At 39.0% G+C, this 242,069-nt stretch overlaps 1 protein-coding gene across 2 annotated transcripts; it reads left to right on the forward strand.

The window, feature by feature from the left end:
• Nucleotides 1–14,771: 14,771 nt before the first annotated feature.
• On the forward strand, nucleotides 14,772–197,310 carry GRM1 (glutamate metabotropic receptor 1; the record flags this gene model as incomplete). 2 transcript variants are annotated; one of them, XM_082757757.1, is made up of 8 exons in its annotated part: nucleotides 14,772–15,486; nucleotides 48,408–48,657; nucleotides 133,035–133,270; nucleotides 153,579–153,825; nucleotides 159,562–159,730; nucleotides 161,394–161,520; nucleotides 166,737–167,667; nucleotides 196,113–197,310. In XM_082757757.1, the coding sequence occupies 8 exons, from the start codon at nucleotides 14,787–14,789 to the stop codon at nucleotides 196,933–196,935; spliced, it is 3,483 nt and encodes a 1,160-aa protein (XP_082613883.1). The 2 variants fall into 2 exon arrangements, with proteins under 2 accessions (XP_082613883.1, XP_082613884.1); XM_082757758.1 differs by lacking the exon at nucleotides 196,113–197,310 and adding an exon at nucleotides 185,079–185,139 and having other exon boundaries at nucleotides 14,787–15,486.
• Between the last annotated feature and the right edge of the window lie 44,759 nt (nucleotides 197,311–242,069).

The raw sequence follows: 242,069 nt of genomic DNA on the forward strand, positions 1-242,069 counted from the left end.
AGCAACTCCTCTAATATGACTGAATATAAATAAATAAAGTATGTATTATAAAATCATTGAAAGCATTTGGAAATCTAGGCTCAAAATACAGATATTTATAGCATCATACAAGGCACTAGTTTAGAGAAGAGTTGAAGGACACTCATGACAGATATTTCTGACATTATCTGTGTTTTCTTCGGAGATATTTTCTTGGCTGTGAAAAATCTTCATTTTCACACTCGAGCAAGAGAAGATTTGAATTCATAGCTGACTCTCTGATATAAAGATCAAACCAATCAAAAGTCTCTTCTACGCAAAATTCTTCTCTGTGGTCTGCACCATGGATAAAAAGGCAATTCAAAGTGACATTGAAACAAAAATGTGCAGTCTTCTGGGATATTTTTCTTTTGGCCTCTTCCCTTACAAAGAAGTGAGAAGCAGTCTTTGTATCTTCTGTCAGAGAAAATATGAAGTTCAGCAGTGATCAGGATATTATTTCCTTGATTTATAAAATGAGAAGCACACAAAGATCTGCAGTACTCACACCACAAACTAATGCATTTAATTAACACAGATGAAAATCTGCCTCTACATATGTTTTCTTTAAGTTTAACAAGATTTGATCTTAAAATTAATTCATTATTTTTGACGTTGCTTCATGAAGGAAGATTAATAACCATCATCTTTAGAGCAGCATTATATTCAGTTGTCTGCCTAAAATTCATATTTGAGTCCACCTTGATTGTTACACTGACTCAGAAAAAGCCCCTAGTTTTACAGGGTGGTAAGAGGTGTGTTCCACACCACCCAGCATTTGTTCTCATTCTGAGCTTAGGAAACAGCCAAGGAGACATCACAAAGCTGTCAGCAAACTGCCCCATGCTTCAGGGTAGTTACCCACTATCTCGATATTGTTACTGCCAACCAGTACGGGATCTGGTCCCTTACAGTTATTATATACATTAAGAGCCCTGAAGCCTCCAGCCCCCTGTCCCCTGGTGCAGTGTGGACCTCTGGAGCAAGTCTTTCATATTTGGTCTAGTGGAGAGGAGCCTGAAGCATCTCTGACATGACCTATTTTGGCCTGAACATTAACTTGCTAAGGCAGTGACCTTAACTGGTAAGAAAGAACATTATTTCTAGATATAAATGTGCTTCCAATAATATATACACATACACTTTTTTTTTTTTTAATCAAACCATGTTTATGTGTGTCTTAGGCGTAAAAATTAGAAATACAGTGAGAAATGAGCAACAAAATGTTGTCTGGTGGCTTCAAATTTGTGTTTGTTGCTCCTCTACATGATAATGCAGGTACCAAAGGACAGAAACCCAGCCTGGTGTGATCTGGTGAACCAAGCAAATTAACAGCTCTGCTTTGTGGTTTATAACCAGCACAAGTGATGTAAGCAAGTTAAGTACTCTATTTTGATACTTCTTTAGATAGTCAATGTTTCCAATTATAGAAACTTGATGTTTTTTTTGTTGTTGTTTGTTTTTTTTTTTTTTAATTCCCAGTATCTGTAGATATTTTATTTTCATTACTCTTTCCTTTGCCTTTTCCCATCAAACTAAACCCAGCTGCATGTATTTTGTTTTGTCTATAAAACAATGACAACAACAGCAACAAAAAGTCATTTCTGTACTCTCACCAGGATGAGTGCATCATCTGTTGTGTAGCATTACAACTACAAACTTCATACACAAGTCATGATAATAAACTGTGCTTCGACCTACTCTCCTTCCTGCTTTCTGTGCTTTGAGGGTTTTCAGCTTTGACTTGCTTTGTTCTAAAGTGCTTTCTTTCATCCCACAAGACTGTTCATTAGTTGGAATTGGTGGCATCCACCTTGTCTGACCGGGGAAGTGAGCCACCAGAAATGACAATGCATCACTGAACACAGTCTCAGGGTAAAAAAGCACCACAAAAACAACACCTTGTCACACAATAAAACAATGAAAAAATTCACAGCCCTGCATGGACAAAAATGAGCCCTTGTAATTGAGGAGGTAATTGGTGCAGAGAGATGGGAGAACAGGCTTGTCTTTGAAAAATGATTGTGAGAGAAAGTAACAGGACCAGAGCAAAATATATGTATATTATTTTCCCAGTGAAGTATTGCTTATTCACTGCAATTTGTTTCTTTAGGCAATAGAAAGAGAATGTAAAAAGGTTGCAGAAATACTCTGGTAGGATGTTTATGGACCTGTAGATGTTTCTAATAGATGAAGTCCTGAGTGTGCAGCACAGATGGAAAGTGATAAATGATTAAGATGTTATAGGATATAAATAATACTATGATGTTGTGTGTAGAGATATCAGCAAAAGCAGGAATGTTTATCTTCCAGCTTGATAAGCATCTTGTTTATGGATTGTCACAAATTGCACCAGTGCTGGTCCCTGCCCAAAGCATAAGTAGGTACATTTACCTTAGCGCACTGAGGGCTCCACCCGCCCTGACTGCCCAGCCTCCTAGGGCAGATCCAGCCCCACACAGAGCTAAATGCATTAGTGAGCATGGTGTCAGGAGGCTTGAGCATGAGCACACAGATATTGCTGGTAACACTGTTCCAGCCACTTACAGTAACTTATAAGTTATCCGCCAAAAGTGATTTAACCCCAGAATTTTGTTTTGCTCTGGTACCCTGGTAACTCCAGAAGAGTTATCTGCTGTTGTGGGTGTTACTTCAAAATTTTGTTCCTTGTTCTTAAGTCTAACAAATACAATAGTTTGAGATGAGTGATGGGGAAAAAAGAGGGCAGCATCCACACCATGCAAAACTTCACAGTCTAGCAAGATTTTTTTTTTTTTTGTCCCAGCTTCTTGCAAGCAGAGAGCTTTGCTAGGAGGGCCCTGCCCAGGCAGTCACATTTTCCAGTTCTGCCTGGCTGGGCCCAACTGTGGTCAAAATTGTTCAGGTGTGGGTTAGGTTTGCCTGGTGAAAGCTTAGTTGGGTTTGGCTTTTTGTCTCCATCTTTCCAAGTTAATGCCTGCCTTCTGCATCGTTTTCTGCACAAGCAATGCAGCTCCCTGAGGAGCTATGCTGATGCTTCCCTACCTATGCTTTGTGTTTCTGAGAGATTCGGGTGAAGTTAATGCTGTCTCAAGCAAGAGAACATCAATTTGAATGATCACTAAGATATCTGTAATGTAAGGTAACATAAGGGACAATCTGCTCCAAAGTGATCTTTATTGCTTATTCTTCAAATCCAGACACTTCCCTGTCTCATAGTCCCAAAGTGTTATATGCTAAGCAAATAGCTTTCTTCTGAATAACCAACTTCCAGTATACAATTACCATAATTAGTATAGGTATTATACACTGCTATGGAGTAAGAACTTCATCTAATCAAAATTATCCCATAAACTGTATAAACTCTTTAACAGCATTAAATGCAGACTGCATTCAAGAAAAGGTTTCTGAATGCATTATCTACACTATAAAATTACAAATAGCACCAGTCTGAATAACAGTCTCCTTTCACCCACATTTCATATCCACAACCAAGACAGTTAAAATGGGTGAAGAGAAAAGAAAGTTTAAACTTAGCATCCTAAAATGTCCAATTTACAGCTGGGAGATGTTAAGAGACTCTTCTCTAACACCCCTCAGCAATCTTCCGCGCTCTCAAAAGTACTCTGTCACCTCAAGGAAGCAGCCTGAGCAGCATCAGGTCTTCCTTGCAGCAACAAATAGACCAGAATGTCTCTCTCTTCACCTTTGGAGATCTTTAACTAGAAAGTGTGTACAGTAGTGGAAGGCATAGCTGTGATGCATGGAAAACATATGTGGTGTTCCTTGAATAGAGCAGTAGTCCATCTGAGTATTTACTGTGCAGATCTTTTTTTTAGGGGTTATTTATTCATGAGGCTTTTACTGCATTAGAAATGAATAAACAAAATTAAAAATGAACTAGACAACTGAAGCTGAAGGCTGTCTTCTGAGCTCATATCCCTGAATACCTCCTCCTCAGTTTCTAAAAAGAAAACTGTGAGGGCACGAACTTAAAAGCTCTGTAAAATGAGAGGAGAGTTAAGCACATGACCTTTGGGATTAGGTTCTATAGGTTGTGCCATTAGTCTATTTACATGAAGCCACAAAATGGAAGCAAACAGGGAAGATTTTTCATCCAAATTCAGGCTCATATAGAAAACAGGCTGAAAATGTTATATAAATTATTTGAGTGGCACATGCTAAATTGGCTGGTAGAGGAGAGTAATATGAAAGAATGGTGTGCAAATTTGCTTCCTCTTGACAGTGGCTGGAATTTAGAGAAAAATAAAAGCCAGTGAGGAAATAAGATGTTCAGTTAGTCCAGGAGATCTAATAATAGATTTGAAAAAGCCATTTTCCTGTGATTTGAACACAATGCAAGGAAGACTAAGTGCAGGTACCATTTAGAAATCAGAAACACAATAGAATTCAGATGTTTCCTATGCAGCACTAGCAAGCGTCTGTTGAATTTAAATAATGACATGGAAATCAATCACTGCCCATTCCTGTAGTGACAGTTAGCAGCAGCTGTTAAATCAATTGAGCTGGTTTGAGGTAATTTATTGGGTTCTTATGTTTTTTCAGCTAAAGAAAGAAAAAGTGCAGTGAAGATGAAAAAGAGTCTTTTCAGAAGCTGTTGCCAAGAAAGAGGAAAACAAAAACAAGTGCATGCTTTAGTTATCAAGATAATGTCCTCCAGAATAAAAATAAAATGATATACCATTAAAATAATATGTGCTCACGCAATAGACATATACAGATGATTTGAAAACCACAAGGCCACTTTACCTTAAACTCATCATTGTGAATATGCAGATGTTCTCTAAATAATACAACTAATTGATATTTAGAAAATTTCCTTTAAGTGAGTTCTCTTAATTCAGTGAAGCAAATATTGATTACCTAAATGCTTTTTGATTTATAGTATGATGGCAGAACACCTCAATCATGTATTCTTCCTGTCCCTTCATCCATCGTGAATTAAGTTTCTAGAGTCACCCTAGGAGTTATGATTAATAATCTATAAATACAATTTACACACATGAGGGTATTAGTGTTTCTGTGAGGAACCCACCTTCATACCCAACTCTAGTAACCATGTGCATATGAAACATCTGCCTCATGATCACTCCAAACTCTAGTAGTCACCTCTCTTTAGTCCCCAGGGCAAAGAAATCCCACTCCGTGGCTGGCCCAACACAATGCCAACTGGGCACTTGGTTGTCACTGGTGTTGCTTTGCCTGCTTCTCTTCCAATATGGCTATTTATACAGGTCTACTTCTAGTCAGCTGTGGACCTTCAAAACAGCTGAACCAATGTATATATCTTTGAGACTTTTTCAAATTTCAGTGATATTTTTTCCAGTTTCAGACTGAATAGTTACTGGTATTTGGGGGAGGAGGGTTACATCAGTAGGCAGAGCAAACACAGCAGCTTGTATATGCTTAGACAACTAAGATAAAATGTTCTGTAATTAATAATATGTGGGGTTGAACAAAACTCTTTGGGTTTTGTTCAATGCTTCTGGCCTCCCTTTTTGATCATTTTCATTTCAACCCCCTGGATACAGACAGTAAGTTTTCCTAAAGAAAATAATGGATTTAGGTGCATCATTTTTCTTAATGTCCAACTCAAAGTATATGAGGGGATCTAAATTTCAGAGCATTGTTATTCCAGTGTTTACAGAAAATCAGGACCAGTTTATGTCTTGATAACTACATGTATGTTTTGCTCAACAAGAACAACAACAACAAAAATTGAACAGCAAAATGTGAAATAAAATATGCTTCTGGGCATAGGTGAATAATTTAAATTACAAGACTACAACGGTCAAACAAACACTGTGAAGTCTCCAAATTGACAGGTTTGCTTGTTATCAACAGTTTCCAATGACATGTTAAAAAAGACAAATAACTTGTCTTCTGTTCAGTTTATTTAGGTTTAGCATATTGATGTGTGTCCAGGCTTTTGGTTTTGTAGCTTTGCAGTTATTTAGTTAGTAAATATAGACTGCTTCAGCTTTGATTACAAAGAACTTCAGCAGGTCACCCAAGTCACTACCTTGTTCCTTCATTATTTATGATGTCCCTTCCAGAGGCAATGGCAAACAAACGTCTTCTGTGCTGTAACTTGAAAATTGCCCTAAAGGTGTATTACAAGTTCTAATATCTCAGCAACTTTACAGAGTGTACCCTTCCTGTTCTAAGCAACATCTTGATCCCCTCTGTAGCAGCATAGCATAGGGAGAAAAATGATTCCTACAGTAGGCAGCTCTTTGGACCTGTAGACCAACATATAAAATGATCTAAAATGTCTTACCAAGACCTACAGGCTGCCACTGGACATCTCAGAGCAGTGGTGTAGCTTGGTCCCAAAGCTGCCCTCTTAGGGGGTGACTGATCCAGGGGGAGGTCTGCCTGAGGAAGTGGTCTGCCTGAGGCTACTCTCAGAGTTATGTAGAGTTATGTTTTTAGCTCTAGTAATTTTCGAAGATGTGCTGTCAAAAAATAGTATTCATTAGAACAGGAATTATACAGCAAACTCTAACACAGTGGAGGATCACTGATCCTTTACAGGGATTTAAAGTACAGCTGAACTGTCATCAGTACCAATATGGTACTGCAGGGGTTATGAGGTACTTCAGAAAAGTACTTGAGCCAGAGTTAATCACAGCAGGATGAACTGCTGGGGTCTGGAATCCAAAAACTCTGGGAAACCTGTATCAGTCATGAAAAAGGGAATTATATGAGGAGGATACGCAGGAGAGCAAAAATCGAAGTATGGTGTTTGAAGCTGTGTGACCTAATGCATGAACCAAATACAATCCATTACCCATAAGTGGACTGGAGAAATAAAGGAAATATCACCTAGTTAGAGAATGGGTAGCAAAAGGCAAATAGCTGATAGAAATGCAAGCCAGAAAACATTTGAATATACATAGTAAACCATCATTCACAGTCAGTGCATTCAAGCATCACCTGGGCTTCATCCATTTCATCACCAATAGTGGTGTTATACTTGACATTTCTTATCCTACCTTAATGAAGACAATTTTGTGATAAATCCAATGTTAAGTATAGCTGCATAGCTGGGCAAGAGTAAAAACGTCTGATTCTGGATATGAGGCACCGTAAGGACCAATCAGTTACTGCTCATGGCTAAGGAGCCAGGTACCCCAGGTGAGGAGCAAGGACTTGGCATCCCTGAAATGGCAGTGGGCATGTGAGACAGTGCAGGCACTTGACCAGAAAGAAATGACAGAGAAAAAGCAATTAATGTGTCACCATACCACAGCAGCACACTGTCAGGGAAGTGAGAGGAAAGAGAGTTATTACAATGATCCTAATAGATCTTGAAGTAATGAAATGCTTCCAGAAATGCTTTGCCTAGCTGGAAAGTCAAAGTGATAAAGTCTGTATGGAAATCCTGTTATCTAGGCAATTCCTCATGAGGGCTATAAATAAAAGAAGTACTTAAAAGAAACATATGTACTCATATATTGTTCTTGTTTGTTTTTGACAGTAAAGAAGATGTCAGGACATGTAAACACTTAATAAGAACTGCTTTGTATTTTCTCTGAACAAGCATCTTATTTTGCAGTTGTGGTGCTTTAGTGTATCAATTTTTTGAACAAATGAATCAAGCAGTTTGCAAATAATAAAGTTTGTACATCATACTTGGGTATCAGTTTCTTTATTCTGTAAGTTATGCTTAAAGTCACCTAATACAACAATGTATTAAAAATAAATACAGTATTGCCTAATATTTTGTCATGTTTCCTTCACTGAACCATTAGGTTCAGCCTAAAGCATGGGAAGCATGTAAACTGCACAGATATAAATATGTTGGCTGCAGACAGCCATATGGATTTCATAAAAAAACATAGCTGCTCCCCTTTCCTTTTCCTGGCAGGAGGTATTTTTCTACTGCTGTTTACAGGATATGGTGCATTTCTGATACCTCTTTCTCTCTGGTTCATCATAATATGAATCCAAAACATGTTTTCTTCAGCCTGTTAATCAATTCACTTGCTCTTCTCAATCCACAGTGTTCATACACTATGTTTTACGTAATGCAGGCAAGACCAATACAACCTCAGAGGAAAGCCATGACACCTCAGTCCATTTGAATCCACTCACATCTCTGTAGCTCACTCTGAGACACACCTTTTCTTCTAAACTTTCTTCCTCTCTGTTCATTTACACCCATGTATAGTGAGAATGGATAACAGCAACCTGTCTGATGTCAGTGATTTTCAGGAATATTTTCCATCCATTCTGAACAAATGTAAATGCATAAAGAAGGTAGGTGCAAGGTGGAAAATAAGATCATTTCAGTTAAAGGTCATCATAAACCCCAATGTATCTTTAAGGTTTTCCATTCTTACGTTTATTTGCTATTGCAAAGACTTCAAAAACAGGTACTTATGGAAGATGATAATGTCTCTTATACACAGTGCTACGTAAGTGGGAATAGACTGTAAATGGCAAAAGCGACTGCCTGGGATAATCAGCCTAAGTCAGTGTACCAGTTTTGAACCATTCATTTTATTTTATTTATTTATTTATTTATTTATTATTTTTTGAGCATTAGATAGGTTCTTAAAAATGTGTCAGAGATTTCTTACACATGGTTTGATTGCTAAAATGACATTTGCAAAACCTCCATTGTTTCTTTAGTCAAGTGTAAAATGATCCTGTTTTGGAAAGACGGCTAGCCTTTTCTGTCTCTGACATTTGTGATTTTTAATGAGACTTTTTTCTTACCCCTTTTTTGTTATACAAAATATCTGGAAGGGAAATATGTGGTGAAATGAAGGACACAAATATCAGCTGGTAAATACAGAGCTGTTTTCTTCAGTGCTGACCATAGTTACTAGGGAATTTTCAGAAATTAGTACTCTGAGTGAACTTTTGCTCTTGAGTTACTTTTTCCTTTTGTAACTAAATTTTTCAGTGTAAGGGCTTACTGACCCACAGGTGTAGCCTGAAAGTCTGGATGGCAGAAGGAGCAGGAATGCCATTTTCTCACTTGCACTGCAAAGACCTTCTTTCCATGTGCAGATTTTACCATTTTTTGTGGCACCAGATTGGATTCCTGCAGGTGGCTTTACGCAGAACTGTCCTTGAAAATCACTGAAAATTTCCAGCCTGCAGATGCTTTAACTGTCAGGCTTCCCACAAACAGAGCACTAAATTGTTCTCCGTAGAGTACAGGGACTTCCAGATAAACTCTGTGCTCCATTTGTTAGTAGTCTAGCTCAGCAGATGCCTCTAGCTAACCCGAATTAACCCCATATTGCAAAGGTAGTTTCTCTCCCTTCATACTCACACAATGTAAGTCCCTATCTGGTGAGTCCTGCCAGAGAGATCCAGACTGACATTTCCAAATGTAGTGAGAGATTTGTATATTTTAAAAGGGGAGTCTGAAGCTCAGAAATGGTGGACCTCTGACTTTGGAATGCACTTTTCTCTTTGGCCTGTTGTAACACAAGCTTGTTGGTATGCAGGACCCAGAACAGATTTATCTATTTGCTCAGGTTGTTTCTTAGCGGATTATTTCAGGGAAATCAGAGGATTTCAAGGCAAGAGAGCTTAATCAAAACTAATTAAGCCAGATAGAATTGGTGTGTGTAAGAATTTATCATAAATATTGCTCAGCATTTTGGTCTAGAGGGCACCATAAGTACATTTTTGCAGTTAAGAAATAAATAAATACAGGGATGGCTTGGAACATTATTCAGGACTGAGTATCCAGCTTCCTTTGTGCTGGGGACGTTCATATGGCTTCTCGTTCATTCATCGTGAGCATGTCCACAAGGACCAGAAGGACAAAATTCTTGAGACACCTGCACAACAGGGAGACCTAGGGCAGTCATGCAGCCTTTGGGGCATGTGCCTTTTCTTGCGGTGAAGGGAAAGGGGGTGCTTTTGGCTATCACATTTCATTGTTTGGATGGCACGTGTTCATGCTGAGAAACAATTTGAGAGTTGAGCTTTCCTTCAGGAAAACCCAGGCCTCTTCCCTATGAGAGCATGGTGGTGTGATCCCTCTCCTTGACAGTCTTCATGAAGAACTTTGGCTGAGAGTGTTTTTTTTTTTTTTGTTTTTTTTTTTTTTTTTTTTTAATATGACCTTATAAAGCAACCAATCATTTATTTAAAAATGCAAAAAGAATTGTTTTTGGTTTATTAACATATCTGCTAGCCAGAGATTGAAACTGCTGAATGTATGAATAAATCCGGTCTGCTCATCACATCATGAAGCCTATAATCCTTAGAGAGTGTCAAAAATCTGCAAGATGTCTCCAAGTACTGAGTTTTGCACTGATTTGGATCTCACACTTATTTGAAAGATGTTTGAAATCATAACCTCCTGACTAAATCTCTGAGGAGGTATTTTGGTTATTTTAAAAGGATGTGAAATCTCCTAAGCCCGTGAAATGTGCTCAGGATGCTGTGACTTGAGACAGGGGATAAGCAGGAGCTGGACGACTAGCAATGGAAGCTTTCATATTTCTGGGAATCCTTGTGGTTGAGGGGTGTGTATGCCTGTCAAAAAAAAAAAAGAGCAGAGGAGAGTAGCCCAATAAAACTGCAGGTCTGTGTGGATGCTGTTTCTAGATTCTAAATATCACAGAAGTGAGACCTAAATTTAATGGGTTAATCCTACTTAATTTTAATGGATCTACTGGTACAAGGAACAGCTGAGCAATCAGACCTTTATGAAGCTCCGTATATACTGACATCGATCCTTTAATGTTCACTTCCTAGCAATTGAAGCAAATAAGGGTAAGTAATCAAACTGTTTAAAATGCCGTTTCTTTGCATCTTAACAGATAGGGTGACTTCATAGCTTAAATATAAGAAAGAGGGTAAAAATGGTGCTGTAGCTGGCACATTTTTTTTTTTTTTAAGTGGAACCAATGAGAAGCATTAGCTTTGCTAAGAGAAGAGGAGAAAACATGCTGAATATATTAGGAAGATTAAAATCCTTGTTTCTACAGAACAAGCCTGCCTGATGATTCTATGACTCTAAATCCTTGTTCACAAGCAAACATGATACTGAAATGAAATACTACAACAGAGGGATACCTGTGCATGTTTTGCATGCATACTGGGTATATATAGTAGATGGCTTGTGTAAATCATGAAAGGAAAGCCTTTGAGTGAGCAGAATGGAAAGGATTACTGAGAATTTATGACATAGCTAGTGTTAACTGACTTCAAACAGGAAAATATGAAAATTCCTCTTGTTTTCAAGGCAGAATAAAACTACATAATTTTAGAGGCACTGATCCTTGCAGAGTAGCTTTAAGTCTGCCCAGTAATGTTGCTGGAGAGTCTGCACAATTAAACAGTCAATCTGAATTGGTAGAAAGCAGAGGAGGGAGGACCAAAATGGGGTCTCAGCAAGTCAAGTTACCAAGTCCTTGCTACCCCAAACTAGTTGCCTTTCAAAATGTTTTCTACAATATGCTGGCCTTTCTCTTTACAGCTGACCAGAACTTTTCCTATAGATTCTCTGATGCAAAAAAGCCATGTTGTTGAAAAAGAAACATTTAACAGGATTATGCCTGTTGCAGACAAAAATATACCTTTTGGAGAAATACTGGAAAAGAGCTTCCATTTTAAGCTGATGATTGATTTCATTTGAAGTAAAAATAATGACACTCTGTGCTACGTAGTATAAAATGTTTAAACTGAAGTAAGGACAAAACACTTTTGATGCTATCAAAATAGAATATTTCAATCAACCTCCAAGTGATTTTCAAATTGTGTTTCATAGAAGACTGGAAATTGTTCACTTTTCCTCTGTTTCATGAAAGAATAATATTCCACACCAGGTAGTTTTCCACAGAAAGCGAGTACTGCTTACAGCCCCTGCTCTGTTACAGCCCTGATCCTCTGATGGCAGCTCATAGGCCTGCAAAAAATGCAGTCCTCTGCAGTGCCCCAAGGATGGTTACCATATGGTGAATGTCCCGTGTGTTCAGAAATGTGGGGAGACAGTGAGATGGGGGGCACAGGCTGTTTGTGAGGGCAGAAGTGCTGGATCTGTGGGTAGTGACAGGGTCAGGGTGGCACAGGGTGACACCATGCAGACCTGAGCACCAACACCAAGAGGACAATACAGCCTGCTCTGCTAGTCTTCTGGGGACCCTGGGGCACACCAGGCTGCCTGCGAGGGTGGTGCCAGCAAGAAGAGGCAGACTGAGGCTCCTGTGGTCCCACTGCCCTCTTTGGGATCTGGGGAGCAGTTCCCAAAGCCTTCACACATCCCAGGTGTCCTCACAGGAGCCCCAGACCCCCTCAGCTCCCCTCTCTGCTGCCACCCCACACAGCTCCGTGCCCCCAGGCCTGGTGCTGGTGGAGATGCCCTGTGCTGGGCCTGGGGGCCCTGCGGGAGCCTCGTGCTGAGTCTTCTGCAATAAGCGTGCCTCATGGATCAACACACGAGGCAGGCAAACAACTAGCTGCGTGACAGGAGAGAAAGCACAAATATTGACACAGGGAGAAGACACCCCTGAGGCAGCCTTCGCTGCAAACCCTTCGCTGAATGAGCAATAGTTAAATGTTTGTCCTTGCCTCTTTCTTTCAAAAGTAGGACAAATATCTATAGAGTTCCCAGCGGGGAGGTAATCTAACTTTAACTTTCGTACAGTCAAGTAAAACACCCGAGACCCGCGTGAGGGATGCAAGCAGGTCGTCTGAATTATGATTATTCAATCTGGTATTATTTTAATCTGACATGCCTCTCACGTGCTTCATTTAGCTTCATCTTGACCTGAAAACTGTAATCTCAATGCCTTTATCCTTACAGGTGATTTATCCCGATGCAGTACCTTTTTGTATACATATATATGCGTATACATGTGTGTGTAAATATACGTGTGTTTGTTTGAATAGCGAAACCGTGCCTGCGAGGAAGCTCGGCACATTTTGCCATCTCGAGTCCCCTGAGCGTGGTCGGGGTCGCCTTCGAGGCCCCGTCCCTCGCCTTTGCTCTTGCTAACTGTGGCCAGCGGGTAATAAATAAAGAGCCTGGGGGGGGGGAGGAGAGACAGACCCCCCCCTTGCAGCGGCTGCGTGCTCCGGGTGACGCTCCCTTGCTCGCTTGCGAGCCGAACGGGGGAAGAAATTAAGGAGGGGGAGAAAATGCCTGAGCCTTCCGTGTGAGATAATGGATGAGCCCGGGATGACCTGTTTTTTTCCTTGCGGTGGAGCGGCGCTGAAGACAGAGGGCACCAGCGCCCAGCCCACAGCCGTCGCCCCGCCGCCAGCGCGCCAGCTCGGGGCGCCCGGGGAGCCGCCGGTGCCTGCTTGGGGCGCCCGGGGAGCGGCCGCCCCACCGGGACAGGTACGGCCCGGCCCGGCACGGCCCGCACCGGCACCGGGCTGCGGCGGGGGGCTGCGGGCGGGGGGCTGCAGGCGGGGGAAGCCTCCCCCCAGCGAGGCTGCCCGCCCGGCTGGACGAGCACCGGGACGGACAGGCTGCCTGCATCGGGGGGTGTGTGTCGGGGTGTCGGGGGTGTCCGTGTGTCGGGGTGTCGGGGTGTCCGTGTGTCGGTATGTCCGCGTGTCGGGGTGTCGGTGTGTCGGTATGTCCGTGTGTCGGGGTGTCGGGGTGTCCGTGTGTCGGGGTGTCCGTGTGTCGGTGCATGCGGGGGGACCGCGGCAGCAGAGGGGCAGAAGTTTGGGGGAAGCACCCAGGGGTGCTCGCGGCCGGGATGCGGGGGCAGGGGCGGGGGCACCGGGAGCCGGGCGCTGTCCCGGGTGCTGACGGCGCCACCGAGCAACAGGGACCCGGCCCGGCCGCGCTCCCCGCTCCCCGCTGCCGGCTCCCGGTGCCGGTGCCGGTCTCGCCGCCCGTCCCTCTCGAGGTCTCCGCTCGCCGCCGCCGGTCTCGCCGCCTCTCCCGGCCCGGAGCCTGGCTGCGAGGCAGGCGTGCCGGTAAAGCGCAGCGGGACTTTGCCCGCCGTTGCCGTAGTAACTAGCATGGATTTCCCCCCCATACCTCCCCATGGCGTGTGTGTGTGTGTGTGTGACCCCGGCTGTATTACGGGTTCGCCCCTTCCGCACGGAAAAGTTCAGGTAAACTGCAAAGGGGCTCCCTCCCGCTCCTTCCCTCCGCTGACCTTTAAATGACATTTCCCGGCGGCGGCGGGGCAGATTCCTCGGCTCTCTTTCCACCCCCTTGTCTCCCCTGGGAGAGGACCCCCCCGAGCCGGGGAAAGACCCCTCCGGGGAGCCCCCAGGCGAGGAGGGCAGCGCCGCCTCCTGCCGCCGGGGCCGAGCGAGGCCGGGTGCCCGGGGAAACTTCCGAACTTGGGGGGAGCGGGGCAGAACCGGCAGGGGGTGGGGCTCGAAACGGGAGCTTTGGCTGCAAAGAGGAATGGGATCTCTCAGCTCCACGCATGCTGGTGTGCCCGATGGCGTGCCGAGGGAAATAGGCTCACGCTTTGTTTCCATCTCCCTCCGGAAAGTTGCTCCCGGGAGCCTCGGATGAAGCGGGTTGAGCCGGGCGTCTGGGAGAGTGGCGGAGCGAGGATGTGCCGCCGGGCTGGGGTTTGAGAGCGCCCCCCGCTAGCGTGTTTTGTCCCCCGTTTCTGTGCCACCAGGTTGGAAGTCCCTAGGCTGACGGCTGCCTGGCGCTGCGAGAGAGACCTCGCTGTGATGCTGCTCGGAGCGAGCCGGGAGCCGGCGGGGGCGAGCGGATGCCATTTCCTACACGCCCTTAAACCATGTGCAGGCAAGGGGAGCCCTTGAAATTCGTCGCCTGGGTCTGGACGACGTCGTGCAACAAAATGATCGGCGTGCTGCTGGTCTTCGTCCCCGCGCTGCTGCTGGAGGCGGAGGTGCTGCCCCGGGGCACGGGGCGCAGGGCGCTGCTCTCCGCCGCCTCCTCGCAGCGCTCGGTGGCCCGCATGGATGGCGATGTCATCATCGGAGCCCTCTTCTCCGTCCACCACCAGCCCCCGGCCGAGAAAGTGCCCGAGAGGAAGTGCGGGGAAATCCGCGAGCAGTACGGCATCCAGCGGGTGGAAGCCATGTTCCACACTTTGGATAAGATCAACGCCGACCCGGTCCTGCTGCCCAACATCACCCTGGGCAGCGAGATCCGGGACTCGTGCTGGCACTCCTCGGTGGCCCTGGAGCAGAGCATCGAGTTCATACGGGACTCCCTCATCTCCATCAGGGACGACAGGGACGGCGGCAGCCGCTGCCTTTCGGACTCGCAGCCCCAGCCCCAAAGCAGGCTGAAAAAACCCATCGCGGGGGTCATCGGTCCGGGCTCCAGCTCGGTGGCCATCCAGGTGCAGAACCTGCTGCAGCTCTTCGACATCCCGCAGATCGCCTACTCGGCCACCAGCATCGACCTGAGCGACAAAACCCTCTACAAGTACTTCCTGCGGGTGGTCCCCTCCGACACGCTGCAAGCCCGGGCCATGCTCGACATCGTCAAGCGCTACAACTGGACCTACGTGTCCGCCGTCCACACGGAAGGTAGGTACGGGGCGGCCCCCGCAGCTCCCCTCTGGGAGACACGCGAGACAGGGTCCCAAGTGGGCGAAAGCCGGGGTCGCGCAGCCCCACGCCCGCGGGAGGGTCCCCGGGGATCGGAGGCTCCGGAGCTGGGGGCGGCTCCAGCAACCCCCAAACGAGGGTCCCAGCAGCCGCCGGCAGCGCTGCCCCCGTCCTGCCGCCGGCACCCAACAGGTCGCGGCCACTCCGGGCGGCGAGAGGGGCGCCGAGGTTGAGGATGCTCGGAAAGGAGCCCGGGGGTTGCAGCCAGGCGAGCTGCACCGACGTAAAGTGAGGAATTCGTCTTTTGGGGAAAGGCGAGCTCTCCTGATGTCTTTCTGTGGCATTTCTGTAGTCCAGCTATCACCCTAAAAGTTTTTTTTTTAAGTATGAAACTGCAAAGCTGGGGTATTGCTGTTGCAGTTGTGCACGTATTCGCTTCATCTAAGTGTATCTCTTTCCTGGGTTTGATTAACGATTTCCTCCTCTGCTTTCTGAGCTGACTCCACACCTTCTATCCTCACAGAGATGGCAAAGTAAGAAGTGCTAAGAACATACCCTGTTATGAATAAATAAGAGTCTCCACTAAGAGTTGTGTATACAACATGCAAAGGTGAAATGGATTAAACTGGACCCTTAAAAGACGAAGTGCAGCAGTTCTGAAAAGCCTATGCAAGAGAAGGAAGCAATGACCTGACATTTGCAGTTCATTTTCTGCCCTGTCACAGATGAGGAAAGGAACTGCTATAGAGTTGCATATATGAGCTGTTAAGGTTCCCTATTGCTGACAGATAGGTTTAGATCTTGTGGCAGGCCAGGGTCAAAAATAAACATCAAAGGGGTAAATTCTTTGTGGATGTAAATTGCCACATCTCCCTTCAGTGCACTTCCTGGGAGCTTTGCTAATTCACATTGGCTGAGGATCTGCCTTAAGGGATCTTCTCTCTCTTTCTCTCTCTGTAGATGTAACTATCATTAACACTAGTGGGATTTCTCTCTTTTGGAAAAGACAATAGATTATGAAAGTTATTTCTTCATTATTATTATTATTTTTTTTTAAGATCATTATACGTAGCAATTCTATTCATTGCTTGTGAAAAATTTTAATTCAATATCTGTTTTTACAAATAAGCTCCCAAGTGATGAATAATGCTTGCTGCAAGATATTTTTGTAGGATTTAGAGTGATACTTTTGAAGATAGTGGATCGGTTCTACCCCACAAGGTAACAGTCTTCTCTTAGGAAGTGTCATCAAGATTTTGCAGATTATGCAGCTCAAGTTTCTCTCTCTCTCTCTCTCTCTTTTTGGTCTCTTAAAAAAAAGGTGTATCTGCCATACCTTTATTGTTAGAGTTAAGATACTGATTCCACTGGCAATATGTTTAATAAACTTCAACTTCTTTGTTCCTTTCAGGAAGATGTCATTAATCCCCGTTGCAATTGCTGTTGGGTGGATTTCAAAGACTTTTTTTTTTTCTTTTTTTTTTTTCCCCATGTGAAGTGAAATTAGTACACATGAAAATCAGTGTGAATTATTCAATTTCTGTTGCCTGAATTTCTGTGCATTCACTGTGAGATTGCTGCTTGGTGATGTGCTAAAGGTAGGCTCATGCTTCACAGACAACACAGAGCCACTTTGAATAGTAGCCTGTTTGAATCGGAGCTGCTCCAGCCATGCTATGTTCGGAAATACAGGAATAAAGTTGGAAACATTCCTCCTCCACATTTACTCACAGGCCTCCATACTGTCTTTATGGTGGGCTGCAAAATGTGTTGGGAGGGATTCCAGGGTACCATGGAGCATCCAACCAGTCTCTCCACTCAGTCCCTCATTCTCATGGGGTGGACAATCCTCAGCTCTTGTAGCCACCCAACCACAAGGGGATGCAATGAGACCACAAACTTGCCTACCTGTGTCAGCCAGCAGTGCTCCTCAGTCAACACTGACCCAGGGCAGGGTCACAGAAATAACCCAGAGGTGATGAGCTCTTTCTCAGGCAGTCTGAACCATTCAACTCCTCCAGTCCCCTTCCTCTGCTCCAATGCTCTGGCTGGAGTTATCCGAATTCCCAGAACAACACTAGTCTATAGAAATATGCTTCTAATGAAAGTCAGAAATAAATAGCACACTATTTGGTGCATACATTTCTTAACATGGAGCCTACACATGCCATGAGAATCAGGACAGTAAAGTCACCCAATCTGTAGCATGATGTCTTTCAGGTAGTCCTCAGTATCCTTCTTTGCATTTGACGTGAAGGTTCATTCTTTTTGTGTTAATGCCATTATTGGTGACCACATTTAACAATATACACAATCTCCACATACTGTTACATGACATTGCATGGAGGCATGCCATGCCATTTCTTTTTCTTTTCACCATTGTTTATTAAGATACATAAACATTGCACTTGGTTAGAAACTTCTCAGTTAGTGAATAAAATCTGTTTTCAAAGGCCCACATAACTCCTTTTAGATTTAAACTTGGCACATAGAGCTCCACATTGGAGAAAAAAACAAAGTCAAGTTACTATGCTTGGTTATTGTGTATCTCAGCTGAGCAGAGTTACACATCATGAGAGTGCATTTACTTCAGAGTAGGCAGCAGTCATGAAATGATGTGAGAAATCTGTGCGTCTGCTTGTGGAAGGCTGTGTGACAGAGTAGCTGCAAGGCATTTCCAAGACTACTATTTTTTTTAAAGGAATCTTCAAAGGTCCTTCAGTATTGGAGCTCTTGGCATGGGTACATCTTCTCAGCTCTTAGGCTTGGAAGGCATCCTTATCTAGAAATGCAGATAAGTGTATGTCTAACGCCAAGCCAAGGCATCCTGTGGAAATCAAAGGGATTAAAAGCACCTGCATTAAAAGCACCTTTTGAGCTAGGCACAATCCTAGGGGTGCTCCTGAATTCAGGTTGTATTCACACATAGCAGGTGTGATCAGGGCAGAAGGAGTCTTTCTTGCTAAGGGTTACTTGCTACATGAGATACCTTCAGAGACAGGTATTATTTTCACCTCACTGGACAGCCACTGGTTCTACATGTGGTAGAACTGGGAAGAACTGGGCTACCTTCTTCTGTGGCCAGAGAACAGCCCCTCAGCTGTCCTGGGACAAGGCCAGAAATGCTGAGCAGAGATGGTGAGCACCACCTCCGTGCTGTGTGGCTCTGAATGCACAGAAGGTAGCAGGGCTGTCTCCAGAAAGCAGAGAGCAGCTATGAGATTACGGTACATTACACCACCATCCAAAACCACAAGACGCCTACACATTGGCTGGTAACCAGCACACAGTCTCCAGCAATTCCCTCACCTTTATTCCATCACCTTTAAAGCAGGCAAGATGAGGGCGTAAGAAGTCCTTTTATCATCTCATTTTCCAAGGAGATCACTTCTGAAGAAACAAATAGAAATACTTCGTGCCTGTGCCTCGCTTTTCGTTTCAATCATGGCATACATATTGGCCTTATAAAATGTATGTAATATTTTTTTAATTTTGTGAATGCAAAATACAAATTTGCAGAATAGATCTGTTTGACCACCATTGTCTATTTATTGACTATTCTTGCACTTTAGTGTACAAATACCCCTTTACAAATAAAATTTTAATTCTAGCAGGTTGACATGTGGACTTTGTAGAAATATCTTTGTAAATGGACCATTAAAGTTAACTGCACCAAATTCTTATTATTTATAGATTAATTTTACTGATAACACTGAGATGTTTCTGGTCATGATCAAATTTGCCAGATATGTATTACAAGGCTGTTCCTTTTGCTTGAGTAAAAGGCTTGAAATGAACTATGATGAAACAGATGGCACAACTGTAAAGGCGTTCAGCTCAAAGTAGACAGTAGGGTATTTAGTCATCTTCGTAATGATTTTTGATAATCTGACTACCACACACTGCATTGTAGTAACATATAGGGAACTCATATGCATGGTCATATATGCTGGAATGAGAATGGCAGGATGTAAGCCTTGCACTTAATTGCAGTTTTCACAGGAAATAATTTCTTTTGGTAGGACTCACTAAAGTAGCTTTAGACGTGATAGAAAATAATACTCCCGTTTAAAGATAAGTGGGGCAATATCCACCAGATGGTTCAAAAGAATAATTTTCATATAATAGGGCTGTATTTAATTTCTCACAAGCTGTTCTTGCAGTTATTCCTAGCAATGGTACATTATTAATTCCATAGCATTACTGGCTGATTGATACTTTCTGATAAAATTATGGTCAGGCAATAGTGAACAGCAACTCCAATTCATATGCTTGAAATTTCAGAGTTTACAAGTGTTTCTATCAACAGCTATAAAAATTCTCTTAAACCTCATAAAGTGTTGTGAACTGTGCCTGAGATGTGTGGTCACAAATGAATACCCCAATCTATTTCTTTCTCTGTTTAACTTGCTTCACCTACCTTCATCAGAAGCTTCAGGATAAGGAAAAAATGAGAGAGAAATGTCCTGATGGGGATAGAAATTAATTTAAAAGCAAGTGGGGACTAGAGTATTCCCTGTATTGGACAAATTTATTGTATTTATTAGAAAGTGCTGGGAGAATCGTTTACATTGATTGATGTTGACAAAATTACTGCAGGTGGCAAATGCCATAGAGGAGCAAGAGAAATTTGTTCTGGAAAATATATTGCTTTGCAGTACTCCTAAATTCACAAATAATCGAACTTTTCAACTGCACAACTGGCAGCTGCATGAGTTAAATCACCTCAGAAGAATCATCTAACTTCGATGCCTTCTAGCAATATTATTAGAGTTCATATTTATCGGTAGATACCATATGTTCATTTGTGCTTTACTTCTATTTTTTTTTTTTTCATTATCTCCTTGTTTTCATATTTGTATGTCCCACATTTCTTGGAAACTCCTGCAGGGTACTTGTCGCAGTGAATATTGTTTTAAGAAAATGAACTGTATTTTCTCAAAAGGCCATATAAAAATACCTCTATAGTATTGCTTTGAACTGTAGTTCATAATATGAAGGTGCTTGTTCTTAGGTTTCTCAGACAGAAAAACAAAAACTGTGTGATGTGTAATATGACTAGGAGTAGTGTCACCCATTGAGAAAGATTTTTCAGGGGTCTGATGAACCAGTGAGTTGGTAACTGTTGGAGACCAGAAGCATTGTACCTGCCACACAAAACCCAGAAAAGTAATGGTCAAAGTCATTATAACTGGTGCTCACTGGACCACATGAAACAAACCAGCGATTTCAGTATATTTTATGTGTGGCAGGTGTTCACAGCATAAGCCACCATCACCCATGACACTAATTAACACCTGTGCTGACAGTCTGATCAGGAAGGCCTGAGACTGATTGGACATGAATTAGAACAGTTTTTCACTGAAGGAAACCATCCCTCCATCTATTTGCTAAGCAATAACGCCAAAGGTGGGTGGGAAGATATGCACAACAAATGAAAGCCATCCAGTGTATCACCAGATTGGTTTTGCTGGCTAACTTGTCAGACTGGATCTTTTCCCAAATCTGATATTGCATTATTATTACTATTAATATATAATTTAAAGAGATAAAAGAGTTTATTTAAAAATAAACTGTCATTGGCTGAGGACTCTGTTAACACATAGGGAAATATTAAAACTGCTGTACTGGTCCTTCAGTAGAGGGTGAATATTAAAAGGAGCAGGAGCAGGGCATGCACAGAGCACGCTTTCACAGCTCCTGTTTGTAGGATCTTCCCAAATACTAGATTACCAGCCACCAATGGACCTTTCCTTTGTGAATTAGTCTAATCCTTTTTTTTGCACCTATTTATATTGCAGTCTCCCTAGTGTCATAACAGAGAACTCTATAACTTAATCATATGTTGTATGAACAAGTGTTTCCTGTTATTTAGTTAAACCTGTTCCTTAACGCCTGCATTACATTCATATATTTGTACAAAATTTATCATAGTTTGTTAATCCTGATCATTATCCTGTTCTAATTTCAATAGGAAGTGTGAGCCAACAGAGCTGTATGCAGTGTTTGAGGCAGGGGTGCACCATGGTTAAACTCACTCATGAAGTAATGTTTTGTATTGGTCTCAGACTTTTCCTGAGAAACTTCTAGCATTCCATTACCTTTTTAGCTACCACAATGCACTGAACAGATGCCATCAGAAAAAAACTTTAAGATTACCACAAAGACTTTCTCTTAAATGGTAAAGCCTATTTTAGAGGCCATAATATTCAGGAGTTTACTCATGTGCGTTACTCTCCATATGTTAACACACAATATATTTCCTACAGTTTTGTTCCTATCTGTTGGCCAATTATTAATCCATAGCAGCACCTTCTGTCTTATTCTATATTACCTTTGCTTCTGTGAGAGTCAGGGACCTCATCAAAAGCTTTCTTAAATTCCAAGTGCTTCATAGTTTTTGTATCATTCAATGGTTATCTGCTCCAGCAAACGAGACCAGTAATTTCTGAGGCACGTATTTTCTCTGTAAAAGCTGTTTCGGTTCTTCCTGAATATGGCAAAATTATTTATGTATGCATTAATACATTTTTTGTTATGGTTCTTACCAATTAGCTTTGGGCAGAAATGTCCCAAGTCTGTTGTTCATTGTTACCCCCCATGCCTATAAATGCTCTATAAATTCCATTAAATAATTAAAGCTGATATGTGAAAATATAAAATTACTTTTTCCACCTTATCATTGCCATCTGTTTTGGTATCAAGGCCAGTTTAATGGGTGGCAATGCATCATAGCAGAATTCTGCTTTGAAAATTAGCTGGTATTGGCAATTTGTCAAATCCATGTTATGGATTTGTTATGAAATATTGACACTCTGAGACAACTGTTCAGACTTGTCTACAAAAGGAATGACCTTTCTATGAGAACCATCCTATCCCCCTTCACAGACAGTGCAGATCCAGAGAATTAATTTAACTTCTCTGCTATGGTTTTATCTTCCATGACTGCTCTTTTTATATATCTGATTATCACTGAATATCAGGCAAGTTTCCCATTTCTGGAATATTTACAGAATGGTGGATTATTATATTCTACATCTTTATGTCTCAAAATTGTTTCATATTGTTTTATTGTGGTTTTATATTTTGTTTGACAAGGTATGCCCTGTTCTCTTTTCCTCATTAGTACACAAATTCCACTTTTTATTTATTTATTTTATTTTATTTTATTTTATTTTATTTTATTTTATTTTATTTTATTTTATTTTATTTTATTTTATTTTATTTTATTTTATTTTAATAGCTTTAGGAAATTTACTTTTCTGTTCTATCATGCTGGCTTTTTCATCCTTTCAGAACTTTTTTTTTTTTTTTTTTTGAGTGGTGGCTTATAAAAGTGCTCTTAGCCTCTTACATCTTAGTCTCTTATATATTTCTAAGTATTTTCCATGTAATTTCTTAGTATTTTATTTTTCTCTTTTTAACTTCCTTGAAATTAGGTTTCTCCTTTTTTATAATTTATTTTGTTTTCAATCAAACACTACCGTAACTGATTTTTATTTCACTCACAGCTCTTTCAAAATATTAATAGAGCCAGACTTACACTTTTTTTTTTTTTTTTAATATAGTTAGGTCTTAATAAGGCTTTGTATACTTCTCAAGACTAAATCAAGTGCTTACTCTTTTGTGAGTTCAGTGAGCAGATGAGTCAACACACACATGAAAAGTAAATCAATACACAGCATGTAAGATTTGCCTTCATTTTCCATTAGCTAACCTAAAGCTTTGCAGTACTGCATACAGATCCAGGGTGTGTTAATAGTGTTTTGTGACATGTGGGGTGCTTTTTAATGAAAAGTACTGTTTATCACAAGCTGTCCTTTCCTCTTGCTACCTGCCACTATCTGGATGGCTTGTGTCTATCAAGAACTGGTGTGACAGATGTTTCATTTTACTGAAAAGTCATGATGTTTGTTATACAGTGCAGTGGTCCTCGTTTTGAACAATTTCCATTTGTATTCTCTGTTGAATGTTTTTGAACAAGTGAATTACGTAAGGAATATCTGCATTATATTAACAGACAACAATGATTTATAAATCCCTTTGAAATGTGATAGAAATGTTGTAAGGAAAGGCATTTGACAGTTCTGCTAGACAAAGCAGAATACATTGTGTCCTGTGCTGGTGCAGAGAGTAAGTGCAGCTTTAGGGCTCTTGATCCACTGCTCATTGAAGTTGTCTGACGGTCCTCTATCTGAGTTCAGTGGATCCTGAATGGGGCTTAACATCGCTATCATATATTATCTTTTCATGTTATGGAAGTGTCATTCCTCAGAGAGCACTAAAAATCCCCAGGGCTTGTGAATCCTGCAGTCAGAAGCATCTCATAGTTAAAGGAACATAGTGTAAAACTGTGTGAAGACAAACAATTTACTGAATTTGCATAGATATTAAAAGACATTCATATACATATTTTTTTTTCCTTCCAACTGGAAGAAGGTTGAATCTAGTTCACTTCTAAATACAAATTCTCCAGTGAATTTAACTCTTCTTTCTCTCTGCATATTGTTAGTGGGACAAACTTTCATTTTCTTAAATGCAGTCACAATTTGCAGTTGTTTGACTATCAACTTTCATCCTTATTCCTCAAACGTTTTTTTCAGACAAAACTCATCCAGGCAACAACAATAAGAACAAGGCATGAAAACTGCTGAAGTTACAGTCATTGGAAATCTGAATAGATACTCATAAATACTTCCTTAAAACATCTGGCTAGGCTCAACTGAACATTGAATGTTTGGTCCAATGTAGAGTAGAATATGAAAGATAATTATCATTAATTATGAGGAATTGAGGAAACATTTCATGCTTATTTATATATCTTACCCATATGGTGCTTGGTGGAGAGGCTTGAGTGCAAGGAAATTTGGCATGTAGGCCACAGTAGTGATTTTGTTAAGTGCTGGATATTGAAAGATGGTAATTCTCCTAGTGAGAATGTATTTCTCTGACTGCAGGCTCCACGTGTATAAATCTCAGTCTCTTGCCTGAGCAGCAAAAAAATGAAATATTGACAGCTCTGTAAAGGAATGCTATATTATCAGCATTGCTAAAGCTGGTAGGATGATGTGAGAGACTGGAATGTTGAAATCCACTAATACTGAACTGGGTAGAATGGGTTACAGCCCTGGGCCAAAAATATTCTTTCAGAGAATGCCTTTATTTGCCAGGCCACAATTCCCTGGGAGCATAAACTCATATTCAGGATCAGATTAAAAAATCCATGTCTATGTGAAGTGAAGTGCTGTGCTGGGACAGTCAAATCACTATGCTGGAACAAAAGTGTTCAAGATTTTAAAAAGGGGAAGGAGCCAGGCAGGAGCCTTGGCAGCCTGGGTATCACTCAGCCACAGCTTACCAGTCAGTAGGTCCTTCAGCTAAGCCATGTGCCTTTTCATTAGTCATTTCTTGTTCCCTTCCTCTTTAAGACGCTAGGATCGTGGTCGTCAAGTGTCACTGAATTACCTTGTAAATATAGCATTAGTCTTTCTCTTTCATGTGGATATCTGGCTGTGTCAAACCAGTCTTTGTTCACTGCCAGATTTGTCCAGGAGTCCAACATCCAACTGTTTAGCCTGTGTATGTTAAGTGACAGCACCAGTGTCAGTCACCCAGTGCAGAACCAGATTTCTTCCACCTTCCCAAGTGGCTGCCAACCCAAGTGGAAATGATGAGAAGATTTTCCAGGATCTCCTTCTGGATTTGTCACTGACCTCAGAAAGAGACGGCTGATGTTCTCTTAAATCTATCCCTAAACATGCCCATAATGATGTCCTCCAATGTTGGCATCCTGTGAAAAGGTAGGATGTAGTAAGTGTGAGTCTGCAGCATAAGGAGAATGATGTCAAAAACTGATGTTATGAAGTTGAGAGAGGCAATGAATATTGATTTAATTATATTACGGAAAAGGCAAAAATGGATAGTGTTGAGTTGTGCCAAAAATCCCAAAGCAAAACTCAAGTGAGCTATCCCAGACAACTCTGGGTACCAAGACAGTGATCTTCAGAAAATAATAAGATGGTGATTCAGGATTCCAATGACAAAAAATATATATAATTAAATTATAGCCCATCAGTGTGACTCTGCAGAAAATAGGTATCACACCAACCTGATCTTGTTCTTTGATGGAAGTGCAGACTTGGTAACTAAAGGTAACTGTGCAGGTGGAGTATCTTGGATTTTTGGAATTAGTGTTGCAGGATATTTTGATTAAAAACACACTATGAAATATTAGCAAAACAGACATCACATAAATTAAAACTTAGCACATTGACCTCAGTAAGTGGAGAGTGACCCCATCAAATGGGGTTGTTTAAACTGCATTGCACAGAGATCAGCAGTGTCTAATGCCTCGCTGTCTTCATCAATGATATAGAAAGCATAATTGCTGATAAGATATACAAGTTTGTGGAAAGATAAGTACTGGGGAGAAAAGGAAAGATTCATATCTCTTGGGAAGCTAGGCCCAGTCTAAGAAAATACATGCTAATACAGTCAAATGCCAACCACATATGCAGGATTAAGGCACATGTGCCACTTGCACAGGAAAAGAATTGTGCCTCTGAAAGGAGTCTTAAATACAGTGTATGGTTACAGAGAAGCTGCATCAAAAATCAGACAAAACAACCTCAAGATTCAAAAAGCTAATATCATTCTTGAGAGAGAGGGAATTTGACCTCAATGTAAGGATTATTTTTATTAACCTTGCTATTCTCTGTTCAGTTCTGTTATCGATATTTTAGGAAGAAATAAAGTTAAATATTGGAAAGAGATAAGGATAAAATTCTCTAAATGATATGAGGGCTGAAAGAATGCCTTATAGAAGGAAACTAAAACCATTTATTCTATCTGATTTGAAAAAAAAAAAAAAAAAAAAAAAAAAAAAAAAAAAAAGCAGCCTATTTTACCCCCCCAAAATGTTTAATTTCCTCCAAACAAACAAAACCACTAGGAATGAAAGGCTCTGTATCCTAATGGTTAAATGCATAGCAAGTGCCAAACGCTGGTAGGTGAACAACTTCAATTAGAAACAAGACAAACACTTGTACTTTTGAAGATGATTAACCACTGTGACAAATGACTGAGGAAAATGATACATTTACAGTCTTTCAATGTTGTCTAACCAAAATGTGCTGCAGATGTTCCAGACCAGTTTTACTCAAATGCAAATCACTGGACACAGCACAGTTCACGCAGAGTATAGCTGGCGCTATACAGGTGGTCAGGTATGATGAGCTGATGGTTCTTTCTAACACTAAATCCTATGCATTTATTGATACTTCTGATTATGTAAGCAGAGAGGAGAAACATTTAATTTAAAGAGTTCCTTAACATTCATGTGTTCACTAATTGTCTCAGCTGCCTTGGAAAATTAAAAGAATCCTGTGCTGTTGATATTGATCCTATGGGAAAATAAATTTAGGACTAAACAACACTTTTAGTCAAAGTTAGTCCAGTGATCCAATTTCCATCCTTTATTTTGAGTCAATATTTGTTCATTTACGAGCAATTGGTGCTTTGTTATACATTTTACCCTCAGTTTACAGAGCCCTTTAGTTCTTACTGTTTTTGTTTGCTTGGTGGAAATTTCAGTTTTCATGCAAATTTTATACTGCCCTGTTATCTTACCTATGACAGAATATTTCCCTTGTGAGAGAAAAAAACAGCACGTTTTCTAAAAGGATGCAGTGACGTTTTTCTCATGGTCTCATGAATTCAAACACCACATTGAATCTAAAATGATATAATTCATCTGACAGCACATGCAAAGTAACACAGCAAAACAAAACACCATGGATGAAAACAAGAAACTGGTAGCTAGGACAATTAACATTTTTACCCCGCAGGTTTTCTAGAAAGGAATGCCGTAGTGAATTTTGTGAATATGTTCTGTAATTTTAACAGACAATACATAGGCATTATGTCTTCTGTTATTCCAGAATGTAAGTAGCATGTTATAGATGCTATCCCTTCATGCAAGGAGCATCTTAATGTGCTCTTACAAGGCAATTTCAAGTATAGTCATGCTTGAAATCTTAATGAGTTTGTCGTACCCACTTCTGTCTATTCTACTGAGTCCAAATGTATGTTAAAAAATGTATTCAACTTTTGTCATAGCTATGGTGTTGCCCATGAAGTATGAAGCAGAAATGTGCTGGTGCCACAAATATCCTAAGACACATCACTGCTTTTTATATTTCATATCCTGAGGACATATGAATAATAAAATGCTCTTTAAAATTCTGGCTATACATCTGTATTTACATTCAGACCTATGATTCTGCCTTAATGAAGTCAATGGGAGATTAGCTATTGACTGAAATTTAGCAATGCATCTGACTCTATGGGGAGAAACTTTAAGGTGCAAAACACTCTTGCTTGATCCAAAAAGGCATGTGAACACTGACTCAACTCCAAGTGCTTGAATTATGGAAGACAAGAATTAACCATATACTTACAGGACATGTTTTCTGAGGATTGGTCATATCACACAAGTGTCCAGCGCTTTATAAGCTTAGGCACTGGGTGCTTTATCTCACATTAAAGACAAGCTTTCTATAGATACAATTAATATTTAGAAACCTTGTTAATGTCTGTGTAGTAGGTTAGGCTAGAGGGAAACCAAATGGCCTCAGAATTCTGTGTTTCAGAGAATTATGAAAACAAATCTCTCTTCTTCAGTATTGTTCTTTCTTTCCAGGTTTTTATTGAAAAAAAAAAAAATAAAAAAAAAATAAACAAAGAAACATATTATGTTAATTTAAACAGCCAGGTGTAAGCATCCCTGAACCATACATAATTGATGTTCTATCCTTAGTCATTGGGAAGTATGTTTTCTTCTAACTAGGGAAAAAAATCCATCTGAGCTGACATACAAGCTTAGTTTTCAGGCAGGCAAAGGCAAAGAATTTGAGAATGGTTTAGTTTTCATTACAGTTAGATCATAATTAGCCTCATTATCGTAAGATATTTTAAACTAAAAGTAAAAAAGTGCTTCAACCTGATTCCACTGTTGCAAATGGATTTGCCACTGATTTCTGTAGGAAATGGTTTGGGGTATAATTATTACACAATTCCAACGCAAATGTACGTCCCTATATATATGAGGGAAAACACTAGGAAAAAGAGGAGAACTAAGGGAAGGCCTGTATATCTGACTAATAGAAACAATATTTCATCAATCTGCCTTCCTTTTATGTAGAAGTATTCCAGGGTTGCATTATAAAAAGTGTAAATCTTTACAAAGAATTTCTTCATGGCAATGCCTATTTGAATTTCAGTCTCAGGGAAAATTGGTTTTATGCTGCTACTAATTATCTTTGTGGTGACAAAGGCCATTGTTGCTTAGAATAAACGGAAAGGGTATTTGATATATTGTAATCAAGAGCAGCAATAGACAAAGGCATACATTTTAATCAACAAGAGGGTGGGGATGATGCACACCTGCAAACACAGATGTTTTACCCTTAATTTCTACAACAGTAATTTTACTCAGAGCATATAAGTTATGCATCAAGGAGTTCTGCTTCACTGCTAATTAGGGAATAGATCTGGTAGAAAAGAAGGATCCAAGTATACTCAGTTATACAAGAGAAACAAAAAAACGTGGACATTTTGCCCTAATCCTAATTCACTTTGAAAGGGTGATTGGCTCTGCTGTAGAGCCAGTGAATACATTCATTCATGTATTAATTGTGCAAAAAAGTGCTTTGGACTAGTGAAAATGAATTATTGCAGTATTAAAACTGTTTTATTCTGGGGTACTTAAAAAAAAAAAAAGCTAGGGAGAGAGGGAAACATTATCTCAGATCAGCCTAACTGGAGGAGATTCTGGGTCATCTTTTCCTCTGAGAAGACTGGAATACCATTTTGTGAAGCTTTACTGTCAAATATTACACTGCTGTGTTCTGCAAGATGTTTTAATGTGTTCATTGGTCCATGTGCTGGGTTGACCCTTGACAGCAACCAGTCACCCACACAGCCACTCACTCACTCCTCTTCATCCCATGCCAACAGGACAGGAGGAGAAAATAACAAGGAAAAAAGTGAGAAAACTCTTGGGTCAAGATGAAGACAACTTAATAGATGCAAGAAAGTGAACAAACAAACAAACAAAAATAAACAAGCAAAACAAAGGAAATTTCTCACCACCTCAGGCAGGCAGACTTATGACTTACCAGTCTCCAAACAATAACCATCTTCTACCTTATTCAACGACCCCAACCCTCTTCTACCTCAGTTTTTATTGCTGAGCATGATAGCATGTAATATAATATGGAATATCCATTTCAGTGATTTCAGTGATTATGTCACTTTCCTGAGAGAAAGTCAAAAGTGAAGTGTATTGTCCACTTCTTTGATGAGTGCTCTAAACTCTGAACTGCTTGACTTAAACTTTTATGTCTGCAGAGCCCTCATTGAATTTGTAATGTTGGCATACTGAAGCTTTCAAAACTGACCTGTTAGAGTTAATAGCATTAGCCTTACAGAATGTAGCTAGTCAAGTACTGAGAAGTGTAATATTTAATTTGGATTTACCACATAGAGCACTCTATTGAACAGGTCCCATCTTGGATGTAGTAATCTGGATATTCATGTTAACAACTGTGCTGACAAGTTATAGGTACATGTTATAGCTAAGGACATATTACATTTGCATTGAGAACTTCAAGTGTTTTGAAATAGGATACATATTTTAGGAATGCAGAGTAAAGGCAGAGGTCCAGCTTTGGTGCCATTTGAGAAGATTTTGAAGATACAGTCCAACTCAAACTCATGCAATTATTCCTACATCTGCACAGAATTCCCACATGATATAATGAAGTGTGTATACTTAACCCATTTTAAAATCCAGCCTGGTAGGATCCTTAATACCAATGTTTCTCTTGGAATGTTGTCCTAGAATTTCATTCTACCTACAGTTAAAAGCTACTTCATGCTTTGTGTTCTTCTTTTGATCTGAGGAGATTGAATCCTTGAATAGCTTACTTTAAGTAACATCTTCCTCTCTTGCATTGTCTTGATGGGTACTCATTAAATCTTCACCAGTTTTTCAATATCTTTTAGTACTGGATATTATTGCAGAAGCAGTCATACTGCTGCCAAATAGAATGAAGGTAGTATGATCTCTCTGTTGCTACAGTATTGTATTGTTTACATACATGAAAACAAAACAAAACAAAACAAAAGCAACAACAACAACAACAACAAAAACAATTATCTCTCTATATATTTAGTCAGAGCATTATGGTTAGTGCTTATATATTATAATTCCCAAGCCAGTAATTTTGTCCCATGATGGGATGCAATATCTTTTGTGTACAGAATTTTAAGTTCCTGAGAGTTTATACGTATGTGTATTTATCTGCATAATTTTTTGGTTATGCCTAGTTTAATGAATGACCTAGATCATGATGTATTAGTAACTTGTCTCCCAATCTTTGTAATTTGTGAGTGTTATTGAAAATGTGCTTAAACTTTTTTTTTTTTCCTCCAGGTCACTGGTTAATGTTAACAAGTAAAATCTAAGAACAGACTCTTGTGGGACACAATAAAAAGACAACCATTCTATGAGTGTTCCTTCAATGCTAGTATATGTTGAAACTTAACATACAGACTTTAATCTATTTTATGCATGCAACATTGATTCCTATCATTCCAGGTCCATAGCAAATATGTAATGTAAAATAAAGTTAGATGTCCTGCATTATTACTTTTAATAGCCAAACTTGCAAATCCATGGATTAAAGATATTTTAGATAACCGAATTTGAAAAATCTGGTTTCCACATATACAAAATTGGCACCTCTTACATTATCATGTTCCCATTCTTATTTATTTTTATTTTTTATCACTGAAGTTCCACATGAGCTCCTGAGTTATTTTGTCCAGAATGGATGTCAGGCTGACAGATCAGTAGTTACTCAGGTTAACTCACTTTTTCTTTTGAAGTATTGCACAACACTGCCTTTGTTGCAATCCTCTAGCACTTTAAGACTTCCAACAGCTATTGAGTGTCATTTCTAGTAGTTCAGAGAATTCATCAGCCTCTTCTTTCAGAAGTTATCTGAACATATGCATCTTAAAATGCCTGCTTTTTGGAGCTTCCACTTCATTTCCTTCTGAGCTGGCAAAGCAAATTATCTATTCATCATCACCATCAACACCATCATCATCTTTTGGTATGTATACACTGTCTGTGTCTTTCACAAAATACAGAACATAAAAACTTGCCAAATGCTTCTTCCTGTTCTGCAGAGTCCCTTCCAGCAGTGACACAACATCATAATCCTTTATCAGCATTCCCCCTTCCCTTCCCTTCCCTTCCCTTCCCTTCCCTTCCCTTCCCTTCCCTTCCCTTCCCTTCCCTTCCCTTCCCTTCCCTTCCCTTCCCTTCCCTTCCCTTCCCTTCCCTTCCCTTCCCTTCCCTTCCCTTCCCTTCCCTTCCCGTCCCGTCCCGTCCCGTCCCGTCCCGTCCCGTCCCGTCCCATGTCCCTTCCTTTCAAGTCCCTTCCCTTCCCGTCCCTTCCCTTCCACAGAATCACAGAATTGTCTAGGTTGGAAGAGACCTCAGGATCATCAAGTCCAACCTTCCCTCCCCTTTTTTTGCCAGAAGAAGGCAAATGTCTCATGGCATCAACCAGAAAGGTTGCCCAGCCAACATTTGAGCCACTTCAATCACTAAGTGAAAAAAACTATGGGTGTTGCATTGAAGAAAAATATCTTTTGTTTCTCAGTGATAATAAGTACAGTAAACATCACAAAGAAAAGTGCTTATTCCCCATGTAGTATTATAATGAACCACAACTCCCGGAAAAAAAAATAAAGGCAAATGGTCCTTTGTGATTAAATCAAAATTCTTCACAGCACCCCATTAAGAAAAGACAATATAGTTCATCTTCTTTCTGTTGAATATACCCACATGAACATACTGAAATGCTTCAGATGTTTTTATTTACGTATTTTTTTTTGTTCATTAATATCTGCTAACATGGCTATCCACTCAAAATAAAGGTATTATTTAATAGGGGAGAAAAAAAAGCAACTAATCTACTTAAAATTAAGTAATCAAGATGAAAATAGTTTGCAGAGATCTCATGAAATGTTAAGAAAACCAGAATTCTTTCTGCTTCTGACTTTCTTTAGATTTGCTAGATGAGAGATCAGGCATCATGTCAGAAGAACAGCAGTGCTTCAGAAGGAGCATTTATCAAGTGCTAACAAGAGGATGAATGAAAATTGAAAATGCATTACAATCTTATTCTTCATTAAAAGTGAAGTACTAAATTTTCCACTAATTCGTTTTGACAGATGATATTCTGACAGAGTTGACACCTATAACAAAATGTGACTAAAGTGGATGCAATTCAGGAAGCAACGCTTTAATTTTTTTTCCTAGCTCTATGATGTCAGTGACATATATAATTCACATTTGGGTTTCTTTTCTTAAATTAATTTATTTTTTATCATTTTTTATAGGATAGATATCTACCTACAAAAGCTGTGAAAACAGTAGCTTCTTAGATTACACACAAAATTAAGTAATTAATTTGATTAACGTTGCCAGAGAAAATAGAAATGTCTAACCTCTTTTCCTAGGCAATGTGTGAGGTGACATTTTAAAGCATGACTTTTGTTAACAGCCTTTTCTGTCTCAAGTTGGAGTCTTTGATTGGAGATACAAACATCTTATTATAAATGTTGATGAGATTTAACAAGATAGATTGCTATGAGGGGAACACTTGCAAGCCAGTTTCTTGTAAAACTTCAGTTACAGCTGTCTTTGAGATGCAGGGTTGAAAGCAAGTTTGGTAGATGTGTTCCAGCAAGATATTTCAGAGGTATTCCAGCAAAGTATTTTAGATCTAATTATCAGTCATGATGTTTTTTTTTTTTTGCTGGTTACTGATAAACTGTAATCTCTGCTGCAGCCAAGAAGTGCCCAGAAAGACTCATTATACCAAAAAGATTCATGTCCTGATCAAGGTTCTGCCATTCCTGAGATTTTCTTTAGATGTTATGATGAAGCATCTCCAATAGTTATGAACTGAAAGTGTTTCCAAAGAAAGCATCAAACACAACTACTCTCAGCAAGCAGTACAGGGCAAAAAGATGAACAGCCACTGCACCAGTTAGGGACCAATGAATGCCTTTATGAAGAGAGGTGATTCTCTTTGGGCATGTGTATTAGCAGTGTGCCACCACCAAAGATAGTCCTAGTTCCAATAAGTATTTGGCTACTCAGTTGTCTTTCTGAACATGTTTCCCCCTCCCCGCTGACATCTGAATGTATGAGTAATGATCTTAGTGAGCAGAGGACAGAAAGGAAAAAGAGTCATCAGATATGGTTCTTTTCACTACAGACCGCTATGCAAAAACATATTTATTTCAGAAAATCATAGAATCATAGAATATCCCAAGTTGGAAGGGACCCATAAGGATCATCAAGTCCTGTATATTAACTCAGTAAATTAATGATCTTCCTGTTTTACCTTTTCTTTTCTTTTTTTTTTTTTTTTAATAATAATTTATTTAAGTAAGCTGTCAGGTGTTTTCTTAAAAAACACTACCTTTAAATAGTATCTATAATAAAGAAGTTAAATTTACCTCTAGAAGAGTCTAGTGGTTTACATTTTTTGTCAGATCCTGTTTTATTATTATTATTATTATTATTATTATTATTATTATTATTATTATTATTATTATTTTATTTTATTTATCACCTCATTTCATTTCTAGCATGTCTTATTGGTTTGATATGCCTTCTTTGTAAGCTAAGGAAGATGCAATAAGATGGCTCAGAAATATTGCTATTCTATATTGTAAAAATACTCAGAGGTATTATGCAAACTAGTAATCCTCAATTTTATCAGCAATCATTTGCTTGAACCTCTGTTTTTGAAAATAAAATCCATAGAAATTCAGTTTCACAGAGTAGATTTTGTCCCTCACTGTATCATTTAATGTGCTTTCCAATGGCATATAAAAAGTCAAATTATAAAGCTGAAAACTGAGGTCTGCCTAAAGCATCTCCTTTTCATAATATGTTAATATGCATAACCATATGCTTTTCTGATTATATTAAAACCTGGACAGATGTATATGATAAGATTGTAGTTCCTTTGAAAATACCATAGCAATGCAGGAGATGTTTTTAAGGATAAAACTGATCTTAGACAGAAAATCTCATACACATAAAATACAAAACTTAACCTAACCACTGTTATAAAGGAGATGAGACCACTGAAGAATATAACAAATGTTCAGAAGATATACGTATTTATACAAATTCTGTCCATGATTTTGATATTCATTGTTGCCAAAGGTTTTGCAGGAAGGAGCTTGCTCACAGTTGTGCCAGTAATTCCTGTCAACAGGCTGATATTTCAAGAGCAGCCTTCTGCATTTGTACTCACCCTCTTAAATGCAACAAAAACACATCAAAACCCTCTTTTGTGGGGTTGTTGTGGTGATGGAGGAGAAACCATTGCATCAAAAGGACAGAGTGAGGGTCAGATGGTTCTTGATGGGCACATTTCCTCTCTCTCCATACAGAAGAGTAAGAGCATAGAATCAGTTGCTTTGCATTGCTTGTGGAAGTTGTGCACACTGTATACGTGATAGACTTTCTTATCTCCTTATTCTTCTGTGTAAGCATCCTAGAGGGTTATGAGCTGGATCCATAGAGAAAATATGCTGAAATCTGAGACCACAGTTTGTGTATAGTTTTGTTTATCAAGAGCTGTTAATATTTTACGTCTATGCAACCAGAAAGAGTCTTGAACTGGATCCTGATGGCACCAAAGGAAATGAGCAGTGGCTAATTTCAGTATAACCTTCTGAGGCTCCAAACAGTTTCAAGGAAGATAAAGAAAGATTTGCATTCAGACTGCATTTTAAATAAAAACAGTTAGCTTTTCTATTGAAGACATGGATGGTGGAATTCATAGTAGCATTTTAGAAACAGTAGAAATCCTGCTGCTAATGTAACAGCTAAACAGTTTCTACATAGTTCCTTAGTATGAAAATGAGCTTTACTCAGTCCCTGAGTGTCTCTGCTCTTATATAATACAGGTTCACAGATGCCCTGAACTTCCCTATTCCAATCATCTGTGGTTTTGTTTCTATATAGAATCACATACTTAGAGTAACATCATAGGAGGTCTAATAGGAGAGTGTTACTTCAAAACAGCCTCTTTAAGACAAATCTCATTTAATTAAAATTGCCCTGTAGGATCACTGCATTATGATCAGCTACTCAAATGGGAAAGTGCATGCAAACCATACAAACTACTCAGTTGCATGAAAAAATAGTAATAAGAAAGAGAAAAATTAAAATCAATAAAAGGGACATATCAGTGCCAGACAAAATGGAATGTGACTGGTGTATCTCTTCGTTACGAAGAATCATCTTCTTTCTATAAAATGTGGGAAGCATACTTTTGTTCTCTTGGTGAAATCTTGATACTGTACTAAGAACCATAAAATCTAACTTAAATATCTTGCTTTTTTTAAATATCTTGCTTACTTTGCAGAAGAGGAGGTTATGTGAGACTCATACAAAGGACTACCAGGTCTTCACTTTCGTGCTGGATATACTTTAATGAACAGAAAAGGAGTGTATGTGACTCTTCAGTGGTATACAGAATTTGCAGTGATGATTTTTTTCTCTGAGACTTATTCTGCCTGTCCATATATCTATCACTATTATGAAACCTTCATGAGCTTTTTGTCATAAATAACCTGGTTGTTTATTTTGTTCTTTTAACAAAGAAAGAACAATAAAAAAAAGAGAAAGATAGAAAGAAAGAGAAAGAAAATTGTCCAGTGTAATTAGCAACTAAAAATTTGTTTATTTTGGAACTCACGTGTGTTTTGGTATCAGCTTCAATTTAGTCGATTATATTTGGATTAGATACAAGAGGCAGATGATATCTGGCCTGAAAACATTCTATGTGTCTGAGGAATTTGGTATCTTTTCACTCTGTGTTACTTACATCTTGTCACAGAACATTTATGTTATTTTATACCAGAGGCATGTTAATGATGCTGGGTTATACAATGTCAAAATAGAGTTTGAAGTCTATTTTTTTGGGGGTCACATACCTGTGGTGTCCAGTCAGGACCTTGGGGACTGATTTTCTAATATTTGCAATTGTAGAAGCACATCCATTGAGATTCTGTATTCCTTTTTGTTAAAAGTAGGTCTTTCATTGCTGGATGGAAATACATGGAGTGTTTTAGTACCATGCTTGCACAGATTAGATCCACCAGACTCACTGTCACAAGAACAAGAAGCCTCTGCATGGACATTTATTGATTCCACCAAGGCAGACACATATGACACCCTGAAAAGCCCCATTGCCCCCCTACATCCTTGATGGAGACTCTTGTAAAAGATATCCCTCACATATAGGGCTGCCCTCATTCACAGTGCCAGAGCAATGGCCTGGTCTTGCTGAGGAGTCTCACCAGAAAGAAGATAGGCGGGTACTATGTCTGCAGGCAGATTTCTCCTCATTCCCACGGCTGTGAGAGCTGTAGAGGCTGCACTGAAGCAGCCTGTCAGCTTTTACAGACAGCTGGCTCCTCTGCCAGAGCCTTGCTTCATGCTGCCAGTGAGGTGCCAGCGCTGAGGCTTGTAACAGCCCAGATCTGCTTTGCGGTCTGCCATCTCACTGCCGGCCCTGACAGTGGTTAATTACAGTCTTCCTGGAGAGCTCACATGCAGCAAGGGGTACGTGAATAGCTTGCCCTGCCCTCAGCAGCTGCTGTGCTTGGATGTGTTCAGCTTGTGCTTGGCATCAGCCTCTCTCCTCACATTTCTACCAGCCACCAGAGGCTCATCCCCACCAGGAACCTGCTGTCCAGGTTCACCCGCCTACTCAAGCCCTCCTTCTCTCCCCATTTTCCTCTCAGCTGAGTCACCATGCCAATTAACCAGATGCGGTCCAGCTGAGACACCCACCCCACAGGCAGCCACCTCCAGGAAACAGGGCAGCAGGGCTGACAGGCTGCTGCCACACAAGCCTGAAGCCCATCTCGGGGCTCTGCCCCATCTCCAGGGCCTGGCAGTGGCCTCTGTGCCAGCCCTGTTCTCTAGTGCTTAGTTTCTCTGAGTGCTTCAGCCCTCATAGGTGTGATTTGGGAAAAGATGTGGCAGTGCGAGCACACAGGGCTATACCCTCCCTCCGTAGTGCCCACTACCCAGCGCAGGACTAAGGGGACTGCAGTCAGCTCATGGGACTTCAGCAGAGGGTTTCTTCATCTAGTGTCTCCTTCTGGGAACTTTTACCTGGAGGGTGAGCAGATGAAGCTGTGCTTGAGTTATGTGTTTGGGTTCATGTTGTTTTAAACTGGAGTGAGGAGGCTGCGAGGGCTTTCTGGATAACAGCACTCCTTGTTGAGTACCAAGATGTCGTACCTCAAGAGCTGTCTGTAAGCCAAAGTGCTGTGAGTGTGGAGAAAGCAAATTCATGTTGTGTAGGGGAAAAAACAAACAAACAAACAACTTTAATGCTTTGTCCATGCATTGTCTTCTGCCTCAAAACCTGGGAAAGAATCTTTCCTTTCTCCCTCCAACCAGCTGTCTTATTGGTCTGCATAGCAGTGTTACATACATCTCTGTGAGACACACAATGTGAGAAGGCATTCATAAGGTGTGCAGCAAAGGCCTCATCCCAGAAGCCTCTCCCCAACCAATTTGCAGAATGAAAGGTGCTGGAGGTGATCTGGGAGTGTCCTTGTGACCAGGTGCAGATGCCAGAGGACTTGTGTGGTCCGAAGTGTCCCTGCTGAAGCACAGCCTGACGAAGCCACTTGTACACAGGACCACTGCACTTCTAGGTTGGTATGCAAAGCTCTGGCAGGCAGCCTGTAGTTCCTGGCTGCCAGATTTGCATAACAGTCAGATCATTTCATTATTTTTTCCAAGTTTTTCTTGGATCACTATTCTTTAAAACCTTTCCTTAGCATCTAGGGAAACTTGAGTGAGAAATATCAGGGAAAGAAAGAGACTGTGAATGAGGTAGGTATTTCTGATGTGAAAATAATAAGTGTGAAAGAAGAAGAGGAGGAATAAAAACTATTTTTTCTTTTTTTTTTTTTTTTTTGGGGGGGGGAGGGGAGGGAGACAAGGGGCACAACTAATAGGTTACAAGAAATCTATCAATAAAAATGCAGGAAAAGCCCTACCTCATACTTACTGAATTAAACAAGCCAAGTATTTCATAAATCCACATTTAATCTCTCTTAATCTTTAATTTACATGTTTCTTGACTTTTTGTTATCAATAGTAGTGTGCAAATAGAATAGCTAAGAGGCAGGATAAGGGCATAAAATAAAAGGTATCTGATTGTTCTGGAGCACCTGCTGAGGTGGCATCTCTCGTCTGTCTTCATGAAATTTGTGTATCTTTGTATTGTTTTCCAGCACAAAAAAGATTTCATTCTTCTCGTAAGACAGGAAAAAGCCAGGAGGGACTTGGCAATGTTGCTTTTTCTTCATTCACCTAGGGGATCAGTTCAAACAATTGCTTGGTACTTGCCTTAGTTAAAAAAGAAAGTCATGGGATAGCAGGTGTGTCTGGCTTCAAGAACTTCATGAATGACACATTTCTTTCAGCCTTCAGAAATCAGAAATTGTGAATAACTGAAATGCTGTGTTGTTTTTTTCTCCCTCCCTCCCCCCCCCCCCCCCCCCCCCAAAGAGGTGTGTGCTAAAGAGTGAGATGCATTCTTGCAAGTGTCATAGGACTTCAGTGATGTTGATGCATCAAATCGTTATGCTGCTCATCTAGGATTTTCTTTCCCAGTTGAAATATTTTTCAGTAGGGGAGAACTGGCACTGAAGGTTTTAAATTTACTTTGAAATTCCTGAATATTTATGTTTGTTATTCTGATCCTAATTAGCAATAACACGGTGATAAAGAGACAGAGATAAAAGCAAACCAGTCAAGAATGCAAGACTGTCAGTCATAGAGTTTGTTGTTAATTTTCTGACAGTTGTGACAGTTTTGTTCTTTTAGGACTTGTCTAACTCAGTGCCTACGCTCAATCCCAGTTTATGCTTCCGTAGCTTAATGGCAATTCAGAGAAGAGAAGATGAACTGTTCATGTTTGCATTTAATTTACAAGTAGTATTTTAAGTTTCTATAATATCTCACATTTTCGGCTTTATAACTTTGTCCTAATTGCATTTAGCCAGTTTTTCTATCTCACAAGTGTGCCCTTCTGAAGCTCAGTCTTTTAAATTCACCACAGTGGGAGCTACACAAAGTAAACTAATAATTCTCTCCTTGTGGTTGTACATTCATTCCCTGTATGGGCTGCTTAGATTCTCAGCATTATTCACCTTTTCACCTGCAGATACTACAGTAGCCTGTAGAGAAAGATATTTCAAACATTTCATCAATCAGCATCAGAAACGCCTTTTAACATTGTGGAATTTAAACATTTACATTGTGTTAATCCTTGAGGTTATTAACTCAGTTGGAAATGTTGGCATCAATATCTTACCTCAGCTTTACTGATGGAAGAACTACTCAAAATTAGGATTTTATTTTTTTGCTTGTTTGTTTTCAATTTATTTCTGTTAGGCGCAAATCTTACAAACACTTCTGCTATGTATTCGACTGTTCTGCTGTAAGTCTTTTAAAGCACTACTGTGAGTACTGGAATCACCATATGTGACAGTGTTTGCAGAACATGGATTTCAGCTTAGAGGTAATTGGAAATATTTTGACTAAATGTTTTATTTGGCGGGGGGTTGTTGCTGAAAAATATTTATGAAGTTAAATACAATTTTTTGAAAATGTTGATTCTCTAAAAATGAAACACTTCTGTTTAGATAATTTTTATTTTTGCTTATGCAGTTCTCTTTTCCTAGGCTTGTTCTTAAATTATTAAAAATGTGGTTTTGCTCCTTATTTCTAGATTTCAGACTCAGCATCTAAACCTTTTTATGTTTCTTTGTTTCTTTTTGTATAAATCTAAGAGGCAGAATTATTAAATAAGTTATTCTGGGTTTCTTCCAGCTGTGCTGATATTTATTACAGATGATTAGTCATAGTAATCAAAGTCAAAAGTAGTCTTTGAGTGAGAGTAGATAGTTCAGATAATATTAGAAAATTATATTTATTTTCATCAAATTCTTTAATGGACATAAAAAGCAAAGCAGTAACTTTCTTTCATAAGTGAGTTTAAATTAAAACACAATTATTTCTAAAATTACATAATCATCTTCTGAATAATTATGTTACAGTATCAAGGGATTTGATTAAGCATGCCTCAAAAAAGTCTTTCTTCTCATTTGCAATAAACCCCAGAAGTTTATTCCATCTACATGAACAATTTCTCTGGTGATAGATAAACTGTGATTAGGTACAGCTTCTTACACACAACACTAAGATTCATCACTTACATAGTATTCCAAAATTGACATAATTAACATCAGGAGGCGTGGCTCCCATAAACAGAAAATATAGGTGTCTAAAATAATACATAAGCCAAAATTGCTCTAAATCATAGAATATCCTGAGTTGGAAGGGACTCATAAGGATCAACAAGTCCAACTCCTGGCACAGCACAAGTCTACCCAAAAGTTTAGACCATGTGACTAAGTGCACAGTCCAATTGCTTCTTAAATTCAGACAGGCTTGGTGCAGTGAATATTTACATATGGTATTATAGATGAGGTCAGTAGCTTTTTGGATATATTTTTTTCAATGTTAACAGACAGTAAGTAATAAAATTTAATAGTTTGTCCCTCTTAAAAATTAATAATTTTTAATTAATAAACTGATTTAGCTGTGCCCTCAGATTCGGAAACTAGACAGCCAGTAGAAATGTCTCTTTATTTTATTTTTATTTTATTTTTATTTTATTTTTAGTTTTCCATTAATTTATTTATGTTCAAAGCTTCATTCACAGTAGGGTACATGTGTAATTTTTGATTGCTCAGGGTTGCCATCAGTATTTTAAATCTTGTGCTTGAAATGTAAGCTAAACTAATTGCATAATTGCCGAAGCATGAACAGAACTAAGCATTAATTTCATTCTTTCATTTTGAAACATCTGCTCATATTTAAAAATAAAATAAGAAAGAGAATACGGTTCTCCTACTTTGATGTGCCTTTTGAGTATTCTTTCCAGAAGAATTTTACCAACTGTAATAATAACAGAGAGCTTTGAAGAAACAATAGATTATTCATAGGAGAATGTTCTCACTGGAACTTATTCTGTGTTTACTTTCTTCTGTCTTATCAAGAAAGAGAAAACATCTGTGACCACTGTCCAATCATTGCCAAAGAACAGCCCTAACCAATGGTTAATGTTAGGGGTTGTTGGATTACTTTCACTAAATTCTAAAGAAAACTGGAAGCTACTGATAACTCACGAACAACAACAAAAGAATAGGTTCAGTGAGTAATTTTTTTTTTTTTTTTACAAGTATTGTATATCAGGCAAGGATTTATCTGAAAAAGATCCATTAGAATATAAATAAATCTCTAAAGCTCCTTGTTATAAATGAAATAAATAAGCACTAGGTGTATCCTTTGAATAAATTTAGGGAAAAAAATAAAAATTTGGGGCATTTTTCTTGTTTTGGGAATGTTCTTTAGCACTACTCTCACCACATCAAGACTGACTTCACCTGTGCTTCTGTTTCTGACAAGAATATCAATTAGTTGTTCAAGATGATGCACGTGCCTCATACAAGATGAAGGTTTAAATATAACCATTTCATCTGACAGCAATGTTTTACCTATGTTTGGGTTTACTTTATGGAGATAATACACAGCTACGGTGAGCTGTTGGCAGAATGTGCATACTTTGTAATTAATGACAGAAGGTAACCTAGCATTTAATAAAATAATGGGAGTTTTCTTATCTGAAATATAGTTTCATTCCTCTGAAAAATTGAACTATGATAGGAATGCTGTATTATTTTATGGCTACAGGAATCATCAAACGCCAACCTCTCATTTACTGTTTTTATTTTCTCCCTTGTATTCAGTTTTATTTGAGTTCAGAAAATGAAGACTAGTCTTGACTCAACAGCTCCCTTTCTGCATTTCTACAAGGGCCTGAAGTTTGGAGGAAAATAGGCCATAAGCACAGATGGCAGAGTATTGTAGAGCACCAGAGATGACTCAGTTCATTCATTTAATGCATCTTTCTGGCTTTCATCGGGCTGGAGTACTGTTGGTTTGAAATCTATGGTAAGCACAGGAAACTTTGCCAAGGTACTTTAAAAGAATGTGGAGTGTTTACACCACTACCTCAATTTCTGATAATGAGTTCCCCTCTGTCACTGAAAAGAGAGTGAGGCATCCACACAATGCAAAATCTCTCAGGTGCTGTCAAAGAAAAATGAGCGTGGAAACATGAGGGAAAGTCTGACTTCCACAGATTCATGAGTTGGCCTGGGATGCATACTGGTGGTAAGGAGGTCCCCAATATCCATTGCTAAAAGCAACTTTAGAACCAAGCAGCTGGGACATGAAGTGAGTGAAAGGCACTCAGGGAGTAGTGGGCAATCCAGCTGGTCTCCAAACACCATTGTACTTAGAGAAATTGAAATAGCTACTTTGGCATTATTTGTTGAAAAATTTGTTTCTTTGCTGATTTATTTGCAAGCTAGTTAGAATAAATAAGAGGTAGGATTTTCCTTTTAAGCTTTGAGTGTTAGAGTGGGGTTTTAGGTTTACTGATTTTTTTTTTTTTCTTTTGATACTTTCTCCACTGTTCTGTTCTGACTGATATCAGAACTGGAGCTCATATCCATGCTGTGTTCTTATTGTAAAGTGGCTGATCCCTTAGGGTTTCTAAAGTACTCTCGTAGCCTAACTCTTCTGCTTTGAAGTTTCCTCTTAAAAACATGTGAGCTAAAATATACTCAATGAAGAAAGTGGTGTTGAAAAAGCTATCTGAACTCTGAAAAGAAACTGTGGTAAAGGGCTTTAGGCATTGAAGTCAACATTAAGTGCAGAATGTTCACTGAAAACGAAAGACAAATTCTGTTTGGAATAACTGATAACTCATAAAATGTAGCCCCTTTGACAACAGTGTGATTTTAGCATTGAAAAAGATTTTCTAGGGAAAAATGTTTTAGTGTTTTATTTCTACCCTTTCCACAGTGACAGAGAAATCTGGGGGGCTGTGTTGGCACAATTGTCCTGGAAGCCCTGTGCCAACAGGGCTGCTTTTGCTTCCCCAGAAGAAGGTATTACTCTTGTTGTGAGTATAATACTTACACATGGGAAGTACAGAAATAAGATAGGTGGGCAGATCCATTCTTCAGCATCTCATTTTTTTGCCAATCTATTGCACTGATAGAATGGTTTTAGACTTAGGCTTTTATTTTTAACTCTGTAGATCAAAAGTGTCGAAAAATGGGTCTAAAGGGTTGAATTTCTACAGCTTAGAAACTGAGTGCTTATCAGCTGAGCCACATTAGCCAATGGTGTATACGTTCCCAGCCTATTGCAAACATGCTAATTTAAATCTGATTGTTGGCCTTTTTAATTTTAGTTTGCAATGGACTAGGAGTATGCACACGTTTATTTAATATGGTTTGACTGATAAGAAACATTAAAATGAGACAACTCAATCGTTTCTCACTAACTGACCCTATTCAAAGATACCCTGATGGTGAAAGGAAATAGTGGATTTTGTAGGGGAGAAAACTGACACTTTTAAAAAAACTTTATTTTAAATCTGTTAAGCGGTCCAAAACCTTCCAGACATGTATTTGGAAACTGTACAGTTATTGTTATATTTAACATTGCCTCTAGATTTTTTTATTTTATTTTATTTTATTTTTTTGAAACAGCTCTTGGAATATATTGGGAATATATTTCTGTAGCACAAATATTAGTGGTTCATGTTGCCTTATGCTGCCTCATGGATAATTGCTATCCTTGAATGAAATCAGCCATTGAAGGACATGGGATGCTCTGTTTCAGTTATAACCCAATATAGAATATAGACCCTTGGAAATGCAGCACTTTGTCACGTGGCTCAGGCGGATCCATACTCTGTGCATCCCTCAAAAAGACAATATCCAGGATTCTCATAAGCATCTGATTGTTAAGGCTACATTTCCGCTTCATTTCATACATGGGAAAAAAAAATGTCTCTCTTGACAAAGAGAATGTAAGTAAAATTGCCAGACAACTCTAATAAAAGGGACAGTATAAACCTTTTAGATGAAGCTCCTGGGCTCAGCTCCCCACACTGCTGAAGTGCTAATACAAGTAAATAGTGTAACTTCCTTTGGCAGCTGTGACTTGAATGTCTCACAGGAGCATTTTATGAAGCTAAATTTTTGAATTACTTTTGGGGGGCTTTGAAACAAAGAGTTATACAAGTTGATTGTTAAGTGAAAATGTCTTTTTTCTTTTCATTAGGCTGACATCTTTGATTTCTACTACAGCTTCATCTTCATATTTTTGTTATTTAACTGCATAAAACACAGAGAGTTAGAATAATTCTCACTATGCATAGCTCTCACCAGCATCTTCAGGTACTTGGATCCTTCATCTGGAATAGCCTTATGTAGGATTCTTAGAGTGGTGAAGCAAAGCTGTCTGTCACTGAGAGGACAATGCTCTTAGTACAATTGTAGTCATGATAGGGTTAGAATTTGCCTTTACAGTGCTGTATGGACTCTACTTGAAGCATGAAAGGAGAATATCTCATTTTCTGAACAGGATACAAATTGAATAGAACTTTTATTTTTTATTATTATTATTTAAGAGGGATTTAAAAAACAAACAAACAAACAAAAAAAGCAAATATTTTTAAAAAGTTAGCAAGGTACCATGGGGCTTAAAATATATTCCTGGCACAGCTAGCATTTGGGTACTATTCAGAATAAAACTTGGTTGTTTGTGGCCTTAAGATAATAAATACTTAGTCATTTCCCAATTTATTCTAGTAACAAAAAGGCAATTATGAATGAGATTGAATTTTCGATTGCTCTTTCAAAGGAAAAATGACCCTCAGTCCATGGTGGTGTTGCAATTGTTGATCCTGTTGAAACTCTTCACTGACTGCCATCTTGTGCAGATTTCTTTCATTACACGTTTCCCTTCTCAGCTGTTGCATGTGTTGATTGAAATTGATGTACCCAGCAAGCTGGTACAGATGGATATATTCTTGGCTGTTGCACAGAATTAATTAGTGTTTTCTGTTTTGTATATACCCTTACAGTGTGCTTTCCCCGGTAGCTGAGTGCACTGAACAATGCGTCTAACATCTGCCACATGTTCATTCTCTTCCTGGTCATTTCCCCTGGAGGAGGAAGGTGTGCAGTGTGCTGTCTTGCTTGGGGAGTGCAGGAAACAGGCTTCAAAAGGACCTGTTTCATCAAGTTTCATCTCCGTCTGTTGCAGACATCTACATTATGTAATGCTCTTGTGAGCTTACCAGCTCCATTCTAAAATAAGATGTCTTTCCTTGTACTGCTATTGGAAAGCTGTTTCACAACTTCAGAGAAAGGTTAGAAAGTTTTCGTTTCCAGCCTCAATTTTTTTTGCTTTGTTTTTGCTTTTTTGTTCTTCTGTGTGCGTGGTTCTTGATCTTAATGAGCTTTTATACCTTTTAGGTTCTTAATTGCCTTTATTGAATGTATAGGCAACACTACTTCCTATTAGTGTAATTTTTGTACGCTGTTTTACTGTTAGTGCAGATGTGGCTGTGTGTTTGGGATGATTGTTATTCCATCAAATTAAAGCTGGAAAAAAGCATTCTAAGTGGATTTAATTTTGTATTTGTTGAAATCATTAGCTTCAGTTAGAACAGAGTTAGTGTTGTATTGATGTACGAGAAAATCCCATCCTACCCTTACATTTAGGGCATTATTAAATTAGGTAGGAAACTTATTATATTTGTTTTGTAATACATATTGCCTAAATATCTAAGAAGATTCAGTTTACTCCAGTGGCTCAGCTTAGGTAAGATTTTACTTCAGGAATAATCCCACTGACTTCAAATGAGTTTACTTGTTGCATGAAGTTCCACATGAAACTGGAGGGGGGGGAGGGGAGGGATCCAATGATCTCTTGAGGTCCCTTCCAACCCCTACAGTACTGTGATTCTGTGAAACTGGGCATTATATTCCAATTTCTTTCCAAAGTATGAGGTGCTTGCTAATGCAAGTCGGCAGCAAGGCTGTCCTGCTGCAGCCTGGGGCCTGAGACAGGTCATAAAAGCATTGTAGCTCAAACTGCCCAGCCTCAGGTCCTGCAGTAAATTCCTTGGTGACTGTGAGTTATGTCCTATAAATATATGGAAATACCTTGACAGTGTCTCCTCTGAGAATCCATCTCAGTGTGACAACCCCTGTGAGAGGTAACGGTGCTTCCCCAGGTGCAGGGGCATGGGACAGGGCTGAGCAGTGTGGGGCTGCTTGCTGGTGCATTCCCACCAGGCACAGCCCTTCCTCTCTTCTCCCCACAGCCGTGCAGGGCCATGGCTTTGTTCCCGTTCTGGAGTACGTCTGGCTCACAGGCAGCAGAGCAGACAGACCTGCGTGCTGTATCTGTCATAGAGTCACAGATTGGAAAAGAGGCCATGCCGCTGAGCTGCAAATTTGTGAGGAACTAGGTTAGCTCAGTGCAAAAGACTTTGAAACTTGCATTTTGTGCTTGAAAATAGACGTGGAAGGTTTGGCTATATCTTCGTACAATTATGACTATGTGAAACTGCACAGTTTGTTGCATCTGCTGCAAAGAATCCAAATTTCTGGAAAAACTGTACTATTTTTGTTTGATTTATACAGAATGCTTGGTCTGTCTCCCGCTGAATTTTCTGCCCCGTAGCTGTGCATTTTGGGGTGTTGTACATTTTTTCTTGTGAATGAATTTAGGCTGATTCAGAAGTGCTCCTCATTGCAATTTGCTATTTGAAACTGTCTCTGCAAAGAGGGGAGTTGCAACTCTTCAGTTACCACAGGTTTGGAAAGGTCTGTGTCTGGAAGTATTGAACATATTTGATGTTACTCCCTCAAGAAACCGAGCAAATATTACAAATGTGGATAGCGAAAAAATTGGGCTTCTCTTTTTGAATGATCTCTTGTTGCTGTTAATAGACAATTTATTGTAATCCATCTGCTCCTCTTCTCTGATTGATGTTCATCATAAATCCTGTGCTCATGGCAGGCATAAAATATTCAAAGAAAATTTGAGATTTCACCTGTCTCCATAGCTGAAGGCAGTTTGAGTTTTACAAAGCTGTTTTAGGGATTCAAAAATATATGAAAAGAGAAGAAAAAAAAAAAAGAATTTTAGAATCAACTTTGGTATTATCTGAACCACAAAGTCAAAATGTTTTTGTATTAAAAAGAGCTGTTTTGGAAGTCCTTACAGATGGTCTCCTATTACAAGAGAAACATCAGGCCTAAATTTTAACTGTCATGAACAATGGTCAGTCAGATTGGTGCAAACGGCTTTTAAAATGTAACCAGATCAGGATGTTTTATGTTTGCAATCATTTTTTATTCATTTTTACTACTGGGGAATACATGTGGTATGCAACAGATTAGAATGAAAAAATTTTATTTTTTCTCTTTATTGTCACGGTTTTCCTGTAGTAGAACAGCTGTGATAATTGCAAGAAAAATGTTAATAGAATGTTAGATTTACTGTCTAAACTCTTTGTCCACTTTTCTACCTCTCCACACCTTATTTGTCTTTAATATCCACTGGTAAATCAATATAAGAAACCTTCAGTCTCCAGGTCACTTAAGACCCACTGATCCACAAGTATATCATTATTTCACCAAACTCTGAGCGTGTTCACTTTGGAGGACCTCCTTTACTTTTTGTAGTTGATTTCCCACCCTTAATTGGGCAAATGCCTGATTTAATACCTTTTTTCCTTTTTCTTTTAAAACAGGAAATTATGGGGAAAGTGGAATGGAGGCCTTCAAAGAGCTGGCTGCCCAAGAGGGTCTCTGCATTGCTCATTCTGACAAAATCTACAGCAACGCTGGGGAAAAGAGCTTTGATCGCCTGCTCCGCAAACTACGAGAAAGGTTACCCAAGGCTAGAGTGGTGGTTTGCTTCTGTGAGGGAATGACAGTGAGGGGGATCCTCATCGCCATGAGACGCCTGGGAGTGCTTGGGGAGTTTCTGCTAATTGGAAGGTAAGGCTTTGAGTGAATTTCACTGCAGCTCTTCTCCATCTCATCCTGCCGGCAGTCCTTTGTTTCAGAACTCTGCAATACAGGCTACTCATAATTTTCGTATTTACTTTTCTAATGAATGAAAAGAAATGGCAAGATGGTAGAGCAGATCTTGGGAAAAGGATATGAAGATGGATGGCAACTTAATTGGTGTTGTTAACTTTTGCTGAAGTAAATGTTAATTATTATCTGTTTTTTATAGACATAAGATATTAGCATTTTTATGCTTCCACGCACTCTGGAGAAATATTTCATCTGCAGATTTTAGAAGCAAAGTATGGGATGAAGAATTCTGATTTCAGAATGTGAGCTGGAAATGCGATACAATAGCATTTCATGTGGTTTTACTAAGGAGGTACTGACTATCTTTTTGTAATTTGAAAACATAAATTTTCAAATGGTTTTGATTATTTGAACTTTTTTCACAGCCTTAAGGTTACAAACTGGCATTTGCTGTTGTATACTTTATTCTGAGCTTTGCTGTTCAGAGCTAGGGTACTGAGATTACAAGGATTTTTTTAGTTTTTAAAATATCAATTTTGCTGATGGCCAACTCAGTATATATGTTTGCACTTACATTACTGAACAAAGCTGATGTGTATTGGACAGGCAAAGACTGACTTATTTCCTCTAGAATTTATCAGTTCTTTATTAGATATCCACTGGAATATGGTCATTTTATTTCTATCATAAGTGATCTATCCACATTGCCATTTTTGTGATAACTCTTATTTCAAGAGTTATTTCAAGAGTTAAAATAACTCTTATTTCTGACTTGCACCTTGATTTTTGCAATGTCTTTATGTCTGGTTTTCCATTTCAGTGAATCTTGTTTTGATGATGAGGGCTGACATTTTCTGTCTTGTCTGTTAGATTGATAATGTCTTTTTTAATCCTTCTATTCACTCTTAGTTTTTCTCTTATCTATTGTTTAAACACCATTCCTTCAAGGTCTTTGACAGTCTTAACTACTCAGCTTCTGTTTCCTTATTCTGTTGTCATTCTGATCTATCAAACTTTTTTGTCCCTTTCTCTCCCTGAAGTTTTTGTCTGTCAGTCTTGTGGCTGCAATGTCGTCCTTTAGCCCTGTACTATAATATTGCTCTTTTCTTGCATCACTCCTCAAAAATCACAGTTATGATTCCCATAAATCAGATAGCTAACTTTACTTAAGTAATCATCTGAAAGCAATCAATGGTTCTCCTTTCATTGTTCTTTTTTTGTTACATTTTTTGATTCTAATCTGTTTAAAGCAGAGATTGTTTCTCTAGAAGAGTGTGTAGACAAGATGTAGCACATTTGGAAAGCCTTCAGCATTAAAATGAAACTAGTATGGAAAATGATATTCTGTTTTAGATTTGTGCATGTGCTTTTCATCTGCATCATTCAATATGCACTGAATAATACGCAATGAATAAAGGAACCTTTCAGGACTGTTTCAGTGAATTGAAGAACCTGACTATAATAAAATTAGTCTGGATCATGGCATCCCTGGTCATTCTGTAAATACCCTGGCAGCTTTAGACAGTGTACTGTATTCACGTGTTGGTGGGCAGCTTTAGACAGTGTACTGTATTCATGTGTTGTTGCTTTGTAGTGGTGTCTTATTATTCACCTGATTTTGGTGCTTTCTCTGGCTCTACAAAAGAGACAAAGGAAATAAGTCTCTTACTTCAAACACCAAAACTCAGTTTGATGGTAGTACAAACATCAGTTTCTTATTAGGTCATTTACTTGATCCCCTTATTTATGGATAATATATTTTAGCTTCAAAATTTGACTAAAAGCTTTTACAAAACATTATGATACTCTGGTTCAATTGTTTTTCTTAGAATCTGCCCAAAAACATTGCTCTGCACTTTGTCAGAACCTCTCAACTATTAAATGTTAATAATAAAATTTCACAAATATGTTTTTCAGATAGGCTTCAACGTAGTCTTATTTTATGCTGGTAATAGAGTATGGGAGAATCATTTTTAGGACTGGGTCAGATCTGCCTTTTTAGGTGATCTGGTTGTAAAACAGACTGGCTGTGCACAGTCCGGATTGTGCTCAACAGATGGTAGAAATAAAAAATATTATAGGGCTTGCACATGTTTTCTAAATGCTTGCAGAACTAAAAGAAAAGATATTTTCTTTGAATTGTTCTGATTAAGACATTAAAAAAATGGCAAATCTAGCAAACTTATTCACAAGTAAGTTGCAGTGAAACTGCAGTGCTATGAATTTGGTCATCTGTATACAAACAGGAGCTGAGGCATGTACTAACATTGCTCTGACATGCTGTTTAGTCATTCTCACTCAAGTACCCAGCTAAGCAAAAAACCAAAAGCCTTTTAAGAGCATTCTTTTTATTGAGGGAAATGGGACTGAATGTGAAATCAAGACTTTTTGCAATAGTGAGCTAAACAAAGCCTTTAATTTGCCCACAGGTTCATTATCAGCTACACTATATCAACTCCATAATCTACTCTGACTCACTGTAAAGAGGAAGCCTTTACAAAAGGACACCTGGCTAAATAGTGCTCTTCCTGCTATATCTTCAGTATTGCTATTGGTGAAAGCAGACAGGCATTGACAAGCTCAACTAAATTCAAGGTATCAGAAAGAGAGCTGAGAACTAAATTTGACTTTAAATTGGGAATGATACATTGGGAATTATAGGGGGTTGCACTGAACTGGGACTGGGTTGTCAGATATGGGGGAATTTTCCAGGATGGGTTGACTATTCTCAGGCATGGAGTTAGGAGCCTATTTGTGCCGTATCTAAGCAATTGTTCCTAAATTCAGATCAAAGGTCTGAGTAGAAGTTCAGTCTACTTTGCCACTGGAAAACACAGTCTGTTGTAAAGGGAATTTCTATTTCTGAATCTGGAAGGAAGCAAGGGTAAAACATGACAGGAGAAGGGATTATAATCCCACTTGAGGGAGAATAGCAGATGATTCTGAAACTAATACAGTGTCCAAATGTAGTGAAGAATCTAGAAAGAAAACTATTAAGTTATAAAATTAAGGACAAGAAAGCTGAAAAAACAACAGGCTGATAATATACAGGAAAGGAAGTAAAAAAAAAATAAAATTAAATGGCTTTATTTAAAAACAGTGATTGCAACAGTATTGCTGTAACCAAAGGCAAAAATTCTATTAAGAAATTAAGCCCTCTCTTAAGGAAAATTCAGGTGATATGTCTTTTAACAGAGGCTAGTTTTTATATGAAGTGACTACATAGAAAGATGCTCAACATTATGCTTCTAATTATGTTTACATAGACCACTGGCTTCTATATTACTTAATAAGCATAAATTAGGCCTTGTGAGAATCTTTCAAGATGGATGAATCTGTACATCCTCTGAAATGATGCATCAAGTCAAAGCATGTAACTGACTTGCCAGCATCTGTGAGTAATGCAAAGCAAATGAAAGATGCAAACAAAATCCCAGAGTTCAATAGTTACTCTGAGATCAATGGAGAATTGACATGTTAGATAAACAGTTGGAAATCAAAATGCTCTTTTGTAATTTCAAAATTTCTTAGACTCCTACACAAAATAGTTTGTGTAAATGTATGAGGAGTTTTAGGAAGAAAGACGTTAGTGTACCTGCAGTTTCAATATAACACCAAGTAGTGGAATATATATTGCTTTGTTTCCGTAGGCTTTACAATGTTTTATGGTATTCATTTGTATTGCTCTATAGGCTGTTGTAGAACCATGAATTTTAAGTGCTTGTAGGGTGATGTCTTATGAAGATCTAAACATTTGGCAGTGAAGATATGGTTGGCATCTCTGCTGTGAACTGAGTACATTTTCAGAGGGAAAAGTGAGGTTTTTTTCTACATAATAAAGCTCTTTTAGCATAGGATGACAAAGCTTTTAAGGTGGATGGTGTGATGAAATTTTACTTGACTGCCCTCCCTTCATAAGGCAGTATTAATGATGGTGTTTCTGGCATTTAACTTCACATTTTCTGAAATGTTGCTGAGGTTTTCAAGTTCAGCAGGGGAGAAAACAATTTTATGGTCACATATGACACCAGTGACCAAGGAAAATCTTCTGTTAGGACACAGAAATGGAGACCCTAACAACTAAGTCTTTGAAGTTTGGTCTCTGCGTTTCATTAAATATGGAGACACTCAGAAACAACCAAGAGTTTTCTGGTTTCTTGTGGAAGTGAATGCATCCTCAAGAAAATGTAATTTAGCAAATCTCACTAATTGCTATGCTGGACCCAATTCAATTTTACTTTGCAAGGCAAAACACCAGTGCAAAACTTATGAATGAATTGCTTTTGGTGCTGGCCAGATCAGATACAGCCTAGGTAATACTGGCCTATTATTAAATTTCTGTGATTGATAACAAAGTCCCGTTGACATGGCAGCATGCCCTGGTAGGATTTAAGAGATTTCTTAAGCTGGTTTCACTTATTTCTTCCCAGTGGGCGTGATGGGCAGGTTCTCCTTCCCACAAAAGTCCTGAGGGCTCAGTTCTGTCACCACTCCTGTTCATCAGCCCCTTGACAGCTTTGGGGAATATAATGAAATGATGTAGGTGGGTCTGGTGGGGATGTAGTTAATTTCACAGCAGTCTGCATGGTGCTGTGCTTTCATTTGTGGCTAAAACAGTGTGGATAACACCAATGTTTTGACTCTTGATCAGTGTTTGTGCAGCATCAAGTTGTTCTCTCTACCTCCCAAGCCCTCTCAGGTAGCAGGCTTGGAGTGGGCAATGCGCTGGGAGGGGATGCAGCTGACCCAAACTGACCGAAGGAATATTCTATTCTATATGATGAAGTGTTCAGCAGTACAAGCTCAGTGAAAAGAGAATTCGTGGTTATGATGCTTCTGAAGCAACTTTTATGTGTGTTGATGCTTTACTTTTCAGCAAGTGACTGGACATCTGCCTGTCTATGGAGAGGAATGAATTCCTCTTTTCACTTTGCTTCTACACTCAGCTTTTACTTGCCTTCTTAAACTCTCATTATTTTTAACCACAAATTTCTATTTTCCCTCTGTCTTGTGGGAGAAGGGATTTAGGTTGGCTGGGTGTTTGGCTGTTGGCCAGGGTCATCCCACCACAGTCATTTTTGGTGCCTAATGTGTGGCCTGAGATAACAGCTTTGATCCGATTGTGTGCTGTAGCTGTTGTGGCTGTTAATTGGCAGGATTCTGTGCTGGTCATGAAGTTTGCTTGTTTTACTGTATATTAAAAGCTAGAGGCTAGTGGTCACTTCTGGATTTTGCTGTTCTCTGGGCTGCTTATCACTCTATTTTGTTGTGCCTGTGACCATGTTGATAAAAAAAAAAAAAAAAAGAAAAAAAAAAAAGGCCATGCATTTGTGCTGGCATATGGCCCAGGCATGGATCATGTTCTTTTGCTGGGTGAGCTATCTTAAGAATGAGGGATTACACCTCCCTTCTTGTTTCTGGCATTGATGTCCCTAGCTTTGTTGCATGGGCTTCTGAGGTTTTTGTAGATCTGTACAAAGCTGTTTAGTCCCATTATCTTACTTTTGTTGGCTTTTCATTGGGTATGTGGAACCTGATTTCATCAACCTGATATAAGAGTGAACAACTTGTTGGTGAGGCAACATAGAAATGTGCCATTCAGAGCACAATCCCTGAGTGACAAGGTGTATGGGAGGATTTGACCAGGTGCACAGGGCAGTTATCACCTTTGATAGTCTGCAATTTTATGGCTGAAGAGACATGTAATCCCATTAAAATGGGGAACCATTTGACAGAAAGATGACTTGTCTACTCCATTGGGACCTACCAATTCATAGTACTGATTTGGAGCTTGGCCTGTGATTATTTAGCCTCCTTCCACCTCCATCACAAGAGCAGGGTAAGAAGGGCCTCAGCATCTGAAGACACCTCAGGTTAAGAGAGGGACACAAAACCTATCTACAGTAATCACTCCAGGAGTCAAAAAGAAAAACTGGAAGCAGAGACTGACAGGTCCATACATTAGCAAGGGAAAAGGAGGAATGGTTTAATTAGAAAGCTGGTCCTTTGGCAAGAAAATGGGAGGAGGAAGTGACAGAAATCACCTAACAGTCAAAAAGCACCTGAGTGACCCTGAGCGAACTTTGAGATATGCAGAAAGATTACATTTGCTAGCCAGGTGAATGGATTGCTGCCTGGCTGCTTTGATGTTGGGATACTGGGTATGACAATCAGAAATCAAAAGGTAAGCTGGGATCTCTCGCTATGGAATGGGAAGATGGACAAAAAAATTGGTAGAGAGGCAACAACCCACAGCTTCTGGAGGTAGTTCTTGTCAAGTGTGATGGTGAAGTATCCCCTCACGGGTCATCATATAAATTAGCGGTGGTAACAAATTGATTTAATTTGATCCAAGTTTTGTACATTTTGCCTGTGGTGGTAACAGTTAAAAAATCTCCCTGTCTTTATCTTGACCGGTGAGATTTTTTTTATAATCTATTTTCTACCCCAGTGCTGTTGAGAAGGGGAAGTTGACAAGTGGCTGTGAGTGGGCATTTAGCTGCTAGCCAAGGCTAACCCACCACAGATGACATGGACTGCACTGCCAGCAATGTAATGACAGGCAGTTCTCCTTCTTTCTTTCTTTCAGTTCGAACATCAGAAATATCATAAAGACCATGTAGTATCATCAGTATCACCTTCTATATCTAGCCAAAATGACTACTTGACTCTTCCCCCCAGATGAGTTTCTGGTGCTAGTGATTCATGCACTACCTACAAAGTGTCTGAGAATATACTACTGCTAGATTGGGAAGTTTTTCATAAAGATGACCATCTGAGTGTGCTACTGTTTGTTAAAGTTAGACTAGCTGAAAGAAATACACTGTACTCTAACGCAGTGTCTTCATTTACTGCAGGGGCTGCCCCAAGTTTATGAAAAATCAGTGAGAAGGGTCGACCTTACCCAAAGGAGTTGAAATGTTTTGCAGGGCCAATGTTTTTAAATCCATTTCCCCCCAAAAATATTGGCTCTTTTTAAGTATGTAAGTGATTAAAAAGAAATAAGTAATGGCTAGCATTATGATGGCAATGGGGGAAAAATGCCTTGTGCAAGCCTAGCTTCTCTAGGATAGGTTTGAACCTTGTAAATCTGGTGAAAATAGTAGATATAACACTGTTGCTAATGCTAGTGCTTTCTGCCAACTTGCCATGAGTGGAAATGTGGTGTTAAGAAAACTGGGAGTAATCTAGCATAACAAAATGCATGTAATCCAAACCACTGGAATGCAATATTCTGTGGTGTTTTTTTTTTTTTTTTTTGAGCGTGTGGCGGACCATATTCTGAGGGAGAAAACTAGTAGTGGTTCAAAAGCTTAAAGTAAAGAAAACATGGCTGTTGCTTGGTGATAATGATATTGAATTAAGTATAAGGCTAAGTTTTACTTAGCAGACAATTAAGTACCTTGAAGTGTGGCACAAAATGCAAAGCTTAAAATTGACAACAGGAAAACTTGTGGGGAAAAAATTCTTGTTTCTAGATTTCTGGTAAAAACTTAGATGATTCCATAGCACTTCATGTTTCTTGCTTAGCAAAGGAAAGCTAAGACCAGGTTCAGTGGTTCCAGATGATTTTGGGATGGATTCCGCAGAGAGAGTTATCTATGCTAGTAACAAAATGCCAAGAAAGAACATCCTTGGTAGTAAATATATTTACCTTTACATTTTCTGCAAAATCTTCCAGTGCTGGAAAAGTGCAACAGCTCAACGTCTGCATTTTGTATATGAATGAGTATGGACATTAGAATCATTGAGTTAATACTTTGTGCTCTGTGTTGTTGATGGTTTATTTATAAGATAATGCATGTTTTACCAAACAGCTGTAGAAACCAGTAGCTGGGTTGTTGTTGCTCACCTGGAAGAATATTTTGTAATTTTATGTGAATGAATGATACAGAATGATGTTACATCAAGGATCTTTGCATAATTTGCTAGAGGCCAAATGTTTTTCAGGCATGCCTCTGTAAGACTAGAATTCCTTATAAATGTTTAGGAAACTAAGCAGTTATATTTCTACTTGCAACAATTAAAACAAGATCCTAATGCCGTGACCTATGGAATTTCTGAGATTTACTTTCAGAGTTGTTTCGGTGCTCAGATAGAAATGTTTCTGACAGAGAAGGCAGAATAAGAGCAGGTTACAATGTTGTGGGGAAAGACCACGTATTTCCCGGTTTATTTTTATTTTTATTTATTTATTTATCTATTGTTTTTATGAATGTCCTCAGCCTAATGGCCTTGCAGGACAAACCTTGGTACCTTTCCAAGGTTAGAAAACATGCCCAACATTCAGCACTCAGAGAAGTGGAATTCCTGTGAATTCAGTCTAGTCATAACTCATTGGTGTGAACTTACAAACTGGAAGTTTCAGATCATTCACATGTTATAGTCTGGCTGAGCAAAAAAGTGATTTTAAAGCTGAAATTAAACTGGAATGAAGGCAACTGGCTCACAGTGATAGATTCTTAGTCTCTTGTTTTTCTGCTGAAATTTTCATCCAAGACAAATTCCTTCAATTTCTGTGATATGGTAATTCTTCAGGACCCAAAATGATGTCAAGAACTCACTTCAGAGCGAAAGCTGGCTCTTTCATGTTACTATTGCCTCTTCAGCACCACCAGTCTGTTTTGATGTAGGACTGAAACACTCCAGTTCTACTGAGTGGCCAACTCTTGCCCACAACCCACTTCATTCATTATTCTCTGCATCTTAGTTTAGTTATTTGTACCTCAGAGAGGGAGGTAAAAAAAAATAAAAAAAAAAATTGTTTCAAAGCCTTGCAAATTCACTGCTGTCTGATAACTGACCTGGCACTTATTTTAACTGGCTTTAAGCCGTATGCATTATTCACTATGAGCTATTTGTGGGTAAGCTTTGGTACCTAGGGCTCATGCAGTTATTTTCCATGCTGGTGATTTGGCTGTATTTATCGGTGCTGTGGGGAGTAAGTGTAAGTTTTTCTCCTGTCCTTCTTTGCCTAAAGGACTTCAGGGATTCAATAGAAGTCCAATTTAGCTAGAAAAACAACAACAACAAAAACCCTACTGTTATTTAGTTTGGCAGAAATTGAATGTGTTATACTTCTGCTTTAAATAAATAGCTTTAATACTATTTTTATATACTTTTTAATATACTTTTTTAATACTTTTTTTTTTTTAAACTTCTGTTTAATAAAAGTGAATTCTTTGATTTCCGATGAAGGCATCACAAAGAAGAGGCTGATTATCAGCTCTTTCATGTTAACATGACGATTAGGAAGCCTGCATAATAGGTCAGATTTAAATACTCCATATGCAGGAATAACAACCTGTATGTGACTCTGGTTACAGTTTCAGCTGATTTCTCACAGAAGACTGAATCATTGTAAACTGCTATTTCTTATGGGAAATCTCTACATTTTCTCTGCTTTTACCCTAATAAATCGCTGAATATGTGCTTTTACTCTGCCTCTTTATTGCTTTATGTTCTTTGCAAAAAAGAAAGACCTTTCCCCCCACCCCCCCTCCCCAAAATACGTATATATAAAAAAAAGAAAATCAAAAAACAAGTAACTCTGCAGCTATATAAGACCTTTTCCAACTGTTCTTGATGGGACCTTGTATCACTATTGCCATGAGAAAAATATAGCATGAAGCCTTTACCATTTTAAGAACTATTGTCTTTACAGACCTGAAATGCTATATGGGTGGCTGGTCTCACACATTACTATAACATTTTAAAATGATTTTTGAGGATAGGCAATGGTATAAAGGGAAAGGCTAGACGGTTGTTCTGATTTTGCAGGCTGGCAGTTGATCATTTTCAGAGCTGCAAACTGAGTAAATGTGAGGACTCACTCAGAGGTATTATAATGTAAGCAAACAAATGAGATACTGCACGTTATTGAAAGTACCACTGCTAAGGCCAATACCAAGGCTAGAACACCTAGAGTACAAAATTAGATGCGTTAATCTGCATGCATTTCAAATGAATTTGTCTCAGCAGTGTGATTACAATGTATGTTAAATGAACCCAGAAAAGGAATGGAGAGTTTAAAGCCTTCACAAGAAGCTTGCCACCATTTCTCTGGTAATCATGAGAACAGAAATAGAGGATGACAGAGCACAAAAAAGTCTCTGGAGTTCTGTTGTTGAAATATGACAGATTTCTTTTTTCTGTTTGCCAGTGTGTTTTTTTGGAAAATTTTTTAGATGGGAAGCATAAACTTAAGTAATTGCACAAGCTACTACTCTAGCAGTGGTAAGAGTTGCAATCATAGAGAGAGGCAGACAGAATTGAAAAGTAGGAAAGATAAAAGGCTTAGAAAGGAGAAGAGGTGGTGATAAGATGTGAGAAAGAAAACACACAATGTAGCTAAGAAGGCAAATAGAATGTGCAAGTGGGAGAGGATGAATTACAGTGTTCTGTAAGTAATGAGGAGATGGTGAGTGGTAGGGTTTTGGTTTCAGGCAAGGATTGTCAATGCTAATCAAACCTGAGATGTGTTAGATAAATGAAACAAGCTGAGTCTTTATAAATTGCACTTCCGAGTAAGGGAAGCAGAATCATGACTCCAAACTGGAGAAAGCAGTGTGCTGTTAGCCCATCAGAATTCAATACAGGAACACTGCTGTTGTTACTAGAGCTCTCTAGCACCAAGAGATGAATTCTGTTTTCATGATGCTGTGAATCATGAACAACTGTCTGGTCAGCAGTGCTGCTAAGGTGGGTGTGAATTGAGAATAACTTTCTGATACATAGTGCTTGCTTGTTAAGAGAGAAAATTGTCCATGTCTTCTAGGACTGTGTTTTTATCAGAGGTGAATATTCAGTGTTTCTGATTCAAAGGAAGATCTTTCACTTCCATTTTTTCTCCTTTGTGACAAAACATCTCCTGTGTATTTGCTGACTGGCTGATTTGTCTCAAGCCAGATGACTGACATACCTTATAATTTTCATCCTTGGTATGGAAATTAGAGATGACATGCTTGTTTGTTAATACCTGATTCTTGTTTAGAGCATCCCAAGCTATTTACTTCCACAAAAACTCAGTGGCGTCTGTGAGTTCCACACATTAGTCTGAATATAAGAGTAAGTCCTCAGTGTACTTTACATTTGTTGGCTTTAAATTTAATCATGTCTTCCTAATGGGAAAGAGAACAGGAGTCTACTTGGATTTATTTTCATCGTTTGTTAGACATAACATCATGTTTGTCCTTGCATATCTTTGTGAGTAAATGCACTGTTTCAAAGGTTCTGCTAGGAAAGTGGAAAGGAAAATGTCTGTATTCTGTGGTACAGTTCTTTCAGACTGTATGGGTGCACTGAGTAAAGCTTCAGTTTCTCTGACAGAGCTCCAAAAACAGATACTGCAAAGTGACAGAGAACTACCTTATGTCATCCTCCTCCTTTCCCTGGCTTGAGCCAAGGAGAGATATAGTAACGAATCTACTCCTTCATCTTCTAAAAACTCAAGTTTTCCTTATTCCAGAATACTTCTGTTCGAGAAAACTACTTTTGAGTCAGTAGTAATATTCAAAGCTCTATGTAGTCTATGACTTTGAGACCACGGTTCCCTGCAGAACTAGGCTTTACAATCTTAGACTCACTGTTTCATTGCCAAGTATTTTACCAGATTCAATTTTACTTCTCTTGTTAACCCCAAATCACTTTCATGTGTCCCCAGGCAAGGAAGGCTTCATGTATCTGCCTCTTACCTGCCCAGATTCTCCAATGCTCTGCTCTTGGCAGCCTCTAAAATAAACTTCATGCATTGTTAATGCCTAAGTCTGCAGCATGTTAAAAAGCTGAAATAGTGGAGATGTTGTTAGAATAAATTGAATTTAACATAAAAATAAGACATGAACTGTTGTATTGACTGCATTATCCCACGAATGTAACTTAATATAAAGCTCTGTGATTCATTTAAATGAAATTGCCCCAAATTTTTAGTCTGGGAAGCAGGAGTCTCGCTGTGTAACTGAAATCCCCCCAGAAGGTAGGTAGAGATTTACATCCTTCTTGAAGGAGCCAGAGTCTATTGACTATTATGGAGTACAAGGGGAGCTAAATGATGAGGGCAAATGTACAGTGGGACAAACTGCTGTACAGTACTCTAGGTATCTGCTTATCTTGGTTTTAAAATATAGGATCTCAATTTATGTGGCAGTGCGATAGTAGTCAAAGGAAAAGATGCCACACAACTGGGGTCCTTTAAAGGTCTACTTCTCCAGTTTTGTTTGCTTGCTGTTTGTTTTCATTTTTTTCCTTTTTTTTTTTTCTTTTTTTTTTTTTTCCTTTTTTTTTTTTTTTGTCAAAGAGCTGTAGGAATGATGCATTTGATCTTTTTGAAAGTCTAGTGGCTGAACTAAACACTTTGGAGGTGATGCTTATAACAACAAGTTGAAACAACTTTAAATGAATTTAATATTTTGTTTCCTTTTCCCAGCAGGAAGAATAATCTTATTCTTTGCCAACCTGAAACGTTTTTGTTAAATCCAAAACAATGTTGTGTCAATTTCAAAACAAATATGCTATTTCAAAATAGAAAGTCAGAATGTTCCTATTTTGAAAATATTGAAACTATTTCTTCCAGAGAATGTCAAAATAAATTGTCATAATATTTAACCCTCCATGATTTCCAAATTGGTGAATAATTTTGATCTCCCCTCAAGTGTAATTTCTAGCAGATGTATTATTCATCCATTTCTTTGTAGTTTCAATAATGCTTTTGAGATCCCTGCTGATAGTGACTCCACATACCAAAATCTCCCACCATTTTCTGTAGTCTGAGACTCCATCGTGTTCCTGTGGATAATGATAGTAATATAAACCTTAAAATTTTTGCTTTATGAACTACTGCAACACAATGTAATTACACAGACTCAAGTCCTTATGAGTATGGGACACTGTGACACACTTCCTCAGCAGCGCAGGTTACCATGGGCACATCGAATCCATCGATCTATTTGCACTGACTTCCCACAGAATAGTGACTTGGCTTCAAAATCCTTACTGAAGGTCAGTTTCTCTTTATCCTTAAGGAACTTGATGATCTGTGACAAAGCTATCTACAAGGCATCCAGACCCTTTTGGGGTAAAACCAGTGGCCAATGCCTTCACCCAAATGGCAGAAAAGTTTTTTCTGTAATAGTGTGAAGCAGTTTTGTGCAAAATGCAGCACGTCTGTCCGAGAATGGCCTTAAGATGTAGAGTGTAACATATATGACTTCAGTGCTGGCTTCTCTCATAAATATTGATAAAAATATATGCATGATGAGAGCACAGAGTGAATGCCCCCTAAACAAACAACTCCATAGAAAGATTATATGTGTATATATATATGTGTGTGTGTGTGTGTATATATATATATATATATATATATGCACAGTACTCTATTGGAGACTGAATAGACTCAGAGGAGGTTGCTCAGGCCCACAGTCCTCCTGTTGGAGGTTCGGCTCTTTCCTGTACTGCCTGATAAGGCAGTGACTGTGAGCTCCCTACAGCTGTTGGAGCTGCTCCCTGAGGGCAGCTGTCTGTCTGTCCTTCCCTCTGTCTCCTTATTGCCACTCCACTGGTTACCAGGGAAACACGTATCCAAAGTTAAGCAAGAGAAAACCAGACTTCCAATTCCTGCATCTGACATGGGGATTTGAAGACATTTATAGAATGGGGAAGAAAGAGGCTTTCCATGAAAGATTTCTGCCTGTCAGGGTAGGGAAGAATCCTGTGTCGACAGCAGCAGGTATGCTGCTGAGGAGGGAGTCCTCAGTGAGGAGGCAACAACCTAATTTCTCCCACCCTCTGTTACCAGAAGGGTCCCTTTTAAACCAGGTGTGAGCTGGAGATCACGTTTTGGTGTAGTTTTACTTGTTCTCTGTCACTTCAGTCTTCTGGGAAATGTGGTTGTTCGTCCCACGTGGACTTCCTATTTCTGTCCTTGCATTTCTTATTGGGGCTGTACAGGTTGGAGTAGGGGCAATGTTCTTGTTCTGAATAGCTTTTTTTTTTTTTTTTTTTTTTTAAAAAAAAGGCACTTAAACAACATGTCCAATTTTTGATTTTGCTGAATATTCCCATGCCCGGTTTTACTCCCTTTTGTTGTCTGTTTGTATACTCTGTTGACTTGGTCTTTTTCACGTTGTTTTCTGACTCAGTGCTCTTTCACTAACCTATTTTTTCCCCAAGATTCTTTTATTTTACATCATATAAAACTATTGTGTTACAGCTGCCTGCTTTTAACTCCATGGCTTCACTCCACTTCACAAAATCCAGATTATTAAGCCTGCATCCTGCATGCTAAACTTTCATGTTGATTCACAGTTCAGTTCTGATATTATTACAGCCACTGCAGTGCAGAAACCTGTGAAGACTGTTGATAGACAGTGTCCTAGTTGTGTAATTCTTGCTTTCTTATGCCAGTGATGTTTAAATGATGTCAGACTGTATCCAGACTGAAATAGGATACAGAGCACTTTCATGGAGGTGCTGGTACTATGAACTTGTTCATATTGACTTCTAAATTGCTGATATATGTATATATATATATATATATATTTAAAAAGTAGAATAAAATGCTGAGGGATACTTCTCTGTGCAATGAAGATGCCAGCACCATTGGAAATACTTATTTCAAAAATATTGAAGCTGGAGAAAAAAACAACAACAAAAAACCCTTAAACCTGAACTTGATCAAGGTGAAGGAGATGATGTTGCTACTGACCAGAAAAACTCTCAGCTGTGCACTTGAAATTCCACAGAATAAAATTTTGGAACATGTTTGTCTGGTTACTGTTGGGGGAAAAAAAAAAAAGTGAGACCTTTATGGTGATTTAACTGAGATATTATAGAGCACACATGGTCTGTGTTTCATGCTGATTTCTTGAAAGGGTTTGTAAAGGCTAAGGTAAATAGAGAGCTTCGAGAAGTTGTGTGGTAATGATGAAAAGCATACACTTATAGTTTAACCTTATATTCTGGACTACTAATTAAGTTATTACAAGTATAAAATGTTAGCAATAAGGTTATGTTATAGTTTAAGAAGCAGCCTACAATAACAGTGGCTTATCAAAGAGTGAGTAAAGGTTATGGCCAAATGTCGTGGTTTAACCCGACCGGCAGCTAAACACCACGCAGCCGTTCGCTCACCCTCCCCCCTCCCTCTCTGGGACGGGGGAGAGAAATGGAAAGTGAAGCCCGTGAGTTGAGATAAAGACAGTTTAATAAGACAGGAAAAAAAAATAACAAAAATAATAATAACAATAATAATAATGATGATACAATGGTGATAATACGAAAGTAATAATAGTATGTACAAACAAGTGATGCACAATGCAATTGCTCACCACCCGCTGACCGATGCCCAGCCTAACCCCGAGCAGTCCGGCCCCCTCCCCCCGGCTAGCCACCCCTATATATTGTTTAGCATGACGTCAGATGGTATGGAATACCCCTTTGGCTAGTTTGGGTCACCTGTCCTGGGTCTGTCCCCTCCCAGCTCTTACTGCACCCCTCAGCCTGCCCGTTGGCAGGACAGAGCAAAGGCTGAGATGTCGTTGGCTTAGTATAAGCACTGCTCTGCAACAATTAAAGCATCGGGGTGTTATCAGCACTCTTCTCATTCTAAGCCAAAACACAGCATTCCACCAGCTACTAGGAAGAAAATTAATTCTGTGCTAACTGAAACCAGGACACCAAAATACCTCTAGATTAGCTTTAATCATTCTAGTTAAAGATGACTTGAAAACAAAGAAGGACAGAAAAATTCAGAAACAAAAAACAAGCTGAGACATATCAGTCACAAAGGTCAGGAAATAAGTTTGATCAGAAAGCTAACAGATGTGTTTGTAACAATTGTATGGCATCAAATGACTTCTTGATAGACATAGGTTTGTTAATTTATATATTCAAGGATAACTAAGTATTCATACAGCAAAGTAGTCATGGAAGAGAGTGATGCAGTTTTATGTCAATGTTAAAAAGCGAAGAGGCTTCTGAAAACTGTATTCACTAGGTTATATTAGTAGAATTTGACTTTGGTCTAATCTTTTTCTTTCTCTTACAGTGTCTATATAATCGTGTATTTCATACTGTTAAAATGTGTGATATACTTGTCATGATGACAAAAGTTATCTAATTGCTCTTTATTTATTCACCATTTACTGTGTTTAAGGTTTTATTTAAATTTCATTTTGTCTTATGATTTAAGAACTGAGTTTTCTGAGGGGTAAGTTCACTGAACTTTCAGTTTCTCTTTGTTTCTAGCATATATCTTGTGGCTAAAAGATGTGATGATGTTTTCAGAGGAGAAGGGGATGTCTGTACATCAAAACATTTTTTAGCAAGTGTATAAATTTATGTTAGTAGAACAGCCAGTGCAGCCATGTTCTTCCTTGTCATTTTTTCCAGCCTTATACTTCATATTATCTACATTTTTATGTCTCTTCATAAAATAAGCTTAATGTTGGAAAAGATAAATATGTACAATTCACATACCTTCTTTGTCATATCTACAGTAGCACACACACTCTTTATTGCTACAGAAACAAAGAGTTATAATGCTGAGACATTTTTGTCCTGATTAATGTTAAATTTAGTTGTGAGATGGGAGTATTTTGTTTCCAAAGGCATAAGAGTCTCAAGGTGATTAAGTTGTACTTTACAAACCCTGGGGAGAAGAAAAACTGAAACTGGGACTTAGAGGAAAAGAAAAGCCTGAATTTGTCTCCAGTGAGTTTTTTGCTTGGCACAGTTAGGGTGAGGAGAGCTGGCCCAAGGGTGCTGGTTCAGACATGGGACCGTAGCTGAAGCCAACAGCACTGGAGGCTCTTCTGTCCTTGCAGAAGCTCAGGAGAGGGATCTCTGAGAGCTCTGTAAATCTCTGGGGCCTTGACAACTGCTTTGATACCTCTGGACTCCTCTTTTGTTTGTGGTTTCCACTGAGTGTCACAGTACATAAGAAAAGTTGGTTGTTCTAAAAGCTAGAGAGCTCCTTAAGCTTGCAAACCTATGGATATAGAACTTGTCACTGACATGGTGTGTTCAGCTTCCTTACAATTCAGTTTTCCTTGAAAAATTTTAGGCTTTTAATACTAGCTTCTAAAGTTTAGTGCTGGAAGTTTTTCAGAGCTAATGACTGCTATAAGTAACCTTGGGGCTATTTTAGACAGACAAGAAGACCTAATTTACATTTAGGTTTAAAGAGCGGGAGAGTATCATACAGGTTGGAAAAGACCTCTAAGATCATCAAGTCCAACCTTTAACTTAGCACTGCAAAGTCCACCATTAAGCCATGTCTCTAAGTTCTATTTCTACACTTTTTCTGAAGACTTCCAGGGATGGCAATTCAACTACTTCCCTGGGCAGCTTGTTCCAACACTTCACAACCCTTTCAGTGAAGAATTTTTTTCCAAATATATCCAACCAAAACCTCCCCTGGATCAACTTAAGGCAATGGCCTTCCTCCTATCACTTGGTGCTTGGGAGTAGAGACCAATCCCCACCTCACGACAACCTCCTTTGATGTAGCTGTAGAGTACAGTAAGGTCTACCCTGAGCCTCCTTTTCTCCAGGCTAAACAACCCCAGCTCCCTCAGCTGCTCCTTATAAGACTTGTTCTCTAGACTCTTCACCAGCTTTGTTGCCCTTTGGATATACTTAAAGATTGAGTTCGTATTCATGGTAATAGAAAAGTAATTTGGCTTCATGTTGACAATCAACTGTGGTATGAAAACACATTTTAAATTATTTAACAAAACAGCGTCCTAACTTTTCAATGTAAAATATGAATATGACTAATTTCCTGAATCTATTGTTTGTATTAGAAAATTAGATGCACTTTTCATTTACACCAGCATGAAGACTGTATATTTGATGCAATTAATATAACTAGATGAAATGCAGATATACTCTGATACAAAGGCAGATGTGAATCAGTGACTTTCTGTCATAAAAGGATGTAATTAAGTAATCTTCTGCTCTGACCTACTGGAGAAACTGAACCTTGGCTGCAACAAACAAGTAAATAGCAGCCCTTTATTTTGAGGAACAAAGGGTGATATTTACAGCAAAAGACAGCATATCATCAGTGTCATTATCTCTGTAGTTAGCAGCAACTGTTTCCGGTTTGTCCTCCAGAATTACAATTTCACCAATCAAAATCTGGAAAACATTGCTGTTGTTTTCTTTCCTTTTTTTTTTGTTTTTTTTTTTTTTGTTTTGTTTTTGTTTTTTTTTTGTTTTTGGGTACAGAAAGACTTTCACAGACAATGTATAATAACGTATTTCAAGCTGCCACTTGCATAAAAGCTGTTGATGCCATTTTAATTATCAGTGGCTTGGCACTGTTGGCCAGGTACAACCTGTCCAGGTCCCACATCCCCAGGCAAGGTCCCCTTGCCCTGTGTTGGTATTCTCTGCAGGGCTCTCTCTGGTGTATTGCCAGAGTCAAAAGACATGTTTGCTAGGCACATATGGCTGGCTTACAAATACTTCAGAATAATTCTGTTCTACTTTGAGAAGGAAAGCCATCAGTTTTCCTTCCTTCACTTTCCATCTAACCCATGTCATGCTGGTCAGGATTTTAGCAGTGCAGGAAAGATTTCAGAACTGCTCAGCATTCCTAAACAGGGCTAGACTTTTCTCTGTGTGCTTAGTTCTTTTGAAAGTCTACCGTAACTCACACTGGGAACTATTCTGCTCTGAGCAGGAAGATTAATAGCTATCAGATAGGCCCAGAAGTAACCTGGTGCCTGGATACAGAGCACCAGGAACATTGTCCTAAAAGAAGCTGGGAACTATCTTGGCTACTATTATTGAATCTTTCAAGACTTCTGATCTGCTGATGAGCAAGAATTTCTTTTCTCCTCTCTCTTCCTCCTCAGTTTGTCTCACACCAGATACCTCCCTTCTCTTTTGGAAATTAGTGCAAAGAAAGAAAATCTTGCTAAGCACTTTCTTGATTACCAGCTGACACTCTCCATACTTGCATCAAAATGAAAAACCCTGTTCATCAACACGTGGCTGTAATATTTGATACAAGATTCTTACTGGCAGCTAATTTCATGCAAGTTTTGTTTTTGTTTTTAAAGTGTTATGAAGTTAGTCAAACTGAAAATAGTCAAATAACACCTCTCTATTGGGTATGTGTTAATTTATAAGGTGAATTAACACTTATTTTCAACTTCTTTTTTCCTACATGCCAAGAAGAGTAGCAGGGAGAAAACCAGAGAGCGTACACTAATTAACATGTTCTAATAATGGAGCGAGCCTGTCAAGAATCTCAGGCACCGAGGTTTAGGTAACTATCAGTTTCTTCCACAATTGTGATTATTACAGATGAGTTGTTCCCTAAATTTTCTTTTTCACCAGACCATCATGTATAAGCAGGGCCTGATGCAAAGTTTACTGAACCCAGATGATGTATTTGATGTGTCAGTGGATGTGGTGAGGGAGGGACTGCAGCGCTGTCCTGGGAGCACAGCTGCAGACTTGTTCTCCTGGTTGGTTATGACATGGTAAGGACTATTTACCGTGTTTCATAGACCAAAGTTAAGGAACAGCTACTGGCTATCCTGGATAATGCATGTTTGCTTCATAAAGAATCTTACTGCCTTGCAGTCTGGCAAGAGTTTCACTTATGTCAGCATAGACCATTCAACTATGCAATAGGGAACAAGTGCAATCAAATGTACTTTAAAAAAAAAAATAATACATTAGAATACACTTATTAGAGACTGGTCTTTACGGACATGTTCATGCTCTGTGGCTTCTATTTGTTTAAGAGGTGACTGACAAACATGGGTAGTATTTTCTTTATATGAAACTGAGTCATGAGACACTTTGAATCCTGAATTTTGTGGTAAGGTGCTGCTGCATTACTAGGGAACGCTTTTTAAATCACTGCTTCACATTTCTGGCATAGCTGACTTTCACGACATCTAGGGTCATTAAAATTGGACATGAAAAATCATGAAGTAGGGGTTACCAAGAGAACAGAAAAGCATATTGAATTTCATACTGATCCCTGTCAGCACAAACACCTGTTCTTTGCTTTTTTTTTTTTCTTTTCCAGCACCTTTTAAAGCAGTAACCTTCAATGATTCTAATTGTACCAGGATATGAGCTACAATACTGGCCCATTTTTTCCAGAAAAAATTAGGATTGTACTGCTACTTCTATTTGACTAGTGTTATGGATTGCAGACTAGGGGCTGTATGTTATTTTCAGCTTAGAGAAGGGAGATAGTCATCTTTAGCTGAGGCTTGATATGAAGAAAATGCTGAGTTATTATTCTTACTGCTTTGTGGCCCTGCATAAATCACCCCTGTAAATGCCAGGTCTTTTTGCAGTCTGTGAAATGAGTATTGCCTTCTAGTATTGTCTTCTTGTCTTTTCATATCCACAGGAATGTTGAGAGAATTAATGTATTAATGATTTACTGTTGTTTTACAGATTAGAAGAGCTCTGTGTAATCAGGTGTTACCTATGAATACTGATTGCTCCTTTATATTTCTCTCGGTTGTCCTGAAGTAAAAACATGCTGAAAGTCAAATGACGATTTGGTTATATAAGGGAGATCAGGGGGGATAAATGTGTGCTATCAAATCAAAATATATTAATTCCTTTTTCAAACTATTTCTGGAAAAAAAAAAAAAAGTGAAGATAGTTGTCACATGGGATACTAAAGGGAATCAGCAAGAAATCTTTCCTTTATGTACAAAAGAGATATAGTGTAACACCTGACAAAGTAATGCTCAAAGTTAAAGAGGACAATCACCTTTGGCTTTCTGTATGCTGACATCAATTGACGTCAGCTGTGTCTGTGGTTCAACGGTACTCTTTTTCATTAAAAAATGGATTCACATCAGTAAACCTTCAGTAGCAGTCGCTGATATGGTGATCTACTCAACAAGTTTCTACTTCTCTACAGTAAGACTGAACATGACTGCTGATAGAAAGCTTCACATCCCAATTCTGTAAACTATCTGATTCTTATGGATATTGATTTTTTTAAGGAAATTATTTGAAAGCACTAAGTTTACTTTGTTACCCACAACAATGTTCAAAGGTTTCCCAATCAAATATTTTAAAATAAAAATATATTTTTCATGAAAGGAAAAAACTGGGGAGGGAGGAAAAAATATAGATATGCTACTTGTTTCTGAACTGAAGTGAGCATCTCACATTAGCAAGAAATGTGCCATTAGTCAGTAATAAGAAATATTCTGTGTGAAATAAAAAGGATATGACTCTGGATACAGATACAAACACATAAACATTTGTAATCTATTTGTCTGTAAGAATAAAAAAGTATAATTAAGAAAACAGTTGACTGTGTCCTGGAGAAGCTTTAGAATCTGGGGCTTTTCATTACCTAGACTTACTTAACATACAATTCCCCTTCACAAAAAAAAAAACCGGAAATACTCTTGCATGCTTTTAAAATAATATAGAGGATATTGTACATATTTGCTTTACAGTTCTGCCAGAAAATGATACTACCACTGCTCAACTGTTTTTTCCCTCAGCTGGAAATTATCACTACCACCATCCCCACACTGATATTCTCTATACAGGATTCTTCCAGTGCTTCATGCAAGCTCATATAGTGTAGGTTTGTGGAGAGAGATCTGCTGAATCTGAGAACAAAATTGATTGGCCCATCACCACAACTTTGCAGGTCTGCATATTTACTGATGGAGCTGATAATTCGAATGCTCACTGCTTTGTTTCAGTGAAAAAATGTGGGTTTAGCTTCAGCAGAGTCTGTGACTAGCAGCAGCTCATTTTAACTCCTGTGGGTCAGGAAGGAGTGGTTAATAGAGTGGTTAATAGCATCTAGGAGAAGGTGGCAGACTGGAGGAAGAAGGGGTAGGTAATCTATTGACACAGGTATTTGCAGTGCCCATCCCTCTGTGCAGACGCTGCCATTGCTTTGCTAGCAGTAGGTTAGCTCATGTTCAGATGAACCTTTCAAATGGAAGACACTGAGGGTAGGTTTTCTTTTAAATTATGGAAAATCAAATGTAGTTACAAAATTTTAGCTAGAAAAGTGAATGTGAAAGGGAATTAATTCAGCTGAAATTCACTCTCTTTCTTGACCTAGCTTCTACAGATGAAAAAAGCTGACTGATCAGGCCATCTGCCTGCCTACCAGGCAGCCTAGAATAAGTATTGAGCCTCTTGGCAGTTCCAAAGAGATTTGGCAGAGAGGTGGAGTTCATCAGGATTTAAGTCCCTTCCAGCCTGACCACAACCAGTATCCGTGCAGAGGGGAAATGCTGAAGCAGTGCCCTCACTGGAGGGAAGAACACGGTGGGAGCTCACATAGCCACTTGTGCCGTCTAGCTCTCCAAGGATACCTTGTCCCTGGCCATGCAGGTAGCGTGGATGGGGCTTGGAAGCAGCACACAGTGCTGACCCCATTCCTTCCCAGATAGTAGCCATGGGAGGAGCTGAAGAAACAAAGAAAGGGCTTAGGAAAGGTGGACCAGAGGTACTTCTGTTGAGTGTGAGATCACAGAAAAGAAGGAAGTAGCAGAAAATCTGCAGGTATTCCTTGGGGGAGCTGTCTAGGATTGCAGAACCCTGATAGGTAGGGAATTGATGCTCTGTTAGTTGTGATGCTTGTGGAATTGATTTGTTTCTGAAATAAATTTGTATAAATGAGTTAGTACTGCATATCCATTAAGAAAAGAGTTTTTCACTGCATAATCTGAAAAAAAAAACCCACACATGGAATTCTGGCATAAAGAGGATATAAGAAAAGATAAAATGGTATTGTTCTTTTAATGTAATGCAATTAGCATTGCAAATGGAGTTTGCTATTCCTTCAGCTTTCCAACATTTCATTTGCACTCCAAAAAAGTGGATACTGAGCTTGGTTGTAAACACTCTTAACCCTTCAAAAAATTGGAAAATTCTTTTTACAGTTATTACTTAAATAGCTTAGCAAGGGCCACTAAACCTGAAGGAAACTCATTGGTGTATACACAGACTAAAATTAAGCACAGTAACAGTTTTGGCCAAAGTGAAGGTAGAGATGGATTATTTAGTTCACAGTAGAAAATGTGACCTTGGACACAATAAATGAGATTTGCTGACTGTTCAGAAATGGTATCTGCCCACTCTAGCATAAGTTTAAAATATGATTTAATAAAGCCAGTGGTTGATTACTCTCAAGAGGCCTTGCGTCACAGAATTCCAGTTAAGGATTTGGCTAAATTGCAGAGCATAGTGCAGAAGCAGAGTTTACCAGAAAGCTTGCTGTAGTGACTCTCCCTCCACCCCTTCTCTCTATACGGATACTATACAGTTAATGGAAGTAAATGCCTTAGAGCAAAGTAAGTACTGAAAACAATGAAATGCCTGTTGTTGGTTTGCTTGCTTGTTTTCTCTGAAGATGTGTTGCTTTCACGTACTGCTTTCTCTTGCCAAGTGTCACAAACTATACCTTTTGCCAGTTTTCTTGGAGTGTTTACATTACTAGAGTACTCTACACAGCAAATTCGCATTATCTGCTTGATCTAATATGCTTTAGTAACGTATCAGTGAGGTGAAATATTTGCAGTGAATGAAAATGAGATAGACAGTTACTGGTGATATATGATGATCATGAGGTTACCTTTTGTGGCATTGATAATGCTTTCATTAAGAGTAGGTGGATAAGGACATGTAAAAAGCTACACCAGGGGTGTTTAGTTACTTCTGTAAAGAGGGTAGAAGACAGTTCTGGGATCCCTTTTACCAGCGTACTTGGACATGATAGATGCAGTTCACAGATTTAATTATCTGGCCATGCTCTGTAGTAGGTGGAACTCAGATGCTGGATTTTACTCTTACAGGTGCTTTCTCATTCATTGAGAAGAAAGGGTAGTGACACAGCCTTTTGGACCATCCTTAAAAACGGCACAGTGTAGCTTCATTTAAGTGGGGTGCTGAATGCTCTCTGCTCATGGATGATGAATGTTTTTGGCTAAGGTCATCATGTGGGGAACATCAGAAAGATGCCTGGGTGCCTTATACCAGTTTTTAATTTAGTGCAGGGAGAATGAGCACATCTGCCTAAGCATCTGTCTGTATGTGCTCTTAGTACGGCTATAAGCAATAAAATGACTATTGCTCTTTAATGTAAGAGGGCTAAATCATACCTTTGGCAACATTTCTTCTAGCGAAGCATGTTCAGAACATGCATAGGCAAACTAGGCAGACAAAATGTTACAAGAAGGAGCCAGCTCCCACGTGTCATGTATTTCAGAGAAAGTCTAGATGAATCTTTTGCTTTATCATATCAAAAGGATTTTGGAATTGAGGCTATAACTGAAGTTAATTTGAGATGAGGGCTGGTTTTCATAAACGCCTTTTTTGCTTGATACTTAAAATTACATCTTTGCATCTACAAGGTGCCTGTTTGTGCTGTATCTGATTTTTATTTTTTTTTCATTCTACTGTCAAATTCCCCTGCTGTGAAACTTCAGAAACTGCACCAAAGGAAAGAGAAGGAAAAAAAAAACACCACCACCAACACACAGGTTATGTTCACAAATGTGTATGATCAACTTATGTTATATGAGACTGGTCAGGAAAATGTTTTCCTAGTTGCTTTGGAGGGAATGGTAATCATTTACAATCATTATTTTAAAATATCTTTCTTTGGTATTTATTGGTTGGAAAATATGTAACAAGGAGCATCTGTCCTTAAAACTAATCAAATAACAGAGGCATTAAGATGTATTTTTGTGGCATATCTCACACTACCAATTCTACCTTTGAACTATGAATGTTTTTGTTGCCATACCAACAGTTCGCTTGAAATTTCAAATATGCTAGACATAGCTGTCTCAAATGTGAAGGACTTTTCCTTTGAATATTTTTGGCTTCCTGTTCCCTTTTCAGATCACCTTCTGTGAAGGTCTATATTATAAAGGACAATACCATAATGTGAAAATAAACTGTTTCTTTCAGATAGTGTGAATAGAATACAGAACAATTTGATATAAGGAAGTGGAACCTTTCACTGTGCACTCTTGCTCCTCTCCCCACCCCCCAAAAAAAATTGTATTGAAACAGAAAGTTTTCATATAACTTTGAGCAAGTTATTCTTACCTTGCCACCTATAGGTTTCCTTCCCATAGGGAATACATCTTCCCTAAATCTTTCCTGCAGTCATACAGCATATAATGGAAAAGATGCTTCTTTGCTCACCAACTTGGTGGATATACAAATCATTGCTTCACTTTTTGGTTCCCATAGCATCTATGCAATATTCATAAAAGTTTTATTAAAAGACAAAGATTAAAATGGGATTGTTTTTAAAATTTAATGTGTAAACAGTGAAGATAGAGATGAACATAGACGGAAGGTGATGCAAACAGCAGAAAGGAAGCAATCACATACAGAAGAAGTCACATGATGTTATCAACAACATATAGTGATCAACATAAGAAAAGCCTTGCATGAGAAGTTGTGATCTTGCCTGTCACACTGTAGAATGAAAAATTTCGTATCACCCAGGTGGCATCGTGCAGTGAAATGTGTTGGGTTTGTGGTGACCATGTAGGATTAAATAGAAGATTAGAACAGTGATGCTCCTTAAAGATTTCTGAAGGCAGGGTTCAAAATCCTTTTGTAGATGTTTCCTTTGGGATTTGTTTGTTGGATTGTTTGGCTGAGCAGACAGGTCAGGAAGAACTAGGAAGAGACTAGGCATATAAACATTATACATATGTGGCTTGTTACTCTGGGGTATAATACAGACAATTAAGCATATAAATATACCCTCCTGTGTATGTATATCTGTAAGCAGATAAAAGTCTTACCTTATTTTCTGTATATCTCATAACTTCGGTAGACTTAACTTCAAGCATGTTATTCTGTCAGCTTTATCACATATGGTGTTCAAAGGTAGATTCTAGATCCATTTTTACTACAGGAAAAAACAAAAACAAAAAACTGTTGCTGATTTTTTTTTTTTCTCTGACCTAGAGACCATCAGCTAAGTTTACCTGTGTCCTTGATGATGACATACATAATGCTGTAGCTCAGTAAATGTGGTGATATTACAGCTTGTAAAGGGCCATAGGCTTCCTGCTAGGCTAAAGCACAAGGTTTTGCCAGATTTGCCTTGGCCTTCCTGGTGATATGTTTTAGCTTGCAGTTAAATCTAATTATCCAATTATTTAATGACCAGGTGACTATTACCTACTTTGTTTAGCTTTCGTTTCGTTCTCTACGGTTGTGCAGTTGCAATGCTTCTTGTTATTTTTGCAGCTAACAGATAATTACTTGTTCTATCTGGAATGAAGTGCCTGTAAGTGTAGAATAAACTGCAGCACAGAGCAGAAAAGCCACGGGGTGACAGCAGAGATCTTAAAGCACAGGCAGAGGTTGGTACTGGAGGCTCCAGAACTGCAGCTGGGAATTAACAAACCTGTAACTTGGAAGGGAGTGGGAAACACACAGCTACGGTGGACACCATATATCTCTTGGCACCCTCTGCACCTCAACATCCTTTTAACACTCTATTAAAAGGAAAAGCTAAGTGCCATGAGGAAGGTCACATCCCAAAGCATCACTGCATCAGAGTAGATCTTTGAGCTGTGTTGGATCTGAGTGGCTTCACTTGAGCTCCCTGCAGACATAGGTGCTCTTATGCATGATTCACTGCTGGTTCAGTTAAGTAACCTCTGTCATAAATAAATTACCCACACAACCCTGTATAAATAAAAGATTTCAGTGTTAAATAAAACGTGAACAATTAGAAAAATGGAAATGCTGGGATTAGGATGGTTATAATTAAAGTAGAGAGGAAACATGTTTTGCAAAAGGATTTTGAATGGAGAATTATTTTTATTGTTTATTATCTGCTGTTTTACTATGCCGCTCCATCCTATTCATTTTGGGAGGCACCACTGCTTAAGTACTGTAGCAGATACATGGATACACAGGAGCGGCATCACTGTAATTACATCAGAGTTGGTATTTTCTCTAAATCTTTTGTAGGCACTTGGAAAACATTTTTTGAAATCCTAGTGGACAAAATTTATCATCTTCTGTGTATACACAGAAGTGGTTATATTGTTATATTCATAGTAGAAAAATCTGACAGAATATCAGGCTTTATTCACAATAATGCAATAATAAAATGTAGTTTTTCCCTTAGTCATCTAGATGAACACTTCATTACTGAAGTGGTCATGATGACTTCAGTAGAAACGTTCATGTAATTGTTCAGTGAAAGAATAACAAATTATAACCAACAGAATTTAATATAGGATATATTTCTTTGCACACTTTTATAAATGCTTATATAATCTCCTTAAGCAAGGGAAGTAATTACCTGATGCTTTTTGCAGAACAGCTTAAAGCTTGAGAGTCCTTAATAAACCATTGAACATTATTACCCTGGCATGCAAATCATACTGTAATAAGTTTTTTTTTTTTTTTCTTTTTCTTTTTTTTTTTTTCTTTTTTCCATTTTAAAATACTGATAAGCTGCTTTCTAGTAACAGTGATTAAAAGAAATGTGAAGTTGCTTGTTCAGTCCCAAGCGTGAGTGTCTATACTTGGTAATAAAAAGGAAATGCAGCCTTTCCTTGAAACCTTTCTGAGCTAAGCAATGATAGTGCAGGTATACTAGGATGGCTGTTTTTTTTTTTTAATTGCTGAAAGTTTCCTGTGGGTTTAAGATTCATTTCTGGAACATACAAATGCCAGTGTCTGTACTGGAATTCTACTTTTTCCTCAGAAAATAAATGTACTTTGGCAAGTCTGTTTAACATTTATTTTAGGAAAATAGTAAGTTTGAATAGTGTCAAGGCATAAAGGTTTGAAACATATAGTGCTTGATTTTTGGGCCTGTTCAGCCTGGAGAAGAGGAGGCTGAGGGGAGACCTCATCACAGTCTACAACTTCCTCGTAAGGGGGTGTCGAGAGGCAGGAGGCCTTTTCTCCATTAACACTAGTGACAGGACCCGCGGGAACGGGGTTAAGCTGAGGCAGGGGAAATTTAGGCTGGACGTCAGGAGGGGGTTCTTCACAGAGAGGGTGGTTGCACACTGGAACAGGCTCCCCAGGGAAGTGGTCACTGCACCGAGCCTGTCTGAATTTAAGAAGAGATTGGACTGTGCACTTAGGCACATGGTCTGAACTTTTGGGTAGACCTGTGCGGTGTCAAGAGTTGGACTTGATGATCCTTAAGGGTCCCTTCCAACTCAGGATATTCTATGATTCTATGATTTTCTTCCTTTTTAAACTAGTTTGAGCTGCGGAGGCAAATGAATGTTCCTAGGGTTGAAATGAGTTGGCCAGAGCTGTTATGGTGTGGATAAGGACAGCAAGGCTCTCCAGTAGTTTGTTCATTGCATGACAAATTTCTGTAACAGTCCAGTTAGGCCCTCTTTTTGTTAAAGCTATCCCTGACACTAAGTTTCCTCCTGTGTAGGAGGCCACTTTTTCATGCACTTATACACAACTTTTGCTTTTCCAAGTGAGAACACAATGCATTACTTTACCATTGCCCTCTTTATTGTGTTTATTTCAATATGGAAGGATTAAAATATTTTTTAAATATATGGTAAAGATGTACCTACAGGTTGACATCTAAACTAAAGCAACTCTGCGTAGGTGTCTGCCACTTGACTAAGTTCCCATTGTAGTTACTGCAGAACAAGTCGATACAGCCTAGAAACAGGTTCAGTCTCCCTAAAGCAGACATGTACTGCCTGGCTGTCTAAACCACTGCCTAGTCCATGTTGTCTCTGTTTGATTGAATTTGCTTTGTTCGCAATGACAGCTTTTGACACCTACCTCACACACAGGAATATGAGTAAACATGCCTCCATGTACACTCATAAATTAGGCCTTCATACTGTGAGTCTGAATCCCAACCAGCATGTCTATTTTGGAATTTGTAGCATTCAGTACAATGTAAGGAATTAAGATTGCACTGTTTTTGATGAAAAGTGTTTCTGAAAGATTTTTCAAGAGGCTGATGGGGTGAAATGACACTTTTACACATTCTATGAAATCATTGACTCTTAGGTTTTCTTTTCAAAGCAACTATAAAAATGTAAATTACTGTTTACTACAAAATATCTAAACCAAAATTAAACATTATTTTATTGAAAAGAGAAAATTCAAAATGTTTTGTGTTTTTAAATTTAAAACCTACGTAGTTCAAAAGTAAACTGGAAAATCACCTGTATAATTGCCTCCTCTCACAGCTATGATTAGCATTGCTATGGTGAACCATGCAAGCATAAAAGTATGCTTTATTTTTTGAACATGTCTTACAAAGGGTCAATCCAGGTTTTCTTTCGAACTGCAAATACCAAATGTTGTATACTCCCAAAGTGTGTCATGCTCAGGGAATATAGCCCTGGAGAATATGCAATGTGAGCTTTGCAGAAATTCAGGGTATGGTGGCAGAGTCAAATTCACAATGGTCTCTGAGGTACTTCCAATTTCATGGGAGATTTAAATAGGAGGATGTCTGTCTGAATGCTCACTTTTGGGCTTGGCATTTTTTTTTGTTTGTTTTTTTACATTACAATGGTAATGTAATAAACACAGCTAGTAACATCTAAATGTAGATGCAGTGGAGAGGTATAAGATAAGAACCATGACTTGGACTTTCCTGTTTAAGCCAGAGTGAGGATGCTTATATGTGAGATTGTTCTGCTTGCTTTGGGTACAAGTCCTTCCACAGCTGGAACTGTGGTCTGTTTATAGGGTTGAACTGCAAGAGAAACTTATAATTTAGCATCTGTCTTATCAAATCCACACTTCTTAGGATATAGATAACTTACTCTTCACTATTTCTATTCTCCAAAAAGTAAAAGGTATTAGACGTTAACGCTGTGACTGACAAGCCATTTATTAAAACCAGAAACAAGCACATCTCTAAAGCTTTTCAACTGCCTGGCCTGTGAAAAATCCAGTTGTGTTTCTATGGCAACCGCAGTGGACCAGTAATGATGTCATCATTCAACAACCAGCTAAAATGCAAATCACCTTATTGCAAATACTGGGTACAAACAAACATTGAATCATCTAATTGCTAGTATGAATAATGCTCCCACCTTCCTTAACAATTTACTACACAGAAGAAAAGGACTCATACCTGACTGGTCAAAATAGTAACCACACGCAGTAATTTGGAAGAGGGGGAAATGTCTTTGTTGTCAAACTGTGTTCTTTTCAAGTATGTGCAATATAGAGAATTACTTTATTTATTTATTTTTTTTTTTTGGTGTGTGTGTGTGTGTGTGTGTTTGTAGTCAACTTGAAAAACTTCCTGGGTTGCTATATGTGAATTCTGGGAAATATTTGTATCTTTAGCCAAAAAGGCCTATGAAAATAATTACTCAAACTAAATCATTTGCCACAGCAGCACCTGCCTGGCTCTGTAGAGTAGAGCTTTCCAAATGATGTGCAAGCACAGCACTGGACACAAGAGTAGATGCTTGATACTCTCCTTTGCCAGATACCCTTTAAGATCTCAGTTTATCCTCACATTTTGGAAAGAGATATTTTGCTTATGGAAGGTGAAACTATAATTCTCCTCTTATTATTGCCAAGTGGACAAGTGGAAAGAGTCAGTCAAAATTTAGAACAACATTTAACATGCTTTATTAACTTGGTAGCAAGATGATTGAACACTTTTCTGCTAAGTTTGTGTAGAAAAGCTGTGTAAGACTTTTATTAGGAATGCTTTCTTCTCTTCCTAAGTTATGGATTTCATCTGTAATTTTCTCTCTCACCATTGGGTACATTTTCCAGCCACTTCTCATGCAACTGAGACTGGGCTAGAAATCTATAAGCCTCTTCTTCTAAACAGACACATCAAAAAAAAAGTTTCAGTCTTTCTGGTAGATGTTCACTGCCATATACCTACACTTCTGTATCTGACATTATCATTCTTTTCTCAGCTCTTTCTATAAGTCTGGTAAGAAAAATCTTGGCATTTATGATCAAAGCCTGCTTGACTCTTCCTTTTGTGCTTTCATTTTGAGTAAATTAATTTGCTGATTAATCACTAGTACCCTCAGTATGCTCAGTGACTATAAATATTTGAAGAGATATGTGGCCCTTGGACAGAGTTTTACTTCTCTGTCAAAGAATTCTGTTCCTTTCACAGTAGGGAAGGGTAAACACAAGCTCCTTAGTTGTCTTGCTGTGTTTTTGTTGAGTGTCCCAGAGAAGGAGCTTCAGAGAGGCTGAAGTGTATAATGGTACATAGCTTTGCCTCTCACCACAGCAAGATGTCTGCTCAGTGTTCCCCTACTTTTTCTTCTTCCTTCTTTTCATTTTCAGTCTAAATTTCCTGATTTTGCTTTTTGTCTATTCTTGCCTTTGATCTCTCCTTTGAATTTGCTTCATCTCCATATCTCTTTGCTTGTGTTCTCATCCTAGTTGTAAGTCAGCAATTTTGTTCTGATGCAGCTTGGCTTTTCAGCATCTGTCTCTAGACCTGCCTTGGTTTCTTTCTCTTAATACTGAATACAACTACCCCACCTACACCCTAATCACCCTAATATTGTGATTCTGGAGGTTTTTTTTTTATGACTACTTCAACCATAATAATTCCAATTATTACATTAGTCTGGGAAGAGAATATAAGCAAGAATGGCAAAGTGCAAATATAATGATGTGATCTTTGATATAAAGGGCTTATTAAAAGAGAAAAAATGCTATAATAGAGAAAGTGACCAGAAGAATGGAGATGACACACAGAGATGTTATAGCTGTAAAATTTGGTTGCTTATCAAGGTCATGGAACAGTGGGAAGTATTTTTTTCCTGTATCCAGAAAATGTTACAATTTGCTGTATGCGCTTGTCAAGCCATAAATGGGCCATTGTGAAAACACATGAGTGGCAAAGGCAGCACACTTGCAGGAGGATAGTTAGAGTGAGCCTTGGGGAAAAAGCAGAGAAGAGGCTGTGGAAAAGTAAGTGTGGAGAAATCTGGTGGAGAGGAAAGAACTAGGTAATATGGCAAGGGACAGAAATGAAAATTGGCATAAGGAAAGTTAATGTAGAGGAACTAGAGAAAATTGATTAAATCAACTGACTAGAAAGGTTCTGTTGTATAGTTTTGATTGAATGGAGCAAACAAAAAGAAAAGCAACAGTCGGATCAAGACATGAGCTCTGCAAGCATACACAAACTGAACATTTAAGAATGTTATTGAAGCAGAAAAGTAAAGGGGAGAGTTGAAAATGAATGTAGATTGGGAACTGGGGCTGCAAAGAAAGGGCTGCTGGGGTCAAGAGTGATAGGAGGAATGGAGGGGAGCAGAAAGCTAGAAATCAATGCACTACATTTTGTTTAAACTTCTGGGGAGGTGTACAAATGAATTTCTAAGGAAACTGAGGTGTGGAAATGAGTTGGAAGAATTATGTTGGGATCTAAGTGGTAGATTGGTAAATTATTGACATTGTTACGGGAGATGTGTAAAGAATGGAAGTAAAAAAGGAAATGAAAGAACAAAATGAGAAATCCATGAGATAATCAGACAAAGAAGGAATCCCCACACTGCTGATTTTCACTTCCTTTTCATTCACTGCCTTCAGAAGGTTTAACTGTGTCTCATCAGCACTTGGTCATGCTCTCCGAGCAACAGCTACTGCTTATCAACTTCTGTTGCTGATACACATTTATACTACTTTTAGCTGGCATCACAGTGCTATGAAAATCAAATTGGACTAAGAATATATTTGCAAAAAGGTCCATTGCCTGCTCTTTCCTATTGGAGAATGAAGGGCAGGCAGGACAGGGCCTGGGTATGCTCAAAGAGGCTCTTATGGTCAGTAACATTTTTTAATTTTATGACAACCCACATGTCCTGCTGCTGCTTCTTTTTTTTTTTTTTTTTTTTTTTTTCTCCATTTTCTGTCCTTACTTTATACATGCTCCTGAGGATAACCTCAGGATCATGTTAGCAATAATACTGGTTGTATAGAAGAAAGAATACCACTACTTTTCTTCCCACACACTTTCTTACGAATGTGAGCTTGGCCTAGGCTGAGCATGAGTTCTGTTAGTTACTAGATCTCATCACAGAATGCTTTTTATGAATGACTACTGTGGAAAACAAAGTTATCTGACAAGCATAGACCCAGTTCTTATCAGAAAACTTTGTGGATTGCTATTTTACACATTTCAGTGACCCAGTGCTTTAATGATATATACCATCCTTTACAAAGAACAGAGTTCCTGTGGCAGAGCCTCCCTTCCTTACCTGCCAGGTAAAGATTCCGAAGAGGTCCTAATTCATTTCAGGAAATGGGCATCCATGGATAACAGGTTTGTTTTGTTCTTAAACCAGCCTAAGAGGAGCTTCTGCTGTCCACAGGACAAACTTTTCTAGACATAAGCACTAAAACAGGAAAAATAAAAAGGATTTTAAACTCAGAATGGTAGTGACTCTCAATCATATCATGTATATTTAGACTGATAATCAACAATTTCATGTCTCAAAACAGAATTTTATATTCTTGTTTAACCTCATTTTGCAGTAGTGAAGACTGCCATTTTTTGTCATTTTTTTTCTGCTCATTAAAATCACGCATTGTACATTGAAGACCCAAGCAACCCATTGATATATGTTATAATTTTCTCAGTGTGTTAAAGAACCAGACACTGTCTAAATATTTAAAATCCAAACTGTAGCCTTACTTTTAAGTCTTGCAGAATCACAAAAACTGCTGTTTACAGCATGTTGCAGACTGAAGCTCTGAGAGAAATATCATTAGTGTCATCTTTTACAGTATGTCTTATGTCTTTTACATCATCTCACTCTTTTTTTTTTTTTTTTTAAATATGAAACTGGGTGTTTTCCCAGTGTGAAATTCATCACACTTGTTTTTACCTTAAGCTGAAGATAGGTAGCAGGCATATCCTTCTTAGTGCTGACATTTTAATTTAGTCCTCATAATTGCTTCAGCAAGTAGAGCAAATATTTCTCCTCTGGACAAGTATCAGACTCAGACACTGGGAGAACAGGGAGCTTCAGGAGGAAGCTCATCATATCTTCTATATTAGATAGTCAAGATATAAATTGTCCATACTGGCTTTACAATTTAAGCTTAGGCTATTATCTTACTTTAAGCAGATGCTTTACGCGTTTCTATCTGTGAGATATCAGGGAGATATACTGATATATATCCTCCCTCATTGCTGATACTATGCTCAAGATGAGCCTCTCTCTGTCATTGAAAGGCATATTACACTAAAAATCCCAGACTAAAGTCTTCATGGATCTGAGCACAAACTCAGACAAGAAAAGTTTTCCGTGTTCCATTCTGAAGGCAAATTGATCATCTAGAGATTGGGCTTTTTGACCTCTGCCAAATTTTCTGTGTTTTCCAAATTTTTTAGAAGCACATTGTTGTGCTTCTAAATCAGAGCAGGGTTTATGCAACTGGTAAAGTGAGAACGATCTTACCTATGCTAATTGCTTCAGGTAATGAGTATTCAGTATTTTGGGTTATATCACTTGTAGAAATACTTCTATGCAATTGTACTTTTGTGGACTGCATTGCTTGAAGATACTCTGCTTTTCAGGTACATTTTCTTATTTTGTTCTCTGGTAAAATCTTGAGTAATCAAAAGCCACACAAGCCCATAGTGTGGCATTTCACATGTATTCCTAAATCAAAAAAAGCTAATTATTATGGTTTTGGTGACTCGTAATCTCCAGTGAAATCCTTAAATTCTTGCTTGTTCCAGAAATTCTCTTAGAATGAAAAATCACATGAAGTGAAAGCTCAGAACTTACACCATTACAGAACAGGATATAATAGAAGTGAAGATGAGTACCATATTGAACAACAGTGACAAAAACTCAGAGAAAGTTGTGAAGAGGTAACAAGTTTCTACTGTGTTTAAAATTGTACAAGAGAATTAAGAATAAAGGATGTTTCAAAAACAAATGAACAAAACTGATAATGCAACAAAATTAATAAAAGGATGGTAGCTATAACCATATGATACAGCATAATAGATTCAAAACTTCTTTCTTTTTCCAGGAAAACTATTAGAATTTTGGATATTTTCTTTTCTGTGTGTATTCATATGCTAAACATTAGTGTTTCTTAAAGCAGTGAGAGACCAGGCATGATTGTTGCCTGACACTTTATATTTTCAGAGGCTATGTTGCCATTAGTTATGTGAGATTGCCTTCTGACTAAGAAACGCAAGTTATGAATTTCTTCCGTATCATTTATTTATATGATGTCCCTTCTCATTAATTCAAATTTTTTCCTTTTATAATAATCATGGCTTATCCTTCTGAGAGAAAAAAAAAATTATAAGGTCCCACATAACTTTAAAAGACAACTATCTTTGCGAAGTTTAGAGTATTATCCACCAAGAATGATATAGCTTTGTTGCAGTTTGAAGAGCTGTAGATTTTATCATAGAACTTAGAGTTGAAAAATCTCTGTAATTCACGCAGTCCATTTTGTGGCTAGTGCAAAGAAATGTTGCTCACAGCACATTTTTGTTATTTGCCAAACCTGGCTGAAGTATTGCAAGCAGCGGCTTTGCTGGTTTCTGCCATTTCCTTTGATCTGTTCCACAGCCAGATGAATTGAACTGTCCAATACTCATGATAAACATCTCGGACTTAATTTTAGCCAGTTCCTTTCCACTGCTCAGTATTGCCACAGGTTTTTAACTGACATTATTGTTTAGAATATATGTGTATTTATGCATTAGGTACGTTCTTGAAACTTTCCAAACTGTAGCTATCTCTTAGTCTAGCTGTGTTCATATGTAATTATTTATTCTTTTATCATTAGTTATTTGCTTGTTTATTTTTCCAGCTCTTTACATTATCCTCCAGTTCTCTGGTCTTTCTGATGATATGGTTAAATGCAGAGATCTGGGGATGGACCTTGTTAGAAATGAAGTCGTAGGCTTATTTTTTCCTGCTCGCTAAACATTGCATCCTTCTGCATTTAGTGCATTAATCCACTGGTAAATGACCCATTCTGTCTGTCTTACATCATACTCAGTAAACTGTTTATCATTATTCTTTGGGTACTGTTCTTTATATTTCTGCACATGACACATTCAATAGGTGTATGTATATGTTTACAGGAAATAATAAAGTATGGAGAGAAATACCTTCCTCATCTCTAGAATATGTTTTTCAGCATACTTTTCAATCATGTCTTCATCAGGAATGTGAGATTGGCAAAACTGATCAGATGTCACCTGTCATAATAGTTTAAATAAACGATAGTTTCCCTTTCTCAACAACACACAAAAAAAGCCCCTCCCAAAACCTCTTAATGTTGAAGAGATTGCTGTACTACCTTTAAATAGTCTTTAGTAAATATTCAAACCTGTTAGTGCAGAAGCTTTACTGAGCGTATAATGTTCCTGTATGTCAATGACATTTATTCTAATCTAGCATAATTTGATAGTTATATGAGCCTCAACATAGTGTCAGTCAATGCCTGTTCTGTATTCTCATGTAAATGCTCCTGTCAACAGGAAAAATCCTTGAAAAGAGAAGCAGCAGCATCATGTTCTTGAATGGCTCATCCTGACAGGGCAAAAAAAAAAGTTAAGAAAAACCTGTGTGGTCTTTTTTCAGTATTACCTTAACAGAACTTCTAACAATTAGCTTTACAATGGGGAACTGAAAGGGGAGAAATTCTGCTTGTCTGAGCCATTCAGCAGCTTTTTATTCCAGAGTGGAACAGAAAATGAGCAGCAGCTGTTTTCAGTGAAAGATGCTTCAGGTTGATCAAAGGCCCATGCTTTGCCAAATATTTAATTTTCATTTAAATTCTTCTAAAGACAGTTTCCTAATTTAGTTTCTTTCACTCAGTCATACTGTTGTCCACTTGAGCAGTCTATGCTTTGTTATTTATTCCTATTTTGCTAAGCATTGTATGTGCTTTTAAAATTTCAGATGGGTAGGAGAGGAAGAAGAGGTGTTTGTATTTCATCCTGCTTGCTGCACTCTGGGCTGTGCTGAAATTCTGCCCTCCTGTGAGAGCCAAGCTTAGAGTTGAGAGGTGTCTGGGTGTTCCCAAAGTCTGGGAGAAGCAAAATGGGATTGGGGTGTGTCTTCAGAGGGGAGAGCAAAGTTTCAAAAGGGAAGGAAGGGACCTTACTACGTAAAGGCTGGAAAGGGTCCCTGTAGTTTCTGCTTCTGATCCAGAAAGGAGGACTACAAAAAAGAACAGGCAAAAAGAGAAAAAAAAAAAAAAAAAAAAAAAAAAAAAAAAAAAGAGAAAGCAATCAGAGAAGCTTCCTTTCAGGGCTGTCACAATTGGTCCAGAAGTTAGAAATTTCCTCCTTTGCAGGGGCCATGCCACTGTGACAGCGTCCTCCTTTGGTCTGATGAAACATCAGCTTGGAAGGCTGGAAACAGCTTCTTTTGGCTTATTTTTTCAAGATGAAGGAAAAAGGACTGGCTGCATTTCAAAGGGTCTGATCAGCTCAGGGGTGTGTCAGCCTTCTTTCCCCCTCTATCCCTGCAATCAGTATTTTGGAACCATACATACTTTAGATTATTGCTCAAGCATTGTGTTGACTCAAGCATCTTTCTTCATTACATGTATTTTTTCATTATCAACAGATAATGTTTCTTACTAACTTTTACTTAAACTGAAATACAAATCCGTGTTCAATATAGACTGTTACTGGAAAGATAACAAATACAGCTGCCAGCTTACAGACAGGGAAGATACCTCAATAAAAAATACCTAATTTAAAGTCTGAATGTCATCCAAAAGTCAAAACAGTATCAAGACCTAAGATCTTTAAGCCTTGGATGGAATCAGTGAAACTGTACAGAATGTGTTTGCTAATAGATGTGCCTCTTATGGTAAGAAGGTTAAATTAACTGCAATTACTTAATAAATTTATATAAATGTTAATATGTTGGAGCTGGCATGTAGCGCACATTGAGGTAATCTTTTAATTTCAAGGACGGTATTTTATAATTCTACTGCAGCAGGTTAGCTGCAATCCCTAGAAATATGGAAGCCCCAGATATTGGCTGGTGGTGCCACTTGAGAAAAGAGTGTAGTTTTTGAGCAGAAATAAAACACTGTCCAATGAAAATATTTACAAACCAAAAACAAAGTACAAAGAGTACAAAGACCAGCAACTTTACCCCTATGTTACTGAAGAATAAGTTATTACAATTTTGTAATATTTTCTTTAATCTCAAAACACTTCTGGCTTAACAGGAAAGCAATGCAAAACAAAACAAACATACAAAAAAAAAAACAAAAACAAAAAAAAACAACACGACAAATAATCTAAAGTAACTCATCAAGTCAGATTTATCATTTCAGGCAAGAGGAAAATCGAATTTCTGAAATTTTCTGTCCAAACATTTTCATCTTGCACTCTTCACTTTTGCTTTGGGGACATGCTGACAGCAAAACATGCACAAAAAAAGCCCCCCTGCCAGTGAATGGTTTGTGGCATCTGAATGACCACTGCATCCAAGAGCTCGGTACTTAGGTCACTTGCTTTGTGTGTGGCAGATGCAGATTATTTCCTTTCTTTACCTGCTTACATACTGAATCTTATACCCAGGCACATTTTCCACCTCCTAAAAATATGCCCTAAATCCCATGGTGTAGGGAGTTCCATAATTTATCCGATTTTCTCACTCTGCTTAACTGAATATGTAATTGTAAAGTTCAACATGGAATACCTTTAATTAAGAATTTCGTGTCTTGTTTCATTTGTAAGAGGAAAACAAACAAACAAACAAACAGTAAAATAGAGTGCATAAGGAGTCCAGGAAAGAGAGATGGAAAGCTGAGAATCTTTCTTGCCCCTCACTCTATTAGCCCAGTTCCAGGAAATGGCCTCCACTTGCATGCTCTCATTTTTATCTTCTTTTACAGACTTTGGTCTAGCTGATGCTTCTAGCTGAAGCAATTGAAGCTTCTAGCTGAAGCAATTGAATGTGCACATTGGCTTCACCAATGGCTTGATACACACCTGGAGAGAACAGCCTTTAAAATATCCTTAGACTGAGAAACAACATGAACCTGGGTTTCTGACACTACTTGTGTAAGTGGCTTCACCGGTAGGTTGATGCGGAAAGGTGGATGTTGTCCCTGCTCAGACCTAGTCCTGACCTGCAGAAGTGGTGCTGTGGGTCCTGCCCACCTGAGGAAGCCTGAAACAGGAGTCCTCTGAGAGGACCAGCCTGCCCATTCCTGGTCAGGATGAGTCAAGGAGCCTCCAACTGCCTAGCAGAGGTGTTCACACCTCTGTTTGACTGTATACAGTGTCTAACCTGAGCACTTAAAATTGCTCTGATTTTTTTCCCCTCCCTGCATAACAGAATTTGAATGACCAGATAAGTGCTCTGAATTTGGCCCACATTATAAAGTACATGTGTTATAAAGAGCTGAGCAGTCTAAAGAGATACATATTTACTGTAATTCCAGCACTGGGAAGGAACTCTGTAACTTGCTGGAGCCAATTCTGGCAGTCTGAAATACAAATTGCTTTCTGAAAAAGTAACTACTGCACATATTATGTTTTGCCTAATGTTATTGACAGTTTTATGAGGAAAAAAACTGTCTGGGGACTAAGGTGCCTGCCATCTGATTGACTGACACTAGGATCACAGCGATGAAGCACTGCTGGCTTTATTGGAGTCAGTTATGACTTGCACAGAAGGAAAAGCAGTTTATTACTTCTCACCACAGTCCCTCATGCACCTCTCTTGCATATTGCTTTAGATTAAAACAAAATTGAATTGAAACGTCCTTGTAACTTTACCACTGCTGTGTTTAGAGGGCTGGCAGCTAGCCAGCTGCTCAGTTGCCCATCTGATGCGTATGCGCTGCTACATTTTGCTAATGTCTGGTATAATCATTAAGTCCTTACAAGACACCCCAACAAATTAAAAGTTGGCAATGATGATTGCAGATTCTGCACTATTAACAGGGGCAGCAAAGAGCTGTTCTAGTAATATTACTTCTGGTTGTCACTGGTGGGGCACTGAAGAGGTTGTGAAGGACCAAAGATACATAACTTCATGCATCTACCTTTCCTGTTACTTCTTGTAGTCATTAAACATTTTTTCTGAGAAAAGAATTATAGAAAATAAACCTCTGAATGACAAGCCACAACAAAAACAAAAACAAAACAACAACAAAACAAAACAAAACAAAACAAAAATCCCACCCTCCTGGAATAAAAGTACAAGTTTGATGTCACTTTAATAGCACTGTTGGACTTCCTTGACATTTTTCATAAAATAGGCAAATCTCTAAGGTCGTTGATTTAAGAACTTTTTCTAGTGTATATCAGAAAACATGTTCTTTCTTCTACTGTTGGAACCAGATCAGGAAAGACATTTAATATAATCCTTTTTCTGAGGTGAGAACATCTTAATTCCCCTCTGCAGGAGTAAATTTTATCCTAAAATGTCATCTCAAAATCTGGTTTGAGAATATAATATGTGGGAATCAGGCTCTGGTTTGGTGTTCATCAGACATGACAGAATATTTAAGATAGATAGCATCTAGATAGATAGATAGATAGATAGATAGTCTCTAGACGTGCATTCTTACACGGGAAAAGTTATTGAAAAAAGGATAAATGAAGATAAATCCTCATGCAGTCAAAGTGACCTATGCTGCAGTGGCCCAGCTTTAGAATTGAGAGTGATACAGGTCCGTCGCTTGAATACAAATTTTCTCTGGTGCAACACAATCAGTATACTTTGTAATGCAAAGTATTCAGACAGGCCTAATTGATGAGTCTTGGCCTTTGTATCGACTTCTACCTATGCCTCCATTATTACACATTTTTTCTTGCTAGGTAGCAGATATTAAAATTCACTGTGTGCAAAGCTTTCTAGGTAGATTAAATGAAATCTGCAAACTCTAGTCATACAGCGTTTTCAAGTGACTCAATCTTACAGAAGACTAGCTGAGCTAGTTGTTGCATTTTGACTTGGGAACTCTCACCGTCTGCAGGGTATTCTTAACAAAAAACTGATTATTATTAACCTCCAGTCATCTGTCAGTATTACAAGAATATTAAGCTGCTGTATATTCCATCTTCTTGCTAGTTTATTTAAGAGCTGTAGCACACAAATTTAAAGCTTTCTAACATACAAATTAATTTTATCAGCAATTCTCCTCCTTGCTATTTGTTGTGCAGAGACATTCAGATAGCCGATTGTTGCTTCCTTGTTCAGAGTAGATAAAACAAAGAAACACATATATATCCTTGTGTTGAAGACCAGTTGAAGGCATGTATGTACCTAGAGTGCTTTCTTTAGAAAAGTTAAACTCTTTTGTCTGAACTGGACCTCTACCCTACAACAATATTTGTCCAAAATAATTGTGTTTTCTTTATGAACTGCACATTCTGTCATGCCACACTGCAATCCAAACTGAGTATTTCAAGCAAATCTGCAAATATCTTATTTTAATCACTTCATGGTCTCTTCAGCATGCCTCTTTTCTGTAAATTATCTGTCTTTTTACACAATGAAGTGATAACCCATAGTAGTGCTATTAAGATGTAATATGATGCTCACTGAACAATGAGAAGTCATGCAAAATTCAGCTAAGGCATTTACTTTATGTCATTTACTTGCTAAGGAGGAAAATGGAGGCAGATGGAAGTCGTGGAACCTACAGACATGCAACATGTTTGTCTTGAGCAGTCATTGATAATTTGTTTTTGTGGGCTTCAATTTCAAGTGGCATTTTGTTGGGCATAACCTGAGCACAAGGAATGTGAGAAAGAATCAGGCTTCACACATTCTCCAGCATCAATGCAGCAGTGATCAAAGTATGACACAATAGCAGGGTCTTTCTTGTGACCAACAACAGAATTCATTTTTCAGTTGTTCAAATAATCATGATGCTGTTAGGCCTGGTGCAAACCATGAGTGGTAGAGCTGTACCACTGCCAGTCTCCTCTAGGGTTCAGCAAATTATAAGCTAAATAGGAAAGCATGGTTTCAGTCATCGCAAAATTAATTTAGGCTTGATTCAAGTTTTGTGAGCTAAATTTGATCGATAATTTCAGGTTGACTGAAATGTTTGGGGAGTTCAAAACCATTCAAAAGCCAGCCAGGGTGAACTGAGAAGACTTCTTGAAACCCAGTCGTTAGATCAGTCACCTAAGGCTAACCAGGCTACCTCTACACATCAGAGAGACGAGACATGTCAGAGAGAGACAAGAAATGTCAGAGCCAGAAAGGGGTGTAAACCAAATTTCGCACTTTTCTTGTACTGGGGCATTGTGCTCTTTTCAGGGATGAAGTCCAGCTGTGCTTATGAAATCCAAGCAGAAACTTGCATGTTTTGTCTTACAGGCAATGAGATGGCCTGCCCTCTTGCTTTATCCCAATGAAGTTGTTTCATTTCATGTAAACTATAAAAAAAACATGATATCTTGCCACAATTACCAGTCTTTATGGCAAATCTCATTTACTCAGTGAGCATTTACTTGTAATGTTCAACTGCACATTAGAAACAGCATGAATTAACACAAAAAGAAAAAAAGACCAGCATGGTGATGAAGTTTCTTTCTGCACATGGAAGCATCCCAAATATCACATCAGATTCCTGCTGTGCATTGGGTGGGGGGTGATATTCTGAACTGAAGCCTTCCTATGGCAAGTAAGGAAGTAAAGTAAACATATACAAGGATCTTGGTAATATTACCTATATCCTCTTTTGCATGCAATATATTGCTTTTACCAAGAAGATTCAGAAACGAGTAATGTTTTACTCTTTTTAAGTTTTATTATATTCCTGCAAATATATATATTATTTGCATATTTTTTTTCTTCTTGATGTCGAGTACAATTAGAACAGAATCTTGTCAGTTATTGCTTGCAAAAGTAAGAAGTTCAGTGAGCTCTAAGGAATTAATATTTATAGAAAAAGCCAAAGAAGGAGTAAAGACAAAAGATCACTTTAGTGGAAGTATTTTAAAAAATACTTGTATTTTAGTGTTTTTCCCCTATTTTTAGAATATCACATATGCCAAAACCCATGTACAGTCTTTGGATTATTTTGATGAGAAATCAGAGAGTTATCCATCTATTACATTTTAAATCAAGTTAGGAGCTCCTATTGTTGCTGTCAGATGATGGCTTGAGGCAGGCAACACAGGTGGATACTGGGATTTGATGTACAATTGGTAGCTGCTGCTCCATTAAATGCATTACTTCCATACTGGTTGTATCTGTTGTGACAGGGTTAGGGCCATCTCCACCACAATGCTTGGAGGAGAGAAGAGTCAATGCTTTAGATCTCTTACGCTTGGGGTATTTTTATGACATAGAAACAGATGTGTAGATAGGCATGGATAGAAGGATGTGTGAAAGCCCGGGAAAGCTTTCTGGATGAGGGGTGTCCTCCTTGCAGAGCCGAGGGCTGTCCTGCCTCTCGTAATGCTGCTGCAGGGAGTACCTGTGCCAGGCCTGCGTACGCTGTGCTGGAGGATGCTCCTGTCTGCAATGGCCTCATCCTAACTCTGCTGCTGCATCCAGCCCATGAGCCCTGTGGGCCCAGCATTAGAGCAATGCTGAGCACGCTGCCAATTCATTGTCTTTTCTAAATTGGGGAAATTAACCATTGAGTGGAGGCATTGAGGACTGGGGGGAGCTACAGCTTTTCCAGAAGCAGTTCCTAGCAAGCATATTAAAAAAAAAGAATTTTGAACAGATCTGACCAATGGTCTCTCAATATATCATCTCTCAATATATCAACTTGCATGTAATATATTTTGTCTGACTTGCTATGAGATATCAGTTTTACTTTACTGCACTTCTTGTAAAAACAACTTCTTTGCTGCAGGTTCTCTGTTGGAAATCATATCATGGTAACAAGGAAGACCTTGCACATCACTACCGTGTGTGCATAATGGAGCCTTTTACACTATTATTTGGTGAAGTAATTACCTTATTCCTTTTTTCTTTTTCTGAGTCCTTTTTTTTTTTTTCTTCTTTTCTTTCTTTCTTGTATGTTTTTGTTTTAAAAGGAAAGAAATAACAGCTTGTCTCTTTGAGAGCAAATAACACTTGTTAAAGCAGTTGCCAAGCAACCCCCGTTTACAGTTTTGGTGGGTGCTGCATTTGTACGAAGCTCCAAACAGCAACGAACCCTCCCCTTCCAGCCCCCAAAATAAAGTTGAAATACCGGAGCTACAGAAGACTAGTTATTGTAGTTCTCAATACATTTTTGGTACCACAGAGTGTCTCTCTTACAGTGCTACACATTGTGGAGCAGCCTGTTAATGCCATGGAACAACAAGTTCAGTCCAATGAAGGAGGATTATTTTCTCTTCATAAATTCACTTGTTTACGACAAGTTGGAGAGTGGAAGCAGCAAAACTACTGATTTTTTTTTTTTCCAGTCAAATGCACAGAAGATAAAAATTGCATGCCAGTGCCCAAGAAATGCTGTGAATCATGACTGCTTCTGGGAGCTGTAAGTGCTGGTAGGCTCTGAGCAGTTTTGAGCATTTGAGCTTGTATCTCTGGGTCACATATTTTTCCCCATCACCAAACCCAAGCACCTTGTCACTTTGGGATGCTTCAAAGGAGCTGGCTGGGTGCTGTCAATGGTAGGGAATGCTTCTTCCATAGAGTTGGATGTTTTTGGCATGGGAAGCCTTTCAGAAGAGCTCTACACAAAAACATAAATATGTGAGATGTAAATAATGTGAGAAAAGAGCCTGACTATGGCACTTCCAGGAGAACCCGTGTACTCCAGCACAACAATTCTTGATGTAGATGTGAGTGTATGCGGACAGTTCTTGTATCCAGTCTTGTAATTGTAGTGACTCAACGCTATGTATTGCAAAGACATCAGAATATGAGAAGCAAATGTTAGTCTGTGAGATTTTGCCTTTCCAAAGGGCAGAGCAGGACAAAATTCATTTATTTTCTGCCTATGTGTATTCCATTGGCTGATGATCACTCTTTGACGTACTTTTCAGCTGTTTAATAACCTGGCTTAGTAAAATTCCCACCCTGCACGTCTTCATTGCCAAATCATTGTGAATTTTGCAGACTCAAATTTTGAAATTTAATGTCAGATGGAGCACAGCCCCTAGAGCTCATTTCTCACCTGCGCTCAGTGTTCATTAGGCCTTTTTTTTTTTTTTTTTTCTCCCTCATTTATTTATTTATTTATTTATTTTGATCCTGTAGTTCTGAAAGCAACATACCTTACAGGACAACTTAGGCTGTGTCTAAGCTGGTGGCATACACCTGCTAAGGTCCATGCTTGTCCCCACGGTTGAGCAGGACATGAGCTGCACATTGACCCGAGCCCAAGAGCTTGAAGGCACTCCTGGACCTTGCAGTTCAGGTGGAGCTTTAAGTGTCCCAGATTTATGCTCTGATCTGCTGTTTTTCTGCTGTTCCTTGCAGAGTGAAACAAGCCTGTACAGAGCCTATAGAGTCTTCTTTGAACCCACTACCTGAATCTGAACTTTTTGTGTAGCTATATTGAGTGCCTTTAGAATTTTGTTATTGAGTGTAATTTTCCTTCTCTGTTTTCTCTATTTAAACTGCTGTGTACTGCTTCTGTGTATGACTAAAAGCTGTCTGCTGCATCTACTTGAAGTATATTTCAGTTGGGAGGGAGCTTATTACAGGTCCTGGCAAGTTTTTAGCCATTCTGGACTGATTTAACAATGGGCTATTCAACAAGGATGGTTGTCAAGACCTTGAGTCTTCAAATTAGTAGAAAGAAAACAATGAAATATAAGGACTGTAGAGGAGTAAAAGGATCTTGTTTCCTTTGGCTGCACAGTGCTTTCTATTGATGTCAGCAGTGCTATGTTGAAAAATTCCTTTCTCAATTTCATTTTACTGTCAGCCCCCTCTGTTTTCCTTTCCACAAGAGGAAGCCACACAGAATGGCACAATTCTTTGTTGGATTGCACTTGTCCCATCGTTCAGCACTGAAGCTGAGGGACTTGCCTGGCATATTTTAAGACTAACAAAACCTTAGGCCAGAGGGACCAGATGGACATAGCTCATTGCTCTTCTTTCTTTTGAGACAGGTTTTTGTCTGTAGAATACAAGAAGAAAAAGCTCATTACTGTCTTGGTGCCTCCTTTTGTTTCAGTCATAAGATTTTTTGCAGTCATTTCAAGGTGAACTGCACTTTGCACAAAGCCCTCATTGATGCCTTCTCCAAATGACTTCTCTGAGTGACTTGCTAGTACTTCTGGAGTAGTTCCTAATCTAAACATGACAAATAACAACAAGGAGATCATCCAGATGTGAGCCTGAGAGACTATTCAAGCTTACTTGGCAATCTGGTGGAGGGGTTTCTTGGAGCACCCAGAAAGCACTGTGCTGACATGCCTCCTGCTGTCAGTGCAAAAGCAACTTAAGAGACTGAGGAGTCATTCCATATTGTTTATAGCATCTGTAGGCTTAGACTGCTTTCTGCTTAGCGAAAAAGGACATGAAATAGTATTCAAAGGCTGAATTTGTATTGCATGAATAAGTTTTTGTCTAATAATTTATTTCAGAAAAGTTTAGTCGAATATTCATGGATGAAGAGGGGAGTAGGAATAACAAGAAACTCAAGACCTACCTCAGAATCAGACTCATACCGGCTGAGGTTGGCAGGGACCTCTGGAGATCCTCTGGTCCTACCCTTTACTCAAGCAGATACACCCAGAGCAGGCTGTCCAGCACCACATCCAAGTGGCTTTTGAAGATCTTCAAGAAGGGAGACACCATAGCCTCTCTGTGGCAATACTCAGTCACTCCTATAGAGAACAACTCAGTGATTGGTTTGTTAAAAACTTCACAATTGCACCATTGAAAATGATATGCATCTTGTTAATGCAAAGGTTTGGAAATACTGACAGTCTCTCAGAATTTATTGTATCAATTATTTAGTTTCTTCCTATGTGTTAGAACAATATTTATGAAAAATAAACATAAGTCTTCTGGGAAGTTAATTCACATAGATAAGGCAAATAAATTCAGATTAGTTTTTTGAAAAATATTTCTTCTGTGCCTATATAAACTATCTGTCCTATACTGATGCATTCCCAAAAAGGTCAAAATAATTTTATTTATTTATTTATTTATTTTAAAAAGACTTTCAGTGTTGCTAGTTCTATGTCTAAAATAATTTGTGGATATGGAGCTTCATCTGTCTTTTTGAGAATTAAATCTGCCATTTATATCTAAGTTTCCAGCCACTGAAACTGATTTTAATGTGGTTAAGATTTTCTACAGTTCTGGTAGGGCTGCCACAGGAGGAAGCAGGCTGCCCCAAGCAAGGGAGGATTCCTGTTCCCTGAGTGGTGCCAATGCACAGCTAGGTACTGCCTCAGCCCCGTACATGGGAGAAGAGAGCCTGGACTTTGTATGGCTTCACTTCTGCTATTAATGCTATTTAAGAGAAACCAAGGTTTTTCCCTCTGCTGCAAGTGTAATATTGGCTAGAAAATCTGGTCTCTTAATGACTTCTCAGCTGTACCTGCAGACTGCAAAACTGGTAATTAACTCTGTTCAAGCTTGCAGGGGTAAGGTATTCATCTTGTGTAATGGTAGGGACTGTGTCCTTTGCAACATCTGCATGCTGTTCCCTGTTTTGCAAACATTGAAGCACGTTGTCTTATGTATAAATACGTTCAGTAACCTCAAAAAATATGATTTTGTCTTCAACATTGCAACAATATTATGTACAGATTTTACACAAAGCTACCTGTCTGTTCTGGTGAAGGGGAAAAGAGCAATTGCAGACACCCACACAGCAACAGATGAGGAGACTGGTGGGGTCTGCTTCTGGCTGCTGGTCAGCATGTATGGTATGGGGTCTCTTGTCTCGCTCAGATACAGTTGTTGCCCTAGTTCATTCCAACACAAGCAAGAGAAACAAGAAGATAACCTGCATTCAGCATTAACTAGTTATGGGCCATAGCTGCTTTTAAATGAGTTTATCCAGCTATTTCTACTGTTTTGCATTCTACGTTAGTGTTGTAACAGTAGCAGGCAAGTTGTAGTACGGTGTATTACTCGCTGCTGCAATTACAACTACAGCTGACATACCATTGAAACACAATCAAAATGCTAACATTATAAATGACTTTATAGAACTAAAAAGACACATTGAAATGCTGATAGCAATTTTAGAAGTCCACAGAACTATTTCACTGGGAAGTTTGTGGCAAGAAGAGAGATGAAAATGGTCTTTGCTATGTGTTGTGATGGATGCAGCTGATTTTTGTAGAGACTTCAACTATCGTTACATAGAGGAGTATAACTGCTTTTGACATTCTGAACAAAGAACTTTATTTATTTATTTATTTATTTATTTATTTATTTATTTATTTTTTACTCTGATTACATGGCAGTTTCATTAAATTTTTAACTGAATAATATTAAAATCAAAGACTCACTCATTTTGTGTGGTTTGCAGATTATTTGTTTTGAAAAATTCTTGTATTTTTTGGTCTGTCTTTCCAAAGCTCATTCTATTTCACGAACTGATGCAGCATCCTTATCCCCTGGCTACAATCCAATTGCATTAAAAATATATAAACCACAAAATAAATATTGTGGTATTTTATGTATCTTCCGCTTCCCTTATCAACAGAAATAATGATGTTTTCTTTCAACCTCTAGGTTTGGAGGTGTATATTTTATTTTAAATAAATTACATGGATAAATTTATTCTACCAACCTTTCAGAAAGTGTTCAAGTTAAAAATTGAAAAGAGATTTATTTTTTATTCAGTATTTAACTAATTGTAGCAATGGTTTCAAGTTAGCACTTCTGATCTTACTGTGTTTTCTGCCTCAGATATTCAGCTCTCAGAACGCTTACTCTAATTTAAAACCAGAGCAAATCGCCATTGAATCAGCTTAAAGAATCATATTTTATGAGTTTCTTAGCTATTTGTATGCACATTTGTCTAAATTAATTTTGGGGCTAGCATTTGTTTTAAAGTAGACAGTGAAAATTGGTGGGTCATCTTTCCATTTGTTTCTAGCAAATTTGTCAATGTAATAAAAAGTGTGGTCATGCTGAATTCCTGTGAAAACCATCATAGAAATGCTCTATTAGACTAATGTTTTCAATAAACATCTTGAATAGTAAAGACATAAATATATTAGGTCAAATATCATCTAACATTTTTTTTAACCAAATCCAACATTATTAGTAGTATGAATCACAGTATCAATAAATATTACATATTACTAGCTGCAGAAAAGAAACACAATGTGCTGGCGTATACACACAATGCCCCAGCCGAGACATCTACCCACAATCAGTAAAGCATTTAAGTCAAATTGATTCTGGAGGGGCTTGAGTCCATGCCTAAAGGTAAGTGCTCTGATGAACAAGTACAGATTTAAGTATGGTCTTAAATATTCTGCTGAACAGAGACCTGAACTTGTAATGTAATAATGATCTATTGAATTGGCCTGTAGAGAAACCACTGAAATCAGCGAGTCTGTGCAGGACCATAAAGGTTTGTGTGGATTTTTTTTTGCTGGATTAGACCAATATCAGTAGCGACAAGTATTCATCTTTAAAACTCCTCAGTTAGGTGTAAATACATGTATGCCTTAGTACTCATTCTTAGAAATTTTAAATGTTTTATATTTGCTGTAGGAATAAATAGCTATACTTGGAGCAAATTTTGTAATGAGAATTCCTTAGAAATATGCACACATACTAATATTTTCTGACTCTTAAATTTGTTGCTGTAGGGTAGGTACCAGTTGCAACTGTGGCATGTTGTGATTCAGCAGAGATCCCTGTTTTTAATATTCTGCTTTTAGTTTTTGCATTCAACAGCTGCTAAAAGAGGGAAAATCTGGTGTATTGCAAACTGTATTGTTTACAATTGTATAACTATTATTGGTAGTTTTTTTAATTATTATTATTTTTTTACCCTTCTTTTTCAAATTTCCTTGCTGTTGCTTCTTTTACTTCATTCCATGCAATTTACCAGCGGCTCCATAATGTGGATGTCACTTTCTATTCATTAGTTCTAGGTTGCTTCTGGTTTCTCAAGCTGATCCAGACCTCTCTGAGATCACCAGAAAAAAGCATATGCACTTTGAATCAAGTTCAACATTTTCATGTTCTTGAGCATTTGCCCCTGATTAGATGCTACTGTTGCATGATGATTTCTCCAACTATACATTATTGCTGGTTACTTTTAAAAAAATCTTGACTTGTATAAATTAGGGAAGAATGTCCATCCAAAAGAGATATCTAATATTCCCTCAGTGAGAAAGGTCTAGAATATGGCTATTTAAGCCACATTATTTATAGATTCCAGCATTTCAGTGATTAATATGTTAAAAAGGCTAATAGAAAGTCTCAGTTCTTTGTGGAGCAGTCAGAAAGGGCATGATTATTCTTCTTAAAATATTGCAGAACTTTACCCAGGTGTATTATTTGTTTTTTGGTACATAGCACTTTCAAACCTTGTGCAAGCTGTGTTTTGTAGGTGCACTGTTTTTTTATTATAAGTTTTGCTATTGTTCATTATTGCATATTCCTCACCTATTATAGTGTGCCAGCATACAGAGTGAGAGTATTTCAAGGGAGAAGCAATCTCTTTCACAACTGTAGAATCATCTCAGTATCAAGAATGCCCAAACTGAAACAGGAGATACTACAGGCTTCTTTCTCTTTCATCCACAGAAAGTAATTTCTAGTTTTTCATGTGAGAAATATTTGCAAGGCTAAGTCCTTCTTGGAGAACTCTCTAATGGTTCCTGGGACTTCATTTTCAATTTTTTCTTTCCCCATATAAAGAAAGGAATAACTAGCAATAAATATCTCTCTGTACTGGTATTGTCCAGAAACCATTTTCATCAGCTGGACAATTCTATACACTTATCCCATTTGATAAATTGATTCTGGCTCACAAAGACCACTGCAGAGAGTACAACAGTGCTACGTGTTTTAGTCATTTGATTGCTGAGTGGTTCACAGAGTTCACAGAGGAGAGAGTTCATATACTTGGGATCATCCTGAAAGCTAATTTTGTGGGATGGATATTGCAGTGGGTGATCTCCGATTTTACCCATTGTAATTTACTGTTGAGAGAACCCATGCTGTCTCAATTATGCTGAAATCCAGATCCCTTGCCAGATATCAGCAGTACCCACTCAATTGATTCTCACCCTGACATTTTGAAAACAGTGCCCAAGGTTTTAGCTCTTTGACTCCTGGTGATTTTAATGGAAGTACAATAGCTTAATTTCTCTTTATTTTCCACATGTTATTTTGAAAACCCATCCCTACAGACTGAGTGGTAAACATAGGAGGAAACCAATTTGCTAGACAACAGGATATATTCAAATTACCAGTTCTTGTGATTCTTGTTATCAAGAGTGGATTTATGCCCATTATCATGAGAAAAAGAGAAGGTCAGTGAGAGAAAAAAAAAAAAATCAAAACATAAGCTCTGTTCTGAGTGGTACATAAGCAGTTCAGCCTTGCAATCATATCCTTCCCTGACTTTTATCCATTCAAAATGTTTCCTAAAACTAAAAAATATGCATATTTTCACTGTTAAGGATTGAATGTGTCATCAGATACTGTCCACATTTTGGTTTAGGAAAAAGTTAAGGAGGTGCTGAAGCTGCTGCTTGGATGCTGAAATAGTACAAGCCACCATTTAACATACTGACTACTTGGATTTTTTAAACTTTGGTTGATAATGAACAGAAGAAAGCAATAAATTGTGTGTGTGTGTTGCTATTTTTAATGAGTTAGACTGTTCACTTACAGATCTCACCTGAGCATCAGTTTCTTTATCATAGCCATAAGCAGTAAGTCAAAGGTGTTCATTTATCAGCTGTAATTTCCTGTTGGATCCCTTCCTTAAATATCTAAGTATTGATGAAAGAAGCTGGAATTTGATTTTCTTCTCACAATATTACTGTGAGTTAAGGCCAGCAGCTTTAAATTTGTGCTGAGGAAGAACATAGCAACAAAGTCATGCAAACAGCCTCTAGTAGTCAAACCACACAAATGGAAAAATATTTCTGGACATTGCCACTTAATACATATTTAATATGAATTTGCAAAATTAGCAAGCAAATTTATTAGCCCAATTGTAATATCTATTTTGCAGTCTTTTACTAAAGTGATCATTTCACTCATTCCTTAAAAAAGATACTCATTTAGGACACACAAAGCAGCAGAAAATGCTGGTAAAGCCTCAGCAGACATTGTACAGAAAAATCTGAAAGCAAATTTGCTAATCTCAGTGAGTATTCCAGTGCCTATGTCCTATTAAAAAGAAGAATCTGCTCATTAACCTCTGTGGTAGTCACACTTGATCTGAAAACAATAGGCCCCCACTGTATTATCAGCTCTGAGCTGATAAAAAAAGACTTTAACCTACATCAAGGATTGAAATGGATTTTCTTTTTTCTTCCTTACTGTGCACTGAAGAAAATGGCTGTTTAATTTTTTAATGAGAATCAAGATTCAACAATGAAAAGGAAGTCAAAAGAAAAAAACAAATAAAACTCAATGCTATTCTTTTCCTAATTGCTATACCCTAAGCAATACTTTCTTTCCTCCGTCTTTCTCACATGGATAATTAGAATCAACATTTTTCTAAACTGTGTAGATTTTGAGGAAAAAAAAACAACAGTCTTTCTTGAGAATTTTATTGTCTAACTCAGAACATGAAACTAAACCTTCCGAGTTTAAGACCTGAGATTTACTTCTGCATAGCACTGTTTTCCCATTTCATTTTGCATATTTTTTCCAAGCTAATGCTTTCCTGTCCTCAGTGGCAGTGAGCAGTGAATTTTTCCTTCACACTGTACTGTTGAGAGTTTTGAAGATATCTTCTGGCATGAACAATAAATAAATAAATAATAAAAAAGGATTAGATCTGAGAATAGTGGATGCCCTTAGACTGATAATAAGGAGCAATAAACATCCACCTTGTAACGGCAGAGAAGAAATTTTATGTCAGTGACATAAAGCATAGAGAGCATACTAGACTATGTTAGAACCTGCATTAGGTAGGATCTGTCTTCCTAAAGGGACTGTATTTCACTTCTAGGCAGGCAGTGTATTCAAGACTGGGAAGAATCCTTAGGAGGCCCCATATGTTACTAAGACCATATTAGTGCATTTATAGAAGTGTATTAATACTCAGTTAATAATGCTAGCATGGAGCAATCTCTGACAATCAAATGCCCCATGGTTAATAAAAAACAAAGCAAAAACAAACCTAACATTATCTCCTCGCTGGCCTGTGAGCAGATGCTATCCAAAAAGATAGGGATTAACTACCACCTACGCCTTCCCCCAGGCATATCAGTACCTGTCAGGACCTCTGGAGGCATCTCATTCATGCAAAAAAGAGATTATTATTTGATCCTGATAGACATTTTTACAGTTCATGTGCTTTCCATTTTAATTTTTCTAAACTTTCAAAACTGATGTTGTTCACCAAGTGATTATATTTACAGATTAAATGGATTCCCCATGGAATATGGGGCAAAATCTACATATTCAATGTCATACACTTATTTATGTTGGCCTGCATATACTTGGCCTGATTTCTTGTTATGAGGATCATTCCTTATTTTGTAAAAATAATGAAAGCAAGAAAAGGATTTTGAACATAACTGTGCAGGAATGGAAAGATGCATGAATCATCAAAGCAGTGTTGAAATCCTTAATTTTTTTCTTGCTTGATATGGTTTCAGAAGGGTAGATAACATACAGCTAGTTAAGTGCTATTATATAGTGTTGTTGGAAAATGCTTCCTTAAAAAGAAAGGAAATAATTGGTAGAAAAGGACATCCATAATGTGCACACAGGCACACACACAGATGCACCCACGGGGAATTAATTTAAAAGTTTATTCCTGAAGTTATGACGTTAATCACCTTGAAGTTAAGAAGTGCCAGCATTAAGGCTGTCTACACATATGCAATGAAGCAATACTGAATTACTTAAGCACAAGGATCTTTCTCCATAAGAGGGTGCCTTATTCAGTACATGCTGCAGACCTCTGCTGGGGACAGGCAAGGCTGTGTCAGAAGGCAAGTGCTGTTGGGAATAACTCTGCTTCAGGGGACATGGAGGAAACTATCAGGTATGTAGTAAATAAAACAGAGGAAAATAGGACAAGGACGGAGAGTTTGTTGCTTTCAACAGTTCAGTGACAGTATTAAAGATAAGGGTCATCACTTTTCCATATGATGCTGACCAAGTAATTTAGAATAAGATTTTAGTAGGTGGTCATGCACCGAACTCTTGGAATGAGATTTTTGAAAAGTGCTGAGTGCATTCAATTATAATCAAAATCAATGGAAAATACATACAGAACATTTTTTTTTTTAAAATACATTATTCTATGTAGTTTGAAAGATCATGTCCTAGGCATCCATACCAGATGCCTAAATTACTTTGTACTTACTGTCTTACTGTCTCATGTTTTAGCTCAGCTTCTATTAAGAAGTGATAACTGAACCCTCTCCTCTTGCAAGGGTGTTGTGAAGATAAATTCACTGTTAAGAAATTCCTCATATTCTGTAGTTACACAATGGGAAAAATGCGTAGGTAGTATTGGAAGGCCCTTTTTATAGTGAAGCTGGCATTTTGGGGGAATCAAAAACAAAAATTTGTGAAGATTTGATGAATACTCTCAACACAACTGACAAATGCTTTTTTTTTTTTTTCTTTTTTTTTTTTTTCTTTTTTTTTTTTTCTCTCCAATGCCTAACTGCTGGAAAAGTCGTCATTCTGTCTTCAGAGCAGCATTTCAGTTGTGCACCCTGAAATGGGCAGTGATGTCTTTAAGAGTTTATAACTCATTATCTAATGGATGCCTTGATATTGCTGTTCTTTTAAAAATTCTTTTCATGGGAGAAGGGGGTTTAATTCTGAAGTGTTAGTAAACCAACAAACCCCAGAAGCAGCAATGCCACCCCACATAAAAATAACATGGATGCTTGTGGAGGTCGCTGTTGGAACTAGAAGCCTATCGATCTGGCACAGAAATCCAACCCTGATCGTAGAGCTTCTTCTTCCCATGAGATTCAGCCAGGTCTGACCTCAGAGCTGGCCCTGTTTTGAGCAGCGTACCCCCAGTAGCATTTTTGCAGTGTACCCCCTTGCAAATTTCAAGGTGAAGTTTGCAAGAGTTTTTCAGAAGGTCATAAGAGAATTTTTGTAAAGCCAAAACTATCTGTTTCCTCAGCCATTATCCTAGAAACTACAAAACTGTTCTGGATGATGTTTTAAAAAGTATTTAAAAAAGGAGAGCTGGAGGAAAACAGCAGGCAAAGAGAGTTTCCATCCACACAGGTATTTTTGCAAGTTACAAATTACTGTAAACAAAATCTTACCCTAGGAAGTAACAGGCAATTTTAGTAATAAGCGGAGAAATCAGCCCAAGTTTTAGTAAACATTCAGGTTGTGCAAGCTGAGCAAAAGGATTTACTGGAAGCTGTTTCCAGTGGATTAAAAAGTGTAAGATAATTCAAGCAATCTGTATGCTTTAATGGTTGTCATTTTGGTAGGGCTGAGTCCAGATGTGTTGGTCAGTTGGTTTATTTACCAATTTTCATTCAATCTCCTTACTTGGACTGCTTGCTAGATTTTTCATTTAAGGTTGCTCAAAATGAGATCTTGTTGAATGGGAAAAGTTACTGGTGCCTGATCCAGAGGGAAAATGAGCTCGGCATTTATGAGAGGTGTCGGGAATGAGAGCCTGAATAAAAACCAACAGGTTGAGTAAAGCTTGGCTCCCAATACCAGTACAAATGCTCATGTGATTAGGTGAAATTGCCAGGAGATGCAGACAGAAAACCTCTGAAGTGTGTAACCATAAGAACTTTATCATGAATACAGCTTGATAAATTCAGCAAATGTTGTTATGCTTCTCTGTTCCACTAGTTAGCCACCTTCCCACACACACTGGTTACAGCAGATCTAGGTATGTATACACATACAACACTGCACGAATCCCCAGGGACACTTACCCTGGAAGGCATACTGGAGAGGGAAGACTTCTTTCATAAGCTCTTATTGAAATGAACATTGAAGACAATAAAGAACATCAAATGACCTGAAGCATAAAAGATGTGGGATTTTTTTTTTTTCTGTAAATTGAAAATACGTCGTTATGTTAAAAAGCAGACAAGACTCTTTTACTTTGGATTCTTCTTTCCCTCAGTAGATAATGTGATGGAAAGTTTCTTGTTCTGCACTGCTGCTAGGTGGCATTTTTTATATGGCTGTAGACCATTCCTTTTATAATCCAGTGTCATTATGGTTTATTTGCATCTTTTGAATTTCATGGGCTTGAAATGGTTGGACGCATCTCAAGTTCTGAGATCCCTGCTTTACTTTGCAGCTTGCCAGAAAGGTTATATTTTGATATGTCCTTCTATTTAGCTCCTGTATTTTCTGTATTCTGCTATCAGATTCAGCTATGCAGCATTAAAAATAGCAATTAACGTCACAACTTCTCTTCTCTGTCACATTAAGACTTTATTATGATGTATTTGGATGGTGAGCTTTCATTGTGCTAAACTATGTGTGTCCCACAATTTTGTAAAATTATAACAGAAATAAGATTACACATCTCTGACTATATATGAGGCTTTTTCTCTAGAGCTCTTCTCTATGCATGATTTCCTCTTCATATGTTACTGCTGTAATCATATTTTGCTGACTGTGAATCTACCAGTTCAGGTTTACTATTCTCTGTGATATGAAGGGTTGCAGAACCAAATTGAAATACCCAGTGGTTAAAAACGACATTGTGAGCCAGTTAAGAGCTCTGTTTTTTGAAAGGGTAGACTCAGAAAAATCTGTCTTTACGTGGTCTTTGTGATCATGTTTATAAAATACTGTTTATAAAAAGTGACAGTATTTGAAAATCTTAGTGGCACTTTACTGTCCTAACACATTAGCACCATTTAAAAATCTTTACCTTGATTTGATGTGAAATATCATACGGACCGTATGCTAGAAAAAGACCTCTAGTAGTTATGCTCCAAAAAAGCTGACTGGTATTTATCAACTCAGATCTGAGGACACCTGCTTTGTGTTGTTTGCAGAGATATCTCTTTCTCAGCTGTTTTGTGTTACCTTCTGTTAGTTTATTGGATCTGGAGAGTTGTTTTTTGTTTGTTTGTTTGTTTTTCTAAAAAAGAAATTTAGAGGATACATTTGCTATTGATTTTTGAGTAGGGATTGGTAAAATAGTTCAGCTTAAATATTGATTACACATTTTTGTCCTTACAGAGTTGGAAATATTTTTAAGTTTTAAATGATGCATTACTTGCATGTCTCTGCAATACTGCTTATAATCAGAACATGTCTGAAAAAGAACTGTAACTTTGCTATATTTTTAATCAAATTTATAAGAGTATGTTCTGGGAAAGTTCAGTTTCCTCTGATAAGATTTTGAGACCCTGTCTACAAGATTTGCATTACTGTGGTAAACTTTAATCCAAGGAAATACATGTGACTATTTTTTATCATATAGCTACCAGAGATTTTAATGAACTGCTATGTATATCATTTGTGTTCTACCTGGTCCTTGGCACTGTCAAGTAGGGCTTTATTTTTAACTATAAATTAATGCAGCCTTGAAAATTGTAGCAATTCCCTTCATTACTCAACAAAGTTCTTCTTACTAACAGCTTTTCAGGAAAGGGTTTCGTGTAAACGTGTTCTGGAATAAATGAAGGGAGGAAGTAGAAGGAACAATGATGCTGTCTCTATCCAGATCTCACACATTTACTTTCTGGGAATTTAGTTCCATTTAAAGATGAAAACATAAATAATCATATGGTGCCCTAACACCTTGGAAAAACTGTGTGGGTGCTCTACATGTTTTCAATTCATTTAGCCAAACATGTATAACCAGTAACATGCACATATTCAGTACTTACTCCAGGCTATTTTAATGTTAATGTCAAGAAGGCTCTTCTTCTCAAGTAAGCTTTCTATTCAATTTCACATTTCAGTGGCTAGAAGTACATATGCTGTGCTTCATAACCTAATGTGATACTTCCTAGGACTGGGCAGGACACACTAGATCATTACACATTGTAATGTTCTCTCCTCTCAGTGGTTGTGTTTTTACTTCCTTTCCGTGGACTTCCTGCTGAGAAGATATAAAGTAACTGTGTTTTAAGTCCTTTAATTCCAGACTTAATGATGAGATGATTATAATTTGCAGTCTTCTCCAGGTTAAAACTGCGAGGCCTCCTTGACACCACAATTAGGAATTTGGTGAGTCTTCAAACTCCTGCCGACCTCTGGAAACACTTTCAGTTTAATGATAGGAGCATAGACACCACTGAGATAGCAAAGTTAGCACTGTTCCTTGAAAAGCAGCAGAACTGGATTAAGCAAGCTGTTTCAGGTACAGACTCCACAGGCTACAGAAGATCCAGCTGAAAGAGGGACCAGGGTTGAGCATTTGCTGACCAGATTGTCATACTCTGGAAGAAAATCAAAAACTAGGAGAAGTACATGTATCTATGTAAAGTCTGAAAATAGAACTAACTCTAAATACAGTTGTTTCTGAATTTCTTTTAGTTTTAATCCACTATCAGATTTATTTATTATTTTATTTTTAATTTGTCCCCTTTCATATGATGCTACAACCTTTATTGGATCTTCTTAAATGGGCCAAACTATATTTGAATTCTATTTCATATTTCATAATTCTATTTCTTAACCTTATTTCATATGGGAATAAAAATTTCCCTTAATTTACTGTGTTTGTTATCTAGCTTTAAATATAGTATCATATTATAGATATTCTACCTGTTGCTGCTGTCCTTTCACATCTGAAGCTTATTAAATGGATTATGACTTATTCTGTGACTTTCCTCAGTCATATATTTTAAGATCCTTGGTCCTGTACATGCTCAGTTGTAGCTACATGCTGTCTTCACAATCTTCAGCTTCCTATGCTAAAATCTTAGTAATTCATCCTACAGGTCACTTTCAGAAAAGTGGGACACTTATTTTATTCCTGTAAGGTTATCCTGCTATTTTCAACCTCTGGGAAATGTTTTTTTTTTTTTTTTTTTTTTTTTTTTTTTTTTTTTAAGTACTGATCTTTTCTTTTATGAAGACTGGGTGAGGATTTTTTATTTTTTATTTTTTTGACATTTACTCATTCTGACACTGCCCAATAAAGCTTTTTCTACCTCTCTTCCTTTTTGTATGTCTAGCTGCTATTTTTCATGATGCCACAAGTAACATGGGTAGATTCTTTTCTTGGCTTAAGGTTATAGTCTTCCATATTCTCAGGTCTTTCTCTTTTTATCATCTCACTTTTTACTCTTTTCTGCTTTGAGACCTAATATACTTCTTCAGGATAGTAAAAGACATTTTCTCAAGATAGCATGATTGTATATCTGCTCTTCTACACATTTTTGCATGAACAAAATATCCCCCGATAACCTACGCATATATTCTCCACAAAGGAAATGTCATGTTTATGGGAAAAGGTGTTTTTAAATGCCTGATCAGGCCAAAAGGACACACTAACAGTACATCATAATCTGCCCATCTCAGTTTATTGTCTTTGAATACCAGCTTGCTGTACTGTGTTATGTCTTGGCTCTGGGCTATCCTGAGCAGAGGCAGACCAGAGAGCAGGTTAATCCTGAGTGCAGCTGAATGCTAGGGACTAATACCATCCCAGTGTATTGCTTCACTGTCATCTCAAGAAGCTTTTGAAAGTCTAAATTAAAAAAAAAGTCCAATTATGAAGATAGATGTAAATCCTGGTGAACATTTTTACACTACATTGTCCTGTGTCCCGATTGGTTTCAATGGCTCTAGGGTAACTGTAGTCTTAGTGAGGTGAGAATTCACTTTCCATGCTGGACACAGAGTTCACACAGTTAAAATGGTTGTACAGATAATGAGAAGTTTCAATTTCCTAGCATTTTTGAATGAGAACCAACTGTATAATTATTGCAGATATTTTTTTTTTTTTTTTTTTTTTTTTTTTTTTAATCCTACCAGTTACCACATTTCCACAGCTGTCTTATACCTTCCAGTAATGTCACATCAGTGTAGCTCGAGGTACCTCAAAAAATCTTTGTTGTACTCTGGTATTGGGGAGGTTATTGATGTGGCTGCAATTGTTCTGGCTGCTGGGGAGCCAGACATCTACTTGCAACTATGGCTCTGCAGCTGTAGCTGTATTCAAAATTATACTCTTCTATTACAAGTAGCAAGCATATTCACTCTTGGTGTTTTGATGTGCTATACGTATAAAGCAAAAGTCAAGTACACTATCTGGCAAGTAAAGAGTAATATCTGAGAGAATCCTGCTTAAGGTTTGCTTTCAGGGAGAAGTAGCTTTTGTATCCTCTCCTTTTTAAATTTATTTTATTTTATTTTATTTTATTTTATTTTATTTTATTTTATTTTATTTTATTTTATTTTATTTTATTTTCAGAAAGACATTGTCTTTAAAAGTTTGTTCCCAAGTTTCTACAAGGTGAGCAAAGCACAGTTTCCCTAGAGTTTCGCTAGTCACTGCAGCCTTGAGTACATCACATGACATTATGCATATAGCCTTCAGATCCAGGCTTCCAAAATTTTAACACCCTGTAGTGGGTTTACGTGGCAAGGTTTTGGTAGCAGGGGGCTATAGGGGTGGTTTCTGTGAGAAAGATCTAGAAGCTGCCCCATGTTTGGGAAGGGCCCCATTGTTTTCCAGATCCGAGCCAATAAGCGATGTTGTTTTGCGCCTCTGTGAGAGCATATTTAAGACAGGGAAAAAACGCTGCGCCACACAGCAGCCGGGAGAGTCAAGGGAGTGGGAGAACAGCCTTGCACCAAGGTCAGTGTAGAAGGAGGGGGAGAGGTGCTCCAGGCGCCGGAGCAGAAGTCCCCTGCGGCCTGTGGTGAGGACCATGGTGAAGCAGGATGTCCCCCTGCAGCCCATGGAGTACCACGGTGGAGCAGGGTTCCACGCTGCAGCCCGTGGAGGAGACCACGGTGGAGCAGGTGGCCCTGCACCGACGGAGGCTGCCGCCTGTGGAAGACCCCTGCCGGAGCAGATTCCGGGCCGGACCCGTAGCCCGTGGAGAGGAGACCACGCAGGAGCAGGTGATCTGGCAGGAGCTGCTGCCCGTAGGGGAGCCAGGTTGGAGCAGTTTTCTCCTGAGGGATGGACCCCGTGGTACGGACCCATATCTGGAGCAGTTCTGGAAGAGCTGCTGCCTGTGGGAAGCCCACGCCGGATCAGTTCATCAAGGACTGCATCCCGTGGGTGGGACCCCACAGCACAGGGGACGAGAGTGACCGAGAAGGAGCGGCAGAGAAGAAGTGCTGTAGACTGACCATAACCCCCATTCCCCGTTCCCCTGCGCCGCTCGGGGGGAGGAGGTGGAAGAGGGTGGATGGGGGGGGAAGGTGCTTTTGTTTTTTTTTTCCTTTGTTTTCTCACTTCTCTCGCTTGTTAGTTGTAGGCAATAAATCTTACTATCTCCTTATGCCGAGTCTGTTTTGCCCGTTACAATAATTATTGCGTGATTTTCTCGTCCTTATCTCAATCCTTGAGCCCTTTTCACATATTTTCTCCCCATTCCTCTTTGAGGAGGGGGAGTGAGAGAGCGGCTGTGGTGGAGCTCGGCTGCCCACTCGAGCGAAACCACGACACACCCTAGAATTCCTATTGTAACTCCTAAGCTTGTAACATTTAACATTCAGACCAGCTTTGTCTGCCATTGTATTTTTGACTAAGCTCTTGATTTTTCTGTTAAACAAAACCTTAGCTAATGATAGATCATTTTAGAGATGGTACTCATACACTCATTAGCAGTGAGCATATATCTGTCAAAGAGCTGCTTGGGAAAACCTTTTACCTACATTAATATTGTTTTCCACCAGACCATTCAGTTTAGGGTGTTTGGGAATTGATATGTTATGCGTTGAAATCCATGATCCTCTGTGACTGTTCCATCCATTGAGCAGTGGACCATGATGAGATAAAACAATTTCTAGGATTCTGTGTCTGACAAATACAGATTTAATGATTTAATGATTCCCCTGATAATTTTTTGATACAAATTTCTCCATGTAACCTTATGGTACCACAAATAATAATCCAACTGTATAGTTTCTGAGGTGGACTTTATTTACCATTCCCATGTGCGTAATACTCCATTATGAACTAATCCATCACTAGGTAATATCTATCAGTATTTTTCCTGGTATATGCTATATTAGCAAATACACTGAAGACTCTCCCCTCAATCCCCCCCCCTTCCGTTTTGCAGTTATAACTAGAGCCACCCTTGCTATGGGCACAAATGTTATGTGACTAGTTCCTGCAATTGATACATTTCCATAAGTGAATATGTGAAACTTCTTTCACCTACTCTTTTTCTCTCTGCTAATGCATAGGGACATTGCAATTTGGTGAATGTCTGGTATTCTGCATATTCTGTAGGAATCCTATCATTTAACTGTTTTCCAAAGTATCTGAAAAAGGTCTGTGTACTGGTAACAAAATACTTGAAGATAGGAACTTTATTAATGATGTAAGATTTGAAAGTCTCTGTCCAACTTGACATTTGAGTTCCATTGTATGGTCTTCTTTACAAGCACTTGACAACTACTAATAAAGACTGTCAAGTTTCATATGAATTATTTTTTTCACAGATTCTACCATCCCTCCCATTTTGCACGCTCCTTTGCCTTTCAATTTTTGAAGTCTGGAATAGCCTGGAGTTGACTCTCTTCTTTGTACCATCTTCTTTAGCCCTTCTTGCAAACATTTTCTAGAACCTGAAGCTTTACATTTGTTCTGTAATTTGGGTATTATTCCACAGTCCTGTCAAATGCACTTTTTTGTCTGTTATGATGTTCTATTGCTGTTTTTTCACAAGTCAGAACATCATCAATACATTTCATTAGATAGATTCAATTCCTTTAGATAATATGTAGTGAAAATTCTCAGGACTATATTTAAGTCCAAAGGAAGCTTTGAAAGTACCACATCCTGCATAGGGTATTGAAAGTGGCTTGCCTTGAACTCCTCTTATCCATGGAGATTTGTAAGAGCAAGGCAGATATATTTAATGTAGTTAAAAGATTAACATGTCATTCAGGGAAAAAAGTTTAACAACCTATTTAGTTATCTTAGATCTAAACACAAACTGAGTAATGCAGACTTTCTTTCAATATTAATAGTAGATGTTCAATGGTCTTTTCTATTCTCTTCACTTGTTAACTAAACAGTCGAGTTTGTCTTTGAGTTTGTCTCATGACTAGGAGACTATTTCTGGCTTAGAGATTTCTAAATGAACAGGATCAAGGACCAATGTACACATGCTGATAAGGATAACCGGTCTTCTACGTTACCATTTCTGGGTTCTTTTACCACATACAGCCTCTGCTTGCTGCAACATGTTTTAAAATAGAAAATTGGTTTTAGACCAAAATATTTGTTCCCACTGATCTTATAGTTGAATCAGTTTCATTTTGACTCTCAGTTAAAGACCATACAGTTTCTCTTTTTAGCTTCCCATTATAATCTCTCAGTTTTACTAGATTTCCTAGTAGGTATTTTGGTTTCTTATTCTGTTTTTTTTTTTCCTTTTTTTTTTTCTTTTCTTTTTTTCTCTAGTTCTCTTTTTTTTTTTTTCCCCCACTTTCTCTTTTTATAACCTTTTCATACAATGCCTGAAGTTTATTGGGTTTATTACTAATTCCAACTCTTTCTCCTGTTACAAACACTGGCCCACAGACACTGTCCCATTAAAAAGTCCCTACAAGCACCTTCCAGTAATCCTTACGAGTACTTTCCCAAGTACTTTGGGGGCAAGACCAAATATCTGACAAGGAGCAGGACTGGGAATGTCATGGGGAAGCCTTGGGGTCCACACACTTAAGAACAGCCCATCCAAAAGCCACACCAGATAACCAGTACATGTGGCAATACATACATTCAAAAGACACTGTAGGCAAAATCTTTAATATTTTGGAGTTCACTGATTTAGACTCCCGATATACATACATCTACCTGTCTACCTAGCAGCCAACCTTATTACAGCTGGAGATGTCAGGATGCAGGTGTAACCAGGGCCCTATGCTCACTTGTCCTAATAATGTTTCTGTTGCTACCACACATGGCTGCTGCTCACTTGAGTCTGACAGGTACTTTTTTTTTTTTTTCTTTTTTTTTGTATAAGGATATACAAAACGTTGTATACTTTTGCTAAGTATAAAAGATCTATACCATCCACAGCCAGCTACGCATGACACAAGCTCTTCACTAGAGAAAGGTAAACAGGAATGGATCTTGTTTGGGTAATTCCTTTGCCCAAGACCGTATCCCCTGCCACTACCCAGTGCCGTTTTCTCCCCTTCTCTTCATCTCTGAGTTTCTCTACTTAAATGCCGTAGAGAGGCAAGATAAGCTGGAACCCCACAACTCAACCAGCCCAGTCTGATTTCTGTCTTTCTCAGGAAAGAAACAGAGAAAGGGTATGGGTTCCTCCTGAGCACAGCGCTATCCTAATAATTTTTTTTTTTCAGCTCAGTGACCAAAGTTCTGAAGGGAAAATATTCAAAGCCAGTCACTTCATTTTTCAAAGCTATTTAACACTAGCAAAGAACTGATTTCACTCAATCCACAGGAATCCACAGGCAGCCATTTCCCAGTTCCCATGCACAGTACCTCTTCAAGCAAAGTGCCCGCATAGGAACATTCAGTCCAGAGCTTTTTTGCCTTCCCTTACTCCTTTCCCTGTGAGCCCACACCTCTCTCATGCATGGATGAATTTAATGTACATTTTGAGTAGAAGGGTTTATTTAACCGAGAAGGTTAAAAGTCTGTAGCTTTGGCTGGAGCATGTGTGTGTTGGAAATGGACTAGCTGCCAGAAATCATGTCCTGTAGTTCCTCCTTTGGTCTCCTAGGCAAGAGCAGGTCCATTTGTGCCTGGTGTAAGCTGAGCAGCATGTGTGCTGGCGACTCTTCCAGGGCAGGTACTGGGTGAGCTCCAGGAGGAGCAGATCTGAGTGAAGAGGGGAGGCCTGCAACATCTCTGTACAGGTGGGGAATATAGGAGCTGTTCTGAAATGAGTGCCAATAGTAAGTAGGTAACACATTTTCTTTTTTTTTTTTTTTTAATATACGTGCGTAGAAATATGTAATCCAAACGCATAAAAAAATACACAGAAACGGCAATACAAAAATTCTTAGATCCTCTCAAGACCAATACTTAATCTGCTCCTAGAGCTGTTGTACTCAACTTTCCCACCCTGTCAAGTACTAAGTAATATACGTCTGAAGATTAAATGAAATATGTATTAGAAGCGTTGCTTCTGATTTGCATTATTTCAAATTAAATACTGAAATTCCAAAGACAGAGATTTTTTCTATTCTCAGAAGTTGCAGTATAAATTACAAGAGCAATTATTTCAAAATGTATATAAGAAATACATATCAACAAGGTGCTACATGTTCTGCAGAATAAGACTTGTTCAGCCTGGCTATTTGAGCATTCTTGTTTTCTGCCAAGTGGAAGGATATGACAGTAAGCCAAACAAGAACAATGAGCAAAGAAAGGAAATTGCAACACATATAGAAGGAGATAGCTACTGTGTTAAGAGAAATCAGAGAGGCTTATAAAATTACAATGAGGAAAAATAAAAAGCAGGAATGAAATAAACTCATGAATAAAGATAGAAAATAATGAGTTTAAAATGACTAAACTAGCTGCTGTTTAAATTTGTCTCAAGAGAAATGAAGATGAGGCACACAGGCATCTAAAAGTATTGAAGGGCATTTCAAATATAGCTGTTGATGTAAGGGGAAAAAATGAAATATAGAAATGAACAAATAGGCAAATGTCAAGGATATAAACTGTTAGACAGGAGAAGGAGAGATGAAAATTTACGTTTTGTGTATAAAAACATTAAAAAACATATAGTGAAGGAGATAATTTGAGGATAGAATACATATAAAGATAGCATGAGAGGAATTTTAAATGCATTTCTACATGAATGTGAGGCTTGAAATCAACAAAAATCTTTTAGCATAAACTTTACATCATGCAGCATTTTCTGAAGAGTAAAAATGATCATTAACAATATTTTCTTCTCCTTTTGTGTTCCTGCATACTCCTTAGATGTCAGATCTCACATGCACTCTTGGTTCCAAAGAATTTTTCTGAAACAAGAAGAAACCTGTGATGAGTCTGTAGGACCAATCTGAGAAGCCAAGTTGCTTTGCTCTATGAAGATGCAAACCTAAGTTGAATTTAGAATGAATTTATATTATGAGTACAGATCAGCAGATATATCTTCCATGAATAGTTTCTGCTATTTGTGAATAGATTTTCTGGAAAATAGACTTGAGCAAACTGTAGAATAAAACACTCTAGTTTTTCCTAGCCCTAGTGATTTGTGTCTGCACTTTGCTTATTAAGTATGCCTCTCTGCTCTTGGTAGGAGGAGCAGAGCTACTTTGTATGTGTGATTTATAGATTATTTTATATTTCTATTCAGGTCTAGTTCCTGAAAGCATGGAACAGTATAAGAAACTTGATTTCTATTTAACTTAAAATAATTGTTTAACTCTTATGTTTTCAAAGAAATCTTCAAAGAATGAAATACGTCAATCATGAAGGCTATAAAAAGTCTCTGAAAATATTGTATATTTTAATATCTCCTAATTTGTGAACACCTTGCAATTTTATAGTCTACTCATCAAATATTTAGGTTAATGGCAATGCAAAAATCACAGGGACAATACACTTGAATAAGATGTGAAGAGTTGACAATAAACAGGCTTTATATCCTATTCTGTATGCAACATTTATAAGGATGAATCAGTGTATCTTTGGGTACTGTACATTGGATCAGAGACAGAAGAAGTTATTGTTGTGTCACAGGTAGGAAATACCCTTATCTCAATTTCTGAGGCAGTAAAAAAGAGGATTTTTTCCTGATTTCATATAGATTTAATAAATGAGAAAATAGAATATTTGCAAAACAGCTAACAACCAATGCGATGGATGGTTTATGTTGATGAGGTGGTCTGGGAGAAGGATAAAGGAGCAACAGTATCCCTTTCCATCACTGTTAAACAGCCTTTTATGTTTCAAATACAGCTTATGTTTCAATACAACAAACAACAGGTTTGGTTAATTATACCCTGGGATTTTACTAAAGAAAAATAAGAAGAGAGGAAAAATGAGTCTGTCCCTATTGAGCTTAATTACTTTATTTTCTTTTAAGAAAAAAAAAATCTACAGAAGAGGCTGTCAAATTAACATTGGTATGTGCTTCTCTAAGGATTTCCTGAATATACAATTTTAAAAGGTTATCTTATTAAACCAATTCCCATCAGACACTTCCCTGTCAAACCTTCCCTGCAAAATAATCCTTGCTATTTTTCTGGCCATTGATTAGACAGGCACATAACAAAGAAATGCCTCTTCTTTCTTTGGATATTAGAAAACATATTCCCAAGCCTGAATTCATTGATGCCTGTAGATTTTGAGTCCTGAGGTAGAGACTTCCCCAAAAGGGCAATGAAAACATAGCTAGCAAATATTGCTTTCATTATCTGCTAATGTCATTGCTTTTTCCCCAGACCCTTTCTTATTTTCCTGTTTTCTTGCCTAGCAGAATTACTTGGCACACATATATAATATATATACATGACTATAATATGACAGAAGGGTGTCTTTTTTGGGAATGATATTTTAGTTCCATCTTGATGACATAGTTCCAATTTTCCTTCTATTCTCTGTGCAAAAAATATGGTTTCCAAGTCCTAACTGAGTTCTCAGTGAAAGTGTTATGGTGTTCTATCACTCATGTTTTAGAGAGTTCAAGCATCTTCTAGAGTAGTGGATCAAATTCTAATTTTGGTAAACAGATGTATTTACATTGCTTAAATTTAGAATGCAAACGTGTATTTATTATAAGACCAATCTTAGCAATAGGCAAATGTAAAATTAATAAATTTGTTGAAGTTCATGCATCCTGTAGTGCAGTTAATGTTACTGTATCAAATGAAATAAATAACATTCTTGTAGTGATCTCATTCTTTATACTTAGTCAGTCTTCCAGGAACAGTTCTGTTCTTCCTCTGCCAAAACTACATAGTTATCATTAATACAATGCCACTCTTTCACAGATACTCTTTCACAGATAATTCTTTTTAAGTGAAATGGCATATTTCAACTTTATTGTATTTCAGCGGGGACTAAAACATAGTTTCCAACATGCAGTCATTGGCTGTGCATATAGAGATCACAGAATCACAGAATCACAGAATTTCTAGATTGGAAGAGATGTCATATAAAAAATAGTAACTAATAAAAAATGTCCTTTTCTTCATACTTGGTGAAGTTTTATGCTTCTCTATCACTTACATTATGGGAATATCCAGGGGGGTTCTTCAAAGGAAGCCCCGTTAGCTGGACAGTCTGAAATGTTGGAGGTTGTGCAGTGCAGAAAAGATGAGTAACTGGGGAGATAACAGACAAGCAGATGGGAAAGAGAAAAGAATGGGGTGAGAAGGGGTTGCTTGGCCACAGCAGGAGTCATGATGCAGAAGACAGCCAGCCTGTTATCACAGCATGGGAAAGTGTCCTTCTAAGTGAGAAGGCAAGTTTCCTCAAGTGTCACATGAGGAAAACTGACTGGCAAATAGAGTTAATTCCCATTCATGTGAATTCCCCTTTGGCTTATATCTGTGGCTACTAAAGGTTTTGTATTTGCACAGCTACCCTTCTCTTGCCAGTAACAACTGCAGAGTGAAGTTCACTGCTAAAGTTTGAAAATATACAACTATTTCTAGTTGATTAGTAAACATATTCTGATTTTAAATTAGGTTTTATTTGCTGAAGAGTTATATTTCAACTCTAATTAAGTAAAACAAAACAAAACAAAAACTTCTGCATTTCAATAAGATATTGAAAAAAAAAAATAACAAAACACAAAACACCACAAACAAAACACCAATTTTCTGTTCTTTTCATCAACATTATTTCCTAAATGTTGTCAAAATGGGCATTGGGCTAAATAATTTTCATTTCTTAACACCAGAAATAAGACTAATACCTATTGGATAGATTATGAGTTGTTTTTATTTCAAAGAGCATTGACTGTCCTGTAGTAATTTACTTCCTTCCTTCCCTTCTCCTCCTCCTCCATTACTTTTAAAGTCTTTTGGGAAATTATGGTTTTGCCAATGTACTTATATATCTGATTGTTACAGTCTTCTTACTTAAAAACTCTCCAAATGTCTTCTCATCCACATCCTTTCTCAACAGTTGTGTGTTCTGCCTGTGATGGATTTTCCAAAAGCTAAATGGCAAAATTATCTTCATATGCATATCTTTCTCTAATTGACCAATATTTATTAATGCTGAGCAATATCTTTTATTTTTAATTGTATCACACAGACAAGTGCTACCAGACCACAGTTAGAGGAGAAATAACTGATCCCTCAAACAGAAAGGACTCAGGCTCCTTAAGACTCCTCCATCTTCACTCATTTTACATGTATACATTAAGCCTACCCATACTTTAGTTCCCAGTGGGGTGCAAAACAAGGAGTTTTAAAGCACCAGGATTCAAGTACACAGAAAAGTAGAAGACTAAGCACAGTGTGTAATCAAGAGAAGGTTAAAGGAACCTTGAAAAACTCAAACAATTTTCCTTCCTAAAACAGCTGGAAGCAGCTGAAAACACTGTGCCTGTTTATTTTTTAATCACATCCCAGGCTTCTCCTGTTAGTGCCAACCATGCAAACTCATAGAAAATAATACACAAAATGTGTAGAACTCTTTATTTGGCTCTGTCCTCTCCATATTTTTTCTTCCCTCAGCTCTTCTATCTTTTTTGTGAACATGAGTCCTTGTATCCAAACGACTAAAAAATTCAGACTGCTGTTCTTACATTAGCCCCACAACAGTATTTTTCGGTGAAGAAGACATTTTCCTTTCTTTATTCCACTGTTCATTTTTTTAAAAATACACCTGTGACTTATCTTTAGGACTGTAGATTTTACTGTTTTTTCAATGGATAAATACAAAAGAAAAAACAAAAACAAAAACAAAAACTTTTTATTTTACATGTTTCTCGAAATTAACTGCTTATTTCCAGTTCCCATGTATAAACATGGATTTTAAATATTGCTTTTAGATTTTGTTGATAGAGATAGACTATGTTTATTTCCTTTGAGATGTATTCTTACATACTATTCAGACATAAAGGAAAAGGAAATAATGACATTGGGGACTTGTCAACTCCTCCATGGTTTTGAATTCTCTTTTCTTTCTGATCACTAGAAAATGGCATTTGGTCCAATGTGTTGTTGTGGGATCATTCTCTCTTCTGTCTGCACATGTTGCATGTTTGTCATGACCTATGGCAATTTTGTATTTGTGGAAGAGAAATATTGAGAAAGCATATTTCCTGTTTCTATTTAAGAGATTTAAAAAGTCTCTAAATAAAAGCTGAAAACAGAAAGGAAGGTTTCACTGTAGGATCTTGGATTAATACCCTCAGATGCTCTGCCCAGTGATCTCATCTCTTGGCTGAGCACAACCATGACCATTGGTTCTCCTTGGCTGCCCTCACTTGGGCACAGTCAGCCCTGTCTTGGGGCCCTGCCCAGCCTGGGGATCCCCACCTCTTCCACCTTTTCTTGCATGTAAGGAAAGCAGTTTTACTGCCCAGCAGTAAAGTTTACTAAAATTAAAATTTAAGTCCCAGCAGTTTTATTGAAGGGAAGTTTCTGCACTGTGTCTTTCAGATTTTTTTATTTTATTTTTTTTTATATCTCCCCACTACCGCATGAAACAATTATTTATTTTATCTGGATCCATACCCCTCCCTCTTCTCTGCCTGGGAAAGCTATATATGATTGAAATGTTCATGAGTAGAAAAGGTAAAATATTTAAACCTCACTGTGTCATGTAAGAGGAAAGGCTGTGCACACGCTCTTTCCCCATTGTGCCTGTGGACAAAAGCTGGAAAAAAACCAGGTTCTATTTTGAAAAAGCTTACTTCAGTTTTCCATTAGTAAGTTGTGGCATCATCATTATTAAAATTTGGTCCTAGGAGTTCTTTGCTTGTTTCATGCTCAATAGGTTAAAAAAAATGTAAAAGAAGTTTTGGCTCCCTAATTAAAAGCATAGAGCTTAAGTTATAGTAGCAGATTTGTTGTCTCCTTTGTTATGTGACTCACATTTTCTTTAAAGACCTACAGACAATGACAGGAGTGAGCCAAATTACTTGAAGGGAGATTACATGGACCATATAGTTTGATGAAATGTAATGTCTCTAAGTATCTCTTCCAACCTAAAGCATTCCATGATTCCATAAATAAAGTACAATAGCATAGCCCCACATTAGAAGCAAAGCTCCCATCCCTTTCTTGGTAAAGATGAGCATCAAGAGGAAGTAAAACACTCCAACTACCTCTTAAATCAAATGGTTTAAGACCAGGCTTTCTGAAGAACCAAGTATGTGGGATCAGTGGCTGTAGGAACATACATATATCATAAAAAATGGAAGCTCCAGAACAGAAAATGAGCTTTTTATCCTCATTCTGTCTGCTTGGAAGGCCATAGCCTTTGCTCTGCCAGTGTGCACAGAATTTGTCTGTCTGTAGGAAAACAGTATTGTCAGTTGCTCACTAAAGCTAAAACCTGAACTTCTACATCTGTCATTTAAAACAAGGGATACCCTTAAGATTCAGTTATGTTGCCAGTGCCTATGTGTTTCTAATTCTCTTTTTAATCAGGCTTTTGATGCTCTATGGATTGTTTGTGTGAGTGAGAGAGGAAAGGAAGAATTACTGTAGCTTTAGTGAGATTTTAAACCCATAGTAATCAGAAGAAAAGCTGTGACAAATACACTTTGGACTGAGGGATTAGCCAGTGTGATTTCATGGCCCCACTTGGCCACCCTCTCCGTGGACACCATGCTGTCTGGGCCTACCTGATGGTTCAGCCATGCCTGAGGGCCTAATGAAGGCCAACATCATGGCCATGGGCACGCCCCTGTTGGCTTCTGTCAGCATGGGCTCAAAGACAGCTTAGGGAGGGCACAGCTGAGGGTGGACTTCCCCAGTGGCCTGGGGATGCATGCTCACAGGCCCTGGTCTGGCCGGTCTCCTGGGGGCTCGTCCAGGCAGAGCTGCTCCTGCTATCTCCCAATGCTGTCCTGACTGGCCACAGGCCCACAGCCTGTCCCAGCTTCAGCCTGTCCCTGTCCCCAGGGAGATGCCTGGTGCCAGGGCTGGTGCTGCCCTGGTGCCCCTAGTGTCCTGCTCCTGGTGGGGTGAGGAGATGGGACAAGCTGCCAGGCCCTGCCCTGATGTACCCACGGGCAGCTCCAACACCCCCAGGGAGCTGCTGGTCCCCACGGTGCCCTGGTGTTCAGGCTGAAATAGCTGGAGGCCCTTGAGGCAATGTGAGAGTCAGAATTGCCCCAATAAATACTGAAAGTAATTGTTGAACCACATTATAGGTATTTAAGAGTACATATACAATGCATATTGCATTTTTAGTTCAAATCTTGTGCAGTTTATTTAACCATTATATTGTGAACATTCAACCAGGCAAGTGTCTGTTAAAATCCCACAGATATTTGCAGAAGGCCCAGGGGATCGGTGTGATACTGAGCATGGAGCTTGTACTTGTAACCCAAGTATTTCCAGTTTGTGGAAACAGAACTTGCCAATTGTAGATGTTCTGGATTTTTCAGTTAAAGTATTTCCATTTTTCCCCAAATTCATATTAAAGGAAGCATGCAAAAGTAAAGAAGAATGTTTATCCAGTAAGAAACTGGTTGAGGCCAGCTTAGAAAGTGGCAGATTAAGAAAATCTATCACCAAGACAATGTGGATAGGTAAGATGGTAGAAGGGAAGATTTACTGTATGTGAAGCTTGGGGCACTTTCGTACATCACAGAAGCACCCCAGCCCCACAGCATGAGGTAACCCCTGAGTTGTGGAGGGTGAAATGCGGGTACAAACTACTCATGGAGTGGTTACTCAGTGATTCGAGGATTTAAATAAAGTCACACGACACTCTTGGTACCATAAAGAGAACATCTAATACTGGAAAAGATATCTGTAATGATTGCCCAGAGGTCTTCCAATTCAAATACAAGATGATATCTTGAAGGAAAACAGCTGCCCCCACAATCTCCAGTACAGAAATAACAAAGAATATATCTCCAGTATACTTTCCTGATTAATATAACTTACAATGAAACCTACAGCTTTTAGAAAACGTAATTTTCTCTCAAACACTTGGATAGATCTGCACAGTAGTCTTTTATTTTTATTTTTAATATATTTATTATTATTATTTTTAACATAGAATAAAATGATTCAATGAGTGCTTTTTCTAATTCCTAGATAGCCAGACTGGTAAGGTGGCATTGCAGTATCCAAAGTTTGTATTTAAGCACTCACCTCGTTACAGCTATTCTGTGCCCCTGATGCTACAAAATGAGGTTACTGTGGAACGCACTGTGATAATATTCAGCTACCGCATGCTAGCAGGATTCTATTTGAACCTTTTCCTTACATCAGAGACTATATGTCACCCTAGCTATCTCAATGCCAGCATGATACCTAGAATGAGTCATGCTTGAACAATATGAACAGCAGTAAATAAGTAGCATTTAAGCAAGATGGTGCATTTCAGTGGTTCCTCTAAGCAAAATACCTGAATACATTTCCAGATGTATTCTGGGCATATTTTATTTTAATATAGATTGGATATCATACACCTAAATACCTAAAAAGCTGCTAGCATCCTACTGTACATCTGCTTGATAAGGCAAATGCTTTTAAGGAGTAGAGGTTAGCTGGTGATATTGAGCTAAGTTTGGTGCGTTGTACTTAGGTTGTACTTAGATTTCTTATTTCACATTTGTGTAGCTACATGAATAAACATTTATTTTTAAACATTAAGTGCAGAAAAGTAAATCCATAATGCTTTTATAATGCTTTTATACTGAAAATACTCTATAATAGCTGCTTTGGGTCAATTATAACAGTATTGCCTGAGCAAAGTGGGTTACTCAAAAAAATATTATTCAAGATATTACACCTATTTTTATGTTCAGTTACCATTTTTGAACAGATTGCTTGATTTTCAGGTGAATTCTTTATTCACATTTTTCACCAGTTTCTTGGTTTGCAAATGGTTCATTTGCTGTTCGTTTCAGACACAATGCAATGCTGTGCTAGCAGGCTACCCAAGTCTAATGATTTTGCTTTATTCATTCTGTAAAAACCTTAAAGTATTGATTCTCTCTCTGGAAAGGTTTAGATGCTTAGGTGGCTCACTGGTATAGTATAAATTGGATACTTTACTTATGAATATATAACTTCAAATGAACAAGTTTTGAATATGTGAGTGGAGAATATCTTATTTATAAACAATCATGCTAACCTGAGCATTCAAGTATCCATGAAAGATGAAGAAGGAAGGATTGCAGATGAGGACAAATTTAAAATGACTTTTGTAGAAAAATCTGTTGTGGAAATATCCTTCTAATATTTGTTTAGCTTTGTTGTAGTATTTGTTTCTGATATATGTTTGGCTTTGATTAACAGCTTCACAACTGTTGTGATTCTATCACGTTTCATAATATTTCAGCTTTTGTTTTCCACTTTATTCGATTTGATATTTCAAAGCCCATAGCAGTATGCTTTGGTACGGAGCAGATAGTATGCTTTTATCTACACTATGCGTTCTTCTATATAAATTATTTCAATTAAGAGCTACCAAAACAACGAGAAGTTCTTGCATAGAAGTGTTTAAAGGTTTGGTTTTCACACAAGTGCAGAAATAACATTCCAGAAACCTTGTACAGGTATTGAAATAGGACATATTTGAACCAGTAATAGCAACTTGATGTAAGATGTAGGCTGTCCTCTTTAGATCTGTGTATTTGAAATTTGATTTGGAAAAAGGACTATAAACTCCATATGTATTTCTCTTAAACCTTGTCATATGAGAGGGTTACATTAAGGGGTACCTTGAGGGAATCGTAAGAATATAAGCCACTGAAGGAAAATTCTGGACTATCCTATGAAAGTCACCCTCTTGGGGAAATCTAAAGGCTGGAATTCAAAGTATTTTTTAGTTCATCACAGTTTGTCTGAAAAACAGAGAAGAAAATATGATTCTAAGATACTTCCTATTTCCCTGTTCCTCAGCATCTCAAAACAGAAAGCAAGGAGAGAAGGAGGAAAAAGTTTCTACTTTTCTTGCTTGTGGTTAAGGAAGATATCTATGGTAATCTTGTAGGAAGCACAACAGAATCACATCCCAACATTCAGTAAAATCTACTGGAGTGGGATTAAGTAGTCAGGGCCATGTCTTCACCTGTTCTCATTCTTGTATATATTCCTATACATTTCCATGAATTTCTAGGCCATGAATTTCTCTCCATAAGGGATCTCTCTTTCCAATTCTTCAGATCTAGCCCTGAGACTTGAGTAGTTTGTAGGTGACTGGAGCACTGGTAGGAACCACTCTACTATTCCCCTTTATGTTTTGCACAGTTGGACGGAAAAAAAACTTCAGTCTATAAGACTTTCAAACAGAATGGAAGTCTTACCAGGAATATTGCTATTCTCCCTGAAAATGAGCTACAGTTGAGTTCTGCCTAGCAGGAACTACCCCTTACTATCAGTATTCGTTCTGCAATGGAGCCTCATTGAATGTAATTTGCAGTACAGCAGCAGCAATGGGATAAAAAAGAAATCTGCAGGCACTGGTACAGAGAATAAAAAAAATATCTCTCTATTTTCAGATTGGGTCGTATTAATGAATTGTTAAAAATCTTGGGTTTAGTTGCACATATTATTGCCCAGGATCACCTTATATGATGCACAATGCTAAGATTGCGGCTTCCTAAATTTGTGTATTTGTTTAAAATTGGACTGTCTCCCCCTACCTTCCCATATGCTTTGACTTGGAAAAGATACTGTGCACTCATATTGCCTCATGTTGTGAATTTCAAACATGCAGAGCAAGGATTCAATCCTCTTGACAGTCTAGGGTGGAAGCATATGTACACCTTCTGAAAATCAGCTATTACCTTAGAGAATTTATGTATGGTTGCTGATTTTCCAAGATATGCACCATTGTGCACCCTTGAGAATGGTAAAACCTTTCCTGCATAAAAGCAGCCACTACATTTACAAAAAGGTGTACATGCCAACCATGTCACAAATCTTCACAGCAATGACTCCCCAGGATAGATGCCTGCATGATAGACAGTTACATTTCATTATGTAAATGACATGTAAATACATGCACTGCATACAATAATTAAAACCTTCCTAAATACATATTTACAAAATAGACAATTCGCCATGGTCCATGAGGTTATAATCTACATTTTAAAAATGAATGGTGCAAAAACTCTTAAAATTCACACAGAAGTGGATGATAATCATGTGAAACAGAATGACAAATCATTTATCAACTTTGGTTCTGTACAGAGTATCATTCATTCAGAAAATCCACTGATTCACTAAATAAAAATTGGAAGCTCCTACCAACAGTTTGTGCTGGTGTAAAAGATAAGAAGTAATGTGCTACTACAACTGTGCAGCATCAGTTATAACGGACAGGAAGTGAAAAATTGTATATGCAGTGTTATGAAATGAAACTGGCAAGAACAGAAAATTTACTAAGAATTATGACTAAATGCTTGAAGAAAGTGGCCCTGGAGATTTTTTTAGACCTCATCTTTCAATTTCACTCAGAAAATAGTACCTCCTGTGGGGTGTCAGAGTTCAGACCCTGATAGGTAACCCATACTCAAAGGCATCAGAGTTAATGGATAAATCACACTGGACTCTTCCTGAGTCACATTGGTGCTCTCTAGAGATATCTATCAAGTCCTGACCAAGTTTGGTATGTTCTTCAGTTAATAGTCCATGACAAGATTACAACCTGTGGTGGCATATTAGCACCATGTGAATTATGAGTCTAAAATTGCTAACTGCAGTCTGGCACCTAATGATCCTTAATTGCTCCTCTTGTACCTTCTCTTGTGCATGGGGGAGATTGTCAAGGCAGTGATCTTCTCTCTCCCTTTTACTTTCCATTGCTCTCCAAGAAGATGGTTCAGTGGTTTTGTTGTCCTGTTTCCAGTTTGCAGAGCTGATATTCTCACAATGCTTTCAGCTGATTTGAGTCTGGAGTGACCTGTGAAGGTCAACATCTAGGACAAATCTAAAGGCTGGAATTTAAGGTACATTTCAGCCCAATACAGCTTGTGGAAAGGGACTGCGTACAAATCCCACAGTACCTTGTGATGCATTCTGTAAAAGACAGGCAGTTTGGGAAAGTGGTGCCTCCTGCCCACCTCCATCTATGCTTGCAGAAGCAAAAGTACTGACCTATTTACCCTGTTTTTTTCTTCCAGTTGACAAGAGGTAGTGAATTTGATTCTTCTCGTTTTGAGGTCAGACAATGCTCAGCAACACCAGATTATAGCATGATAACAGACAGCCTTTCAGTCTGATCTTGCAGCAGTGAGATACAAGCTTCACTGTAGCCATTGGACTAATCTACAAGATTGTCAGGACTCATCAAACATGTAAAAATAAGGTTATGTTTAAGAGTTTATAATTTTGCAACTGAGGAAAGCTCTCCCACCTTCCAATACATGTATGTAGTACCGCTGAATTAGCTGAATGAATGAGTCCAAAAAAATGGCCTTTTGCTTCTCAGGCTTGACCTAATACTTATTAATAGTAATGCTCAGCACCTTCCAGCTAATATTGGTGACCAGTGGGATTGACTCACAATGCATAAGCTGAAGGAAGAAAATCACTTTGCTAGCTGCTGACTTGTGAATATTGGGTAGTTTCCATGTTCTTCATGTGACATCTTCTGAGTCTTGTTACATAAACACTGAGTATCTCAGATAGAGCTCCTTATTGTCAGAGAATAATTTCATCCTTCTTCACAATAAGCTTTTTTTTTTTTTCTTTCCAGTACATCAGGCTGGCAAAATTAATATTTTTGTTTGTTTGTTTGTGTGTTTGTTTTGAAGTCTGTTCCCAGAAGAGGGCAGCTGAGTAGCCAAATTACTCTGTTTGCAAATTACTCTGGGCCTGATTCTGCCACCTTTGCTCATATCAAATCAACACTGACTTTTTGGTGGAAGAGCATGTGAAATTACCCCACCTGACACACTGGTACTCCCTGGACTGCTCTTATGCTGAGCTCTACATTTCCTTATGTTCTTCCAGAAAAGCACACAGAGGCTGTTAGGATCATATTCCTGCAGCCAAAGGTGAGAATCTGTGCTGGATTTTCCACTAGGGCACTATCAGAAGATATGAGATAGAGAAACACAATTTGTAGGCTTCTGGGTCTGACCAGCCACCGAGAGGATTGGCATTTATCAGAACCAAGTTACAAATTATTTAAACTCCACTTATCACTATTTGGAGGGTTGTAACATTTTGAAATGCCTCTAAGTAAGTTGTGTCTGAAAATCTAAACAAGCGGTGTTTGTTCACCACACAGAAAGATAGTGTGCAAAAAGCATTTTCCAAATAAAGCATCAAAATATTGCAGCATATAATGATTTTCATTAAAAATAAAGTTATTGACATAAATAACAAAATAGCCATGGCACTTCATTGAGTGTTGAATTCTTTAAGTGGTGCTGTCCTCATATTTAAACCTATTAGAAGTTTAACATAGCAGCAGGCCAGCTGGCAGCCTTGAGAGCAATGATAAAAAGGCACTTAGAAACGTGCCCTGTAAGGCTGTGTATTGACATTATAAGGAGAGTATATTGACATGTGCTTTAGTTTTGTGGAAAGGAGAGAAAGGCAAGAATATAGACTCTGACCATTTGTGTGACAGTTATGGTTGGTTACCTGAGACTGCCATACCTGAGAGGGATATCTGCTTCATTTCATTTTATAATAACAAGAATATCTGTCCCAGACAGAAGGATTATTGCTGAAAATAGTTTATTTGACATTTATAAAGGGCTTTGTGCTCTTAATTTCTTTAATTTATTTTATACGACTTGTCCAACACAACAGAAAAAAAAAAAAAGTTATGAATGCAGACTTCTTAAGAAAACATCACCTACACCAATGCAAATGGTGTTGACAAAGCTGTCAACAATGCCATACTCCAGACACAAGAGCACACCTCAGTTGCCCTCTATACCTTTGGTGCATCAAATCAAGCCCTATAAAGGTGCACAGTTCAAAGTCCCTGTCAGTTTCCATGACAGACAAATGTGTTATTTTCCTTTCCTGTGAAAGGATGCTACCTCCCACAAAAATCAAAGAACAACTTCCAAGTAGTTTTCATAAGCAATAGCATGTTTCTTTTCTGTGTACTTATTTGCCTATTTGGAAAAAGCATCTGGAACAGTAATGCTCTGAGTACTGTGCTGGGAAGCAGAGTTGAACTGCTGCATCATGGTTTAAGAGTTAAGTCCTGGGGAGATGAAAATAGAGTGCTTGATTGCTGGTTGTCTCATCAGCCCTTGTGAAAAGCAGCTGATGGTGTTCATGATTGGAAGAGGAGAGGAAACGGGAAATCCATTACATTTCTCCTGGTATTTCAGTCACAAGAATATACGTGACTTCAGTTCAACAATTCAACTTAAGCCACAATTCATAAATGTCCATTATAACACAGTAATAGCATGGTAAGTTAATTAAGAAAAAATAGCTTTGTTTCATAGAAGCATAGAATCACAGATTGGTTTGTGTTGGAATGGACCTCAAAGATCACTCAGTTCCAACCTCCTTGCCATGGGCAGGGACACCTCTCATTACACCAGGTTGCTCAAAGCCCTGTCCATCCCTTAAACACTTCCAGGGATGGGACATCCACAACTTCTCTGGGCACCCTGTTCTAGTGCTTCACTACCCTCAGAGTAAATAATTTCTTCCTTATATCTAATCTAAATCTACTCTCTTTTAGTTTAAAGCCATTGCCCCTTGTCCTATCACTATATGCCCTTATAAAAAGACCCTCTCCAACTTTCCTTGTAGGCTCATTTTAGGTACTGGATGACTGCCATAAGGTCTTCCTGGAGTTTTCTCTTCCCCAGACTGACAGACTGAACAACCCCAATTCCCTTAGCCTGTCTTCGTAGGCGAGGTGCTCCAGCCCTTTGAGCATCTTCGTGACTCTATTCTGGACTTGTTCTAACACACTTCCATGTCCTTCTTGCGCTCTGGGCCTCAGAGCTAAATGAAGAACTCGAGGTGGAGCCTCACAAGAGCAGAATCAAGGATCAGAATCCCCTCCCTCGCCCTGCTGGCCATGCTTCTTTTAATGCAGCCCAGGGTATGATTGGCTTTCGGGCAGCAAGCACATGTTGCTGACTCAGGTTGAGCTTCTCATCAACCAATACCCCAAAGTCCCTTACATCAGGGCCGCTTTCAATCCATTCTCCACCCGGCTTCTATTTGTGTTTGAGGTTGCCCCAGCCTAGATACAGGACCTTGCACTTGGCCTTGTTGAATTTCATGAGGTTCACACTTGCCCACCTCTCAAGCCTGCCTAGGTCCCTCTGGATGGCATTCCTTCCCTTCTGAGTTTCTTCAAACTCAGTCTGTGGTAGTAGGAAATAGGACTTCCAAAGCTAGACAGAGTAACTGTTTTTTTTCCCTTTCTGGCTGATTTTTCTGGGGGGTGGGCGTGACTGAATGCTGAAATTTAGATTTGGCATCATGAATATCAACCTCTGAAATGGGACTCAGACTGAGTAGCTTGTGAAATATTAGTGGCCATTTCAATTGTGATATACACCTCAAAACCGAAAAAAAAAAAAAAAAAGCATTTTTTTTTTCCTCGTAACAGTGAACAGAGTGGTTTGAAACCCACGCTTTTCTGTCCCTCACTGTTTATGTCTTCATGCTTTAAACGCTTTCACAGAGCTTCTGATTAACTGTTGCACAGGACACCTGACAGTCACACAATAGCCACAGTGGACAGTCCCGGGGGCAGGCAGTTTGGGTGAAGGACATTGGGCCACATCCTGAAATCTGCAGTAGAGGCACACAGGAGAGATGCACTGGTAACACACAGTGCTACTTTGTACTCAGCAGCATAAAAAAAGGAAAGTAGGTGGAAAATACTGGATTCTGACAATAAAAAAGTAGCATGCACTGCTTTTTTTTTTTTTTTTTTTTTTTAATTAACATTGCCTTCTGCAGTACTGCCCATTTATTCATATAGCATCTTTATGCACAGTTTCCAGACATTTTTTTCTATTTGTTTCTTTTTCACAGTAAAAAGGAATTTAATTAGAGACTGAAAAAAGGCCTTAGGTCTCTGATAATCCTCCTCCCACTGCTGCTGATCAGGCTGCATGGCCCCCCTGGGGCACTTTTCGGCACAGCCAGCCAGGATGGCAGGGGTGCCCTCAGAGACCAGAGGACTCCTTTTTGCTTTCTTGACTTTACTGAAAGTAGAGCAAAGCTCCTATATGATATCCAACACATATGAACTTTTATCTCTGATTCCAGTGCCTTTTCTTCACATTTGGTTCAGAACAAAAACTTATCAGAGAGATTTAATAATTTGAGGAAGTTGAAGAAAGAACAAAAAACATTTGAGGCTAGGAAGAGAGAAAGAAACATTAGGTGACAATCCATGTTGCAATTTAGGGGAACTTTTCCATCAGCTGCACTCAAAGATCTTGAAATACACTTTCTTTTGCCTTTGCAGAATTTCTCTGCTTTGCCTTCAGAGTGTGGCACTTTTCCAAGGCAAACTTGGAGGGGAGAGAAAATAAATCACTTGTAATGTTTGGCTGGTAGGAGTCCAACCACTAGAGAAGCTACCTCCTTTCTAGAAAATCTTGTAAAAAATGTCCTGATTTACTTAATCTTTTTGACTCAGTAATGTTTTTGCCTGAGTCTAGAGTTTTCAAGCCATAAACATTGTGACAAATAATGAAGTAATCATGCAATTAGGACTCAGTAACTTATGCTGTAAGAGTGACCTCTTGCTTGTTTTTCCCCCACATAAAAATAAATAATGTGCCTTTTTCTTCTCTTTGGTGCTAATTGCTGGCTTGAATTATGTGAAATTCTGCAAGCTTGGTCTCCTGGTTTTACCTTTACCTTTACCTTTTTGTTATCTACATGTAGACTGTGTCCTGCTATGAGGTAGTAAGGGGGCACACTGTACATTTTACTAGCTGCACTGAGCATGTGGACAAGTGAGGAGTGGCTGAGCTGTGGTTTCTTTCCCTCTCCAAATCTCAAGACAATCTAGTGGGGCAGGATGCAGAAATGGGCAATTTGTAGCCTTTGAACTCTTGTGCACTTCCACAACATTCAAAGGCAGCTGTCAGGCCTAGGCCATGCCACGTGGTTATCCCTAGGGTTGTGCTGGTAAGAAGGGATCCAGGCAACCCACAGGCTGAAGGAGGAAGTGACCCAGCAGGTGCTGCTGGCTTCAGCCTACAGGAAGGATGGTCTCTGAGGTTCAGTCTCATGCCCACCGCCATTTCATAAAGGGACTCATAAGCCATTGCTGCCTCCTTCCCATGAACTGCTCCCTGTGCCTTCTCCTGCTCTCTGATCTCATTCTGCATATGAGATACAATATGCATACTATGTATGTATCTTATGCTGCTTGGCTGTAAGAGGATTTTGGTCAGTGGTAGGTAAGTCCAGAAATTTTGTCCAGTTCTACTGCAAGGCCTTGGCAAATGGTGAAACAAAGAAGAAATCTTGGCTCAAAGGAGCTGTGTAGTGCTGTATTCAAGTGTGGCAACTCCCAGTCCAGGTAGAAAGGAATGTGTTGATCACTCACTAAGAGTGCTGCCAGATGTCCCTATCTTAAATTATTTCCTGTAATAAAGGCACGGGTCTTGTGTTCTGCGTGAAAATCACTCAGTACGTGGGTTTTCCTGTATTTCCATGGAGAGCTGCTATTTTTTTTCCAGATGCCTGCAGCCCAGCCACTTAAACCATGCATATGCTCAGTTTGGTGGCTAGGGACCAAAGACTCCCACATGACCAATGCGTAGTCACTCTACATTTGTTTGATGAGGACTGTGACAGAACTTGCTACTTCATATCTTGTCTGTTTTCCATTTAGGACTCCCAGTCACATCCATGCCAGGTGCCTCATAAAAGCCCTTGGTTGGTGTGTTGTGCATTCTGATGCTCTTCTCAATGCTTTGCGCAAGAGCCTCCTAACACGGAACTTTTTTTTTTTTTTTTTTCTGTCTGGAGTGCAGGATGCAGAGACACTTTTGAGTGAAAGAAGGACATTTCTCTTAGTAGTCTGTCATATTTTTCATGCTGAAAGTGCTTCATCTATCTGATTTTCACAGCAGCAGTGCTGCTGTTTCGATTCTGTCCAGATACAGATAGATTTGAGATGCCAGAGTAATATATTTCCCTAAAGACATGTCCAGTGTGTGAAAACTAAGCAATGGCTGACATGTTTGCACTTAAATTAGATCATAATACCACTATTCTTAGGGGACCCTAATAGGAATGGGAGAATGACACTAAATCAATGGACTTCTAGTTAAAAGAACTAACTAAAACTCAAATGTTAAGCAAAATTGACTTTTGTTTAAACCTGTTAAAATAGATGTTCCATGGAATAATGTTTTCAAGAAAGTGTTTTATCTCCAGATTTTGAGGAATGTCTCTAAGTGAATAAACAGAGAAGTAAAATTGAAAGCCATTGTCTATAATAATATTAATAATAAAGAGTAAAAAAGAAAGAAAGAAAAAAAGAAAGAACATTATCACATCCCTACACAGTATGAGAATAGCGTGTGGTTTTCTTTTTAGTTTGTTCAACCTTATCAAGTATTCTTGATAGAGTATTCAATTCTCTTCCAACACAATATATTCCTCACTTTATGCTTAATTTCAATTACTCTTCTAGGTGTACAATCCGTACATGTTCAGATCTCCTGCAAAACACCCAGGATCCTGGTTTAGTTTCCTTTCCACTGACATTAATTCTTTCATTCTACCTTCACAGGATAGCCTAAATAAGGCAAAGAGATTCAGTCATAAAAAGATCACACTAGAAGCTATGCCCAAAAAGCTTTCCAGAGGGACAAGACTAAATCCTCTTCATTTCAGATGAGTTAATGAGGGCTTGGCATGAAGTCAGTCAGACTGCTCATTACAAGTCTGTATCGCTGTGCTTTCTTCTTTCCCACTCAGTCTGAATTTTAGATATGCCATTACATTCCTCTTGAATTGCTTGTTTCCGGGGGTGCTGGCCTGCCTTTGCCTAGTTACTTTTTCAAAACAAGTTTCCTGTTTCTGGATAATAAAGCTTTTTTTGCCTCTTTTCAGTGATGGTTGGGCAGACAGAGATGAAGTCATTGAAGGCTATGAACCTGAAGCAAATGGAGGCATCACTATCAAACTGCAATCTCCAGAGGTCTTGTCTTTTGATGACTACTATCTGAAGCTGCGTCTGGACACCAACACCCGCAACCCCTGGTTTCCTGAGTTCTGGCAACACAGATTTCAGTGTCGCATCCCAGGACACCCACTAGAGAATCCCAACTTCCAGAAGAACTGCACAGGTAACCTGTCAATTGTTTTCCTATTTGAATCTGTGGTCAGGCAAAAATTTGTCTTTGCTTTGTTTGTTTTTAAATAACCGGTGAAAAGTAACAGTTCTAAACTGTGCAGATATGAATTTGAACTCTGGTACGAATATGTCTGGCACAGCCTCCTCTCAATATAGATCTGCTCTGTCATAGAGCAAATTGTTCCCCTTTCAGGTTTTAGAGCTATGTTGAGACTGAGAGGAGTGTAATATGGCTACCTGGTCACGACTGAGATAAAATAAGTAACAGTTACATTCTAACAAAAATCGGAACAAATATAAACCTTTAGTTTGTAATTTGTAAATATTTCATTTCTAGTCAAAAAGGTACATTTTGATAGTAAGGAAGTTACCCATGATAAACAAAAATAATGAAGTCTGGCTTCCCCTGGATTTTTGTCCTGTTCTTTCCATCTCCATCCCCTTTATGTGATGACATTAATCTCCATCGGTCTTCATGTGCTCCCTGAGCTGACTGCCCACAGTATTTCTAGTTCTTCCCTTCTCCATCAGTGGCACTTTTTAACAACACCTTCCACATTACCTTTAGTTTCCCCTCAGTTCTCTTATTACAGTTGAGTCATATCAAAAATATTGTGGCTGACTCAAAATTGGTCTGACATGCTGACTGGCTGGCACATCTGGGTGCTTAGAGGCTAGTGGTAAGGCATACTGGCTAAATAATTATTGAGTTTGCACTGATATTTTTTCCCTTAAAGGAATAATTAATTTCATATTATACCAAAATGTTTCTTCATGTTATATATATTTAATTGTTTTTGAGACTGCTTCACTTCAGACAAAGAAGCTAATATACTCCAACAAGGGCAGAAGTTGCAAAGGGGAGACTGAATGATGGACACACAATGCAAATACATGGCCTTCTTTCTTAAGAAATTACTTCTAAAATTGCTTTGTTTTGGTCATTCCATTAACAAAAATAAGTTTCAAGCTGATATCCTACAAAAATGTCTGTTTTTTGAGGAATCTCAGTGGCTGTTGTAAGCACAGGTAGTTTTGCAGCTTCTCGTTATAAAACTATGAACTTTAGTCAGTCAAAAATGACCACCAGTGTGGTCATTTTTCATCCATTTCATCAAAGGCAAATACCAGGTGCCAAGTTCAAACTGGACTAAAAGGGGTACTTCTTCACAGAACATGCAAATGAGTTGTTAGACATGGGTTGCTATAGACTCTAAATTTGTACTGGAGACAAAAAGCAGTTAAATAAATTCATGAAAAAACAAACAAACAAAACCAATAAGGGCTGTTTTATGAAAAACAAACAAATGAATAAGGGTTGTTTTATGGGAGAAAAAACAACAATAACACACCAATCTGTCTGAGGACATGTCAGGGCTGAAGGCAGTGGACATTGGAGAGGTTGCTGCAGAGGTATCATATGCCTGCCCTAGTGTTTTGTCCTTCTCAAGGCAACAGGTATCAGAGGCCGGAATGGTTACATTTGGGTAACACTACAGAAATACAAAAGGATTGGTAAACTCTGACAGTTAATAGTCATAATTCAGGCACTCAAAAATCTTTCCAGGCTCTGGGCAGCCTGCTGTAGTGGTTGGCAACCCTGCCGAGAGCAGGGGGGTTGAAACTAGATGATCTTTAGGGTCTTTTTCAACCCAGGCCATTCTATGACCCTGATTCCCTCCTCTAGAAGCTGTAAGTTTTTGCGTGAAACTTCAAAAGGTGATACTTAGGCTTTTCTGAAAAGCATTCAGTTCAATTGGGGATGAACCACTGATAACCCTCAGGCTTATCACATAGAACAGAGAAATTCATAAAAGTCTCAGATCACAAAAGGGAAACACTACAAGGCATCTATTCTTAATAACAGTATATCTATAAAACCAAGAGACATGCATGTCCCCAGCGAGTATGGGATCAATACAATGTTTTTTTTTGTATTTTTATTTAACTGCTCAGAGCTGACTGGTGACTGTCTGGTACCACCAGTTTTCTACACACATACCTTTGCCTAACCTTTCTGCAGAGTTGAGCGCTACTCCAAATACTAGCAGCTCCAATGGTTGCTGATGAAGCCTTAATCTCCAAGGTCTACTATGGCAGCACCAAGAAACTGCCTTCTGTACCTATCACAGGTTTGGAGACAGGCCTCTTCACAAGTTCTCTGGAAAAAAAAAAAAAAAAAAAAAAAAAGAAAAAAAGAAAAAGTCTGAATCGCCTCTTCTGTCCTTCAAAAAGAAGTCTCCATGCACAGATTTGAAGGAGAGAATCCATATTGCTCAATAAATAATAAACAGTAGAATTTGAAATCCATTAAAAGTACCAACAGACTAAGTTCTGACTTCCTTGTTGTACTACAAATTAAAGTCCTACTCCATCACCCCAGGAAAGCTATCAATATTGAACACTAGTATCGAGCTCCTCAACTCCATTATATTTGAGAGCTTTCGTTCTCATCTCACAGTATGCCATCAGTATTCCTTTAACAAATTACATACGGTCCTGCATTATGGAAAAAGCTGAGTCCCCTGTACTCCCAGAACTCCATGTACATTATTAGCATACATCGTGATTATGTCTGGTCCTGATCTGTTCTGTATTCCAGAAGTGCACTGGTAGTCATTACTGAGAACACAGCACACCTGCACTTTTGTATAAACAGGAATTGATTCAAAGGTAGTAGATTCATCTTCAGGCACTGGAGAGTTATCATGTCAGGAAGCTACCTAGTGTAAAAGAAAACCAAGGGCAAAAGATACTTTTGTTGTCTAAGAGTTCATAGTGTATTTGTAGCTACCCATCAGTGGGATCCCTAGGAGCAACCACAAACAAAAAAATGAGATGAGAGTGTTTTTCTCCAACTACCTTATTCAAAAAGATTCAAAACCCTTGGATCTATACAATTTGAAAATATAATTATGAAGTTTGTGGTTGAACATCTTCAATTACTGCTTGCCCAGTATAATTTTCTCATATACAACTTAATCACTTTATTGGGTAATTTATTCAGAATTGCCACTGAAATGTGGAGTTCAATTTCTAACATTTATGGATAGGCAAGGACTTCAAGCAATTACAGCTGCTGCATTTGCAAGTTCTCACACACCATTACTGACAAGTCAGCACTAGCTTGGGATTGCAGGCTTTCTAGGAAGCAAGGAAAAAGAAGTTCCTAGAAATCGCCCTTCCCTGATGACAGGAATTACTACTTGAATTCTCTCACTCAGTCCCTGAGAAAACTGATGTTCTCCTTCAGGAATTCTCATGTTGCAATTAACTCTGTACATGCAATTTCTTTTTTTAAGGAAAAAAAAAGTCTATGTGGGCTAAGAATTACTGGAAGGAAGCAAATCCAAATGCCTTCTATTTATGAAGTCTGAGGGCTGACTAAAAATTGACCATATTTTCAAAATATTTTATCTGGATATACTAGTACTATGTAGTAGTAGCAGCACAAGTTCTTGGGAAGAGAAGACAACCTGCTCCTTTGGATCATTCCTTTCTTTCGTATAATAATAATAAAAAAAAAAAAAAAAAAAAGAAAAAAGAAAACAACCAGCAAAAACAACAACACACTACTTTTCCCATTTGGGTGGCAGCCAAATGAGTGGGGGCTATTTTTGACTCATTCTTTGTTAATGTTATAGCCAAATGCCTCTCAGAAGTGTCTACCTGTCTGTCTCTCTCTTTCTCATGGCTATAGAAGATACTCTTCTCAACACAACTAGATTCAAGCCTAGAATATTTCTTGTAAATAGTAAAGAGATTTTTGTATGATCTTCTCTTGTAGATTCTTTGATTTCTAGAAGGCCAAAACCACTTCCAGTACCAAGTTACTTTTCTTCAACTGTTTATGCCACTGATGTATTTTCACTGTTTTCCATTTAGTAACTACATTCTTCAGGAAACCAAGCATGTCCTGCATCTTTGTATGGACCACTGACTCAATGGGAGGTTTAGAACTTCACAACATTCTTCATACCCTTTAGATGAAAAGTCAGAACAGAGTAGTCCATTTTAACATGAACAGTAAAAAGCTGCTTCTGAATTTGAGATGCTAAGAAGCTACCTAGCTCAGGATGGACCTGACACTGAGTTCCCTTAATGCTCAACCTCAGGCATTGCTCCAAGCAGCAGTCACAACTTGCCTCAGTTCATCAAACGCAGGCATTTCAACATTTTGAAGGTTGTATGCTGACAATGAGATTAGGTGATAGACTGTACCTATCAAGTGACAAACACCCTTCCAACAGATCTTTAGGATGTTTTCTGCTCTCTGATCTGGTAGAAATAACCTGAATAGAAGTCCTTTCCTCCCCACAAAACTACAGTGACAAATGTTTCTCTGCTGGACTTGGAGAGCCCACATAGACTAGAGTTAAATGCAATTCTCACATACATGGAAAGGATGTAGAACTCACTACAGTTCAAACACTTGTGTGGAGGTCTAACTGCTGATTTACAAAATGCCTGCTCACCTCTTGGCAGATAATACAATGGCTGCCATTTGTGTGAACTGGGTGGGATGAGTACTCCTCTGCACCACAGGAGACAGTTATGAAATTGGTTATGGAACTGATGCAAGCATCAGATTATGCTCACAGCAGTTCATCTGCTGGGACAACAAAATACATTGGCAGGCAATCAGCACAGACATTTTTCGACAGAGTGAAGTGGAACAAAGTGGGCAATTCATGATTCATTCATTGATTCAATTGATCTTTGAGGAGAAGGATTATTTGTCTGTGAACCTATTTGTGGCAGACAAGAACAAGAAATGTAGATTTTTTTTTATTCCAGAGGAGATTGCAGGCCAAGTTCCCTTGGATGATTACTCATACCTTGGACATGCCAAAAGGATTGCTTTATCTGCTAATTCTTGTCTGGGTACAAGAGAAAGACAAGCAATCAGATTGAGTGCAGCCAAAGTCACAGAATTACATAATCACTCAGGCTGGAAGGTAGCTCAGGAACTTCAGAACTTGTCTTCATCATGAACTTTTTCTCAAGACCAATTTTAGTTTTGATTATTTTATATGAGATGGCATGGAGCCCTCATTTTCTCATATCAGTTAGCAAAACACTTTGGGCTATGTACTTGATTGTTTCTATCCTTTGCAGAAAGCATTAATGCTTTTCTACTGAGAGCTGATGTGAGTAGTTTTCAGAACGTCTAAGGCTATGTTGTGTACTGGGCAAATTAAATCCAGCAGATGTTATTAGAACTCATTCTGCTGTGTCAGAGGTGTCCATAGGTGCTTCTCTGAGAAAATTCCTTTAATCCTATAAAGCTCTCTCACACAGTACCTCATATAGCAATAGAATCAAGCTATTGACATATCATAACTTCTTCAAGATCTATTGTACTTTATGTATCCTGACTCACCCTTCCTAACCACTGCTTTGGATTTCTATCATACTTTTATACTCTGGAGTAGAGAAGCAGCTGAAGTTCTTTTTTTATGTTCTCAGTATAAGGCAGGAGATCTAAGCTTCATCGCACAGAAGGGGTCAAAACTCTCTGATCTCAATCTCTTGGGCACCTATAATGAAGCATATTAAGTACAACTTATCTGAAAGAACTATGGCTGCTACACTTTTTAGTCAAGGCTTTTTTAAAGCAGATAAGACAGGAGAGCTGGAGGCTTATATTATTTCCCAGACAAAGTAACAGATGGCTTTTAAGGTTTAAAGAGGAGGAAGTTTAATAATGTCCATATATGTGATAAATCATAGGCATAATTAAGAGAAGACATTACCTGAAGTCAGGTTTTTGTTCATTTGCTCCCAGCTTATTTTTTGAAGAAAGTAGCTTCATTTATCCAATATTCTATATTTCTAAAAATTTTAACCAGTCTGTCAATCAAAATAGAATCACAATATCTATTTTTCTTTGTTTGGAATCCATAAAAAAATGAGATCATCATCAAATAAAGGAAAAGAATAGTATATGTATGCCCCTGTAACAGTACAGAAGACAGTTTACAGAACATATTTGTACTATAGTGGGATATCACAAAAGTTTTCTCACTCTAATATTTACACGTACATTTCCCATTGTGGATTTTAACAGTCAAAGTTCCCACTTCTGGGATTAAAACAGTCCTCAGGTAGGCTTGTGACATTCAGCCTTCTCCATTACATGAGTAAACCGACGGAGCTGCAAAGGAACAGGACATATGAATCATGCTCCCTGGTGCCTCCTCTGTGCTCTTGTCTGCTGTGCCTGAAGAGTGACAGGGGCACTCCTGGCTGCTCAGACTGTCACAGATGCTTTGAACTTGTATCTGCAGTGTCGGGAGGACAAAAGGGCGCAATTAAAATTAATTGACTTTTTCCTAGAAATCAATTTTTTTGTGCAGTTCACACATCAGACCAATTACCCTAGATATAAGCATTTAACCAAATCTGTAAATAAACCTGATGAAATAATAACAGTAACTGATCAGAAAACAAGGCCAGCTGCCTTCTGTCAACCCTCCTGGTATTTTATTAGATTGTTTCTTCCCTTTTCTCATTTACCTGGAGGTGGAAAGTTGTTAAACTCAGCTAGCAGTTTTACAGGTTTTCATTATTTACTTCATACTCCATTACATTCATTACTCCATAAATACTGGTGCAAAGGAGATACAGCAGGATCTAATGTGTAGGTGTGAACCCATCCACTCACACGTCTGGCTGCAGCCCAGAGAGACTCTTTGTGCACAAGGATATTTGCTGAAAAATAGGCAATAGAATTCTTAAAATGAACAAGGTCCTCTTAATAGATCTTGGGTGAACTGTGGTGTAAAGAACAATAAATTATGAGCTGGAGTATTAAAACGTGAACCATAAAAGTTACAAGTCTTCCTACTAGAATAAACTATACTCATATCCATAAGGAGAATAATCTGATGGAAGATGCATGCTCCAAAGAGTAGGGCTGCCAGAACAACCTGCTGCTTTTCCACTCATACTGGGAGGACCTGGGAAGTGAAGAACTCTGCCAGTGTGGAACTAGGGAAAAATAATGAAAACAGCTTCTTGAGCTAGGCTAGGCTACTGACTGAGCCAGAGAGGGCTACTGCAGCACAGCAAGGTGTGAGATGATGATTTCCAGAGGTATCTTTCAGCTTGGATTTTTATGATTTGTATAGTAGAAAGTAACTTTGGAGGAACCTGCAAGTTCAAACCTTTAATTTAGTTCTTGGTTCAAACTTAGCTTTACAGGGACAGAAACTTAGGGCTATTCCCTTCAAAGCAAAAGTACTCTATGCAGCATGCTATGCAGTGTGTCGTCTACTTTCTGAAAAAGCCAGTTTGTTCTGCCTGTTTTTCCAGGCTTATTTTGTCTAGGAGTTCACATCACAAGGACCAGTTTTCTTATGAAATGCCAGGTACTTTAGTAATTTGGGTTTGGCTGGGCTAGATAGACCTTTTTTTGCTGCATTGTCATATCTGACTACACTGAGGAAAAAAGGAGGTGCACTAAAATAAATGCTTTTGAAATTCTTTCAGATCTGAAAGACCAGCTTCTGTTTTTTTTTTTAAATGCATGAATAAAGATTAGGCCCACTTATTTTGTCTTCTGATTTGCTTAGCTCTAGTTCGCTACTAATCAGTGCTGCATTGTCCTTGTGCAGACGTCACTCAGAAGCTTCTAATCTTAGCTTTGCTTTAAAATGAATTTTTTTCTGTGATACGGTACTTAAACACAACTCTGGGCATATGTCCAGTCAGCTTGTTAAGGGCAAAATATAGTGGATCTTTGCGATCTGTGCATGTGTGACTAATGCACTGCATATTGCAAGAGTTGCAAGGAAATATCTGGATATCTCTACCAGGCATTTGAAACCCACCTTTAATTTAAAAAGAAAACTGTGAGTGTGCTCTGCTAAATTATAATATGATCCAGCTAGGTTCTGGTTAGGGTAGCTGAGGCCACTTTGTTCATCCCCAGTGCCAGAGCAGCTGCAGCAGCTGCCTGTGATCGCAGGAAACAAGAGCAGTCTCTGAGAGCAACTGTGGCTGCAGGGCTGCAGCCTTGTCTGGGTGGGCAGCAGTTACTTAGCACATGTGAAGTCCACAAATCAGCATGCAACACTGTGGTCCTAGGAAGCCAGTCCCACAAACAAGAGGTTTCTTGTGTGAGGAAATGGTGTATTTAAAATAAAATAAAAAAATAATCAGTAAATGCGGGGAATTTAGTGATACACATTGGTGTTCACATTAATTTATTCATGGTAAGTTAACGATGGTGTTCTTAATACCACCTTAATGTTAAGAACAGAAATGAGGAAAAAGTGTTTTTTTTTTCTTCATGGTAATAATAAAAGAAAAAAGAAAACCACTAGTACTGGCTAATGAGAGATATGCTGTGGGAAAGGGGCAGAAAGTACAATGGAAAGGGCTCAGGGGTTGAGATAAGGACAGGGAGATCACTCAACAATTATTGTGACAGGCAAAATGGACACAGCAGAGGGAAATTAATATAATTTATTACTATCAAGCTAGAGCAGTGAGAAACAAAAAACAACCAGAAACACTGTCGCCCATCCACCCTCCTCTACCTCCTCTACTTGAGCGGCACAGGAGAATGGGGAATGGGGGCTGTGATCAGTCCCTAACGCTGATAAATATTAGGTACCTCTCCTGACTGTTCTTCAGACTCACACAGAACCACTGGAATTTAAATTAGGAAAAGATCTGTTAGGCCAGCCACTCTGTGCCTGCCAGCCACAGAGTCTCCTACCATGTATGAAGTACTTCGCCCAATGTTAACATGTATTATTGACCCACACCTTTGACAGTCTGAGGATCTCATGCCCATATACTGACAACTGGAAACTAAAACTTAGTTATTTACAGGTCTAGATCAATGAACTCAGAATAGTTTGTGCAATTTTTTTTTTCTGTTTTGCCACCTCCATGTCAGATTGGAGCAGAGATCTTCAGAGAGAACAGGTTAAAGAATAACATGTATTTCATTATTGCATCATATTTTTCTACCCTAATGTAAAGACTGTGATTAGTAGTTTGTGTGTTGTACTGGTGTAGAATATTTAACATATAATGATACTGGATTCTTGTTTACTTCTTTGCCCTGTTCAGTGGTAATATCTTCTATGTTTTATATGAAAGTTGCTTGTTTTCTGCTCTGAGTCTGCATTTTCTGATGAACATGCTCAAAATTAGGTTCCTGAAGTGCACACTCTGAGACCTAGATAAATTGGCCTGATTTTGAAGGCACTGATCTCCCGTAATTCCCATAGAAATCAACAGCAACTAGAGAAGTTCAGGTATTAATCACATCAATTAATTAGTTGCCTGAGTATGTATTCAGGTTCCTAATTTAAGTATCCAGGATGGTTAATGTTCTGAAAGCTGCAGCACAATTACTGAGTTTTGTCTTCCTCTTGCAGATAAAGTCTCAGGCTTTGTATGAATAGCATGACACTTGAAATTTAATCAGTCCTGTTTCCTGTCCTTTTCGATTGCTCCTTCTCTGTATGCTATAATAGGATATCTGTAAGGGCATCTGACTCAACAATTTCATTTATTAATGATGAAAATCATGATTGATCTAGCCAAATAACATCAAAATCTGCAAATATTTCTTTAGATTTCTAAATGACTTTGATTTTGTGTGCTCATTCCTGCCTCCTGTAAGAGTAGCAGCAAGTCATTATCTGCTAGACTTGTTCCAAATAACAGACCTGTTAAGAATAGTAGTTCTAAATATGTCTTTAATGGAGTATGCAAGTAAGGCAGCAAGGTTACATAGTTACATAGTTACCTGAGGGAGAGGGGAAAACTGAAGGTTGTTTTACCTTTTTTTTTTTTTTTTTTTTTTTTTTTAAATCGTTTCTCCACAGGTCATTTAGAAAATGTTCTCTGTAGAATCCTGCCTGTGTCAGGATCCAGGATGGCATTAGAGGAAGAAGTTAGCTGAGCAATTTGTAAAGAAAGCAAGAAAAGCAGATGCATTCAAGGTCTCTGTGATAATAACTAATCATATTAAAATGGTGCCTGAGGCTTTGAGAGCATATTGAGGGCATTCGTGGAACCCTGCAGAGTCTGAAAAAGGGGCTCAGAGACAGGTTATGGTTGGACTGGGAATGACAGAAACAACTATAGAATATGCAGTAGGAGTAACAAATTGAATTGCTGTCAAGAAACAGGACATAAGAAAATAAAAGACTTGAAACAAAACAAACAAACAAAAAAAAAGCAGTCAAAGAATGTCTTGGGATGGGGGGACTGGGATGCCTGATCAGAGTATGGTCTGTTTTGGATCAGATGGGGTAAATGGCCTCCTTTCCATTCATACTGTTTGTGAATCTTCCATTAAAGCAATTGTTATTGCATATGTAATATAAAATCATAGGTTGAGCTTGCCTGCTCAAATATCTTTGTCAGCATTAAATTTTAGTCAGTTAGTGAAATAATAAGATGGATTTCAGATACTATAGCTGGATTTGAAATCAGTGTCTTTGCTGATTACATGTACAAACCATTCAATCAAGGAACAACAACAACAAAAGTCTGCTTGCATATATTATTCCTGCTTATAAGATGAAATATTCATTTCTAATTAAAATAGGAGCTGAGAAATAATGACTTGCTGTAGAAGTTAAATAATAATCTTGAATAAATAATAGAACATGCTGTGGTCATTTTGCAGGCAGTTTGTATGCAGTCCAGCTTTTAAGAAAAACAAATTAATCATAATAATTATTTGTCAAGCTCTCATAATAATTACTGTCTGTCTCTAAGAAAGGCACTGGAATCACTTCAGTTTATCTCCTATGTTGCCTATTTCTCTAATAAACACGTCAATTAGTGTTATTAACAAGCACGGTGTTAATGTCCTAACTATCTGCATTAGAGCAGATTTTTTTTTAAGCCTAAACTCCTTCTAACTTGATGAATTCCCCAAGATCAGAATTGAAAGTAGAGTTTTATTGATTTCTAGTTTTAAGGCTTGAATCTGATCATTCATTCCATTTGGGTTTTGACTGTAGGTATTAATAAGCCACTATAATTTCATGCCAGATTTCTGGACAATTCCATGAGTCTTCCAGTAGTTGATCACAGTATTTTATTTGGTGATGAATGACCAGAAGGTAGAAGGGCCACATATAGATGTTTTTCTAACCATTGAGTAGGTTAAGTATCTACAGATCACTCTGTTCATGATAGAATTAATTCCAATCATCATCATTAGAAAATGCATAAAAATGAAAGTTCATTATTTTATATGCATTGTAGCAGTTGTATGTATTGTCACAGTTTGGCTGCCACGAAACAGGTAGCACATAAATACAAAGTAATATTTCTTTTCAAACCATTTGAACTGATGCTAAAAAATCTGACTTGTGTTTACCTGGGAGTCCAAGATACAGAAATTGATTTATCTCAAATAAATACAAGTATTTTCTTCTGTTGTTTTCCAGTCTATTAATTCCAAAGTACTAGAATTAAGATAATAGCCTAAATGGGGTAATCAATAACCTTAAAAATTAACCTTCTTGTCAATTTTTGGTAATGTTCCTTCACTACTGAACATTATGTGAATTAAATTTCTTAAGCTGATTGCCTCGCAAGAACGCACTCAGAGGTCATGAGCATGGATCCTTTTTATTTGAGGGGGGCTGGGGGGGCTAAGGGAGCCTGTTTTTCTTTTTCCCTTCACTGAGCTATAGTCTGCACATCTATCAGTCTGTTTCATTAAGAAAAACCAGTCATCACTGCAGAGCTATTTCATGATGGTCGTTCTACTAAAAGCTAGGAACAAAGAGAAGCAGTGCAAAGATTTCCTGTTAGGTCTTTGACAGCTTATAGGAGTGGATATGTACAGTCGTGTCAGAAGAGGTTTCAAACACTGCCTTGCAGATGTGTTTAGAGGAGAAAGAATAGCAAGTCATCCTCATATGGCCATATACCCTAATTTTTTTCTTCAGTAAAATTCTTAACATCAACAGAATTTTAGCCCAGAAGGAAGAAACAGAGAGGCTTTGGGCCATACTGTCATCCCCAGCAGAAGCTTTATTAGGCTGTTGAGCTTCTCTCAAGCCATCTGGTGTAAGGATTTATCTCCAGACCTGTATTTAACACCACGTGCCATATTCATTAACTTGTAGAGAAAGTTCTATTTTTTATTTTTTATTATTTTTTATTTTTTATTTTGTGTGTGTGTGTGTTTGTGTGTGACCAGGTTCTTTTAGCTCTTACTGGTAGCAACAACCTTGCCATGGGCAGCCCTCTCCTGGTGTGGCTGCTATGCAGGCAGCTCTGCTGTTAGCATGGCCCTTAGGTAGCACACTATATTTCCTTTTGAGCCCTCTCTTTTCTGCTAGCCAACACAAGAGAGGGGGCAGGCAATGCAGATTTATGGAGAAAGGGAAAAGGATCTTTTTCTCCACTGCAGGCCTGTTTTTCACTCCCCTGCCTCCCTCTCCAGTGACGCAGTGCTGGCACAGTCATGCTGCTAGCTGCTCAGAGGTCTCCAGCTTCCCCCTAGCCTCTCCCAAAGCCAAAGAAAGGCTGTAGTGCTGCACATCATCTGGAAGTGTCAGTGAATGTATAATATCTCACCCAGGCATGCTTGCCTGCTCACCCGAGCACTGTCACGTACAGACATCAGGCATGGCTCTACTTCCTCTTTGCGTGAAGCTGCAGCCAGCCTTTGGGAAATGACAGTCTCATCTTCTGCATAGCTTGTGTGGGTCAGTAAAGAGGAGATGTAAAAGGAAAGTTCTCTCTGCTCTCTTGGGCACAGGCACGTTGGAACACGGGTTTGTCATCTCCCACAGTGTGAGCATGAGTTATGTGCATTGTCACTTGGTGTTTACATCTTAAATCTGCTTTTCCTGGAGTGATATGGCTGTGTGAGAGTCTAGATGTCCATAGAGAGAGGCAGAAAAGGCAGGGAGGGGAAGGGAGCTTCAGGCTCCTGTGCCTGCTTAGCAAAGTTTGCAGACTGTGGAAGACAAATACAGTTAGGAGATCTGTTTCCTTTTGTTTTGCTCCTAAGTTGTGTTGTGTATGGGCTGGACCTGTGAGTTCAGCATCATCTCAGGGCTGGCAGCACTGCTCAGTCCCCTGCCCAGAGCCTAGTGACTCTGAGACTCTCCTGCATCTGATTAATGAGTGAGTCAGCAGCTTGTGCAGACATTTCCCCTCATAACATTTCAGCTTCACTGTGGCACTGTTGTATTAGTGTATGCCAGCTTCATTCTAGAGTCTTTGACACTAAGCTCTTAAAGCCCTGATGTGCTTACATAACGTGATATGGAGAACCAAGAAAGTAAATTTAATTAAAAATTTCCCTACTGCTTCTAACACACAGGGAGAGACAAAAGGAAGACACGTCTTTTTGAACACTGAAGGATAATGTGGCATCCTCACAAAAACAGGCAGGGAAGCTGAAGACAACAATGGTGTATAGTGTGTCTAAAAATGGGACTGATCTTTTAAAGTTTAAGTGTTAGACATCTAAACCAAAGAGGAACCTGCACCTCTTGATGGCTGAATTCTTATTTTGGTTTCCTTTAGTGACTGAGTTGATATCCGTGAAAGATACATAGGTGAAAGGAAGGAAAAAGAGACCCTCATATATTCACCAGATCAGCTTTATTCCAGGAGAAGAAAAAAGTTATTAGTTATTTGTCTAACTTTGCTGCTGCAGTCAGCATCCAGTTAATGCCTTGGCCTTTGAATTGTTTTCACTTCTCTGTAGTTTCATCTAAAACTAGTAATATACCAATCCCAATTAAAAGGCAACATTCACCAGGTGTAGCAGTAGTATGCGGGAGACCTGTAGGTTTCCTTGTGCTCAGAAAGAAAATAGCAGGGTATCTCAACTGGTAACTAATCGTATCCTAGCTTTTCAGGGAAAGAAAAAATACATTAAATATAATTGCATGAACAGAATCTCTTTGCTTGGGGAAATACGAAACATTTGAAGAATGGAAGAGAAACCCTTCTGATTTAATGACAGCCTGAAAATGAAGTCTGCAACCCTGTGAACTCCATTTATTGCTTCACTAGTACTGTAAAATTTCCAATGTTTTTGGTGTGTTTTCAAATCAAACCCTCACATTGTAAGATATTCCCCCTCTTTTACCTGGTGAAAGCTTCCTGTACTCTTGTCAAACGGCAGAGCCACTTGCTATTCTATTGAGAGCACTGCAGTGTTTTGTATAGATTGGTGACAGGAGGCAGTTAGGGAAAGATCCATTTTCTTAAATAATACTTCCTTCCTGACCCTTACCTGACAAGTAGTAGAGTTTCATCCAGTCAAACAAATAGTTTACATTACAATGGGAATCAATTACCTGTTTTATCTTGTGTCTTTTTGATAGCTCTTCTACCATCCTTCCTGTGTGTCCTATCAGGCAGGACCCTCTCATCTCTCTGTATTTAGCTACTTCTAGAACTTGCCTCCCTGCTGCAAACACATGGACATCAACGTGGGAAGTGACCATTACACATATGGTCTGCTTTTGTTTGAAAACAATAAAAGAGCTGCTTTCTGGGGCAGAAACCATACTTGAAACAATAATTTACTCTGATAGGATTATCTGTTTTAGGTTAAATGAAACATTTATTATGGTCCGTGGCAAATTTTACAGTCTATCATTCTGTCTCATGAAAATTGCAAGTAATATTTAAATTCACATTGAAAAAAAGCCTTTTATTTTCTTAGCCTATTTTTGGTTGGTGAAACAAACAAACAAAATCAGTTTTCCACAAATTTCCAGCAGTTGCATTAGCTTTACATAGAGCCACCAAGGTCATTGAGATAGTCCATTACAATAATCTAAGCAAAGCCTGCAGCCCTGATCCACAATTACCTGTTCTGATAACTCACTAACACTTACTGGCCTCTCCTTCTCAGGCAGGCAGCTACAGCTGGAATTGCCTGGATAACAGACAGTTACTTTTGAAAACAACTTCAGATTTTTTTTTTTTTTGTAGCTGCTTATTTGATTGTGGGCTGAAACATATGGGCATTTGGATGTTTTTGTATACAAGAAATAACTTTTATGAATCTGACTTCTTAGCTCTGACTACATTTGGACTTAATGAGAGCAGTGGAGTCAACAAATTCCTCTCTATACCACCAATAGATGAAGATTTTATTCAGATTCCATTGCCATATAATATTAATGAACAGAATGCATTTGTTTTTAAAAAGATGATATGCAGAGAAAGCCATTTAGTGTGCAGGTTGCGAACACATCATCTCTATACTAATTACATTTAGAGGCATTATAATCTTTAGTACCCATTTTGCAATGCCTTAAGGTGAATTTTGTTAAACAATTATATTGTTATCTTTGTTGTTAGATAACATAAGAGATGTTATAAATAGAATGTGAGAAAGAAAGAACTGGCAATATTTGTAAAATACCTGAATCCATAATGCCAAATGAGCTTAAATAAAAGAAGCCTTTTGCAAAAGTTATTTAATAGAATCTTAATTTGTCTCTTAATAACCTGATAAAGAACAAGATAAAATCATCCTGATAAAGAAAAAATATTCAGGGAATAGGTGACAAAAGAGAAATGTAGAATTAATAGCTTTTTCTCTCCTCTATGTCCAAAGATAAAGCTCTAATTAGACAGTTATGCATCCAAATAAGAGTGCCCTATTTTTTCCAAGGAGACAAATATCCTAAAATTCATCAAAAAAAAAAAAAAAAAAAAAAAAGCCACAACCAACAACACTGAGCTAAGTCTGTTCATCACCTTTCATGTGCCATTTAGTTGCCAAAATAATATGTAGCTGCTGCTGTTGGGGACCCAGATTTGAAATGACCTAACTTTGCAGTATGTTGGCCTTCTGCCCTGCTCCCTGCAAGATTCTATGGCACAAATTTGGTGTGGTCCAAGTTTGTCAGGTCTTCTCTTATGAGACACTGCAAGATATGTGACTTCTGTTATTTGCCAAGGGCAAGTTATATCACTCACAGACTTGTACAGAGCCAGATGGTCATGTTTGCTTGGAGTCATTGGTAAGGCAGTGTATGTTGGGACTGAAAGAGAGGATGGGAAATCTGCCTCCACAATTTCTCCAACACATGGGGACATTTGCTGCAAACCTAGGTACCACTCTACCAGATCATGGAGTTACCATGATCTGCTGCCTGGCATCTTGTCGGGAAAGCACTCTTCACTCTTTGGCGTGGCTTTGTGCCAGGTTGTTTTGCACACAGCCCAAGTACGGCAGATTTCTTTTTTTCATCTTCCCAGGGAAATTTAGCCCTGGTTGTACTTCCAAAATAATTTCTTTGCTTAAATGAGCACTCGTATTGAATGTAGCCCCCCACCATGCAACTGGCAATAAAGCTAAAATCTCATATGGTTTACCCACAAAACATTTCAGTCCTGGGAAGGATCACTACAATTGAAGAAGGCAGTGTATACCATCTATAAGATATTCAGCCCTCTGTCATGACTGCCAGAAAAGACAATAGCTTTGATAATAGCTAATAACTGGACTAAGAGAACAAAATATATTTTTATATGATATTAAATATTCAGCATTTGACAGTTCGTTTTGGAGTCTGAAACAAACTATAAAAATATCTGCTTATTCCAGATCAAACATTAGCATTTATAACAATTTTATTCAACAGATTTTGGCTTTTTACTCTAATCAAGAGTCATCTGTGAACAGACTGTGTTCTTTATCAAATGTGCATATTTGTTCAAAATTTACCAACTGGCTAGGTATTGATCCGATTCTCCAACCAAAATGTTTTTACATTTCTTTCCATCCCAAATTCCTTCCTGCCCTAACCTTTCTGAGGACCACAAACAAGTAATCATTCGTGCTTAATTTCTTGTTGAATATTAGTATAGGCTTTTCCTGTCTTTACCTTCTACCTTAAAGTTTACATCACTTTTAGCCCTCATTTGATAGTATATTTTTTCTTAATTTCAGTGTATCAAATGAGATTGTATGAGTACTCTCTCTGCTCTCGAGAATACTGATAGTCCCACACCTACTACACAGCAAAGGCACTAGACTATATTCATGGTTGTTTTACATTCAGCTCCTCGTAAGTACCTAGTATATGAAGATAATATTAGTTACATTTGAGGCACATTACAGTAAAAGGAAAGACTCACAATTTGTTTCTGGGAACTGTTTAAAGGAAATCATTAAAGAAATATTTGCATTGTATCCAATACAAAAATAAGTGTGAAATTCAGGACACCTGAATGCTTCAATGTCATTCCTAAAGGTAATGGCCTAATTCAAGTGATTTCAATTAATCTGGTACTAACATGACTTACAGTTTTCCTTTGCTTAGTAAAAACTAAAGTCCCTTGAAAAAATAAATAAATAAGAAAGGTAGCAAAATACTTTCCTATTTTTAATGTTAATTCACCCTAGTGTTCAGGTTAGTTTTTGCAGATCAGTGATACTTTTGAGAGAGGAGAAGTTAAAGTTTCACAGTCCAGAATTCTGCTTTGCTCTTTTCAAAGATACATTAGGGGAAAAATAGTAACTTTATAGATAAGGCCCATAACAAACAATATATATTTCTCACATTTCTTAAAAAGCTGCCCTGTGAAAGTGTAATTGATCATTGATTTCCTGTATTTTATCTCTGGCTAAACATAATTACATGATCTCACTTTCTTAAAAAAGCAGTTCTTACTTATTGTCATAAGTGAATTTTTACAAGCCCAAATACATGAGTATATCAATAACTTGTAATGGTGAAAATGAAATAAATTGGATTTTGCCAGCAGGAAGTTAAATTTAGATAAAGCATGACTTCTCACGGTGAATTTACTGTGAAACAGCTTATTTGCACATAGGGAATTTTATATTACTGATCTGTGGACAATTCATTACCAGATGAGGTTTCTTTTGTTACTTTCCACTAGAGTGCAACTTTTTCTGCAAGTGCAGAAAGGCAGTCACCTGTGCAGTGTGGGGCTACGTTTCAAGCCTCAATGCAAGCTATTCACTCCTACTTAGTCAAAAGCAAATCCTTCCACCATCAAATATTTATTCTCTTAGGAGGTATGTATATTATATTGAAATACGAGAAACCAAATCTGTGGTTTGCTGAGGTCATACATACTTGAGGAAAATAGTCTCATTTTAAAACGTTTCTACCTCTGGCAGCCGTCTGAATGTTCGTCTCAGGAGAAGTATATGGATACTGCCATTATCTCTTGAAAGGGTCACTGAAGTGTATGTTCCTCTACTTTTTTCATTAATTGAGAAATTAGGAAGGCATCTCAGATAAACTGTCAGGTAGAAAACCATTTCTACCTATCGGTCGTTTTGTGATCTCTTCAGCCGCTGGCCATCAAGAGGCTACCATGGCAGAGAACTGCAGTGCTGAGTTCAGGGGCTTTCCACCTCTCTTTCATGTCAGGATGGAGAACACATTCATTTTTCTACATTCATTTTCCTCTACAAGAAGGCAGAAGCAGTGGTAAATTCACACTGTGTTAGTCCTAAGGGACTAATCAGCAGATAAATCACACCTGGAGATAATATATTCAGGCCACACATAAACTAGTTTGGGGAACAAATGTCTAGACTACGTCATACGTACTGTAAGTGAGTAGTACATGCAGTGCCATAATGTTTGTTTCCCTGGTTAAATATTCTGTCAGTGTACATATAAGGTTTCTATTTTCACTGTGTTCTATAACATGGTTCTGAATGGGGTGTGATTTGAATGGGAGTTACGAATCTTTTCCTGCTAGGAAAGTGGCAGATATGTTGCCTCTGGGAAATATTTATCTGGCTGCTCCTTGTTTGGTGGTGCTGGCAGTGAGTGCATCTCAGTGTGAGGAGCATAAGAACCCAGTCAGTCAGATTATGTGTATTTTCATAATGCTTTCTTTCTTCACCATCACAACTGCTTGCTATGCTCTGCTCATCTGGAAAATAGCTACTGAAGCAGGACTTCCTTGCCCAGTTGCAACCAATGTCCTGCACAAGGTAAACCCAGCAAACAAAACCTAGAAATCCCTTTCTCCAGAATCTGTGCTAATCCCCAGATGACCTTTCTGGCAAACAAATGGAGAAGACCTCCCAAATCAGAGTCTTTTCCAATGATGAATGTAAGGATTGTCTTGATTACCTGCTTTGAAAGCCATACGATATCTACATTGGGAGAAGGAACTGTTTTTTAACTTGAAAGTTTCAGTGAACTTGTAGTTTTTCCTCTTTTCTTCATATGAAAATGACAGCTACCTTCTCCAACCTGGCTTTGAGAAGTGTCAGTTAACACCTAGTCTCTCACACATCCTACTTTCCTAGCACAGACAAGGTGTTACTTAGACAAAGTACCAGAGACTGGGTTGCAAACGCCTGTTAACACTGCGTAACGTGGGAGGCCTACAGATGACAGCATCTTGCAGTTTTGAGCATATTGAAATAGGATGACTCAGGGGAAAGCAAACAAAGCAGGGAGGTTTCTTACGCCCTCAGGACCCATGCGGTTCAGGTCCTCTGTGACTCAGGGTTGGTGCTGGCAGCATCCAGCAGCTCGTGACGGGAAACCCGGGGACGGCCCGGCCTCGGCGGGCCCTGGCTTGGAATACAGCCACAAATGGCACCCTCTGGCAGGGCCTGAATGTCAGCAGATCAGGGCTGAAAAGGGAAAGCCTTCACTGCCACATTGTTCCTAATCAATGGACAGAGACATCAATGCCAGCTCAGGCCGGATCTTCTAAGCCGCAGTTACATAAAATGTCTCTTAGTGTGACCAACTTTGTATGGCTTTCTGTAGCAATCCCAAATTGGTGCGCTTACTACTACTTTTATCTACCATGATTATTTCGGATAACTTGAGAAGTGATGCTGATTTACATTGTTTGCTTGCTTACACTGAAATAGACACTGCTATCTTAGCCCTAAAAAAAATAAAAAAATAAAAAAAAAAACAACATTCAAATGTGCCAAAAAATCAAACTTTAAGCAAATTGCTTACAAAAGTTGTACCAGATTACATGTGTAATTCTGATGCTGGGCTGTTTAACCCTTTTATCCATAAATAACATTGTGGAATGACAAGCAAAAAATTCCAGAATGAACAAATTAAAGCTGACAATTTGATTAAAATGGGGTTTTCTGAAGAGCCAATTTCACTTTATTTCATTTTTTAATTACTGTTTTAATTCCTTGCTGGCACCTTGTTTATGTTTTTTAAATATCTAAAACTTTATAAGAGAAATAAGAGATCCCTTTTTTATTTCTCACTGTTTTTTTTTTTTTTCATATTTCCTGTTATTTGACATTCCTTTTTTGTTTATAACTTCTTTTTTTACAAACATAGGCAATGAAAGCCTAGAAGAAAACTATGTTCAGGACAGTAAAATGGGATTTGTCATCAATGCTATATATGCTATGGCTCACGGACTCCAAAATATGCATCATTCACTTTGTCCTGGACACATTGGGCTGTGTGATGCTATGAAGCCAATTGACGGCAGCAAGCTGTTGGAGTTTCTCCTGAAGTCCACATTCATCGGTGTTTCTGGAGAAGAAGTTTGGTTTGATGAAAAGGGAGATGCCCCTGGAAGGTAAAGAGATTTTTTATCTCAATTATTTGTACCAAACGTTGGGAAGGAGGCAATGTTCCTGGATTTGGTGATGGAGATTTCTCTGGCTGCTTTGCTAAAAGCATGCATATTGTGAGACAGAAACAGAGTTATCTAGGTTAGTCTTACTAGCAGGTAGGAATAACACTGGTAACACATAGTGCATTGATAGCTACAGCTTGTACTAGTTACTTGTACTAGTTACAGTACTTGTACTAGTTACTAGTTACTAGTACTTGTACTTGTTACAGCCTGTAACATTTCTAGTGTTTTGGGAGAGGACGGACCATGTATCTCACAGACTTTTGGTGTCTATGCTAGCACTGGGGCTCACCACCAGGGCTTTATTACATAAAGGGCCTAATGCAATTTTTTGGAATTTAACAAAGCATTTGCTTGCTGAGGTTTTGAAGGTAGGGCCATAGAGCACATCCTTTTCCAACTGGATCTCAGCTGCTCCAAGTGCCCCGTGAGACAGCTGTACATCTGTGCCAGACAGTATTTAGTCTTGCTTGCTGAACTCCTGTGTGCTTTCCTTATCTTGCTTCAAATAAGCTCAGCTGTCCCAGAGTTCAAAGATAGGTCAGAACAGAACAGGATAAGTAATAGTGTTTGCCAGAAGGTACAGTGTTTCACTCATTTGGGGTCCAGTAAATTCCAGCTTTGTTAGTTGCTACCGTCTACCCCTCCCTAGAAGACACAATATGTACCCAAGCAAGGAGAGAGACAACAATTTGGTGAACTTGGACATCACCTTTGTTTCTCCTAAGGGAGCCAGCTGATAAATCTTTTCCTCTTCATTTAGGTCTGTGGACTCTGTCCAATTCTTTTAAGTGAGGCATCTCCCAGATGAATTTATTTATTTATTTGTTTTAAATAAATTTAATTCAGCTGCTGGTGTACATGATTCATTATTAACTGAATCCTACTCAGGGGTTACTTCATTTAAGTTAGTTTTGTTACTGAGTTATTAAAGTGTTATAAAAGACTCTCTCACTCCATCTTTGGGCTTATTGCATAAATGCATCTAAGTGCCAACACTGCACAAAGAGAGAGCTCTGGAATAAACAAGAGTGTGCAGCGTGGTGTATGCCTTCAAAGAGTATTTGCAAGACATGGTGGCCTTAAAGCAACTCTTACTCCTCTTGCTATCTTTTGTTATCAAAACTGACAAACTTTTTTACCATTTTCTATTTACATTTCTTGTTATATTAACACAGTATATACATTTAATCAGCTCATTACATTTAAAATAAGAAAAACCTGGTCAGTTTGGTCTTGTTTCTCATAAAGTGCTGCATACAGTATTTTTTTTAGTCAAAGGTATAAATGAACTAGGTCAGACTTTGAAACTAGAGGCAAGCAATTCGCTTACATTCTTGCACATACTTATTAACACAAAAGTATAAATCAGATATTTCTACATATAGTTTAGATAATATTGAGAAAGTACTGTTTAGCATATCTTTAAACTTTTTATGCACTATTTATCTCCATAAAAGCATTACTCCAGCTTTGCATATGCTGCATTATCTAGTTTTTAGCTATGTAGTTTGATGTTTATGTGTCATTTTCCAATTTTGTCCCATATTATACATTATCTTGTAACCTGAGACTCTCATCAACTCTCATCAGTATAAATTCCAGAATTAGAGCAAACACTTCCTGAATTCAAAATATAGGAGGGTTTATATAAGGATATTTTCCAGAGTAGGTCAGGATGATAAAATTTCTCCCTTCTATAATTTTGGTCTGTAGCAAGGTTCATTTCTCTTGCTTTCCTGGCCTATTTAGAATTTGATGAGTTATTTTTGGTAGAGTTTTTTTTTTTTTTTTTTTTTTTAATATATTTTCACAGCTGGAAAGTTAGCATTGGTTTGGGCAAGAGAATTCAGACAATCTTTTTGTTATTCATGCTGTAATCCTTGTATCAGTCTGTGGCATTTATATCTGTACAGCTGGTGAGATCTTTGTACACCAGCAGTAGTTTATGCCCGTGTAGATCTGTATGTATCAGTATGTCATTCTAGAATCATCCTAGTGTTTCTAGTGTCCCACACAGTAAAGCTCTTTGTGGGTAAGTGAATGTGCCACACCACTCTATCAATACCCCAAAGAACTTGTGTACCTCAGCTATATGAAAAACTATACACCACATATGACACCTAAATAAAGCAGAGAGAGACAGATGTGGTTTGTTGGCTTTTCTATGCCAGTGAAAGAATGCATCATAAATATGCACAGTTTTTCAGTGTTTTGTTACCATATAATGTAAACAAATCAGCTTCACAAGATGGAATAAGGCAATGTTCCCTTTTAAAAGCCTGAAGTAACTTGCAAGATCAGTAAGGTTCTTTGAGCAACAGATCCTCATAACCTCCTGTTTATGCTTGTCGTGGGTAGATCAGGTAGAGATGCCTGTAGTTATTCTTGGCAGACACTCATAAAATTTTGTTTTGAATCCATTACAGCTTTGTCAACATTTGACTTTCATAGAGTACATCCCATTTGCTTGCTCAGTATTGATTATATCACCCAAATTCCAAGAAATGTCTGGAGAAGCTGTGAGGGATGCAAAAGTCCACACCACATCCTTCTTTGGGCCTATGCAAGGGGCAGAGGACAGCCATGTATTTCAGGACAGAACATCTCAAGTTCTTGTCTGGTCTAGGGTAACTGCTTACTTTTACCTTCTGGCTAGTAGGAGGAAGCTTACCCCTCAAGGACAAACAATGTGCTTAGACCTCTGACTGTAAAATACTACGGGACAACTGACAGGAGCTGTCAGTGTCCAGCACCAATGCTTGACCTTTCATGTGTGGAGAAATGCTCGTGTTCACAAGCTAACAGAAGTATTGTTGTTCATTTTACCCTAACTAAACTTAGATATAGACCCATGTAACTCTACCCAGTAGCTGTTCTGGCTTAAAATCTAGTGACTTAATCAACTGTTATGCTTTGTGTAAATTATTAATGCATAGTGCAGAGACTTAAAACACATAGTATATAAAGAACTATGAGGCAAATATACACTGGATTTTGGCTCTGGAGTTTGGCTCCATGGATAGTTGTTTTGTCAAGTCACATCCCAGCATGGTTCAGCAATCTTGTTTGCCATTCTGCCTTCCAGGATACCGAACTTACTGCCAGCTCTGTGTTACAGCTGTGGAGAAAGGTAACTTCAGCTATTTCGGGCTAACCAGCACTTACCTCAGGGTATGAGTGTGTCTGTGACCAGCTGGATCACAGTTTGGCTCACAAGTATCTTGTTCATATGACCTCAAGGACTTGGTCATAACATTTCCGAATATACATTAGAGCTTATCCTTACATTAAAATAAAGTTTTATTTTCTTATGTGCAGAATGTTTTCATAGTTTCTGTAAATGCTGCTGTATGCGTGTAGCTTCCAGCTGCCTCCACAGTCCTCACTTTCTTGGAGCTTCACAACTCTCGTCAAATTCACTTATTTTGGGATAATCATTTGTAGCTTGGACGCAGCCCCAAACTGTTAAAGTTGTATATGTGTAGCTGGGGGAATGGTGACAGGGAGTTATTGAAGCACTGAATTTGTCCTTACTCAAAGATGGAACTTTTCATTTAAGAAAAGAAGAAAGGATAAAGAACTTATGCATGCCTCCATGCCGAGTATATTTGTTAGATCACATTTTTCCACTTAAAATTCAAGCTGCATATCAAAGCTGCAAGTATTGTACTACATCTTGTCATATGCAAGACTGTGTTAAGATCTTTTAGACTGCATACTTTATTCTTTGATGGTTAACTGATAGAAAAGGGAACAGTGTTATAGGAAAACATAAGAATGGCTTCCAACCTAAAATAAAATCATATTCCTGAATTTGCCAGCTCTTGAATGATATTAAATTAATGCCCATTTGTGCCTTATAATATATTTTTGCAAAAATTAAAACAATCTGTGTAGGCTAGAAAGTTCCATTAAGGGAATATGAAGTTTTAGTAATCTTTTATTCCCCTTCCTGGATTAATTTTCCAGCCCATTTTAACTGATTTTGTATTGGTCTAATTCAACATCACACTAAAAAACAATTAGGTTCTGCTTGCTAGCAAGAAGCACGTACACCCCTGCTCAATTTTACTCCTGTTTGTTGAATCTACATTATAAGGTGCCCTGCCGTTACTGCTTCTTGCTATTCTGACTCTTCATAATGCTGAAAAAAGAATGACTTTTTATGTTATTCCTTTGTAAGAGATGTGAAATGAGAAGGAATTGTTTCCTGGTGACTTTGAAATTAACCCCTTTCCATAGCAACTCCTCAGTTAAGACCCAGTTGATAACCATGGAGCTATAGAGCTGCTTTTTAAGCACCTGCTTGGAGCTCTATTGAAGTCAATGGCAGGAGTCCCATTTCCTACATGGTTCAGTGGAGCCATGCAGTGGCACTGACATCGTCTGAGCATGCACATTGGCAAGACTGAGATCTAAATACAGTTGTAAGTAAGCACTTCGTTAAACTATCTTTCGCTAGAGAGATCTCAAAGATTCAATTACCAAAACTAGGCATCTAGAGAGTAGTTTGAGCACCTTTCCTCTGTGAACTGCAGAGTTGAAATTTTGCATGTTTGAATCTCAATAAGGGAAAAGATATTTCTCCAACTTTGCCCGCAAACAAGCATCCTGGTTTTATTTACAGCTCATGTTTTTCTTGCCTTTCATTCCTAATGCGCATACAGATTAGCAACACTCATTATTACCTAAAGAATTTTCTGTCCAGAGACTGAGACAATCCAGTAGAGAAAAACAAGGTAGTAACTAATTCCCAGGCTTGTAAAACAGAAGACACTTTCTTATTTTCAGCACCAATACTGATTTCTGGTTTGCAATCCTCTTTTTCTAAAGCCCTCCCACACATACCTGTCACCTACCTTCTTGTCTGAAGAGGCCAACCTGTAGGTCCATCCTCTTTTTTTTTTTTTTTTCCCCTCTCTCCACTATTCATTCTCCCATTCTTGCTTATTTCCTATTATGAAATTACCATACTTAATTACTGCTTTGCACAAGGCATATTCTGTAGGTAAAAGAAGGAGACAAACACTTAGCAGTAAGGGATGTGCACACATCAGGTACATCACATGGAGGGCAATGATGGAAGTAGGGAAATTGAATGCTTTTGTAACAGTGTTTTATGGTTCTTTTATATTAGCCTTGGGAAGTTCTATGCTGTATGCCTAGGGAGAGGAAGTAAATATTTTTTCTGGACTGCTAACTTTTCCTGACAGTTTCACTGAGTTAGGTAAGGAAAATAGTGAACTAGTGCTTACAGTTAACTTATGGCATACCAGTTTAGTTAGTTCAAATACTTCTACTGGATGATTACTTCACGGTTCTCAGCAGAAGCAATACTGCAACCAACCTATATGTAGGCACCAAGTGTATGTTAAAGTTCTGAAAAATGGCCAGACAGCACATCATCCAAACAGTGCTTATACATGTATGTGAATCTTCAGCAGAGCTTTCTTTCTTTGGTATACAGTTCTTCCTGGACACACAACTTTTTACGCACAGTTTTATGTGAATGGGGCAGTCGATCAGTAATTATGTGACAATCAGAGTTGTTATTTACCATGATTCTACTGCAAATCTCACAGTATTTGCTGACAATGTGAAACCCTAGTCCCTAGGGAGTTTTATCCTTTCTATCGCAGGTCAGTGACTAGCTTCCTATTTTTTCCCTTTCAGGTATGACATCATGAACCTGCAGTACATAGAGCCCAACCGCTATGACTATGTCCTCATCGGAACCTGGCATGAGGGTGTGCTCAACATTGATGACTACAGGATTCAGATGAACAAGAGTGGGATGGTCCGATCAGTGTGCAGCGAGCCTTGCTTGAAGGGGCAAATTAAGGTTTGCATCAGATCCTTTGTTCCATAGAAATGTGAATAACCAGGCAGTGCTTTTTCACTAAATCCAAGCAATCTTCTTTCAAGCCAAGGGAAACAGAGGGTGTTACTTAGAACAGGAAATTATATTTCTACAATTTCTGCAGGAAAGCCGAAATTGTAGAAAGACTCCTAGATCAACATTTTATTCTTAAAATCCCATATAAAGGCCCATGCTTTCTAAAATTGTCATTGATGCAGAATCTTTCAGTATGACAAGATTTGAATTAAATTTCCCTTTATGTGAGAAAGAACAAGATTTTCACTTAGTCATTGCCTACACTGGTCAGTGGCTGGGATTCACTCAGGGGCATTAAAATAATGTAACCCATGGGAATCCAGTATTTTGTTCCAAAAATAGCACCTGTGAGAAAAAAATAATAATTAAAAAGCACATTTATATCTCATGTTCACAACAGGAGGTATGGAAAAACAAATGAAATCACTCTTTGTTTACCAAACAGTAGCACTTGTATCAAGCTTGTACTTTGCCACCTGCCATATCTGGTCTGGATGACATAAAGACATGTTCTACCACTATTAAAATGCTATGGACACAGTAAGTTTAAAATATCAAGAAGCCCATTCAGGAATATCATCTTAAAAAAGATTCTCCTTTCTAATTTCACTTAATAAACATATCTGCAGCTTTTAAATTGTATATTGCTACTATGAGCCATAGATGATTGATGATTGATTTGGCAAAGTCTTAGTGACATACTCCAGCAGTCTTGGAGGGGAAACAGTACTGGTATTTACTGCCCTCCAAAATATCTTTTCTGTTTTTGAGATTGTGCAGTTTGTGTATGTGTGTATATGTAAACAACATGCATACAAAATGCCAGCTTCATCTCCCATTGAAGTCTATTGGACTCTTTCCACAGAATGCCGGAGGAAATGCTAACCAAAAATATATATACATCATTCAATAAAAAAAAAAACAAAACAAAACAAACAAACAAAAAAAAAAAAACCAAAAAAAAAAACCCAACATTTTGTATTTTTCTTAGCTCTGCATATAGATGGATAGGAAGATTCTGAAGAGAAGGCTGGATTCTTCCTTTCTGACAAACAGAGACAGAATCTAATTTACAATTTTTATTGTAAATTAGAAATTATGTGCTTGTGCTTGTGTGTATATATATATAATATATACATAATATATAAAATATATTAAATAATATTATAAAATATATAAGTAAATGCATGAATCAGTCTTTATTCTAATATTTGACTTTGTTTACTGCTTTTTACTATTCAACAGATATTAAGTGTGAGCTGAAGGACTTTGTCCCAACCTGAGTCATCTCTCAGACTAAACCTCTTCTCAAGTTTGGTTGAAAATATAACACTTACTGTGACACTGTACTAAAAGGGAAAATGGTTTTGCACTTTCAACTCAGGAAAATAAATAAATAAATTGTCCTAAGAGATTATCTTTGAACTTGTAAGCACAATTTTTAACACAAAGGGGTAAACATAAATCCAGGACACATTTTTTAATTGTTTGCAATGTCCCATATGCAGGAATCCTGTCATTTAAACAATGCAGGCAGTGCCTGTTTGCTGTGGGGGGTTCTGTGTTCTCTTATAGAGGCTCATTGCTGAGGATATGTTTTGCATTACAGGTCATCAGGAAAGGAGAAGTGAGCTGCTGCTGGATTTGCACTGCTTGCAAGGAGAATGAATTTGTTCAGGATGAATTCACCTGTAAAGCCTGTGAGCTTGGCTGGTGGCCGAATGCTGAACTGACAGGTAGGGATGTGTCCCTCCAAATGCATTCCCATTTGACAGGGCACAATGAGAATGGCATGTGGTGGAGAGTAAGGTGATAGTATGCAAAGATAGTAAAGGGACATATTTAAGCACACATCCCAGTGTAGGTTAGGGTGAAAGGTGCTACATGTTTTGGTTCAGTTCAACAGCAGTGAAAATAAAGACAGTGAAATTTTACCAAGAAGAAATGACATATTTTGTCTGTTCCTCCCCGTTAGGTAGCAAAAGCATTAATAAAGCTGCTAAAACTACCAATGAACTTAGCAGTATTTGCTGCAATTTTAGCAGTGAATATCACAAGAGCTCGGTGCATCTTTGTCAGTTTGGCATGAAACTCTTTCCTCTTGTTCTATCTTGCAATTAGTAATAATTTATTTGGGATTTCTAGGCTTGCAGTAACTATCAGAATTTCCTTTTGTATAAAAATCATTCTTTCTACACCCACCAGCAAAAGGAACATCAATAAAATCTTAAAAAAGGCTGGCAGAAGAAAGGGAAAATTTGGAAAGGGAAAATTAGAATTTGTCTCCCCTGTGAATATGCTTTGAATGAGTTGTATGCTATGGCATCCTTCTGATCTTTTCTACCTATCAAGGTCAACTGCTCACACCTGCTCTGGGCTTTACAGTAACTATTACCTCAAGACAATACACATAATGCATTCAGAAGCACCACCTTGACCTTGGGGTTTACTTTGTATCACTATGAAAGACCTTGCCTCATGCTGCATCTGCAAAATTTTGCTGCCAGTATTCAGCAGAGTATAGTCAGAGAAATGATTTCACTACCTAGCTGACGATCAACTATACAACTTATCACATCATGGTCCTTCAATATAACTGGGGGGCAACTGGATGTTCCCACAGCACCAAACACATAGCTAGTCACTGAAGCCAAGAGAACTTTCAGGGGTTTTCTTTTGGGAGGGAAAGCTGGCCACTTTTCCAGCTAAAAAGTGTATTATTAATCACAACAAAATGGAAAATTTGACTTTTTTTTTTTTTTTTAATGGAAAATAAGCTCTCCAAGTTCCCATATGTGTGTCTGTACCCCATACCTCTGACTCCAACAGTCTCCTTCCCTCTTTTTCTGTGGTGTGCAACGGAACCTATTTCAAACATATTTATCAGGATATAGAGATCTCAATGATCATTTGGTTCCTTTAAGTTTCATGTAAATGGGTTGAAAGAAGAGGAATTTTTAATAAACACCTCCATAAGGGTCCCAGTTGTGGAAAAGCATATTGTTTTTCTAGACACTAGAAAATCTACAGCATCCTTTATAAATGTCCTGATCACTGGAAAAGCTCAGATTCAACCCCCACTTTCTGGGATACCAATGTCTGCTAATTTTAAAGCAGATATCCACAGAGAACCACATTCTTGGAGGTTCACAGAATTGTTTGTATCTACTATTCAGGGAAGAAAACTAGGACTTCTTTTTAATCAATAAGGCAGAACAAGAACATAGTGAGAGATCAATGTGCACTTGAGCGAATATGGTTCAGTGCTACTAGCTGCCCAAAATAGCTCAAAAGGGGGCATGTCAAAATGACAGACACTGCCGAAAGGAGTTGAAGAAAGCATGAGTGCTGGAAAAAATCTCAGGGGCATGTTGCAATCTATTAACTTTTAATGAAATCAGTAAGTGACCTGCTGATTTGTGTTTCTTCTCAGCAAGGAGACTGGGCTGCTGCTGTTCTAAAATCACAGTGGCATCAGTCAAATGACAGCATAGCCATCGATTGATTTCCTAGAGAACATCAAAATGGCAGTCTGTTTCTGTACAGCTTCTTCATTCCTTCTAATCGAGGAGAAAGATTCTTTTTTAACCCTTATATCAGGGTTACAGAAAGGGAAATTGAGCTAGACAAACTCTGACTTTTGGGCTTTGCTTGAGTCACTGTTGGTGCTATTTAGTATGAAATTCTTTTTCCTTGCCAGTATTTCCCCCATCAAATATGTTTTTATAATTTGGTTTTGTGTGTTGTATTCATACCCTGCCAGTCACTGTAGCATCTAGACACAGACGTTAACATCTCGCATTCCAGATTGTTTTTCCCTTTACCTTAAGTCATAAATGCTACACATGTGTGCAATTTTAGTCTTATTTTCCATCACAGATGGAGGTTTTAAAATCCTTAGTCCTTTTAAGAAACATGGATTGCATACTAACCTATTTCCTAAGACTTTTCAAGATGTATATTTTCTCCATTTGAAATCAGTCTCTGCTGCTCAGCAACCCTTTCCAGAGGTTTAAATATTAGTTTTAAATATAAAATATTTTTTAGATTACATCTGCTAAATATGCATTCAGTGAAGTGGAGTCAGCAGGCACAAAGAAATTTCTCACCATAAATAATGTAAACTGTACAGTTAAACTGATCTGACAAATCATCACTAAAACTAGTGTCTTAAGGTCTTGTGCAAGGAAGAAGAGAGATCTTTTATAGTAATAGAAATTGTATAAGTGCAATGAATGTCAGGCTAGTAAACCCACTTTTCTCCATCTTAAACAAGCACTAAAACAAGATAAGAGAAGAAGTTTTATAGAGCTATTATGAAACGAATTACAAAGGTTTGGGGCTATCAGCTACCTGGGATGTGTTAATGACCTCAGAAAATATCTTGGAGTGTCTTATTGGCCTTGAATTATGAACAAAATTTAAAAATAAAATTTAAAAAAGAAAAATTGATTAGCCTGCTCTGGGAAATGACTCATGGTTAAAGTGCAATAGAAGATGAAAACTACCAAAAAGCTTTTTACTAGAAACTTTTAACTGTGAAGTTTTTGACAATGATTCTCTCTCTTTTTAAATCATTATTATTATTATTATTATTTTATTTTTATTTCATGTATGCAACTTGTAAGTACACTGTTTCCTGAGCATCCTCCCCCTATCTTGACAAGCTTCCTGAGCCTACTGTCTCTTAGCTGGGAAACGACCCACCTTCACAGATGCTGACAACCAACAACTGTTTGCTGATATAAGCAGTGCAGGCTGTTTTTTGCAATGTTTGTAGCATACGTGGCTCTTGGGGCTTGACAGTGCGCAGGAATTGCACTGATATAACAAAACAGGTTTCTAAAACCTTGCACAGGATAAGCTTAAAGCGATCAATAGACTTACGTACATGCTGAATCAGGGCAAAGTTTTCAAACACGTTAAGATAGAATAATATGAGTATGGCTTATGTTGCTAAGCTTAAAACACACATTAAAACTGAAGCCTTCCAGCAACCACAGACCTTCTTCTGGTTTAAGAAAAGAGCTCTGCATGTATTAATCAAAGAACAGTAGCTTCTGACTGTTAGTCCACTATTAAATGAAAATAATAGCTAATTCCTGCTCAGGGCTGCTGCAGCTAATGGCCAGAGGCTCCTACTTCTAATAAAAAGCTTTTTCTTAATTACATTTCACCAGAAACATACTGATTGGAAGAACAGTTTTTCCTCACCCGTCTGAGTCTTGAACAGATCTTTCTGAGCAAAAGAGAATCCCTTTCCTTTATAAAATAAGACATCCAGATGCACACACTATCATTCCTGTTGTTTTTGATGTTACAGGCGGTAGCATTACCTGTAGTTAAGTCAAGCTGGCACTCTTAGATAAAACGAGTACAGAATTATAAGGCATTGTTTCAGTTCATATGACATTGGAAGACATTAAAAGTTCGTGCAGAAATTTTCCATGTCAGGACTTTGCCTCAGGCTTACTCTTTTTTTTTTTTTTTTTTTTTTTTTAATTTAAACAAAAAAAAACTTTTTTCTTTCTCACAGTGGGGTTACAGCAAAACTCTGTTTGCTCAGCCTTGATCCATACCTCTGCTTACTTATTCTGTATTTAGAAGGGAGGAGTTTACATTTTGTTATAAGTATTGATTGGTAATTTTTTTTGTCAACATGTGGAATATACATTCAGATTGGGCAGAATTCTGGGCCTCAGAAGCTCTTAGTTCATACAGGATGATTTCTGAAGATATACTCCATATTGAAGAGAAAAAGGCTGAGCATGACTCTTGCTCATCACAATACTGGGACACTTGCTAAGATTCAGCAATGAAACCGAGTTAAAAAGTGTTTCTCTTGCAAGGTAAATACCACCACCTTTAGTCTGGTGGCTTGACAACCCCAGCTCTGCCAATGGCTCATGGAGGTACTGATCTCTTGTTCGTTCTGGTTTTATTTTAAACCTCAGAAAATAACCATAAAGCATGATAACACTGCTAAGTCAAGAACAGAAATCAGGAAATGCCAGAATGAAAGTTCAGAGTAGCTCAGCTTCCCAACCTCAACATCCCATTAACATAAAAGATTTTATTTGCTATGTAATATTTACTGATGATATTATATCTCCAGCACAGATTCCTTTTTGTGGTGAGAGGTGTGAGAGAGAGCTCTGACAGTTAAGCACCATTTGAACTGATACTTATACTTGCACATCTGTACTAGTCATAAAGGAGTCCTTTTCCATTTATTTTCTAAAGGCAGAGAGGTTTTGTGGGTTTGACTTTTCCATAAGAAATGAATTACATTATTTAATAGAGCTGATGAAAGGAGTGTAGAAGAAAAACAAAGAGCAGAGGGTTTGAAAAAGTGAAAATAAGGTAATGTTAAGGAAAAAAAGAAAAGAAGCAGAAATATATGAGAAGGTATGGTATCCATGGTGCAGTTCCATTATGACTTTGGATTTATGATTTTTCTGCCTGTAACAGATATTTAAATACTCTATTTTCTTTATAAAATCACCTCAGAAAAATGTAGCGGGTTTTTATACTTGTTTTGATGCAGATTAAAATAAATTAATCTGAAGAGGTTAAAAAGCTGCCATTCTGACTTGAAATAATCCCATTCATGCTGAAATGAAGTGATGGTGTTGGGTTCTGCCTTTGATTTGCTGGGCTTGTCAGCAGTCCTTCCAACATGAATAAGAAAATATTTTCTAAATCTCATTTCCCTTTGTAGCATCATAAGCAAATGTTTGGGTCACCCAAAATTGATGGCTATGTTTTTGAGCATATTTCATCTAAACCTTTTCATGCTGCAGTTCAGCCATTTGTAAAATGGTTTTAATAATCGATGGCACATAAGCATAAGCTAATATTTAGATTATATTGGAAGCCAGAAAAAAAGAAAAAAGTTATTTCTTCAAGCAGATACTTTTCTAACACTCTGTTTCTTTTCTGTACACTGCAGGCTGTGAACCCATCCCTGTAAAGTACCTCCAGTGGAGCAATATAGAGTCTATTGTGGCTGTGGTCTTTTCCTGCCTGGGGATCCTGGTCACCATGTTTGTCACCCTTATCTTTGTGCTCTACAGGGACACCCCTGTTGTCAAATCCTCCAGCCGGGAGCTCTGCTACATAATCCTTGCTGGCATCTTTCTGGGTTACGTCTGCCCTTTCACCCTTATAGCTAAACCCACCACAACATCCTGCTACCTCCAGCGCCTTCTGGTGGGTCTCTCCTCTGCCATGTGTTATTCTGCCCTTGTGACCAAAACCAACCGCATTGCACGCATTCTGGCAGGCAGCAAAAAGAAGATCTGTACCCGCAAGCCACGTTTCATGAGTGCATGGGCCCAAGTGGTCATTGCCTCCGTTTTGATCAGTGTGCAGCTGACACTGGTGGTCACACTGATCATCCTGGAGCCCCCAATGCCCATCCTCTCCTACCCCAGTATTAAGGAAGTTTACCTTATCTGCAACACCAGCAACCTAGGAGTTGTGGCTCCTGTGGGCTACAATGGACTCCTCATCATGAGCTGCACATACTATGCCTTCAAGACTCGCAATGTGCCTGCCAATTTCAATGAGGCCAAGTACATTGCATTCACCATGTACACCACTTGTATCATCTGGCTGGCCTTTGTGCCTATCTATTTTGGGAGCAACTACAAGATTATCACCACTTGTTTCGCAGTGAGCCTGAGTGTGACAGTGGCCCTGGGGTGCATGTTCACTCCTAAGATGTACATCATCATAGCCAAGCCCGAGAGGAATGTCCGCAGTGCCTTCACCACCTCAGATGTGGTGCGTATGCATGTCGGGGACGGCAAGGCACCTTGCAAGTCCAACACTTTCCTCAACATATTCCGGAGAAAGAAACCAGGGGCTGGAAATCCAAAGTAAGTGATTGACTGCAGGTACAGATCTATCTGTATTTTATGTCCCTCTCTTTGCCATCCTCTCTTGGTTGACCATAGTTTGCTGAATAGTAAGGTATGTAAAGTTTTTTCATCTCACATGTAGCAGAAAAGGTAGAAATGATCCTTTAGATCTAAATCTTAGATGGATGTTGACATGTTGCTTCTCATTTTCTCTCCTGCTCTAAAGGCAGCCCTGTACACAACCCCTTCTACCTCTGGGGTGACTCAGGCGGGTTACGCTGCAGAGTAACCAAGTTCCAATTCCATCTTCTCCCATCTCTCTTCATGAGACAGGGGTTACAAACCCCTATGAGCAGATGCTCTGCATTACTCTCCAAACTGAAGTACAAACGTAGCCTTTTGGGAAAGGGGAGCAGAAATCTGTGTCTGAGTGGTTGTAAATCACATGTACTTGTCTGAGACCATTGGGATCTGTGTGTGAAAGCTGGGGTTTGAACATTAGTTTGTAAGGTAGTGTTTTGTTACAGTCCTCATGATTGTCATCCAAAAGCACCCTTCATACTATGCCTGTGCTCTATTTAATATTCAGAATTATGAACAAGTCTCTTAATCATCAGCAGTGTAAACTTGTCCATGTTCCCAAACCCAGTGTTGGTATGAAAAGTTGTAGAGGTCAACTGAAGGTGAACACGAGCTTGCATCCACATCTGTTGAGCCTGTTATTCTCCTTGTAAAAGAATAAAAACAACCATGCTGCAGGAGAGGGGGAGAGAGAACTTTAAACATCATCTCCCTCTGAGCAGCTGTCAGAATGTTTGCAATCTTTATTGCTTCTTAATCTTTAAAGAAGCACCATGGGGCTAGACATAAGCTTAGATTATTTTTGTCACAATTTGAAAAAACTTATCAAAATAATGAAGAACCAGTGAGTTTCCTGATAGAATTAAAATTTGGTTAATTTCCATCTCTTTAGGATCTGTAGGTTTCTCTGAGTCACTTGAGAATTGGTTTTGATTCAGTTTGCATAAGAACTGTTTTCATATGTCCTGGAGATGAAAAGGATAAGGATGAAGGTAATACCATACAGAACTGATGCTGTAATTAACTTTTACTTTATGCTACTTCAGTACATTTTATTTTGTTACCAGAAAAGGGGTTGGAAAAAAATTGAACGGAGACATAAATAACCCATATATGCAACTCAGTGTGCCATGGAGTCCTCACTGTTCTTTTACCTTCCTGAAAACAAACAAAAAAACAACAACCACAAACAAACAATAATAATAATAATTAAAAAACAAACAAAACAAAACAAAACAAAACAAAACAACAACAACAAAAAAAAACCACCCTCTGCTTAAAAATATCTAAATCTAGTAAATTTCAAATACAGTTCACAATATAAGAAAAGATTTCTTCTACTTGAAAAAACAGCTTCCCCTAAGCATTGTCACCTTCATAAAACAATGAAGCTTTCCTGAGATTTTTATCAAATTCTATGTTGCATAATTTTTATAAGTATTTCTTGGCCTCTGGTGAGCCCCAGTGAGTGGAACAGAGACAGAAAGCCAATACAGAGTTTTACGGTACTCTTCTCAACTCAAAACTCAAAACCTAGTTACTATGAATTTTGCTTTTTAGTCTCAGGTCAAGCAGCCAGCTGTTTTACAAAGCAAAATGTCAATCTCTGATCTAAACCTCTTGCACAGTTACTGCTATATTCCTCACCTAAACCAACACAGAGGTAGGGGCATGCTAGGCTTGCTTATGAGGAAGGACAGCATACCTCTCCATACATGGACATGAAGAAGTACAAAAGGTCATTTTAGGGTTTTGGAGGATATTTTAGACTCCTAACAGAGTCTATTGCAAAGTTTCTAAGGACATTGTGCTGACAGGCACTGAACTGGGAGCCACTGAGGAAACCAAGAAGGAAAAGGTAGAATTTGTTAGAGCTTTGCAAGCACTTAGCTAACTAAAATGTGTGTTAAGGTCTTTCCTAAAACAGGGTTTGAAAGAACTGAAACATGCTTAATGCCAACAGGAATGGCCTGCAGACTGATTTTCAATGTTTTTATTTTCCTATTGAAATTTGGGATTTATTTTTGAGTTTTCCTTCAATAAGTCAGATCCCTGAGTGCAGTGATATTCTTAATACTGTAATTGTCCGTCCATATAGCCACATGTCCCTCCCTGTAAATGGCTATCAGTTTCACATAAAGGATTTGTTTTCCAGCTGTTTTTCACAAACTTTCAATTTTCTTGTCATCTCTTCCTTCTCTTGCCAAATTGTTTTTCTTTCACTATTCCTCAATTTTCATCCTTCTCTTTCTGTCTGCATTGAACCTCTCCTCTGCTAATCTAGTGAATTCCATTTCCTTCCTCTAAACAGAGAAGTGGTATCCATTTAAATTACATTAGTGTGCAGATATAGAGTTAAATTGAGTTAACTTTAATAGAGGAAGCTAGTTTATATTTACAAGGGCAAATCAAACTTACGCAAACCTTGTTAAAAGACCAATCTTCAATGTTGTGTTGTTAGTTTAACTACTAGCTTTAGAAGTAGAGCCAGCCAACCTGCTCTTCCTTTCTCCTTTGTAAAGTAGAGCAGAAGAATTAACTAGGGAAATCCATTAACATAGGATCTATTAGTCAATAGAAAACCTTCAGCTATATCTGGTGCTGTTACAGAGGTCAACTTGGAAAATGGCTGTCCCAGCTGAACTACCAACACCTTTCAATGAAAATAAATTATTCGGTAACATTGGTCTTTACATAAATAACAAAGTGTGCTGCTTTTATTATCTGTGGCACTCTGAAGATGCTGTGTGCAATCATGAAGGTGTGAACCCTCTCTTACTTGGCTGAGTTGAACTGTGAGTGATTACAGACAACACTGTTTTAAATAGAGCTTGCTGGGAACTTTCCAGTAGGGTATGTTTCCCATCAGAAAATTCTAGCCTCTCAAAATGTTTCATAGAATTGGATTTTGATGGGAAAGATCCTCTCTGGGCCAGGATGACTTTTTTTCCCCATGTAGGGATGAAGCAATTGGTAAGGTGTGAGGGATCTTTACCCCAACAGACACTAGTTAAGGTATTCACTTAGGGTAAGAACATCTCCTTCACATTCCAGATGAATGTCCTATAGCTGGACAACACATTGCTCCAGGGCAAGTCTCCCCCTTTCTCTCTGTTTTTGACCAGCAGTGTGTCCTGGAAAAGAGGAAAAAAATCCTGATGCAAACCCTAGAGAAATACTCTGTATTATTCTGTGAGACAACTCAAATCTGGGGCTGAGAGATCCCTTGTGAATGTCTTCAGTACTAAGATATTGTCAGTCTCTTCCTCTTGTCAAATGAATATTTAAATATTTATAAAAAATGGAACAGCTCCATCAGGAGAGATCGAGAGAGTGATCTCTGCTGCATTTATTGAGGCTGGGGGTGGGGCAGTTATTGTTAGAGTGTGCAGCTTGGTGGCATTATAAGATCTTGGCTGTTACAGGATGATGACATAGCAGCATTTTTAGGAGAGCCTTTTTCATCTTTTTTTCCAGCTGTGAGATTGAAACTTTCTAATATGGGTCTTGCTGTGGTCAAGTACTTGCCTAGTACTTGACCATGAATCGTACTTTGGTCTATGAGGCTCAATCAGCTTGAAGAGTAGCACTCTGAGAAAATGCCTGTAAGATATCAAGGGCAGATGTAAGGGAGGAAGGGCTGAGGTGGGATGCAGCCCTGCCTGGTGTGTCTCTCACTCTGTAGTGAGCTCCCTCCACCCTCATCATAGCCTACAACATGTCTCCCCAAGGAAGCAGTGCTCCTTTCTGGGCTACATGCAGAAAAAAATAACCATTGATTTTGAAGATACTGATCTTCTCCAGCCTTTTCCAGCCACTGCTTCAAATGGACCCTGGTTAGGTACAGGAGGCTGGAGTGGGGTTTCTTGCATGGCTTTTCTGTAGTCCACACATGCATGTCAGGTAGAGCTTGAGACACTCAGCAAGACCTGAGACTTCTTGTGGGTTGCACAAGAGAAGGATCAGTGGAGGAGGATTGCTGAGGAGGACATAGGAGTTAAGTTCTTTGTGCACCTCTGAGTAATTAGCTGCCATTTTGGTGGTAATGCTGAGCTACTGCCTCAGTCCTCACACATAAATTATTTTAAATTTTTGGTAAAGAGCCCAGGTCTGGACACCATTTTAGTGCATTTTGAATCAGAATAAGCAAGGATTTAGCTGTCAGCATAAGTTGTGTGGCAAAATTTGAGGTGATGGGAAGGCCAACTAGCAAGACTCACTTTGTGGCCAGGACTCCACATTAGTGCTTGAGCCACCTGTATACCCTTGTATACCCTTTTAATACACTTGGATTCAGTTATTTTTCCTCCAGCTGCCTGCACTGAGAAATTAATGGTTGTTTTTAAATATTTCTAAGCCCATACTTTTTATTTATGCTTTTGACTTGTTTTGGCTGTCCATGCCTCTAGTCTGCTCACCCAGGCATCTCTAAGCAGTGTCCAGGCGGTCACTTGGACCAAAAGTCTTTCAAAGTGGCTGTATTTTATTCCAATAAAAGGGAGTCAGGCAACCCAGCATCTCCTAGTACATTCTCTCTGGTTTTCTATACATGAGCCTGTTCCTGTTCTTCATCCTTTTTTTGTGTGTACTGGGAAATTTAGCTGGGAAATATGTTTCTCAGCTACCTCTAGTAACTCATGTGTACTCCCTTACCAGGACTTAGAAACCATCTGCTTTTTTGTCTTGCAAGTTATAAAATTCTCTCCAGGTATTCTTAAATTACCCCTTCTCTTTAAACTGACTTGCTGAGTTGCCATTTCATCTTGAGCAAGCTGTGCTGACATGCCACGTTTTTCTGGGATGCATTTCACTTGGCGACTCACAGTCCAAAAAGGCTTTTGGGCTCTTCAGCTCCTTCCGTTTCAAAGCCTCCCACAGACAAGCAGTGAGGGGAATCTTAGCATAAGTATGGCCAGAAGGTAGGACATTTTGTTTCACTGTTTTTATGGTGGTGGGAGGAGGCAACTGCACTGTACAGCATGGCAAGAGTTGGAGCTTCCAGAAACAGAAAGTAAATGTTCAGCATGTTCAGTTGCAGTCATACAAATGCAGATCATTCACAGCCTCTCACTTGATCCAACTGGAGCACCTCATCACAGGAGGAGATGCCTGGGAGTATTCCCTTTTCTCATTCTCAGGTTACTACTCCATGCAGCCAATATGCTATCTTCAAGTAGGGTATTACGGAAGCAAAGGGGCAGCAGAGAAGTGTGAACAGAAGATGAAAAAACTTGTAATGTAAGGAAAACAATGTCTTTTGTTCTGACCTCTGCAGGCTAAAATGTGTGAAATCAAATAAAAAACAATCTCAACTTGGCACAGCTGTACAGAGATAATTTCACTCTGTCTGGTTGAAATGCATCAAAAGATCTGAAATGAGGATTTAGTGGAAAGTGCAAGGAGGACTAATAATAAGCATTGTACCTTCTCCTACAAAAAATAAATAAATATATATATATATTTCTAAACTTCTACACTCTAGGACGTGAGCCCAATCTGAGATGTCTGCAATACAGAGTTTTTTCTTTGGTCCTAAACTGCAACTCCTAGCCTGTAAGAGTTATCTTTAAATATTTGTTGTACAGATAACTGTATGTTGTAATTTTACCTTCTTATCATACAGCTGGTCAGTACAGAGACATTCACTGAATCTAAAAGGAAATGGTATGCCAGCTTGCTTTGCAGTTCAGAGAATTAAATTGATGCTGTGGGTAAACTTTCCATATACTGTGATAGTATTGCATGCACAACACAACAGCCCTTTTTTTTTTTTTTTTTTTTTTTTACCATTACAGACCTTGGAATACACTGCATTCCAAGGCATTTACAAGAAAGTCTTTAAATGTGCTGTGTCTGCACAGCCATCCTGCTAAGGTTTACCCAGAGGAGTAAGGCAGATTATGGAAGAGAGTTTTGAAACAGCAGAGGCTGTAAGCTCCTGCAAGTGGGAAATAATACAGAGATAAAAACAAACAAACAAACAAAAACCACTATGTAGTCCAGGCCCAGTTTTTGGTTCAGGGCTGCTCCATGGCAGCATGCATGTGGCTGTGTGGCCCCTGTCTCCCCGTCAGGACACAGAGCACCATGTCCACAGGGCTCTCAGTGTGCTGCCTCATCTGATCCAGGCAATATCACAGAGCAGTCCACTTCCTTCACAGCACTGATGAAGATGTGGCAGCTCTTGTCTGGTTCCATGGTGCCACAGTTGTCCCAGGGAAGGAAGGCAGCACCTACTGCAGGCCAACTTGCACCCATTGCTGCACTCACTGCAGCCCTCCCCAGTGATCATCTAGATTCTTATGCAGTTGAGTCCTTCTCCCTTTTCTGAGGTCACAGTGCCTTTTTGGGAAAGCATCTTTCAGGCTCACAGGGATAATTGAAGGTTTTTAATGCCAAACCTCTCTCTCAGCAGTTGGTATGTTTCCTGGCTTTGCTGGGCTATTTACTAGGATTAAACCATTAATGATTTTGTGGACACACAGCACTGTGACAGGTAACAGCCCTTACCCTGTTCTCTCTTGTATGTGATGTGAATTTCAAATAAGAAAATTCAACAAACTCAGTCAAGCTGTTCAGTCCTTGTCAGTGTATTGATTTAAGTGAATATTTAAAACTCCCAGAAGACAGTTACCTATTTCCAAGGGAGTCTTACAATTGATGTGAAAGAATTGGAAAGAAACACAAAATAAGGGAATTTGAAACTTAATAATCCAATAGCAATCTCTTCTAGCCTTGCTGCAACATTGTTTATTAAATTTGAGCTATATAGTTATATCTAACATTGTGCTAGGTAGCTTGAATTTGCATTTGCTTTAATAGACACGATGTAGTTCTATCCCAAACATCTGAAAAAAAAAACCATAAAATTGGTGATAAATAAGTCAGAGATGTGTCTTCCACACTTACATTTTTTTCCCTAGTGATTTAAATAAATACTAAAAATCATATTTATTTAAAAATCAGACATGGCAAATGTGTATACCAAATTATATACCAAGCTATGTACCTGATGTACCTGCTTATATATATGTAATATAGCTAGTATGAAGATAGAGAATTTATCTTTTCCTTCTAATGAAAAATAAGGGGGAGGCTGAGTAAGTCACTGTAAGTATTCCTTGCAAGTTATCCCAGCTAAAGAACATCCCAACACATGCACAATTACAAGTCACTCCTAAGACAAGCTGAGGAGAGGGGACAGGATCAGATATCCAACACCATTGGGACAGTTGTGCTTACATGCAGTGCAGCACAAGGGTTCTGGTGATCTAGGCTTATTCCTCTGGGTTTACTTCTGTGATGAAGCAAACGCTAGCCAAGACTATATTTTAGAGAAATAGAAAAATTATGAGGTTCTGCAGTGGTCTCCCAGTAAAGGCAGTGATGGTAGCCTCCCCACTCTGCCCAGCCACAGACAAAACCCAAGATTATTCAGTGTACTGGGCACAGAACCTGTACCCTGGGCTCCCATCCAGCATTCTGCTTCTTCATCACCCGTCAGAACTACATTTTATTTGGTCAGTTCCCTCAGGTGAAAGGACTGTTGTGTAAGATTTTCTGTGATTTCCTCCTTTTCTCAGAAGTACTTGTCCCAGGCAGCTTTGCCACTTTCTTTTCATGGATATTCACTACTCTGTTCTCCCAGGGGCTTTTGACAGGAGATAGACCTAAGGAATGGTCTCTGAATACAGCCTGGTTCTTATCAAAGGAATTGTGGAGAATTTCACTTTACAGCTTGTCTCATTTTGCTGCACTCAAAATGCTGAATCATAAAATGTTGTTTTACTTATGGGCACTGCTGTAGCACCAGACAGCCTTGTATAATGAATTTTACCATCCAAACACAATGATGCATAGATGCACAATTATATCAGAGGGGAGCTTTGCAGCTATGTACCACTTTCTCTGCTTCCTGTTGTAAGGGGAGCAAACACACTACTGCAGAAAGCCTGAGGGAGGCTAGCATCTTTTTTGGCATAAAACACAGGAATAGGAACATCACTTGTAATTTAATTTCTTGCTTGACTGGATCACTTATTACATTTCCTTGTATTTTTGTATTTGTATGTATTATTTATTGCTTTTTTATTCTGAAATGGAGTCATAACAATTCAGTTTGGATGCTGTAAAAATGCACCAACTCAGTAGTGAGTGATACAAACAATTGCCTTCACTTGTAGGTATAAGCAAATGCTGTTCATCTGTTTAGCACCATAATCTCACATCGTTTTGGTTAGAATTCTCTCTGTGAGAATAATAAGGAAGGAATATTCTCCTGTTCAGAGCATCAGGTAAATAAATTGGTGTTGCAGGTTGCATCTTGGTAAGTACATAAAACCCTAGATATTTCCTTGTATTACATATATCAGACTCTAACACCCATAAGCACATACTAAGGGAAAAAAAAAAAGAAAAAAAAAAAAAAAAAAAAAGATATTCAGTGGGGGTGACTAAAATATCATTTTAAAAAGCATAACAGGTTTATTCATTTAATTCAGCATGTTAAAATGGAAACAGCATAAAGAACCAAAATGAAAAGTCTCCTAGAATCTAATTTTAAGATTTTAAGATTAAGTCAAGATTGCATTTTACCTCCTTCATATCCTCAAAGGTGTGATGTTTCAGCCCTGGGCTTTAGTTATTCACCTTTCCTCAGCAGAAGGAAATAGAGCTGTGACTTTTCATGGACACATGATAATTCATGTACAAATACTTGCTAGAATAAACACATAGGATATTCTGCAAGTGCTTATTCTGTGGGAATCTCTGAGACACCTTGCAATTTCATACATCTTTGAGCTAATGTAGAGGTGAACAAAAATTCAGGTAGTGAAGGATAGAGTTGCTATCTCTAATACTCTGGATGAAGATAAAGCTATAAAACAGCATAGGCACTATACATAACTGTCTAGAGTAAGTACAATTTTTGTTGTTGTTGTTATTTTGTTTTGTTTTGTTTTGTTTTCCCCTGAAGTTAAGATGTAGTCTGAAAAATATTCTAGATTCATTCCAACAATTTAGTGCAAAGTTGCTAGTGTGAAATGCAGAACTGCTGCTAATTTATTTAATCCTTTTTAGTGCTTGTGAATACATGAGCATGAGAGCCCACAAAGAGGACCACATCTCTTGTTCACCTGTTCCACCTCTTCCACTGATGTAAAAAGGCATCTCATATTCTGCCCACCAAACATATACCTGCTGGCAATGAGCACCCCCCCTTAGTGCAGGACTCCCTCATATAGCTAAATGCTGCAAACCAAACTACAGCATGTTTTTGCAACATCTGACAGAGCACCTGATTTTTATCAAGCCCTTGTAATGCATAGGTGAATCGCAGTCCTGGAGAGAGAAGATGGTCCATCTCTGCTAAGGAACTGTAGAGTTCCCTGGTCAGGCACGTATGGTTTACCACACTATTAGAAATGAAATCTGAGCAGGGTTTAATCCTGATAATAAAGAATTAGTCTCAGCACCATATCACTCTATATTTTATTAAAGAAATTTCTTTGAAGACCTTGGTGGAAGAAACCAGCACATACATTTTGTTGGCTGCAATAAAGAGGTCCACACTTTGATCTGTCAGTTGATCAGTAATGTATTTGGGAGCAAATTTGTCGGGATGATGCTCACTGTTACCAAGACACAAAAACCTGTCTACCCTGACTTAGGTCATCAGTGTAAATTTAGGATGTTCTCCAAGTCTCTTCCATATCTCAGGGAAGGTTTTGAAAAAAATTCTCACCAGCAGTAGCACAGCCCCTGTCCCACATGGTACTCTCAGAGCTACAAGTATTTATGGCAAAGGGAGTATTACTAAACTTTGGAAACAAATGCCAAGTAGTCTCAGCTTACATATGTCCCAGCAGTACAAACCACTGCCAATTGCACCAGCTTTTGTGAGACCACAACCTCCAAACATTTGTGCCTTATCATTATCAGCTGAATTCCAGCTATTGCAGGGACAGGCCACGGCACATTATCTAGGTACCTGCAGAAGCTCATTTTTTTCTAAAATACTTCAAAACGCAGATGCATTTATTTACAGATAAATGTACTACCTCCCCTGACATTTTATGCCATCCAAAAGTTTTACATTCTTCATTTTATTTTCATTGAACACAGAAGAAGATGCAGAAATTTGTGCTGGTTATGATGCATGGCAAAGCAGAGGCTAACTCCGGGCGCACTATTCAGCCTAAAATCAGGATGCAGTCTTTGCTAAAGTGCCAGTCCTACTGCTGTTTGTAATAGAGATGTTTTCTTGGCTGTTGATTTTTTATTTTTTTTTTATTTTTCGTGGTGATTTAAGAGTTTGTAAGCAGAATAGTGAGGAATTATAAAACTTCCATCTTCACTTCCTGCTTGACTTTGATACTTTTTCTAGGCAATAAGGTTTGTTTTCCACCCATCTGATACAGTTTTCTATCAGCACCAAGTGCACAGAGTATCATTTACATCCAGAGCAGAGATATGACCATGTTCTTCTGTGTTCTCCTGGTTATTAGATTTGCATCCTGAGGACTCTGAACGGGCAAAATTGGTACTACCAGATATTTCCTTGGGGTTTCCAGACCCGAGTCTGGAAGCCTGCAGAACAGACATTATGACAGAGTTAATGTCCACACAGAAGGACATCCACTATCAAAGCATGACTAGTGATTGTGGCCAACAACATGGGTTATGTTCTCTCAGAGACCTAAAGGACTTTAAGAAACCACTTTGAGTAAAGGCTGAAATTGAAAGCAAAGTATATTGCATCAATAGAACATCTGCCTCCACATTAGAGTTGTTAAGGAGTATTTAATTTTGAAATAACAAGTCAGCTAATTCTTCAAAGCATATATGTGCTCTGGCATTCAGCCTCCCACACCTGACAAGCACAGGTTAAAAGGCATTATCACTATAAACTGCGAATAATTGTGCAGGCTAGAAGTAATCACACAATTTGTCACTTAAAAGCCCACTTGAGAAAGAAAAGCTCCAGGATCCTTATTACTGCATTACAAACAATTTACCATTTCTAGCTTACTGCTTCAGTTATCTCTTCTTAAGTCATTTCCCCTTCTCTGTTGTGTGGTTCTTTTGTGGCATGCAGGATGTATTTTTCTGCCACCTTGCAAAATTAACTTTACAGAAGAAAAAAATGTGAGTCAAGTGAGTCATTGCCAGGAAGTTTGTCCTTGAGCCTGATCTCCTCAGGGTCAGATAAGCATTAATGTCAGCAACAGAGAGGCTGTCCCTGCTGCCCCTGGTTTGGGTAACATGGGTGAGAGTTGTCCCCTTCAGCAGCAAACCAGTAGGTTAGCTCAGCTCTGTTGCAGCACCACAGCTGGAGATGTCAACACTGATCTTACCCTCCAGCAAAACAAATGCCCCAGCTCTGATTCTGGCAGCCTTTCACTGGCCAGTGGTTTGTTGGTATTCACAGTTTCACTCCATTCAGTCGCAGGTATCCCCAGAGAATCACAGATTCAGTGTAAATGACCATCCAGGAGCCACCTTCCATCCAGAACACCATCCTCCTTTCAACCCGGAGCTGTCTGCAGACTATTAATCTTTCCGTATCCTTGGGGTGTGTTAAAGGCAGGAATTTCTGCTCTTGTCACTTTCTTACTTCAAGCTCAGGACAGTAGTCTTCCACTCTACTTCTGTAGAGTGGAAGACTTTGCTGTAGCGAGGTGGGGGTTGGCCTGTTCTCCCACGTGCCTGGTGACAGGACGAGGGGGAATGGGTTTAAGTTGAGCCAGGGGAGTTTTAGGTTAGATGTTAGGAAGAACTTCTTCACTGAAAGGGTTGTTAGGCACTGGAACAGGCTGCCCAGGGAAGTGGTGGAGTCACCATCCCTGGAAGTCTTCAAAAGACGTTTAGATGTAGAGCTTAGGGATATGGTTTAGTGGAGGGCTGTTAGCGTTAGGTTGGAGGTTGGACTCGATGACCTTGAGGTCTCTTCCAACCTAGGAAATTCTGTGATTCTGTGAAAATATTCTTCCTTTTGTGTTCTCTTATGGCCATTTCTTTTCATGGCACAACCTAGGTCCCTTCAGATGGTTTGGTCCAGCCAGTTTGGGCTGACTTACAAGCCCTACATTCCCAGATCTAGGATTGCTTGGAAACTGGAACTTGCTCCACATTATCCCTTTTGTACATCCCAAAGCCCCCAAAACAGCCATCCAACAGGAAACCCAAAATACCTTCAAACCATCCACCACCACCACCAAAAAACAGACACAGATCCCAGAATCTGAGTAACCTCCCATGAAGGGATTAGCTACCTTGAGCAGACTTGGGAGCAATGAGGTGCTATGCTTGAAAGTATACACAGCAGCGCAGATGACTGCAGGAAGAGCCCTGTGAGCTCTTGGCTCGTGGGTGCTGCCACCAGCTTTTGTGCCCCGGTGGCAGGCTAATGCCATGGGTGTGCAGGGACAGGCCAGCAGCTCCGCAAAGGTCCTTGAAACTCATGTGTGCACAGCGGGGGCTTGCCTCTGCACCCTGGGACCTTGTGGAGGGGAAGTGTAGGCTCAAGCAGGTGCAATGTATGGCCCCAAGGATATCTGTAGTTGACAGGAAGTTTGGACTTTCTTTACTTTCTAATATTCTCTGAAACGTCCATTATACACATTGCTCAGTCTTCAGTTTTATATCTTACCTCAGAAATCTCTCCTGCTGCCATCCTGGACAGCCGAGATATTTGCCTGCAGCTGCTTTGGACTATCATAGCCTATAAATCCACAAATGCTTTAAGCTGCCCTAAGCCAGAAATGACACCCAAAGCCTTCCTTACCCCATGCTGCCCCTTCACTTACACAGGGACAAGTGCCTGGATGCTGTTAACTGGAGCAGGGAACTCATCTTTCCCCCACTCCCCTCTTCCTTTTTTTTTGGTTTAGTTGCAACCCACATTAGTTGTCCCCATCATACCCTGCCAGTTCATTGAGCAATCACACCCAGGGCTGTGCTGGCATGGAGGGCTGGATGCTCCCCTGGGCACACAGCTGGCTCATGCTGGCCTGGGGTGACATGAGGTGCAGCTTTAGCTCTGCTCTGAGTCTTTCCGAGCATCTTACTAGGACTGTGTTCAGCCCAGTGACCCCTCTGTCCTCTTCAGCAGATGCCCACAATTCAACAGAGAAAATGCATTGCAAAAATCTCTCCTGCTCCTCTGTCCTCCATGGGTAGTAACTACCCGTGTGCCTCACCCTGCCTGGCAAGGGCAAATGACAATGTAGCCTCCCTCCTACTTACAGCTCTCTCTGCTCTGCAGCTGTTAATGATTTCTTTCTTTCCAAAAACTGCCACTGTCCAATTGATTAGCATAATTAAGTTAAAACTCAGAGCAATTATTTCTAACCTTCACTTGGTTAGAAGGCAGGGTTTGTGTTTTAAAAAGGAATCTGTACTGAAAACCAGTTTATCTTCCCAACTTTATCTATTGCTTTAAATATTGCAGAAATCTTCTATCAGATTCTGGTTCCTGCAAAAGGTATTGAAATTCAACTCCTCTTCTTACAGGAGAAGGACCTGGGCTTGCTTCTTTTATAATGGATAGCTTTTGATCCAGCTATGACAATTATACATAAAACCTGAACTTTAAAGGACACAAACATCAGAAGCTGATGCTTCTGCTTCAGAAGATGTTCGATTTAGATTGGCAAGAGAATTGGGGGTGGGAGTTCTGTTGAGCACTTTACTGATCTGATTCTACATCCAAGGTATGCATACCTCCCCAGTCACCTCATAGGCTGCTAAGGAGTCAAGGAAGTAGACAGCAGGCTGGAAAGTTTGTGTTGTTGCAGAGCTGCCCCTTTGGAGTGAGGAGGGCAGTCAGTCTGAATGCTAGAGCAGGCAATAGTCCAGGCTGTGATGGTAGTATGCACAGGGCAGGTGGCACAAGCCTTCTCCCTCCCTCTACTGAAGTTAAGGGTTACATATAAATTAATAAAGAATAAAAACTAGGAAATGATTCAGGACAATCATGCCACTGTAAGTATCAGCGTGATGCCACCACCACTTCTCTTTAATTCTGTCCACTTACTATCTTCCTAATGTAATCAATGCTCAGTTGTTTCAAATTAGGTTGTGTTAAACCTGGGGCTGTGCTTTCTTGTATATTTTTGACTATGGGAAATCATGGAATCAGATGTGAAAGTTTTTCTTATGGCTCAGACAACATCTAGTGTGGAAGATCTTTGACTGGCTTCAGATGATAGGTAACACAGCATCCCGCATTTATATTATCTTGGATACCAGACAGATTCATTCAGTCTGTGTCTGTGTGGACAGTCTAGATGGACAGAGAGAGTAATTCCAGGGCAGAAGGTGAATGTTTCATAGTTATTCGGATAGAAAACACTATAGATAGAAATTTTACACTTTCCTACAATCCTGACACAGCTCTTTGCCTCATGGGATGATTCATTTACACTTAAGAGAAAACATAGTGGCAAGAGTGACTTTTCCCTCAGAGCCTTTCCCTTTACTTTCCTCACTGCAGATTTCTACAGCCCTGCTTCCTAGCCTGAGTTCTGACCAACTGTCTAGAAGCATGTTTCTGCTTCAAAGAATGTAAAGTAATTAATCCTCTTCCTTCAGGACCCCTCTGCACTGTCACCCTGCTTTCTCTGGCAGGCTCCCTGTTACTGCACCCAGGATTTCATCAGAAAGCAGTTCATATGCTTTTGCTATGGTATGGCAACTCCTCATTCAAACACACAGAAGATCCATCCTGCCTCTGGGCTCAGGAAACAAATAAGTGTCATTGACTCAATGGGAATTACCTTTATTGTTTAGAAGACAGCCCCCCAAAATGGCCCTTTAAACAGAATTTTTAAAGGTGGGCAGGGTACCTAATTTTTGGTAACCAGAGGAATGTGTGAAATGTCATCACTCCCTGCAAAGCCAGGAGGAAGAAGGGAGGAGATACATCCTAATTAGAAATAGGATGAAAAAAAAAAAAAAAGTAAAGAGAGTATTGCCACACACTACTAGTAAGAGCAAGCAAGCCTATGAGGATACTTCAAACTGAATATTGCAAGAGCATTTATCATTACTTATACAGCTGACAATGGTTAATTATGGCAAAATAGTTCACTGAAGCATAATTAGCACGTGCACTGAATTTCCCACAACACTATAAATCTAAATTTCACTCTAAATCCAAATCCAAATTCTACTGAAGTGTGAACCTTGGGATTCTGATTTCTGTAGTGCATATCCTGTGTATCACCATGTGGGGATCCCCCTGACTTTGACCGACAGGCAAACCACTGCTTTGGTGGAGCATGGCAGCACTTCAAACAGCAGTCTCCCACCAAATGCAAACTTGACAAGGCATTTAGGAGGTTGCATGCTGCTACATATGTAGCATATGTGTTTGATTTTGGCCGAGGAGCACATCTGCAATGACAGTAAGAAAATAATTCACTGTGTTTTGAATGGTAGGAAGCATTTTGGACTAAGGAAGCAGGATTCTTTCTTCCTTTCACATAGCAGGATTTCAAAACAAGACCTACAGATGCCCAGAGCTTGGAGAGCAAAATGCTCTGGGCTCACTCTGGGGATGTATCTGCATAAAAAGAAGTACAGGGTGGGAAACAAGGAATGCAGCTAAAGAAGCCAGAAGTGGCAGCATATGGCACTAGCTGAAGAACAATGACTGGTAAAGCATGTTGCCTCACAAAGACCCAGGTTCAGAGAAGTACTCTGAAACAGAAGTTTTCCACCTTTTCCAAGGTCCTTGAGCAAGGTTGTCTGTGGCTGTGTGCCCTCTGTTGTGCATACGGCATGTGTGTATATGTGAAATATGTTCAGAATGGTATTTTTCTCTTGGATAATCAATCTCACCTTGCTACATGTTTTGTAAAATTATCTCCTGTGACTGAATAAACTACTAATTTCAACTTTTTACAAACCAACCACAGAAAGTAGGAAGCTCTTGTTCTGTCAATAGGTGAAGAAAAGCAAAGGTCTGTAGTTATGTTGGATGTTCTGTTTAATCAGAAGTTTAATAATCTCTGTAACTTCAATAGGATGTAGGAGAGAGTACAGTAGATAAGTTCCTAATTATTATCTCCTTTAAACTGTTAAATCTCAGAGATGTCATTACTCCTGGTAAAGAATTTAATTATTCTAGAAGCTTCAAAGTGAGTAGGTTTACAAAATTGCTCAGCAGTATGTCTTATTTGTGTTTTATTCATAATAGTTCAGAAGTCATCTCAAGGCATCTACCTCTCCAAAATGGGTATGCATGTATTCTGTGTACATCATGTTGTGCTCCTGTGCTTTAGTATGTGGTGAAAAGAATGGCTTTTTTGGCTTATTGGCAGCTGTACTGAGTATGTAGTACATGCACATACCATCCATGAATCTGTTGTTTTGAGGTAAACAGAAGTCTGGCAAGCATGCACAATGATTATTTGTTTGATGGGGAGAAATGCTGAGTTTTATTTGCATTTTATTTGCAATACAATGACAACTTTTTTTTTTTTTTTCTTCAGAAATTCATTGACACATTTCATGTGCAAAAATACCCGACATTTTTGTCAAAACACGCGCGTGTTAATATATTTTTATTGATACTGGGGAACATAAATGAGAGCTTGCATCTGCTTTATAGGGCAAGGGAGAGGAGAAAATATAGTGGAAATTGTCTTACATTAATGTCCAAAACTGAAATCTGCAATCCTTTTTGGAATTATCTTCAGAGATAGAGTGGCTGGGAGACTTCATTTCACGTCTACCTCAAAAAGGCCAATGTGTCAATAGGAAAAAAGAAACACATACAATGAAATCACATATAATGAAACCTAGTGACTAGGTTTAGCTAGAGGTAAACAAAATAAAACAAAACAAAACAAACAAAAAAAAATACAAACAGTTAGAAAACCATATTGTGGGAATAAGAGACACAGAGAAAAATCAGGAGCTGTATATATTAAAAACTACACCAACAAAAATTTTGTTGATGCTTTTGTAGATAAGATGAGAAATGCAGATGCTCCTTTTTCATCATTTAACCCTGTGTTGAGAATACCAGGGGAGAATTCCCACTGACAGCTGAGTGCACAGCAGCCCTTGCCATCTGGGCATAAAGTGCATCAGGGCTCAGCAGACAAAATGGGGTCAACCACCACGAGAACCCATTTTACACAATACCATGCTGGAGCCAAGGAGAAACCTACATGGAGGTTGAGGTGACTGGCCCAAGGAAGAAGAAAAAATATGGGAAGGACCACAGTGAGCCTTAGACGTAGGTCAGGGACAGGCACCCTATCGAGTGGTAAAACCACCATGTGTGCACATGTGTATAACCACTCACTGGGTGTCTTTTTCTTTTCAATCTTCAGGAAGAGGCAGCCAGAGTTCTCGCCCACCAGCCAGTGTCCGTCGGCACATGTGCAGCTTTGAAAAATCCCACACTGCAGTGAATGTGTAAGAGAAGCTGCATGACAAAGAGTGGTTTTACCCCTTGCTTTCTCTTTCTCATTGGTTTATCATGTCTAATGATGGGACAAATGTGGTGCATGCCATTAAAGATGGGAAATTTGCTTATGTCCCCTGTTTCACACAATGCCTTAATCTGATTGTCCAGATGTGATGAAGAGGGCACTCAACATTTTTTTTTTTTTGCAGCTTTTACTTAAAAGAAAAAAAAAAAAAGAAAAAAAAAAAGAAAAAGAAAAAAAAAAAAAGAAAAAGCCTTCACTTTTATTTGTAAATGCTTGCAACTTTGCAAATACATCCTTTTCTGTACTAATTGTATCTTCTTTTTTCCATTTAGCCAACTTTTATTTTTTTTCTTTACACTTTTGCATGGAGATGACATTAATCTGTGTGCTTTAAACAAAAATCCAGTGGCTGTCTCATAGCAAGATACCTTTGCTGTGCACAGCTCTCACTAACTGCGCTCGTTAGTGAACTGCTGCTCCAAAGCCAGCAGAGGGAACACAGAAAACGCTGGTTTGGTGGCATTCACTGAGTAGGGAAATGATGTGCAGTAAATAAAAACTACAGAATCTGACACAGGAACAAAGAGCTGCCCTAGCATATCTCTAAAGAATAGCAGAGAAAATTTTACTGTTACAGATCTTGAAAGACGTTCAGCTTCTGAATATTCTCCATTCAGTGAACAGGAACAAAGTTCAGCTGTTCAAAAATAAAAGTGCAAATACTGCCTTCTCTTAAGCATACACAAACTCAGTGGAGAAAACATGCTAGCTCTTGCAGAAACGGAAAGGCCTCGCCTCCTTTTTTTCCAGGACAGATTTATGATCTTTTCCATCTGATAAACTGCAGATGTGAAGCAGTCCTGCTCCCTGCCCCAGGGAAGGTTGTGCAGTGATGAGGTAGAAATCTGCCTCTGAGGCACTTACGCAGCATTTTGAGCAGCACAGTCCCTGTGCAGCCCAAGCTGCCGTTCAGCTCCTATAATCAGCCACAAAACATTCCAGCCTCTGGAATGCACAGGCTGTGCAACTTGTGGGCAGGTAGCAGTGATGTTAATTCAACCAAATCTGCCCCTCTGACTCGCAGATCAGAAGAAATAGAGTTAGTCTACATCATAGACTTGGTGCAGCAGTGATGGTTATGCAGGGCCTGGGCAGCAACCAGATTTGCCTCCCTGAAACAAAAATTTTGCAAAGCCAGTGTAAGAAGAAGTACAAACATTTTGTTATTAACTTCTGTCTAACAATACGTCCTTCTTTTCTGGTGTAGAGCTAATGCTGCAGATTTGCGGGGCACAGATTGCCAACTGTATATCTGGAGACAGAAATGGGTGATGAAATAGGAATCTGACCATTAGGAATCAAAGAAAGGCAAATGCAACAACAGATTATATTCAAAAAGCATGGATACAAAGAATAAAATTCCTGAGCATGGGGAAGGCTGAAGCTCATGCTCTTTGCATGACAGCGCTTGGGATTTTTTTTTTTTAAGTTTGTAAAAAAAAAAAAAAATCCTCATTCACATGATCTCCTGAGAAGCACCTCTGGTGCGATGCCAAGCAGTCCATGGGACTTCAAACACTTGTGGCAGCAGCACAGATAAGAAAGGCTTTAAAAAGCAGCTGAGCTTTTCAGACCTCCTGAGCATGAAGCTTGCTATTTCGGCTTCTTCCGCCTCCTCTGCCCCTCAGGCTTCCCTCTCCCTCCAGCAGAATCAGTGCTTTCAGAGGCTCAGCAGTGCTGCACTGCAGCCAGGGGAAGGGGCATCCTCCTCTGGCAACCCATGGCCTGGCGGCCAGGCTGAGCTGCACAAAGTCAGGCATCCGCCATCTCACTGGATGTCCATCACCACCTCCTGGCCTCATGCCCAGGTCTCAGCCAGCAAAACCGCAGCAGTCAGCCAGTCTGGATTTCACCGGGGAAGCCTCACTTTGCTGCCCCAACATGCTAGAAATCACCAAGGCTGTTACATTTTCCCTCGCCTTCCAGTTACAGGCAGATAGCTGGAGGGGCTCCAAACTTTTGTGTTTGATGCACGCAATACTTAGCATTGGTTATTGTGCTAACATTGATCTCAATTTTCCGTGTGATCCTGGAGATGGCCAAAAATGCAGGGCCATGAAAATATAGAATAATAAAAACTGATTGTCATCTTAATAAACTCAGAAACATCAGCTTTGAGCTTCCGGGCTCTTTTCTCCTGAAGCTGCACGTTTGTTGCCATGGAAATGTCCAGATACACCCAGAAAAGCCACAGCCCTTGCTCGCTGGTTTATCTCCTGCAGCATATTAGAGCTAGATCTATTAAAAATGGGGTGCCTCATGACTAAGCTTCCTGTGACAACTGGGTTAAGGCTGCATTCGAAATGCTGGCCCTCCCACCAGCAGCATGTTACAACAAGTCTGGTGTCTCTTTGAGCGCTGTTTAAACTGACGGGAGTTTATTTTATTCACAAATATACCAGAGAATCTGCCAAGTTATGGTGGAGAAAAACCTCATTTACTGCTATAAAACTGTTGCACACTTTTTGGCAACAAATATCCAGAGCAACTATTAGGAATTTATTCCTGTCATGATACAGCTATTGGCTAGGAAATATTCTGGATTTTCAGAATAATTTTCCCTTTTGTAACTTCACCTAGGGTTCTCAGCTGTGCATCTACTCATTATGTGGAATATCTTCCATTCTCCGTGTTAATGCCGTTCAGATGTTTGAAATCTGTTACCGAGTTCTTTCATCAAACTGAACGTATTCAGTTAGTTCAGCTTTCTCTCATGAACTTTTTTTCTCTGTTCCTGATGGGGCTTTTTATTGCTGTTCTCTATATGGCATCCCATTTGCCAATATCTTTCTGGTTAAAAATGTGGTGTCCACAGAACCACAGAGGAATTAAAGAAAGCAAGGAAAAATCTACCATAATGTTAATTAATATGAATCTGCATTTATAGGAAAGGTCTTCCCTACACATTCCTAAAGGAATCTCTGTACCATGGTATGGTGCTTTTGAGTGGGGAACACAAAATTTGTCAACTATTTTGTGGCTTGTTTATATACGAAACCCATTAATTTCTGATCCAACAGCAGCTCTAGATCTTTTTTTTCTGCAATACTTCTTTTAAAATAATGTATTTGAAGGTTGTTGATCTTTATAGCTTTATAGTTCTACAGCCTATTTTGTCTTAGTTATTGCTGCCTACGCTTTTCCTAAATTAATTTCATTCTATCATTTTCTTCCTGTGTTCCTCAGCTTTCCAGGTTCCTTTGCTCAACACATTGTAATTTTCAGTTTTCAGGTTGCATTAGCTGTGTTCCTTTTCAAGCCTGTCTGAAAAAAAAAATGTTTCAGTTAAGGTATTGTCAATGACTGCACTGCTGTATACATTTATTCAAGTGTGCAGCATGAGGCACATCTTCAAGTAATACAAATGTGCTTCTCCATTGATAGAGGTGCCACAGAGAATCTATGATGATTTACACCACGCATTTCTTGTGCACTAACTTTGAAAACCTCAAAACAATACAATGGTCATCCTGTAGGATGTACTCATTCTGAATATTGGCTGTTTTTAAATTATCAGTAACAACAAAATAAACAGATTTCATTATTATTATTTTTTTTCAATAATAAGATTACTTTTTAAAATTCACTTTGATTTGCAGGTTTTTGATCTTCATTTCTTGAACACTGGAAGAATTTGCCTGCTGTTTAGGACAAACTGTTCATTATCCTGAACTTTGTATTATCTGTTATAATAAGTTGTTTTCTCCAAGCAACACATATTTATTTAGTAGCTACTTGTTATTCTTCTCAAAATACTTAATGAACAGTTTGCAAGCTGCAACCTGCTTCGCAATTTGGGGACATTTTAATAATGTCAAAGCTATCAGATCAGGAGTACTTTGCAAGTTCTGCAAATATATTTCTCCAAATTATTTGCAGTAACTTATTTTTAATCATTTCTGTGTAGCAAAACATACTGGTGAACCAAAAGTTTTGTCACTAATAATTAGATAGATGACTGAAGTGTGACATAGTTTCTGCATTTTCAGATGAGACTAAAAATTAATACTAGCAGTTATAATTACATTTGCTGGTATTATCAGTGAATTATTCTCTGAAATTGTTCTCTGAAATGTTATTATGAAAGTAACATTTACCTCTTGCAGCAGAGTAACAAGGAATAACTAGGTTAGATTTACTTGACACAAGCCTGTGGCAAGGCAGGGGATTAGAAAGGTGGCTCTGGGTTTGTGCACACCCACTGCAACCCCAGGTCTCATCAGGCTCTGCCCCTGTGGTATAGTGGGACAGCGTTGTTTTCCTGCAGTTTGTGTATACCTGTTTTTTGTGTAGCTGCTTCCATGGTACATTTAAAATAGCTCTCTAATTTACATAGAACGTTGTGTCCCATGTGCAAGGCAAGCATTTTGTTTTGTCCCGAAGGAAGGGAGGGGAACGACACAGAAAAGTTAGTTCAGTAATTTGAATTTCCTGAAACACCAGTGGGAGGTTAAACTTTGCTCTAATTATACAGCACCAAAGAAAGAGTTGGAGTCACGCTGTGAGAACTGTTGTAAGATCCTCTTATCACTGAAGAAGAGATTGCATTGTAGATGGACTAACGCTGAAGTTGTTTTGTGATTTTTTTTTATTTTTTTTTTAGGTGATAAAAAGTGATATTTATCAGCAAAAATCCTGAGCATACACTGGATTGTGTATGCTTAGACTGTGTATGCCCAGAGTGTGGTGGGAGGGTGATGGGCCCCTCACTCTAGGGTGAGCCACAGAGAGGTTAAACCTGGGTTAGTAAAAAAGATAAGCCCTTGGAAGGAATGCTTTTAAAAATCACGCTTGCAAGAACATGTTAACCAGCATGCCCTGCTCTGCTAATGAGTGGCGGGGCTGGCTGCTCCCACTGGCTTAAAGGCCCGAAGGAGAGGGTCCTTCTTAGCACAGGGAGATATCCCTAAGCTGGATGAAAGGCAGTTCACTCCCTAGGTCAAATTTCATGCCACAGCGGCCTTACTGCAGTGAATACTATGATGGAGGAGACCTTAGAGACAGAAGCGAAACACTGCAGTGTGCTGCAGTGCAGGTACTAGCCTTAAATCTTAAACTATTTAGGTTGGGTCCTGGGAGCGGTGAGGCTGCTGTGGGACAGAGCTCTGCTTGGGCTCATTACTGCTGATTACATGGCTGCAGAGTTGAAGAAAGCTTGTCAACGGCTACTTGCTTTTCTGTAGGCAGTGCAGAAATTCCCCTGCCTAGGAGGGTAATCTGTGAAGGGGAGAGCATCATTTGTTGACTGGGCAGCACTTGACACTGGCCTTACCTGGTTGCTGATCAAATAGTTTAGGGTTTGGTTTGGACCTAATTTTTGTTTACAAAATTGACAGCCCCTTGCATTTATTGTTCATTCCTAAAATTTTAGTTTCACACTAGGTTATCCCAATGCCTCCTACCAGCAGTGACATTTCAAACAGTTACTATAGTGATTATGAGGAGGTAGGCTTGACCAAAACATCAGTCTGACAATGAAAGAAAGGGAACTTCTTTCTTCTATAATCTTTTCTGCTGATTGATTGCCACTGCTGCTTAAAAAACAAAACAAACAAACAAACAAACAAACAAACAAAAACAATCCTATATATCTGCCCTCTAAAGGTAACCAAACAAAGCTCTTGTATCTCAAAAGGAATCAAGGAATTAAATCTAGCATTTCCTGAAATGTCCCTTCTTTTTCATCCTCAAGCACTTTGCCTAACTGCATCCCCAGCTGTTTCACTCTGGCAGTGACAAACACTACATCAGATGAGGAGCCATTTCTCAATATCATATAGGTTCCTAAAGCTAACCTCATTGAAGCAACCTGGGTATATCACTCTGTTTAACTTTTCCTTATGGTGTCATTTAAGGATTTTTATGCACAAAAAAAATCAAGGCAAAAAAGACAAAGGCTCAAGCACACGGGATGGAAAGTTCACCAAATTCTTTATGCTCTGGGTCTCAGGCTATAACTTCACTGGCGAAATGTAATAGGATCAGAGAGCTGTACAGACTAGTTTACTACAGACCACTGGTATTTGGAGATGGGCCAACCATCTTCTACCTCAGGAACATTCAGTCTCTAAAATATGAAGAAACCTTTGCCATCCGATGTCTGAACCAAGACATCTTCAGGACCATGCTGTATGAGGAAGAACTAACTGTTGCAGGGTTCCCAGGTTTCACTCCAAGGAAGCCAACAAGGTCGAATACCCTAGGCACTATCAGGAGCAGGACTCTCCTCTTTGACTGTGTTGGGTCTTCAGACTGAGGCAGTCTTAGTCACAAGCAGGAACAAGATTTTGGGCATATGGAGACCCTTAACAAAAAACAGTGAACCACCTAAAATGCTGTAGGCATGTCCTCAGCTGAGGAATGGCTGGGCAGGGATATTTTGGATTGCTGTTTTGGATTTGGGCACATCATTTCTTTTAAAGACTTTCTGTAAGTAACTATTAAGGTTTGAAATTGTTTTCTGGCTTGTTTAGTGTCTATAATCATCAGCTGGAAATATGTGAAAGTGACTGACTAGCCCAGAGTTGTGCAGTGAAAACATTGTAAAAATTGGTACATGTATTAAAAATAGCACTTTGAATTACTGAGGAAAAATAGCAATAGATTTGCTGACGGAACTCACACATGTAACACAAACTCACACCAGTAATGTGCTTGTGCCTATTCCCCTAAAATACAAAAGCTCTAGACGAAGCTGTGAAGAAAGTTCAGAAACTGCAGTGAAAATCCATATATGCTGTTGCCTATCTAGTGAAACCAAACCCATCTTATGTGTTAAAAGGGTACCCAAGTGTACTGGGTCTGGCTGGAATGTTAACTTTCCCGGCAGCAGCCCATACAGTGCCGTACTCTGTACTTGTAGCTGGAACAGCAGTGTTATCACACCAGTGTTGTGTCTACTGCTGAGCAGCAGTGGCACAGCGTTGGGCCTTTCTCTAACCCTCCTAGGGGGTGGGCAAAAAAGTGAGGAGAGAAACATCACTAGGGCAGCTGACCTAAACCAATCAAAGGGATATTCCATACCATGTGGTGTCACACTCAGCAATAAAAGGTGGAAACAGGAAGAAGAGGGGAGGGGTGGGCTCTCGTTGAGAAGACGTCGGTCCTCCTCTCGAACACCGGCTGCGTGCGTTGAGGCCTTGCTTCAAGGACGTGGTCAATCATCGCTCATTTGTGGGAAGTAGAGAGTAATTTCTTTCCTCTGCACTTCCATATAGCTTTCATTTATTTTGTTTGTTTGTTTTCCTCCCTTTTCCCCTTTCCCTTTTATTTTCCCCTTAGTTAAATTGTTTAGTTCATGGTAGTCTTTATTTAATTATTATAATTATTTCCCTTTAATTAAATTATCCTTATCTCAACCCGTGAGTTGTTCTTTGCTTTACTTCTCCCCCTCCTTATCTAAAGGAGGGGGAGTGAGAGAGCGGTTGTGGGGTTTAGCTGCCCAGCACAGTAAAACCACCACACCAAGGGCCTATCTAGACATCTAGGCTAGATACAAAGATATGAAGAAATAGTTATGCTGGATAAACATGACTATAAACCTTAATGTCACTTGAGACTCCAAGAAGTTCACTGCCAAGCACTGTGTGTGAAGTCTAAACTCTGTAGGAAATTTTATAATGGAGAGAGAAAGTTAGGAAAGGCAAATAAATACCTGCATAGGCATCTCTTAATGACAAAAGCAAGAAGACATCAGTTTTCACTGAGCAGAGAGTATCATGTTTTCTATAACCCAGCCATGACACTGTCCTTTGTGTTGAAAAGCATCCTTTCCCCCATTATGAAAGATAATTTTGATTTTAACCTTCTCCCATTGGTGCAGCCTTCAAAAAAAGTGTGATGATCGCTTAGCAAATGGTGACCATGCAGTTAGGACTGTCACATTGCTTTGCACATGTGAGCTGATTCATGTCCAGCCAATATTCACTTCTGGTCAGAGCTTTTCCAGCCCCATCTTTACTTTTTGCCTAAGTGTCAATTAATACCATTCAGGGTGACTAGTCTTTGTTTCAGGATAGCAGGCTTTTTTTTTTTCTTGTATGTTAATAGTTAATTCTGCCTAAATGCACCAACTGCATGACTGCCTGCCTGCTGCCCAGCAAGATAGAGCCCAGGTACTGCCACGACAATCTCCTGACTCCATCTCAAATACAACTGATTGACAGGCTCGTGGTGCACGGACACAGCAAGCAGAGTAAGTTGAGGGAAAGAGCCAGAACAAAAGACTGAGGAGAGTCATAACAGAAAGAGGTTTTCCTGGTGGAAATCGCCTGAATGACCCCGTGAAGAGCCACTGCGGCTCTAAAGCTATTTGTCACAAGGCTATTGGAGGCCTGGCAGGTGGAGGCAAGGTGCCAGCAGCACCAGCTTTCCCTGTAGAGCAAGTTGGTAACAGATGAAACCTGATTAAGTGGTTTGTTCATGGGTGGGTATTGTAGTCCCAGCACAGTTTGATTTAAGTATGGCTGTTGACTTGGGCTCAATTAAGTATGTTATGGAGAGTGCTACAGAAGAAAGAAGTCAGGAGAGCAGGATTTGAGAGTGAGGGGGAGGAAAAAGAACTGAATAGGAGGAAGATCTGAAGGCAGAGGTAGTGAGCTCCTTAAAATAACAGCGCTTGCCTTTGATGTAAAATACAAGATCTTGGGAACAAAGTAAGATAGATACTAAACAGATGGTGTGAGGAGGGATTCGAAAGTGCGATGATGCACCAGAGCTAGATATGAAGAAGTAAATGATGCAGAAGTGGACTTAGCATAAAAGACAGCAGATAATCATCATGTTTTTCCAGAAAAGCCTTTTGCAGTACTTGTAAGCAATAGCATCAGCAAAAATACAATGAGAGCGGTTGACTTATTTTCCTCTCTACAAGAACAGACTTGTTTTGAACTCAAAGCAGACAAAATGTTTCTGTGTGAAGAGTTTGCAAATCTCTATATTTTAAAACATTACTTTAAAAATCTTTCACACCCAACAGCTATAGTCATTTGCTTATCTCTATAGCACTTCAAAAAAATGTCATATCAGACCTCATTTTGATCAAAAATGTGTGCTTCTAAACCTTCATTCTTATCTTTTCATTAATAACTATAAAGAGGTTTCATTCTAGCCAGCTGGGAACTCATCTACCTTGTTTTTCTCCATGTTAAAGCTCTAAATCCAAACATCTCCAGGTCCTACCAGCTACGTGCTTGGGGGAGTTATGAATTTTTTAGATTGGCCTCTTCTGGTGAGCCAGTTCCTACCAAGATAATGAGTCATAGGTCCAGAGTTGGAGATGAACCTCACTGCTTGGATCCTGCACAAATTCTCTTTTTCTCTAGGAATATTTACTGCTAAGCAGAAAAGCGCCACGTTATTATGTACATTTCTTTCCCTTTTGCCAGTTTTTCATTATCTGTGTTGTACCAATTTCTCCCAGTTACGACAAAGTTAGCCAACAATATTTTCACAAAATTCAATGGGTAATTATTTACTCCCTGAGAAAGAGAAGTGCAAGAAAAAGCAAAATACTAAAAAAATATTGCAGGCTGTATGTAAGGGAAGTGATCTCCCCTGGTGTGTGCAGCACCACGAGGCAGCACTGCTGTGCCAGCCTCCCACCCCTGCCTCCCACCTGCACTGCAATCACAGGGCCTGAATTTTAATCCTTTGTTTACTTCTGCCCCCTGAGGGATGAAACCCTGAGATAAGGCTGGTTCATACACATAATCTCAGAATTTCTCTCTAGTCTTTGGTTTCCACCCAGGTGATGCATATTGTAATTTATGAATGATCTCCACTGCCTGACCTGCAATTAAACAATTGCTTGGTCCTCTGAAGCTCAGCTCTCCGTCCCACCAGCTGCTAATGAGGTATCACTCTGCTTTGAGTGCTGCTCTTTGCAAGGCCAAGGGAGCTGTAAAAACACTGTCACTCCTCAGCTATGGATCTGACCCTCCAGTTTCCCCTCAGCCAAACGTCCAAACACTGGGATCCAGCCCACATGAGGAGTTGGAGGGTTCGACTCACTGTGATCGTGTTGCTGCTTGTTCCTCCCACTGCCCACACAAACCGACTGTTTTCAGTCCCAACATTTTATCCTGGTTTGTAAATAGTGGTCACTGGGGAATAACTATGTTCTGTCTGTCCTGACTGCCTGCAAGGGGTCCCTGCAGTGTCAGCACGTCCCTAAGTAGGGGGCATTGTCTGGGGCTTTGTTTGGACATGGGAAGGTGAAAAAGGGCTGACACATGGGATGGGCAGGCAGAGGAATTGGGCATGCTTTTGCCTTCTACCTGAAGGAGGCCCTGGTGGGTGCCTGTCATTTCTGTGATAGCTAATGTGTTCCCAAGTGTGATGGGGAGTAGGGAATAAAAAGAGGGGTTATTAATGCTTCCTCCTGCTATATAGGGTGCCAAAGGCTAAGGCTGTGGGATGTTTATCTTTCAACAGTTTGAAAATGTTTCCTATAAGCTGTAAATCAGGCTTAATTAAAGCTCTTCCTGTGATGTTATTTTTCTTTTTCTCTTTCCCCTGCAAGGTGCAGTCAGCAAACCTAGATAAAAAATGAAAAGGCTAAGGGTCCTCAAACCACAACCAGTCTTCCCAGAGCCCTTTCCATAGGCTGGGCTTTCCAGGGTGGCCAAGGGGCACATAACCATTGTGGAGTAATTTCCTTTGGATGAAAATTGCTGTAACTGCTGCTGTTAAAAGATGCTGTTGTTTCCTTCTGCAGTATTTCTGGGAGGATATGAAGAACTGGGAGAGGGGCAGGGGTTGGGGAGCATGTTAAAGAGGCAAAACAATTGGGATTTATGTAGGCTTGTTTGCTATATTGCCCATGTCTGTGTAATGTAAATGCAAATAAACCCATCTTTATTTTATTCATAGTTCTAATGGAAAGTCTGTGTCATGGTCTGAACCAGGTGGAAGACAAGCTCCCAAGGGCGAGCACATGTGGCACAGACTCTCAGTGCATGTGAAGAGCCAGGAGACAGGGTGCAATCAGACAGCCGTGATCAAACCCCTCACTAAAAGCTACCACGGCCAAACCAAGAGCCTGACTTTTACCGACATCAGCAGCAAGACTCTGTACAATGTGGTGGAGGAAGAAGAGAGAGAGCCCGTCCGCCTCAACAAGCCAGGCAGCCCCTCAATGGTGGTGCACAGGCGGGTGGCAACGACACCCCCGCTGCAGGCCTCGGCGGAGGAGACCCACCTCTTCTTGCCTGACCAGTCCCCCAAGACCCTGCCCCTGCAGCCTCGATCTCTCATGGAGCAGCTGCAAGGGGTGGTCAACAAGTTGGCCACTGGCATCCCCGACTTCAACGCCGTGCTCCCCACGCCTGGCTCGGGGAATGGTGTGCGGCCTCCTCAGCAGCCACCCCTGCCACCTCTCCAGGCATCCGCCTTCAGCGGGGAGCCCCTGTCTCCCCCGTCTGAGGAAGCAGAAAGTGAGAAGCTGAAGCTCATTCAGGGATATGTTTATGAGAAGAACCCAGAGGACGAGGAGGAGGAGGAGCCGGCCACCAGCAAGCTCACCCTGGAAGACTCACCGGCGCTGACGCCCCCGTCCCCTTTCCGGGATTCGGTGGCTTCGGGCAGCTCCGTGCCCAGCTCCCCCGTGTCAGAGTCGGTGCTCTGCACCCCCCCAGACATGACCTATGCCTCTGTCATCCTGAGGGATTATAAACAAAGCTCGTCCACCCTGTAGAGCACAGACGCTGCGAGAGACGTGATGGGAAGGACGTTGGCAACTGCCTGCTGTTAGGTCCTGGGGAGATGTATTCCCTGGAGGCAGTGGAGGGAGAGGAAGCAAAGTCACATATGACAGGGCAAAAACTTTATCATGCACTTAAAGAATAAATAAAGAAAAAAAAAATCCATTCTGAGGGCTCAAAATTCTCTAGCTGTTAAAACTACTGTACTTTGAGAAAATGACAGGAAAAAACAAAGCACAAACCCAAAAGACAACTTCTATAGCAAAAAATGAATAAATACATTGGGAAAAAAAAAAAAAATCACACTTAGACACACCCTCTCTTGACAATGCTTGAAAAGGACTCTGGGAATTGTGACCTGGGAGAAGTCCCTAGTGCATCTCATGACTGCAGCCTTCCTGCTACAGCACCAGTTGGTCCAGGAGCTGGAAGGGCGGAGTGTGGTGAGGAGGAACAAAGCTCCTTGTATACAACACATATATGCATAAATCATCTTTTTCTGATTTCTGCAGGTGGTATACATGCATAACGTGTTAGGGAGAGGGAAGCTGAGATAATGTGAAAGCACATGGCTCTTAAAGACATTTGTTGGAACAATTTATTCTTCATTCTAGGCTGCTTTTTGGGGGATTTGGGCTTTTTTTTTAAGGCTGATTGTGAACAAAGGGAGGAATATCACCAACACTTGAGAGGTTTCTGATGAAAGCCCTTGCTGTAGTACTTGTAATATGATAAGGACTTAGAAAAACTGCCCTTTTGTATACAATTGCGAACCATGTTGGCTAAACTGTTACACAACATTTACTGTAGCAGAACAATATTTATTGACTAACTTTTCATAATACAACATATTTGCCATGTGAGTACATCATTCCTTTGTGTTACTTTGGAATCAAATGCATTGGAAAATAGCTGTATACTTAGAGCAAAAACTATTATTCTGAAAGAAAGGCCATTCTTCACTGGGGGCTATAGAGTCAGTCTTGAAGCAAGAGTGAGCGTATGTGTCTCTGTATGCGTGTGTACAGTATGTGTGAAACGTAATGTCCAATAACTACCACTGGAAGATTGTCTTATAAATATACTATGAATATTTTTATGTTTCAATCATGTTTTATATCTCATTGTTACAAATATTCAATAGATCTTTGGAGGTTTGTATGCTGTGCTAACACATTTTTTTCCTATACAAGCTGAGACAGTTGTTACCCTTATAATAGGGTGCTTTATTTTGCAGATATTTGATGAAGTAGACCTACAGTATTTATAACCAGTGCAATGAGAACTTGTTACTTTACGTGTTTGTAGCAAGTGTGGTTAACAAAGGAAGAAAAAGAAAAAGAAAAAAGTCTGTTTTAGGAATCTTGCACTTAACAGTATAAGTCTATAATGGTGAGAAAGGAAAAGTACTTAAAATATTTTTGTTGCTTCAGATAATTAAAAATTAAATCATGTCTGGACAGGAACTTTCATCAGTGCTTAATGTGTGCATAAATTCCCAGGGTTTGTTCTAAATCATTCTTTTAATCTGTTGTGTTCAGTTTTGTGCTCTTTCTATACATGTTCACTTCTATTTAATATAAAATCTTGTATCTTAAAGGTGACTTTGAGGGAGCTATACTTTGCCATTCATTCCTCCTTCTCTATCCTTCATATATTTTCCTAGAGATGGACCTAATCCAAAGTTCCCTAATGGCTGGCATGTTCAAAGTCTGGATCTAACTGCTGCAGCTTGAATTTAATCATAATTATTATTACCCAATTTATAAATGTACATATTAAATATATTCAGGACAGAATTTTAGCCGCTATGAACTTTGTGATCTTGAATTTACCTGAGTATATGTTCCATAATTCTATAATTTACTTCCAAAGATATTTTAAAGGAATATTTTAAAACATGTTTATTGTAAGTATTCCAACCTTTTTTTCCCTAAATTCATCATATTTCTACTCTTTTTCTTTCTTTTCACTTGAATTTTAATAAGTCCTGCTGCCGGTCTTCAATTCTTCCCTTAAAATCCAAATCTCTTTACTTTGACCTAATATAATAGCGGTACTGGGAGATTTGGCTGATTCTCAAAATGGGATGGATTCTTTTTTTCCTCATCCTCTTTTCACAGTGTTTGCTCCTTTCAATACGACTAGTGGCCATTTGCTGTCATCAACCCTATGTGGAAAGCATGAATTGACTTTGCCCAAAGGCACAGTTATCTCTTTGTCAGTAGATTGATGTCTCTACTTTATTATGAACTATAGACACCTGAGGGTCAGCTGGTTGATTTTTGTCTGCTTGGAGCTTTTAGGGGGATTATTTTTTGTGTGTCTGTGTGTGTGTGTGTTATTGTTGTTTCTTATTTATTTTATTTTATTTTATTTTATTTTATTTTATTTTATTTTATTTTATTTTATTTTATTTTATTTTATTTTATTTTATGCACATTACTCATGAAAACAATGAGAAAAATGCTGTATTTTCTTTGCTGATCACTGCACTGGCAATGAATTCTGTCTTCTTACAATCTTAGTATAAGATTTCTTGTGCTATTTCCAAGAATATATGTTGTCAGTAGCACAGGGATAGTAATAGGAAGCCAATCTTTGAATAAATGATATATAGGAGAAAAAGAAACATAAAAGGCTCATATAGGTGAGGAGATGGTAACATGGCAAAGTATTATGGTTTTCATATCTGTCTACTTTGAACATATTAAGCACTGATTTTATTACTGCAATGTAACTATATCATGAGTAGGAGTTTTCTTGAAATTCAGTATATTAGCTTTTAGTTTGTAACTGTTGAAACTGGAAACATACACATACATAAATATATCTACAGAGCAAGAACTCACCTTGTGTATGTAGTTGTATGAGCTATGAAGCTTTCTGTAAAAGTTCTTTCTTTTGGTCTGTCAAATGCTTGATGAAAACTGCCTTTTTGTCAAAATGATCTTGAAAATGCTGTAAAATAAATATTTTCTATTTATTATTTAAAAATAGAATGCCAAGATTGTTAATTTTTGCTTCCAAAGTATAAACTAGAAATGTTTAGTCAAAGTATAGAATAGAAATTTCATTACTACAATGTAGTAATACATTGTTCCAGGGCTTTTCAGCATCCTGTGAGAGAGACGGTGGGATGCTCAAATGGAGGTAGGTATTGATTAGATTATGACATGTAGGTGAGACAGTGGAGGGCTGGGGGATTTTTGTTTAGAAAACAACAACAAAACCAGCTGTTTGGCTTCCTCATAAAAAGCAGGAGCAACAGAGGTGCACATTTGGGCTGACAAGTTGTGGAAGGCAATTCAATGGGAAATGACAGGAAATTTTGCTTCCCAAGGATGTAGAGAAATATCAGCCCTTTGCTGGAAGTCCGCTATGTATGTTTGACTCTGTGTGATGTCAGGTCCCATTAGAGAAGCTTGAATATGCTTTTTTGACAGCTATAAGTGATAGGCATTGACCCATCCCAGACATCTTGTACCTCCTTTAGTGACACTGTTTAGAGCAAAGTACTGGGACTGTTGACTCCTTCCTGCTCTGCAACACACACAATGTGGCATTTTGGTGACCCCTGAACTGCAATATGCCTCATCTAGGGGCTCGCTAAAATGGGAGTATAAAAGCTTTTTCTGGAGCACAACTGAGATTTTTTAGGCCCAAGTGACTAAACAGAAAATCTAGCTCTTTTTCTCTTTAGGCTTGCGACTGGGCATTTTTGTAGTGGCTCCCTGTTTTGGATCTGGCCTTGCAGAAGCCCACATCTGAGGAGTCAGTCCACCTATGACTGCTGCACTGCTGGAGTACGGAGAATGACATTGGACTCAGTAGTAAGTGCCAACAAGTTTGGTCTCTTCACATAGAGGTTTTGAATTTTTTGCTTTGTTTTGCTTTGTTTTCTTTCCACCATTTTATTTATTTAAGAGTAGGCAATCTATTTCTTAGTAAAGGTTCTGATGATCAAGTGGATTTTTAATAATTATAAACACATCCTCAGGCTAACACAGCAGAACCACTCCCTTCCGGAGCACCCAGTCTGCTGCCAGCACCACCCTTGCAACCAGTTGCAGTTTGGGGGAGCCAGCTCACAGCAGCTGATCCTGTCCATGCTGCATGTATAAGTACTCACCTGCAGCATTTTGGGAGGCTACTCCTGTGTAGCTGTTTAATCACAGGGGCTGTAGGTGACATCCCCCAGGATGGGATCCCAACACGCTCCTTGCACGCTATTCCTACTCGCAGGCAAGTGTGGGCTGGGGACAGAGACTTGTGCTGGGCTGAAGTTCCTGGGCAGGAGCAGAGAGGGCTGGGGGGTGGCCACAGGCTGCAGTACCCACATGGTGAAGCCCCCTGCAGACTGCAATTATCTGTGGTGAAGCAGCAACCAGTCCCATAGCCTTTGCTCCTTCTAGCAACAAAGTATGCTTCCTGCAATGCATTTCTGGAAAATATGTGAAACATAGCCTAATAGTGAAGATGCACATCTTTGGTTTTGCTGGTTTATGCCTCATCTTGCTTTTATTTCACCTCGTCTATGCTAAAACTCTTAAAACCTAATTCAGTACTGATTACCATATGTAACATAGAGATCTGGTATTGGAATCAGCTCTTCAGTTCCTTGTACTTGCTAAGGTCCTAATACTTTTAATATACAACAGAGTATTATCTGTGAGAAAAACTACTGTAGAAATTCCTATGAAAATGAACAGTACTATATACCTACACTTCTACATTAGAATATAACATTTTCAAATATAAGTTGCTTTATTAGGAGCAGGAGTTTTTGTTGCAGTTTTTCCTCCCTCCCTCCCTCCCTCCCTCCCTTCCTCCCTCTCTGCCTGCCTGCCTTCCTTTCCTTCCTTCCTTCCTTCCTTCCTTCCTTCCTTCCTTCCTTCCTTCCTTCCTTCCTTCCCTCCTTCCTTTCTCTCTCTCTCTCTCTTTCTTTCTCCTCTCCTCTTCTCTTCTCTTCTCTTCTCTTCTCTTCTCTTCTCTTCTCTTCTCTTCTCTTCTCTTCTCTTCTCTTCTCTTCTCTTCTCTTCTCTTCTCTTCTCTTCTCTTCTCTTCTCTTCTCTTCTCTTCTCTTCTCTTCTCTTCTCTTCTCTTCTCTTCTCTTCTCTTCTCTTCTCTTCTCTTCTCTTCTCTTCTCTTCTCTTCTCTTCTCTTCTCTTCTCTTCTCTTCTCTTCTCTTCTCTTTCTCTTCTCTTTTCTCCTTCAATATATATGTATTTTAAAAAACAGCCTGAAATCATGGGCCTAATCCTTTTTCACTTACCTAGAGGAATGTTAAATTGTACTCATTCTGTCACTAGATCAACATCCAGAGTAAACCCAGTACAATGAATGCAGGAATAACCATGATGGTAACATCTGAGAATTATCTAAGAAATATTATAACAATTGTTATCTGGTCTCTAACTAGCTACACATATGCTGTGCAAATGAGTTCATTTTCAAATTGCAGTATTCTCATAGGAGGTTAGTACTAATTGTTTTATGCATGGCTTTCCAAACAGCCTGACTAGTGTAATGAGCCCAGCAAGTCTTACTTTTTTCAACAGTTTCAGTTTTTGTATTGTTGTGCTTTGAGCCTCCAGCATGGATGAGGATCATTTCAGTTGAAGTCATTTTAGACCACATAAATATTTCAGCTCATATTCTGTCTTTCTCTTTCCCTCTCTCTCATTTTTGTTATTATTTTTTTAATTTTTCCACATAAACATACAACGATATGAACATTACCAGAAAGAGCAGATTGGGCAAAATCTATGTAAACAGACTCCAGCAGATATGAGCAAACAACAGTTGGTGGAAGTGCTAAGGGAAAATATGTAGAAGGCCAGATGCTCTAGCCTGCTAAAGCTGCTTTATTAGGCTCTAGATTTCCAGAACAGTTCTAAATGTGCTTTAGTCTGACAAGGAAAAGGACTACTCTGGTGCTACATAGTCTTTCCAAAGTCCTTTGACCCCAGCCTCAACGGCTGGTAATGTGACTGGTAGAAAGGCACCAGAGTTACATGCCTTCAACTGCATTTCTCTTAATCTAAACTAAGAAAAGGCGTAATGAAATCCAAGACTGGGGAGACACAAATCTGAAAGCTTTCAATTAGAAATAAGCAAATCTGAATTGTCAAGATAATTGGGCACTGCAGCAGATGGCTAGGAGATTTTAGCAAATTTCAAGTTTTCAAACTAAGGAAGAATTCACAGAGTATACTTGCTAGGCTTCTACTATGCAGGGGGGGTCAGATGAAATGGACACAATATTCACAAGCTGCCAAAAAAGCTCATCTAAAAAAGGTTTGCACTGAGCAAATGGATCATTGTCCAGGACCATGGAGCAGCAAAGCAGCTTAGCATGTTTCTGCTTTAGTCTCAGCCTCCTGTCAAGCACAGTGTGTTGGAGTCTCCACCAGATAGGCCCACACGACTTCAGCTCCTGTTGGTAAGCTGGGTCACTGGGCCCAGGATAAGTGTGTTGCCTCCACTTCTCACAAAAAGGCTACCAGCAGCAAATGGCAATGGGAATTTGGCCTCTGGAGTTGTGTTTGTCACTCTGTAGGGAATAAGAGAGAAGCAGGTTGCTAATAGCTGTCCTGCCCAAGGTCTGGGTGGCTGTGGAAAATGTTTCTTACATGAGAGTGGGAGAAGCGTGGTTTTGCAGATTGTATTGTTGTGGTGGTTTTCTTTCCAAATAAATGAGTCACTAGACACTTGGCAAGTACCTGTCTGTAAATCACTTGGAAGAAGAAGCAGACTCTTTAGTGAATATCAAGGCCTATTTTTATCTGCACAAGATTTTCAAAAGGGATATTAGCAAAAATGGAGACACGTTGTCATGCAGCTAGGCGCGTGGTACTGCCACAGGCCCCATGGCTGGCCCTGAGCCCATGTTTTGGCAAATGCTACGAGATTCCAAACAGTGGATGAGATTCCAAATGGTGGATGAGAGCAGGAGTGACTGGTTGCCATTTCCAGAGCTACAACTCCAAACCTGCTGTGGTTTAGCATGGCAGGCAATGCAGCACCACACAGCTGTTTGCTCAGTGCCCCCAGTGGGATGAGAGAGAGAATCAAAAAAATGGTGAAAACTCGTGGGTTGAGATAAAAACACTTTAACAGAACAGAAAAGGATGGGTAAATAATAGCAATAAATAATAATGACAATGATAAAAGAATATACAAAGCAAGTGATGCACAATGTAATTGCTCACCACCCTCCAACTGAAACCCAGCATGTCCCTGAGAAATGCCTTCCTCTCCCAGGCAACACCCCCAGATTTAGCACCATGCTCAGCATGATGCCACATGGCATGGGATATCCCTCTGGACAGCCTGGGTTGGCTGTCCTGGTTCTGTCCCCTCCCAGCTCCTAGTGCACCCCCAGCCTCCTTGTGGGCAGGGCAGCACAAGGAGCTAAAAAGTCCTCAGCTCTGTGTGAGCATGGCTCTGCAGCAACTAAAACATCAGCGTGTTGTCAGCAATATTTTTATTCTAGATCCAAAACACAGAACATACCAGCCCTTATGAAGAAAATTAACTGTATCCCAGCTGAAACCAGAACAATACCCACCCCTTATTCAGTGCCATCTACATCATGCTCTAGACCCTTTTTTATTTGACTTTCCAATACGTCCCAATTAATCACCACCATGTTTTCTGTCTTTTGATATATGCACACACATATCGTTCCCCTAGTCTATGGGCCACCCCCCTAAAATGTCTGTTGAATTGACTTTGAGCTCCATTTGTCATAACAGTCTTTCAGGGCAGGAGAGAAGGTATGTGGTGTTGGATTGTTGAATGCTGAAGCCAGTTCTGGTTCCATCGCTGCTGCACTTTTCCAGTTCTGTCAAAATTCATTTTTCATTAATATGGGTGATTCTTACTGCAGTACTGTTGGTATGGCATATAGCAACCATAGTAGTGATGACATACAGTATTACGTAGCACTTAACTTCATACAATTCAAATCATGGGCTATTCTCACCCAATATCAAACCCCCTTGAAGTACACATTGGACTTCTCTATCCTTTAGCATTACCCACCAAGTGCACCAAGGTCCTTTAACAAAAACAATCCCCTGGATGGGTTTATCTTTGCATGAGGCAGGAATAAACCAAGCTGTCTTCCTCGGCATGTTATTTATGTGCACTGTAGGGAGTTTATTCCCTTCTACAGTACATAAGAGTTTTGATTGGGTAGTACATAAGAGTTTTGATTGGGTAAGGCCAGCTCAATTGGCAGATCCCCTAGTGTTAACTAGTTAACCAGGTGTCTTTTCCTGAAATGTGTATCCCAATGTTTGAATGTCCCCACACCCATTGCTCTCAGTATAGTGTAGTTGCTGTAACAGTCCACTGTATCATTTGATTTTTACAGAGGCTGGTGCATGATAAGGAATGTGATATACCCACTCAGTGCCATGCTGCCTGGCCCAGCTGTCCATGAATTTTTTTTAGAAATGAATCCTGTTTGACCTGATTCTTTCCAGGGTGCCATGTCGCCATAGGACTTGCTCTAGGACATGTTTTAATATCATGAATAACCTGTACAATAGTGTTCATGGTTAGGTCCACCCCTCAGTCACGACCCCATCTATATGTTACTTCTCTGACTTGATGACCTGAGGTGTCATGGGCCTATTGAGCTATAAATAATTCACCCTTACTTTGCCAGTCTAGGTCCACCTGACCCACTTCAGTCTTAGCAGCCTGATCCACTTGCTGGTTGTTTTGCTGTTCTTTGGTGTCCCAGACTCTTGTGTAGGACTCCATACAGCACCCTTCTACTTCCGATGCTTTCCCACAGTATGATTGGACTTGTTGCCATTTCCAGTGCTACAGGTAAATCCTATCCAACTCAATAAGCAATAAAAGTATTCTTTGTCTTCGCTAATTCGGCTTCCAGTTTCCAGTAAATCACTCAGAAAAGGACTGCTCCAACCTGAGAAAGCAGGTCACGGGTACCAAGAAAGAGCATCTGTTATCTACTGAATTGTAAGGGTGGGCGTAAGCAGTGTATCTCTACAGAAGTAAAATATCATTGTGAGTTGTGGGTTTCCATAACCAGAAGGCCTCTAGGTAGGTGGAGAAGCAGCTGGCACAGATACCAGTGCAGACAGATAAGAGTTTAGGAGTGGTATGCATCTATGACATTCAATCCACCTACTTATTTATTGCACACCATGCAATGTGTAGGTGGCATGAGATCCATCCCCCACCCACGCCACGGTATGGTGCGTGGGACTCCTAGCGCCCTGTGCTGCTCTGCATCTGTGTCGGGGTAAGGCCCCAGGGGACCTCCTCCCTGGAGAGGTGGTCTGCCCAGGGGATTGGCTGGCATGGAGGAGGCTCTGGTCCACTCCTTTGATGCACCGTTTTCAGTACACATCTTTGCAATGCACCAAGAGTGTATTCTCTTTGCAGGCACCATGTATGATGGGGGATTCAGTGCTGCGGAGGGCCTCAAAAGAAGACAATATCTGAGCAAGAGCTGTTTCCCCAGCTCCCTTTGACAGAGTCCATGAAGACTGAGGTGAGACCAGTCTCCCCCACTGCAGCCGAGCAGACCTCTCTGCCCCTCTCCTCGTTTGGGGGGTGATGGACTATCACTTTCCCGAATGCCCAGCAGCACAGGCTGCCACATAAATGCCTGTGGCATGTGCACAGATCCTGCACCTGCACTCAATGGGAATGTCCTGCCTGCTGCCCTCTGAGCTGCCACTTCTGGGAGGTCTGAGCAGCCCAGAGGGCTACCTGTAGCCTTCACCCTCCTTAATGGGAAAGGAGAAGAGAGGGAACCAGAGCGTATGCCTAAAGGTTCTGCTAGGTCCTACAATCTGACAAAATCCCCTGTGCTGCTGTGACTCGTGTTCAGACGGATCGGAAGAGGTAGCCCGTGGCCCTTCTGCCTGCCCTTGTTTGCTAACACTCAGATGGTCAGACTACAAAACTACTAAAGCAAATGTGTAAAAACCACCTCTGGGAGTAGCAGCTGTCATGGGAGCTGAATGTGAACAATGTTTTCAACATCATAGTATAGGAGGTTTTTAATGTGCCTTATAGACTTAAAAAGGCACTGACAAGTAGAGGTATTTCTGTTTGGGGAAGGATGCAAGAACTGATGTGTTTTCCTGGGATGTACTAAACACCTAAGTAAAGCCCATTCAACTACTTCCAAACGTACACTCAAATGTACTTCAGCAAGTATTTCTTCTTTCTGCTTAAAAATACTGCCTGGGATAGCCAGCAATACTAGTAACTGCGCTGGGATTCCCATGTGCATCTGTGCAATGTTCATTTAGAAGTTGAAGTCTTTAAGTGTGTGATCCTCAAAATGTATGAATCACCCAATGCCCTGATTTGTATCATTTTCCTTGAGTACTTAAACTTCTAAGTTTCCTAACAGACAATTTCTCACTCCCAGCTCCATTTTACAGTCATGAAGATCTTTGGATCTGTCTCTTTTTGCTGCTGGCACTTGTTAGTCATACAATTTTGTGCCATGCTTTCACCAGCCTCGGTTGTGGGGTGCCTGTGCGTGTTAGGCTGCAGTCCCCCAAAGATGCTTAGAACTTCTCCTTCTGAGCTGTATTCCCTTTTAAAGAGTTGGCTATGCTGCATGCCCTGCCTTCCATCCTGCTTTTTGCCCTTGGGTAATACAGTTGTTCACTTTCAAAAATGCAGAACAAGAAAGGAGGTGTTTCAAAGCTGAACAAGGGAGCTGGATGGCAGTTTACAAATAATACAAGTAAAAGCTGTGTATGGAAATCCTTTAGACACCTTTGAGAAATCATCCACTGTCTTACCCTCTGTTTCATGTCCAGATGCAAGAGAGGGGTGTATAAAGACATTAGGGTTTCCATAGCCCTTTTATTCTCTTTCACAGCTTCATCTGAATGCTACTTCACTTTTTCTCATTCTTAGTTACCTTTTCCAGCCTTTTTCAACAGCATATATAGCATGGCTGCAGAACTGGTACCACCTAGTTCAATAGTTTTGGCTGGACGTCGGATCCCTCACTTTCATTCACGTTTCCAGTTACCTCATGTTCAATGTTAAAGCAAGACGCTGGAGGTCTGTGAAGACTTGTGGAATAAAAAGGCCACACAAAGCCAACCACAACAGATGTATCAGCTGGGGCTGGCTCAGGTGCTGCAGCTATATAAATAATCAAATAAAGCCACAACCCACAGCACAGTTAACTCCCAAGAGGACAGAAAAGGCAGTAGGTATAAGAGAAGTAATTTTCCCTGTGAGAACTAGGCTTTGAGCCCCAGCTCCAGCCCAGACAGCATAACTCTTCATTGCCAGCTGCAATAGCACCACTTGCAAAACACTCAGAGCCTTTTTGTTCTCCTTACTGTTTTTTGAGACAGGTGTCATCTTCTGCAAGGTAGGGCACACTCTGTTTACAAGAGACTGGGCCCTGCGCAGCCAGGGAGCAGGACCCAAGGAGAGAACAAGCTGCCTTGCACAGCACACTGTACTGAGAAATTTGTGTTGTGCATGTTTTCCTCCAGCATCTGGAGCCCTCTGAGCTCTGCTGGCAGCTGGGAGCCTCAGCACCTCTGCTCACAACAGCATGAAAAACAGGCAGCTGGCAGAAAACACTGCAGCCAGCAATATTTACCTTTTAACCTCAATTCCCTAGTACAATTGCTTGGACTTTCCCTTACCTCTGTGTTATCTTTCTGTCACAAATGACTCCACCTATGACACAAAGAAGCTAGCCCGAATGAAAAAACAGGGGATAGAGAAGATACTCTGTGCACAGACTTCTTCTCAGTACTTAAGGACAGGTGGCACAGGAACACTGTTTTACAGAAGTGCAACCCATCCCTCAGGAGGGTTCCCCATGCCCACAGGAGCCCAAGCAGCTCCTGAGGTCTCTGTGGCTTCTCCTCTGCCCTGGGTGAAGATGCCTGGCTATTTTGTTTGCTCCAGGGGTCTCTGCTGATGCATTATCTGGCCAAAATGCAACTAACATTTCTAACCAAAACACAAACCAAAATCAGAAGTGGTGCTTGCCTCTGAGGTCACAAGAGGCAGTGGCTGGTCTGCTGTCACTGTCCCAGCTGAGAATAGAGAGCAACGGTGCTGGCCGCTATGCGGGTGTTGTAGTGACAGCACACAGAGGTGGAAACAAAGGGAGAGAGGCTGTAAGTGCTGCATGAAAGGCCACTCCAAGTTGTTTCACTTTGGCGTGTGTTAAAGCAGGGCTACATCATGAATATTCAGAGTTTGGACTAGGTTGCATGGGTGAAGGGGTGCACTCTGTCCATCAGACATTTTTGTCTTGTCCCTGATGGGCTGAGCTCAGATGGCCCTGTCAGTGGGGATTTTCTTTGAGTTAGCACCCACTGTTGTGGTGGATCACATTGGAAATGACAACAAAACACAAAAGGAGAAGAAGCCCTATCAGTGTAAGCAGTGCATCTCTTGCCTAGAAGACCTAATTCTTAAAAGGGACCATATCAGATACTGAACTCATTAGCTGAAGAGTTACATTTTTTGTTTGTTTGTTTGTTTTGTTTGTTTGTTTGTTTGTTTTTCAAGATTCTCCTCCTAGGGCTTTAGGTTCAGTACAGAAAATAAAACAAAACAAAACAAAACAAAAACTACGAGCAATGCTTAGCAGGGTATCAAGGAACAAGAAATCTCATATTTGTTTTGCAATAACACTGTGTTGAGGTTTTCTCCATCTTTGGCACTTTTGAGGAAATCTGAACTTTTTTCTTATTTTTTTGAGTGGTACTCAAACCCCCAGGTTTCAAAGGGGTTATTAATGTGAAGTGGCCAGGACAGTGGCATCAGGATCCAGTTTCTAATATGAAAGTTATAGAATGACAGTGGCAAAAAGTCTTTTTCTTCTTTAACCTAAATATGAAAGCATCACTGCGTCTGTCGAATACTTCAAAGGAAACTTGTATCACTCCCTATCCGGAAAGGTTCTCTCAAGCAGTGAGATGCTTATTTTATTATTAGTTTACATGTTGCAAAACTAAGTTTCCTGAAGATCATCAGGTATGTACAGAAATTGTTTCACAGCTCTTACATCAGGTGTTGGTCACCTGTTCTGTACTGCTTGACTTAAAGGAGAAAATGGAGATGATTCTCCGCTTGTATTTTTCCTGAGGCCCTTGGTAATATTTGACTCTCTACTAAAACAACTCCATTTAAAGATGCAGTCTGCAGTCTTTCTGTGCTGCCTGGCTGAGGTTGAACACCTGACGTAGTGAGTTAATGCCTGGTGTGAATCACCCAGTCAGGCCAGTTTTGCTAACTTTCCCCAAAGGTAGCTCCTTTCCTGGCAACTCATAACTGTCACGAGTGGCTGATATGCATTGAAACAGGTTCAGACAAGGAAAAATAGTCCTTAACAGAAGAGTAGGTTTGATTTATTTCCTTTATTTCAAGAGGACTGCTGTGTGTAAGCCCATGGAAAAATTACACACCCTGCTGCATCTTTTCCTACAAATATGCTCAATGTTTGCCAGCAAAAGACAACCTCCAAGACATGTTTGCCCTACAGAAAGAAATAGGGTAAAGCTGACTCCCTGGGGGGAAAGAGAGATTTTGTATTCTAGTAAGAAAGCCTGACATTTATAAGACAATATTCAGTTGCTAATGGTTGTACCGGTCAGTCTTCATCATCGACATTCCCATCAAGCCATGCAGAAAATGTAGTTACTGGTCTTAATTAATCACTAAGACACATGAGCCCACCTTTTGGTTGTCAGTAAGCAGCACTTTCATTGGAAAACATAAGAGGGAGCAAAAATATTTACCCAATATTTACCATCATGTCCAGTGAAACACTGAAGTTACTGAAGACAGATTTAAGCCTCATGAATATCTACATTTTCGCTCACAAATGCATTGAAGATTTTTTCAACTGACCACTTCGTATCTTCCAAAATATTGTGTTCACATATAAGCAGCTTAGTCACAGGTCTTTTCTGCCTCTGAGATTTATGTCATTATTCAGCCTTGAAGAACATCTTAGACTTGTGCTCCTCAAAGACTGGATGTCCACAAGCGCTCCTCTCCTACAGATTTACAGAGCATAAATAATCATGGATTCAGTCTGTCTGCAATGTAGCATGCTTGTGTGGGATGTAGCACTGTCCTCCCCATTTGGCAGGTGAGGAGGCTGATGCATCACATACTAACACCAACATTTGCAAATATTTTCCTAAAGCTAAGCACTAAATTCTTATTTTGACATTTAAAGAAAAAAAATAATAGTACTGTTTCAGTCGTTGTCTTCTCCTGGAGTTAATGGCAGCAGCAGATATTAAGCACATGCATAAAATTTTTGTTGTTGATCTAGCTTCAAATAGATTTAGATGCTTCTCAGAGCAAATATGTCAAACTACTGCCCCAACAGAAGGATCCAGTAGCACAAATGGGGACCTATAGCATAGCAGAAACAGGAGTGATTCTCCTCTTTCATCTTGTGGATGATTATTTATCAATATTGATCTTGAACATTAAAAGCTACAGTAATGTAGCTTGGTACCATCTAGCCCCACAGCTAGCATTCTATAATAAGATGTGCCCAAAGTCAGACTGCTTACTCACCTATAGTTCTGATTTCTTTTCAGACATTCACTGGGACAAAGCCTTTAATTATGTCACTACATAACCAGCTGATTTTTACAGGATCTCTCTTTCATTGCAGGAGTTGGACAGTGCTCAGATAGTGAATAGCTTCTCAATATCTTCTTGCTCTTCACTGTTGAGAATGTGAGCAAGCTTTCTTTACTATGCATCATTCAATTTAACCAAATGAATTTTATTTCAGAACTCTCCTGTAAGACACAAGGACACTTTTAGTCCCAAAAAGCTGTATGTAAAGTGGAGACACAGAGTAAGAAAGGTCAAATCATTAACTTTAGGTCCTCAGTTTGGCCAGCCTACTTCAATTTACATCACATTATAATGTTATATAGAAGTCATACATAAAAGCACAGCTTCCAGTTACTTCAGTACTTCATATGACTGCCCAAAGCTGGAAAATCAAGCCTAGTATTTCAAGTTGATGAAAGACAGTCTTTCTGTCTACCTTAAACTCCCTCATCATTTAGTGCACGCATTTCATTTACCACATGAACCTTATTCATTCCTAAAACAAGTTCATCCTGTTATTGAATAGAAAGTAGCCCATGGGAAAATAGTGTCTGCTCCATCTTTTAAAGCTGTCTTCACATGTATGTGCAAAGAAAGCAAAACAATGTTACGCATTTTAAGAGTTTAATTTTGCAGAAGGTCCATGTTAATGTTGTTCCTATGGACAGAATTTACCATCTTTTTCAATCCACAGCACAGCCTGCAGTTTGCACCCAGCAGCAGAGCAGTGACAGCCTCAGAGGCTGCTGCTTGTGACCTGGAATATGCTGGTTCATTGTAGATTTCTCACAGTAACCAGGTGGCAAAAAGGGGTTCTCACCCCAGTAACTAAAGGTGGTGGGACACTTGATCAGGGAGTTTGCAGGCATGTGTTGAGGTCTCTGGCTCCCTCTGGAAGAATTAATCTCCCTGACACATCTGTCACCTTCTCCACTGACCTCCTAAAACTTCCCTGCTTAGGGGAGAGGGTCCTAGTCTCCATCTCCATTATGTCCTATCCCTGTGGCACACACTTTGCAGGCCTGGTCTCCATAGTCAATGCAGACTGAATTTCAGCGCTTGTTAAAGAAGCTGCTGGACTTTCTTTTTAACTGACAAAATGAAATATTTTATTCTGCCTTTTAAAATTTTAGTAAATTGGAATTGGGCTGTTGGAAAATCTCAGCCCAAACAGTTCAAAAAAAATTCAAGCAGCAGCAAGCAAAGCCTTATATCACTAGATGCCGTAAAGCTTTCAGTGTCAGGGCAGCAGTCCTCAGTGACATGTGTTGGGGTGGACTGTCAGCCAGACTCAGAAGTGTAGAAAAGCACCTTTGCTGTTCTGATTTCTGTTCAGCAGTATATTTATTGCAGTTCTAAGCCACTGTCAAGCAGCCTGTCTTGCTGAAAATCTAGATGCATCCATTATCTCCTGACATTTATTGTGACTGTGTGCTATTTAGATGAAAGAAAAGTTTTTCATCAAGGAATCATTTGACAATATAAATGGAGTTATTTGGGGCTTTTGTTGCCACTACAATTAATCAAATGAGAGACAATCACATTTTTTTTTTTCTTATGCTATAGTTCATCTAAGAAATCTGGCAACTTCCTTTGCTAGGCAGTGCTAATTTTGATACTCTGTTCCATTATAAGGTCACTTCTCACCAACTTAGCAAAGACAATTCCATAGCAGCTTTTAATTGTGTCACATACCCAGACACAATATACAAGACACAAAACGAAGGACATACGAAAAACATGCAGCGAAGACTGAGAAAGCTTATTCTATCCCACATCTCCCCACACATGCTATCGGGGCACCTATGCAGCCCCATTCCATATCACAGAATCACATAATGGTTTGGGTAGGAAGGGACCTTAAAGATTATCTCATTCCTACCCCCTGCCATGGGCAAGGACACCTCCCATGAGAGCAGGTTGCTCAAAGCCCCATCCAACCTGGCCTTGAACACCTCCAGGGATGAGGCATCCACAGCTTCTCTGGGCAGCCTGTGCCAGTGCCTTACCACAATCATAGTAAATAATTTCCTCCTAACCTCTAATATAAATCTCCGCTCTTTTAGTTTAAAACCATTACTTCTTGTCCTATCACTACACCCCCTGACAAAGAGTCCCTCTTCTGCTTTGCTGTAGGTGCCCTTTACATACTGGAAGGCTGCTGTAAGGTCTCCCCAGAGTCTTCTCTTCTCCAGGCTGAACAACCCCAGCTCCCCCAGCCTGTCTTCATAGGAGAGGTGCTCCAGGATTCCAGTCATACATGTGGCCCTTCTTTGGACTCATTCTAATACTCCATATTCTTGTGCTGGAGGCCCCAGAGCTGAACACACTCCAGGTGGGGTCTCACAAGACCAGAGTAGAGGGGCAGAATCCCCTCCCTCACCCTGTTGTCCATGCTTCTTTGAATTCATGCAGCCCAGGGTACGGTTGGCTTTCTGGGCTGCTGTCGTGGTTCCGCTCGAGTGAGCAGCTGAGCTCTACCACAGCCACTCTCTCACTCCCCCTCCTCAAAGAGGAATGGGGAGAAAATATGTGAAAAGGGCTCAAGGGTTGAGATAAGGACGAGAAAATCACACAATAATTATTGTAACGGGCAAAACAGACTCAGCATAAGAAAATAGTAAGATTTATTGCTCATTACTAACAAGCTAGAGAAGTGAGAAACAAAGGAAAGAAACCAAAAGCACCTTCCCCCCCATCCACCCTCTTCCACCTCCTCCCCCCGAGTGGCGCAGGGGAACGGGGGAATGGGGGTTATGGTCAGTCTACAGCGCTTCTTCTCTGCCGCTCCTTCTCGGTCACTCTCGACCCCTGTGCTGTGGGGTCCCACCCACGGGATGCAGTCCTTGATGAACTGATCCGGCGTGGGCTTCCCACAGGCAGCAGCTCTTCCAGAACTGCTCCAGATATGGGTCAGTACCATGGGGTCCATCTCTCAGGAGAAAACTGCTCCAACCTGGCTGCCCTACGAGCAGCAGCTCCTGCCAGGTCACCTGCTCCTGCGTGGGCTCTTCTCCACGGGCTACAGGTCCGGCCCGGAATCTGCTCCGGCAGGGGTCTTCCACAGGCGGCAGCCTCCATCAGTGCAGGGCCACCTGCTCCACCGTGGTCTCCTCCACGGGCTGCAGCGTGGAGCCCTGCTCCACCGTGGTACTCCATGGGCTGCAGGGGGACATCCTGCTTCACCATGGTCCTCACCACAGGCCGCAGGGGACTTCTGCTCCGGCGCCTGGAGCACCTCTCCCCCTCCCTCTACACTGACCTTGGCACCTGCAAGGCTGTTCTCTCACTGCTCTCACTCTCCCAGCTGCTGTGTGGCGCAGAGTTTTTTTCCCTGTCTTAAATATGCTCTCACAGAGGCGCAAAACAACATTGCTTATTGGCTCAGCTCTGGAAAACAATGGGGCCCTTCCCAAACATGGGGCAGCTTCTAGATCTTTCTCACAGAAACCACCCCTATGACCCCTTGCTACCAAAACCTTGCCACGTAAACCCACTACAGCTGCAAGCGCACATTGCTCATGTTCAACATGGCTCATGTTGAACTTCTCATCTACCAGCACCCCAAAGTCCTTTACATCAGAGCTGCTCTCAATCCATTCTCCTCCCAGCCTGTATTTGTGCTTGGAATTGCCCCAACCCAGGTGCAGGACCTTGCACTTGGCCTAGTTGAACTTCATGAGACTGGCACAAGCCCCCCTCTCAAGCCTGTCCAGGTCACTCTGGATGGCATCCCTTCTCTCCAGTGTGCTGACTGCACTACACAACTTCATGTCATTGGGAAACTTGCTCAGGGTGCACTCCATCCCACTGTCCATGTCACTGACAAAAACATTAAACAATGCTGGTCCCAAGACTGACCCCTGAGGAGCACCACTTGTCACTGATCTCCACCTGGACATTGAGCCGTTGACCACAACTCTTTGAGTGAGACCACACAGCCAATTTTCTTACCCACTGCATGTCCATCCATCAAATCCATGTCTTTCCAATTTAGACACAAGGATATTGTGTGGGACAGTGTCATATATCTGGTGCCAGGTCCGTTTATTTTTTAAATCTGTACTTGTGTGGTGGGGGCCTAGTTTTCCGAGTACATCTCTGTGGAAGGGAGCATAAACTGCTGTGGGTGGCAGGGGGGAAGGAGCCACAGGGGGGCTGTTGGGTCTCCGGTGTCTGTGTGGGGGTGGAATAAAAGGCAGATTTATGAGGACATCAAAAAGCTCTAATATTTTAACCCTTAATTCACATTATTAGTGAGGGTGTGCTTCTTATCTAATGCAGATAGATGTAATGTGATATAAGAGTCCTTAATGAATCATTTATGAATGACAAATAATTAGTGTTGCCAGCTCAATCTTTTCTCACAACGAGAATAATATTCAGTGCGCTTCTCCATGGCAAATGAAAATTCTTTCCATCTGCAATCTGAAAACAAGGAAAATCCAAGTACATTTTTCTTCTGGTCAAAAGTGGGATAAATCATGTCCTGTGTTTGTTAAGACAGACAAGCATCTGTCTGGGAAAAAAAAAATAATTAGAAAAATCTGGTATTTTAGGCCATTTCCTTATAGCTTTAGCAACCTATTTGAAATAAGGCACAAAGATCAGGAGTTTGAAAGTATTTTAATTAAATCTTCCATGAGCTTAGAATTATTCTAACTCTCCCTTGGTTTATATGTTTGAAGTTAAAAAGATGCATATATCATCTAATAGGAAGAAATTAAATAGTGTCACCCCTGTGCCTCCCCCTTATTTAAAAAAAAAAAAAAAAAAAAAAAGAAAAATCATTTAATGTAATTAGGAAGAGCACAACAAGCAGTACCAGGAGCAACAGAGAAGTCTAGCAGTAATCAGGAAGAACCAGAATGTGAGCTTCTGCCATTTGCTTAAGTGTTGCTTCCCTTCTTTTCTCCTCCCTGAAACACAAGTTTTCATCCCGTAGACAGAGAAGATTTTTGATTTCATTAATGCGTAACTCATTCCTGCACAAATAATTGAGCCTGCTGGTGTTGGAAGATAGAAGGCCAAGTCTGTTGCACGAATCCACTTTAGCTGATGTCTCATCTCTGGGTCTACAGGGTCAGTGGGAGACACAGGTAAATCACTGACATTCAATAATCTTAATAAAAAAAAGGTCATCTATCAGGTGCTCTGGTGTTGTAACATCATTAAAGAAGCTACTCTTTTATTATCCTGCAATGATACACACAGATCCCAGTCATCTATAAGGAGTCCTTGAAAATGTCCTCTCCGTAGGATGCCAAAGTACACACTCGGTTTAATGCCAGACGTCTTTACATCTGGGTTTGTTCACAAAGCATGCTTGGTGATATATAATGCAAAGCTGACAAGGCTGCCAGTATCCTTTAAAAAATAAGAGAAAGAAAGAAAAGATAGTCTGAGGTGAAATATATATATATATATATATTCACAGTTTTGAAGAAAAGGAGAACTTCAAAAACATTTCAGAAAGTATTATCTTGGCTGTGCTCCAAAGCACTTTAGAGTTTACTGCCAAAGGATTAAGTCTCTGGTAGGATAAAAATATCTGTATACACAGACAAATATCCAATGTATATCTAAAAACATATTCAAGTAATATTACAAGTTTCAAACTGACACAACTGTGAAGACTACAGAGAGGATGTCAATCCCACAATAGCAGTGTTGCTTTGCCCTGGTATCTGAGGTCCATAGAAACTTTGCCAAAGTGAGGATACCCAATGTCTGTAAACACCAAAGCTCTGAGCACATCTCCTGTGATACTACCACAGCACTGGAGATATCTCTTCCAGCAAGGTTTGTAAGTGCTTTGCAGATTTAGGCCAACATGTACCCTGCAATAGCCTATCTCTCACAGTGGTAAGGAGACTGCAAACACACGTGAGCCTACTTTTCAGCTATTAGGTTTTAATAATTCTGGAAAAATGCTTCGAGTTTATTTATTAATTATTTTTGATTTGCTACGTATGTTCTGAAGTCACTTGTTGCTTTTACCATTACTCAGTTTCCAGTGCCATTTTACTATGACACCTCTGAAAAATCCTGTTTTCCTGAAAAAGGAGTCAACACCACAGATGTCTGACAAAGGGATACTGTTTAAAGGCATGAGTGGTTCTTCCATTCATAAAAACGATACTAGGCAGCATGAGCAAGTGTGGTTGTGGTAACTAATCAAAATCGGTCTTTGGCTGGGACACACAGCTGCACAGCTTGGCAAGCTGCCGAGTAAAGGCAGCCCATTAGCATCATACTACCTAGTTCTTTATTAAATTGCTGTCCTCTACACTTATGAGAGAGAGATCATGGATTTAGCAAAGAAGGGTGGGAGCTGGGGCTGAAAAGGCAATAGCTTTTCCTTCCAATTAAATACTTCATTAAAAACTCCATGCGATTCAGTCACTTGCAAGTCACATGATGATTTAATAAAATTCAGAAACTTGATGGGAACATTGGTGCTAACTAGCAAAATAACTTGCACAGAGTGACTGAGAAGAAACGAGTCAGAGTTGAATTTCATCATGTGACATTTCAGAATTATAAAAGAATAATTATTCCTGTAGGTGGGCATTATTAGTAGCCAACAATATCCTGAATATTTAGCAACAAGCAGTATTCTCAATTGAGCCTAGAGGTTTGAGCTCTCCTCTGTTGTTAAGCACAGTGACTAACTTGAAAGAGGCTGCTGGTAAAACCAGCACAGCTAGATCCTTGCACTGGTAGGCACCTTTTATCAAAAGAATACAATAGACATTTCCACAGCTGCATGCGGAATAACAGCTGAAGGAAAGAGATGGTTTTCTAGGGATTTCGAGCTGCTGTTTTTTTCCAGTAATCAAAGTTATTCCAAATAATTAAGTTGTGTAGATTTTCTATGCAAAGCATCATAGAAAGATTATTGGAGTAATTCTGTCAGGGTCAGACTGAAGGCAAAAAATTAAATGTGAACTTAGTACAGCTGATAGAGTTTCTATTGGTGAAGACTGGATCAAGGTCTGTGATTGAAATATACACAAATACAAAATGGACCTTCCTGTTTGGATGCCTTTGTAACCCTCAGAGGTGAAAGAACATATTCAAGGGAAGATTAAGAGCAGTCCGTGAAATGATAACACTTGGAGATACCACTGTAGTACTTTACCACTTTCTTATGAGATAGGACTGAATAATACTGAATAACTGAATACTGATAACTGAAAAAAAAAATAATAATAATAATGAAAGGATAAGTAAATCAGAGAATGCTCCAGGCCAAGCAGACCACTAGCTGCTCCATTAAAATGTTTAATTGTAAAAATTCATGCATATGCCCAGACTTTGCACAGGGTGCACAGAGTGCACAGGGGAGTGTCTGTGAGTAGAGCTGCTGAGAACAGTACACCTTGATTAATTTGAGGAAAATGGATTTTCAGTGTAATTAAAATTGTCCATGTGGAATATTCCTCGGTACTGAGGAGCTATCTATCATCACTTTCCATGGAAAAACTATCAGAGTGCTTCATTTTAGAGGGGTTTTGCTATTAGTCTGCATCTGTCTGTACCTGATGAGATCTGTAGTTTGCATGCTTTGAGCTTTCTGTATTCTCTACAGGCAAAGCCTCATAGCTAGACCTGAACCTTCCTGATAAACCACAATTTCCTTTCCCCACTTTTTAGGTAACATAAAGGAGGTATCTTCCATCTCTCCCCCAACATCTGCTGCTGTTTTTGAGCAGCCCATGGAGGCTACATGGATTTAGCAGAAAATAAAATTCAGCAAAGATCTGTGGGATGTAAGAAACTGAAAGATGGTCTTTGTGTAAACTCTTGGAAATTGGTATTTATAATGATACTATTGACAGAGTATTAGATAGAATACCTGTTGAGAACAAACAAGATAAATGGCCAATCTAGCCTGAATATGAGGCAGAAATGATGGATGATCTTATTGCTTTTGGAGATTAGTCTAACTGGAACCCTCAGCTACCATCAGTCATATTTACTAAATTACCATGTGATCCTGATGGCGAGATACGGAGGCAAATATTACACATCCCGTCTACAAACTGCATAATGAGTAGAGAGAAACAAATTTCACATTCTTTTTTTAGTTTAACAAACGAAGTTTCAAAACATTGATGTAATTTAAATTAAATAATTAAAAAAAAAATCAGTAAAAGAATAGAAATTATTAGCATTCTAATTTTCAATGCTAGTCTTACTAAAGGTGAGTGTTTTAATTATGTGCTCTAATTTAGACCACAATTCAAGCATTCAATTTTTGATTCAACCATTATTTTTGTGTTCAGATTAATAAAACAAAACAAAACAAAACAAAACAAAACAGAGGAAGAAGTCAGAATTCAGCTTCTGCTAGCTATAACACAATTAATTTCACAGAAGAATTGAAAAAAGGCACAGATCTCATTGGATTCTTAATAAAACACTGTTTCATTTGAATCCAAGCTGAACAAAATCAGCTGTCAAAAGCTTTTGTCTTTGCAATGTCAGTTCAATAGATTGTAAAACTAATATGAAAATGTCGCAGATCAAAGCGCATAATTAATAGTGGCATCTGAACTACCATTTTTATTAATGGTGTCAGTATCCCCTGAATGCTGATTCCAAATATGGGCACAGAAACAATTTATAACATGATTCAAAAAGCATAGGATGACAAATCAAAAATTTTTTTTATATTTGTTTTTTTTTTTATAGAAAAAGGGTCATTAGCTTTTACATACCAACTGCTTTAATAAGCCTACCAGAGTTCTGTAGAATCTGATTTCACGTGTGTTCTTAGTCATGTTTCTTCCCTCTACATTACCCCATAGGACAATTTCTTCTTGCACTTGGAAAATGAGTTTTCAGTTTTGCCCTTGTGTTTGGGTGAGGAGAAAGTCTGTCTCAGGCAAGAGGGCGGCATGTCCTGAATCAGTGTCATAGAGCTCAGGAGACAATGTGAGTCTGATCTTGCTTCTTCCCAAGTGCCCGAGGTTGACCACTTCTAGTGGACTTGCTTTTGGTGTAGGTGGCACCATACAACCTCTCAAATTCATTTCATCCTCACTACAGTCACCACACAAAACCAGTCAGCAGCTTTCAGAGCATGCCGTCTGAAACCAGGCAGCGCAGGTGACCACTGCATTCACTAGGTCCAAGTGTCAGAGAGCAGCACATAACAGGCAAACATTCTCTGCCCTGCAAGAAGGGATGCAGGGGTGCTTAATGACCTGACTCAGACCTAAACTCCAGCCCCACAGCTAAAGTCCCTTACTCTCCATAATGAAGGAGCTGTACTCAGGTTGCCTTGGGGAATGGTTCCTGGATGATGCTGACCCATGCCCCATGCTCAGGGATTGCTTGGGGGATGCCTTTGCCTTGGTCTGCACCATCCATGCTCCAGGAGGGGATGAAGGCAGAGATCTCAGCCTTCCCACGTACAGGCTCATCTGCCACAGCTTGGCACTGCTCTCTCCTGCTCCAAGCCAGGATGTTCCTGGACTTTTGTCTTTGTCCCCTCCTCCCCTTTCCCTTGTCCAGGATGGCCACACCAGTTTTTCTTTTTAATGCCTCGGCACAGGCTGCATCACAGGAAGCTCAGCCCCAGTCAGAGCCTGTTGAAAGCCACATCCTGTTGGGAAAAAAAGTTACTGAAGCATTTGCTGCTGCCCAGTAATGCTAAGAAGTAATTCCAGACGTAAGGTGTTGTCTGTCGGTTTTAAAAGTGCCAAGTGAGCCATGGCAGCCAGGATTTAAAGGTGTGCAGAGTAAAATACATCGCAGATTACTTTCAGAACCTCCCACAGTAGATTGAAAGAATTGTAGCCCTGCCAGAGCCTGATATACAGAATATTTGAGCTGGTTGAAAAGTGCTGTGAAGAACAAAGTTCAAAGGCGAATAAAGTCTTTCTGATGCTGAAAAGCAATGGGAAACTATTTAATTTACACTGATCAATATTTGAAAAACATAATACTCTTAAAATCCCAGAGGCTCTCATATTAAATGTTGAAATGACTTCTTCCTTAATTTATTTTCTTAAGAAAAAAAAAAAATAAAAATGACCAAACCAACTGATGGTGTTCCTTATTCCTTTAAATTAGTTGGTTTGAGCTTGGCAAACCAAGGAAATGCAAAAATCACTGAAGCAAACTGAGCAAAGGACTTTGCCTGAATGGTGGTAGGAACATGATGCTCTCTGATGTGTTTTTAGTGTCATGCACAAAATCAAAATTTAATTCTGCTTAATCACTGGCCTTTTTTAAAGGATACATGACAATAGGTATCAGCTGCAGTGAAAAATTCAGTGAAAGCTTGCTGGAAACCACAGCAGATAGCAACACCAATCCATAGATTAGCATTTCAGAGTTATTATTCTTCAGGCTGTGCAGATGGTGGTTTGTTAGTGCCTGCTTTATTCTGGCCCTAGTTTCAGGCACTATCTATGCCTTATCTCATTTGCATCATTTTCATTCAGAATAATGGCATTTACATTTCACAGTATTTTCAAGCTCAAGGGTGCCAGCAGGACCTAGATAGTGGCAGACATCTGGACAAAAAATAAGGAGACAGCTGGAAATGCTATAGATTGTGCTTACTCAAGCTCTGAGCTATCCAGGCTTCTCTCTTTTAAAACTTTCTTCTCTCCTTAGTGGAGATATATTTTAGCACTTTTCCACACTGCCAAATCAATTGGTGTCAAGAGCAAAGCAGTTTATTTTCTGAACCAGTCAAAATTGGTTACTGAGCTCGATACTGAAAGGATACTATGACCTGTGGATGCTACACAAGGACCAGAGTAGTTGATCAGATACTCTCCATCGTCCTGAAAGTCTATAAATCTCTTAATGCATGGACATTGCTGCTTAGATATATTTTTTATTGACACTGCAGGCATTCAAGGTTTGTTAAGAGGTTGAAGTTCTGGAAAAAAAAAAAAAAAAAAAAAAAAGTGACCAGCTTGATACAAATCTCCTAGACATAGGAGAAATTGGAGGTATGAAAGGGAGGCAGGTGCAGGAAAGAAAGCCTGGTGTAAGGGACAGATTATCCATGTATGACCAGGATACAGGGACAGGAGGTGGCACAGCCAGGAAAGCAGTGGTGTCCAGCAGCAGAGGCCTGGTGCACACACAGGCCTCACAATTAGATACTCCTGTTTTTGACACTGCTTGGATAAAACACTCTCCACATTCCTCATTGGTGATTTTGCAAAAAGCAATCCCCCCCCCTATCAGCTTTTACCCTAAAACTAAATCAGAGCCTGTCTGCACTTTGTGAAGTTACGAGCTGAAGCCTGTGACTGTGCATGGAGGCAGGTGCAATGTTTACAAGTTACCTCTTACCCCAGGGCCCACAGCCCAGGCACCTGAGTCATGAGGACAAGGCCTGAGGTTCAGCATGGGGGCTTTTTTTGTCCTTTGGCCTCAGAAGGTGTGGATTTTCAGCAAAAACTACCCATACTAGTTTGTTTGTTTGTTTCTATAGCAGAACTCTATCTGCTCCTTTTCCAAGAGGTAGAGGTCAAAGACATGTGAATGTCTCTCAGTATTCAAAGATACTGTGCATTTGGAGCAGCCCACAGAAAGCATGTCTAGAGACTTTTCTCAAGTTAAATGAGCCCCACAAGATATTTGGATGAGAAGTCAACAAGCAGGGGCATTAAGATGAAATTCATTGCAACATCTCTTTCCCTCTGAGCCATATCATGCAATGGGCTGTATGGCTTCGTACCTGCAGTTAGTGCTCAACAGTCCAGCGCTTACCAATGGCCAAATTCATTGTGTTTGCTCATGTGCACATTTTTGAAGTTTCCTTATTACATTTAAGATGAAACAGTATTTTTTAAAAAATCATCAAACAACAACAACAACAACAAAAAAAAAACACTTCTGATTACAGTGACAGGACAACTTCAAGGCATATGCGACCAATACCAGTAGACAAGGAAACCTCTGTCTTTCCTATCTTTAGTTACTTGGTTACTGAATTTTTTCACACAAAATTATACTCATCCCCAGGCAAGTCCTTGGCTAACATTCATCATGTGATAATAAGCTGTGCAGGATCTTCATTCAAGGCCCTGTTATAGATCAAGGGGATCTTTTTCATATTATGCTGCCTATACCTAATCCCTGGCAATTATATATCAGTGATATTATCCTGATTTTTGACAGAAAAGCTATCCCCAGGCTTGACTATTTTCTTCAAGCTACCCCCAGGCTTTACTATTTTCTTTTCTTTCTAAGATCAAAAGTATTTAATCAACTTACAGTTACAGCTAATTAGTTTCCAACTACAACGTTTTTCTTAAATATGTTGTCAGTCAGTGCTATCTAAAAATGAATATTATCAAGATCCAGGAAATATATACATAAACTTCAGAATTTGCTGAAAGACCATGTTTGTAAGACATCCTTGAACTTGAAGGTCAATATGGCATTCAGCTCCTAGTACTGAAGTTTATCTCTTGTTCATAAATAAACACACTTCTGATGTGAAATTGTTTGATTTGGGTACATATCCATGTTGTATAAGCATGGTTTAACTGGTTTACTATTTGCTCCTAGAAAAGGAAGCAAATAGTAGGAAAGGCAAAAAACATTTTACATAAAGTATTTTAAGAAGAAAATTTATTATCTAACTGTTAGAACTTTCTCTTAATTTTCTGATAGTTAAATAGTCTGACTTTCTGATATAAAAGTATTTTCCCTAAATTATCTTCTACTTAATTCTAAATGTTCGTAATACTCATTTTTGATTCTTTCCTTTTTTTTTTTTTTGTTTGTTTGTTTGCTTGTTTTGTTTTTTAATCTTTATATTTTTATTTTGCTGGAAAACATTTTTTCAATTTGTCCAAACTTTAAGTGAATTTAATATCTTTTTCAATTTTTTTTAATTTTTTTTTTTCTGGTGAGGGCTGGTTCTCTGCAAACAATGTGATCTGACTTTCAGTTCTTCATATCAAATGAGAACAACAACCCTGACTTGTAACCCTTGGTCTGTCTTTGCTGGAGAGACTCCTCCTCACTATTCCCAGGTATCACACTTGGCACAGTGGGATGCCCATCTTGCAAGTGGTATTGGACTATATATAATAATAAATTCAGTATCATTCAAGTGGAGAAAAACAGACAAACAAACAAATGAAAAAAAAGCCTTTCTGTTTTGCTTAATAATTACGGTAATTATGAGAACCTAAAACTTGATCTGGCAAATGTAATTTCATAGAGATTCTCAGTATATTTAAAACTGAATAAAGCTTTCATTTTTGCTCCTGAGACAGCCATTCCAAACTAAAGCTACTTTCTATTGACCTTATTTTCATAATGCAGTTAAGACTTTGTCATATAGGTTTTCATTAAACCACATGGAGTCTTCACTTTATTAAACTGATTCCCTTAGGTTAAGAGACAAGTATCGCAATGGCACGAGCAATATTTCCATGGTAAGCTTATTTCTTTGTGCTTAGAGCAATATTTAATTATTTAATAATTTTAAGATTCTCTCCACTGATAAGAAATCCAGTTTCTTAATGCCACTCATGCCTATAAGCTCTAGCAGTAAACAACTTATAGAAATAAAAGCAGCAATATTAAAAAATACCAGAAGGCATACACTCAAAGCTCACCTGAAGACACAAGCACTGCCTATCCTTGGATCCTCTTGTGATTATCCAGTGGTTATAACATGGGGCTGTGTCCTGCTCCCATATTTTCTTTACACTTGCTCTGTATTTTGAATACCAATCTATTCACATGTGAAAGGGTAAGACTGATTAAATCTGGTTATCATCATTTGTGAAGTTCTGTATTTCTTGACTGTCTTTGAGACCTTCTTTAAGGTGCCCATTGCAGTGCCATGAGTGTCTATAGACTAGAATGGACTTTGTGGATTCTTGGTAAGACATGCACAGTGTGCTGCTAAAATAAACTCCAGCAGTATACAGGACATTGCTGGGTTACCTTATTCACTAAGTGGATCAAAATGCCTGTGGAAAAGAAGAAAGAAAAGGGAAAAAAGAAAAGAGAAAAAAGAAAAAGAGGGAAGAAAAAAAAAAAAAAGATAAAAGAAAATAGAAGAGAGAAAAAAAGATAAAAGAGCAAAAAGAAAAAAGAAAAGAGGAAAAAAGAAAAAAAAAAAAAAGGAAAAAGAAAAAGAAAGTGACTTGGTGACTTGGTTCACAATTTCTCTCTTTGGACATGGTACAAAGCTGATCTAGTTTAGTACAAAGACTGCATAGGTTTAGTGCAAAGACCATAGATTGTACTCTGCATCTTAGCTGAACATTTTCAACCACTCCCTTCTTTCAGACAATTTCAACTTCATTTGTTCAGTACTTGTTTCTTGCCGTACCTTAGCTCCCTCTTTTCTTTCCAACTGCTTGTGGCAAGTTGTCTCCTTATTAGCTTCAGAAATTACTTCCGTTATACCCTCAGAGTCCAGGGACCCCCTAAATAATACCTAAATTGGACTGTTTAAGAATCAGAAAGTTCAAATATTTATTCTCACAGGAAGTGGTATGCAATTTTATTCACAAAGTTTAAATAATAATAGAGCCAATAACAAAAGCAATGACCTAAAATGCTAAGTCATGGATTTTCATCTTCGTGTAGCTCAGCCTCACCTGAAAAGTGCCTTTGTCAAAAATCTTTGCCACCCAGGGCCCAGCTCCTGCCTCATTCCCACATGGACTACTTTCTTGTCTTTTTGAAGCTCCCCTCCAGATGTGCTGCACAGAGTTGACTGAGCTGTTGCTCATCCCTCAGATCTTGGAAATAGTGTGGCAAGGATCTCTTGCTCACACTACAGAGTTCCTTCTGCTATAACTAATTTACATTGTGGGAAGTCAGATGACAAATGAATGTCAGCATGATAGAGAAAAGAGGGTAATATTATAAATAAAGATAGTCGTAACCTTGTCTTGCTCTGAGTTGACACAGGTGGAAAAAAAAAAAAGATCAGAACAGATGGCTTGATGTATACAAACAATACTTTGTGAATATGTAATTAGACATGACAATCCTTATTGTTTCACACACACAAATTTTGATGGGAGAAGCAGTACCAAAATTTTTGAATTGTGAGCAAGACTTTCTGCAACGCCCCTGAAAGGAAACAGAGCATATATGAATAGCTTCCCTGCTGATCTGGTTGTATCAGCTACACAAACACAAGTGGAGCTGACAAAAACTCTCTTCCTTCTGTGCATCTGCCAGGAGAGGCTGGCTGCATAGGGTTATCCAGCAAGGTGGTATAACTCTGCAACACCAGCTGACACTGCTGTCCTATGCAGATCACACTAGACCTGCCCTGCCAAAAAGCCGCATTCAGTCTGGACATATCTCTCTGCATCCGCAGGATTCAGACGCATCTTTAACCTTGGTAGTTCACAGCAAAGGAGTAAGTCAGCCTATAAAACCAGCAACCATAAATGATTAGTTATTCTCAAAATAATTGTTATGTATTTAACCTGACTGCTGTGAAACTAGAACTTACCCCATTAAAAAACCCAAATGTTTTGTTCAAATCCTGTGTTCAAATACATCAATAGGAAGAGCTGTTTAACACAGCAGTGGCTGACCTAGCTTCAGCAGAAGATCCTTTTCCTGTTTTAGCCAATAGAAAAAAATGTAGTGAGGTGAGAGGAAGAAAAATAATAGTTTAGAAAAGATTTTCATTGATCAAACAGAAATGCTGGTATCCCTTTCTCCAGAACTGATACTGTGTGAATAAAACCAAAGAAATGATTGTTAAAAAAACACAGGATGAAGACCACTTTTTGTCTGATATGTACAATAGAAAGTTATAAATCAGTTTTGCTATGACAGGTCATAAAACTGGAACCATGCCCCTGTCTGAAGATCTTGTGTCTTTTTGGTGTGTGGTCAAGGGGAAAACCCTCTGTGTATATTGCCAATAAGTAGGAAAAAGAATCTGAGCTAGAGACTCAATGTATCTCAAAATAGTCTAGAAAAATAAAAACTTTTACACTATTTTCAGAAGTAAAGATGGGAAAATGGAAGAAAACTGGTGCATAGTTAATGCTGCTATTGCTTTTTGCATGAACATTGTCTTGCTCTCAGGGGGAAAAAAAACAAAAACAAAAACAAACAAACAAACAAACAAAAAAAAAAACAAAACAAAGCGATCGCAGAAATGGGAAGTATAAATTATAAAATGTTGTTAGAGTGAAAATAGATTCTAATTTATTACATTCCATTATGATTAGGCACAAGTTTGTTTCCACCTGTTTTAGATATATTAAAAATTATAATAGCCTGACAGCTTCCATATGGAAAAAAATTAATTGATGGCTCTCCTGGCCTAGATCTTGACTAGAGCTCAACAGTTGGATGTGTGCACATAGACTTTGAACACAGGTAATGAAATGACAATGTGCTATGATAACATGATAATTAGATATGTCACTGGTGCTTCAGTCTTCTGTAAGTTAGGTCGCAGGGAGAAAATATCAGATTACCAGAAAGAATTTGTGACAATAAGAATCCTGAGCCTTACAATGATTCACCTGTGCAATTAGACATGATATCCTTATTGATCCATGCTCTTTAGTGGAAAATGTAGTGTAAGTACTTTAAATTATGAACAAGGTTTATCATCACTCTTTAGAATTGAAGAAGTAACCGATTCATTCAAATAACTACAGCTACCTCTTCTAACAAGTTCAAAAAAAAAAAAAAAAGTGATTAGTTTACAGAGAGGAACTGAAATGTAAGAAAGATTTACACTCTTTGTAGACTTATACCTTATGAGACTCAACTAAGTCAGATCATTATTAAATAGAAATAGGTCCCTGCAGGCTTGTTTTTAATTTCAGGGTGACAAAGATGAGAAACATGGTGTACAAGCAAAAGCTTGCAGAGTTGAAATGAATGATTACATAAAGGAATTAGATCTTCTGGTGTGAAGTTTCATATCTGCACAGTCCGCTCATTACATTTCACAGCAACCCTACAATTCAAGAAACCCATTGTAAAGCAAGGAATAACGTCAAGCAAGCTCCGTAATTCAGCAAAAGTCATTCCTTGTCCTAACAGTCATTTCTAACTGAAAGGAGAGGTGAAAAGAAAGGACAACCACATCTTGCTCATTAGGTTCAGAATGGATTTATTTCATTGCAAATAGTCAGAGTTGTCAAGGAACAACAACCTATCTGCATGTCATGCTGTGTGATAATTATTTTAAATGCTTCCTTGTGCATTGTACAATCTCTCTTCAAATAATACTCTGCTTAAGTTCTTTGGGAACATTTCCTCTTTAGAATTCCCTTTTTACTATTATATCCATGAGCTCAATTCCATTAAGGGAGTGAGTTTTTATTACTTTGCAAAACACAGAACAAAGCAAAATGGATTATAATAGATGATGTGCTTTATGTAAAAATCCTTTTGTAGTTCCTCTTGACTTGTGCATTGGCCTTGTTTAGATTTTGGACTTTGTACTGTGGGACATTTGCCTTTCTTGCTGTCTACTCTATGCACAAGCATGCGGCATGTTCTTGGCAGATACAATGGCAAGCAATTTCCCCTTGCAACTGAAAATATTTCCACTGCTGCGAGGTGTTTCTCCACTGAGAACTTAGTGGGTGTCACTAAAGAGGTTTAATTATATGTCACACATATGCTACAGTCTCTAGTTCCACTCTTTGTACACAGGCTGCAGGTACTTAAAAAACAATGATTTAGATGTTTCATTTTGGGACTGTTTAAAATACTGTAGCAGACACCAGTAGCCCCAAAATTATTGTTCTCACAGCTGTTCAGAGTTCTTGTGTGAGAAATGAAAAATGAAAAATACTAAAGTAATACAGTGATAGCTTAAGGCAAACAGAGTTATCATTCAAACTTTGAGCAATATCTAATGGCACATGAAGCACTTAAATTCAGAATCCAATTCCATGATTATTCAGTGGCAAGTTTTTATCATAATGAACTATTTGGAAGAGAAGTGACCATGGCATGAGAAAGACAGCAAATGAACATGCTAGTCAGTGATAAACAGGAAGAAGATCCAGATGACTTCACTTCTTGTTATATCTTTCAACCAGAATTGGTCTTGAGCGTTGCCAGTCTCCACTAAAGCTTCCTTTTATGTAACCGTTATGGCTACTAAAAATGTGTGGAAATCAAAGCACATATGATCTGATTTTGAGTTTTAATGTCTCATCTGAAAAATCTCTCAGGCATATACCACATCAAACCCAATTATCTGCTTCCAGAAAGATGAAGGGTTGACTAATTTTCTGGCTGAGCTCTTATGCCATGAACATGTAAATTCTAGACAAGCCCAGGAAATGTGTTGACTGTCTGAAATTCCTTTGAAAAATATGAACTCTAATCACACTGGGGAATGCATTTTAGCAAAAAAATGCAGTGTCACTGTACAGTTATCATACAGAGATTTTCATAGGAAATTTTATATTTATTTTGTAACAAAGCTTAACTGAACTATATTATAAGAATCAAAAGGAATACTTTATCAGAAATTCTAAAGTTAAAAAACTGCGTGACATCAGTCATAGGTACTAAAGTATAAAGCTTTTGGTTTTCAGACTTTTTTTTTTTTTTTTTTAAGACCAATTTATGTCATTTTATTGTGTCTGAAAACAACACTCTATTGTCTAGGTTGGCAACATAAGACTTAAAAGAAAACTACTTTTATTTATCTACCCCAAAACATTATAGTGCTGTTATCCCTGCAAGTACCTGGACAGCCTCCATGTAAAGAAGGCAGAAAGAAAAAAATCTCTTTATGTGACTGCAGATGTTTTTGCCTTCTCAGTGCTAGAAACTCTTACTGTAGATTTTTATTTATTTATTTATTTTTGGTAAGAAATTGATATCGCTTCTGGCTTGCTACAGAAAGACATCTTATGTGTTTACGTTGTATATGTATTCATTTGCTCATGGTGTTGAACATACTAGGTGTTGAACAAGCTGGTTCATTTTAGTTTTATGTAAATGAAGAAAAGGGAAGTGACATTACAGGGGTAAGTCCTGAAAAGTCACATGAAAGTCAGGAACTAGATTCAGAGTACATGCCCAAGATCCAAAAAAAAAAAATAAAATAAAATAATTAAAAGCAGATGAAGGTCATCAACCCCTCATTCAGTTTGTCAGTGGTGTGCTGGTCAGTTGTCACATCTGCTCTGGCCTGAGAGCACAAGTGTAGTTCTCTGCCAACCCTAGCACATGTGGTTTCTTCCCCAGCAGTCATACTGCAGGAATCACAAGGAAGAACTGCATTTTTTGGAATGAGAATAGGGAATCATTATGACAATGATAACAACAACATAGAACTTAAACGGGTTTCATCAGTTCATTGAAAAACTTGCTTAGTCTAAGTATTTATTTCCATTTCTCAGGTACAAATTTACCTGTTAGGGCTTTTATTTTCTGGTCAACCTTTTTCAAATTACCAGTGCTGTGAGCATGAATAGGCATTACAAATGCTCAAAACTGCAAAGTCAATGAGAGCTGAGGCTTCTTGGCAGTTCCTAGAGCAAAGTGGTTTGATCCAGGGAAACAAGCACTGGATTGGGCCCTCTATTGTGGTTTCAGTTCTGCTATTGATTCCCTGCATGGCCGCCAGAGAGGGATTTTTTTTCCACTTCCACAGACTGTAAATAGAGATAAAATGCATTTCATCTCATAGCAGAGATATAATCATTAAAGTTTATGATTCACTTGGGCACTATTGTGAAGAATGCTCTAGAAAGGATTACAACGAGTGGAATAATTCTGCATTCATTATATGGTGTAGTCACTAGTTAAGCGATATGGATAAAAACACTGAACAGATGCAGGATTTTCTAAGCACAGCCTACTACAGTGAATGAAGTTGGGAATAGGGGAAGGTAGGGAAGGAGGTGGTTGTGTTATTAAAGATTATATTATAATGTACGTATATGGTTCCAAATTCAGGTTGGATGAACAGCCTAATTTTTCAAAACTTTGAAAGCTTTACTTTTCAAATGAAACCTTATTTCTTAATTAAAGGTTTTTAGTGGATTTTCCATATAAAAATAATAATAAAAATAATAAAAAAGCAAAAATTAGTTTCAGTCAATTGTACTGTGCATAAAAGTGCACTGAAGAATACCCACTAAAGTGACAACAATGGGTTAGAATTTGCATTAAGTATAATTGGCACTACTTAATGGCATATTCAACAAAGAGGTGAAGACATCGCTGAATGAAAGATTCTTCAATCCAGAAAATGAGTAAAATGGGAGAAAAACCCATTGCTGTATGTGGTCTAACTGTAGGCTTTGCTCTTTCAGAGGTCATTTGATAAAGCACTTAAATACATGTAAACTTTGAGGCATGAGCACCACCTCAGCTTACCTGAATAACTAAATAGCTAAATACCTAGCTTATGGAAACATATTGTTTGATCAAGACTGTTTTTGTTAGCCTTGTGGTTTTCAAAAACTATTGAATTTGCTCCAGCCATATTTTTGAATAGATCTTCACAGTAGTTGATAGATATTAATTGAAAAATCACTGGAATTAAAATAAGGAATCTCAAAATACATTGTAATTTTCAAAAATCAAAATTACTATTAGGTTAAACATTTCAAATTTCAAATATGTTGGGTATTTCTCTGGAGAGAAGAAACAGAATAGTAGGTCAGTTGAAAACCAAACCAAACCAAACTAAACAAAAAGACTTAAAAAAGAAGAAAGAAAAAAAAAATAAAAGGCATCTTGGCAGGTATCTAGTGTCATGTGACAAGGTGCTATGTGAAAAGACTGTTTATGGCTGTTAAGACTTCATACATATCTGAGAAACTATTTTTGAAGAATGGCTCTCTGATCTGCAAGGCACGTGTAAGCAAATAAGAAAGAAACCATTTGCTAGGTCCAGCAAAAGGAAGTAATTCTGAGTGCAGCTTTGGGCCATTTAAAATAAACACCTTTAGTAATAAATGGAACTTCTGTATAGAAAGCAAAAAACTGTTTGAGCGAGTTTCTTTCTGCCAAGAACCAGATTCTTTTATGTTTTACACCTGTTTCTTCGCTAAGAAACTGCAAAAGTATTTAAGAAGGGCTGATACCTGAGATCAACGAGCAGCCAGCTTGTTGTCAGGAGGAAAATAAATGTATGTCATCTGGAAGCCATGTGCAAAGATTTTAGTATCTCCATCACAGAGACAAGTCTTAGACACAAAACATGGAAAGGAGTGGGTTTGTGCTTTGCAGCCTAAAATACTTTGTCCCACTGAATTTTCTGTGTGCTGTTGGGAAGTTTTTCTTTGACAAAAGTGGTTAGATGCCCTTAAAACTGAGATTGATACCAGCAGTTAGAAGAGTAGATTAAACAAACTAGGGAACAAACCACAGACACCGCACAACTTCTGCAGTATTCCAGAACTTCTTGTTTCTGTAAATTAAATGTCAGACTAATTGATAGTGGCTGAAAATAAAATACTAAACAAGATTCTGAGTTTGACATTTCACACTGTGGTGGCTTCCTAGAAATTAGAGATTATTAAGGACTGAGGGCCAGGCAAACATCATGATAACTTTTTTTTTTTTTTTTTTAAATCCGTGATGAGTTACACTGAGTGACAGAAAATTCTTGTTCTCTTTCTACTTTCTTCGGGAAGCTGGTACAATTGTCTCTGTCTCTTTTGTGGTTTTGATTTGTGTGTTTGATTTGTGTGTTTTGGGTCCCTCTTCACAATATGATAACTTTCTGAAATTGAAGATTATGAGATTAGGAATAAGTGTACATCTTATCTTATTTTGCTCTCCCTTGTCTGTCTTTCTTCCATTGATTTTCTTGAAAACTACCAGTAATTGAATACATTCTATTTCTACCATATTTGTTTGCTGTGTTGGTTGGTCCAAATTTAGGAATTCATCATATTTGCTATCTTTTCAAATTTTGCTAGGCCTTTAAACTGCCCTAGGTTTATCCTGAACTACTATGGGATGAAAGGTTCTTCCCCCATCAAAAGAGCTCTAGGAAAACACCGTCTTCCAGATTCCTAGGCTAAAAGGCAATTGCTGTCTTCTTAATAAAGAGTGATCAGTCTCCTCTAGTAAACCTAGAGACAAATATGTGTTGGAAATCTTGCAGCGAATCAAAAGCTTGTTCATAGGCTGCTAGGGAACCATTATGACTGAACTGTGAGATGGCTGTGCTGAATTTATTGCTTGTGAATTATGTAAAGTGTAAAGCCTGAGAACATTATCTCAGACATAAACTGACTGTATTCACAAAACAAAGTATTTGCAAGTAAAGAGATTTGCTACATAATTAATCTTACTATTATGAGATGGAAAGTGAGGTCAGGATTCTAATTGTCCAGTTGGAAGAATAATCCTAAAATCGAACAATGTAACTTGGCAGTTTTACATACTGTCTTGATGGTAGTTTGAAAACCAGCATAAATAATCAGTCATTAATAATATGTAATATAACTTCATAACAAACAATAAACCAGATGCCCTTTTCCTTACTCATTGCTGCTCATGGGTTTAGCAACATTTACATCCTAATGTTTGATCTTACATAACTGTTATTCAGCTTCCAAAAATTAGGCTTAATAATTTGTTTAATTAGTTCTTTCACCTTCTAGTTGATGAGTTCAATAAATTTAAAAAAAAAAAAAAAGGCAAGCAAAAAATAATAAAAAATAATAATAATGAACCAGAGTTTTTGAAAACTTAGGTATGGAAAAGTGTACAACTATTATTAAAAAAAAAAAAAATAAAAATAATAAAATCCTGCAGTGTTACCTTTTAGAAGAACATATTGTAAACATTAAACACAGGTTTCCAGTTGCCAAAACTTCTGCCTAGAGTAAATTCTTTATTTTCTGTTATGTTCAGACAGTTCAGGAATGCATAGGCAATGAGTTATCCACAAAATAAGTAAGAAGTTGAGGGAATAATGCTGTACCTTAGGCAGACTGAAATGATGGTAGCTTAAATGTAACTATCTGTTGTATCAATGCAGATGAAAGGCAGCACTGCCTGGGATAGTCCCCACAAATGAAAGTAAAATTATGGAAAAATGATAAGTATCTATAGTGAGAAGGAGCAAAATGTAGATAGGTCAGCAGTACAGTATGAAAGTTGTCATGGATCTGTTATAAATGGCTCAGGATTCAAATTAGGATTAAATAAAGAAATAGGATTTATTGAAAGAATATAAAGGAATAGAGGTAAGCAAACAGCGCTGGGTGCACCGGGAGTCTCCGCTCCACCAGAATGCACCCCAGTTACATCAAGCAGCTGATTTTTATGCTCCTAGACTAATACATATTCATTACTACTTCTAAAAAATAGATTATTATAATTAGCTTCCGGGGTCCAGTCCCTCCTACTGGAGCATGCGCAGTCTCCTCTGGGGTCTCTTCTGGGGGTCTCTAGGGGTCTTTCATGCTGAAGGCTCGTAGTCTTCCTCTCCCCCTTTGTACTTACTGGGCACCATGCCAAGTTTATAGAACATCCTCTTCAAGTCTTGTCTCCCAGCTGTCCTTCAGCTTCTTTCTCCTTCCTCTTTATCTCTCGGCCCCCCCTAACCAGATACCAAAGATCCACATAGTATCCCATAACAGTCACTAGTTGTTATCAGTTGTTCTGAAACTCCCAGACACACGAGTAATTAAAACATTCTTCCCCAGCCATTCACAGACACATCTATAGCAGTGTTAGAAATAGAAGTCTGGAATAACAAAAGCAAACAGGTTCATAAATTTAAGAAGTGATAAATTGACTAGAATGAGGGGGAGACTGGGACACACTGCATCTGTGGTTCAAGAATTAAATTGCCAGTGCAGGGCCCAGAGGCAGACAGGATTCAAACAGAATTGTTCTTTATGGACACGAATTGTTAAAACATTCCTCACAGATCCAAGAGTGATGCCAGTCTGAAGGACAAGAATGTCTTGGGAACCAACCAGATAAACTATTGTCTTTGTCCCTCAGCTGATCAGCCAGCTGGCAGAAGCTCCCAGTCCCAGTTCCTGTCTGCCAGCTCTCCATGGACTGAGTGGCACTGCTCCTCAGGAAGGATCTGCCAAGCAAGGCACTTATGGCTGGGGGCAAGTCAAGAACTGGAGCACTGTGATGCATTATGCACTCAAGAAAAGAAAAGAAACTGGCTTGAAGGACACTCTAACCCTGCACAGAAAAGAAAAATAAACATACAAACAAACAAACTAAAAGTGCTTTATTCAGTTAATGATATAGAGCCTGTAGACTGCTTTGTCTCCAAATACACATAGAGCAACTGGGGAGTTAAACCCAGCTTCATTCTCACACTCGTGGTAGTCACACACTTTATTTATATTCCAAATATATTATTTCCACACTTAAAGAATGCTGAATGTAAAATTAATATGACGACATTTTGCTAATGTAGATACATCAGTCCTGGAAGTCTTTGAAGAAGAAAGAATAACAGATAGAATATTTGAATGCAATATGGAAACAGGTAAGTTGTTGTTGTTGCATTTCTATATATGTATATATATGGGAGTGGTGACACACCTACAAAACCACTATCCAAATACCTACAACCCTGAGAAGCAGTGGATTTAAGGTGACACAGTGTTGTAGAGGAAGCTACTGGCTTTCCCAATGATGAAAGCTGGCAATCTTCATTACTGCTGTGTAGGCTGAATGAAAGTTAAGCAAGCTTTATCCATGCTAGGTGTCAGCCTCAGGCTGAAAACCTCTAGAACTTGTCAGCAAGACCTGTTCAACCATTTCAATTAGAGGAAAAAAATGACTGTCCCAAGTTAAGGAAAAATCAACCACACAAAAATAAAAACAAAACCTTTCTTTTTACTGGAAAGGTTTGAACTCCCCCACTCAGCAGCAGGATCTTGAACACTGACACAGAGGTAGTATAAATTGAATTTAACATCTCTATTAAAAAAAAATAATATCAAAATTGGTCAGATGCTTCTTAGACACCTCAGTCTGAACATTTATTTTAGCGATTGGCAGTTAAAATCAGTCGTAAGAAGGGGGAACAGTTACAACCTAACTTCCACCATAATCTTTATATAAATTACATTGAAACTATTTTATACCTCAGTAATGCCTATAATTTTATACCTCTTCATTTCTCCTATCATAACTGTGAAACTGTGTAGCAAAGGATGCAGAGGAAAGCACCCAAATTTTCTGCTGAATCCATGATGAGTAAGTATGATGTATATTTATGCTTACATGTGTATTAGCTATATTTGCAGGTCTGGTTTATGTAATATTGATCTTCTTTATTCTCTGGTGTTTCACCACAAAAAAACAAGAAGCTGGCTGCATGTGATGAATCTCATGCACAAGAATAACCTCTAGAAAGTGGAGCTTATGGGATGACTCACAGTGTCAGAAGTGTTACATGTGCTTAGATGTGCAAGCAGAATGGGGAGTTAGCTTAACATAGTTTACATACTTTTCATTTCAATTTTTCTATTTTGGTCTACATGTAATACATAACAAATTCTGCTGCTTTAAAGGGTTGTTACAAGTGAAATAAGTTTTAACAAATTACAATTAAAAATGTGTACCAATATGTATTTCCAATATGTATGTATAGTAGAGTCTGGTTTTCATTCTTGTTGCATTAATTATGGTTGTGGTTTGTTATCTGTTTATCGAAGTCAGCTTACTTCTGTCATACTCCTACAGCTGCAGATATTGTTCAGTGCAGTACAGGAAAAATACACTTAGCAACCAAGAAGAGCTAAGAATGATAAGGATTTTAGATAAGATTGACACAAAACATTATGGTGACTCATCAATGTAAACATAATAATTGGGAGTTTCTACTGCTTTCTGGTAACTCAAATATCAGAGCTGGTTTAAAACATATGAAAAGTGTTTGCCTTTTGTCTGGTTGGTGCCTACTGCAGAGCCCTCCATTGCACAGCTGGATATGTTACCAGTGCTGCTAGGGTAAATCTCCTCACCTCACCCCACCTTTGGCTACTTGCAGCCATGGTATTTGGCTGTAAGTCCCATTAGTCACCATCAGGTAGGCCATTGTCTAGTGTTCTGTGTTGAAAAGAGATCAAAATGACCCTGACTTTGTGGAGGAGACCAGGCAGAGGCATTGTGGATGGAAAGTAAGGGCCTTGCATGGAAGAACTTCTGTTCTCTTCCCAGCACATGGCTTGGCAGTACTGTGGACAAATGTGTGTTATGGCTAGTGAAGACTGGAAAAGGTATTGGGGGAATCTGGGGAAATAAGATCCCCATACAAACTGAAGGGAACAGTTAGTATGGGAAGAGGTTTCTGCACCTACACACAATAATACTTCCCTCAGTATTTCATACATTGTTCCGTCTTGCTTCTCTGAACTCCATTCAATTGCTTTCCTCGTTCTTGGTCCTCAGTCTTCAGCCCTGCAGTGATAATCTGCAAGATTTTGCCACAAATCTGCCTGTCAATGACATTTGGGGAGCATTACACTGGTTCAACGATGGAGGATTGAACCACTAACTTTTTTAGAGTGCTGTAATGAAAGCAAAGGATGCAAAGAGGAAAAAAATGCAGTAGAGAGAATTCAAAATCTGTTTCTCTTATTCTGTTGTCTACCTTGACTTAAATTTACCAAAACAAGGCAAGGAAAACTTCAGCAGATACTAACATTTTTGTTGTTGCCTATCCTAACATCAACAGAAGCAGTCATAGCAAGAAGACTAGACAGTCTCCCAGTCTCTTTTTGAGCCCCAGCAGTACTGTATCCATTCACTTCCTGACTACTGCAAATTACTATTACAAAAGGCTGTCTCAAAGAGCAGACTTCATGGTAAAACAAACATAGCCCAAAAACTGATTGCCAGGAGGCCTGTAAGTGGGGAACAAGCACACTCAATTGCCATGGCAGGCCAAGATCTGCACCATTTATTTGCACGGATTGCAAAAGAGTTGGTCTCAATGAGAATATCCTGTCCTCTTTGGAAGACCATCAGGCCTCTCTCCAGAGGTTTACCAAGGACTGTGCTTGACACACCTTCCTCGTGGCTGGCTTCTCTTCCTCTTCCAGACAAAAGCACTCATCTGTAACTTCAGCGTATAGCCCATTTTATGGGTTTTAACAAAAGCTTAATATTTTTATTCTTCTAGATTTTCCAGTATACATTTAAGATTGTCTAATAATAGTTTCACCTGCAGGCATCCAAGCTACATTCTACAACTGACAGAGATATGGCATCTGTGTTACCACAGTCACATCATTCAAGTATAAGTAGAATTGTCCTATATATGTAGGCTGTGTGCTCATTACAAGTTCAAGTCTACATAATACAGTTACATTTGTGGTCAGGAGATGATAGTATATCATATTAACATGCAGGAAGTGAAGTCCCAGAGAGGCTAACACTTATATATAATCTTAGCTTTATGTTCATGGGTGCTCTCTGATAACTGAAGGAGAATATTTTCAGTGGACAAAACCTAACTATGTGTTTGTAGATTGTAAACTCATATGTAATTTTCACGTAACTTCAATTCAATCCTGTTGTGTATATGCTTTAGCCATATTATTACTGGACACAGTATTTTTCTGACCAACCCCAGCTTTGTGTGCCTTTTTTTTTTTTGATTTCTGCTGTTTGTATGTTACTATCACTAAAAGTAGTACTTTGGGTTATTTTCCTAGAAAAGCACAGTTAAAAGAAAGCATTGTCACCTACACTGCTCCAGGCAGTACAATCTGTCTCTTATAACAATATTATTTTACAACACATTCTTTTTCTTTTTTTCCTCCTCTCCTCTCCTCTCCTCTCCTCTCCTCTCCTCTCCTCTCCTCTCCTCTCCTCTCCTCTCCTCTCCTCTCCTCTCCTCTCCTCTCCTCTCCTCTCCTCTCCTCTCCTCTCCTCTCCTCTCCTCTCCTCTCCTCTCCTCTCCTCTCCTCTCCTCTCCTCTCCTCTCCTCTCCTCTCCTCTCCTCTCCTCTCCTCTCCTCATGACTGTTGGGAAATCTACACAGAAAAGAGAAAGTATGCTCTACCTGGTCAAAGAAGCGCATGGAGACCTATAATGTTATGTGCAAGTCTGCCTAGTCTTCAAACCCAAGCAGCTGTGTTTCCTTGTCTGGGCATGGAGAAATCCTCCTTGCACTGTATGCCCAAAGTTTCCACTTTTCAAGCTCCTAACCAGCCCTTCAGCTACAAATTTCACTTCTAATGCAACTACGGGAGAGAGTAATCAAAATGCATCCCTGCACTTCAGGTAATAAAGCACCTCCTGCAGCTCTCTTGACCTGACTGGCTGAACCTGCTATCCCTTCCTCACTGCAGTCTGACACAAAGAAATATGGAGAAGCCCTTACTCACCTCAGGGAATAAAAAGCTCAGAAGAACAGGAAGGTGAGTATGAAAGGGAGAAATCATGAAACAGAAAATTAAAAAATTAAAGGGTTAAACTGAGGTGAGGTTTAAGGGAACATTTAAGGGAAAAGGAAATATAAATAGAAAACAACAACAAAAAAGACAAAGTAGGAAGATATTGAAGAATTACTGTTGGTATGATGAAAATAGAAGGTTGATAAGGCAAAATGATGTTGTAGAGGAAGTAGAGGATAGACATACATGGGAAAGATTAGAAGAGGCTGTCTTGAAGGAAGAGAGATTCAAAAAAAAAAAAAAACAACAAAAAAAATGAACAAACAAAAAAACAACTTTGAGGATCAAAAAAAAAAAAAAAAAGGAGGCCAAAATGTCTTATTACAAGTAAAGCTATTTTACCAGTACTTTGGTATTCATCATGTAATGATCATTAGGTTACTAAAAGTCTGAAAAATTTTCCATTGTGCATCCAGCTCCTCAAACCCCACTGCGTTGGGAAGACAGTATTCTGAAATGGGGATAAACTGATAATTTAGCAAATAGCTTCAGTGGATGGGAAGGCTAATTCCAGGAAACAGTAAGGGTAAAAAAAATAGCTATTTTTTATTCAGACTGGCCTTCAGTGTTAAGGTTGAGAATATACCAAAAGCCTGTTTTGTAAGATTTATGTTTCTTCTTCCTCATTTTTGACATCTTCAGTGCATGGAAAAGAGAAGAAAGAAAAATAAAAGAAAGAAAAAAAAAAACAGTTTCAACAATTGCTATTTGAAATATGAAGCCTTACTTAAAGGCAACCAGCTAGCTAAGCTAGTTAAAATGGCACAATAATAACCTTGTCTGCCAGTGTAGGCAACTGAAGGCAACAATATAATTTAATGTAATCCCAATTACCATACCATGATGCCAACAACCCTTGTTCAGTAGGGGAATTTTGCTGACATTCAGCTAGTAAAGTGGAGTCAATGAAAAAGTAGAATTACATGCAAAAGACCAAGTGACACCAAAATTTAACTCACAGAATAAAGATTATCTACCCTGTGCTAGGCAGATGGTGATTATACTTTATTCTATAACCTCATGCATGGTTGATTATACTGCACCATAGAGGGGCAGAACAGTAATAACAGGACTGCAAATGACTGGATTTTGCCAAGCTGTTCCACATAGATATCAGCCAGCTTGAATGAAATGAATAATAATGAAATTAAGGCAAATTACTAGTTCAGGCAAGATCTACTGCTATATGTTTGGCACGCTGTAATGTAATTAGAACTGATCAAGCTATTAATTGTGTAAAATTATCAGTCACATTTTGCCCTTGTTTCTGTTTGTGAGTCTTCTGTGAGCAGATCATGACTTTTACAGACTTCTTTATTTTTGATGTTGGTTCTAATTGCTTAAAATCAGTACATGAGAAAAAAAAAAAAAAAAGAAAGAAAGAAAAAAAAAAAAGAAAACAAAAAACAACAACCTACAGGCTTCTTTTGAATTGTTGATATCAAGTTTCAAGTATACTGAAGTACTTGTATTCAGCTTCTTAATGATAGTATAGTTGCTCACTTAGTTGTCTGATATGATCTATGTTCCCTTACTTTTGCAAAATGAGGAGGAGGAATGAAGAAAATAATGGCAGTAATGAATTTCTGTGGCATGTAAGACAAAGACGGTAGTAGGCAGGCCTAACAAATGGTAGGAAATGCCTAAAAGTTCCATCCCATCTATGCATGCAAAACCAAATTATCTAATATTATCAGAAGCCTGCAATTAGAATAAGCAAGCACTGCACCCTGGGCTACATAATGTCAGAGTGTGCCTAGTAATCCATTAATGAAATGCTCCTGTAAGGTTGGAAAGTACCATAATCACCCTCTGACATGCAGGGAATGAAGACACAAAGTGTGTATCTCAGCCTGAGGAACTAGGCCTCTGCAACCATATTAAACCCCAGCCATACCACCACCTGAGCATGTGACAGCATACTCCCATCCCACCTTGATTTTGCCAGAAGGAGAGAAACCAGCCAAATCCCAATCTGAACAGACAACAACTGGGCACACAGAGGTCAATCTTGATACAGTTAGAGAGGTTTACCAGAACCCATGCTGGTTAAGGTGTGTATACCTGAAGTAATGTCTCCCACATTCACTACCAACCTCCTAACTAAT

The sequence above is a fragment of the Aythya marila genome, assembly GCF_965140915.1.
Source record: "Aythya marila genome assembly, chromosome: 3".
NCBI classification, from domain to species: Eukaryota; Metazoa; Chordata; class Aves; order Anseriformes; family Anatidae; genus Aythya; species Aythya marila.